At 37.0% G+C, this 272,424-nt stretch overlaps 2 protein-coding genes and 1 pseudogene across 7 annotated transcripts; 2 read left to right on the forward strand and 1 right to left on the reverse strand.

Moving 5' to 3' along the window:
- Nucleotides 1–5,799: 5,799 nt before the first annotated feature.
- On the forward strand, nucleotides 5,800–145,120 carry LOC136337604 (sodium channel protein type 1 subunit alpha). Of its 5 annotated transcripts, XM_066279044.1 has the most exons (27): nucleotides 5,800–6,010; nucleotides 51,277–51,589; nucleotides 78,900–79,018; nucleotides 81,114–81,203; nucleotides 82,746–82,874; nucleotides 84,530–84,621; nucleotides 85,932–86,201; nucleotides 89,729–89,792; nucleotides 90,325–90,466; nucleotides 91,119–91,325; nucleotides 92,809–93,093; nucleotides 94,750–95,130; nucleotides 96,404–96,536; nucleotides 97,740–97,978; nucleotides 99,285–99,458; nucleotides 100,419–100,775; nucleotides 102,492–102,974; nucleotides 111,933–112,053; nucleotides 113,968–114,122; nucleotides 116,174–116,347; nucleotides 121,548–121,670; nucleotides 130,012–130,293; nucleotides 132,832–132,885; nucleotides 134,379–134,516; nucleotides 136,893–136,997; nucleotides 139,166–139,436; nucleotides 141,888–145,120. In XM_066279044.1, exons 2-27 carry the CDS (start codon nucleotides 51,326–51,328, stop codon nucleotides 143,063–143,065), a joined length of 6,030 nt encoding a protein of 2,009 aa, XP_066135141.1. In that variant the 5' UTR covers nucleotides 5,800–6,010; nucleotides 51,277–51,325; the 3' UTR covers nucleotides 143,066–145,120. The 5 variants fall into 5 exon arrangements, with proteins under 5 accessions (XP_066135141.1, XP_066135136.1, XP_066135139.1 ...); XM_066279039.1 differs by lacking the exons at nucleotides 5,800–6,010; nucleotides 51,277–51,589; nucleotides 78,900–79,018 and having other exon boundaries at nucleotides 81,119–81,203; XM_066279042.1 differs by lacking the exons at nucleotides 5,800–6,010; nucleotides 51,277–51,589; nucleotides 78,900–79,018 and having other exon boundaries at nucleotides 81,119–81,203; nucleotides 94,750–95,097.
- A 19,358-nt stretch (nucleotides 145,121–164,478) lies between these two features.
- Nucleotides 164,479–252,054, forward strand: TTC21B (tetratricopeptide repeat domain 21B). 2 transcript variants are annotated; one of them, XM_066280726.1, is made up of 29 exons: nucleotides 164,479–164,605; nucleotides 167,866–167,995; nucleotides 168,086–168,196; nucleotides 171,498–171,664; nucleotides 173,997–174,119; nucleotides 180,269–180,426; nucleotides 185,748–185,832; nucleotides 188,230–188,328; nucleotides 191,249–191,441; nucleotides 191,815–191,912; nucleotides 192,240–192,440; nucleotides 198,237–198,366; nucleotides 200,700–200,857; nucleotides 204,832–205,056; nucleotides 207,276–207,514; nucleotides 209,792–209,864; nucleotides 210,478–210,588; nucleotides 211,823–211,958; nucleotides 216,594–216,700; nucleotides 225,257–225,445; nucleotides 228,162–228,272; nucleotides 230,358–230,439; nucleotides 234,166–234,316; nucleotides 234,872–235,033; nucleotides 237,698–237,893; nucleotides 241,444–241,668; nucleotides 246,055–246,175; nucleotides 250,104–250,171; nucleotides 251,428–252,054. In XM_066280726.1, exons 1-29 carry the CDS (start codon nucleotides 164,585–164,587, stop codon nucleotides 251,503–251,505), a joined length of 3,948 nt encoding a protein of 1,315 aa, XP_066136823.1. In that variant the 5' UTR covers nucleotides 164,479–164,584; the 3' UTR covers nucleotides 251,506–252,054. The 2 variants fall into 2 exon arrangements, with proteins under 2 accessions (XP_066136823.1, XP_066136824.1); XM_066280727.1 differs by lacking the exons at nucleotides 164,479–164,605; nucleotides 167,866–167,995; nucleotides 168,086–168,196; nucleotides 180,269–180,426 and having other exon boundaries at nucleotides 171,527–171,664.
- A 5,204-nt stretch (nucleotides 252,055–257,258) lies between these two features.
- On the reverse strand, nucleotides 257,259–270,763 carry LOC136306498 (non-histone chromosomal protein HMG-14-like; annotated as a pseudogene).
- Between the last annotated feature and the right edge of the window lie 1,661 nt (nucleotides 270,764–272,424).

Consider the following 272,424-nt stretch of genomic DNA (forward strand, 5'->3'; position numbering starts at 1 on the left):
GGAATGTTTTATATTCATATATTTAATTCCCTTTTGAGAAATCAGGTTAGTGTATTATTGTGCTGTCCATAAAACCAATTTATTCAGTTTAGAAATATCATTATTTCCTTCTCTATCACCAGTCGCTAATATTGTAATTGAATGGAATTTACAGCGACTCTTCCAACAAGAAGTAACAGTGTCCCTGGAAACAATTGCCTATGAATTTCTGATCCAGTTCTGGCTTTCATTGTTTTTGATGGGATGGCAGGGAAACCATTGGGAAAATTGAAGGACCTCACCTCTATCATGACCCCATGACCTCTCTTCCTCTCTCCCACTTTAAATACAGCATTGTGGTAAGTTAAGAAAAACACTTGCTAGAGAATTGGAAGTAAGTGTAATGATGTTTAAGACTTTTTGTAAAGTTCTGTAAAACTTAAAATATTTCTCCATATGTCCATAAACACACTGAGTCTACAGATACAAGGAACATTGTAAAATAAAATCAGTAAAAAAAAATCCAATTATTTAGACTGAATACATTGTAGGTGATATTTAAAATGGCAATCTATGGCCTGACCAGTTGGTGGCATCATCCTGGGACACTGTGAACCCAGATTCAAGACCCCAAGGTCCCCGTCTTGAGTGCAGGCTCATTCGGCTTGAGCACAGGGTCACCAGCTTGAGCGTGGGACCACAGACATAATCCCATGGTTGCTGGCTTGAGCCCAAAGGTTACTGGTTTGAGCTCAAATGTCACTGGCTTGAGCAAGGGGTCACTGGCTCTGCTAAAGAACTTCTGTGAAGGTACATATGAGAAGCAATCAGTGAAAAACTAAGGTGCTGCAACTATGAGTTGATGCTGCTCATCTCTCTCCTTTCTTGTCTCTCTGTCTCTCTAAATAAATAAATAAATAAATAAAATTACAATCTATAAGTAAAAAAAATCACAACACTATAACAGATTTGATTCAGTAAATTCAAGTTGAGGGAGCTGACATATCTTTATATCATGTTTGATAAAATAGCTTATTTGTGTGTTGGGGCAAAATATACACTTCACCACAGTTTCAAATGTCTACCTTCTAATACCTACAAGATGTTCTGAAATGAATAGGCCAAGTTCGTTCTATTAAGAAATTGTAACTTTAAACTTGCTAGAAAACTAGTTGGCTCTAGTCCTATAAGAGGGCTCTTAGCTGCTGTTTCTGCACTTATTTATCTAATAACAGGTAAATTCCACATTCATTTATGGCTTATTTTTAAAGAGAAAAATTAACCTGGAAAATAAAAACAAGAGTTCATTATTTTCTGCTGGGAAATAGTTTTTATTTCTAAAATAGTGGCTGCTAAAGGCCCCGAGGTAGTAAATGCTCAGGGGACAGCAAGGCGTTGTTGGCACTAAGTCCTTACAGAATGCTGCATATACAAATGAGTATGGGAAGTTCACATCTACAAAAGCAAAATTTCAAAGTGGTAACTTATGTTTACTGTGGAATCACATCAGTACTGTGCTTTAGCTGAGTTCCTTCTTCCAATCACAAAGAGGCAAAGTCAGGATTTGAAGCAAGGTAGTGATACAGTAACCCTATGGATTTTGAATCATAGGTCTGGGTTCAAATTCTTCTCCAGCATTTGCTCTCCAGGCTGAAATTACTCACCACTCTCTCAGGAGGCCGGACCCACCCACAGCCTGTGTGACATCCCCATTATATCCTCTAGGACACCATCCCAAGATCAAACCACTGCCCAGGCTCAATTCTAGACACAACCTCCTTATACCTTTCCTTGAGGAAGAACCCAGCTTCATGTTGTTTGGTGAACCAAGTTCCCAAACAAATTACTGAAGAATCTATACATATTTTCTGCCTTAAAACTTAAATGTAATTTATAATTCTGAACAAGGGAATCCAAAAACATAATGATTTGACCTTGATTTTGGGAACTTTTTGACCAAAGATCAAATAGATCCTCGTCTGCTGGCTGGGCCCCAAATTAATTGAGTTAATTCTTCTTGTAAGGCAGCTGAATAAAGGATTTAGAAACCCAAGAGATGGAAATCAGTCAGAATGTTTTAATTAAAAATTCCCTTTATTTTCTGTGCAATAAAATATTAAATAATATTCGGCTATTGTCTGACCAAGTGGTGGCACAATGGATAGAGCATCGAACTGGGATGTGGAGGACCCAGGTTCGAGACCCTGAGGTCGTCAGCTTGAGTGTGGGCTCATCTGGTTTGAGCAAGAGTCGCCAGTTTGAGCCCAAGGTCACAAGCAAGGGGTCACATGGTCTTCTGTAACCCCCCTCCCCCCGTCAAGGCATATATGAGAAATCAATCAATGAACAACTAAGGAGCTGCAACAAAGAGTTGATGTTTCTATCTCTCTCCTTTCCTGTCTATCTGTCCCTATTTGTCCTTCTCTCTGACTCTCTGTCTCTGCCAAAAAAAATTTAATAATAATAATTATTATTATTATCATTATTATTATATTCAGCTATTAATCACACAGATTCTTCAGCCTTCTGATGTTTTTCAAAGTTCTAATTGTAGCAGGTGATTCACAATTAGATACAACGTGCCACAACGTTGTAGGGTAGCGCTTCCAAAGCTACATTTAAATTTATCATTTGCCACATTTTAATAAAAGTGATTTTAAGTGTACATTACACTAATTTTTTTAAAATCTCATATTTTGCTTTATGCCAAGCCTTATATGAGGAATATTTAAAGTTACCAATCTTGTTCAATTACCTCAGCTCTGATGAATGAAATGTCCTGTGTACAGAATGGACAGTTATTTGTTTATTAAATATACTCATTGTGCAATGGGTAAGATGCTGGTCCATTTTTTCCCAGAGGCCATATCAGAACAGCCATTTAGTCTCTTACGCCTAATGCATTCAACCTCACAAATAACTATATTTTACAAAATAAAATATGAAGTTGTTCTGTAATTAACAAAAGAAAAAAGATTCCACCTACTGAAAAAACAAGAAGACATTAGAGAACAAAAGAAATATATGACCTAAAACATTGGTAGGGGTTTCCATAGAGAGATGGGGGAACAGAAGTAAAGATTGTGAGCAAAGGAACAGAAGTGGAAAGGGGGGTATTGAAAACAGCACAGGCCCTGGCCGGTTGGCTCAGTGGTAGAGCGTCGGCCTGGTGTGCAGAAGTCCCGGGTTCGATTCCCGGCCAGGGCACACAGGAGAGGCGCCCATCTGCTTCTCCACCCCTGCCCCTCTCCTTCCTCTCTGTCTCTCTCTTCCCCTCTCGCAGCCGAGGCTCCATTGGAACAGAGTTGGCCCTGGCGCTGGGGATGGCTCCTTGGCCTCTGCCCCAGGCAGAGCGATGCCCCGGATGAGCAGAGCATCGCCCCCTGGTGGGCATGCCGGGTGGATCCCGGTCAGGCGCATGCAGGAGTCTGTCTGACTGCCTCCCCGTTTCCAGCTTCAGAAAAATTAAAAAAAAAAAAAAAAAAGAAAGAAAACAGCACAGCTTTCCATTTGTCTAAAATGTAAGAGTAAACTCTACTAATGGACAGATTTATGCTGTTCACTGATAAAACCACAGTATCTGGAAAACTGACTGGCATATAGCAGGAGCTTGAAGAAGTGAATTAATGAAGTGTCAGATGCTCAGGTTATGAGCAGTATTTGATAGCTTTCAAGGGTCAGGGCCTTTGGATTTCTGCAGTAAGTGGTTGATTAGGTAGGCCTCCACTGAGTAACAGAAACCAAGTTCAACTAAGCACAAATGGAGTTTATTTGTGTCTGTCACGGAACCAGGCATCAGGAAAGTACCTGGGTCTTCGGAAGGCCTGGAGCCAGAAGCAGGAAGTCATTGAGAGTTTTCTGGCTCTTTTTGTCACTACTTCTTCCATACTTGCAAGATTTCTTTGTCTCAGCACTCTGGCCCACCTGGTCTTGAGTCTGCATTGAGAGGGAAAGCTGGACCCGACAGCTGTTGGTATCACATATAGCAGTTGTCTTTGATTAGGTCAGGTGACCAGACACCCTCCCCCGCTCTGGTCCTCTGTAGCTTGGAGCACAGGTTCATCTCTGGGGATCAGAGAAGGAAAGCTATAATTGAGCCCTATATTAAGCAATTACAAGGCATTAAAGCACGTAGAAATTTATGCCTACATCTCTAAACCATAATTACTATTCATATGTAATATGTTAGTCTAATTTTTTTAATCCCTGTTAGTTAACATATTTCCCACTTCTTCATATACTTCCTGGTAATTATTCACCAAATATTGGTCGCTTGTCTTTCCAGCTCCTTTGAACTTTGACGTAACTCTGCCAGAAACTGAACAACACCATTTCCCAAACACTGACTAATTTTAATAAATGTGTTCATGCTACATTGGTTGGCCTTTTTGAAAATGTAGGATTTTTGACTAGAAAAGGAAATGACTATTGAATTTTTTTCTCTTATAGATAATAATATGGGTTCATGAGTAATTTTGCCAACATAGAAATAAAAAATACATTCATGTGATTCTAGAACAAACACAAAAGGTGGACTTTTGAATATGTTGCAAAGAACAATGGATTTGGGGACCAAGAGCCTTACTTTTATTGCTTTGCAAGCTGTATGTGTGGCCTTGAGCCTTATGACAATGTTTAGAAAACCTCAGAAGTCTCACATGTACAAGGGAATAACTATAATAATAGTAACTATCGTACAATCTTGTAATAAAAAAATAGAAAAATAAATATTGAAGGGGAAGTTATTTAATAAATGGTAAAGTGCATGCAGTATTAGTTATCAACAATAAGTATGTTTATATTTACTGCCCATGACTATATCAGTTAATTGTGAACTTATGTACAACCAAATATTAAAGGCTGTTTCAGTTTTAAAGTACGGTATATAACATAGAAAGCTCTACTATCAGTTACTAGAGCTATAAATAGTTTCACATGAATTCTCTATTGTCTTAAGAAAACCTTATATATGTGGCTTATAATTCTTTCAAGAGGTAATACTTAATTGGATCAACATTTGGTTACTAAAACATGCTATTGTAATTTAGCTTTAAGTCATGTCCACAAGATGAAGAGACATATTGTGGTAAAAGTAAATAAAAACATAGACAATTAGAGTGGGGAGATAATTTATTTTAACTTCTAATTACAGATGAAGATGGGGAAATTATGCGTTTTCATAGAAGAATTCAATGACTTGCTCAAAGGCACATTGTCCTTAGTGTTGAACTTCAAGTAAAACTCACATCTCACTCTGAGCTGTTCACTATAATACAGAACCCTTTATTTAAACACAATATTTAAAATGAGGGAAAAAAATAGACCCCCAATGAAAAATCATAGATATGTAATAAAGGAACACCCAATTTTATAGGTGGAATAAAAATACAAAATTTTATTCACAAATTCTATAATTTGTGATGATAACAATTCATTGTGGGAATAAAGTAATGCTTTTACACAAAAGTAAAACGCAAAAACAAAGTTTTTTGTTATTTTTGAAGATAGTTATATTTAGTTTTAAACTTTTTCATATTTGAGTCAGTAAGTGTTGGATATGGTAGAACAACTGAGAATGAAGGAGAAACAAGAGGGAGGAATGATGAGAGAGCCAAAGGGAAAGAAGAATGCAGCAAGTAAAGAGGCTGAGAAAGAACGCAGAAATCCGGCTGATGAGAACATATTTAACGTTGGGACACTAGATGGCGATATAATGTAAGGTGCTACCTCGACTTTTTTTTTTTTTTTTTTTTTTTTTTAAACAAGCTATTTGCTGATTTGTATTAGGTACCATAGAGTGAGGCCAGAATGAAGCCGAGAGGATACTGCAGAGGTCTCTGGTGCATGTGTGTATGTGTGCGTGTGTCTGTGTATGTTTGTGCTGTTCCAGTGAGAATGCAGCCTTTGTAAATACTTGGTCACCTTTTCCAAGAAGAAATCTGAACAATTGCAACTGAAGGCACGTTGTTATCATCCGGCCTCTGGGAGATGCAGTTCCTCATTGCAGATGGGTAATTTTCCTTTTTATCAGGTAAGCCATCTGGCTGTTTCGTTGCGATGTTAGACATATTCATTCCAGTTATTCCTTTGGAAAAAGAGCCCGTGGAAATACAGTTTGGGCAGAGCAGGAAGTCCATTTTTGTCTTTGAATTCCGACCACTGTCCCCCTCCTCCCTCTCTTCTCCTCCCCTTCTCCGCCTTTGCCCCTCCCCCCTCCTCTCTCAACCTTCCACGAACTGAAATCAGGTTTGTTTTGCAGTTCAGCATTTTGATACAAGATGGGATTCTTTAGCCTGAAATAGCTTGGCACCCGGCCAGTTCTTGCCTTTGCTTACCTTGATCCTATTCAAGGTCCCCTTCGGAAACCCCCTCCTTCCCCTAGAAATAGGACTAGCTGCGAATAGCGGTCATATTGTTCTTAGGGAGGGGGCAAAAATTAGATCTTACTTAAGTCCAGGTAGAGGGAGCATCCAGACTGCTGCTGGAGCCTAGCATCACAGGAGTGTTCAGCCTCCTCAGGCAGAGGCTGGGCTCTTGAGGAGAAATGCCTCATGTCTTGGTTGAGAAGGGGATGATGACTTATTCTCCAAAACTCCGATTGAACCATGCTAAAAGGGGGAGCTTTGGAGGGAAGTGGGCAAGAATGAATCCTTTCTTCTGTGTAATGCTAAACGGGAAATACTGAGTTACTTTTAATTAAACAGAGGTCACTATCAGCAATGATACTGCAGATGCTGTTCCGTTCCCAGTGTGAACCGTTTTGCTTTTCCAAACGGCACAAGAGACGTCTCTGGGTGGACAAGAGAATTTTCAACCATCTTCATTATCATGGATTCCCTCTCTCCTACCTGTTTGAGGCATGTGTTTAAAGACACCCCCACCCCACATTAACTTTTCATATTTCTTTTTTGTTTCCCTCAGTTACTCACTGACAGTCAGCACTCCTCTTTAACAGATCAGTCCAAATAGAGTAGTGGTAGATGCTTTATAAGTGTCTCATGAAATGATTCAAGCCGAAGCAGGGTAATGTTCTGTCCATATGTGCATGTGACTAAATATTTCTGAGGTGCAGTAGCAAACTCGCAAATTGTCAAATGCTGTTGCTATTACACTTAAAAAATGTGGCTTCTTTTACCATGGATTTACAGGTTCACGTGATGTTTCTATGTGCTAGTGTAGTAACAGAACATGTTTCACCATAAAGCACTTTAAATCATCCCAAGAGGCTGGTGCCAAACAGAAATAGGAAAATTCCATGCTGAGGTCGGTGGTTCCTGCTTTAGGAGCAGTGGGTAGCTTACCTTTTCTGTTTGCTGCAATACCTGGCACCAGGCGATGGCACCGGGGCTTCTGCACGTTCACCGGCAGTCTGACACTTTCTTTCTTCTCATCTGTGCATTTGGCAAGCAGAACTGCTAGGGTGAAAAGTCCGGTAAACTTCCCTTTTGTGATTGCTATCAAACCATTGCACCCTTCCTCCAGGAGCACGGTTGCAATTTAGGCCTTCCTCCACAAAGCTCCTTGAAGAGATTTTTAGATGGTGTCTATTTTAGGAACATAATGTGTAGACAGGAATGGATGGCCACAGAGATTTACAGAAAAACAATTTTGTGGAGAAGATGAAGTAATATGAAAAGCCACTAGAACAGAGTGCAGTGGCTGTTTATTTGTCACATGAACCCAACAGTAGAATTAGTTTCATTAAACTCATTGCAACTCATTTGATGACTTTTTTTTTTCCCTCTAAGATTGTTGTGGTCTGTTTTTCCAATATCTTCTTAGGCAGCCAGTGCATCCAGAATGCTCATACTGGTAGAAATAATTTGTCGGATTTTGCAGCCAATACTAAGAATCTCCATTTACTTGCTGTGATATTTTCTGTCTGGAGACTCATTTATTAGAGCAGTTTCCCTTTAAGGCATGACTGAGAGGGTTTCTCCGAATGTGGGAGGGGAGGGGAAGACACAGTTGGAGGCCTAATTAATTATACAGTACCCAAGAAGGCACTGGGGATCTCAGACAGGATTCTGCTTACCAACCAGACACACCAAGGTGAAGGGACAGCCTAGAGACCCAGAAGTAAACTCTTTGGTCACCAACACAGGAACTTCCAGAATCTCTCAAAGGAGGCTGGTAAGAAACATTCTATCTCTTTGTGTGTAAGAACACCTTCTCTGGGTGTTGAGGGGGAAATCTGGGGCTTGTCTGGAGTTAGCTCAGGCAATCTTCACCAGTTTATATTGGCAGCACTTGACACATAAAAGTAGCCCTCCAAAATCTAGCCTGGGGGCCCATACCAGGTATTGTCTTCTGGGTAGTTGGAGAGGCCCTCACTTCTACCCTGTAAGTACCAGAAAACAAGGCCTCATCTCCCAGATACATTGCAAGGGGGTGTGGAGGAGAAAGGGGAAGGCGGAGGGAGGGTTGGAATCAGCAACTGAAGCTCTTGCAGTCTTTTATTTGGAGGCTCAATTGGGCTGTATCTGTGAAGTAATCACTTCTCTTTGAAATTCTGATTCGTCAATTAAGCGTGTTTCACTGCTCGCTTTAGATTTTACTGACACAGAGTAGAGGTGTGGAAGAATTATTCTGAGAGCAACTGCGCTCAGTAAAATAGTTAAGCTGAATTTCCCCCAAACTGTGCTTTTCCAACTTTTTCTTTTGGCCATGTTCCAAAGGTCCCAGTTATTTTTTTATTTTTTATTTTTTGTCTAACAAAAATCTATAGCATTCGTTCGGTGCCAGACACTGTTCTAAGCAACACTTTGCAAATCTTTTCTCATTTAATTACATGAGGTAGGTGCTATTATTAATTATCAGTTTATAGATGAGGGAACCAAGGCACAGTGAGGCTAGGACGGGTTAACTTGCCCTTGCTCAGACAGTTTGTGACTGGCAAGCCCACGGGTGAACTCAGGCCGTCTGGCTGCACCATCCTCCCTATCACCGCTTAGACCATGTATGGGGGTGCAGCCCATACATGGCAGCTGTAATTTATCTGTTTTCTTACACTCCAAAATTTCAAAATACTTTGGTTTAGAATGATTCCCTAAATCTACTATATTCATTCTTTTTTTTTTTTTTTTTTTTTTTTTTTTTTTTTTTTTTTTTTTTTTATCTTTCTGAAGCTGGAAACGGGGAGAGACAGTCAGACTCCCACATGCGCCCGACCAGGATCCACCCGGCTCGCCCACCAGGGGGCGACGCTCTTCCCACCAGAGGGCGATGCTCTGCCCCTCCGGGGCGTCGCTCTGTTGCAACCAGAGCCACTCTAGCGCCTGGGGCAGAGGCCAAGGAGTCATCCCCAGCGCCTGGGCCATCCCTGCTCCAGTGGAGCCTCAGCTGCAGGAGGGGAAGAGAGAGACAGAGAGGAAGGAAAGGGGGAGGGGTGGAGAAGCAGATGGGTGCTTCTTCTGTGTGCCCTGACTGGGAATCGAACCCGGGACTTCTGCACGCCAGGCCGATGCTCTACCACTGAGCCAACTGGCCAGAGCCCATTCATTTTTTTTAATGTGCCCTCCTATAGTATAGGACAGCCCCTATTCTAGGTGGAATATGGTAAACAAAGCAAAATTCCTGCCCACATGGTGTTCTCAGTCTACTGATGGAGTTAGGCAGTAGAAAAATCATTCTGTCATGAAATAACAGTGAATATGAGTTCTTTGAAGAAAAAATGTAGCAGGGTAGAGCGATAGTGTGGGCAGGAGGGGTGTGAAGGAAGGAAATATAACCGGATCAAGGAGTCAATTTGCCTGCAGGCATCAAAGCCCAGTAAGACAGGAACAGCAGCTTGCAGTAAAGAAAGTAAGGATTTATTTTTAGGAAACGGCCCACCTGAAGACAGGTGAGCTAATGCTCAAAGACCTGGCTCCCAGCAGCTGCCCGGGGGTGGGTTAAAAGACTGGTTTTCAACTGCAGGCCCTTGGACAGGTGCCTATCAGCCAGAAATTTCCTGTAGGTCCGCAAAAGAGTTAACCACCCTGATAGTCTGCAGACTGGTGGTTGAAAACCACTGGGTTAAATCATTAATTATGGTGACTAAGGGAGTTAGGGTCGTGGTCAGGGTCCTGTTCTCTACTAATTGACCTAGGGCAAGGCAGCGCATCTGGTCCTGAAGTCAGCCCATGGCATCCTTTCCTCTGATTTTGCCACTTATCTGGGCCTGGAGCTGAAGCGCAGCTGAGGCCTAGATGTTATATCTAGTTTGACTGAAACTCTGTTTCTGGGGTTAAGAGAGACCCGATGCTTGGTTTGTAAGATTACTTGATTCATATCAGAACCTCATTGTCCTGAAGGCTTTATTGATGAAAAGTAATGGGTTTGTGAGAGAAGGAGGTGATGAGTCAGGGGGCTGGGAGGGGCCAGTTTAAATCAAAAGGAAAGAAAGGAGAAAAGTTTATATTAAAGAAATGGAGTTTCAACAATGTTACAAAAATACAATTAAGGAGGTGCTGAGAGTGATTTCTATCTGAATGAGGTGAGAGAAGAGCATTCTGGACAGAAAAAATGGAGGGAACACAAAGGTCCCAAAGGCCACAGTGTCTCAGGGGTATAAGGAATGGCACCTGTCTGGGAGTGGTCACGAGAGGAGAGGAAACAGAAGGAGACAGGCCACACAGGTGACCAGCCTGATCCGTGGGCTCGGCCAGTGTGCTCTAATTGTCCCTGATTTCAACAAAACACAAATCAAGGAGCAATTTAAGTCTCATATTTAATGATGACAAGTTACTAAGTTTAAAAAAAAAAAGGAAACCAGTCATTTTCACACACAAGAAAAGTTTTAACAATTTTGGTAAAGTTCTTTGAAAAATGCTATGAATCCTAGAATACGGTGAAATTGACTGGAAAATTGTTTGAAAGACACTTTTTATAAAAAAAAAAATTAGTTTGAATGAAATTATTCGTTATATTGTCACAAATTAACAGTTAGAATAAAAATAGCTTCAGGGACCCTGTCGGTCTTCCTTGCATTTAGGACTTACCCTGAATGACTAAGTTGAGAAGGCGCAGGCCACAGCAGACACTGAAGACAGAACCCAGTCTGTACATCCGCCCCTTAGCATGATCAGGGCACTGCAGGTGCTCTGCAAATTGATTAAAATTAATGTGATTTCAAAGTAATATGGCCAAATGTAAACATTAGCTTTCATTTTTTTCTATGTTAAATCTTTTGTTGTTATATTTCTGGTTTTTCAAAATTTACATTCTAATATTTTGTCTTTTTATATTTTCTGGCTACTTGCTCCCACTCCTCAGTTACCTATCAACCCCGTAGTTCCTCTGTAGCAAATATGAGTTTCTATTCTAACTTAGACAAGACCTTGGTTCTTATTTTATCCCAGTAAGTGGTAAAATCTCCTTGCTCTCCTCTCGTATGGCCTCTTCCCCTTTTGGTGCTCCATCTACAACCTCAGCTTTAATTATGATGAAGTATCTATAATCTTTGCTTTATTTTTTTCCTTTGTCACTGGTGTTTTTGAGGTTATATATAAGGAACTATTGCCTAATAGAACGTTGTGAAAATTTCTATTTTTTCTATAAATTTTATAGTTTTGGCTCTTATGTGGAGATCTATGATTCACTTTGAGCCAATTTTTATAGATAATTTTGTATATAATAGAGGTAGTGGTCTAACTTCATTCTTTTACATGTTGGTAACTGCCCCAGCACTGTTTGTTGAAAAGACTAACCTTTCCCCATTGAATTGGCTTGTTAATCTTTATGGCCATGGCATATTTATGTGCATCTATGTTTTAGCAAGTTGCTATTAGCAGTACTTTTATACACTGAGTGCTAGTGATAATTTTTTTTTTTTGTATTTTTCTGAAGCTGGAAACGGGGAGAGACAGTCAGACAGACTCCCACATGCTCCCGATCAGGATCCACCCGGCATGCCCACCAGGGGCGACGCTCTGCCCACCAGGGGGCGATGCTCTGCCCCTCCAGGGCGTCATTCTGCCACGACCAGAGCCACTCTAGCGCCTGGGGCAGAGACCAAGGAGCCATCTCCAGCGTCCGGGCCATCTTTGCTCCAATGGAGCCCTGGCTGCGGGAGGGGAAGAGAGAGACAGAGAGGAAGGAGGGGGGGGTGGAGAAGCAAATGGGCGCTTCTCCTATGTGCCCTGGCTAGGAATCGAACCCGGGTTCCCCGCACGCCAGGCCGATGCTCTACCGCTGAGCCAACCGGCCAGGGCCAACAATTTTTTTTATTTAAGAAAAGAACAGTGATATTCTTTCTTTAGATTCTACATAACTTTAAAAGAAAATTGACCCATTTGTCTTTACCTGTCAAACACTTTTTTGACCTAACTTCATGTCAAAATTTTCTAATTGAAAGTATATTCATTTTTTTATTATACTGGAAATTTAAGAAAGTAATGATATATAGTTCCATAATAAGTTAATATTTTTAGAGAAAGATTGTTTCTAAGGAACATTTCTAATGAATTGCACATGCCTTCCCAAACATATACAGACATTATCCATATTTTTATGATATATGTTGCTAGTCTTCTTTTGTTTCATAGACACCATTGGAGGGAAACCACTGCACTTGAGATAGAGAAATTTCATTCAAACAGGGTTGATTGTTGTATTAGTTTGCTACTGCTGCCATGACAAAATACCATAGAGTGGATAGCTTTAGCAACAGAAATTTAGTTCTGGAGGCTAGAAGTCCAAGATCAAGGTGTTGGCAGATTGTTTTCTTTCAGAAGCCTCTCTCCTTGACTTGCCGATGGTGCCCTTCACGATGTGCCCTCACATCTTTTTTTCTCTATATGTGTGTGCATCCCTAGTTTAATTTTTTTGTGTGTGTGTCTAAAATTATTTGGGGGGAGAGAAAGACAGAGAGACAGACAGCAAGGGACAGAGATGAGAAGCATCAACTCATAGTTGTGCCACCTTAGTTGTTTATTGATTGCTTCCTCATATGTGCCTAGATGTGGGGCTCCAGCTGAGCCAGTAACCCTTTGCTCAAGTCAGTGACCTTGAGCTCAATCCAACAACCTTATGCTTCAAGGCCAGCAACCTTTGGGCTCAAGCCAGCAACCATGCGGTCATGTCTATGATCCCATGTTCAACCTGGTAATTTTGAAGTTTCAAATATGCCCAAGCCAACTCTCTATCCACGGCAATATCACCTAGTCAGACTGTATCCAAATTTGACCCCAATCAAATTGTAATCAGCACCACCATAATGGCCTCTTTATACCTTGACCACCTCTTTAGAGGTCCTACCTCCAAATACATGCACATTCTGAGTAATTAAGGGTTAGGACTTCAACATATGAATTTTGAAAGGATCACAATTCAGTCCATGGCAGTTGTCTTTGGTTGCACTTATTATTGCTAAAATAATGAGCAAAGAAGATTGAAACAAAGTCACTTTTTTGTTGTTAATAAAATTGCTGTTGTTGTTAAACTATGGTGGATTTTCATTGTTCATGCCTTCCTCCTGATGGATAATATGGAGTTGTCTATGTATTTGTTAATAGCCCAATGAAGGCAATTAATTAGGTTTGTATTTAAGGAGGCATGATAAATAGCAAAGTGAGCAAAAGTAAAATGGCAGTGGCATTGATTTTACTAGTCTGCTTATACTGTCATGTTTATAGTCATAATCTATGATAAATTTACTAAGCTAAGGCTCTTATTTGTTTCAATGAGACAAGTGATAAAATAATATAAAACATTAGGTATTTGCGAGGAACTTGAAAATAAAATAGTATGTCAAAGTGTTTTAAGAAACAACTGAAACAGATTAATTTAAATATAAAAATGTTTTGGAAAATTATTACAGCTCACAGGGTTGAAGGGTAGTTGAAATGTAGACAAAGGAAATGGCAAGAATAGGGAAAGCTATGACTGTCAGGTAGCCTAGATTTGGGGCTTTTGGGTGATTTCTGCAAGGTGCTGCTATCTTCTGAAATGAATCAGTTCAATTGCTTTAAGATTTTTTTTTTTTTTTGTATTTTTCTGAAGTTGGAAATGGGGAGGCAGTCAGACTCCCGCATGCACCCGACCGGGATCCACCCGGCATGCCCACCAGGGGGCAATGTTCTGCCCATCTGGGGTGCCGCTCTGTTGCAACCAGAGCCATTCTAGTGCCTGAGGCAGAGGCCATGGGGCCATCCTCAGCGCCTGGGCCAACTTTGCTCCAATGGAGCCCCGGCTGCAAGAGGGGAAGAGAGAGACAGAGAGGAAGGAGAGGGGGAGGTGTGGAGAAGCAGATGGGCGCTTCTTCTGTGTGCCCTGGCCGGGAATCAAACCCGGGACCCCTGCACACCAGGCCGACGCTCTACCACTGAGCCAACCGGCCAGGGCCTAAGATTTTTTTTTATGTTAAGATTCAGGTTAAATGCCTAAGTAGTGATCATCTAGTTTGTCAAATTTAGATTATGAATCTTATCCTTCTAGCTAATGTAAATGGGTCCCTTGACTGACAGTGCCACCAAAGTATTTCCCCACTCAAGAAGAGCAATTTCCTTCAAACAAAATTAAAAATAGTCTACACACACAATGTTAGAAGAATCATTAAATGAATTATGGTCCTTGCAAATAATGAGATGTCATAAAGCCATCAAACATAATGTTTAAGGAAAATGTACATCTTTGCCAAATTGCTCAGGATATAATGATATGTTAAAAAGTATCAAACTACCATGTAAACATATCTATCTAGTATGATTTTAATGAAAAACAGAAAACGGCCCTGGCCGATTGGCTCAGTGGTAGAGCGTCGGCCTGATGTGCGTGGGACCCGGGTTTGATTCCCGTCCAGGGCACATAGGAGAAGCGCTCATCTGCTTCTCCACCCCCCCTCCTTCCTCTCTGTCTCTCTCTTCCCCTCCTGCAGCCAAGGCTCCATTGGAGCAAAGATGGCCCGGACGCTGGGGATGGCTCCTTGGCCTCTGCCCCAGGCGCTAGAGTGGCTCTGGTCGCGGCAGAGCGATGCCCCCTGGTGGGCAGAGCTTCGCCCCTGGTGGGCGTGCGGGGTGGATCCTGGTCGGGCGCATGCGGGAGTCTGTCTGACTGTCTCTCCCCGTTTCCAGCGTCAGAAAAATACAAAAAAAAAAGGAAGAAAGAAAGAAAGAAAGAAAGAAAGAAAGAAAGAAAGAAAGAAAGAAAGAAAGAAAGAAAGAAAGAAAGAAAAACAGAAAGAAAAACAGAAAGAAAAACAGAAAGAAAAAAAAAGTATATTTGCTTAGAATAAAACACTTGGAAATGTGATTTTTTATCTCTGGTTAAAGAATCAAAATGTCCATTTTCTTCTTTATAAATTCTCTTTTTTAAAATAGAACATTACATTTTGTTTTTTATAGTAAAAGTGATACATGCTGATTATATAAAACAAAACAAAAACTATTAAATGATAAAAATAATGAAATGACTGCAATAACTCTACATAAGCAAAATGATCAGTATTAATAATGTATTTTATATACCAAAATATTCTTCAAAACAAGCATATATTACCATAATAATCAAGATAAAAGTTATCAACCATGATTTTTAAATGGTATTGCATAAAGTTTTGGACTTTTTGGTGGTTTATGCAAGGTATACTTTTTTGTACAAAAATATTTATTGTATCACTAATCAGAATAATAAACTCAAAGATTTGAGGTTGAGTATTTGAATATTTTATCAGTCCCAAAACACTCCATAATAAAATTAGAGTATTTTGAAAATTTTAAAAGATAGATGAGCTTTGGAAAGTAGTCTAATATTAGGTTAGTTTTAAAATGTCAAAGGACTGTTGTCCTGAAAACTGTGTAAGTTGGCAATCTGCCTTATCCCTTTAAAATTCAGCAGAATTTTAGGAAAGTCATTGTTTTTTCATGGAGCATCTACTGTTTCCAATGGATAGTTTTAGTAAAAATCAAGCTCAGATTGAGAACACTAAACAACAAATAAACCTGTAAAAACTAAAAGAGTATGTATATAAATTTTAAAACTATATAGAACAGAACTCATCAAATTGTCAAAATCAAGTTATAAAATTACCCTTATCAGTAAATCGAATGACACCAAGAGTAAATTAATAGTGTAGACTATTGAGCCAGAGGTGACAGAGTGGAGCAATGAGGGTAATTATTAATATATGTTGCATTTGGAGATGTAAAATGATTTGTGTTGATGGTGTAGTGGGAGGAAACTGTGTGAGGGAGAATAAATGGTTAACAACAAGTCTTAGATAACAATATCTGAATTATTTTTAAACAATTATTAATAATTCAAAATTAAAAAGAAATATTGAATTTAAAAAAAGAAACCAAAGTTTAGGGTTTTTAATTAATAAATTTGAAAATTCTGGAAAGGATTACTTTGAGACTTGACCATGCTACCAGCCAGCAGTTTTGATATTAGTCTGGAATGTGATATGCCATTTTAAGAAGCCAGTGGTATTTTGGGCTTTGTATGTCAGTGTGTTGGGACAAAACCAAAGAGGCAACAGACTGGTTTCAGGTCTAGAATATCATAATTTTAGTGCTACCTGGGCCCTGGTGTTTCAGGTTTCAGATAATTTGAGGAGTATAGAAGATTCCACACCATTTTTTTAAAGGTATTTAGAGGATTATAGATCAGCTTGTATGAATGAGGACAAGAGTGCCTTTTGAAGAAATTCCAAAAAGAAAGTTTGAACATAGTGAAAAAGTTAAATAAAAGTGAGCAGAGAAGAAAAAATAAGAGGGTAATTTTCTCCGTAAAACTCTCTATGGAATAACAAAGAATAGAATTTCAACTCTCTCTTCTGTGGGGGGCCCAACCTTACCTTACTGGTCTTTTTTACTCTTACTATTTTTTTTTTTTATTCTTAGGCATTTTGTTTTACCCTCTGGTTTTTTTTTGTTTTGTTTTGTTTTTTTGGGTTTTTTTTTTTTTTGGTATTTTTCTGAAGCTGGAAACGGGGAGAGACAGTCAGACAGACTCCCGCATGCGCCCGACCGGGATCCACCCGGCACGCCCACCAGGGGGCGATGCTCTGCCCCTCTGGGGGGTCGCTCTGCCGCGACCAGAGCCACTCTGGCGCCTGGGGCAGAGGCCAAGGAGCCATCCCCAGCGTCCGGGCCATCTTTGCTCCAATGGAGCCTTGGCTGCGGGAGGGGAAGAGAAGGACAGAGAGGAAGGAGGGGAGGGGTGGAGAAGCAAATGGACGCTTCTCCTATGTGCCCTGGCCGGGAATCGAACCCGGGTCCCCCGCACGCCAGGCTGATGCTCTACCACTGAGCCAACCAGCCAGGGCCTACCCTCTGTTTTTACATTTCATTTCTAACCCTCTCTCCACTTAGTGGATAATATAAAAATATTCCACAGTTATATTTTCTGCATGTTCATAATCTTTGATACATCGACAGCTATTTTCAAAGCATGGTTCACAAAGCCCTTTGAATTCCCTTGAAGTCTAGTCTCAATGCAAAGTCAGTACTGTACCTTGATTGGTCATAATAAGATTTAAATTTCCAACTTAAATTTAGAACAATGATTTTTCTCTATTTTAATGCCCAACGTAATGCCAAAGGTAATTAATTAATAGACATTCTGTAAATGAACACACAGTATGATGTACAGAGATGTGTCGTAGAATTGGGCACCTGAAACCTGTACAATTATGTTAGCCAGTGCCACCCCAATAAATTCAATCAAGAAAAAATAAATTAAAAAATGAGTAATCCTTCTTGACTTCATTCAAGTATTATCATTATTTTTATAAAACTCTCAACTTCTTGAAACCCTAAGGGTAATAATGGATGAAGAATCAGGATGCTCTGATTCTAAAAATAAGTAAGGGAATCAAATAATTATCACTGATGACATTTATCACTGTGGTGTTAGCTTTTTTAATAGAGCAGTCCTTTTTAGTATATTCACAGAGTTGTGCAACCATCACTAAAACTTCACTTTAGAGTATTTCCACTGAGCTGAAAAGAAACATTATGCCCATTTGTAGTCATTCCAACTCCTATTCTCGGCCCTAGGCACTATCATTTAATATCTGTCTCTGTACATTTGCCTTTTGATGTTTATATGAATAGAAACATGCAATACATCCTTTTGCATCTTGCTTCTTTCACTTAACATATTAATATAATATCTTTGAGGCTTATCCATGTTCTAGCATGTATCAATATTTTATTATTTTTAATTACCCAGTAAAAATTCATTATATAAATATAATAAACATTTTGTTTATCCATTCACCAATTAGTGGATATCAGGGAGGTCTCTATTTTTTGTCTATTATGAGTAAGATTGTTATTACTATTCCCATACAAGTTTATATATGCATGTAAGTTTTCATTTCCCTTGATTAGATACCTCAAAGTGAAATTGCCAAGTCATATATAATATGCCTATGTTTAACACTGTGAGAAACTGCCAAAATGTTTTCCAAAATGGCTGTACCATTTTAAATCCCCAACAATATTATATGAGGATTCATGTTTCTGTATATTCTCAACAACACTTGTAATTATCTGTCTTTTGATTATTGTCATTCTAGTGGGTATAGTGGGGTATCTCATTCTGGATTTTATTTGCATTTGTTTCATGACTAATAATGCTAAGCATGTTTTGATATGGTTTTGGGTTATACATATTTCTTCTTTGGACAAATATTTATTCAACTCCTCTTGGATATTTTTTAAATGAATTTTTCTGTTTTTATTGAGTTGTAAGAAGTTTTTTATTTTTATTTTTTAAGATTTTATTTATGAATTTTAGAGAAAGGAAAGAGAGAGAGAAAGAGGTAGGAGGAATAGGAAGCATCAACTCATGTTGTTCTTTAATGTGCCTTAACCAGGCAAGCCCAAGATTTCAAACCGAGACCTCAGCATTCCAGGTTGATGCTTAATCTACTGTACCACCAGGATTCAAGCTTACTGACTTGTGAGAAGGTTTTAAAAACTGCATTCTGCATACACAAGCCTATCAGATAAATGATTTTCAAATTATTGCTCCCAGTCTGTAGGTTGTCTTTACTTTCTTTTTTTTAATCGGCGAGAGAAGAGGCAGAGACAGACTCCCACATGTGCCCCAACCAGGATGCACCCAGCAAGCCCACTAGGGAGCAACACTCTGCCCATCTGGGGCTGCTGCTCTGTTGCTCAGCAGCCAAGCTCTTCTTAGTGCCTGAGGTGGAGGCCATGGAGCCATCCTCAGCACCCAAGACCAACTTGTTCCAATTGAGCCATGGCTGCAGGAGAAGGAGAGAGAGAAAAAAGCAAGAGGGGGAGGGGTGCAGAAGCAGATGGATGCTTTTCCTGTGTACCCTGACTGGGAATAAACCTAGAATATCCACATGCCATGTCGACGCTCTACCACTGAACCAACCAGCCAGGGCCCATGTCTTAAATTTATTGATTTTTTTCTTTTGTAACTTTTTCTTTGTGCTTTTGGTGTAATATCTAAGAAATCATTACCTAAATTAAAGTCAGGAAGAATTATTCATATTTTTAAAACACCGTTATAGTTTTAGCTTTAATATTTAAATCTATGATTCATTTTGAATTAATTTTTGTATGGTGTTACACATGTTTCCAAATTCTTTCTTCTGCATGTGGTTATCTAGTTTTTCCAGTACTAATTGTTGAAAAAATGTTTTTGCTTTGAATTTTCTTGACTTTTTTTTTCAAAAACAATTCATTGATGTCCTATTAGTTGCTAATCAAAAACCCAATTGATAAAAATTTTTATAAAAGTTATTTTCTTTTTATTTAGTCAATAATGAATCAGAAAAGGAACCATTGCTACTTATGTGTGTTTGTCTGTGTGTGTGTGTCAGATACATAAATATTAAAAAAAACTATTTGATCATTATAAAATTGAGGTTTTTCAATAAATAATATCTATTTCACCATACAATGTCCTTTACTGTAAAGTGTTTGGATTTTAGCTTTTAATTTTGTTATAGCTGTTGAATTTTGAACTATTACGCTTTGCACCTCTCACTCTTGGGAAATAGCATGTCATTCAAATTATTTTATTGATTAATTCAGCAGTTATTTATTGTGTGCCTCTCATGAATAAAGCACTCTGCATGGTATAGTGAGCAATGCAAAGATGAATGCTGACCTCAAGGTGCTCACGAATTAAAATAGAAAATGAGACATATTCAAAAGTAAATATAATAAGAGGTAGAAGTTGGCAGGCAATGTGAGAGTTGCAGATAAATTCTTATTCAAATTTAAAGATGACTTACTGTTTGTTTTGAAAAAATGCCAGTGGATGAAGGGATTAACAGTCTATATGACAGCAATTTGGGCTCCACATTGGGCTGTAAAAGTAATTAAGGGGTTCACAAAGAATAAGCATTAAGTATCTGATTGGTAAATTTAAATGAAATGTATGTAGCTATTAAGAATATAGCCTGTGATAAAAATAATTATAAATAACAATATTCATTGTACACATGTTCTAATTCTCCAAACTGCTAGAACACAACCTAAAATCAAGAATTGAATATGAAGGCTTTTAACATCCAAATATCTTTTCATATTCCTTGCTTCAAAATGAAGTCTAAGTGACCTCACATATAATTTTTTTTAAATGGATTCTCATTAGAAACAGCTCTTTCTAAACATAGCATTTAGAAAGAGCAAATTAATAGGAACTAAAGGTTGAGGTGGAGTTGGAGATTTCTGGAATCAGGCATTCTCTTCTAAGCTAGAAGGGGAGAGAAGAGCTAAAAGTAAAAACAAAGTATAATTACTGTATATTTATAAACTATTAAATAAGACAGGAAATATGTAATAGTTTTTAGATTCCTGTAAGTAATGGTAAGTATATAAAGTGTTTTGTTCTAGTGGTAAACTGCATTGAAAAGACAAATTTGGGAGGTCTGTCTTTGAGAAAAGTGATTAAAGAACTTTAGGACCTTTATCTTAACTAAATTTCTTAGAATATCTTTAAAGAAAAAAAAAACAAAATTCATAATTACATTGAAATTGATAGTCATCTAAAATAGTATAAAGACAATACACTATACAACCTTCTGAATAGAGATTGCCAGACCTTCTGTGGTAAAAATTTTCTTCTGTGATAAAGTAAAAGTCACGTTGATTATGACAAAAATAATAGATATCAGTTATCTGTGCTTCAGGGAGGCTTTTGCCTATCTGTGCATGGTCTCTCATCATTGATTCTCAACTTTTATATCAGACTTATAAAAAAACATATAAAAAAGTTAAATTTTAGTATCTGTTGATAGTAACTCTATACATTGACTGTCAAAAAGGTTTCTGTGAAAGAATTTGTAGATAAGTACTATAATATACATAAATTTTAAAAGGACTATGCTATGGATATATGTAAGGCATATACTCAATATGAAACAAAACCTGGAGTGGACATTAAGATTCTTGTAATCTTTAGAATCACTCCAAATTTGACTTCCTGCAAATATTGATCTATGTCATATTGCTGTTAGAGTAGTGTTCAAGTAATTCAGGATGGTTAATAATGATTTCATGACATCCTGAAAAAAATATTAACTATACTATATTAAAATTAATCCAGAGACTACTGTTGTTAAAACTTTTTACTTATCTCAGTTAAATTAAGAATAAATGTTTATGTGATAAGTAAGAAATGATATTAATAGCTCTGAGGAATATATGAAAAAAAAATAACCTGGAAACCTTTAGAAACCAGTTCATTAAGCCAAAAGAGACTGCAAAGTTCAGCCAAAGTGTGGTATATTTTAAATCTAAAACAAATTAAACAAAGAACAAAATGGTAGAAAAACTAATTAGTCACAAGTTGGTAGAATCAACAAGGACCTTGTGCTTAAATAAGAAATCAGTAAATATTTGTTGTTTCTGATTAATTGCAGGAAGAATAGGAAGATCATAGAATATTTTTACATGTAAAGTTCAATTTTATTTTTTCAGTCCTTTTTTTAATGTCAAATTAATTTGTACAGCCCTGGCCGGTTGGCTCAGCGGTAGAGCGTCGGCCTAGCGTGTGGAGGACCCGGGTTCGATTCCGGGCCAGGGCACATAGGAGAAGCGCCCATTTGCTTCTCCACCCCTCCGCCGCGCTTTCCTCTCTGTCTCTCTCTTCCCCTCCCGCAGCCAAGGCTCCATTGGAGCAAAGATGGCCCGGGCGCTGGGGATGGCTCTGTGGCCTCTGCCCCAGGCGCTAGAGTGGCTCTGGTCGCAACATGGCGACACCCAGGAGGGTCGCAACATGGCGACGCCCAGGATGGACAGAGCATCGCCCCCTGGTGGGCAGAGCGTCGCCCCCCTGGTGGGCGTGCCGGGTGGATCCCAGTCGGGCGCATGCGGGAGTCTGTCTGACTGTCTCTCCCTGTTTCCAGCTTCAGAAAAATGCAAAAAAAAAAAAAAATTTGTACAAAAACACAGACTAAATAAAAATATATATAACAGTATATATCCTATTTCTAGAAGAGGACAGTAATTTGTACTAAGGAAAATGTATGCAAAAGTCAGACATCTTTATGCTATTTTATTACCATTTTTCTATTAGAGTGTCTAAGTAGATCACTGAAGTTGGGCAGAAATTGGAAAGAGGCAAATGAACAATGCAGATAATTATACAGTATTCATGATACTGGATTGAAAATTTCAGTTTGATAAAGAGAAAACAAGAGAGACAGAATGCATTTCTCAAGGAGAGAATGTGATTAGATCTTTTATTGCTGGAAAGATAGGTCACTGGAAATGGGTATAAACTATACAGCAAAGGAAAACTTCATTTGGTTAATTTCATTTCTATTTCCAAAATGATTTAATCTGAATGACAAAATCAAATACAATATAAATCAGAATAATAAAGACCAATAAGCCAAAAAGAGTGGTGAAGTTGTTGCCAAATGCTGAAGTATAATATAGTCGTCCCTCGCCATATCGCGGTTCACTTTTCACGGTCTCACTGTATTGTGAATTTTTAAATTGTATGTATCTAATTTTGTATTGTGGATTATTTGTTATATCATGGGATTTTGCAGTATATAAATATTTTTATATATTTGTTATTTTAATGTTTTTACAGTAAAATAAGCATTTTCTAGCCTAAAAATTTGAAAACAATATGAAAAATATTAATTAAAACATCATTCAAGTTGTAGTATATTCACTGGGAAATAACCATATAGAATTTATAGATATATTGCTAAAATTGTGTAGATTTAAGGGTGTAGAAAGTGTTTAAGAGCATAGGAAATGTTTATAAGAGTATGGGAAAGGTTAATAACAGTGTGGGAAAGGTTTATAAGAGTGTGGGGATGGCTTATAAAGCTTCAAAATATATAAATAAAATAAATATAAGGTCGTTACTTCACGGATTGTCACCTCTCGCGGGGGGAGGGGGTTCTGGAACCTAACCCCTGCAACAGACAAGGGACCACTATAGTGATTTTTGTTGGCTATTGAGTTTAGCTTTGTGCTTCTAACAGTTAAAGGGACAGAATGAAGGATCATGGTGGATTACATAAACAGAGAGTTGTTATCTACACAGAGAACTTAATAGTTAAAGGGGAGCACACTGCAAATCTCTGATGGCCCTAATTCCTCTGGCATGTAGCTTAGCATAGTTGTGTTTTAATAGTTTTTTGGTGATTGATTGGTTGGCTGGTTGGTATTTAGTGATCATTTTTTATTTATAGTTGAATTCTATTCTACTATATAAATACCTAGCAACTGTATGCTTATGCCTTCTGAGTAGAAATCTCTGGTATTTTTATCATATCCAACTTATTTTCTGGCCCTACTTTGAAACATCTAAAACACTATAGATATTTTTATACCATGATTCTTTGAATTTTGAAGTGCCATATTCAGAATGTTACTCCTTATTTCTGCCAAAAGATTACATAACATATAAAACTGTGACTTTATGTGGAAAATAAATTTGGCTCAATGTAATATTATTGGCCCAACTCAGTGTCAACTGCACAAAAACTTGTTCTTTCTGGCAGATGTTATACAAGATCTAAATTGATTATTTAAAAGAACATTTTCAACCACTCAACTCATTAAGTGGTTCAGAACTTCCATTTGCAGGTCATCCGTTCTGACAGCCTTGTCAGTATACCATTCTCATCAAAATCAGTCATTCCCTAAATGTCTTTTTTTGGTAGTGTTAAAGGTATAATAATGACTGCCTTTTTTCTTTTCCTGGTAACAATTTTTATCCCTTTTCTAACATAGAGCTCTTATATCCACACTAGATACTAGTCCAAGTGCTTGAAATTATATTAAAGACCATTTTTGAGGAATATTGTTCTGAAAAGATTCTGTTAGTCTACTTTTATGAAAAAATAGATGGCTCAATTTCTCAGTGAGAAAACATGTTGAGACAATAAATCTTTCAAATAAAATATCAACTGCTGCCTGAATTTCTGGTTTCAAAGCAAGAACATTGAACTGTAACAGTAGACCCAAATTCAAATGTCAGACTTCATACAAACTATCTGAGTGGGGTTAGTCATTCTATTATCTGTGGTGTTTAACACTTTTGAACCTCTATTTTTTTCCTCTATAAGGTAGGCAGTTAAAATTTATGAGCCTTTATGAGCAAAGCCTTTTTGCATTATTTAAATTTTGATCATGGAACACTGACCAAATTTCGAGGAATAAAAATACATTCCAGCTAGTATAAGTAAAAGGGGTTATTTATCGAAACACATTGACCGAAACACAGCTAAGCCATAGAGAATCTAAACTGGAACGAGAAGTCAGGAAATAAGTCAAAATAGCCCATTTTTGCTCAGTGGTTGCATACTTCTTGTTTCTGCTTATCTCTCTTTTGCTGTTTGGCTGGTGTCTTCTTCTTGCTCATGGCCAGATATCATATCCGTAGCCTCAACTTTCAATCACAGTTCAGGTTCCCACAACATTCTGACTCACTCAGTCCTACTCCAATTTAAATGTTCTCCAGAAAGAGAATTCTACTGGTTCAGTTAAGCTTATGGATTAGTTCCCGTGTGATCAATGTCCTCATTTAATTTACTGGGTTCCGGTAATTGAAATGAGATGGGAACGTGAGGTGGTACAAACATGGTTGCCTGCGTTCACCTTTCAGCATGAGTTACACATGGGGCATAATTTCCAAAAACATATGAAGGCTGGGAAGCTTCTAATGTGTTATTATAGCAATCACTCATGTTTTATAAATGATGGAATTGAAGTTTAAGGAGGTCAAGAAAACATTTTAATGTCACAATTTTATTAAGAATTAGAAGCAAACTTTGAACCAAGACATTTTCATTCTAAATCCAGTGATTGAACCACTAATCTTTCTTGGTTAAGAAAATAAATTTTGGGGTCAAAAACAATGCCTTCCAACATTTAAATTAATTGAATCATGGATTTATCTTTCATCAATAAACTGATACTTACATGAGTTATCTCAATTCTTTAGGCACCAAAAGCTTGTTTTTGATATTTGTTAAGTATGCTTCAACCAGTCTATTCTTCTATACCACTGTTTCTCAGTATCTTCCCATTGATAAAGTACAAGCCCTATATCCTAATCACCTGGACAGATGGTGTGAGAACAGATTCTGGCCTAACTTTGGATCTTTAAATCAAAATCTTGGGTTGGGACCTTAGACTATGAATCTCCAAAGAGCTCCGCATATGATTTTTATGAATGCAGCAGTTCATATCTGCAGAGTTCAGTATTTATTAGAAAAACAAAAAGCAATATGCCATATAATTTTAATTTGCATATATAAAAAACTTAATTAAAATTTTATGTTACATTTTTGGATTTAAAAAAAAGAATTTTTATCTGAATGGAACTCTGAAAAACTTTACTGTGGCTGTATGTTTTGGTTCTCTTAGTTTGGTGATAACATGCTTGTTAGAATGAAATGGGGGAGAAGGACAGTGTTGCCATCTTATGACCTGTGAACTGAGCAGGTGGCCTAATAGTCATTCATTCACTCATTCAAAAATCATTTACCGAACACAGTGTGGCACATAGTTTGGTTCTCAAATGTGTCAAATACCATGATTAAGTGTATATTTCTAGGGGAGTTGGAGGAGAATATAGGACTCAAGAGATTGAATTGATTTAGTTCTTATTGAATATTTGCACTATTTGCCTTTTTCCTTAATGCTGAAGTTGACTTTTCTCCCTTTTTCTTTGGCGGAAACACAAACAATGGAGCAGCAGTAAAAAGGATCTTGACTTGCTTATGCAGCTGGCAAGATATATTAGTTTATAAAAATGCCCAGAGTGCTGAGTAATGCCTGCAAATGTAACAGGCCAGTCAGCCCCTTCACTGCAGGTCAGTTATGTCTTCTACCAGTGCTTTTGAATCTTTGATGTTTTATAGCTCTGTTTCTAAATGAACCTCCACCTGAAGAAAGCAGACAATGAAGGTAACACTCATTTCTTTATTCAAATCAGTAGCATCCAGTTCCTTTTGTAATACCCCTCTGCTTTGGTTACTATCTAGATTAAAATATTTTAAAGTGCTACATCTCCAGTTTCCAAAACTTGCTAAACAATTTCCTAAGTTAAATTCCTTTCCTTGTAGCCAGTGTTTAAAGGAATTAATGTTAGATTAGTTTTGTAAGTTTTGAGAAATAAAAAAGAAAATATCTCTTTTTTCTTAGCTGAAAACAAGCAGTGCTACTATAGAAAGAAATTATTTGATTCCCAGCCTCCCTGCAGTATCTCTACTACATTAGTACGTAGCTGCAGAACTCTGCATTGTATAACCTCCCCCATCAGCTGATCAGCTGTTTAGCTCTCTTTTCCAGAAAAGTCATTATTCAAGAGGGGGCAAAAATTACAAATATAATGCCAGTTAGCTCATTATGTTTGGACATCTGTGTCATGCAACCTATGGTGCAACAAAATGCTGGCAACTAAAATAGAGTGGAACTGTAGTTCAAGTTAATTTTGGTCAATTGTGTTATTTTTAAACACAAATTTTAGGAAAATAAAATTTTAAACTTGGGTTAGTAAATTAGCAATAGAAAATAGCAATATGAATAAACCAAGAAATAATATAAAATATTAGATTTTGGAATTAGAATATGTTTGGGGGATTTTGCTTAAAAATGGATTGTAATAACAATTGTCAAATTAACCAAAATATTTGGTTATTAAGTACATATACTCTAAAAAAAAAGTACATAACACTCTTCTGAGTGTTATGAAAGGTAAAAAATGTTTTGTAACTATGTTAACTGTATGACATAATTACATTTTATAAGAAAATATCTGTCTCATACTCAGTAAGTGGTAAAGACAATAAATACAATTGATCCTTGAATAACATGGAGGTTGGGTGTGCCAACTTTCCCATGCAGTCAAAAACCCACATATTGCTTCTGACTCCCCATAAACATAACTATTAATAGCCTACTATTGACAGAAACCCTTACAATAAACAATGATTAACACATATTTTAAATATTAAATGTATTATATACCATGTTATATTGAAAAAAAACAACAACCTTGTATAAGTGGACCCAAGCGTTGCAAACCTATGTTGTCCAAGGGTCAACTGTGTTATCTGTTGACTGTGGGGACTAAAAAAGACTTTATGGCCTGACTCTGTTTAAGGAGAGCTAAATGTTGCCAAACCCTATTTATCCTCTGGCTTTTGCTAGGAATTTATTGCATCACCTCAAAAATTGAAGAGAAAATATAATTGCCTTATCTCTCAAAAGTCTATATGGGTTTATGATGTACATAGATGTTTGAGCATTTTTCTCTTTCTTATATGGTGGTTCAAGTTTAGCACTTTTATACATGGTCATCTGAAATTACCTTCTCTTTCTTTCTTTGTGTAGTTTGCTGTTTAGGACCTACTGAGTCAAGAGTAAAGTAATAAAATCGACAAAGGAGCAAAGTCATTAATGGGGAAAGATGCACTCCCCAAACCTCTGAAGTTAGAACATCATCCTGACAAACCAAGGTTGTGTGTTCAATCCCCAGTTAGAGCACATATAAGAATCAACCAATGGGCCCTGGCCGGTTGGCTCAGTGGTGGAGCGTCGGCCTGGCGTGCAGAAGTCCCGGGTTCGATTCCCGGCCATGGCACACAGGAGAGGCGCCCATCTGCTTCTCCACCCCTTCCCCTCTCCTTCCTCTCTGTCTCTTTCTTCCCCTCCCGCAGCGAGGCTCCATTGGAGCAAAGATGGCCCGGGGGCTGGGGATGGCTCCTTGGCCTCTGCCCCAGGCGCTAGAGTGGCTCTGGTTGCAACAGAGCAACGCCCCAGAGGGGCAGAGCATCGCCCCCTGGTGGGTGTGCCAGGTGGATCCCGGTCGGGCGCATGTGGGAGTCTGTCTGTCTCTCCCCATTTCCAGCTTCAGAAAAATACAAAAAAAAAAAAAAAAAAAAAGAATCAACCAATGAATACATAAATAAGTAAAACATAAATTGATGTTTCTCTCTCTGTCTGCCTCTCTCTTTTCTTCTCTCTCTAAAATCAATACATTAAAATATATTTTTTTTAATGAGCAGTGGCTTTAGAACCCATCATTTGATAGATTAAGATTCAGGCAACCTTAACATATATTCCTAAAGAGCTCTATTTATTCATCCATCTACCATTTATCCTTTCAAGAAACATTTATTGTTTCTGTTGGGCCAGGAACTCCTCTCAGTGTTTTGAAGTAGAACTACAAAATCAAAGCTGCTTATTTGACTTCAGGAGTGGATTCCTTGAGTTTTAAAGGGTTCAATGCACTTTCTAGGGAGCACAAAGGCAGAGCTTTAAATGCGGAAAAAATACTTCCAGATTTTTTTGAGAATGCTGCTCTAGTTATACACTGAAGTTCTTAGGAAACATTATCAGGAAAGTTGTTGTTATAGTAAGTAAATATTTTCTTTTCATTTATGGTTCCCTAATCAGACATGGGGCTGACAAGTCAAAGGTAGGAGTTTGGTTTGTGTCATGGTAACATATTGATTTTCTAACCACAGGCATTCATCTGGATAATGTGTGCATAAATATAGTGAAAATCTGTCTCTGTTACCTGGAAAGACAACTTTTCTGGCTGGGAAGACAGACATTACTAGGAGCTGTATGACCCAGTAATGGGACACAGAAATTCACTATGCTCAATTTACCATTATAAATGGTGTTCTTTCTCTAACTTTTTGTTTTGTTTTGTTTTGTTTTGGGGGGGGGTTGGTTTTATTTTTTTGTGACAGAGACAGAGAGAGAAACAGATAGGGACAGACAGATAGGAAGGGACAGAGATGAAAAGCATCAATTCTTCGTTGTGGCTCCTTAGTTTCCTTAGCTGTTCATTGACTGCTTTCTTATATGTGCCTTGACCAGGAGGCTACAGCAGAGCAAATGACCCCTTGCTCAAGCCAGCAACCTTGGGTTCAAACCAGCAATCTTGGGCTACAAGTCAGTGACCTTTGGGCTCAAGCCAGCGACCATGGGGTCATGTCTATGATCCCACACTCAAGCCAGTGACCCCACAGTCAAGCTGGTGAGCCCATGCTCAAGCCAGATGAGCCCGCACTCAAGCTGGTGACCTCAAGGTTTCAAACCTGGGTCCTCCGTCTTCCAGTCCCATGCTCTATCCACTGCATCATTGCCTGGTCAGGCTCTTCCTTTAAGCTTAATGCAAAACAATTCTTTATTGACTTGAGTAACTATAATCACCTAAAGAAATGATTCTTTTTTCAAATGTGAAGTTAGACAGATTCACTAATTTATTGTGATATCTCCACTGTTTGTGAAAATCTACTTGTCACTGATTTTAACATTTACCATTATCCATTTTTGAAAAATAAGTATCACCACTGATTCCCCTCATTAAACTTATCTTTAAGAAAAATTCTAGAATAAATGAGTTTTCTCTGTCACTACACCTAAAACTCTCCCCTCATTCCATCCTTTTGTGTTTGGTCACTCTTTGGCATTTTGATAATTTTGTCAGATAATTCCCAATAAAAATAGTTCGTCCACAGGTATCTTTCCATTGAAATGAACGGTTCCTACCCAAACCCACACTGTAGCTCTTTCAACAACAACAACAACAAAAATCCAAGACCTTTAGTCTGTCTTATTTGACCCACTTTGGTACAAAGAAATAAGTTAGAGAAGTAGGCAGTCTCTAAATTAATTAACACTGATGTATGAGTAACCTGTATACTTCTCAGAGATATTCGTCTTTTAAAAAGGAAAGCTTATTAAGCCCTGGCTGGTTGGCTCAGTGGTAGAGCATCGGCCTGGCGTGCAGAAGTCCCAGGTTCGATTCCCGGCCAGGGCACACAGGAGAAGCGTCCCTTTGCTTCTCCACCCCTCCTCCTCTCCTTCCTCTCTGTCTCTCTCTTCCCCTCCCGCAGCCGAGGCTCCATTGGAGCAAAGATGGCCCGGGCGCTGGGGATGGCTGCTTGGCCTCTGCCCCAGGCGCTAGAGTGGCTCTGGTCACGGCAGAGCGATGCCCCGGAGGGGCAGAGCATCGCCCCCTGGTGGGCGTGCTGGGTGGATCCCGGTCGGGCGCATGCGGGAGTCTGTCTGACTGTCTCTCCCCGTTTCTAGCTTCAGAAAAAAATATATATATATATAAAAAGGAAAGCTTATTAACTGAATTGAAACTGTTAATTAATTGAATTTTAGGCAATGTGAAAAGAATTTTATGCAGAGAAGCCTTTCTTCAGATTCAGGATTGTCAGATTAACAAATAAAAATACAGAATGCCCAGTTAAATTTGAATTTCAGATAAACAATGTACAAATTTTTAATGTAAGTTAAATATTCTATAGGATATGCTTTTACTTTTTAAAACCTGTTGTTTATATGATGCTCCAATTTAACGGAGTGTTATGCAGTTTTTCTGGCAATCCTATTTAGATTTCTTAAATCAACATGGTGGTTACTAGGATCCTCCATGGCTTAAGCTGGCCCTGGCTCTCCCTACTTCCTGTTTCCAGCCCATCTCCAGCTGATGAGTTGGGATTTGGACACCCTTATGTTTCCTCTACCCCATGCTCTATCCAGAGAGAACAGCAGTTGTCACAGCAAACTGATCACCCTTCAGAGTTATAGGCCTAGAGTTATAGGCCAACTCTATAACATTTTAAAAACAATAATGCCCTGCCTAGCCCAGGGGCTTTGGAACTGTACTGGGGATGGGAATGGAGTAGCATGTCAGAAATATTTGGGAATTTAAGCAAAAGAAAAAAATAATTTTAGTATAACCTTTAGTTGAATGTCATAACAGTTTTTGAATTATTTACAAGATTTTATTTAACAAACCATATAATTGAATGACTTCAGCTGCTGCCTGCTCTTGAGAATAACAAAAAGGGAATTTCTTTTTTAGCACTAAAGTTTTAGAAAACCTTCTGAGATGGAAAAACAGATATGGATCAGAAAGCATGCATTATTTTCTTTAGGGATTGTTATTTTAACTTTTTCCAGTTCTTCACCACTGGCACCTGAAAGAAGACATCAGCACTACAAAATGGCTCAGTGAAAAAAATTCAGGACATGCATTGAACTTTGTTTTGTTGTTTCACATGTTTATTAATATTCAATTTGATGTATCAAAAATATATTTAAATGAGGTGAGCGTTAAAGGACAACTTTGGCCTAACCTGGCGTTGGTGCAGTGGATAGATAGAGCATCAGACTGGGACTCAGAAGACCCAGGTTTGAAACCTTGAGGTCACAGTCTTGAGTGCAGGCTCAGCGGGCCTGAGTGCAGGGTCTCTGGCTTGATCTTGGGTTCATAGACATGACCCATGGTCGCTGGCTTGAACCCAAGGTCGCTGGCTTGAGCCCAAGGTTGCTGGCTGGAGCAAGAGGTCACTCTTGCTGTAGTCCCCTCTCGCCTCGGTCAAGGCACATAATGAGAAAGCAATCAATGAACAATGAAGGAGCCTCAACAAAGAATTGATACTTCTCATCTCTCTTCCTTTCTGTCTATCTATCCCTGTCAGTCCCTATCTCTACTCTCTCTCTCTGTCTCTGTCAAAAAAAAAGAAAAGGTAACTTTGTGTGATACTGTGAGTACAGATGGCCCAATGATTGCCCTGTTAATAAAACACAGTTTAGGCCTGACCTGTGGTGGCACAGTGAATAAAGCGTCGACCTGGAATGCTGAGGTTGCCGGTTCAAAACCCTGGGCCTGCCCGGTCAAGGCACATATGGGAGTTGATGCTTCCTGCGCCTCCCCCCTTTCTTTCTCTCTCTCTCTCTTCTCTAAAATGAATAAATTAAAAAAAAATTAAAAAAATAAAATAAAATAAAACACAGTTTACTGACAATTCAGAACAATGTTGCAGCTCACTCCACATGTGCACACACACACTCACTCTCTCTCTCTCTGACTTGTCTGATGGGGTTGATTAGTATGTCCATTTTTCAATGCCTCGATGTTCAACTTCCATTTTCCTCCACTCTGAAACTTTAAAAAACTAATAATCCATCAAGATCAGAAATACTTATATCCCAAAGTCAAAGTTCAAGTAGACTGAAGTCTATTTCATGAAGCAGCTTGTAAAAGAAATTTGCTTATATTTTTGTATTACCAATATTATTATTTTTCTTTCTTTTTAGTGCATATGCAAGAGAAAGAGAAGCAGAGAGAGAAGCACAGGAAGTGAGGGAGAAGAGAAACATCTTTGTTGCAGCATCTTAGTTGTTCATTGATTGCTTTCTTATATGTGCCTTGACTAGGGATTTTCAGCCAAGCCAGGGAGGCCTTGCTCAAACCAGAAACCTTGGGCTCAAGTCAGAAACGTTGGGCTTCAAACCAGGGACCTTTGTGCTCATGCCAGGGACCATGGGGTCATGTCTATGATCCCATACTCAAGCCAGCAACCCTGTGCTCAAGCTGATGAGCCTGCACTCAAGCCAGGGACCTTGAGGTTTTGACCTAGGTTCTCAGTGTCCTAGGCTGATAACCCTATCCACTGTGCCACTGCCTGGTTAGGCTCAATATTATTCTTTTCCACTTTCCAACTTCTATCTTTTACAACTCATTCCCAGTACATGTTATGTGTTTAATAAATATTTGAAAATTGAAGACAATTGATTTCAATACCATGTGTTTCAATCCAGACAGGAATAGACCTAGCTAAGTCTCTACTGTGACAGTCATGCTGGACATCTGGTGGTGTCTTTTCTAAACATATCTGTGATAATCATCAGGTGATGATCCCTCAGTTTAGATTGAACTATAATAGCTAATGGATGACTTTAACCAAGACCAGTGTACTAAACCATTTTGTACCCTGAGTTATCCAGGCAACGCTCATAAGAGTGAAAGATGAAAGTCATTAAAAAAATTAAAAATAACTATGAGTCTTTGTATGGCCAGTAGTCTTGGCAGTCACCAATGTGGCCATTCACATGCAGGTTCTCACTGGATTCTGGCAGACGGTAAAGAAATAGTGGAGCCAAAAAAAAATGGTGGGCCATTCCTTTATTCAAGTCTCTCACCAGCCAATAAGCAACACACACAGGGAATACACTTCCCTTTTACTCAGGGCTCCCAAAGCCACTGACACGTTCTCCAGTTTCATAACCAGAAGAATCTTCTCCAGTTTCTCCTAGAATCAAAAGCCCCACCAGTCTCAGCGGAGCTCACAAAAGCCCCTCACCTCTGGTTCCCCATCTGTACACCTTCTCTCTCTTTCTCTGCCAACATGGTTTCCTTCTCTGCCTCTCCTCCTTCTTCTCTTCTGTTCTTCAAAACTTTCTGGCACAAAAACCTCTCCTCCAGCAAACATTAGCAAGAGAGTGGCTCTTCCCAAGCAGGAAGGTGATTTGCAGTTTCACAGACATATACCTGGTGCTGCCCAGCGCCATTTTTGAACAATAAAAGTGAGCAAACTCAAAAAATACAGATTTTACAAACTCATTTGCCCAATAGTCCTTAAGAACACAAATGCCTAAACATTCAGTAATGATGCTACCAATGAGAAGCCTAATTATGCATGCCATGAGTCCCAAACGGGTTTATATAACTGATTATGTTATTTCAGTGAAATGTTTAGAGAATGTAAACCTTTTTTCTCCCAACATCTTGTAGTTTTTATCTAGTCTATGTTCCTTTTTAAAAATTGTATGGTTCAATTACATTTTACATTCAATACTATTTTCTATTAGTTTCAGATGCACATCATAGTGGTTAGATAATCGTATGTTAATGCAATTGCTGGCTTCTATTTTCTTCAAAAGGAATTGTACCAACTAAGCCTGAACTTTTTCTCCCATTATTCCCATAGCAATAAAAGGACAAATGCTGACTCCAGCACTATTTCCCTGGACTGTAACTTATAGCTACATAACTCTCACCTTCACCAGCCCTGTCGGCACAAATGACTCGCATGGCCTGAGGGAGTGAAGGAGTAAGGGCATTCATTCTGTCTGGCTGTTGGTGGGCTTTATGTTAAATTACTTTTAGACAGTGGTTTTCAAAACAATTTCAGTTTTTGTTTTTTGTTGTTGTTTTTTTTTAATTTGGACTCCTGACATTTCTACAAATGAGGTGGGAAGGCGGGTATTGTTGGGAAAAGGAGCAACAGAAGTGAGACAGGGGCTGAGGGAAAGCAAGGAGTGGGGACACGGGCGAGCGAGGAGGGAAAATATGAGCAATGGGAAAGGGAGAGGTGAGCAGGTACACAGGACTGGCCGCTGCCCGTTCTGCTCTACAGGTAATCCACTCTGTTCAAAACCTGTCCAGTACCCCCCGAATTTAAGCAGTTCCTTTCTCATTTCTCGCTGAACAGACCTGAAGGGCCCATATTCAGTTTTTAGTACCTATCACTTCACACTCAGGTGCCCAAAATCTGCAACCACAGACATAGCCCTAGGCATTTAACCTTATGCTTTTTACAGCCTCCCAAATCTCTGTGACCCACCCAAATAAGATTATTTTCTAACATAGAAAAATCCTTTGCTAAAGAATTTGACATAAATAAGTGGTTTATTATTAAAGCAATAACTATGTACTTTTTTTCTTTTTCTTTTTCCTTTTTTTTTTTTTTTTTTTTTTTTTGAGAGACAAAGAAAGTCAGAGAGAGGAACAGATAAGAACAGACAGGAAGGGAGAGAGATGAGAAGTATCAACTCTTTGTTGCAGCTCCTTAGTTGTTTATTGATTACTTTCTCATATGTGCTTTGAGTAGAGGGGGGCTCCAGAAGAGCAAGTGACCCTTGCTCAAGCCAGTGGCCTTTGGACTCAAGCTAGCAACCATGGGTCATGTCTATGATCCCTCGCTCAAGCCATTGACTCCAAACTCAAGCTGGTGAGCCTGTGCTGAAGCTGGCAACCTCAAGGTTTCAAACCTGGGTTCTCTGCCTCCCAGTCTGACCCTCTACCCACTGCATCACTGTCTGGTCAGGCTAGATACCAACTAACTACATTTGTCAAAGGAATTCTCTTAAGTCATTCTGAGTATGATTATCAAGAAGATGTCCTGATTTTCACAAGGTTTATAATGTGAGCTATCCACCATCCTACTTTGTATGACTGTCTTCCCTATAAGGAAAAAAAAAATTCTAATGATATTTAATGTTCTTTATGACAGAACTAAGGCAGAGCCTAATAAAGTACAGCACAACTGAATCTCAGTAGAAAAAATGGTGAAAGTGAGCAAAGGTGGGGAGGAATAGAAATGGAAAGAGACTTCACTGGTGAAGGATGCATGATGCAGGGTGAAGACAATGTTTTATTGAATTGTACATATGAAACCTGTATGGTTTTATGAAACAATGTCACCTCAATACATTCAATTAAAAAAAAAATACAGGTACTCCTTGACCCTGCAATACCAAGCTGGTGAATTTACTCAAGAGAAATAAAAAATATATTCATTTGTAAAATAATAATAATATTTTTTAAAAGATAGTATGTTGTGTTATTATTTGTTTAATCAATTTACTTATCTGGTCATTGATAAGTGGCTTTCTTGACAGATTAGTCAGCTTTGCTATATTAAACAACCCAATTTACCAACTTTCCTTTGGCCCTGGCACTTCTCCCTATGCATCTTCTTGTTCCAGGACCCAGCTGAAGGAGAAGCCTCTTTTTGAGACATGCCATTCTTGGGGCAGAGGAAAAAGAACAAGAGGTGGGGTGGCACCACAACATCGCCTTGAAAGTTTCTATTTGATTGAAGACTATGTTTGTGTTCTCACTTTCCATTGGCCAAAGCTAATCACATGATCAAATGACAACAGGGTAAAAAAAAATACATTCTGGGAACTGCACCTACCAGGAGGGCCTGCCAGTCACATGACAGTTGCTGGAGCTGTATTATCCTCTTACTAGCTGCAAATGATTGAGCGTCTATCACAATTGAATACCACTGAGGTGCCGTTTTATCCCCTTTAAGTCCTTAAGGCCCCTGTGCCATGCTTAGTGCATAGGAGTTTTGAGTAAGACTAAGGTCCTCTCTATCAAGGATCCAGCCTCCCCTCTGAGACTGTATTGCCTTCCCAAAGCACTGCCATCCCCTTCCCCATCTACACATTCTCACTTCTCACGTGTGCAGCTCTCTCCCCTGCTCTTGAACCTGTAACATCGTATTTCTAATGCCTTTTAAATTTTACCAAGAGATAGAAGAGCCTGACCAGGTGGTGGCACAGTGGACAGAGCATCGGACTGGGATGCAGAGGACCCAGGTTCGAAACCCCGAGGTCGCCAGCTTGAGCACAGGCTCATCTGGCTTGAGCAAGGCTCATCAGCTTGAGCCCAAGGTTGCTGGCTCGAGCAAAAGGTCACTCGGTCTGCTGTAGCCCCCCCCCCCCATTAAGGTGAATAAGAGAAAGCAATCAATGAGAGACTAAGGTGTCGCAACGAAAAATTGATGCTGCTCATCTCTCTCTCTCTTCCAGTCTGTCTGTCCCTATCTGTCTCTCTCTCTTCCAGTCTGTCTGTCCCTATCTGTCTCTCTCTCTGTCTCTGTCATACACACACACACACACACACACACACACAAAAGAAAAAAAAAGAGAGAGAGAGAAAGAGAGAGCGAGAAAGAAGAAAGCATAGACTCTAAGAAGCTTCTGTTTACTGTACTAAAATTTCTGAGATATAAAGACTTCACAATTCTGTTTGCCTGAACTAATAGAAAAAGGAAAATATATAAGCAGAGCATGCAGAAATTTATATCTAAGTAAACGATGGCACCACGTAATGATTTTCTAATGGCTGAGTATCTCAGTTTAAGTATGTAGGAGACAGGCATTTCAGTACTTCATACTGTCAAAGCATTATTTTACTTATAAATGCATTAAGTGCAAGATAAATCTTATTGGATTGAGTGTTTTCTGGAGTACAGGAATAAAACTGATTATGTAGTTAAGGCATAATCTGAAAATAGCAATTGTATATAAGACTGGACCTAATGAATTATTTTGCCAAATAAAATTTACCATAGCTCAAAGAAAAATAGGATTAAAGTCAGGATAATATCTATTAGAACTAAATTTGTTTAGAAAAGCTCTTGCGAAGCAAGAACACAAGCCACAACACCATATTTGTGGTCAAGCACATTATGGGAACTGATTTGAGTGAGTCTATGTATTCTTTTAAAATCAACAAATACTGCCTCAGGCAAATTTCCAAATAAGGATTATATTCAAAGTTAACTTCAATTGATGCTACTGGAATATTAGGTTCTATTTTGTTTTTCTAAACATTTAATTTAATAATTATACAGTGAGGCAAAATATTATACATGGCCCAAATTGCACAATATTATAAATATTAATAAAGGAGTGATGTGTTATATAATCTGGGTTCCAAACATGCCTAAAATGCAGTGTTTTGTCTAAGTTAATCACACAGTACCTTTTATCATACTCCTATGTTAACTTTGAAGCAAATGTAGGTCATCTATTCAACAAAGTTATTAATTGTGTAGTCAATTTGAGAAAAAGTAGCTTATTGATATTGAATTTGCAAAGGCAGTACTGGATTGAATGAATTTGTAGTTCAGAGTTTATTATTATTAGGATGATCTGAAAAATGCTCTTAAAATATACAAATGCAGATGTAGACATATGTTATGTATATGACCTTATTTTAAATGTAACCTGCATGTGGCATGAAAACTTAGGGGTAGATAATAAAGTTATTAAAGAATAAATGTTTTAAACACATGTATGAAATATGCTATTTAGTTAATCCCAATTATAATACTAAATATGGATATTATTAAAAGCCAAATGAAATACTTTATTACAAACATACCAAACTAAATTATTTCTAGGAAAGAAATTTATAAAACAATATTTCCTAGGCTTGTGAAATCCTACATATGGCAATTTAATTTATGGGTATTAGAAAAAGTGTTATGTGAAATCCCAACTTAAGAATACGTTTTACCTCGTTATGTGTATTATTACTGGCAGTGACAGTCTTTTTGTAAAGTGGGTGGCTGAAACACCAGAAAGTCAACTCAAACCCTTTCCACAAACTGCCATCCCCAAATGGTGTTTATTCCCAGAACAGCGAAGGGACTCAACCAGGAGCTGGCAGTCATTTCGGCAGGAGTCTGTTTTCTTCTCAGCATGAAAATCAAACCAATTTAAAGATAGAATCACAGATATGTGGATTTTTCCACCTCAAATTACATAGTATAAGGTGGCCAAGATACATAAATACTGTATGATTATGTTGTAACTTTGGTGTTAGGAAAACTTTGGAGAGGTAAAGAGGGACAGGTGAATTATATAAAGTCATCCGCTAAGTTAATAACTAGCAGATTTAGCAAATTTTAAAAAGTTTTAGAAATAAAATATAAATCGACTGTAGAAATATAGTTCATCAGGTGTTTTGTGTTTCTCCAAGGAATGTAATTCATTGAGTGAATACTAGTTTATCACGGCTACTTGTGTTATAGTTGCATACATTTTATTTAAGTTTAATACCATTTAAGTATGTGAAACTTATTTCAGAATTATCAGAAAATGGCAGGCACTGGTTTGGGAATCAGGAAATAAAATTTCTGATTCCAGTTTTATCATTAATAAGTTATGTGGCCCTGGACAGACCACATCTTTATTTTGGAGGTAGAAAGCACACAAATTCTAAATGGAAAAGTGTCAGCTTTACTTTGTCTGATTCACTTTGTTTTCTGTTAAGTGAAAGGGATAGATTAGATGATCTCTAGCTTCTCTTTCAATGTTTTCTATATCTTGATTTTATGATTTACTTACCTTTGTCTGATATTCTTAAAATAATTTACTTAATATTTCAGAAGTTCAGAGGTTGAGGCAAGAACTAAGTCTTCTCGCCTGACCTATGGTGGCGCAGCGGATAAAGCGTTGACCTGGAAATGCTGAGGTTGCTGGTTCAAAACCCTGGGCTTGCCTGGTCAAGGCACATATGGGAGTTGATGCTTCCAGCTTCTCCCTCCCTTCTCTCTCTCTCTGTGTCTCCCTCTCCTCTCTAAAAAAAAAAAAATGAAAAAAAAAAGATCAAGACTGTCAACATTAAAAAAAAAAGAACTAAGTCTTCTCTTCCTAAAAGCCTATGTTGTAAACTCTAATGACCTGTTCCACATCAACATCAAAATACTATTACAGGGCCCTGGCCAGTTGGCTCAGTGGATAGCATGTCGGCGTAGAGTGCAAATGTCCCTGGTTTGATCCCCAGTCAGTTCACACATGAGAAGCAACCATCTACTTCTTTTCTCCTCTCTCTCTCCATTCTCTCTCTTTTCCTCTCTTGCAGCCCATGGCTCGATTGGTTCATGTGTCAGCCCCAGGCACTGAGGATAGCTCGGTTGATTTGAGCATTGGCCCCAGATGGCAGTTTCTGGGTGGATACCAATCATGGCACATGTGGAGTCTGTCTCTTTATCTCCTCTAATATCACTTTAAGAAAAAAAAAAGAGAGAGAGTCAAAGAGAAAAAAATACTATTGCACTCAGGAGTACATATAGACTCTTGTCAGGAAGGAAACGCTTAAAAGCTACAACCTGTGACAACTAAAGACAATATGTTTGGCTCATTCATCAGTTAGTCAATTAATTTATTTCCATGTAAATTTTTTGCAGGGTCAAATAAGGCATAAAATAATAGCAACAGTAAAAGCTTGATGGAAAAGGTGAGAGAATTTTCTCAGCGATGTGAGAGGAAGAGAATGGAGAGGGGTAATTACTTCTAAGCTTTAGAAACAACATGAAATTTAAGGACATTGTGAAACTAAAAAAAAAAATCCCATGAAAAGTTACTCAATTATGTTATTGCTCTTCTAAATCCACAATGGCATCAGAATGCAAAGTTGTAGATGTTGGAAGTCTCTTAAAGCAGTGGTCCCCAACCTTTTTTAGGCCACAGACCAGTTTAACATCAGAAAATATTTTCACGGACCGGCCTTTAGGGTGGAATGGATAAATGTATCACGTGACTGAGACAAGCATCAAGAGTAAGTATTAGACAGATTTAACAAAGGGAATCTGGTCATTTTTAAAAAATAAAACATCGTTCAGACTTAAATATAAATAAAATGGAAATAATGTAAGTTATTTATTCTTTCTCTGCGGACCGGTACCAAATGGCCCACGGACCGGTACCAGTCTGCGGCCGGGGATTGGGGACCACTGTCTTTTTATTTTCTTTTTCTTTTTTTTTTTTTCTGAAGTTGGAAACGGGGAGGCAGTCAGACAGACTCCAGCATGCACCCAACCAGAATCTACCTGGCATGCCCACCAGGGGTTGATGCTCCGCCCATCTGGGGCATTGCTCTGTTGCAACCAGTGCCATTCTAGCGCCTGAGGCAGAGGCCATAGAACCATCCTCAGCGCCCAAGCCAACTTTGCTCCAATGGATCCTTGGCTGCAGGAGGGGAAGAGAGAGACAGAGAGGAAGGAGAGGGGCAGGGGTGGAGAAGCAGATGGGTGCTTCTCCTGTGTGCTCTGGCAGGGAATCGAACCCAGGACAACTGCACGCCAGACTGACGCTCTACCACTGAGCCAACTGGCTAGGGCCAGGGACCACTGTCTTAAAGGAAACATTTAAATACCATCCCTCTTTCTCACATGGATCCTGAAAAAAGACAACAGAGGACTAAAACAGAAAAGTAGCAGAGTATCATCTTATAACCTCACAGAAGTGTGTTTGGAAAGTGTAGCCTTGTGTACAAACTCAAAAGTCCTGTTAATCAAACTTTGTGGAGTTAGGCAGACCTGCCCACTCAGGCCTGGGTAATCATGGCTAGAGGTGCTCCGCAAAAGAAGTAGCATAATAATTTACTTAGAAAAAGCCACGTTTCCTTTTTTTTCATTAAGTGAGAGGCAGGGAGATAGACAAACTCCCACATGTGCCCCAGCCAGGATCCACCCTGCAAGCCCCCTACCAGGCTATGCTCTGGCCATCTTGGGCCCCGGCTCAGTTGCTTACCAAGCAAGTTATTTTAGCACCTGAGAAGAGGCCAGGGAGCCATCCTCAGTGCCCAGGGCCAACCTGCTTGACCATTTGAGTCATGCTGCAGGAGGGGGAGAGAGAGAGAGAGAGAGAGAGAGAGAGAGAGAGAGAGAGAGAGAGAATGAGGGAGGAGGTGGGATGGAGAAGCAGATGGTCACTTCTTCTGTGTTCCCTGATTGGGAATCAAACCCAGGACTTCCACATGTTGGGGAAAAGGCCACATTTCTTCAAGTACAAAAACATTTAAAAGATTAAGATGGCTGTGTGAAATGCCTTGGGGAAAATGAAATGCTTCATTCTGAGCTATTGTAGATATTACTTTTTGGCTGGAAAAATACAGATGCCCAAAGCAGTCTGAACTGTGAGACCTCATGAGTTAAGCTTACATGAAATGAAGCTCTCCATCTGCCCTATGAAGGTAACCAAGACCATATTTCTCACTGAGCTACCTCAGAACCAAGTCTTTTGGCTGTGATACATGCTTACTCAAGTCCAACATGTATTACATATGTAATCTCTGTGAAAAGGAGATATGAAATATCCAAAAGCAAAAATCTCATCCAGAATGGAACATTTATTATAATAATATATGTAATGAATTAGGAAATTCTTAGAAGTAATGCAGAATATTATTATTAGTAATTTTTTATTTTATAAAGCTCCCCAAGAATGTGAAGTATTCTTAAAATATTCTAATGCTACAACTTAGCTCCTCTTTTATATATTTGATATCAAACCAAATGTATTGTTGCTTTCATTTATCATTTATACATCTACATTCCTCCCTCTTATTCTTCCTCCATCCACAATAATTATTATTGGTGATTTTACTATTTGTTTTCATTCACAAATTCTACTTTGCTTTTTGTCCACTGAGGCATAGTTTCATTAATTAGGACCATTTAAAGAATTCAGTTGTAAATTTTTACAGTAGAGAGTGAGGGTCCCTTTCAAGTATAAATGGAAAACTCCTGATTTATTTCAATATTATTTAGCAAAGTACTATATATACAGATTTTAAATATAATTTAGATTTTTTTCTATAGTGTTACTGACAAAATATTAATATTAATTGTATTTGACAATTTTTAGATGCCCCATAAGTAAACTTATGTAATAGGTTATTACTTTGAAATTTTTCATTATAATTAATGCAATATAAGGTTTATTTTTACTACTATTTAAATATGTTATACTTATTATTTAAGAAATACTTTCATTAACCTCAGTATGGTATCATTATAATATGGGTTACATTGCTCACATATAAATGTAATATCAGTATCTGAATTAATTTATAATTTTATATACTATATTTGAAGTGATTGTGTTCGTCAGTGTAAAATTATTTTTTTCTGTCTTCCTGGTTGTTTACTTCCCCAGTTGGTTCTGATAAGCAGTGATTAGGGAAATTTACATAAAAGACTTTCTCAAATAAACTATTTCTGGAGAATAGGAAGGCTTTTAGCAAAACGTTTGTTTCTTCTACATAACTTCATTGACAATGATCTACAATGTGGCACTCCCTTTAAAAGGCACAGATTAACTACAATGGTCATATATAACTAACACAAACCTGTGTATAAAATATGAACATATACACATTAATGAAAGCATTAAAGGGGTGAAATGGGAAGAATGAAACCAAATGGATAACCAAAAACATACTAGATAAAAGCAAGTGAGAAGAAAGTAGAAGTCATTTTATGGTATCAGGCAAAGTTGTTTGTAGAAGAAATTAAAGTGATATGAGGGTTGTGTAAGGTAATAAAGGGTTTAGTTTACTTCAAAATCTGGAATCAATATCTACATTCCAAATAACAAAGCATTAAATTTCATAGAACAAAAGTTACAGGAACTACAAAAATAAATAGAAACACATTAAAAATAGACTTTAATTAACCATTTTTAATTCATAATAGATCAAGAATTGAGACATACTGAACTTTATATCTAAAGCAAAGAATAAGCTTCTTTTCTGTGTTATAAGCAAATAATTTAAAAAACAAATTCAGCCTGACCTGTGGTGGCGCAGTGGATAAAGTGCCAACCTGGAAACGCTGAGGTTGCCGGTTCAAAACCCTGGGCTTGCCTGATCAAGGCACATATGGGAATTGATGCTTTCTGCTCCTCCCCCCTTCTCTCTCTCTCTCTCTCTCTCTCTCTCTCTCTCTCCCCCTCCCTCCCCTCTCTATAATTAATAAATAAAATCTTTAAAAAAATTCAATTAGTACAAAAGAAAATTATCAATAAATTCCAAGAAACAGAAATTATGTAAACTATATTTTTTAATTATAATGCAGTAGAATTGAATATAAGTAAACTAATTAGTGGGGGGAATTTATCATTTGAAAATAATAATTTATACATTTTCTATAATAAAGAAAAATTTGAATTTTAAGAATTTTTAAATCATTTTTGTTTGTTTAGTTTTCCATAGAAGTTTCAAATAAGTTTGTATAATTCTAAAATTTTCCTGTTATTTTGTGGGGGCTGCATCTAAATTAGTCATTAACTTAAGAAAATTTTATATCTTTATTATATTTCTATCTAAGAATAAGATATGTTTTTTCATCTATTTATATTTTTTCAGTTTATTAAAAACTTAAAAAACTCATATTTTACATATAAAAATTTCATTAGTTGTATTTCCCCTTTTAAATAGGCTTTTTGGGGTTCATAACAAAATCAAATAGAAATTATAGAGTTCATATATATGCCCAGTCTTCACAAAGCACAGTCCATTATCAGCAGAAGGGTAAACTTGTTATACTGATGAGCCTGCAATGACACATCATTATCACTCAAAGTCCATTATTTACATTAAGGTTCACTCTTGGTAATGAACATTCTATGGGTTTAGATAAATGTATAATAGCATGCATCCACCATTATAGTACCATTAAGAAAGCTTTCACTACCCTAAAAATCCTCTGTGCTTTACCTATTTATCTTTCCCTCCTCCCAACCCCCGGCAACCAGTGATCTTTTTATGGTCTCCATAGTTTTGCCTTTTTCAGAATGCCATATAGATGGAATCATACCGAATGTAACCTTTTCAGACTGATTGGCTTCTTCCACTCAGTTTGTTTCATAGCATACTAGCTTATTTCCTTTTAGTACTAAATAACATTCTATTGTCTGTATGTACTACAGTTTACTGATCCATTTATCTACTGGATGGCATCTCGGTTACTTCCAATTTTGGCAATTATGAATAAAACTACTATAAGCATCCATGTGCAGGTTTTTGTGTGGACATAGGTTTTAAATCATTTGGGCAAACACCAAGGAGGGAAGTTTCTGGATTGTATGAGAAGAGTAAGTTTTGCGATGTAAGAAATTATCAAACTTTTCCAAAGTGGCTGTACCATTCAGTGGCTGTATTGCATTCCCAAAAGCAATGAATGAGACTTCCTATTTAGCAACATCCTAGCCAGCACCTGGTATTATCAGTGTTCTGGATCTTTGCCATTCCATTAGGTGTGTGGTGGTATTTTATTGTTGTTTTAGTTTGCATTACCCTGACAACATGATGTAGAGCATCTTTTCATGGTACTTATTTATCACTTGTCTGTCTTCTTTGGTAAGATACCTCTCAAGGGTTTTGGACCACTTTTTAACTCAAGTTGCTTGCTATTTTTGAGTTTTGAGAGTTCTTTGCATATTTTGGCTGAGTCCTTTATCAACTTTGATTTTGCAAATATTTTCTATGGATTGTCTTTCTATTTACTTGGTATTGTCTTTCACAGAGAAGATGCTTTTAATTTTAATTAAGTCTATTACTTCTTTAATGGATTCCTTTAATGTCAGTATTCCTTTAATGGATTGTGCTTTCAGTGTTTATTTAAAAATTCATTGCCAAACCAAAGGTCATTTAAATTTTATTTTAATTTGCCTTCTAGGAGTTTGATAGTTTTACATTTTATATTGAGGTCTCTGATCAATTTTGAGTTAATTTTTGTGAAGGGAGTAGGGTCTGTATCCAGATTCTTTTTTTTTTTTTTTTTTTTTTGCATCTGGATATCCAGTTGGCCCAGCATTATTTTTGCTTTATTGTATAGCCTTTTTCCTTTTCTCAAAGATCAACTGACTATATTTATGTAGGTATTTCTGGTCTCTTTTTTCTGTTCTGTTGCTCTGTGTATTACTTTGTTAATGCCACACTGACTTGAATACTGTAGCTATATAGTATGTCTTGAAGTAGGACAGTGTCAGTCATCCAACTTTGTTCTTCTCCCTCAATATTGTATTGGCTTTTCTTGATGATTCTTCTCTCCACATGAACTTTAGAATCATTTTCTTGATTCTAAATAACTTGTGGGAATTTTGATTGATATTGCATTGATCAATACGTCAGTAGACCAATAGATACCAAGTTAGAAAGATCTCACATTTCAATAATATTGAGCAGGAAATATCTCTCCATTTATATAGATCTTTGATTTTTTAAATTAGTTTTATAGTTTTTCTTATACAGACCTTGCACATAATCTGTTAGATTTATATCCAAGTATTTTATTTTGTGGGATGTTAATATAAATAGTTTTATGTTTTTAATTTCAAATTTCATGTTCATTGTTGGTATATATGAAAGTGATTGACTTTTGTATATTAACATTGTATCCTGCAACCTTGCTATTATTGAGTATTAGCTCTAGGAACTTTTTGTTAATTCTTTTGGATTTTCCATATGAACAATTATGTCATCAACTACAAAAATACTTTTATTTTGTTTTTCTCAATATGTATACCTTTTCTTTCTTTTTCTTGTCCTATTATATTAGCTAAGACTTCCAGGATGATATTGAAAAGAGTGATGAGGTGAGACATCTTGCTTTCTTTCTAATCTTAGTAAGAAAGTCTCTGTGGTTTTCTCATTGTATGATATATTTCAACAAGTCTTGTTCCTATAAAAGAAGTCTATTGAATTTTTTATGTTACTTTTTAACTTAGACAACTTCATTGTCTTACTGCTTGTAGGATTTTTTCAATGGTGCTATTGAGGGGTTTTTTGGTCATATAATCCTATATATGTAAATAATTATAATTTTACTTCTTTTATCTTTATATTACAAGAATTAATCATTTTCCATATTTAATTGTGTTGGTTTATAACTCCAGAAAATTGTTAAATAATAGTGCTGATGTATATCTTTAATGAAAATATAACTAGGGTTATATTATAAAGTTTGTTGCCAACTTTAGAGCTCAGATAAATAAATATGTATTTATATTTTTAATATACTGTGAAAGTGGCATTATGTATTGGTGGAGAAAAGTTATTTATTCAGTAATTAATGTTGGAACAACTGGAAGAAATGTCTTTCTTCCTCATTTCATAGAGAACTCAAGGTCCAAAGAGGTTACAAATTTATATTTATAAAATAAAACCATAACAATGTTAAATGTTCAAGAAAACACAATATATGATATGTTCCTTCACATCTCCAGGAACATGGTGCTTTCCTAAGCATGATATAGAATCTAGAAACCAAGGAAGAATTAAAGTAAGATCATCATATAAACATTTTAAATTGTTTAATTAAAAATTTTAAATCTGTAACACAAAAAGATCATGAAGTCAGAAAATACGTACTTTTTATAAAGTCTCCACATCACAAAATTATATGGCTAATGCCATATCTATAAAGGTGCTATAGATTAAAAAGGAAAATAAAATGAAAACATGAGTTCTTTAGGTAGTCACTGAAAAAAATTGAAAGTAGCTCTTAAACATATGAAAAAAAGTTTAGCTTTTCTCATAGTAAAACAAATGCAAATTAACACTATAATATGACTTTATTTTTGCCCTAATCAGATTGAAAAATTTTAAAACCTCATAAAAATATTATGAGGTTTGGATGTAGAACACACACTGTGTTACATTCCTGTCAAGAGAATCAATCCATGCAAGTTTCATAGAGATTATTATGCCATTATACCATAACTAAAGATTTATTTTTGTACAAGCATGTTTACTTTTAAAAAGTAATACCATAAATAAATTCACATATATGTGAAAGTATATGTATAAAATACATTCATTGCAGATTATTTTCAATAGCCAAATATTATTAACAATTTGAATACTCATGACTGGGGAATTGATTCAATGGATTATGGTACTTTCAAACAATTGAAAATCATGTAACTGATAAAAAAGAATTGAATCTATAAAAACTGACAAAGAATAAACTTTAAAAATATATTTTTTAAATTAAAAAGGCAGGGTACAAAACTGTATACAGAAAAATACTGTGTATACGTCTTTTTCAACAGAATATGTGTATGTTTGCATATGCTTATGTGATTAGCGTATACCTATTGCATAACTACTATAGAAAAATAGAGACAAATAACAGTGGTTACTTCTGGGAACAGGCTTTGAGTGTTGGAGAACAAGGTGAAAGGAATAATTTACACGTATTTTTTGTTGAATGTTTTGAATTTATATCACTTAAACATATTTTTTATAAAAAAATGAAGTAGTCTTTGGCTGGGTAGCTTAGTTTGTTAGAGCATTGTTCTAATATGTCAAGGTTGTGGGTTCAGCTCTGGTCAGGGTACATACAAGAGCCAATCAATGAATGCATAAATAAGTGGAACACCAAATTGATGTCTCTCTCACTCTTTCTCACTCTCACTCTCTCACTCTTTCCTCATTCCCCTTTCTCTAAAAATCAATAAAAAAATAATTAAAAACAAACATCATATATAACATTTCTGTCATAGTACTTTCCTTGTGAGAAAATGCACCAATTTTTTTGTTCATTTTTTGTTTCATTTTAATTTTTTATTAATTTTAATTTATTGTGTTAATATGAATTCAAGTGTCCCACTCAATATAATTCCCTCACCCCCACCCCTGCATTGCCCGCCCCTCCCCCTTTCCCTTTGGGATTTGTTGTCCTATTATCTGTATCTCTGTGTTATGTATATATAATTTCACTAATCCCTTCACCTTCTCTGATCCCATCCCCTCATCCCCCTCCCTCTGACCACTGCCCCCTGGTCTCTGTGATCTCCCCTCTGCCTCTATTCCATTCCTCAGTTCACTTAGTTCATTAGATTCCACATAGAAGTGAGATCATATGATATTTGTCTTTCTCTTTCTGGCTTAATTTATTTAGAATAATAATCTCCAAGTCCATCCATGCCCTCTCAAAAGGTAAGATTTCCTTCTTTTTCACGGCCACATAGTATTCCATTGTGTGTATGTACCACAGCTTTTTAGTCCACTTGTCCACTGACAGACACTTGGGCTGTTTCCAGATCTTGGCTGTTGTAAACAATGCTTCAATGAACATGGGAATGTATATCTTCTTTTGAATCAGTGATTTGGTATTCTTAGGATATTTTCCTAAGCATGAGATAGCTGGGTCAAAGGCAGTTCCATTTTTAGTTTTTTGAGGAAACTTCATACTGTTTCCCACAGTGGCTGCACAAGTCTGCATTCCCACCAGCAGTGCAAAAGGGTTCCCTTTTCTCCACACCCTAGCCAGCACTTGCTGTGTGTTGATTTGTTAATGAGCGCCATTCTGACAGGTATGAGGTGGTATCACATTGTGGTTTTAATTTTCATTTCTCTGATGATTAATGGTGTTGAACATTTTTTCATATGTGCATTGGCCATCTGTATGTCCTCTTTGGAGAAGTGTCTATTCAGTTCTTCTGTCCATTTTTTAATTGGATTGTTTACCTTCCTGGTGTTGAGTTTTGGAAGTTCTTTATAAATTTTGGTTAACCTATACTTTCATTTCCAAATAAATAAATGCCATTATTTTCTTGATGCCTTAATGGAGAAGTAAAGTTTTCTTTGATGTAAATTTATTGATGTGCCCTCCTGGGCAAGTAGCTCAGTTTGTTAAAGCATCGCCCAATATACCAGGGTTGTGGGTTCGATCCCCTGTTTGGGCACATGGAGCAAACAACCAATGAATGCATAAATAAGTGGAAAAACAAAGCAATGTGTCTTTCTCTCCCCTTTCCTTCCTCTCTCACTAAAATCAATAATTTTTTATTTTACATTTGAGTTTCAAAATTATTGATGTAATTGTTTTACTTTTTCAGTGATTGCACGTGGATTGTAAGAACTTCTGAAAAGTTTGTTAGATAACTGACTAAACTGAGGGTACAAATTTTGACTTGAATCCCTCTTTCAGTCTAGTCACCCACTGAAAAATATGATCAAAACCTTACAGCAATGAAAACCTCTTTCAATGAAATTTGAGATCCCTATAGTATTCTTCACAGAATAATTATAGTTGCAATTTTATTAATGCAATTCATATAATATTATATTCAATACATATAATGAAAACCTGAAGCAAAACTCTCAATCCAGATAGCAGAGTCAAACCTGATCTAATGCCAGAGGCCAAATATACCTATAGTTAATAGTAATCTTACTTAAAAATTTTGTTAAAATATTACATCTAATGTTAAATGTTTTTACTGAGAATTTATATGTAGTAATTACATTTCAATTTAATTGGGAAAAATCAATCTTCTAGTATTTAATGCAAGAGTTTATAAATATTAAATCTTTTTGGTGCAATTCATATACACCAAAGATGCAATTAACTGTGTCATAGCTTGCTGACTTTAATGAGTTAATGTAGTGTCCAAAGAAAACCCGTGGCCAAGTAGTAGCTTAGGCTCTGGGAAGTTTTGGCTCAGTAATACCTGTGAAATTTGAGCTCATATTAAGTATGCCTGAAAACAATACATTTGGGATTTGGCCTCTGGCATTAGATCAGGTTTGACTCTGCTATCTGGATTGAGAGTTTTGCTTCAGGTTTTCATTATATGTTTAGGACTATAGTATCAGCAAGACTGTTATTATTGCTTTAGTGAAAGAAAACAAAACAACAACAACAAAACAGTGCAGTTCCTATTGAGCACATGGTATCCTGTCTTCTTTCTGGTCATTTTTTTCTAGACATAGGAGAACCTTGCTGTTTCCTGTATCTCTAGCTATCTCCTTCCACCACTACCCAATCTAGTAATTTCTTTTTAGTCTAATATTTCTCTTTACTTTAGTCCTATCAATGACATTTGTCCAGTCTTGACTTGTCTTTTTGTATGTGTACAGGTAAGCCAACCCCAGCATGGCAAATGACACAAGCAGCTCACAGTACTAGGTGTCTCAGTTTCATAATAGATGAAGGACAGCAATGACTATCCACCTAGTTGGTCATTAAGGCTGGTTGTAGCAAAACATTCTGACCATGTTGGCCTGGAGCCATTTGTCAGAACAAGAAGGTTGGGTTTTATATTCTCTTAGAGACAGCTCATCCTGTTGATGAGCTAACCATTGTCTCTATGGGGCTGCTTCCCCATCTGGATATCTTACAGAGTGAACAGCTCATTAAGGACATGTTGGTATTTAGCCTAATGTAATTTAAATAAGGCTAGACTTGAACCACTTTCTTAATGCCTGGCACAGATCCTGTACCTGCAATTTACAAGAATGAATAAACATCATTTGTACACTTAACAAAATCCTAATATAAACCATATCTGTTAAGCCAAACTCATAGAAGCAGAAAGTAGAATGAACAGTCGTTGCCAGGGCCTGAGTTAGGAAGAAATGGGGAGTTGCTATTCAAGTCTACATCTGTGCCAGTATTATATCAAGGACTTGTACATTTAGGGTTTGCTGAAGAGAAAGTTGTCACTTAAGACAAATTAGTGATTTTTTTCTCTACTCCCAAAGCAACTGGAGTAAGTGCTAAAGATATGTATAATTCTATACCTATAGTTAATAGTAATCTTACTTAAAAATTTTGTTAAAATGTTACATCTAATGTTAAACGTTTTTACTGAGAATTTATATGTAGTAATTACATTTCAATTTAATTGGGAAAAATTAATCTTCTAGTATTTAATGCAAGAGTTTATAAATATTAAATCTTTTAATCTTAAAATTTTAACATTCTTTTTTTAGGACTTTCATATGCAGAGTAAATGGTAATTAAAATGTGCAGGATGACAAGATGGAGCAAACAGTGCTTGTACCACCAGGACCTGACAGCTTCAACTTCTTCACCAGAGAATCTCTTGCGGCTATTGAAAGGCGCATTGCAGAAGAAAAGGCTAAGAATCCCAAACCAGACAAGAAAGATGATGATGAAAATGGCCCAAAGCCAAATAGTGACTTGGAAGCTGGAAAGAACCTTCCTTTTATTTATGGAGACATTCCTCCAGAGATGGTGTCAGAGCCGCTGGAGGACCTGGACCCGTACTATATCAATAAGAAAGTGAGTGTTTTTTATCAGGCATATTTTGCTGCTAATTGCCTATTGCATAACTTGGACATTTATAACATCAACACAGGCTAAATTAGTACAGACTTAAGTATCCTTCTGTTTAAGAAATAAAACATGTTTGCATGTGTTTTATGCACACACATGAGAAATTAATTGATCATATCATAATAGCTGGAGCTGTCCCAAATGCACCATGACAGATAGTTAATAACAAATATAAGTTATAGACAGCTAATTTATAAATTCTTCACAGAGATTGTATTTACTATAGAATTTTATGTGTTTTCTACAGTTGAAAATCTTGGAGCTATCACAATTATAAAGACATAAAAAATATTATTAATTTATTATGATACAAAATTTAATGCCACAATGTTTTTAATTTTTATTACATGTTATATAAATAAATCAGTTAATTTCTAAAACATTGCTATATAAACTCCAATTTTTAAAATTATTCAATTTTTTGCCTGACCAGGCAATAGCGCAGTGGATAGAACATCAGACTAGGATGCACCCAGTTTCAAAATCCCAAGGTCGCTGGCTTGAGCATCGGATCACCAGCTTGAGCGCGGGGACACTGGCTTGAGCATGGGGACACTGGCTTGAGCGTGGGATCATAAACATGACCCCATGGTTGCTGGCTTGAACCCAAAGGTTACTAGCTTAAAGCCCAAGGTCACTGGCTTGAGCCCAACGTTACTGGCTGTAGCCCCCCCAGTCACAGCACATACGAGAAAACAATCAGTGAATAACTAAGGTGCCACAGCGAAGAATTGATGCTTCTCATCTCTCTCCCTTTCTGTCTGTCTGTCCCTATCCGTCCCTCTCTCTGACTCTGCATCTGTCAAAAAAAATATTCAATTTTTGGTAAAAACACTTATATTGGTAAAAATGAACAAAAATATAGTATGCAGAAGAACATAAAAATATTTTTAATATCTGCATTTTCTTTATCATTACTTGAAATGAATACCTTGTATTAAGCACCCATCCTTTCATTATGACCAAGATTTCACCAAACCAAGAAAAAAAACCTGCAGAAAAAGTCAAAGAAGATTATTTTATTGATTTTAGATTGAATTTATGATTAGTTAATTTGAAGCATTTTATTATATTTTTCATCTGACAAAATACATTTTAGAACTTTTGGTGTAAGTGTAGAGCACAAAGATTATAAGTAAGCAAATTAAATAGTTTAGTTGAACACGGGCCCTAAATATCCGAGATATATATCTTTTGCTGGCATAGCTCTTGATAACATGCAGTTAGTCCTTATCAAATGCCTGTTGGCAATTTTAATATGTGGATTTGAGACAGTTTTGTAAATCACTTTCTCATTGCTATAGTTTCAAGATAAAAACTACCCAAAGAGATGACTGACACTATGTTAGTTTACTTTTTCTTCCAACTTTTAGGATATCATTAGTTTAAATGTAACACAGTACCTATTTTAAATAATTGTTGTTGCCAATTTTACAGCAAAGGAAAAGATAATAATTTTCCAAAGATTTAATTTTTTTTATTTATCACTTATTATAACATAAAATTGCCAAATCTTAACAGGTAGTAGATTATTCTTTTCATAACTGCACTTTATAATTAAATCAGTCATTTGGAATATAATTTTATATGCAACCTGAAAAGCTAAAGCCCAAATTAAACAAACTATGAGGGGTTTATTTGTATAAGGAAAGTAAAAATGCAGATCATTCAATTATTTAAACATCTTGACTTGTTAAAAATCACTTTATTGTTGAAGTAATGACTGCTGTGTTCTAGACAGAAATTCATTTACCCCATAAAGTATATTAGTTTATTAGTAGACTTTGGACATACTCATTATACTTAAAGACTGCTGTTATTATGGGTTAGAGCAGTGGTCCCCAACCTTTTTTGGGCCACTGACCAGTTTAATGTCAGAAAATATTTCCACGGACCGGCCTTTAGGGTAAGACGGATAAAGGTATCACGTGACCGAGACAAGCATCAAGAGTGAGTCTTAGCCTGACCTGTGGTGGCGCAGTGGATAAAGCGTCGACCTGGAAATGCTGAGGTCGCCAGTTCGAGGCCCTGGGCTTGCCCGGTCAAGGCATATATGGGAGTTGATGCATCCAACTCCTCCCCTCTTCTCTCTCTCTGTCTCTCTCTCCTTCTCTCTCTCCTCTCTAAAAATGAATAAATAAATAAAAATTAAAAAAAAAAAAGAGTGAGTCTTAGACTGATGTAACAGAGGGAATCTGGTCATTTTTTAAAAATAAAACATTGTTAAGACTTAAATATAAATAAAACGGAAATAATGTAAGTTATTTATTCTTTCTCTGCGGACCAGTACCGAATGGCCCACAGACCAGTACCAGTCCGCGGCCCGGGGGTTGGGGACCACTGGGTTAGAGGGCTTGACCCCCAGAAGGCCTGTTGCTACTCCCAGACGCCCAGCCCTCATCTTTTCTGTACTAATCACCCTCTAAAAATTGTTAAAACCACTGAGTGTCTTCAAACAGGACTGGAATCTAGCATCCCAGCTCATATGCTGCGTTATTTGTGAACAATAAATGAATGCTTTGAGGAAGACCAAATGCATGCTGACAAAAGCACCGATTCTTTATCATGTAAAAACCAGATCATCTAATCAAACTTTTCCTTTAAATTAAAGAGTTTTCAGACTGATAAAAGTTGTTATCTTGAGAAGACGTCCCAAAACAAAATGATTGGTTTGTAATGAGTGATATATAATAAAGGATATAAAGGCAGATGGGAACAAACCCTTTTAAAAACTTAAAAGAAAGGTCTTAAAACAGTGTGAAAGGCCAACTCTGATGAAATAATCAATCAGCCAGATTCTTGTGCTAACCCTTATAAACTTTGTTAAATTCACATTCAAACTCATCATTAACATCTTCTATCTTTATCTTCAAATGCACATTGTTAGAGAAAGGAAAAACATTTTGGAACAAATCAGTGTGTAAGTAGAATAACTTGATAAGAAAAATATTGTTATCAGGAAAGCATTTTCCCCAAGGTAAGGCACAAGCATTGCTTTCACATTGAGCTGACATCAAATGAGTCTTCAAATGTAAATCATTCAACAGCAATGCAAATGAAAACTTTTGCAGGACTGAAGTCCTTCAAAACTAATATGGCATGCTTAGGACACCTGATTGAGCTATGTGTTTGAGATTTGATTATTTGCATTTGCATTTTTTTTTGTATTTTCTATTTTTCTGAAGTGAGAAGGGTGGAGGCAGACAGACAGACTCCTGCATGCACCAAACCAGGATCCATCCAGCATTCCCACCAAGGGGTGATGCTTGGCCCATCTGGGCTGATGCTTTGCTGCAACCAGAGCCATTCTATCACCTGAGGTGAAGGCCATGGAGCCATCCTCAGCACCCGGCCAACTTTGCTCCAATGGAGCCTTGGCTGCGGGAAAAGAAGAGAGAGATAGAGAGAAAGGAGAGGGGGAAGGGTGGCGAAGCAGACAGGCACTTCTGCCGTGTGCCCTGGCAGGGGAATCAAACCCAGGACTTCCACACACTGGGCCAATGCTCGACTGTTGAGCCAACATGTTTTAAAATTTTCTCTGGTTGCCTGTGCACAGTTTTCTAGTCTTAAATTTTCTTTCATAATGTGTTATTTTGTATGAAGGAATAGTCTTAAATTCTTAATTAGTTTGCTCTGATTAGAGTTGAAATGCTTTAGCAATATAATAACCTTTTTAAATTAATACATTTTTCTTTTCACTTTTGATGACTAATTTTATTATAGTGACTTAAGTATCTGACATTGGCATGGTGACTTTATTAAAACAATACAGTATACATACACAGTACTTTGGCATAGCTATAGGGTATAATAGTGGAGATGTCACTAGGGTAAATGCTATTTAGAGTGAGATTTTCCACTATTACTATATTGGGAATGTGGATTTTATTACCTGAGTGATTTAGAATATGCAAACATTAGTTAGGCCAGTGACTTCTTAAGGTTTTACTGAGATATAATAAATAATGTGTCATTCATATCTATATACAAAGTCTCTAGTTTCTTTCTTAATATATAGAAAAAAAACAAAGCAAAGCTACTATAAAGATGGTTGCAGAATCTATTCTTTTTGTTATTCTTTAGATTAAAGTACATATACAGTGGTACATTGAGATATGAACAGACCAACATATGAATATTTTTAAGATATGAGTTGTGACTCGGTCTGTATTTTTGTTCAAGATCCGAGTGAAATTCCGAGATACGAGTCGTGATTCGGGAAGCTGCCACTAGTTGGCGCACGGGTCCAGTATTGGCAGTTTGATATACGAGTTGACTGACTTACGAGCTCGGTTACAGAATGAATTAAATTTATATCTCAAGGTACCACTGTATAAGAAATATACTTTATATAAATATATATATCACATATATGCAATATAGGGAAACATACATATAGAATATGTGTGTGAGTAATAGAAATGACACTAAGCTTTCTGTGATCTTCCACAAAGACAATGTCAGTGAGTTTAAGGAAATGTCACTGCCAATGGTATATGTCCAGATGGCATATCCCCACGTATTTTTATCTTCTTTGGCCCAGTTTAAAATGTGCAAATTACATAATGTTAAAAAATTCCACTCAAATTGTTAAAGTAACATAATCTGTGATCAGCAACACTGTAGTAATAACTGAAGAAACAGTAGCACCCATTTCAAGAGCATTCCTGGTGCATGGAAGCATTAGCTTTCTAGACCTTTGAGAGCTTTAAGCCTGCAGAAGTCCAAGGCAAGAACTAAAAAATAAAGTAGTGCTATCAGAATACTGTCATAGAATTTTCCACCCCTTGTGAGCTCTGGTCCAGTGGTCTTTGGAATGTCATTCAAGGTTGGGTTCCTTTTGTTTGTTTATTTACTTTAGGATTGTGACAAGGCACATTTTAGCTGTGAATGCACCTTTTTATTTATTTTTTTTACCTTATATGATTTTTTTTCATAGTTATCTTTCATAACTTGAGTTAATTTTGTACCATTTGGCTATGCATTCAAATTCTTCACCCACTCTTTATTACAGAAAGCTTCTTCCATCTCATGTTCTTCTTAAAATTACAGATGACTCACTAGTACCATGGAAGGACATAGCCCTTTGACAGTAGGATAGTGTACTGGAAATAGAATGAGGTATTTTAAATCTGTAGTGAGACCGGATAAGTTTGTTAATTATGGAATGCAGAAATGATCCTTTAAAAATGTACTTTTACCTTGATTGTCTGGTCTGTCACTGCCACATGAATTTTTTAGTTGTTATATTGGCTAAAGAGAGTTATTTGCTTTGTTTTTAACTGGGTTTAGGGAGTTTTTCTTGGAAGGGTAATTTAATAAAAATTAGAAAAGTGGATGGTAATCAAAAACTTATGGTCCCTGCCCTGGCGGGTTGGCTCAGTGGTAGAGCATTGGCCTGGTGTGCAGGAGTCCCGGGTTTGATTCCCAGCCAGGGCACACAGGAGAAGTGCCCATCTGCTTCTCCACCCCTCCCCCTCTCCTTCCTCTCTGTCTCTCTCTTACCCTCCCACAGCCAAGGCTCCATTGGAGCAAAGTTGGCCCGGGTGCTGAGGATGGCTCCATGGCCTCTGCCTCAGGCACTAGAATGGCTCTGGTTGCAACAGAGCGACGCCACAGATGGGCAGAGCATCGCCCTCTGGTGGGCATGCCAGGTGGATCCTGGTCGGGCACATGCGGGAGTCTGTCTGACTGCCTCCCCGTTTCCAACTTCAGAAAAAAACAAAAAACAAACAAACAAACAAAACTTATGGCCCCATGAATTATCATATGGACATTCCCCAGTTTACAACTTTTCTTTGTGTGTCATTAGCTCCTCTAGAAGTACGTCACCCAGTTTCTCCCTCACATCCAAGACAGTATAGTTGACTTACAATGTTTTCCCTTCCCCACGCATTAGTTTTTCCTTAAGCCCCTTTTATTGGGTCATCTCCAAATATGTCTCAGGAACAATCCCAAAATGATATTGGTGAGAAAATAATGGTTAGCATTTTTTGAGTACCTGCTGTATTTGTAAAAGTCTCTTCAAAGTAACCTGAATGCAACAGAAACTAGTTTAAAAACAAAACAAGGGAAGACATGTAAGGTGAATCTGGTTTTAACATCTAAGGATCCTAAAACATCATCAGGACACAGTCTTTGTCCATTTTTGGTTCCACTTTTACCTATCCTAGCTACATTGTAGCTCGCCCTTCCCACAAGATGGCAAAGATAGCCACCAGTAGCACCAAACTAGCCTCCTACAGTCCAGCAATTCCAAGAAAAAGAGCTCATTTTCTCTTCAGAAGCTCTAACCTGGGCCCTGGAATTGGTTTTAGTTAGGTCACATGGCCTCTTCTGAACCAATCCGTGAGCAAAAATTTGTGATGATCTCATTGGCCAGAGCAGTGTCACATGTGAATCTGTGTTGCCAAGAGGTGGGTCAGCTTCCCAGAAGCCACAAGGGCAGACAATGGCACAGTGGTTTTCCTGAAAGGAAAAGATGGGGACTATTAAAGAAAGTACTTCTGAATTCTATACGCTGTATAGTTCTTATTTAATCCACACATTCTTCCAAGAGAGTTTTGTCTATTTAAAAATAATGAAACTGAGCCTGGCCTCTAGTGGCACAATGGATAAAGCATTGACCTAGAATGCTGAGGTCACCAGTTACAATCCCTGGGCCTGCCTGGTCAAGGCATATATGGGATTTGATGTTTTCTGCTCATCCCACCTTTTCTTTCTTTCTCTCCTATCTAAAATAAATAAATAAAATCTTTAAAAAAATTTTTAAACAATAACGAAGTAAAATAATTTGCTTAAGAACATAAAGGTATTAAGTAACAAACTAGATTTTAACCTGATCTTTTAGCTTCCATGGCCCATGGTCCTGCTACTTTGGGTCTGCAGTGGTACTAATGACAGCAGGGGGAAAGACAAGTCAGTGAAATAAGCTAAGTAAGCTCCTTGCTGCTTTTCCTCTATTCGTGCCACTTCTCCAGCTGCACACCTTTTCTCCCAGCGTGGCGGTGTTTCCACAGCTGACGGGCCTCAGTATTTCTGCTCACTTCGCAGCATCCTCTGTCTTTGTAAAAAATAAAATCTTAGAGATTCAGTGGGTCTGGATCAGCTTCTAAAATAATTACAAAATTACATTTCCCACTAGATTCTAGTTGAATTATAAACACTTTTCTTTTCTTTTTCCAAAAAGGACAGATTCAGGAAAGTTCAATTGTGTGCCTCTATAAAGAAATGGGAGAAGTGTCATTCAAATTGGGATCTGAAGGACAGAGGGAGAAGAGAAAACAGACTTCCAGGGAATGGGCACAGACTATCAGATGATTTTTACTGCAGCTGGACTGTACTAAGTAAAAAGAGAATAGGATGAGATTGGAAGGTGGGCCTGAGACAAGGAAAAACACACCTTTTAGTAGGCTTAAAAAGTTTGAAGTTTAAGGTCCAAACGAATTATTAGGAGGTTTTGGGTCGGGGAGTGACATGTTGCACTTCACATTTTAAAAGATCAGGTTAGGAATCTTTCTGGGCACTCGTTCTAGATTTTTGACAATGAAGAGGGAGACTAATGAATGGGATTGGAATTATTTTGGAGGTGTACCATTTAAATATCAGAGGGAATAAACTAATGGCATTATTTTCTAAATAATGGAGTTTGGGAGGGAAGTTACTGAACAGAAAGAAAAGTTCAGCTGTGAAAACTGGCACTGCTTTCAGATACATAAGTGTTCATATGTGTATATATATATATATATATATATATATATATATATATATTTAAAAACCAGAAAGACTCACATTTTAATCATTTAATCCTTGTATTGATATGGCACTTTAGACTTTATTACAGGCATTCACATGTTGTATTTTGTTTCATCCTCAAGATAGTACTATAATAATCTTCTCTTTTCTGATGTAACAATCAACATGAAAGAATTTCCTCAAAGTTCTCACATAAGTCTGCACCAAAACTGATTCTTAAATTAGTTTTTTCCAGTCAATGAAAAGTTAACTAAGCAAGTAGTACTGTACGACACCCACGGTGCAGGATAAGATAGAGAGAGAGAAATATTTGCACACCAGAGCTTAGCCTTTCACCTGTGCTTATAGTGGTTTCGCTCTGTCTGGGGTAGAGGCACAGGCCTCCGCAGCCTTGGCCAATGAGAGCTCAGCTGGTACCTCCTATAGGTCTGCACTGGCCCCTCCCCCACTGGCTCACCTGTTACAGCCCGAGGACAGCAATTACACAGACTCCTCTCTAGGTACAAATTCTTCCTCTTTGCAGGTACTTAAAGGAAAGAAAGAAAAAATGACTGTGAGGCATTGAGCCCACAGACATGTTTTGTTGGTTGATTCGAGCAATATTGTTTAAAATTTTGAATTTGTTTCTGAGATTTATAAACCTGGAGATTATATACACACACTCATTCATACATGTGCACACACACATATAATCTTGCATATTTAAGATCTCTGATTTGCATACCAAAAATCAGCAGTTCCCTCTTGCCACCTAACTTCTGTGAACATTTAATTTGACTGCTGGCTTAAAGAGCACCTGTGTAATTAGGAGAAGGCTGTATGTGAAAGCTTGGTGGGCCCCAGGCAGGTAAGTGCCATGGGTTGTTCTTTAGGTTCATTATCCCTAGTCTGAAGGGAAAAGCGGAATGCAACTAGGAGAGAAAAAAAGCCTTTTTAATGTTGCATGCTCACTTCGGCCAGGTAGAGAACCTGTGAGAAAGCTTACCATCCCTCAGTGAGCCTGAAACGGAGGGCAGCCTTGGCCTGACTCTGCAGGTTACAGCAAATAGGCAGGGAAGTAGGTGAGACTGTTGAGAAAAACCACAGGAACAAAATAGAACTAGATGTCAGGGAATTTCCCCAGTCTGAAAAATGTCCCCAGAGATATGTAAGAATAGGAATCTCTTGATTTCCTGTGCCATTCTTTACACCCAAACCTCCGAAGCGTCTCTACTTCTGCCACACGACACTTTTCTACCCCTCCCTTCTGGAACCTCTTCTCAGCGAGCAGCCTGGAACTGAAAAGCATTTGAATTCACTTCTGGAAGAAGAGAGAACCAGGGACTTCTCCTAGTCCCAGTGCCAGGGCAACACCAAGGAAAGAGAGGTGTGCCCTGCCCTGCAGCCCAGCATAGTACTCTGATGTGGGAAAATATGTCTCAAGTTCTAAATAGTTGACTCCCAAATTTGCTTTTGGAACCCAGTATATGTGCAAGTTGAAAATTGCTTGTTTTAAACTGTGAAGATTAGGCATAGATTTGGTAACCAGGCATAAGTTTAATAACCAATAGTGTATTCTTCAGTTTTCTATTGTTCATGATTGTTTCTAACCTTTTTCTGTTACTTATAGCTTTTGCCATTAATCCAAGTGTACAACATGGTCATTGATAATTTGGGCAAAAAATTACTAGTTAACCAAAACAGATTCACAACCCTGCTATTGCAGAACCAAATTGTTCTCTATGTCTATGGGTTTTAAATAAATATTTATATATTTTTTGCTTAATCTCTTCACCTTTTTATTTTTAAAAACATGGATATTAGAATATTTAAAATTATATATGTGGTTCATATTTTTAGTTCACATAATGTTTATATTGGACAGCTCTGTTCTAGTTACACCTAAACCTTCACTTATCCTTCTAGATTTTCTTCTATTAGAAGAGAGAGTTGAACATTCACTAGTTTATAAGCTTCTTGGGGTAATGACTTACGTATCTTTGTTTCTCTTATAAATTGTAGCACAGGGCTTTGCAAATATTGTGCTAAACAAAACATATCTTTGGCCCTGGCTGGTAGGCACAGTAGTAGAGCATCAGCCCAGCAGGTGGATGTCCCAGGTTTGATTCCTGATCAGGACACACAGATGTGATCATCTGCTTCTCCAACCTCCCTTCTCTTTCTCCCTTTCTTTCTCTCTCTCTCCCTCCCACAGCCAAGGCTCAATTGGCTTGAGTGCATTGGCCCTGGACACTGAGAATGGCTCTTTGGAGCCTTCATCTCAGGTGCTAAAATAGGTTGGTTACAAGCATGGCCCAAGATGGGCATAGCATTGACCACAGACGAGGGTTGCCGGATGAATCCTGGTCAGGGCGCATGCAGGAGTCTTTCTCTCTATCTTCCCTCCTCTCCATTAGAAAAGAAGGAAAAAAAATACTTTTTATGGAAATCAATTAAATTAAAATTTAGACCTAGAAACTAGTTACATTCTACTTTCCAGGTATCTGCTTATCATACAGGGACTCAATAAATGTTGCTTGAGTTTGGTAACTATCTATAAAGAAATAAGTGACAAATCTGATGAAAATCTAACATAGAAAGAGTTGTATCCTAGACCTGAAGATGGCAGCAGAATAAGCAGATGCACAGACTCCCAGCTCACACCACCAAACTGTATTACAAATTAATTTAGTAACAATCAGTGTGAAAAACCAACTCTGGACTACAAGACAAGCTCTCAAAAACCAAGGAGCAAAGAAGAAGCCACACTGAGCCTGGTAGGGAGCACGGAGGAGAGGTGACTCTCCTCTGCTTACAGGAACAAAGGAGGGTAGTGAGGCTGAGAGCCCAGAAGGGCACTCATTCCAAGGAAAAGAATAGTAAATATCACTCACAGACACTTGCCTGGAGACCTGGGAACAAGGAGTGTTGAAAGGGCTGGCTTATCTTCCAAAAGGAAAGGGGGGAGAAAGAGACAGATGGTGACTGGCAGAGGAATGCATGGGAGGACTTGAGAAGCTGACTCATCCAGTGCTGGAGGTGGCCATAGCTGGGGGAGGGGTTGATCCTTCCACATAACACAAGACTAAAGTACTTCTGGATCATACATCTCCAGCATCTCCAGACATCTCTCCAGCTCCAATCAGTGCAACAAGACACAGCTGAAAACAAGAAGTGGGGAGGAGGGGCAGTAACTCAGGTCTCCATGGAGATCTGAGATACACCTCCCCCTACAGAAGCTGAGAAAGCACCCCGCCCCCAGAGAAAGTAACTGGAAGATAAGGCATTCAGAGTTTCAGGTTACACCCACCCCATTCCTGGATACAGTTTCAAATAAGCCTCCTGCTGAGATCAGTAAACAAGACTACAAGTGAGAAGAAAACAAACAAATCAAGACTTCAAAGAAGCCCAAATCTGAAAGTGGATTACAAATAACAGCTGATGCCAACTAAAGAAGACCTAGAAATAACACAACTGAAAATTGGAAGCAGACAACACCAAACCTAGACTCAACCAGCCCTACAAACAACACACCCAAACACAGAGACATAATGAGAAGACAGAGAAGTGCCATCCAAATGAAACCACAAGAGAAATCTCCAGAAAAGGAACTGAGTGATATGGAAATAACCAAACTGCCAGATGCAGAGTTTAGAATAATGATTGCTAGGATGCTTAGGGATCTTAGAACAACAATGCATAGTCATTACGAACACCTAAATAAAGAGATAGCAAGTATAAAAAAGGACATTGAAATATTAAAAAGGAATCAGTCGGAGGTGATAAATACAATATCAGAAATGAAGACCACAATGGAAGGAATTAAAAGCAGTATGGGCCCTGGCCAGTTGGCTCAGTGGTAGAACATCGGCCTGGCATGTGGGGGACCCGGGTTCAATTCCCAGCCAGGGCACATAGGAGAAGTGCCCATTTGCTTCTCCACCCCCACCCCCTCCTTCCTCTCTGTCTCTCTTTCCCTCCTGCAGCCAAGGCTCCATTGGAGCAAAGATGGCCCGGGCACTGAGGATGGCTCCTTGGCCTCTGCCCCAGGCGCTAGAGTGGCTCTGGTCACGGCAGAGCAACACCCCAGAGGGGCAGAGCATCGCACCCTGGTGGGCAGAGCGTCGCCCCTGGTGGGCATGCCGGGTGGATCCCGGCCGGGCGCATGCGGGAGTCTGTCTGACTGTCTCTCCCCATTTCCAGCTTCAGAAAAATACAAAAAAAAAAAAAAAAAAGCAGTATGGATGAAACAGGATAGATCAGTGAGTTGGAGGACAAGATGAACAAAGGCATAAAAGCCAAACAGAGAAAAGAAAAAAGACTCAAAAAGTCTGAAGAAATTCTGAGAGAGCTCTGTGACATGAAGAGAATCAACATCCATATCATAGGGATTCTGGAAGAAGAATAGAAAGAACAAAGGATAGAGACTTTAACCAATCAAATCATAGCTGAAAACTTCTCTAAATTGATGCAAGGAAGAGTCTAAGAAGTTCAAGAAGCACAGAGAAATCCAAAGAGACCTACACCAAGACACATGATAATTAAAATACCAAAGCTAAGCGTTAAAGAGAAAATATTAAAAGCTGCTAGAGAAAAGAAGGCTATCACCTACAAAGGAGCCCCCATAAGGATGACATTTGACTTCTCAACAGAAATACTTGAGGCCAGAAGGGAATGGCAAGGAATATTCAAAGTAATGCAGAACAAGAACCTACAACCAAGACTACTTTATCCAGCAGGGTTATCCTTTAAAATTGAAGGAGAAATAAAAAGGTTCCCAGACAAAAAGAAAACTCAAGAAATTCATTACAATTAAACCAATGCTGCAGAAATGTTAAGGGGCCTCTTGTAAACAGATCAAAGTGGAAAAAGAATATACCAAAGAGGAATACAGCTTTAAAGAATAAAATGGCAATAAACAACTACATATCAATAACTATAAATGTAAATGGATTAAATGATCCAATCAAAAGACATAGGGTAGCTGCTTGGATAAGAAAACAGGACCCATACATATGCTGTCTACAAGAGACACACCTTAAAACAAAAGATGCACATAGACTGAAGGTAAAAGTTTGGAAAAAAATATTTCATGCAAATAGAAATGAAAAAAGAGCTGGAGTAGCAATACTTATATCAGGAAAAATGGACTTTAAAACAAAGACTAGGTGACGTCAGAGAACTGGCACCATGAGGAGTGCAACTGACTAATCTCCCCAAAATTTTAACAAGTTCATCAAAGAGAGACAGAAAAATCTATCTTTGGAGCATATGTATTTTCCACACACTGCAGGCAAAGGTAGGATCGAGCAAAAAATTGACTAAATATATAATAAACCCTGAAGGAAATAAGTTGGACAAAGAAACGCTCTGCCTTCCTCACTGACCTGAGCAAAGGATGCTTTCACTTGGAACTGAGAGTCGGGGGGGGGGCTAAGGTTGTGGAGGAGGCTAGGCTGTGGCACAGACATTTGTTCAAGCTGAGGAAAGAGTGTGCCTGTGCTGAATCAGCCCATGCGAGCAACCGCCTGCATGCTGCGAGCAACTCAGCCACCTGCACACGTGCTCCACGAGCAACTGCCCGTGCCACAAACAGCAGCTGCCAGTGGTGCGCAGGGAATGCGCCAAAGCGAACATCCCTACACCCAAGCTTCTCTAGGCGGGCGGGGTGCCTCACCCAGCCATTCAAGCTAACAATCAAGTGTTGGGGGAGGGGTGCACAGGCAGCTTGCAGTCCTTTCTGGAGCACATCAGGGGATCCAATCACTGAAATTAGCTTAACCCACAGTCTGCTCACCTCCCAACTCACCTACGCGGCTCTAATTGACAAGATCTCTCTCAGTTCAGTGATCCAAGACAAGAGGTGTGATATTTTTTAGTGCCTCTTGCTAAAGGGGTGGGGGCAACTTCTGATAGGCAGAGCTTTCATACTCAGGGATATACATTAAAAAGAGGGACTTGGCAGATGTTAAGACCTCCTGTACAGCAGGCAGTGACTAGTGCATCTTCTTCCAAGCCAAAACAGGCTACAAAGTGTGGGAAGCCTGGGGAGAGTGGTCCCACAGAGTGCTAGGCATGCTGAACAGGCCTGGAGGCTCATAGAAAGTCACCTAGAGAGCAATTGGCTCCTAGCCCCACCTGATTACACTGGCAACTCTGACTGCCAGAGCCTTACCAGAGCCCTGCATTGAGTGGGGATAGAGTGGGGATTTGCCAGCTCTTTGAGCCTCTTACTCCCCAGGCAGAGGCAGCAGCAGCCTCATAGCTGGATCATCAGGCTGCTAATTCAGGAAGGAAAGACTAGGAGGCTCCGGGAAAATGGACTCTCTCATTGTTGGAGCCTGCAAATTCTAACAAGCCTTGACTACCAACGAGACTGAAGTCAAATATATGACATTGCCATAGAGGCTCTTCAACTGCAAATTCCTAGCTAAGCATGCCACAAGGGCAGAGCCTGGGGTACAAAGTCACCAACCAGGATGAGGGAGAAGAAAGAAAAAGGAAGAAGTTAAACTCTCAAAATCAAGAAAAATCCACAGACTTTATGACTTGTTTCACTATTTTTTTGTTTCTTTCATCTTCTTGCCTTTATTATTATTATTACTATTTCCTCCAACTTGGTCCTTTTATTCTCTGCCCATCTTATTCTTTCCTTTCCTTGAACTACACTACCCATAAGTGTTACATTTTATTTCTTTTGTTTTTCCTTCCTCTCCATGAGGGTTACACTCCAAAGCCCTTAACTCTCTCTCTCTCTCTCTCTTTTTGTTTTATTCTTTTTTCTTCTTTTCCTTTTCCCCTTTTTCTTATTTCTCCCTTTCTATTAGTTTCTTCTTTTCTCCTTTTACTTTTCCTCTCATTCAATCCTCAATCACAAACAAATTATTTAATTTGGGACTCAAGGGGTTTTTTTTGTGGCATTTTAGGTGCTTTTTACTTCACTTTTTAACTCATTAGCATTTCTCCCAAACCAGGATCTCCATTCTATGTAGTCTTTGCTCCACTTAATATGATAGTTTTTTTTTCTTCCTTTTTCCTGTTTCCCTCTTATCCCTCTCATTATATCTCTTAGTTGACCATCACTTACAAGCAAATCATTTTATACCTGACCCAAATTTTTTCCTTTTTTACATTTTATGGGTCCCTACTTTCTTTTTTGCCCCTTGAACATTTCCCCCCAACTCAGACCCTCCATTATAGGCAGGTTTTGTTCCATTTTGCATAATATAATTCACAGTTCATCATGATATTCTCCTAAGGAGGAGGGAAGAGGAGGGTAAGAGAGGAAAGAAAAGGGGAGGGGATAATAAATTATTATTGGGTTTTTTTCAATTTTTTTCCATTTTTTTACTTTTTATTCCTTATTAACTCTCATTAGTGCTATCAACAAGACCACCCTCAGATGCCATTTAAAAAAAAAGGAAATCAAATATCATGGATACAAAAGATAGAGAAGTAACACAGATAGATGTGGAAAAATCTATGGAGAAAAAATTTAATATATTGGAAACCTTGGAGCTAAATGACAGAGAATTTAAAATAGAAATCCTAAAAATACTCAGAGATATACAAAAAAACACAAAAAGGCAATTTAGGGAGCTTAGAAAACAACTCAACAAACACAAAGAATATATTACCAAGGAAATTGAAACTATAAAAACAAATCAAACAGAAATGAAAAACTCAATTCATAAACTGAAAAATGAGGTAACAAGGTTAGCTAGTAGAACAGGCCAGATAGAAGGTAGGATTAGTGACATAGAAGACAAGCAACTTGAGGCACAACAGAGAGAAGAAGAGACAGACTCAAAAATTTTAAAAAATGAGAAAGCCCTACAGGAATTGTCTGACTCCATCAAAAAGAATAACATAAGAGTAATAGGTATATCAGAGGGAGAAGAGAGAGAAAATGGAATGGAGAACATATTCAAACAAATAATAGATGAGAACTTCCCAAGCCTGTAGAAAGAACTAAAGCCTCAAATTCAAGAAGCAAACAGAACACTGAGTTTTCTTAACCACAACAAACCTACTCCAAGGCACATCATAATGAAAATGGCACAAACCAATGACAAAGAAAAAATTCTCAAGGCAGCCAAGGAAAAGAAGAATACAACATATAAAGGAAGGCCCATTAGACTATCATCAGATTTCTCAACAGAAACTCTACAAGCTAGAAGAGAGTGGACCCCAATATTTAAAGCCCTGAACGAGAGGAACTTTCAGCCAAGAATACTATACCCATCAAAGCTATCCTTCAAGTACGAAGGAGAAATAAAAACATTCACAAATACAGAAAAGATAAGGGAATTTATCATCAGAAAACCCCCACTCCAGGAAATACTAAAGGGGATTTTCCAACCAGATTCAAAGAAAAAAACAAAACAAACCACAAGTAAAAGCCCCACCAAGAAAACAATAAAACCAAATTTATACTGTGACAACAAAAGCAAAAGAAAGGGGGAGGAGACGAAGATTAACAGTAGCAAAGGACAATGAAATGCAGAAACACTAATAAGATAGGGTATGACAATGAATATGGTAGGTACCCTTTTTATTACTTAATGGTAACCACACTTGAAAAAAACCATGACAGAAGCACATGACTTAAAAAAGGTAGCAACAGAGGAAAGAAGTATGGAATACAAACAAAAACAAATGATAAAAAAACAAAAGAGAAGAATCAAACAAGATACAAAACTAACAGAAAGCAATTTATAAAATGGCAGTAGGGAACCCACAAGTGTCAATAATTACACAAAATGTAAATGGATTAAACTCACCAATAAAAAAGCACAGAGTAGCAGAATGGATTAAAAAAGAAAATTCAACTGTATGCTGCCTACAAGAAACACATCTAAGCAACAAGGATAAAAACAAATTCAAAGTGGAAGGCTGGAAAACAATACTCCAAGCAAATAAGATCCAAAAAAAAAAGCAGGTGTAGTAATACTCATATCTAATAATGCTGACTACAAGACAAAAAAAGTACTCAGCGACAAAAATGGTCATTTCATAATGATTAAGGGGACACTGAATCAAGAAGACATAACAATTCTTAATATATATGCACCAAACCAAGGAGCACCAAAATATATAAGACAGCTACTTATTGACCTAAAAACAAAAACTGACAAAAATAAAATCATACTTGGAGATCTCAATACACCACTGACGGCTCTAGATCGGTCATCCAAACAAAGAATCAATAAAGATATATTGGCCTTAAATGAAACACTAGAGTAACTGGATATAATAGACATCTACAGGACACAGAGTATATATTTTGCTCTAGTGTACATGTAACATTCTCAAGAATTGACCATATGTTGGGCCACAAAAATAACATCAGCAAATTCAGAAATATTGAAATTGTACCAAGCATATTTTCTGATCATAAAGCCTTGAAACTAGAATTCAACTGCAAAAAAGAGGAAAAAAAACAAAAATGTGAAACCTAAACAATATACTTTTAAAAAATGTATGGGTCAAAGAAGAAATAAGTGAAGAGATCAAAATATATATACAGACAAATGAAAATGACAACATGACATATCAGAATCTATGGGATGCAGCAAAAGCAGTAATAAGAGGGAAGTTCATATCACTTCAGGCCTATATAAACAAACAAGAGAGAGGCCAAGTGAACCATTTAACTTCACACCTTAAGGAACTAGAAAAAGAAAAAGAAAGACAACCCAAAACCAGCCGAAGAAAGGAAATAATAAATATCATAGCAGAAATAAATAAAATAGAGAACAGAAAAACTATAAAAAAATTAATAAAACAAGGAGCTAGTTTTTTGAAAAGATCAACAAAATTGACAAACCCTTGTCAAGACTCACCAAGGAAAAAAGAGAAAGAACTCATATAAACAAAATCCAAAATGAAAGAGGAGAAATCACCACAGACATCATAGATATACAAAGAATTATTAAAGAATACTACGAAAAACTATATACCACCAAATTCAACAATCTAGAAGAAATGGATAAATTCCTAGAACAATACAACCTTCCTAGACTGAGTCATGAAGAAGCAGAAAACCTAAATAAACCAATTAGCAGGGAGGAAATAGAAAAACCTATTAAAAAACCTCCCCAAAAATAAAAGTCCAGGCCCAGATGGTTATACTAGTGAATTCTATCAAACATTCAAAGAAGACTTGGTTTCCATTCTACTCAAAGTCTTCCAAAAAATTGAAGAAGCAGTACTTCCAAACACATTTTATGAGGCCAACATAACCCTCATACCAAAACCTGGCAAGGACAGCACACACAAAACAAAACAAAACTACAGACCAATATCTCTAATGAGTACAGATGCTGAAATACTAAACAAAATACTGGCAAATTGAATACAACAACATATTAAAAAAATTATTCATCATGATCAAGTGGGATTCATCCCAGAATCTCAAGGATGGTTCAACATACATAAAACAGTTAACATAATACACCATATCAATAAAACAAAGAACAAAAACCACATGATGTTATCAATAGATGCAGAAAAAGCATTCAATAAAATACAACACAACTTTGGCCCTGGCTGGTTGGCTCAGTGGTAGAGCATCAGCCTGGCGTGCAGGAGTCCTGAGTTTGATTTCCGGCCAGGGCACACAGGAGAGATGCCCATTTGCTTCTCCACCCCTCCCCCTCTCCTTCCTCTCTGTCTCTCTCTTCCCCTCCCGCAGTGAGGCTCCATTGGAGCAAAGATGGCCCGGGTGCTGGAGATGGCTCTGTGGCCTCTGCCTCAGGTGCTAGAATGGCTCTGGACGCAACAGAGCAACGCCCCAGAGGGGCAGGGCATCGCCCCCGGTAGGCATGCCAGGTGGATCTTGGTCAGGCACATGCAGGAGTCTGTCTGACTGCCTCCCCTTTCCAGCTTCGGAAAAATGAAAAAAAAAATACAACACAACTTTATGTTTAAGACACTCAACAAAATGGGTATACAAGGAAAATATCTCAACATGATAAAGGCCATATATGATAAACCATCAGCTAACATCATATTAAATGGCATAAAACTGAGGACTTTCCTCTTTAAATCAGGAACAAGACAGGGTTTTCCACTCTCTCCACTCTTATTTAACGTGGTGCTAGAAGTTCTGGCCAGAGCAATCAGACAAGATAAAGAAATAAAAGGCATCCATATCGGAGAAGAAGAAGTAAAAGTATCACTTTTTGCAGATGATATGATCCTATACATCGAAAACCACAAAGACTCCACAAAAAGATTTCTAGAAACAATAAACCAATACAGTAAGGTTGCAGGATACAAAATTAACATACAAAAGTCCATAGCTTTTGTATATGCCAATAATGAAATATTAGAAAACAAACTCAAAAAAATAATCCCCTTCACAATTGCAACAACAAAAAAATAAAATACCTAGGAATAAACATAACAAAGAATGTAAAGGACCTATATAATGGAAACTACAAAGCAAACTATATTATAGGGCCATGACAATCAAAACAGCATGGTATTGGCAGAAAAATAGACACTCAGACCAATGGAACAGAATAGAAAGTCCAGAAATAAAACCAAATATATATGGTCAAATAATTTTCAATTATGGGGTCAACAGCACACAATGGAGAAAATAAAGCCTCTTCAATATATAGTGCTGGGAAATCTGGAAAGCCACATGCAAAAGAATGAAACTCAACTACAGCTTGTCCCTTTGTACTAAAATTAATTCAAAATGGATCAAAGACCTAAATATAAGACCTCAAACAATATAGTAGTACATAGAAGAAAACATAGGTACTAAACTCATGGACCTGGGTTTTAAAGAGCATTTTATGAATTTGACTCCAATGGCAAGAGAAGTAAAGGCAAAGATAAATGAATGGGACTACATCAGACTAAAAAGTTTTTGCTCAGCAAGAGAAACTGACAACAAAATAAACAGAGAGCCAACTAAATGGGAAATGACATTTTCAAACAACAGCTCAGATAAGGGACTAATATCCAAAATATACAAAGAACTCTTAAAACTCAACAACAAACAATCCAATAAAAAAAATGGGAAGAGGACATGAACAGCCACTTCTCCCAGGAAGAAATACAAATGGCCAACAGATATATGAAAAGATACTCATCTTCATTAGTTATTAGAGAAATGCAAATCAAAACTACAATGAGATACCACCTCACACCTGTTAGATTAGCTATTATCAACAAGACAGGTAATAGCAAATGTTAGAGAGGCTGTGGAGAAAAAGGAACCCTCATTCACTGTTGGTGGGACTGTAAAGTAGTACAACCATTATGGAAGAAAGTATGGTGTTTCCTCAAAAACCTGAAAATAGAACTACCTTATGACCCAGCAATCCCTCTACTGGGTATATACCCCCAAAACTCAGAAACATTGATACGTAAAGACACATGTAGCCCCATGTTTATTGTAGCATTGTTCACAGTGGCCAAGACATGGAAACAACCAAAAAGCCCTTCAATAGAAGACTGGATAAAGAAAATGTGGCACATATACTCTATGGAATACTACTCAGCCATAAGAAATAAGGACATCGGATCATTTACAACAAAATGGTGCAATCTTGATAACATTATATGGAGTGAAATAAGTAAATTAGAAAAAAACAAGAACTACATGAATCCATACATTGGTGGGACATAAAAACGAGACTAAGAGACATGGACAAGAGTGTGGTGGTTACTGGGGGTGGTGGGGAGGGGGTGTGCAGGAGTGGAGGAGGGAGAGGGGAAGGGGGGCACAAAGAAAACTAGATAGAGGGTGACGGAGGACAATCTAACTTTGGGTGATGGGTATGCAACATAATTGAATGACAAGATAACCTGGACATGTTTTCTTTGAATATATTTACCCTGATTTATTGATGTCACCCCATTAGCATTAATAAAAATTTATATAAAAATAAAAAATAAAAAAAGACTATAGTAAGAGATAAAGAAAGTCACTACATAATGATAAAGGGAGGAATCCAACAGGAAGATATAACCATCATAAATATCTACACAGCTAATATAGGAACACCTAAATATATAAAGTAAACTTTGATGGATATAAAGGATGAGATCAACAGCAATACTATAATAGTAGGAGATTTCAATACCCCACTAACATCACGAGAGAGATCCTCAAGAAAGAAAATTAACAAAGAAACAGCAGACTTAAAGGACACACTAGATCAACTTGATTTAATAGATACCTTTAGAACCTTTCACCCTAGGGCAGCAGAATATACATTCTTTTCAAGTGCTCATGATACATTCTCTAAGATAGACCACATGTTAGGACACAAAAGCAGTCTCAACAAATTTATTTTTTCTTTATTTTTTATTTATTCATTTTAGAGAGGAGAGGGAGAGACAGAGAGAGAGGAGAGACAGAGAGAAAGGAGGGGCGAGAAGCTGGAAGCATCAACTCCCATATGTGCCTTGACCAGGCAAGCCAAGGGTTTCGAACTGGTGAACTCAGCATTTCCAGGTCAATGCTTTATCCACTGCGCCACCACAGGTCTCAACAAATTTAAGAAGATTGAAATCATATCAAGCATTTTCTCTGATCACAATAGCATGAAACTAGAAATCAACCACAACAGAAAAACTGGAAAATACTCAAACACATGGAGACTAAATAGCATGTTATTAAATAACAAATGGGTTAACAGTGAAATCAAAGAAGAAATAAAAAAATTTCTAGAAACAAATAATAATGAGCAAACAACAACTCAAAATTTATGGGACACAGCAAAAGCAGTCCTGAGAGGGAAGTTCATAGCACTACTAGCATTCCTTAAGAAGCTTGAAAAAGCTCAAGCAAACAACCTAACCTTTCATCTAAAAGAACTAGAAAAAGAACAGCAAGTAAGACCCAGAGGTAGTAGAAGAAAGGAAATAATAAAGATCAGAGCAGAAATAAATGACATAGAAGCTAAAGAAACAATACGGAGGGTCAATGAAACCGCGAGCTGGATCTTTGTAAGGGTAAACAAGATCGATGAACCTTTAACAAGACTCACCAAGAAAAGAAGAGAGAGGATTTAAATAAACAAAATTAGAAATGAGAGTGGAGAAATAACAACCGACACAACAGAAATACAAAATATTGTAAGAAAATACTATGAAGAACTGTATGCCAAAAAATTAAACAACCTAGGTGAAATAGACAAATTCCTTGAAACATATCATCTTCCAAAAATCAATCTGGAAGAATCAGAAAACCTAAACAGACTGATTACAACAAAAGAGATCGAAACAGTTATCAAAAATCTCCCAAAAAACAAAACTCCTGGGCCTGATGGCTTCACTGGTGAATTCTACCAAACATTCAAAGTAGAACTAACTCCTATTCTTCTCAAGCTATTTCAAAAAATTCAAGAGGAAGGAACACTTCCAAGTTCCTTTTATGAGGCAAGCATAATTCTGATTCTAAAACCAGGCAAAGACAACACAAAGAAAGAAAATTATAGGCCAATATCACTGATGAATTTAGATGCAAAAATCCTCAACTAAAGTTACTTCGGGCATTAAAAATTATCCTGATTTGTCTTAATAAAATTTCTATAGAACTAATTTGTATTTAAAGCAGTAGTGGGGTTCAGTCAGTTCGCACCAGTTCAGCAGAACTGATACCTATTTTTTGTTGAGTCCTGCAAACTGGTTGTTAAAATGGCACTTGTAATCAGGATTCTCTCTAAAGTGGACACCTGGGCAGTCACCCAATGTGAAAATCACAAATTTACATTCCTTACTATTTTTAATGTTCATCTGCTCAATAGTATATTCTGCCCATACTAATATTCATTCCATTTATAGGTGAAAAAAAATTGCAAGTGAGGATGGCAACCAAGAAGCAATATGGAAATATCTTAAATAACAGTTTTATTGTTTTTTGCTGGTATTATTTAATATATTTTCATTAATATCTTAAAACTCTTTCTTATAATCTAGTTATGTGTACCCATTTTATTGTCCTTATTTAACCATTAAATGCATGAAATAATAAACTACCTTTTGGTATATCATTTTTTATACTTAAAATGGTCATTAGGGCAGAGAACTCATTGTTAAATTATTTGAATCCCAACACTGATTTAAAGGATGTCGAGATATTTCACTGTAATAAGCCAGCCCATACATTCTGTTAAAAAATGTCAACACTGAGCCTAACCAGGCAGTGGTACAGTGGATAGAGCATCAAACTGGGACGCAGAGGACCCCGGTTTGAAACCTCCAGGTCACTGGCTTGAGTGCGGGTTCATCCGGCTTGAGCACGGGCTCACCAGCTTGAGTGAGGGGTTGCTGACTTGAGTGTGAGATCATAGGCATGACCTCATGATCGCTGGCTTGGGCCCATAGGTCACTGACTTGAAGCCCAAGGTCGCTGGCTTGAGCCCAAGGTCACTAGCTTGAGCAAAGGGTCACTTGCTCTGCTGTAGCTTCCCCCTCCCGGTAAAGGCACATATGAGAAAGCAATCACTGAATAACTAAGGAGTTGCAATGAAGAATTGATGCATTTCATCTCTCTCTCTTCCTGTCTGTCTGTTCCTCTCTGACTCTCTCTCTGTCAAAAAAAATAAATGTCAACACTGAGCTACATGGTTACAAATGGTTAATATGTTAAATTTTATGTTATGTAGCCTACCATGATAAAGAAGTTGAGGGAAAATGCCTTGGCCATCTGTATGTCTTGTGAACAAGTAAAACAGAATAAACATTGTACAGCAAAACCTAATTAATTTCATTATAAACTCAGATTGCAGACACTTACACAATGTACTCATACTTCTTGTAAATATTGTTAACAATAATTATTTTCCACACATTCTTTGGATTTTTTTTTAGTTAGAGAGAAGAGAGAGACAGAAATAGAGAGAAATAGAGACAGATAGAAAGGGAAAGAGATGAGAAGTATTAACCCATAGTTGCAGCACTTCAGTTGTTCATTGATTGCTTTCTCATATGTGCCTTGACCAGAGGGCTCCAGCCAACCCAGTGACCCCACACTCAAGCCAGCAACCCCACACTCAAGCCAGATGAGCCCATGTTCCAGCCGGCGACCTGAGGTTTTCGAATCTGGGTTCTCAGCATCTCAGGTCAATGCTCTATCCACTGCACCACCACCTGGTCAGGTGACATTCTTTGGATTTTATAAATAATAAAAGGAGTACAACCTAAAATCAGTGAACATTTCCAGCTGAGGTTGGAACAATTGAGAATTTTGTCCATTTTCTTTTCACTTTTGTGTCAAACTATTAACTCCTCTGTATGAAAGGACTTTTAGAGTTAACATTACTTATTAGCATCAGGGCTGCAGTGGCTTTTGTTAAATTCACCTTAATCATTCTAGCCCTTTGTACTTCATTTTTAGGCTCCTATCTGTTCACGTTCTGTGTTTTTCTTCTAATTCTTCTTCTTCTTCTTCTTCTTTTCTTCTTCTTCTTCTTCTTCTTCTTCTTCTTCTTCTTCTTCTTCTTCTTCTTCTTCTTCTTCTTCTTCTTCTTCTTCTTCTTCTTTAGTGCTTATGGCAGAATTTTCCTTTCTCTTCTACCCATTCTGGCCTCCACAGCTTCTCCTATTGCTTCACCACCCATTTTCCTATCGACCTTTTCCTTTGTGTGGAAGGTGCCAGAGTCACAGGTGGTCTCTTCTGCACATGTCTGTCTCCTTAGGATAAGCCAAGTGGTGTTTCCTTGCCCTGACCTATAATCGGTACCATCATTAGCCCCTTAGCCTCAAGCTAATGATTTAGGGCACCTTTGAGTTATAACTTCTTTCTCATTATCTCTTTGAATCACTATTATATATTTCAAATTTAGCTTGTATTATTATTTGCTACAAGGAGATTCTGATTTTTATAGGATAGGTAATATATATATTTTTGTATTTTTCCAAAGTTAGAAAAGTCGAGGCAGTCAGACATATGCCGGAGCGTGATTCACCCGGCATGCCCACCAGGGGCATTGCTCCATTGCGGCAGGAACTATTCTAGTGCCTGAGGCAGAAGCCATGGCGCTGTCCTCAGCACCTGGGCCAACTTTGCTCCAATGGAGCCTTGGCTGCGGAAGGGGAAGAGAGAGCTAGAGAGGAAGGAGAGGGGGAAGGGTGGAGAAGCTGATGGGCGCTTCCCCTGTGTGCCCTGACCAGGAATCGAACCCGGTACTACCATATGCCGGGCCAACTCTCTACCACTGAGCCAACTGGCCAGGGCCAGGAAAGGTAATATTTTTATTGGCTCTCCTATTCTTAACCTCCAGTATTTCTATCAGGTTTTACTTTGCATGTTTTTGGAGAAGTAAAGCATATGATGTAGATTTACAAGTTGGACCATACTGAGTTCTAAATTAACTCACTTTGGGTCTTTCTGTGACCCTGTATGCATGTATCCCTTAGGGAAAAAGCATTTACATCGCACAAGTCTGTTCACATTTTATGATGAACTCACAATGGCATTTAGGGATAGGAGCATTGAATGAATCAGGAAAAAAAGGGGGGCTAAGTATTGTAAACAATGGACTTGGTGGACAGTTCTTCATTTTCTGAACCAGAGACCTTCAAAGATGAAAAAGAAAATATAGGATCGAAGTTAGACTTAAAGCAATGCTTCTCGGCATCCCAGTCTGATGCTCTATCCATTGTGCCACCGCCTGGTCAGGCAGAGCAGTGCTTCTCAAACTCTGTTGTGAATGTGAGGTCACCATTTTTCTCTAAAATACAACAAATTTAATTACTAGAAAATTGAAAAACAGACCTATGAAATATAGTCCCTTTTTATTATTGAATTCAACAGATGTAAAATTATTTTGTCAAATTGACTTACAGGTTTCTAAAGACTTACTCTCACTATTTTATCATAGACGAGCAACAACTTGGACATTAATACTGGTTAGCAAACCACACTTCCGCAGCCCTGATTCAGAGTCCTCTATAGACAACAGATAAGAAGTGCTATTTTCAAACAACTCAGTAAACGTGTTACAGTGATCACTCTACTTGAATCTAGAAAACCTTGATGTTAGAGAAAAACGAAATGAGAAATCTATTAATGACCTGAAGACTAAATGTGGAGAATGAACTCTTATCAAAGATTCTTAGTAGGCTAGATAACCCAGTTGGTTGGAGCATTATCCTGAGGTGCAGGGGTTGCCAGTTCAATTCCCTGGTCTGGGCACTTACTGGAGCAGATCAATGTTCCTATCTCTCTGTCTCCTCCTTCCTCTCTCTCTAAAGTTATCAAATAATAAAAATGTATATTTTTTTAAAATTCTTAGTAGAAAGTAAACATAAAGTTAATGCTTCCTATGTCATAATGTGATCTACACAGATAAGCATCCTAAGGTGAAAAAAACAAAACTTTTTAAAAATGGGTAAATTTCAATTATAAACGTATTAAATTCTCTTCTTATGAAATGTTCTTCACAGAGAAAATGGCTTCCCCACCCCCACATACTTATACTCATAAACTTATAGACTTATAAACTCTGTCTATAAGTAAACATCTTAAGAAACACTGAAGCAGGATCCTTCATATGCTATTGTATGTTGCTTCTTTACTTTTTGTCTGCACACTGCTAATTGTTTTTAAATATACCTAATTTTTAGAATGCAACTTTATTCACATTCAAGGATCCTTTGTTCTATGGGGCTTTGAGCTTTTCCTCTGTGCTAAGAAAGCACTATAAGAGATAGGCAGTCAATTGGGATTAGAATTCAATGTGTTGGCTAATTCAGAAATCCCAATACAGAATTTAGCACTCTTGGTCAACAGATACTCTCCAGGGAACTTGGCCTCCAAAAATCAATTATTGGATTATATCCATCTAACCCAAGAGTGGGTTTGATAGTGGCTGTTTTTATTTCTTATTATAAATAGAGTGATAATGTTTATTTTATAAGCATTAATAGTAAAAGAATAGCTTCTTTTTAATTTTGTTGAATGATTTTGCATTCCACAGGATAAATTTTCAAAGTATTTAAAATAGAAAAGACAAAATTACTATAAAAGGAATGTAATGTCTTAGAATTTTAGAATGAAATAAGATATGTACCCATTTAAGACATTCATTTAACTTAGATATTTAAAATATTAAGAAAGTAAATAAATTCTCTTAACCAAATGTTTTATGTATGCTGAAATTGCAAGTGTTGAGGAAAAGGTAAGTGATACTTTTGGTTGTCCTCTCTAGTTAAGAAGAGATCCAGTGACAATTTATCTTCATGGTGTGCATCAAAAGTTGCCACATCAAAAAATTCATGGTGGGGGAGGGGAGGGGCACAAAGAAAACCAGATAGAAGGTGACGGAAGACAATTTGACTTTGGGTGAGGGGTATGCAACATAATCAAATGTCAAAATAATCTGGAGATGTTTTCTCGGAACATATGTACCCTGATTTATCAATGTCACTACATTAAAATTAATAAAAATAAGGTAAAAAAATTCATGGTGACAAATAACAGAAAATAGGCAATAGAGTTGAAATGGTTTATACTTTTATATTTCTATGTTGTGTTTCTTCTATCTTACAGACATTCATAGTATTGAACAAAGGGAAGGCCATCTTCCGGTTCAGTGCCACCTCTGCCCTGTACATTTTAACTCCCTTCAATCCTCTTAGGAAAATAGCTATTAAGATTTTGGTACATTCATATCCTTTTCAAGTGATCAATATTAATTATTTGTGCATAATCTATAAGTGCTTTGTAGCTAAATATAAAATTAAGTTGGGACATATACATATTTTATGGCTTTTGTCACTCTAATTTTGTATCTACTTTTTGTCATATAAGCCTTATTCTTTTTTTATAAGCCTCATTCTTAAAATTGATTAGTCACATAGATATCACTGAAACTTATAAACTCTTAACACTGTGGATCTACATATATCTTTCTAATAATACTTATAAGTATTGAGTCCTATAAATCTAGTGTAAGATAACCATACTTATCTTTACCATCTTTGTACCCAGTTGTGATTATCAGGTTTTGCAATGAAGAAAAATATAACAAAGAAATCTACTTCTAGAGCCAAGTTTAGGCATATTTATAATAAAGTGCATTTTAGTGTATCTCAGAATAAATCTTTAAGCATATTTTCCATGAAAGATGGTCAAAGTGCTTGGCCAATACTTAATTTTTGAACTTTGCTAGTGAAACCTGTGAAGGAAATACTGGAATATTGGCTGAATTTCAAATTTAAGTCATCAATTATGGCTCTGTTATGCAAAACTGATTGCTTAGTAAAAACTATGGAAGTTAATGAAAGAGGTTTAGATCATATTTCCAAATGGTCTTTAGGTATGTGTGTGGCATTGTAAGTCCCATGGTGTTAAAAAAAAAAGAAAAAGAAAGAAAGAAAACTTTTAAACTAACTTTATATGATCATATTCATTGGAAAAACTTTATTTCTGATTATTTCTTATTTGATGACTTTGGTAATAATAAATATAGAAAGACTTGTATAATGATGATAAACTCATGCTACCTGATTTTTTCTTTAAAAAAGGATGATAAAACTTAAAATGTCATTCTATTTTAAAACTTATAACAAGAAATTCTTCAGTGGTATAAATACACTATTATTAAAATTAAAAAATTTGAAGCATAAAAATTATACATTCAGCATTTTTACATCTATGAGGGTTTCATTATCCTAGTTTTTGTTTCTAGTGCCATCATGTGGTCATTTGACACAAGCTTTCTTTTTTACTTATGGAAAATTTTTGGTTTTGGCAATAACCTGTATAGAAAGAATATTGAATACCAAGGCAGGAAATCTGTGTTCTAGTAGTTGACCAAGTTATTTAATTTCTCCAGGGTTTAGGCCTTATTCGTCTGACTTGTAAAATATAGTGATTACTCCATTGTTTTTCTTGGTCTATTTTAGCTCCATAATTCTGTTATTTGTTTCACCTAACATTTAGATCATATCTACTAATATATAGGCTTGTTTCAAGTATTTTACACATATTAACTCATTTAATTTGTACCTCAAACTGATGAGGTCTATAGTTAATTAGGTCTATATAAAAACTAGGTCCATTATATAAAAATCTGTGGAAGCTTAAGAAGATTTAGCGGCATAGAGAGGCTGAGTAACTTGTCCAAGACCTCTTTTAAGCTGAGTTTATATCATATTCACATCATGTTCAGTCCTAGCGTTCAAAAATGTTCACTTTTAATTATATCCAAAGCTGCTATAATTAAAAAATTCATTCAAAATAGAGCAACCCAACAACTAGCACCATGCTGCAATCTGTACATAAAATTTTAAATGTATTCAGCTGTCTTATATAACATGTATTTAAGAAATTACAATATTTTAGATTTGTTCCTTCTTCAACAATTTACTATTTTAATCACCTGAATTAGTTGAAGGCAATCACTCTGTTCAAAAACAGTATGACTCCAGATTGCAGTTTTCCCACTAAAGTTCTCTGGCGGGGGAGGGGGGGTAAAAATATTATTTAATAATAGTAGAAAAAGCAACACTTTGTACTTGTATGAAACTTTCCTGTACATGATCTCATTTAATCTATATCACTATTCTGTGAGGGGTTTATTATTACCACATTTATCAATGACAGAACTGAAATTTGAAGAGATTAGGTGACTTGCCCACAGTGTATTTGTCACTGAGTCCTGTCTAAACTGCAATTCAAGCTTTTTAATGTTAGTTTTCTATGTATAATACTTGGATTTGGATTCTTTGTGTGTTTGTGTGTTCCTTAACAATAACCCACATTATTCAGCATGCTAATTATGTGCACTATTTTGACAAATTGTGTGTTCATGACAATGAGTAACCCTCCTGATTGGACAAAGAATGTAGAGTAAGTTCAACTTATATTTTAAACCACCTATTATGTGACTATATATGTGTGTGTTAGATAGATATAAGTAAATAGATATATAGAAATATAGACATACATATATATTTAGGATTTTGAAAATATATCTTAATGTTTTCTAAACCAAAGAGCATATCTAATAAGGCCATTTTTAGACACAATTACAAAGCAGGAAGATGAGTCCCATTGCCCCTCAGGCCTGCTGGTGTTATGTCTAATATCTCCCCTTCACCTCTACTTGGTGGTTACCAGAAGCCTATCATTCTTGGACAGTTAGCACTTTTCCTTTATATTTTACAGTGGCCAAAGCAAATGTGATGAAAACAATTCCGGGAAAGAACCAATAAAAATAGACTTCAGTCCCAGATAAATTTGAGACGAAATCAGTGAGTTAAGATTTACAAGGGCAATAAGAAGACCATAGTGAGTCTCACAGAAATTTGTTTCATCTAACACAACCTATTCAGGTCAGGCCTATATCAGTTTCAAGCAGAGTACTCACACACAAAAAAAAATCACTGAAAAAATATCCCAATAGGTCAGGTTTTAGAGCTAAAAAATTAAGTAGACCAAGGGCTAAACTAAGTGATGTGAAAGGGTAGCATTTTCGGAAACCAGAAGCATTAAGGACTGCATGGATGGGCTCTGTCTGGCACACCTTTGAGATCGGAAGGGCCAGATCTGGGATAATTGCTGTTTGGGCTGCTCACACTGCCCATGTCGTAACCACTACAACTCTCTGGCTGTCGACCCCTTAAAATGACAACCTGAGGTTTTTCCCAAGAACCTCTTCAATTCGTAGACAGTTTCAGATTGGAGCCAATCAGAAAAGGGACAAAGACTATGAAGGAAAAAACAGTAATATAAAGAATTACTAAAGTTTTGAAGATAACATGCGAGGTCCACATGTCTTTACTCACCCTAGTTTTTGTGATTTTGTTTTTCAACTTCTGAATAAAAGATTTAAAATTTGGACACATCCAAGTTTCTGAATTAGCCTGATATTTCACTCTAAATTAAATTTCACCTCTTATGACTCTAGAATTATCAACTTTGATGGTAACAAAATTTCTTACCTAACCTGTCTTCTCTTGTGGAAAGAGAAAAACTTGCTAATTGGTCAATGTTTTCTCATTTGTAAAACATAACTGAAATTGAGTTTTTTTTACTTTCTAAAGGAAATTGTTTTTACTATTCTGCAGTATTGCTGCTTGGCCACTCCATCATGTGAATGTACTAGATAATTTTCAGGAGGCTTTATTTATTTATAGCAACACTCAGACTCTTCAGATAGTAACTACTTAGACTTTACACAGCAGGTATTTCTCACTCTGCTCTTAGAAAGCTCTTTGTATTAAGGAGTTGAATTTAACTTTAGGGCTACATTTTATTTCCATTAAAATAACACACAGCCACTTAGATTTATTTTATATTTATCTATTCCACTGACAGAATAATAAGAAATTGATATGTTATGAAAGAAAGTTATTACTTTATCGATTCTTTTTGGATACTTGTCTCCAGGTACACCTTTACAGGAATATATACTTTTGAATCACTTATTAAAATTATTGCAAGGGGCTTCTGTTTAGAAGATTTTACTTTCCTTCGAGACCCATGGAACTGGCTCGACTTTACTGTCATTACATTTGCGTAAGTGCCTTTTTTGAAACTTCAAAAGAGTGTGGTTTGGCTTTCTATGAGTGCTTATGCTTTAAAAGAATAAGCTGGCTTTAACTGTAGAATATTTTGGTGTGATTTATATGTTTCCACTTTGGATTTTAATTTAGTACAACAGAGGTCAAAGTGGCATTTCACTTTGGCAGAAAGTCTTTGCCATGGTTGAAATTACAATTTTCACATATAACAAATATCTGTCGGCAATTTTCATACTTGCTCCTTTTTCAACACACACACACACACACACACACACACACACCCGAATATGAAAGCCAAAGTGTACTCATTACACATCTGTGAAAATGGCTTGACCTTATGCATTGTATGTACTCTTCCCATCTTCTTTTATTAGTTTGGTGGAAAAATAGAAAACAAGCATCTGATAGCAACAAAACATTCTGACAAATCAAACTAATAGGAAAAAACAAGGTATTTAATATATTACATTTTTATTTCATCAACAATTAATTTTAAAACTTATATAAGCAGACACACTTTCTCTGCCACTTCCTATTTCTAAACTGATTCCGTTTCTTTCTTCCTCTCTCTTCAGAAGTTTTATCATCTCTTCCTTCGTACTCAACATAAACTTTCTTGTCCTTACCTCCCTTCCAGATACACTCAGTATGTGCACAATATCTGCATCCCTGACCCCCCTTTTCTTCTAGTGTTAATATCCCCAAGAAAGAACAGACTCAGAAAAGTAATAGAAGGTCCTTCAGGAGTAGGTGAAATCCCAGCGTGGAGGGGAGTGGACTCACACTGCTTACCCTCATCATTCGTTCAGGAGCTAATGCTTTCAGCCTCTTACGGGTATGAGGAGGTGGTCAGGAAGAGAAGTGGAGCTGATACACTCACGGCTCCAAATGTAGCCTGTCTCATTTCATTCCATATCTAGCCAGTAAGAGCCAATTCTTCACCATTCCCTCTGACCATGGTTTTTAAAAAAGCATATTGAGATTACTGTTTTTCGAGAATAAAATAAAAGTAATGGCAGGAGCATCATGGGCCCCCATAAAATATTGTCCTTAATTTGCATAATTTTCACTAAAGAATCACACTAGAAAAACTTTGTCATGTACAGATAGGGAATCTGCCTTTTCATGCCTAAATTTTTCTTGGATGATTTTATGCAATTTTTTTTTGGTAACTGAAACCTTGAAACTATAGCCAAGTTTCTTCTCTTTTTATTTAATTCTCCTAAGTTACACGTGATGTTGATTGCATTGCTTTTCAAAATGGCAATAAGATTGTTTACATTATGAAGTTTACATCTAGTTAATGGCCTTAAATAATGTGAATAAAGTCAACCATAGCAATAGATTCTAATTTTTAAATTGCTACTAACAAAATTATCATTTAAAAATCACCACAAACCAAGCAAATATATAAAATCCTGCTTAAATCTTGAATAACTCTGATTTAATTCTACAGGTATGTAACAGAATTTGTAAGCCTAGGCAATTTTTCAGCTCTTCGAACTTTCAGAGTCTTGAGAGCTTTGAAAACTATTTCTGTAATTCCAGGTAAGAAGTGACTAGTGTAAAGCATAAGCATAAGGCTCCTTGTTCCTACAGCTCTTTCTTTGTATCCTGTCACTGTGTTTGTGTGTGAACTCCCTATTGCAGATATGTGACAGAGTTTGTGGACCTGGGCAATGTCTCAGCGTTGAGAACATTCAGAGTTCTCCGAGCACTGAAAACAATTTCAGTCATTCCAGGTGAGAGTGGGTTAAAACCCATCAAATGTTATTGTTTTGTTTGGTTTTGTTTTAGCAATAATTTCTTTGCTTGGTATTCAGCATTACAGAAAATTGGAACCATAATCAGAATAATCTTCAAAATCATAATAATCAAAATAGGGTGCATTAGATAAAATTATTCTTATTATTGGGATATAAGTTTTTATGGTCTTACATTTTTCATCAGCCTTAGAGTTTAACAATTTCTTACACAAAATATTGTAATATACAGTCTGTGTGATTTGCTCTTAGAGATGTCATTTTTTTCCTCTATATCAGTTGTAAGAATTTGGTCCATATTGAATGTACCAATCAGTACTTCCTTTCTTTTTTTTTTTTTTTTTTTTTTTTTGTATTTTTCTGAAGCTAGAAACGGGGAGAGACAGTCAGACAGACTCCCACAGGCACCCGACCAGGATCCACCCGGCACACCCACCAGGGGGCGATGCTCTGCCCCTCCGGGGCCACTCCAGCGCCTGGGGCAGAGGCCAAGGAGCCATCCCCAGTGCCCGGGCCATCTTGGCTCCAATGGAGCCTCGGCTTCGGGAGGGGGAGGAGAGAGCCAGAGAGGAAGGAGTGGGGGTGGGGTGGAGAAGCAGATGGGCGCTTCTCCTGTGTGCCCTGGCCGGGAATCGAACCCGGGACTTCCGCACGCTAGGCCAACGCTCTACCACTGAGCCAACCGGCCAGGGCCCCAATCAGTACTTTCTTATTTATTGTAGTCATTGATGACTATGTCTATACAATGAAATCTTAATATTGCTTAAAAAGACAAGGGAATAAGATAATAAAGACTAGCATGAGTCTGCATGGGAGATTTATTATCTTAAAGTGTAATTATACTCCAAAACACCAACAGTTTTATACTCTAAAACACCACCAGTTTCTTACTCATAAGTAGAAATTTGAAAATATTTCTTCAGGTAATTTTTTATAAAACTGACTCTAATGAAATTATGGGGTATGTTTCATTGGCAGAAACAGAAGTACAAGAAATACAAGAAACTTTTCTTAACATAGGCTTTGTGAAAACCATGAGTTGAATCTCTCATTATTTTCTATCCAAAATATTGGGATATGCATTTTTATTTCACTGCTTAGATTACTACATTTCTGAAAGTCATCTTCATAAGCACTTCTGCCTACCATAAAGTGTTGCTCTTTCACTAGTTTTGGAATTATATCCAGATTTATGCGTGGAATCTGTTTTCAAGAAAATTATGTGACACTTTTGTTATTTTCAGACTTTCTAAGTCTTCATAATAATGGCCTTTTTTTTTTAATTTTAGGACTGAAGACAATCGTGGGGGCCCTGATCCAGTCTGTGAAGAAGCTTTCTGATGTCATGATCCTGACTGTGTTCTGTCTGAGCGTGTTTGCACTGATCGGGCTGCAGCTGTTCATGGGCAACCTGCGGAATAAATGTGTACTATGGCCTCCTACCAACAATTCCTTGGAGGAGCATAGTATAGAAAAGAATATAACTGTGAATTACAATGGCACAATTGTAAATGAAACTATCATTGAGTTTGACTGGAAATCATATATTCAAGATACAAGTAAGAATTCCTGTTATGTCATTTTATTTTTTCATTGTTCACCTACCTTCTATTTACATATGGATATTTTTTAAATGACTGCATAACAGTTTGAAATCACCATATCAATGGTTTGCACATACATTTGATTATTTTATTAGTAACTATTTTAATTTTGACTTCTAAGAACATTTTCTGTTGTATTATCATATGGGAGGCTAAAGAATTCAGCTAAAAGAATACATTCCTAGAAGCTCTGATTGCTGTACATTCTCTTCATGCTGATGGAGACAAATAACATAAAAATTTCTAAAGCCCTTTTTGAACTCTAAAGTACTATACAAATATAGCCTGTTAAACATTAATTACAGAATGCTTCTATGCCAGAAACTCAACAGCACACTGGGAAAACAATGGTGAAGCCACATGGCGTCAGGCTGCTTATAGTTCAGTAGCTTATTTTTATTGTCCTTGTTTGGAAACGGAGTGAGACCTAAAGGTCAAAATTATTTTTATATTTGAAGAATAAGATTTAAAAGTGGTGCTATGTCAAATAGAAGGAAATTGGAATCAATTAAGCTTTAATTAAGGAAAAGTAATAAAAATATCAGATAAATAAGTGAAGTTATGAGAATCAGTTTATTTTTATTTCAAGAGGTTAGACAAAATAGTCAAACATTTACAGAGTCTGCTCTAGAAGGATGGAATATAAATTTGCCTAATATCCTTTCTCCTTATAAAGTGACAAGAAAAATAAGTAAAATTGTCTATTTTATTTAATTTTAGTATATCCCAGTAGCAATATTTCAAAAGTAGAGAGAGTTAGAATGTGATTCATGGGGAACAGAAATGTCTTTTTAAAGAAAATATTAAATATATAAAACTTAGATTCTAGATGTACTTAAATTTAGCTCTATCTTTATTATTTTAAGGTGATGACTAATACTTAGGGGGAAAAAAGTCAAAGAAGAATGAAACCTTAGTGACTGATTGTGTGGACCAAGTAGGACTAATCATAAAAGATTACTGGTGGTTTGATAATTCTTAAAGTAATACAATATATTTAAGAAACTAATCAATGTCCTTTTGTAGTTGCATATCTGGAAAATACATGGATTTCTACAGGTTAATTATTCCAGGATATTAGTGATATACCAACAAATAACTTGTAAGCAGTTGTAAATCTCTAGATCAAGAAATACGTGTAAGAGCAGTAAATAAATGTCCCTTATTTACTCCATATGCTGATAAATCCACTGTTGTCATCGCCACTCTGAAATCTATTTATTTTTTTAAAAAAACCAATATCAAAGAATTGACTATGCCTGACCAGGTGGTGACACAGTGGATAGAGCGTTGGACTGGGATGTAGAGGACCCAGGTTCGAGACCCTGAGGTTGCCAGCTTGAGCACGGGCTCATCTGGTTTGAGCAAAGCTCACAAGCTTGGACCCAAGGTCACTGGCTTGAGCAAGAGGTCACTTGGTCTGCTGAAGGCCCACGGTCAAGGCACATATGAGAAAGCAATAAATGAACAACTAAGGTGTCTCAAAATGAAAAACTAAGGATTGATGCTTCTCATCTCTCTCCGTTCCTATCTGTCTGTCCCTATCTATCCCTCTCTCTGACTCTCTCTCTCTGTCTCTGTAAATAAATAAATAAATGAATAAATGAATAAATAAATAAATAAATAAATAAATAAAAGAAGTGACTATGAGGATGTTATTTAGGGTTTATTCTCTATAGTGAAAATTTTTGTTGAGTGCCATTTTTCTTACATTCAAAGTCAAGGATATCTGAGGTCATATTCAGATCTAAAAATCTGTTTTCTAATAATATCCCACTTGTTGAAAAAGTTAATTTTAAACCAAATGCAAGTATAGAAAAAATACTTTGTCTTTAAAGTATTAGAAAATTAAGTTTATTAAAATTAAAGATAAACATGACTGAAATTTATATTTTTCCAGATTAAGTTTATAGTTCATTGAATTTAATGGCTAAAACTTCAGTTATAAATACTTGGTACCAAAAGTTCATTTAGAAACTACATATTCCTTTCACTTTATTTAATTTTAATTAAAAGTTGAGAAATTCTATCTTAACTTTTCTATGTTCCAAGAAGTAAAAACATTAGAAATGAAAATTTTATTTCCCATTATGTGTTTGTATTCCTTATAAAAATATGCATAGGAAAAATTTCCCTGAAAGTTTAGCATCTAGAAAATAATTCTTCTTAGAAAGTCTAAAAGTTTTTTTCTTAAAAATTCTTCTTACAAAATATATATATATATATATATATATATATATATATATATACACACACACATTTTTTTGGTGACAGAGAGATAGAGGGACAGACAGGCAGAAAGGGAGAGAAATGAGAAGCATCAATTCTTCATTGCAGCTCCTTAGTCTTCTTATTTGTTCATTGATTGCTTTCTCATATGTGCCTTGACTGGGGTGATCCAGCAGAGCAAGTGAACCCTTGCTCAAGCCAGCAACCCTGCACTCAAGCTGGTGAACCCCTGCTCAAGACAGATGAGCCTGCACCCAAGCCAATGACCTTGGGGCTTTGAACCTGGGTCCTCTGTGTTGAGTCCAATGCTCTATCTACTGCACTACCACCTGGTCAGGCACAAAATTATTATTTAATTTCATGTGTTTCTCTTCTTGTTATCCCTTTCTTATTCATTTAGTAAACTTGACTGAGCGATTATTATGTTCCAAACATAATACTATAGAAATAATTGATTAGTAGGCTTTCTATCAAGGAGAAACAATATTTGTAAATAAATAATTACACTATAGGAGAAAAAGTATAATAATAATGGAAGTATGGACATGCTATTGGTAGCACAGTGAGAGTGCTCAATTTTACCAATGTTTAGTGGAAAAGAATTAGAGAATATCAAGGAATAATTCACAGAAGTGACACTTCAAAAAGATATTTGAAGAATCTAAGAAATATGCCAGAGACAGAAAGCATTAAAATAATGTAGTATTCAACTATTTAAGCTTTTGCATTTAAGATAATTTTTATTTGTTTTAGTAGTTGACATGATTTATGCATCTTTTACTAAAAACCGCCTATGATATATTCTGGATGTTGATAGAAAATAAATTATAAATAATTATTAAACATTTACATAGTGTTTAAATATATAAAATATATAATTCCTTTATTTTGAAAAAATGTGACTCCTTTGAGAAGGCAAAAAATCCATTTTCTTCTTATCTATTTTTACAGAATGCAATGTTTATTTTTTATGAGGATGGTGGAAAAGCAGCATTGGTACCTTTTATGTTAATACTTGTAGTTATCCCTAATTTTACATTTACAAAGAATAAATGCTTTGTACTATTAAGTATTTCATCTCTTTCATATAATATCTAGTATTTTGAGGAAGAAGGGAAAAATATCTATGTCTTTGAATTATATAATATATTTAAAATTACTCAGTGAACTCTAAAATTAGGGCTTGATCTTGTTCTTATTTTGCAATGTAATGCAAATGTTCATCATATGATTTTCTTTTTTTTTCTAAATAGGATATCATTACTTTCTGGAAGGTTTTTTAGATGCTTTACTATGTGGAAATAGCTCTGATGCAGGGTAAGCCCAAATTTTGTGTATGTCATGTATGTGTGTGCATATATATATACAAAGACATATTTTCTATTTGGGGGGGAACTGACAGATAACAGCCAACTAACTTTATTTATACTAATTTGCTATAATTATGGTTATTTATCATTAGGGATTATTTAAATATTAAGCAAGCATTTATATTTTATAAAACAAGAAGTAATAGTTTAGCTCTAATGCTTTTTTTCTAAAATGAGTGTTTATGAGCCAAGAGTCAACTCTGGAGGCTCCACAATAGGGAAAATGAAAGAGACATGTTTAAATGCTAATTATCAAAAGAAAATAATTTTGTAAAGTGTTATTAAAAATTCTATGAAATGTTTTAATGATAAAATTAGGTGACCAGTAAAATTATGTTGAGTCAAAAGTTGAGAAGAATATTACTTATTTATCATACTTCTATTCCTTGAAATACACAATGTTACAAGTATAGCATGCTACCAGAATAAAAAAAAAAACAGCATAATTTCTTATATACCTTCTGTTTTCGCATTTACAGCCAATGTCCAGAAGGATATATGTGTGTGAAAGCTGGGAGAAATCCCAATTATGGCTACACAAGCTTTGATACTTTCAGCTGGGCTTTTCTGTCCCTGTTTCGACTGATGACTCAGGACTTTTGGGAAAACCTTTACCAACTGGTGAGATCCTGAAGAGACACATACTACATTTAAGTAAACGTGTATAAGAAAATCAAGTTAGTTAAAATTCAAACTACAGCATAATATAGTGGAAGGAACACAACTTGAAACCAGAAGATTTAAGTACCTTTATCCTATTGATTATAACACATATTAGGCATAGTGATGCCGCAGACAGTGATTCTCTCTCATTTCCCCTTGGCTTAAAACTTACTGACCAGTCTTCCCAGACAGAGATCTTCTCAAACAGAAGGCACACCTCCCCTTCAGCCCCACCTACCCCCCTCAACTACTATCCCTCAGGTGACAGGTGATGAAAATGATAACAAGCGAATGTAGAAAGCTGGCTTTGGTTTGCCCCTTGACTTTCAGTTAAGACTCAGTTTTTTTGATGAAGGTCTCTATGATCTTTTACTCGATTCTGATTTATTATTGGTAATTCTAAGAATTCCCTCCTAGAGATCAGAATGTGAATGCATGAATAGAGGAGAAGAGAATAAGGTTGAAAAAACAGACTAAGAGGAAGAAGAGGTGTGATCATCATAATTATTGTTTATATCAGAGTCCCACAAAACACGCAAGTCAGTTGAGAGTTGAAGCCACCAGTTAGTGAAATAATATTGAAAACTAATGCTGATGTTATTGTTTGCAGACACTACGTGCTGCTGGAAAAACATACATGATATTTTTTGTGCTGGTCATTTTCTTGGGCTCATTCTATCTAATAAACTTGATCTTGGCTGTGGTGGCCATGGCCTATGAGGAACAGAATCAGGCTACCATGGAAGAGGCAGAGCAGAAAGAGGCTGAATTTCAGCAGATGCTTGAACAACTTAAAAAGCAACAGGAGGCAGCTCAGGTAAATTCACCAAATGAAATATGTCCTGTCTCGTGGTATGGTCTTTTTTGTGGTTGTTACAAATATACTGGAAAAAAAAGTGAGAGACCAATAATTTAGTTGTACTTAAGAGAAGCTGGTAGGGGATTAGAAAGGATTTCTACATTTTGATCATCTATGTAGATCATTTAGTTTAATTATTCTAAGATGTTTAAAATACTGATCACAGAACTTTCTCATACTATTTAGTCATCTAAAGATTTTTAGAATAGAAGGGAAGATTTTGGGGTCTTCTCAAGTCAGAAACCCTTACTAAATGAGTATACTATCATTAAGAAAAAATCCAAAGAAATCATCTTTTCTTAGAAAAAAAATGTATAGATTCTTGTACTGTATATAAAAAAAAGTTATCTGGTTTTTAGAAGATAATCTGTTCCTTTCTGTAACTAAAACTCTATTGGTTTTTAAGGGGGTCTTACTTGACTTCCTTACATAAACAGAGAATTCATCAAATAATGTAATGCTTTCTGATATAGTAATATCCAATAGGCATATAGAAGTTATCAATTTTGTGAAGATCAGGTAACCTAAGGATTACTTGTTCTTCTAGTGAGATGTTGGTACTTATAGTTAAATAAAATGCTTTTCCTATCATTCCCGTCTTTCCTTACTTTTTAGTTTAGCATGCAAATTCATTGTCTTTTACCCAAGTTGATTCAGGAGTATTAATTTATTTGCGGGAATTCTTGTATTAAGGGTTCTTTGGGGACAATATTAATAATCAAAAATTGCTAATTTAGTACCAGTAGCAGGTGTGATTAAACAGCATTGTTTCTATCCCATGCTCGTGTGGCCAGCACGAGCCAGTGCTGCGGTGAAGAAGCTAGGGACAGTTTTGGGGAACTGAATGTCTTGTCTTGCTTAGCAGGAGCTGTTGCCCCACCCCGCCAGTCCTGATAGAGTATTGTGCAAGGCTGAGGAGAGGATTTCATCACCTCTGATAAATTTTATTAATGATAATTTGAGGATATTGGACAACTCAGTTTCCATAACTGGACAGAGGGTCATGGTTTTTTAGCTCATTCCTCCTACCTTTGGCTAAGACCTCATGTAACTCATCATCTTTTCTTTCAAGCTCCAGCTTCTTTTTCAGAAAAAAGAAAACAGTGCTAAGTAAATACCAATTTTAGAGTAAATCAAATCCTAAAAAACACAATGAGTTTCTGTTCTTGTTGCTGCCTGATTTATCCTTTTGACTATGTGGTCTGTAAAGCATAATCCAAATACAATAAATGTTAGCATAGCGCAGAGAACACCAAGTTAACTCTGAAAGTCTTCATGAGGTGGTAAGAAAAATTAATTCCCTCTAATAATTACAGAGTTTCTTCTATGTAAGATCAACTCAAGTCTGTATTTTATAAATGCCATGCAAATACTTGGGCCATTGTTTTGAAAGATAAGGTCTTCTCTAGTGCCACGTTGACAGCATTTCTCCTCGATGTAGCAGGCAGCTGCTGTCACTGCATCAGAGCATTCCCGAGAGCCCAGCGCAGCAGGCGGACTCTCAGACAGCTCCTCTGAAGCCTCCAAGTTGAGTTCCAAGAGCGCTAAGGAAAGAAGAAATCGGAGAAAGAAAAGAAAACAGAAAGAACAGTCTGGCGGGGAAGAGAAAGATGAGGATGAATTCCACAAATCTGAATCTGAAGACAGCATCAGGAGGAAAGGATTTCGCTTCTCCATCGAAGGGAATCGCTTGACATATGAAAAGAGGTACTCCTCCCCACACCAGGTATGGCACTACTGAGTTAAATGATGCATGGATGAAAATTAGAATGCTGAAGACAGGGAAAATTAAATAGAACTTATGGGTGTTTATCAACTGAATTAATTTCTATGTTTATTATATTTAAACCCACTCTTTCTTCCCATGGTTATGAAAAAATTTTACTTCATATATATGTAAGTACAGCTTGGTGTAGCTGAGACAACACTGAGTTGAAAGTTAGATCTGAATTCTCCTTCCAATACTGTCTGTTGGTACTTGTAACTAATGGCATTTAATCTTTCTGATATTCAGCTTTTGTAAACATTTTATTGATTTTTAAAATTTTTTATTCAGTAGGAGATAGGGAAGCAGAGACAGACTCCTGCATGCACCATGACCAGGATCCACCCGGCAAGCCCACTAGGGGGTGATGCTCTGCCCATCTGAGGCCCCTTGCTTCGTTGCTTGGCAGCCAAGCTCTTCCTAGCACCTGGAGCCAGCCTCAGTGCCCGGGCCAACTCACTCCAATTGAGCCATGGCTGCAGGACGGAAAGAGAGAGAAGCAAGAGGGGGAGGGGTGGAGAAGCAGATGAGCACTTCTCCTGTGTGCCCTGACTGGGACTCGATCCCAAGACATCCACATACTGGGCTGATGCTCTACCACTGAGCCAACCAGCCAGGGCCAATTTTTTATTGAATTTATTGGGGTGACATTGGTTAATAAAATTATATAGGTTTCAGGGGTACAATTCTATAACACATCTTCTGTATCTTGTATTATGTGTTCACCACCCCAAGTCTTCTTCCATCACCATTTATTTCCATCTCCTATCCTCAGTGGGTTTTTTTTTTAATTTTTTAAAATTTATTGATTTTAATGGGAAGGGAGAGAGAGACAGAAACAGACAGAAACATTGATTTGAAACCCACAACTTTCACATTTCTAGGCGATGCCCTAACCAACTAAGCTATCCACCCAGGGCCTCAGTTTTTTTTAATGAAAAAAATTGTGGATTCGGGACTAGCTGACTAGTAATGTTTTTAGGTTATTTATATGTTGTCTCCCTCCCAACTTCTTTGTAACCATTATATGTGCTCCTGAAAATATTAGTCATAGTATAATTCATTGAAAAATTTACCAGTCTGATCACATAAACTTTAACTTCTAGTTCTAATAACACTGAGCTTTTTAGGTTAAACAGAAATTATAATTAATTTAAAAGTAATTTTAGAAAGATAGACTAAAACAATTTGTGAAAAGTGATGACATTCTTGAAAGGAAAAAGCAATGAAAACAAATGTAGCTTTTTAGGGTCATTTTATTTATATTTAATGAATATATACAATGTCCATAGTAATGCACCAAAAAAAATGCTTTCCTTTTGAACTTGAAAAAGGGTAGCTCAGGGTTTTGATTTCTAATATATTTAAGTTATGGTTTATCTCCCCTATTCATTAGTCTCAAGGACTAGAACCCTTCTCTTGTAAAACTAATTTAACTCAATCTGAATGCACATAACATGAAAATGTTGCTAATCAAAAGGAATGAATCATGTTCTGTTATCAATGCTGAAATTTCTTTCAATTTAATCTTGAAAAATAAAAGCACATTTCAAAAGCACATTTCAAGTTGCTATATTAATATGATTTTACTCTTTTTTATTTGGTTTCAAACTTTAGTCTTTGTTGAGCATCCGTGGCTCCTTATTTTCTCCGAGGCGAAATAGCAGAACGAGCCTTTTCAGCTTTAGAGGGCGAGCAAAGGATGTGGGATCAGAGAACGACTTTGCTGATGATGAGCACAGCACCTTTGAGGATAACGAGAGCCGGAGAGACTCCTTGTTTGTGCCCCGAAGACACGGAGAGCGCCGTAACAGTAATCTAAGTCAGACCAGTAGGTCGTCCCGGATGCTGGCAGTGTTTCCAGCCAATGGGAAGATGCATAGCACTGTGGATTGCAATGGTGTGGTTTCCTTGGTTGGTGGACCTTCGGTTCCTACATCGCCTGTAGGACAGCTTCTGCCAGAGGTGATAATAGATAAGCCAGCTACTGATGACAATGTAAGGAAGTTTTAAATAGTTCAGGCATGGCTGGCCCATTATTGCTATACCAGCCTGTGTTCCTACAGAATGGAACCCTTTGAGAATGATTCCTGGTTGGTCAAGCTGTGAATGCACTTGCATCTTGTAATACCTTTATAGACTAACCAACTAAAATTTAAAGCCTCAACACTCTTGCATAACACCTGAATGCATTTACTTATTAAACATGCTAAGGATAAATTAGACACAATAATAAATTACTGCCTCCAGTTGGAGGATTTGCTATATACCCATGCTGAACTTAGAGGACATCAACTAAAGTGCTGATATAAAAGTGAATGAAGGATGTCTATGTTTAAGTGTAAAGGGTGTATAATAAATCTTTCCAACAGATTCTTCAATATAACCCTGCATCAGTTTAGAAGGTTTTCAAGAACACTGTGCTTAAATAGATAGCTTCATTGTTATCTTAAAATTTCTAATATTCATATTTGTCTTACTGAAAGAAATGCTGATATAGGTCTTCTCAAAACTAATCTAAATGAAAAGCAACAAATAAATTATTAATACGGACAGGTAAAAGAACTGTCTGTGTTTAAAGATATGGTATGTATTTGTGATATATAACCAGATGAGGAATTTCTAAACATATGCTGCCTCTTATTAGATTGTTAACTCACTTAGAAATATATCAGCATGATGAGGCATGACTAAGTCAGAATTAGATGACTTATTGCTCTGGTACCCTGGATGAAACTGTTGTCCATGCAGTGTGTGTGTGTGTGTGTGTGCGTGCGTGTGTGTGTTTTAAACATACATTTCTGTTTCAATGACCATCTCTGTCTGTGCTCAGAAAATTTGATGGCAACTACACATAGTATAATCATTTGTATTTCTTTAAAAATAAATGGCTACCTCTCTCAAAATAAAATGCCTTGATCATTTATACGATTTTTCAAGTAGTTAGTTTTTTACTATCAGTTCCAAAATAAGGGAAACTGTTAAATATGTCTCTCAAGAGATTATCAACTATATCTAAATTACTTCATGCCTTATAAAATTATGAAATAAGAAGGTTTAAAAGAACTGATTTTTTTGCTGTATGGCTAAATGGTTGACAGTTTGGACATCCCAGGTTAATGATACAATAAGTCAGCAATATCTGCCATCACTAATTAAATATGAAAGTGCATGATGCATGTGTTTCATGAAATCCACTGTGTTACATTTTGTTGTTCACTTATCGTATTGATCAAGTTAATTATTTAATACCTTAGCATTTTCTTTACAGGGAACAACCACTGAAACTGAAATGAGAAAAAGACAGTCAAGTTCTTTCCATGTGTCCATGGACTTTCTAGAAGATCCTTCTCAAAGGCAAAGAGCAATGAGTATAGCTAGCATTTTAACAAACACAGTAGAAGGTTTGTAACAAATTCTATTTCCATTTCAATTAATTTTACTAAAACTTAAATTGTGTCTTTTGAATAAATATCTCTACTTGTGCATTGGAAATGACATATTCTAAAGAGAATATAAAAGGTCTTATTCAAGAATTATTATTTGTTATTCCTACTTATAAATTCTAGGAGCTTTAAAAAATTATTTAATTTCAATGACATTGAACCTCTGACAAATGTTTTTCTATGTGTAGAAACTCCTTAAAGATATAGAATAAACATTTTATTAGGGTCTTCTAATCCCATTAGTCATAGTGATCTACTTTCCTACTTAGCTTAATGATTACCTGAGTGCTCTCAAAATTGGAGAGGAGTAGGTTATTTTTGCAAAATAAAAACAAAACAATGATTCTTGGCTCATTTTAATCACCACCCTATCTCTTATAGTCTGAGGATGATAGCTTAGCCAGATATTAACACAGAATTACACACAGTATCTATATTACCCTAACTCATGTTTCTATTGAAACTTTATTTAAAAGTTCATTTACCTAACTTTAGGTCAAATGTTAAACCACATTATCAATGCATACGAAAACAACAACAATAAAAACAAACAAACTATTCTTTCCCTGGTCAGTTGGCTCAGTGATAGAGCGTCAGCCTAGCATGTGGATGTCCTGGATTGAATTCTCCACCAGGGCACACGGGAGAAACACCCATCTGCTTCTCCACCTCTTCCCTTCTCGCTTCCCTCACTCTCTCTCTCTTTCTCTTCTCCTCCTCTCCTACAGCCATGGCTCAATTGGAGCAAATTGGCCCCGGGCAGTGAGGATGGCTTCATGGCCTCTGCCTCAGGTGCTAAAAATGGCTTTGGTTGTAAAGGAGCAAGGGCCCCAGATGGGCAGAGCATTGTCCCCTAGTGGGCTTTCCAGGTGGATTCCAGTCCAGATATAGGCGGGAATCTGTCTCGGCCTCCCCTCCTCTTACTACAAAAGAAAACAAACTATTCTTTGTTACCTCTGTTCTATGTGTATGTCTGAAGAAATATCTTTGGGAGTTAAAAAATAAATACTTTAGTTTGTTTTATATATATAAAAGAATTTGACTCTGTAACAAAGGAAAATGTATTGATTATTGAAGTTTAGTGGATCTGAAATAAATGAAACAAGAATATGTGTGTCTAAAATATATCTTTTGGTGATTGTCCTTATTTTTTAAATCTAGAACTTGAAGAATCTAGGCAGAAATGCCCACCCTGTTGGTACAAATTTTCTAACATATTCTTAATCTGGGACTGTTCACCTTATTGGTTAAAAGTGAAACATCTCGTCAACCTGGTTGTGATGGACCCCTTTGTTGATCTGGCCATCACCATCTGCATTGTCTTAAATACTCTTTTCATGGCCATGGAGCACTATCCCATGACGGAGGAGTTCAATCATGTGCTTACAGTAGGAAACTTGGTAAGCTTATTGGAAGGTAAATGTGTTGTCTTCCATTTTTTGTTTGTTTGTTTTAGGAACTGTTTACACTTAATAGTTTGTCTTTTCACCATACTTCCTACTCTTGGCTATAATTGGGAATTATATCTAGCTGAATACACTATACATTTTGCCAAAAATAATAATCCTTAATGTCAGAGCAAAAACTGAGAGAGTAATAGACATAGACTATTTGAAAAGTAAATATTGATAGTTATAACTTTTTTAAGATGCAGAAACAGTTTAAGGACATTTTTGAAATGATATTATCACAGTTCCCCTACTTCTAGAAGGCTAAAAGAAAATTGTAGATCTTTTTATCTTGCTTAATCATCATTATTATAAGCTATAATTTAAGCACCAAAAAATGTCTCCAGCTTTTTCATTTCCAGGATCTAGATAGGACATATATTGTTTTATCTGTCTATTCTATATCAAAACTATAAAACATTGAAAATATCCAGCTCATTTTGTGCATTATATGATTAACAAGGCCATTTTGGGGGAAGGTTACCACTTAATTTTTTCTCTTCTCTGATTAAAAAAAACATAAATTATTAAAGTGTTTGTCAGTTGACTCATCTTAGGAATATTAGCTTCTGTTTGCTGAAAGAATGAGGGCTCTAAAGTAATGCATGCATTTTCCACAATATTTCTTTTATGATTTATGAATTTTGATGGTAGAAAGAAAAACTTGCAAAACATCCTGTATTGTAGTATTCTTATTTTTAAAACACTAGGATTTACACTATGGAATTAAATTAGTTTTTTTCATATGCATAACAAATTGATAATAGTAATGCATATATTATAATAATAGATATACTATCTGATTTAAGAGAAATTAGAATAAACTTACAGATAAAGTTGTTAACAAGCAAAATCTTGTCAGTACCTGTGCCGTATAAAACTGGGAGGAAAGGCAGTTTGGTGTAATGGGTAGAACCCTGGTTAAAAATGGATTTGCACTCAAATCCTAGTTTTGCCATTTACCAGTTTATATGATATCAGGCAAATCACTGAACCCATTTAAAGTCCTCTTTCCTCATCAGTAAGGTAATTAAAATACCTGCATTAGCCACTTAATAAACTTCTGTGAGGATAAAATGAAATAATGTATTTCATTATTTGCCTTCTAGCAATTATAATTTATTGTACAGGTATAAGCATGTAGTAGAATTTTTATGAGGCAGGTAGCACAAACATTTTTTTTTTCTAAGAGCAAATAATGTACCATTCTACTTTATCATTATCTGATGCAATTAGAGTAATTTTGTTTTGATCTTAGGTTTTCACTGGGATCTTTACAGCAGAAATGTTCCTGAAAATTATTGCCATGGATCCTTACTATTATTTCCAAGAAGGCTGGAATATCTTTGATGGTTTTATTGTGACGCTTAGCCTGGTAGAACTTGGCCTCGCCAACGTGGAAGGATTATCAGTTCTTCGTTCTTTTCGATTGGTAAAAAATAAATTTAAAAAATGTCCAAAAATCAGGAGTTTTTCTTAACACTGCTGTAGGTTTAAACATACAACCATTAACATTTTAAATTTTGGTGTAACATTTGCACTGTCAAAAATTTTTCCTAAATGGATAAAATTTTCCATCTTACTTCAAAATGTCTTAATTGCAAAAAGCATAATCATGTAAAATTTCATGTATTTCTCAGTTACTATTCTAATAATTTTTTCTAGAGATGACTATAGTTAATATTTACAGATCTAAAAATATTTTTATTGAAAACGTGTCACGTTTTAGTAGTAAGTTGAAAATATAAACAGCCCTTTCTATCAATGGATGATGATTAGATACAAGATGTGCATGCAGAAACTTTTCTTAATTCTATTGCTGGAAAATATATTCCTTCTCAAAATCACTGGAGAGAAATCTGTAGGATTACTTAACCTGCCCATTGATTTACCTATATGTTCTTGGACATCAGGGAAAGAATTATAATCATGGGAATATTCCAACTTTTAAAATGCAGGCACATCTAGATATGTCAATGCCTCAAAGGAGCATTAATGAATAATAAACACCTTTCTCCACTTATAGTAAGGCTCAATATGATGTTACTTTGCATGCTGCTAACAAATAAATATCAGGAGAGATCATTGCAATTTAGATATTAATATTAGTTTCAGGCCTGGTATGCCTTATAAAACCTTCACAAAACAAATTAAGGACAATTGGACCCCAAGTAATCATTAAACATTTACTCTTACGGAAGATGATTGACATGATTAAAATACAGAAGAACTAGATTCTTGTTAGGGTGTCCAAAATTAGCCATGAGCCTGAAAGGGTTCAAAGCCAGGGCAGGTGTAACAGATTCAACAGTAATCATTATTTTGGTAAAACCAAATATATGTAATATTTCTGATATATAATGATAATATATATTAATTTTTTATATTTCAGCTCCGTGTTTTCAAGCTGGCAAAATCTTGGCCAACTTTGAATATGCTAATAAAGATTATTGGCAATTCAGTGGGGGCCCTGGGAAATCTAACACTGGTGTTGGCCATTATCGTCTTTATTTTTGCGGTGGTCGGCATGCAGCTCTTTGGTAAAAGCTACAAAGATTGTGTCTGCAAGATTTCTAGTGACTGTGAACTCCCGCGCTGGCACATGAATGACTTTTTCCACTCCTTCCTGATTGTGTTCCGTGTGCTGTGTGGAGAATGGATAGAGACCATGTGGGACTGCATGGAGGTTGCTGGTCAAGCCATGTGCCTTACTGTCTTCATGATGGTCATGGTCATTGGGAACCTGGTGGTATGTGCCGACTTAAAATAGTATTTTAGAAATAAGAGCACAATAGAATGGTGACCATTTTATCAAATGCAAAATCTATTCTTAATAATTTAAAAATAAAAAGTATCTTTCCTTGGATATGGTATCAGTCTCATTTTGACCACACAGCAATATAACAGGAGCCCTATAGTAATTATACTCAACACCACTTTATCAATCATTTCATTACATTTATTAAGTGAATTCCAATACAATATCATATTGAAGACAGGACTAATAGTATATGTTAGAAGCATTCAGAGACAAAGAAAGGAGAAATCCAAAAAGAATTTAGAGAAAATCCAATCTTACTTCCCAGTTTAGAACTAAAAAATTGTGCTTTTATATGTTCATAAGTGATTTTACCCTTTTCTTGTCTCTTCATGCAGTAGTATTCAGTCACTCTCTGTCCTATGGCAGATGCATTAGTCAACTTGGGTTAGTCAATCCTTTGTTGGCTCTCAGTTAAAACAAGGGTTGCCTCATAATCCTAGATTACTTAAATGGAGTAACTGATCAACTCTTCTCTCTCTTAAATTTGGAAAATTAATTACTTTTATACTATACAATTATTGAATACATTCTAAAGAATATATTCATTAATATGCCAATCTTATGGAAATATTAGGGATTATTTATAAATAATTCTTCTAATTGGTCAATTAGTCCAATTAGTGGGATATGAAAAATATGATAGATTAAGAATCAAGTGTCAATGCCTATATTAAATGCCTAATTCTCATTCTGGGTCATTTAAATAATGCCCAATTCAGTATCACTCTTTATCAAAAAAGAAACTATAGAATGTATTTAGGTCTTCGCCAGATAGCTCATTTGGTTAGAGTGTCATACCAATAAGCCAAGGTTGTGGGTTTGATCCTCTGTCAAAGCACATACAAGAATCAATCAATGATAGCATAAATAAGTGGAACAACTAATTGACATCTCTCTCTCTCTTTCTTTATTTCTCTTTCTAATCAATAAAGTAAAATTTAAAAAGCAATCATTAGAATTTATTTAAATTCATAATTACAAACACTAATGATTTTTAGGTTTAGGACTCTTGTATAAGGATATATATCAATCTGGTTTCTTATAATCACATGTCTTTTTTAAGTGAGAGAAGAGGAGATAGACAGACTCTCATGTGTGCCCTGACCAGGATCTACCCTGCAACCCCTGTTTGGGACAGATGCTTGAATCAAATGAGCCCTGGGCTTATACTCGAACCCATAGAGCCACTGGCTTCAAGAGGGGAAGAGAAAGAGAGTAGGGGGAGAAGGAAGGGTAGAGAAGCATGATCACTTCACATGTGTGCCTTGACGGGGGATTGAACCTGGGACATCAGCATGCCAAGTTGATGCTCTATCCACTGAGCCAACTGGACAGGGCCTATAATCACACAATTTTAAATTTAGCTAAACCTTAGAGCATCTCATTTAACATCCTCATTTTATAAATGAGAGAACTTGAGACCAGCAGAAATTATTTCCTTGTCTGAGGAGGAATGTATAGTGAAGTAGCCATTGAGCAAGATCACAAATTCAGATCGCACAATTTCTGATCACCATGCTGTGCTGCTCCTTTCTCATCTAGTTGTTAGAATTTATAGTTCCCTCTATGCTTATAAAAATAAGTAATCTCAATCTGCTGTTTATATTTGGGTAAAATGATAATCATGTTTGTATTATTTTTAAGGTCCTGAATCTCTTTCTGGCTTTGCTTCTGAGCTCATTTAGTGCAGACAACCTTGCAGCCACTGACGATGATAATGAAATGAACAATCTCCAAATTGCTGTGGATAGGATGCATAAAGGAATCGCTTATGTGAAGAGAAAAATATATGAATTTATTCAACAATCCTTTGTTAAAAAACAAAAAATTTTAGATGAAATTAAACCACTTGATGATCTAAACAATAAGAAAGACAGTTGTATGTCTAATCATATAACAGAAATTGGGAAAGATCTTGACTATCTTAAAGATGTAAATGGAACCACAAGTGGAATAGGAACTGGCAGCAGTGTTGAAAAATACATTATTGATGAAAGTGATTACATGTCGTTCATAAACAATCCCAGTCTTACTGTGACTGTACCAATTGCTGTAGGAGAGTCTGACTTTGAAAATTTAAACACAGAGGACTTCAGTAGTGAATCTGATCTGGAAGAAAGCAAAGAGGTAAGATTTTGTAGTTATGGGGAGGTATGAATTTGTATATATATATATATACATGTATTATATTGCTGTATTTATGGTTATGTATTTTTCATCTAGAAGTTTCTGCCTTTATATAAAGTTTTATTTCTCTGAGAAATCAAGATTTAAGTGGAAAGATATGGTTGATAAATTGAAGAATAACGCAGTTTTTCTTTTGTTTGTTTCTTTGCTTTTAGCAAGAGAGACAGAGAGAGAGAGAGAGGAACAGACAAGGACAAACAGAAAGGGAGAGAAATGAGAAGCATCCATGCTTTGTTGTGGCATCTTAGTTGTTCATTGCTTGCTTTCTCATATGTGCCTTGACCATGGGGCTCCAGAAGAGCCAGTGACCCCTTGCTCAAACCAGCGACCTTGGTCTCAAACCAGCAACCTATAGACTCAAACCAGCAACCATGAGGTCATATCTATGATCCCACAAAGCCAGTGACTCCACACTCAAGCTGGTGAGCCTGAGCTCAAGCTGGTGAGCCCATGCTCAAGCCAGCGACCTCAGGGTTTCGAACCTGGGTCCCCAGCATCCCAGTCTGATGCTCTATCCACTGTGGCACTGCCTGGTCAGGCAATAATAATGTAGTTTTTATTCATCTTTATCAATGGATATTTGTTAGATGGTGATAAGAAATGAGTAAACATCATATAATGTAATACTTAAAATAACCTAAAAAAATATGTTATGACTCTAACTTTTCAGATAAGAAAATTAGTTTAGGGAACTTAAGGTAATATAACTTACTTTAAGGTAATATAACTTACAAGGGGTATAGCTAAGGATTGAATTTATTATTTTTTTACATACTCATAAATGTAAACCTACTTTTCTCTCACCCTGTATTTTTCAAATAATACTGTGAACATTACAGAACATTTTAGTTGGCAGATCAACTTAGAAATAAGAGGGAGATCAATGGCTCAGATGTTTTTTTAGAAAAAAGAAAATTTAAATACTTCTAAATCTTAGGTACTATTTCTTTTTTTTAATTAATTTTAATGTGGTGACATTGATAAATCAGGGTACATATGTTCAGAGAAAACATCTCTAGGTTATTTTGACATTTTATTATGCTGCATTCCCATCACCCAAAGTCCAATTGTCTTCCGTCACCTTCTAACTGATTTTCTTTGTGCCCCTCCCCTCTCCCAACTCCGTCTCTCCCCCCCCCACCCTGTAACCACCACATTCTTGTCCATGTCTCTGAGTCTCATTTTTATGTCCCACCAATGTATGGAATCATATAGTTCTTAGTTTTTTCTGATTTGCTTATTTCGCTCAGTATAATGTTATCAAGGTCCATCCATGTTGTTGAAAATGATCCAATGTCATCATTTCTTATGGCTGAGTAGTATTCCATAGTATATATGTACCAAAGCTTTTTAATCCACTCGTCCACTGATGGACACTTGGGCTGTTTCCAGATCTTCGCTATTATGAACAATGCTGCCATAAACGTGGTAAGAATTGAATTTAAAGCCTTTGTTTACAGGTTCTATTTGTCTTGCATTGCATGACATTAGCTCACTTATGTGGAAGAGAAGGAGAAATAGTCTATGTAGATCCTCCAATTAAAATTATATTGACTTATGTATTAATCTTCCAGGTTGCTATATAATATATCATATAGTGGGTGACTTAAGCAACCAAAATACATTTTCTTACTTTTCTGGAGATTGTAAAGTCCAATATCAAGGTGATAGCAGGGTCAGTGTCTGGTGAGAGTGCTCTTCTTGGGCTGCAGATGGCTGCCTTCTCACTGTGTGCTCGCATGACCTTTTCTTGATGTGTATATACAGAGAAAGAAAGAGTTCTGGTGTCTTTTCCTCTTTTTATAGGAGCAACAGCCCTATCAGATTAAGACCCCAACCTTATGATTTCATTTAACCTTTATCACTACCTCACAGGCCTTATCTCCAAATACATTCACAATGGGAGTTAGAACTTCAACAGATTAATTTTGGAGGAACACAATTCAGTCCAAAGCAATTTACTTAGAAGTATAATATTAAGTGATAACTCTAATGGATATAAAAGATAATTCAAAGGAAGTCTAGAGGAAAGCACTTTCACTTTCCATTTATTGTCAGGAAGTTTCAAAAACAGAAAAATGTCCTTTAGTTTACATTGTTTAGATTTTTTTTGTGTGTGTGTATATTTTCTGAAGCTGGAAATGGGGAGGCAGTCAGACAGACTCCCGCATGAGCCCAACCGGGATCCACCCGGCACGCCCACCAGGGGGCGATGCTCTGCCCATCTGGGGCGTCGCTCTGTTGCGACCAGAGCCACTCTATCGCCTGAGGCAGAGGCCACAGAGCCATCCTCAGCGCCCAGGCCATTCTTGCCTCAATGGAGCCTTGACTACGGGAGGGGAAGAGAGAGACAGAGAGGAAGGAAAGAGGGAGGGGTGGAGAAGCAGATGGGTGCTTCTCCTGTGTGCCCTGGCTGGGAATTGAACCTGGGACTTCTGCACGCCAGGCCGATGCTCTACCACTGAGCCAACCGGCCAGGGCCAAGTTTAGATATTTTTAAAATTTATTTAAATACTTTAGTTTTTTAGAGAAATTTTGGGTTCACAGGAAAATGGAGAGGCATGCAAAGAAATTCCCTGTATACCCCCTGTTGCTACACATGCATAGCCTCCCAATATCAACATCCCCCATCAGAGGTACATTGTTATAGTTGGTAAATTGACTTTGACACATAATTATCACCCGAAGTCCATAATTTACACTAGAGTTCACTCTTGGTATTGTACATATTATGGGTTTGAACAAATATATAAAGATGTGTCCATGGTTACAGTATCACATAGAGCAGTTTAACTGCCCTGAAAATCCTCTGTGCTTCACTAATTCAATCTTCCCTCCCATCAACCCCTGACAACCACTGATCCTGTCTCCATAGTTTTGCCATTTTGAGACTGTCATATTGTTAGAGTCACAAAGTATGTAGCCTTTTGAGACTGGTTTCTTTCACTTGGTAATATGCATTTAAGTTTCTTCCATGCCTTTTCATGGCTTGATAGCTCATTTCTTTTTGGAGCTAAATAATATTCTCCTATGTAGATGTACCACAATTTATTGATCTGTTTACCTACTGAATAATAGCCTGACCAGGCAGTGGCACAGTGGATAGAGCATCAACCTGGGACACAGAGGACTCAGGTTCAATACCCCAAGGTCACCGGCTTGAGTACAGGCTCATCCAGCATGAGCATGGGATCATAAACATGACTCCATGGTAGCTAGCATGAGCCCAAAGGTCACTGGCTTGAGCCTAAGATCGCTGGCTTGAGCAAGGGGTCACTGACTCAGCTGGAGCCCCCTGGTCAAGGCACATATGAGAAAGCATCAGTGAATAAGATGCTGCAAGAAAGAATTGATACTTCTTATCTCTCTCCTTTCCTGTCTGTGTGTTTCTATGTCTCTCTCTGTATTCCTCACTAATAAATAAATAAATAAATAATAATATCTTAGTTGTTTCCATGTTTTGACAATTATGAATAAAGCTGCTATAAACATACACATGCAGATTTCTGTGTGAACATACGTTTTCAAATTATTTGGGTAAATACTAAGGAGACAAATTGCTGGATCATATTGCTGGTAAGAGTCAGTTTTGTTTTATAAAAAATCACCCTACTGTCTTCAAAATGGCTGTACCATTTTGCATCCTTATCAGCAATGAGTATGAGTTTCTGTTGCTCCATATCCTTCCTAGCTTGGTGTTATCAGTCTCGTGAATTTTGCCTGCTCTAACAGATGTATAGTGGTATCACATTTCACATTGTTGTTTTAATTTGCATTTCCCTGATGACATATGATGTGGAGCATCTTGCCAAAGGCTTATTTGCCATCCGTACATGTTCTTTGATGAGGTGTCTATTAAGGTCTTTGACCCATTTTTAATCAAGTTGTTATCTTATTGTTGAGTTTTAAGAATATATTGTATATTTTGGATAACAGTCCTTTATCAGCTTTGTTTTTTGCAAATACTTTCTCCCAGTCTGTGGTTTGACTTCTCACTCTTTTGACAGTGCCTTTGGCAAAGCAGAAATTTTTAATTTTAAAGAAAATCAGTTGATTGATTCTCTCTCATGAATTGTGATTTTGGTAGTCTCTTAAAGGTAATTTTCTTCCCTATGGTAATCTACATTATCTCTTATGCTATCTTCTAGGAGTAGTATAGATTTGCATTATTATATTTAGGTCTGTAGTCCACTTTGAGTTAATTCTAGTGAAGGATAAAAGAGCTATGTCTAGATTCATTTTTTTAATGTGGATATCTAGTTATTCTAGTACCATTTGTTGTTAAAAGACTATCTTTGCTCCATTGTATGGCCTTTGCTTCTTTATCAAAGAACAGTCAATTATGTTTATGTGGGTCTGTTTCTGGGCTCTCTATTCTGTTCTGTTGATATACTTAACTATTCTTTCACCAATATTGTATTGTCTTGATTACTGTAGCTTTATAGTAAGTTTTGGAGTTAGGTAGGGTCAAGCCTCCAACTTTGTTTTTCTCCTTCAATATTTTGTTGACTATTTGGGGTGTTTGCCTTCTCATATAAACTTTAGATTCAGTGTGTTGACATCTATAAAATATCTTGCTGGAATTTTTATTGAGACTGCATTGATCTATAAATCAATACAGATCAAGATGGGAAGCACTGATATCTTGATAATATTGAGTCTTTTTTACCCAAGAACATACAATATCTCTCTATTTATTTAGTTCTTTGGGTTTTTTCATCAATGTTTTATAGTTTTTCTCACATAGATCTTTAGTAGATTTATATCTAAGTATTTTATTTTGGGTGTGCTAATGTAAATGGTATTAATTTCAGTTTTCACTTGTTAAATGTTTATATTCATATTTTAAAAAACGATTCACTTTTGTATATTAACCTTATATCCTGAAACCTTGCTATGATCACTTATTTATTCTAGGAGGGTATTTATTGTCAATTCTTTTGAATTTTCTACATAAATCATTATATCAAATGCCAAAAGAGACAGTATTTTTTTTCTTACCAATCAGTATATCTCTTATTTTATTTTCTTCTCTTAGTATATTAGTATGACTTCCAGTATGATGTTGAATAGGAATGATGTGAAGGGACATACTTGCTTGCTCCTGATCTTTGTGGGAAAATTCCTAGTTTCTCACTATTAGGTATAATATACAGGTTGTTGTTGTTTTTGTGGAGTTTTATTGTAGATATTCTTCATCAGATGAGGAAGTTTCTCTCTCTATTCTTAGTTTATTGAGCATTCTTGTCATGACTAGATATTGGATTTTGTCAAATGCTCTCCAACCTCATGTAATAGTACTCCCCACCCTTACCCATCTAAATATACTGATTTTTTGGTTTGTAAAATTTCTCACACTTTATCAGGTTTGGGGTTTTTTTTTTTTTTGGTTTTGTTTTTTTTTGTATTTTTCTGAAGTGAGAAGTAGGGAGGCAGAGAGACAGACTACCACATGTGCCTGACCAGGATCCACCTGGCATGCCCACCAGCCATGGGGCAATGCTCTACCCATCTGGGGCACTGCTCTGTTGCAACCAAAGCCATTCTATCACCTGAGAAGGGGGCCACGGAGCCATTCTCAGCGCCCGGGGCTAACTCTGCTCCAATGGAGCCGTGGCTGCAGGAGGGGAAGAGAGAGATAGAGAGAAAATAGAGGGGGGAGAGGGGAGAAGCAGATAGGCACTTCTGTGTGCCCTGGCCAAGAATCGAACCCGGAACTTTCACACACCTGGCCAACACTCTACCAATGAGCCAACCGGCCAGGGCCCGCTTTATCAGTTTTTTTTTTGTTGCTGTTGTTTGGCTAGGGCTTGTTTCTTTTCTTTACATTTAATTACTGATACAAAATTTCATGTTAAAGCAGAATTTGGACTATATTAGAGTTTTATTCCTCTACCTTCACCTCTGCTGTGGGCAAATGTTTGACTAACACTAGATTTCACAATTAATAAAAACAACTTAATATTTAGTAAGTATGAATGATCTACTGAAGATTGTCCTTTTAACATACAGCTTGATGAAGAAATTTTAAGGATGATTTGGAAATTAATGAGTTAATATTTAACTTTACTAGCTGCTCTGTGAAAATGCTAAATCTCACTATGGTGTCTTTTTCTCTGATATTATATGGGTGTTTTGTTGAAAGTCTTTAATAGAGGTCATTTTAATTTTTAATATGCTTAGTGAATACCAGAAATATTTACTAATGCACAATATACACAATGAAATATTAATATTTTTGAGGTTGTAGAGAATCTCAGTTATGTATGATTTAAAATATATTTTAAATATATATCAATAGTAAAAAGTTCACCTTTAAAATAGTACATGCCTAGTTTTAAAAATAAGTACTTTTTAAAAATAATATATACACATACATATAATCTGTACCCTTAAATTCCAGATTTATATTTTAATATATTTTAGCATGTGCTATAACTTGAACTCTTACTAAACCCTATATAAATAAGCTCTCTGTAAGAAACCCAATCTAAAATAAAAATAGTAACTTCCTAATATCAAGTAAGAGAATAAGAAAATACCATTTAATCATTTACTATTAAATATATATATAATATTTAAATGATCCATATATATATAAAATGGAGTATTTTATTTGCTTTGCTTTGTTTTCACACTTAAGGTCAAAATCATATGCTTCAGTAGAGAACATTTATTTTAAAAATGTCGCATACAGCCACTGAGAAGGAAAATGTTCTTAGAGTCAGGTTTGTATTTATTAAGTGGCTAAGTATGAGGCAAATTGAATGCCTCAGGTATGATGTGGTCCCTGCATCTCTAAGCTCACTTGCTAAGTCAGTGTGCCAAAAATACATGGATAATACATGCCAGTATAGAGTTTAGCTATTGAGAGTCAGTGGGTGAAAATATACATATTTTTAAATTAAGTGGTTCATTTTGAAAATTATTAAAATTTGGTCAATGTTTAGTAAACATTATTTAAAATAGATTTCTAAAATAAGTCTATTTTTGTGAACCAATGTCACAATAAATTCAATTAAAATAAATAAAATAACAATAAATAAAATAAAATAGTCAATTAATCTCAAAAACTACATGAACCAGTGGCTTTATTAAGTGTATATCTTTTTGTTGTTTGTTTGTTTGTGTATTTGTATTTTTTGAGAGAGAGAGAGAGAGAGAAGGGCGAGGGAGGGAAGGGACAGACAGGGACAGGCAGACAGGAAGGGAGAGAGACGAGAAGCATCATTTCTTTGTTGCAGCACTTTAGTTGTTCATTGATTGCTTTCTCATATGATCCTTGATGGGGGGCTCCAGCCAAGCCAGTGACTCCTTGCTCAAGCCAACAACCTTGGTCTTCAAACCATCAACCTTTGGGCTCAAGCCAGTGACCATGGGGTCATGTCTATGATCCCACACTCAAGTCAGCACCCCCACACTCAAGCTGGTGAGCCTGCACTCAAGCAGGATGAGCCCACACTCAAGCTGGCAACCTCAAGGTTTCAAACCTGCGTCCTCTGCATCCCAGGCCAATGTTCTATCCACTACACCACCTCCTGGTCAGGCGAGATATATTTCAAAAAAGAAAAAAATAATTAACATTATAGGTTTTTTAATTAAGTTGGTTTTAAATAAAAGGCTCTGGCTTATTGGTTAAGCGGATAGAACATTGGCCTGGCATAAGGATGTCCTTGGTTCAACCTCCAGTCAGGGCACATATGAGAAGCAAGTATCTGCTGCTCTTCTCCTTTCTCTCCCCCTTCTCTCTCTCTTCCCCTCTTACAGCCAATTGCCTGTTTGGTCCGCCATGAGCTCAGGTGCTGAGGATAGCTGAATTGATTCCAGCATCGGGCCCAAATGGGGGTAGCTGGGTAGATCTTGGCCAAGGCACATGCTGTAGTCTGTCTCACTATCTTCTCTCCTCTTATTTACTTAATAAATAAATAAATAAAATAATTGAGAATATTTTAGTTTTGCTGTTATACAATTTCTGTGGCATTTTACTAGAATTTTATCTAATGTACTAGTGTAGAAACAGACTCTTCCCATGCATCTGAAAATCATTCCCTTACTGTTTTGAGTAATTGTGGTACTCCAATCAAATAAACTGCTCCAAGCCACATTATGTTTGACTTTATTGAGAAATATAAGAATATTTTAATAAAATATACTAGTTTTAACAACATTCTTTTAGCCTGTGATAAAACAAAGAAAAATCAATAAAGTCACTGATAATTTGAATAATATAAATAATAAAAGTAAATATACTATAAATGCATATTATCTCAAAATTATATTTATAGGGAATTCTTATTTTCAAGTTTCCATGGTATATTTATCTAAATTAACAGTACACTGGATCTCAAAGTAAAGCACATTAAATTCAAAACAGCAAAGACTAAGTAGGGTTATTATCTCCATATACTCAAAATAGAAGACATCATGTATTGTGTAGACACAATACAGTTAAACTAGAAATTAATAGCGAAATGATAGAAAAAATTCTAATCATTTAAAAACTAAGATATTTCCTCCTATCAATGAACAGCTAAAGTGACACAACTATGAGTTGACGCATCTCATCTCTCTCCCTTTCTGGCTCTCTCTCTCTCTCTCTCTCTCATTTAAAAAAAGAGAAAGAGAGATTTCCTATTTCATTAGACAGTGGTTTGCTTAGTACATTTCTGATGACCATTTGTATCTTCAAAACATAGCAATCTGATTTCATATTCACATTGTAAATTATGATTTCCTTATTTCCTCTTCTTATTCAGTCCCACTTTGGCTCTAAACTTAAAATCTTTTCATTTCAAAGAGAATTCACAATCAGTTTATAGTACTAATCCTTTCTCACTAGGCTACGTATTAGTTACCAAAATTGAAGTAATTTGCTTTTCATGTCCGTTTGATGCACAGAAACTTAACGAAAGCAGTAGCTCCTCTGAGGGCAGCACTGTAGACATTGGCGCCCCTACAGAGGAACAGCCCGTAGTGGAGCCTGAGGAAACCCTGGAACCTGAAGCCTGTTTCACGGAAGGTAAAGAAAATGACCTCATAATAATCTACCATTTATAAAGGTTATTTTAGCTCTTGGTCACCCAAAATGGACCACTTAGAATAGAATTTTGTAGATCTATTTCAATTACCTCTAGTATCCTAACAGACTTAAATTTTACTGTTATCTTTTAGTTAGCTCTACCCATTATGTATAAGGGATCATGGACATGGAGAAAAAAAATATTTTAATGTATAGTCAAAACTAGTGACTAATTAATCACTTTTAAAATAAAATTGTGATTTCACAAGTTGGTATCTTAGAAACACTAGTCAAAATTCTCATACACAGAAGTTGCCTTTAAATAATTTTCTGACTATTAAAATCAAATGAGTTGCAAAAGTCAAACTGTATTTTTTAATGAAATCATCATTTTCTGATTCTTGTTGGATGAAACAGGAAATTAGCACTGCCCAATACCTGATAACTGAACAGTATCTAGTTGAGCTGGTACAATTTAATGCTAAGTCTGAAAGCTTTGTTTCTTTGCATAATAATTTGAGTAATATTTCCCATGGTCAGATTTTCTGGGAAATTTGAGTTTTGAAGAGATGAATATATTTGAATATGTCTATTTAGTGATCTCTTCTTCAAAGGCCTGATATATATTGTTTTACTCTATTTCCTATAGATATTATATACATCACTCAAAGTACTTCTCAAAATACTTCATCTTACTATGGTAGAAAAGAGCTCAACTACTGTAATAAACACATTAATTTAATTCTCCTGATAAATGAGAGCTTGTCTCTCTTTAGAATTATTATATGTACCTTCATTGTATTTCTTCTCTTTCTCCCTCCCTTTCTTCCTTTTCCTTTCTCCCAGCATACCTGACCCTTTTTTTTTTTTTTTTGCTTTGAGGAAGATTTCTGGGTTTATATATTTTCTTGAAAATCAGGATGCAAAGTTCTTTGGAGAAAAGTTCATGTTCTTTCTTTCTTTTCTTTCTTTCTTCCTTTCTTTCATTTTTCTTTCCTTTGCTTCCTTTCCTTCTTTCCCTTCCTTTCCTTCCTTTCCCTCCTTCCTTCCTTTCCTTCCACCTTTCTTAAATTATCCGTGGTGCTTATAAAGAGATTCACAGATACCTGTTGATTTGTTCTTATGTTAGAATGAGTGGAAACAGTGTAAGGAGGGGAATAACAAGTCAAATCAAAACAGGGCCATGCAAATCACACTTTAGTGGACAAAATTAATCTTGAATATTATGTAAACCCTTCTAGGAACACCACAAGAACACCTAAACAGTAACAAACTCAGAATTGTTTGGAGAGACTTATGTTACTATGCTATATCCTCTTTAAAGGGGAAGCTTTCTGTATATATTAATTTCCACTTTGAAGTCTTTTTCTATAGTTACTTTAACAGAGTGCAATAAGATGATAGAAGAAAATGCCAAGCTACTTTACATTGATTTTTACTTTACAAAGTTTTTTCTTGGACACTAACAATTGAGTCTGACAAAGCTGATGTTGTCCTGACTGGGTAACCCAATTGGTTATAATGTTGTTTTAATAGGCTAAGGTTGTGGGTTCAATCCCAGGTCAGGGCACATACAAGAATCAACCAATTAACGCATAAATAAATGGAACAGCAAATCAGTGTTTCTATCTTTCCTCCTCTCCCCCTTCCTCTGTCTCTAAAAATCAATAAATAAAAATTTTTAAATAAAGCAAAAAGGAAAAGCAAATATTATTAGCCAGAGAACCGTTTTAAGAGCCTGAATAACTTATACAACTTCACACAGCTAGTAAGTGTGCTCTTACTACTCCAGGCTTAGAGAGTTATCTCAGCAAGACAAAAGTGGAAATAGGAATGAAAAAGTGTATCTGGACATGCCAGAAGTTATTAAAGCAGCAGAAGCTATTTTTATCTATTTGAACATTATACTTGCAGGCTGTGTACAAAGATTCAAATGTTGTCAAATCAGTGTGGAAGAAGGGAGAGGAAAACAATGGTGGAACCTGAGAAGAACGTGTTTCCGAATAGTTGAACATAACTGGTTTGAAACCTTCATTGTTTTCATGATTCTCCTTAGTAGTGGTGCTCTGGTGAGTAAATATTTAAACAAAAGTTGTATAATACTGTGTTAGAATAATCTAATACTTATGACTTATTAATCCTTTCTGTTATATTGTTTTTGTAAATGTACTTATTCCTGAACCCCTATTGTGTACCCATTTCCATTTCCATAGCATCAGCTATCACCCTTATTTGACAAATCCCAAACTGTTATCTCTGCTCATGATTTCTTCCTTAAACATACACATCTCTATATCCATCCACCCACCCATCTAGTCACCAGCTCACCCTCCTACCCATTTCCAGTGCATTTTTAATGACCTCATTTCATATCTTCCAGACTATGGACTTAATGTATAGCTACTCATTTCTGAGTTGACTTTTACTATGTATACATATATTTCTAATAAGCTATTGTTAATTTTTTCTTATTAAAGACTTATAAAATTTCTCCCCCCATTTGTTCATTGTACCAAAGAATATGAATATTTAATTACTTATATTTTAACAAGAAAGTAAGCATGGCATCTACAGTGAAGTTAATGGTAGTCCTGTGATTGAGAATCTATAACTTCTAAATTCTGATGGATTATGTTTCTGAATGGTATTATTATTTTCTTTTTATGAATAGGCAATAAGCCCTTAAGAAACACTCTCTGCCCCTTTTGAATTGTGTAATGAATTGTGTAACTATTCTTTTTTTTTTAAGTGAGAGGAGAGGAGATAGACTCCCACATGCATCCCTTCCGGGACCCATTCAACAACCCCCCTCTGGGGCCGATGCTTGCAACAAGCTATTTATTTAGTGCCTAAGATTGAGGCTGCACAGAGTCATCCTCAGCATCTGGGACTGACATGCTTGATTCAATCGAGCCATGGCTGTGGGAGACCTGCAGAAGGGTTGCGGGAAGGGAAGAGAGAAAGGAGGGGGTAAGGAGAGGGGGGAGAGGCAGATGGTCACTTTTCCTACATGCCTTGACCAGGAATTGAACCCAGGACTTCCGCATACCAGGTCATCAAATTACTGAGCCAACTGGTGAGGGCCTGTGTAACTATTCTTATGCTACTCAGGAAACAATAAATATAGGTAACAAATATTGGGCCTATGTGATTCATTTAAGGGTTGGTTTCTTCTAATATGAAGGTTTTCTTTACATCAGAATAAACTTACATTTATATGAAAATAATTTATAAAAATGTAAACTATAATAATATAGATAGCATTTCAGAAAAACACTAATACAAATGAAAAACTTAAGCCATAGATAGATAATAGCTAGATGATAGCTAGATAAATGGATCTTGCCTGATTGAAACAAAATTACTTGTTTCTTTAACTTAAGTTTATAATTAGAGTATAGGCCTGCATTTTTCTACATATATCTCTGATAAAATAAATTTCTCTACATGCTACTTCAAACAAGAAATCATCTTTTACCATTGAAATGAATATGAAACTTCAATGTCAAATATCAAGAGAGGTTCATAGTAGAAGAATACATAGTGCAATCTAGATGAAAAGTAATTTTACCTTATTGTCATTTCCTTTGCTGAGAAATATAAACTACCATCAAAATGAAAGGAGAAAAAGGACAAGTGAGCCTAATTATGCATTAAAATTAGACAATGTGATGGTCAATTACAATTTTGGCTTTATAAAAAAAACAATTTCTAATTTATGAAAAATATAAGCTTTTCTTTTTATTTATTCACCTCCTTTCCATGACAAAAGGCCAACAAAGGGAAGCAAAATTCATTAAATGAAAGGAATGAAATACTTCAAGTTAGGGTAACATCATCAGGATATGACATCAAGACATATTTCCTAATAAGTCAAATTGACTTATTAGAATTATGTTTTTACTTTTTCCTTCAGCTATAGCATAGATGGAGAGTATAAATTTTCCCTTGATTCATTAAAAGATCTTTAAGACTAAAAAAAAAAAAAAAGGCAGCAATAGCTACTGTTCCTCTCTCCTCCTATTCCAATTCAATATCATATATTTATATACTTAGAAAAAAATAGCTCATAGAATATAATTTTTTTAGAAATCTAAAATGTATAACTTTTTCTTTATAGGCATTTGAAGATATATATATTGATCAGAGAAAGACAATTAAGACAATGTTGGAATATGCTGACAAGGTTTTCACTTACATTTTCATTCTGGAAATGCTTCTAAAATGGGTGGCATATGGTTATCAAACATATTTCACCAATGCCTGGTGTTGGCTGGACTTCTTAATTGTTGATGTAGGTATCCTCCATATCTTTGTCTTTCATTCAAGGTATTTTGTCTTATCTATATGCTAATTCTAAAATAGCAAATCTCTTGACCACTATGTTATGTTGACAAGGTATGCTACTAAATAGTCCCTAAACTAAATCACTGGACAATACTGTATTTTTTGTAAGAATAAGCTATTTTAGTAATGATTTAGCATTGGAGTGAGGGTATATATGATTATCTAGGAATAAAGCTGAATAAAAAAATAACAATGGTAGTTTTTAGGGAAATTGGGTATGTTGCTTCAATTTCTTATATTGTGAGTTAGGTGATTTTGAATCCCAACCCTACCACTGACTGGTTATATGCCAGTGAATAAGTTATGTGGCTCCTGACTCTGTAAATGAGTAGATACAGATTAAAGGCACTTAATAAACAATTATGATTGTAGGAGCGCCTGTGAACTTTTTAAATTCTCTTTGGTATACTCAAAGTTTTTGAAGGATAGGTTTAAAGAGTATATAACATAGAATATAACTTCATTATAGGAAGTGAGGTATACAGAATGTAGGGAAAAGCTATTTTATGCAGTGATGACAGTGTCCCTACAATGAAGACTAATAATGTGCCAGACCTTCAAAGGTTGGTACATCTTGTGGACGAGTCCTGCTGAGGGTGAAGACGACAGAGACGCAAAGACCTGACTCCGGGGATCAGGTTCAGTGACGCAGATCCACTTTATTCAGGAAGTAAGCTAGCTTATATACATGGGTTCAGCCTATATAGGGTGTTACATCGTGTCCTTCATAGCCAATGGCTGAAAAGATCAGGGAGCTGCATGGTTGGTGCTAAGTCACTTCCTTATAGTGGGCGAGCTCCCTTCCTGGGTATGCCCAGGAGGCTTCTGGGAGCTGGAGTATTCTCACAGCATTGCATCAGCCACAGCTGCTAGGAATGTGCTCTGCGCTCCACCCACATCTCCCTCTTCTCTTTTAATTAAGGCCAATTGGACTTGATGAATAACAGTTTGCTGTTGTTGTAGCTTCTAAATGCTACGCATTATGCAACCGGACCCTAGTAGAACTAAAACAACTATAATACCTATTATACTATATGCTAATAGATTAGCTGGATTAAACAATGAGGCAAGCTTCTGTAATGTTTGACTAGTTAGAAAATAGAACGGGGGTCTTAAACAAGGGATTCCTCCTAGGGATTGGGATGTCATTTCCCTCCCATTGTGTTACAGAGACCTTCCAGGTGCTGTTAAACACAGTTACATTTTGATTGTAAAAAATGGACATAGGTCCATACAGGCCCCCTTCCCACAAAGGTCCCAGCATCTGAACACGGAATGGATGGCTTGCCACGGGCTGTGTACTGCATACGGTTGCATTCCATCACAGGTGTTGAAGGCATCGTTGGTGGAGTCATCTTGGGACACCAGGAGTGGCCATACATTCCTTCCTGGGGTCCAAATTGGATGCAGGCTATTTTCTGGAAAAACACAAGCATAACCTCTCCCTTGTGTTAGAAGGGGTGCAGTCCCTGTCACTGAGCTGTGGCTGGGTCCTTCCAGTGTACTAAAGGCAACGGGGTTGGTTGGCTACGAAGGCCTCCCCAATGTTTATAAGAGGGAGTTACTCCTTCAGAATGAAAAGTTAAATAATTGAGAGTGAATACAGCACTGAGAAGCACTTCTCCAGGTGAGGCCCGGGACATATCCCCCCTTTCTTTTTGAATTTGAAGCTTAATGTCTCTGTGTCGTTGTTCTACAACAGCATGTCCTTGGGGATTATAAGGAATGTCAAGGCGGTGTGTGATTTGCCATTGGGAACAAAAGACTTTGAATTGGCTGCTGTTATAACAGGGTCCATTGTCAGTTTTAATTTCCCAGGGTACACCAATGCAAAGCATGGCCTGTCAAAGGGCACAAATTGCATGTGTAATTTTTTATCCTTCTACGGCTGTGGCCGAGATGGCACTGGAGAAGATGTCTACTGCTAAGTGTACATAGCAGAGTTTGCCAAATTGGGGGACATGAGTGATGTCTATTTGCCACACAGCATTAGGCTGTAAGCCTCAAGAGTTGACACCCTGTGGTTGTAGGGAGCCTAAGGGTAGTAAAGGCCCGCACTGTTTATATATGCGAACAAGGTGTTTGCAGGTTGCATGAGTGAGATGGGGTAAGAGAGATTTGAGAGAATGGGCAAACATATGAAACCAGGAATGAAGTTGTCTGGCTTGCTCAATAGGGGAAACTGTTAAAACTAGATAATCAACTTGTGTGTTGCCTGCCACTAGGGGGCCAGGCAAGCCAGAATGGGAGCAAAGATGCTGAATATACCAAGGGTGTTGTCGCTCCTCTAACAGTTCTTTTAGCTGGCTGAGAGCCCTATCTAGTAATGTCTGCTTGGGCCAGAAGGTGGAATGGGCAAGGCATTTGACTGTTTGTACTGCATAAGCACTATCTGAAGAAATGTTAAGGGGGCCATGTTGCCAAAGGCGTAGCGCATAGTAAATGGCTAGCAGTTCACCTACTTTTTCGGATCCCTCATAACGAAATTTGTGGAATTTAGTGCCTTTTGTTTGTGCTTTGAACACTATTCCACAATAGAACTGGCTGACATCTGTAAATGTAAGCATGCTGTGTGGAAGAAGGGTAGATGCTGGATATAAATGAGGGGTGGGAGAGAGAGAGTGAGAGATACAGAAAATAGACAAGACAGACAGACAGAAAGAAAAAAGACACATGGGGGTATATAGGCTAGCCCATGGGTCTGCAGCAAGAACATGTGTTGGAAAAAATGGCGTCTGAGAGGCTGGGGTGGGGCATTGAGCCCTGGCAGGGAATGCAGAAGTAGCGACTTCTGCTTTTTCTGGAGGCAGAGCTGATGGCTCAGTTGGCAATTTGGTTGGTTTCATTTCTGCGCACTCAGCCGCAAACTCGAAGGCTAAGCTACTTTCTTCCTCAGTGGAGGGGGGCGAATAGGGTGGTAGGGGCTCCTCTGAAAGAGGAGTAGCCTGCAGGACCCCAGGGACCTGCGGAGGGTCCCCAGCAGGAGCACCAGTCAAGCAAGCGTGTATTGCCAATAAGGTAGGAGTGAGGCCAAGAGGAAAGGTTTGTCCCCCATGTATTTCGTCCGACTGAACGTGCCAGAAAGCTCAGCCCAAGTATCTGGGTCCCAGAGCAGCGCGTCCTCAATCCAGAGATTGAAACCAGAGAGTATCTCCCAGTAAGTACAAGGTTCCTTTTCACAAACTTTAACTCGCCTACTCTGCAATAGGGTGTGCAGGGCTTGAGCCTGCGGGGCTGGAGAGTAGGGGAGAAGGTTTCCCATTGCAGAGGGTCACTTACCCATCCCTTGGATGCCAGTTAGGTCCCTGCCCAAAGTTGGGCGCCCAATGATGTGGACAAGTCCTGCCGGGGGTGAGGATGACGGAGACGCAAAGACCCGACTCCGGGGACCAGGTTCAGTGACGCACATCCACTTTATTCAGGAAGTAAGCTAGCTTATATACACAGGTTCAGCCAATAGGGTGTTACAGCATGTCCTTCATAGCCAATGGCTGAAAAGATCAGGGAGCTGCGTGGTTGGCGCTGAGTCACTTCCTTATAGCGGGTGAGCTCCCTTCCTGGGTATGCCCAGGAGGCTTCTGGGAGCTGGAGTATTCTCACAGCATTGCATCAGCCACAGCTGCTAGGAATGTGCTCTGCGCTCCACCCACACATCTAATGATTAATACTGCATTTGCCTTAAAACAAATGATGGCCTGTGGATTAGTTAAAGTTCAACATCATGTTTCATGTTATCAGTTTATCATAATTTCAGTGTATATCAAATATCACAAATTTCATAGCAACAGTTTGATCCTAAAAAGATGACAATACAGCAGATCTATGAAGGCTTCTTGTGGAAAGTATTTCTAAAATAAGAGTCCTCATATGTTATTATCTTCTTAACTCTAAACATAGGCATAGTCAGATCTATTTGAAAAGCTTAATAATGTTTCTATGAAACAAATGAATGAGAGAAAACCTCAAAGAATTGCTTTTTCACATCATAAAGAGAAATAGTTTCTAATATTGAGGTTTTAAATATTAGAAAGAAGTTATATTTTAACATTTCATAATTATTGCAAGTTGGTTTTAATAACCATTTCTGAAATAGTTTAGGAAAATAATTCAATGTAGCTTTTTGTAATTTTATAATAATAACACTTATTTTTTTCAATGTTCTATTTTAATTATTGGATAAGAATTAGTAAATCACCCTGAAAAAGACAAAAGGAATTACAGCACATCTAAAGTAATATTATAATTATAATAAACATAAGGCACCTTAATAAACTTAAAAATAGAAAATGTTATAAAACTAATGTCCAGTGTATTTGAAATCATCCAATACTAGCCACTTTCAAATACTGTAAATGATATTGTAACTCTGGATATGGAGTTTTGGTAAATTTTTATTTAGAGAATTAGACAAGCAACATTTTATTTAGTCTTTGCATATTTCATACAAATGAAGTAAATTCATTGATTTATTTACTTTGTAAGATTGATTGGCCATTTTGGAGCAGGTACTATGGCAGAAGCTATAAATTAGCATAAAATTGAGAGTTTTATAATGAAATAATTTTTACATTATACTTACTTACATAGAAATAAACTTTAAGTGAAAACACAAGGTATTAGCAAGACAAAGAAGTCCCTTTGAGAAATCAACTTTAAAATTAATGTAATTTTGCACATTAATTTTAGAGAGTATCAATTATAATTAGTTGAGCATACCAATGCAAGATAGATTTCTTGCTTTTTCTGATAACAATAGAAGTTTTTATATTATATTTAGCCATGGGAAAAGTTCTATATTTAGGAACTTAATAAAGCAAGGATAAGCAATGACATTTCTTACATTTGGATTTCCTTCTTTTTAAATTAATTTTTATTTAGTTTTTAAAACTAACTAGTCTACTCATAACTTAATTGAACAACTAAGAAATTACATAACATTTGAGGTATTTTATTCAACCTGTTTTTAATTAACATCTTAAAAGCTACTTTTTGCATCAAACTGAAAACCTTAAAATTTTTAAAGGTTTACTAAAAATAGGTAACCATTTACCTTTTGAGTAGTTATAAGCAAAGATCATATTTGTTGTATGATGTATTAACTACAAATTGAATGACAATTCTGTTTTTTCATTTGTTTATTAATACAGGTTTCATTGGTCAGTTTAACAGCAAATGCCTTGGGTTACTCAGAACTTGGTGCCATCAAATCTCTCAGGACACTAAGAGCTCTGAGACCTCTAAGAGCTTTATCACGATTTGAAGGGATGAGGGTAAGGAAACTGAAAGACCCAGAAGTATTGCCTATAGTTAAAATTAAATTAAATTAAATGTCAAAAAGGAAAAGAAATGCATGCAAAGGAATGGCAAATCCTTGCAGAATTGCTAGTTTATCTTTTATCTGTTGCATATTTACTTCTAAGTGATATGCAAGAGAATTTAGGCCTCCCTTGAAATGATAGAATATCATTTATCTGCTGTGCTTATTAAAAGTGACTTTATTTCCTAATCTATCTTGGGAGTTTCCTTATAAAGCTGTATACAAAAAAGCAAATGCACTGTTAAAGTGCTATGCAGAATGATAAAACAATAATCTACTAAAGTGAATTTGACATCATGTGCTTCTTATTTGTGGTGATCTCAACTGCACTTTATGAGTTTTATTGAAAATAATCTGAATCACACATGTGCCTAAGGAAAGTGTAAAGGAAAAAAAAATAACTATCAGAATTTTGTCTGTATAATGCCAAATTTTGCATAGTTTTAATATATTTAAGGATTGATATTAAATATAGACTAAATTTTAAACTTTTACAAAGTTAAGTATAATATAGCCTCAACTTATAATTGCATTACTCTTCTTAATTTATATCAATAGTAATAATAACAAAGAATTTTTATATATTTATAACTCCATACAATTTTTTATGACAATGAAATAAAACATTCATAGCATAATGAACACAAAATGTCATTTTGACTCATCAGGTAGGTGATTTATAAATTAACCATAACTTAAATCTCATTTATCAGAATGACACAAAATTTTATATTACTTTCTCTAAGAAAATACTAAACCATTCTTTATGATTGTAACAAATTAGAAATTTTGCCATTATTTACTTATTTTCCATGCCTTTTTAAAGCATAAAGTATTTATATATAAGATGTATAATAAAAAAGTAGTTGTTTATTAAAAAATCAAAATTATTTTACCAAAACAAAGATGCTAAATTAAGTGTGATTCGAATAGAAAAACATTACTCTTTTGCTGCCTAAGATACATGTAAAGCCAGTAGCCACAGCCACCACAGCCGCCTGGCCAATTCAGGTTCGCATTTGATTCGGACAGACAGTAATGAAACAATGGAGCCAAGAACTGGTGGGCCATTAGCTTTAATACTAGCTTGCACCCACAGGCAAGAAATACACACAGTGGGAAAATACTTCCCTTTCTATTCAGGGCTCCCAAAGCCACTGACTTATCCGAGTTTTCCTAGAATCAAAGGTTTGTATCTCACCAGCCTTATTCACCTCTGTTCCCCGTCTCCTTCTCTCTGCACAAACTCTGCACAAACTGGCTTCTCCTTCAGCACTCCGCCATCTTGGCTGTTTCTCCTCTCCTCCACGTGGCCTTTCTCTGCTCTCCTCTCTCTGCTCTCCTTTCTCTGTTCTACTTTTTAGCATGGGCTCCTCTGCCCCATTTTATAGTGTAGAAATCAAAACCTTTAATCCAATATACAAACAAGGAAGTCTCTGATACAAAGTCACTTATCTGAAGCATAATGGGATTCCTCATGAGAGTACATCATCCCACATCATGCAACAGTCAAGGGTGTGGGGAAAAGCTTAGTCTTAAAACTAAGCCTGATCTGTGGTGGCACAGTGGAGAAAGCATTGACTTGGAATGCTGAGGTTGTTGGTAAAACTAAGCCTTAGGCTATAATAATCCTGCCTGCTTACAGCCTGTCTCCCACACCCAATGCAAACTATAAGTGAGCAAACATATATATCATATTTACAAACTTATTTGACCAACAACATAGTTATTTTATAAAAATAAAGTTGTATAGATTTCTATTTCCATTTTCTAGGTGTTTATAGTCTTATTATGTGTTCTTCTAAAATAAAATTTAGTTTAGACATCACTTTGTAAGAACATAAGACTTTTCTCAGTTTCCCTAACATAGGTAAAAAAATTTCCTCAGAAACAATTCAACACAATGTAATATAGTGTTATTTTATTTCTTACAGAAATCCCTATATTTTTACTAAAATATAAAAATGAATTCTCTTCAGTGTATGTGAAAAATAAGTTTATTATCCAATTAAAATGTGACTTTCTATTGTTTCAGTATGCCAGTTTCAGTTCAGGATATAAATATTATTTTAATACATTCTGCTTGAAAACTTGTCACCTGAATCAAAATAGAGTTGTCTCTCTTATTCCAGGTTTCACTCCATGGTTTCAATTACCCACAGTCAACTGGGGTCCACAAATATTAAATGGAAAATTCCAGAAATAAACAACTCATAAATTTTAAATTGTGATCCACTCTGAGCAGGGTGATGAAATCTCACACCATCCTACTCTGTCCTACCTAAAACATGAATCATCTCTCTGAACAATGAGATAGTCATTTAGTAGCCACCCTGGTTATCAGACAGACTCTCTTAGTATTACAGTGCTTGCATTCAAGTAACCCTTATTTTGCTTAATAATGGCCCCAAAGTGCAAGAGCAGTGATGCTGGCAATTTGAATTTGCCAAAGAGGCCTTACAGTGGGTGAGTACTTCCTTTAAGTGAAAAATGTATAGTAGAGTAAAATATTTTTAAAGAGCGACACCACATTCACATAACTTATATTGTATGTTGTTATAATTGTTCTATTTTATTATTAGTTATTATTATTAATCTCCTATTGTGCTTAATTTATAGTTTAATATTTATCATAGGTTTGTATGCATAGGAAAAACAGTATATATCAGGTTCCATAGTATCCATGGCTTGAGGCATCCACTAGAGGTCTTTGAATGTTACCCCACCTGATAAGAAGGGACTGCAATGATACACTTTAAGTTTCCTCTAATCTGAACAATGCTAAGCATTTGAAGGTGTAATAAACATTTCAAAATTGACTATGGTTCAAATTGCCAAATATTCTCATATTTAACATCGTATTTTTATAACAGTGTTGATCCTGTAATTCTACCTGTAACTTTTACAGAAATTGCCTTATCTCTAATTATTGATCAATAATGCTTTTTATAGTATAAGAAGAGATTACTTTTTGAAACTTGGAGTTTTAAAAGCATAAGTTCATTAAAAATGCTTATAGAAAATGAACTAATTTAAATTAATGGATTTCTGAATATGGTTCCGTGCTTCATAATTACAGCATATATACAACCCATAAATGGCTTATTATCTCAATGTGTATTTGGCATTGTAGAGACAAAAATAACCTGATTATGGATTCTATTTTTTGTGTTTCGAAATGATTGGATTTTTTGACTTTGTGAAAAACGTAATCATGGATGATGGTGAGAATGGAGATAATAATAATGATTATAATTGAGAAGTGAGATTTGAATATATTTAGAAACTCTCATTTTATTTTTTCCCTAGCATAAAATCACAATAGTTGTGTAAAAGCGTAAATCAGACATTCATTTTATTTTTGTTATTTTGTCACATTTTCAAAGCATGTGCTTTTATGCAACATTACCAAAAAAAGCATGCTATACAATGCTTGATAGGAAGTTAGAAGGTAATAAACAAATTATCATCACGTTGCATTTTATGTTTTGCATGCTTTATGCACATTCTGGCTGAGAGCTATTAAACATTTATTGTATTTCAAATTTCCAGTCCAAATTTTTCAACTTGTAAAACTGAACTGACTGAATTGATGTCGTGATTACCTAGAGTAAAATAAAATTTGTACTTAAATTTGTGTTTTTAATTTCCTAATCTAGGAAATTGTAAAATCTTCTTTTTCTAAAGAACTCAAGCCTTGATTGATAGGGAAACAGACAGAGAACATCATATTCGAAAGTAACACCAAATGTTCTGTCATATCAGATTTCTAACTAATAACAAACTATATATTTCTATTTTATATAGGATAATCTTGCTCCAACTTGGATGGGGTGGAGCGCTGGTTCCTCCCCTCAGCCCTTTATTATGGGTACTGTATTACCCCTTTTGCTACCTTTCATCCTTGCACTGTGACTTTGTATAGTGGGATGTGGGAGGGATCGGGAAGGGTACTATTGTACCACAGAAGGGAAAATACAGTGTTTACATTTTAATCCCCTATTTTCAACTGTCTTGGAATTTCTTTTGAGAAAAATACCTTTTAGTATTTACCCTCTGTGGATTTGAACCCCAACTGTTGAAATCTTTATTAAGTTTCAGTGAATAAGATTTAGTTATGTGTATATTGAGTGATCTTATTGATGGGGAGATTGACTGATTGGTGATGGTGGGAGACTTTGGTTTAGAATGATTGAGTGAAAAATTTAACTTGTCAAGTTGATGATGCTCTTTGAAACATAAAACACTTGTCGTTTTCTGTATTGGTCTCAGTCCTGAAAATTACCACAAGATACCAGCAGTTAATTCCTTGCCTTATTGCCTTATGTGAGCAGATGCTAGGGTACACTATTTCTGCTTTCATAAGACTGGTATTGACTATGTGACCATTCTTATCTTTTTTTATTAAGTGTAAGTCTTTAAGGATCATTCTCAAAAGGTAACAAGGGAAAAATATATTTAAAAAGACTTGAGTAAACACTTGTGATTTATGTATTAAGTGAAAGTAAGTTAATATACAAGGATATACAAGGACATTTGAATTATACATGCTAGAATACCCTCTTAGAAACAAAAAAAAATCATGTGTTTTAATAATATGTTTTAATTGCTGAATTTAAATTAAATTTATTAAATTAATGATTCATTAAATTAAATTTAAATTCATTAATTAAATTAATTTGCTGCATAAACTCACTCAGAATAAATCACTTCCAACTAACTGCTTAGGATCATAGAAGATATCACAGTGAAAACAAATGAAAATAAATGTACATTTTATATATTATTGAAGTTTAAAAATGTGAAAGAAGGAAAATATTTATTTTTGAGGCAGAAAAAGGTTATAATTTTATATGGATAATTGATGTATCATATCTTTCAAAAATAATTACCTTAATTAAACTTCATAATAAATATAGTCATCAGATTATAAAAAGATTCTCTTACTCTTCTTTATACTAAATAATGTGTGATTTCTACTTTGCCTACTTTTGATTTTCATATATATAGTTTTTTCTGTATTTCAATTAAAGAAACTTTAAAATCCATAAGTAGTATTGATTTGAAGTTCAAAGACCATTTACACAAGAAGACTTTTCTGCATGTATCAAAATTCCTCAATTAATTTGCATATTTGTCAATCCCTCAGTTCATATTGATTTAATAAAAAATGCAGATAATAAACCAGAAACAGAAATAGTTCTTATAAGAGTGGATTGTGCTAGAATAGATAAATTCTACTTAATGATGTTTTACAAAATATTTGTGAGAAGCAGCATCCCCTAGTATTAATTCATTAAAATAGTTTCTTTCTTTGGTATCTCATTTACGCAGCCTGAAACCTTAGTCTTTTCTTTCCAACTTATTCAGGCTGGTCCTCCCTAGCATTTTCACCACGTGGGAACCAATTACTGCAATTCCCTGAGGCTGAAGAGAAGTAATGCACCTCCCTCTGTGCTGAACCAAGAACTGGGTTGGGGCCCGTGGGAAAAGACAATCCTTTCCCTGATCCTTCGTTGTCTAATTTAATAAAATCATGTATATTAAAGGACTTTTGTGTAATACATTTCCTAATACTATGTGGAATGTTTTCCAAAATATAGTTCTTACCTTCATAAAACTAAACCTCTTCTCTGGGCCAAATGTATGCCCACATGGCAGTCATTTGAAAGGCACTGCTGCACCACACTTACATCATGGATTCCATAGTGTTCATTTCAACGCCAAACAAGTCCCTTTTTTCAAAGTAGACTTCTCAGACATACTCATCCCAAATACTTGTTATGCCCAGCTCTATAGTCTCATTCCATATCCAAAATTAACATTTAACAATTAAGCTTTGATCAATAAATGCTAATCAAGCTAGACTTTACTTCATTCACTCATTCAATGAACCATTTTTCTATTCCTATTCAAAGCACTCTGTTATATTTCTATATTCAAGGCACTAAAGGCCTTGGAAAATTCACAAATGTATTTTTGCATCTTAAATTTTAAAAAGAAAAAAACCTATCATTTTTGAGGATTACAGGAATGCAATTAGCTCTAATATAAGAGCAATATGGGTACCTGATAAGTGCAAATGACTCCAAGGAGAATTAGTGATGTTGAGTGTGAAGCACAAAAGATGCTACTTCTTTCTAGCCTACTTTCTGAACTGGACCTATGTTAGCCTCATTCTTTCCATTTGCCAAATGAGAACACAGTACTAAATTAACTGTATGGTCCTGATTAGCACTAGAATTTTGATTCTTGAATTCAAAGTAGGAAACATTCATCTTTATTTTGGAAGCTGAACTGAAGTGGTGAACTTAGGCTCCATGAAAAAAAAAAGTGCTGCTTGAAATAAAACTTGTGAGAAGAAGCTAGGGAAGTTAAAACTAGAAATGTAGATTGTAGAGTGTTTTGAATATCAGGGTAAAGAGAATACCTGATAAAGAGTGGGGAGCCATTAAATAATTTTAAAATGAGACTTGGAGAAGATTAATTCATCTTACATTGATCAAAAAAAGGAGTAAGTTAGAAGGTTCTAACGATAATGCAAGTATGAATTATAAGAGGCAAGAACTAGGATTGGGAAAGGGAAAATGGAAAAGAAATGACAGAGATGAGAAAGATTTTGAAGAAAGAAGAGTGAGGCATTACAGATTGATGTGAACAAAAATTTTAAGAAATAGGTATAAACAGCCAGTGCTCTGTTCACACTCCAAACTGGCTGTTGTAGGTAAAAATATACATTTTAACATGTACTCTTGTGTATACACAGTAGAAATAGCTTTTTTATTGTAATGGTAAGCAAAATATTTAGAAAAGGAAGCAAATAAGTAGTAACTTGATATCAGCTTTTAAATTTTGAATCCAAGAGTAATCTAAGTATATCCACACATCTAAAGTGAAATATAAAATAAATATTTCTTCAATCAATTGTATTCACACAGACAACCAAGTGAGACTTGAAGTAAGGTGACTTGTGTCAGTATGGTAGGTTGTATAGACTTCATTATTTGGATCTGCCTGGATAACCCAACCAACTTATTTTTCATGCTCGTTTCTCCACCTTTGTCATTAGTAGTTTTATCATTTCCTTTGGCCCACTTATTACATACACTGTTTTGTAACCCCAGAAGGCCTATGGTTTTTACAGACTTTAAGCAGGGCTTGAAGCATGTGGAATTTGCTCATGTGTTTGTTTTTTTCAGACAGTCACAAAACTTTGTTCTAAAAATACACTGACATCAAATGGCAGATAGAAGATATTTTGATGCCTGTGGTTTACTTTGGATCATATTGACAAGAATAATAGAGACACAAAGGTAGAATGAACTTAGCTATTAATGTTCAAATATGAGGCGTCATCTGCCACTTAGGAGCGTTTTAGGGCCTGTTTTATCTTCCCTCTTAGCTACTCCTGTGCAGCTCAATGGGAACTGTGGAGGAGGAAGCAAGGACAGTCATCCCAACAATGTTGTCAAATACAAAAATTCAGATTTTTAATTTATGATCCAGAAATAAAAACTAGGGGAAAAACATGCTTCTATAGACTAAAAGTAGATAATGATTTAGCACTGAACTTGATGTAATCACATCAGATTTGGAAACTATATATGGCATCCCTCCTTATTTTCCTGAGAAACTCATTCCTATTATGTTTCATTTAAAATAAGTTTATTGAATTAAACTCAGTAAATGAAACGACTGACATGACTGGAGCTTGAAATAAAGATGTGATGATCTAATGAAATACATAATGCTAAATTGTCTTGCTTCTTATGCAAAAATTATTAGTCATAGCAATGCATGAATAATTAAGGACAGAACTATATTAGGTATTTGATATATTTATATTTATACATCTTAATTTTAATTTATTAAAGTATATTGGTCAAATTGACTTGTCCAAATATTTTAGTTTTATTCTTTAATATACTGTATTTTTTAATGAGTTAGTCTTTATTAGGGTTTTCTATTTTTTTTTTCTAATAAACAACATATATTCTGACTTTCTCTGGCAGGAAGTTCCTCTGATTTCACTTTTCCTTTAACTTTTGAGAACTTTCCCTTCTCTATTTTTAAACTTTTCTATTTCTTTGTCATATTGTCTATATTTGTTCCCCAAAATGTATAGCTTAAGAAGTGGATATCATTGTAAGATTTTATTTTACTTTGCTTTTCAATATCCTAGTGTAGTCTCAATAGTGAAAAATTTAGAAAAGCTAAAGATTAGTAGGGGAATGTCTTACCTTTTTTTAACCAACAAGAATTCTGACTTTTCTTTTTTTCCATTTGTGTAATAGGTGGTTGTGAATGCCCTTTTAGGAGCAATTCCATCCATCATGAATGTGCTTCTGGTTTGTCTTATATTCTGGCTAATTTTCAGCATCATGGGCGTAAATTTGTTTGCTGGCAAATTCTACCACTGTATTAACACCACAACTGGTGAAATGTTTGAAATCAGCGAAGTGAATAATCATTCCGATTGCCAAAAACTAATAGAGAGAAATGAAAGTGCCCGATGGAAAAATGTGAAAGTAAACTTTGATAATGTAGGATTTGGGTATCTCTCTTTGCTTCAAGTTGTAAGTGAAAACTCTTTTTCTCTGAAATTTATTTATTGTTTTGCATAATAACAAAGTAATGTCATACATCCGTTATTTAGTTACTAAAAAGAAAGTTTGTAACATATTTCTTTTTTCTAATTCGGATTTATTAGTACTAACTTATGAACCCACATTGGTGGAAACTTCCGTATATTTAAGCAATACAGACATAGTTGATAGTGGACAGATATGTCAGTTCTTTCCAAAGGTCTTGTTCTCTTTCTTCTCATATTGCTTTCTCTTCCCATATAAAAAAGTTGATTAATACCGCAATAAGTTTATTCTTTTTTTCTATTGCAATTGAAAAGTTTGTTTCATGAGGGACTACCCCCCCCCACCGCTCCCAAAGCACACACACCTGATTGCATTGACTCAAATTGGTGCAAATTAACTGCAACTAAGTTGTATTATTCGAATTGAAGATTGGGAATTGTTATTTATGTTTTAGGGTCAGATTCTTACAGTGAAATGGAAGTAAATACCAAGTAATGCCTGGATACCGAAATAAAACATAAGCAGCTGTTTCTTCACCCTCAAATGATCTTTCAAAACAATTACTTAAATCTATTTTAGCTTAATAGTGTTTTCACTCCTGGGTCTCTAAGACTTGATTTATTTAAAAAAAATAATAAATTAATTTTTAAAAAGTTTAAAATTTACAGAAATGAAAAAGATGGTAGTCCTTTAAATATTTTCCTATGAGACTGCTTTTAGCTACACCTGCATCACTAGAAAGCAGTGAATAAAGACAGAATCCAGATTGTTAGGAAAGCATTGTAAACATACAGCTCTATTTTGGCCACTGAAACTCCACTAACAAATTTTAAAAGCTGTACAACTTCCTCTCTTGTGATTCTACAGAGGGTTTTTGTTTTGTTTTGTTTTTGTTTTTTACCAAGATTTTGATTTCTATTGTTCAAGCAGGAGACAAGCCAGGCAAACAAACATATACTGATCAAAACCCCCTTGCATCTCTCATAGGTGTCCATACTATTATTTCTTTACATATTATTCCCACCCTCTTGTTGGAAATTCTTATTTCTCTTGTGGATGTTGCTGACTTACTCTGAATGCTCATGCAATTACAATAGGGGTTTTAAAAATCAGGCAAATAAGATTTCTTTAAATATTATAATAGACACATGATATTTCCTTGGGCATTTATCTTAATGCTTAACTAATAACCATACTTTTATATAACACCAAAGTGTGTCACTCTATAAAATGAAGAAAATAAAATTTGAAAATTTCAAAGAATTCCTTAAAAACTAAACAATTATAAAAATTTAAGATAATGATCCTGCACAAAGCCATTAAATAAATTCTGCAACTAAGGAAACTCGAAGCTTCATACTTGACTTTATACAAAATTACCTTTGTTGAATTCATTGAAATGGTTCTTTGAATTACCTTTCTCTGTTTCTGTACCTACTGTGTAATGGACTTGTTCTATCATTGACTTCAGCCATTGACACATTTAATATTTCCCTCTTTGATATACAAATAACTTCTATTTTCTAGCTAATGATCATTACTTTCTCTTCACTGCCATCACACAAACCCTTATGTGGCTTTCTTCCAATGATATCCACCACCCCACAAGTGTTTGTGTTATGATAAATGTTTGTGTGTATTACAATACAGATGCTGAAAGCTTTGCTAAACTTGCTCACTAAAAAACAGTCCTCTCAGTATCATAGGGCTCAAAATTCATCATGTTCAGGGACAAATAACAGATTACTATAAGTTATTAGACTTAAGATCCTTCTTGAATTTGTGAGTGCTAAGGGTCTACTGTGCTTTTTTTTTTTTTTTTTTTACCTTTCTTACCTATATCAACTTACTTTCATAAGAAATTATAGAAAAGAATGGAATATAAGATTTTTTCTGGTTATGATGTTTGAAAATGCTTAAAAGGATAGTTGCAACTCTTTTTATACAAAGATGGGCAAAAGTAAGCTTACAGTTATAATACAAATAATACAATAATTAATAAATAATACAAGAATTAACTGTTTTGTATACTTAGAAGCCTACTTTTTCCTACCTATGTATGTCTGTATGAACCTAAGAGTGTTACAAAGCAAGAGAAATCTTAAACTCTCAGTCACTTTCATCACCTTGCCGATAGATCTTAGCAGATGATCAGATCGTTGTAATTGTTTTGCTGCTACAAACATTGCCAAATATGGCATTATTTGTAAACTTTCTAAAAGTATTCTACCAGATTTTGATAACACTTTAAATTTCATAATTTTATTAACTCTAAAGAATTGAGAAGTATTTGTGACTTTTTTATCAATTAGGAGAATATATCAAAGGAGCATTTTGTTTACTATGTGTTCTAAAAATGAAAAGACTTTCTGCAATATCGTGTTGGTCCAAAATGCATATAACATATGCTTTCAAAATCTTTGAAAATTGTTTTTTAAAGATTATATAAGTAAAAATATTTATTAAAAGTCAGGTCTCAATTATTTTTACACCAAAGTAAAGCATGCATGTCCTTTTTAATAGGCAACATTTAAGGGATGGATGGATATAATGTATGCAGCAGTTGATTCCAGAAATGTAAGTATTTCATACATCCTTTTTATAATATTGGTTAGATGCTAAAATTAATTCAGCAGAGCATAGAAGCCAAATGCAATGATTCTACAATGATTAAAAACAGTAAAGGAAAAAATATGACTCAAATTAATATTCAAGTATAGTATATCAACATTTATCAAAAAATCTTATGAAGATAAATCTGTTTTGAACACATTCATACATTTAATAACAAATAGCCTTCTATTAAATATTTTTATTTTGTTTTTCTCTTATCTATAAATTATGTAATCAGTAATAATATTGGTGTGCAAGAGCAAATGTGAAAATATATGTGATTACCATTAGTAGTTGAAATATATAGTTAACTTCCCATATTGGACAGTATGGAAAGTTAAGGATATTGCCTAGTCAGTCTTAAGTTTCTATTATAGTTACTTTAAAATTTATTCTTTTATATGACTTTAGCATCCATAAATTTACTGAAACCTTCAGTAATGCTGTTATCACTGCTCTGGCCAACAGACTCCATTAAGTTTATATCACCAAAGTCAAGACCTACTTTATTTGATTTCTCCTACAATAACCTCTTTTAGGCTTCAAGGAAAGAACTGATATCCACACTCATTTAAACTCTGTTTCTCATACTTTGTAAAATTAACTATTTTCCATCAGCCTTGATCTTCCAATTCTGAAACCTAATCTGTAATTTTTAAACTGACCTGATAGAGCTCATTTTTATCTTTCTTGATATGCACTTCTCATAAGTGACCTCAGTTTTATGTTAAGTATCTTCCTAATATCCTCCAGAGTTGTGTTATTGCATGTGGTTACTTATTATTTTGTTTTATGTGTTTGGTTGGTTTTTAACTCTATTGTCTTTAGAAGGACATAACCTTATTATTGAATTATCTGTAATGACTCCTTTACCCTTTTATTAAGTGATAGATGATAGTTCAATTCTAATTTACAATAAGTATAATCTAGATATCAAATTATCAGTTGAGGGTTCATAAGATGGAGTTCTAGTTATGGCTACTCAATCTGAAAAATTCAATGAATGCTGAAATGTCAAAGATATAATGCCGAGAATCTAAATGAATAACTCAATTCTTGTTTGCTGAATAAATTTATGTATGCAAGAAATGGTTGTTTCTAAATAGCCTATGCATATTTACTCGAGTAAAAAATTTTCACTAATTTTTAAATTATTAAAATTTAGTACGTTAAAAACTTTGCTAAATTTTGCATACTACTATTAAAATATCAAGATGGTAGTTGTGTTTACAGTTATAAAAATAGATTCTTAAGCATCCAAATAACCTTTTTGTTTTATAAGAAAACTTCCCTAAAAACTACTTTCAGAGATATTTTTTAGAGGTAGATGATTCGGGGGTGGGAGGGAAATATCACTTAAGTATTACTATGAGTTTTCTGTTCTCCATGAATAAGCACCAATGACTTCCAGCATCAAAATGTATTGTGATATTTTACAAAATATTTTCCTTTGATAGGTGGAACTCCAACCTAAGTATGAAGAAAGTCTGTACATGTATCTTTACTTTGTTATTTTCATCATCTTTGGGTCCTTTTTCACCTTGAACCTGTTTATTGGTGTCATCATAGATAATTTCAACCAGCAAAAAAAGAAGATAAGTATTTCTAATATTTTCTCTCCCACAAAAAGTAGAAAAATTATTCTAAGTGCTCTCACCACCAAATAGTATTTTAATTTGGAAACCAAATGGTAGTATATATTAAAAAATTTTTTCAGTATCCTCCCCCTCTGCCATCCACTGCCCATGTATTTTGGATTATAGAAAACCAAGAATGTGTTTCATATTCTTCTGCATGGGCTTGAAAAACCTCTCTCCCTTCTATTCTTTTTTACATTAGAAATTATATTACACATATTTTGAAAGGAAATAACTAGAAAAAAATCCAAACATATGCCCCTTTCCCCAAATCAACCTTTTTTATCCCTACAACTCCCCTCCTAAATATGTATCTTCCAGCTAAAGCTCTTCATTGGTTCCTTTTATATATTTCTACTTCATTTTTCTTGAAATTATTTATTCATTCATTCATTTATTTTAGAGAGAGAGAGGAATAGAGAGAGAAGGAGAGAAACATCAATTTGTTGTTTTAATTATTTATGCATCCATTAGTTGATTCTTGATTATGCCCTGACCAGAGAGCAAACCCACAACCTTGGTGTAGCTGGACAATGCTCTAACCAACTGAGTACTTAGCCAGGGTGTTCTTCCTGATATTTAATTATAAGCTTACAGTTCCAGTCTTGAATTAAACAGCTCTTTATAGTATTAATTTTCATCACTTCAAATATATATGCACATTATAGAAAATAAAGAAATATCATTACTTATGAGTAACCACTGTTCCCATAATGTTTTTGTTCACACTTTTTCTATGCATATTCTTATTATTGAAATTATTTTATCTATAATTATAAATTCTCTTTTTGATTTTATGTATTTTGTTGTCTTTATATATACATTATCATAATTTACTTAACCAATTTCCAATATATTGATAATTTAGGTTTCTAATTATTAATAATGTCAGTAGTACCTTGTCAAAGATCCTTGTGCCAAGAAAAATAAGTTTTTAATTATTTCCTTAAAATAAAAATGAAGAATAAAGTAGGTTGCTTCTCCAAAATAATGTTTCCACTCCTACTTCCAGTAACAATGTGTGCCAAGGTCACTGCTGCATCCCTGGCATCAAACATTCTCTTTGTTTTTAATGCTTGGTACTTGATACATAAAATTTGCAGGTAATTTTATTTGTATGCCTTTTACAAGTAGGGTTGGACATGTTTTCAATTTCCATTTATGTTTCTTCCTTTTTGTACTGCCTTTTTTTTTTTTTTTTTTGAATTTTATAAGTTTTATTGCAAACCTGCGCAGGGACTGCAGGCAACCCACGCAAGGGAGCACTGCAGCCCCGCCAACCTGCGCAGGGACTGCAGGCAACCCACACAGAGGAACACTGCAGCTGTGTACTGCCTTTTTATCTCCTTTATTCAGTATGTTTTCTTATTATATAATAAGTATGTTCATTATATGAGACTGTTTTCTAAAATTTTTATTGAATTTATTGGGGTGATATTGGTTAATGAAATTATATAGGTTTCAGGTGCACAATTCTATAACACATCATCTGTGTAATGCATTGTGTATTCACCACCCCAAATCAAGTCTCCTTCTATCACTCTCTAGCCCCCCTACCCTTTTCCACCTCCCCCCATGCCTCTCCCTCCTGCAATCTTCACACTGCCAGCTGTGTTTAGAAGTCTTTTTCTTTGTTTAATACCTTCAATCTTCACCTTTTAGAATGTTCACAATTAGAACATTCCTGCCCCTTCTCTTTTTATTATTACTAATATTATTCTGTAGTCAATATTTGGCTACTTTATTTCACTTATTAGCCTGAGTTTCAAATCCTTTTGTACACACTGGTCTATCACATACCTGCCATACTTACGATCTCTGACTTATCTCTTAATTCTTCTATTGATTCCTCCAGTTTTCTTTCCATTCTTTTACACCAATTCTTTCTTGGCAGAGTGAAAGTGTCTTTTATGAATACTCTAAACCATATTTACTACATTTAAATTAAAAAGATCATCATCTTTTAACTTCTGCAAGGCAGTATATATAGTACAATGAAACAAGTATTTAGTTTCTCAGATCAAATTTTATCACTTACTTAGTAAATGTTTTGAAGTAAAATACTTAACCTCTTAATTTCTGGGATTTTTTTTCCTCAGTAAAATAATAATAAAAATAGTAAAGTCAATTTTGGATGATTGTGCAAATTAAATAAGATTATGGTATCTAAAAAGTACCTTTAAGTTTTCAAATTTAAAATCTCAGGCGTAATTATGCTAACTGGTTGAAATTTGCATGTTCTTTTTTAATGGCCCTTTCCTACTTTAAGTTTAACATTGAAAAATTATGTGTAAAGGGACAAAATTTTAACCAGTTTTGATTTTTTTTCTATACTTTGGAGGTCAAGACATCTTTATGACAGAAGAACAGAAGAAATACTATAATGCAATGAAAAAATTAGGATCGAAAAAGCCACAAAAGCCTATACCTCGACCAGGAGTAAGAAATACCAAATGATATGGAAAAAAATATACAAAAACAAAAAATTGCATGGGTTTTCTTACAAAAGAGCTAGAAGCTAACAATTTCAGCAGCAAAGCTTTCTTCCATTTTTAGAGCATAATTATTTCATATATTTTATGGTAATGGTAAAAATTATTTATGGAGAGAGAGAGAGAGACAAAATCACCTTTAATTTCAAGGGATTTAGAATTATACAACTAGAATCCAAACTAAATGGCAAAAGACACAGAAGCAATGTGATGGGCACAAGAAAAAGTTGATCATATAATTCAAAAGTAGGTGCCACATAATATTAGGGAGAGGAGTAAATCTTGGATGGGGTTAAAACAGTGGTGGGATTCAAGTAATTTAACAACTGGTTCTCTGCCCTAATGACCTTTTTAAGTATAAAAAAAATGATATACTGAAAGGTAGTGTAGTTCATGAATTTAATATTTAAATATGAACAATAAAAGAGGTATACAAAACTAGATTATGTTATAAGAAAGTGTTTAAAAATATTAAACCATACCTGACAAAAAAACAATAAAACTGTTGTTTAAAATATTTCCAATGGCAGCTTGTCAACCCCTGGTTGGCACTTTTTCTCTTTATGTTATATGTTTGTTTACTGGAGTAACAAATGCAAGAAAATTAAAATATAGTATTTTATCAAAGGTATAATGAGTTTTATGAAATGGATAAATAAATGTTACAAGCATAGTACTGTCACATTTTTTTCACCTATGAACCCAATGAACATTACTATGAGCACTTAGAATACACTGTTGCACAGATGAACGTTAAAAAAGAGTAAGGAATGTAAATTTGTGATTTCCACTTTGGGTGGCTGCCCAAAAGCCTACCTTAGAGAGAACTCTGATTACAAGTGCCATTTTAACAACCAGTTCCCCAAACTCAACAAAAAATCAGGTATCGGTCCTGCTGAATCAGTGCAAACTGACTGAATCTCACCGCTGGATTAAAATGTATGTAGGTCTTTGCTAGATTATCAAGTCAATGAAGTGTTTAGCAAAATAACCCCTTGCTTCCTTTTTTTTTATTAGATGTACTGAGTGTTTTAGAGGAAGAAAAAATTCTAGTATCATTATTGATATGGCTATAAAGTTAGAAATTATTAATGTCTACAGAAGTCAGTCAATAAATACAATTTATGACAAGTAATCTCATGTTTGCATGGTGAACCACCAAACAACTGCTGTGAAATGTGCCTTATCCCACACTGTACTGATTTTTATGATGATGATCTATGAGGTTAAAATAATACTTACTGTGCACTGATGAACAAAATACTAGTGAACATTGATACTATGTTAACCAACAGTTGCTTTCTTAAGAATGATGAATAATATTTCCTTTGTTAAGTTTTAACAGTAGAAGTAGAAATCAGTCAACTGTATAGAGGAAAAATGTAAAATAGAAAATATTTTCAGTTCCTCACTGGCCTAGGGAAATGAGCCAGACAATGGCTGCAATGACTGAGAGTGACAGTACTTGGGAGCAGAACCATGGATCAGTGACAAAGGATGTGAATTTTTTACTTCAAAGCAAAGGAGTGCTTTGCGAGTCTGATTATTTCTGTTTAGGCTCAATCAGAATTCTGTTGCTGACGATGTCAGCAAAGCCTGTGTGGTGGAAGAACATCAGTACTCCCATATGTGAATTTTAGATGCATAATGGTATAGGTGTGTCTTAGACATCCTAAATTCCCTTGTACAATTTTTTTGTGAATAAGACATATAAAATGTTAAAATAGATACTGCATTTTGAAACAGATACATGGTGCAACTGATCATGGGACATTTTGATAAAACAAAAGAAAGCAAGTTTCTTAACTTCTCATAACAATAATATGTTAATATGCATCTTGTTTCTCTGAGAGAAATGGATAGGTGTCAATATTTCTTATCAGAAATCTCCCTTTGACAAGGGATTGCTATTCTGTGGAGTACACATTGGTCAATAGCAATTTAGATAAATGAATTAAAATTTTTAATGCATTATAACCCATCTTTTACAAAATTTAAGGCCAGTAATTACTCTGTACAATTCTAGAAAGTCAATGAAAAAAAAGTACTTCTATAGATGTTAATGTATACAGAAAAACTGCTTTGTAGCTAAAAAGCATTTCTTTTTCTCAACAGAACAAATTTCAAGGAATGGTCTTTGACTTTGTAACCAGACAAGTTTTTGACATAAGCATCATGATTCTCATCTGTCTCAACATGGTCACAATGATGGTAGAAACTGATGACCAAAGTGACTATGTAACTAACATTTTGTCACGCATCAACCTGGTGTTCATTGTGTTATTCACTGGAGAATGTGTTCTGAAGCTCATCTCCCTCCGCCATTATTATTTTACCATAGGCTGGAATATTTTTGATTTTGTGGTTGTCATTCTTTCCATTGTAGGTAAGAAGTAGTTAAAATCTCTTAAGTTCACCTCAATAAAAGTAAAAGTGAGAATAATCCATTTAAACTACAGGTCATCCCTCCACTCAGAGATAATCATTGAAAATTTTAATCTATTTCATCTAGGTGTGTTTGTTTTTCTTACAAAATGAGGCTCCTGCTGTATATTCAGTATTGTATCTTATTCAGTCCATTTGATTTATTTATTATTATTTTTTGTGACAGAGACAGAGAGAGGGTCAGATACGGACAGAGAGATGAGAAGCATCAATTCTTCATCACAGCACCTTAGTTGTTCATTGATTGCTTTCTCATATGTACTTTGACTAGGTGGCTACAGCAGAGCAGAGTGACCCCTTGCTCAAGCCAGTGACCTTGGGCTTCAAGCCAGTAACCTTTGGACTCAGGGATCATGGGGTCATGTCTATGATCCCACGCTCAAGCCAGTGACCCCTCGCTTAACCTGGATGAGCCAGTGTTCAAGCTGGCGACCTCAAGGTTTCAAACCTGGGTCCTTGCATCCCAGTTTGATGCTCTATCCACTGTGCTGCTGCCTTGTCAGGTTATTCTATTCATTTTAGATGCTAGGTGTATTATTTGTAAATATAATCAAGTTTCATTCATTTGGATTAAAAATTTACTGTTAACTAAGATCAAAATGTTTTGACATGTTGAGATTGAATAGGCTATACAATATCTAGATGGCTCTATTGAAAAGAATACTAGAAATTTAGTTTTATATTTAAGAAATACATTGCATTAGAGATATAAACATAGAGTAATCAATGTGTAGAGTGGAATGGAAGTTGAGTACAAGATAAAGAAAAGCATACAGTGAGAAGAGAATAAAAATAAGAATAAAATGTTAGCACATACATAGAGTAGGTTCTTGGGGGTAACAGGAAGAGATTTTAGATTACCCTGAAATGGGTTTGTGCTAATGATGCACAAGGGAAATGAGGTGGCATGCGATATTGTTTCATCAGTCAGATATATCAAAGCCTAGAATGTTCAACGGATCACATGAGCAATAGCTCATCTCATTAAAGATATAATTCCAGCTTCAGGGAAATGAAGAAGTCTGTCTGTGGGACTGAAGTATTCCTTCTTTCCTAAACAAGATGATATGATTGGGTCAATATTTAATCATTCAATATGGGGCACTTCTGTTGGGCAGATTTTTATGTCATTCTCCTCTCTGAAGAAGTTGGTCTTATATCTAATTAATATCTTGAATTTAGCCTTTGATTCTTACACTAATACATATTGTATTCATTTATAGATAGGGTACTATAGTTGTATTCACCTCTCTTCACAATCTCCCTTCTCTCTCTCTTTTCTCAGAAACACACAGACATGTAAGCTTACTTACCCTTTACAGAATGAGACAACGTAACTCAAAGGCACTTGGTTTCTTGAGCTTCTCTTCAATACAATTATTATTTTATGATTTAAAAGAAAAATGGAGAAAGAAGCTGAAAAGAAGAAGGCTGAGAGACCAATGTCAGATATAGCAGACCAAAAAGAGCACCAGCTTTAGATTCTTTTAGAGATGCACCAGAACACATATAAATAAATACGTAAAAATATTATAGAGGACACTTAGGAAAGTATTAGGTTCATGGAGAGATGAAAACAGCATCCAAAACTACATATACTTTTAGATGGTTAAGGAATAAAAAGAGGATATGTGACATGGCAATTTTACAGAAAATAATTGTATTCATATAAACTTGTTCTTATACTCTTGGCCAATGTGATTCAGCCAGACTTGAGAATTTTTAACTTATTTTTTTAGGTTCAGTCTTGGGACTTTAAGTAAGCTAATTATAGTCTATTAACACCCCTTAAAGGCAGAAAGTACTGTAAAAATATTTATTGAACTGAATTACCACAGGATGGGTGGTTTGAACAACAGAAATTTATTTTCTCAAAGTTTCACGGGTTAAAAATCTAAGATCAAGGTGCCGGCATAATGGATTTCCGAAGAGAGCTCTCTTCCTGGCTGTGGACAGCCACCTTTGACTATATTCTCACACGGCTGAGGGGAGAGGAGGTTGGGGAGAGATAGCAAGCTCTCTAGTATCTCCTCTTGTAAGGGCACTAATCCACTATGAGGGTTCTACTCTCATGACCTCATCTAAACTTTATTATTGATATTTCCCAAAATCCTTATCTCCAAATACCATCACATTATGAGGTGAGGGCTTTCATATATGAACTGGGGGATAAAAAAACTCAGTCTATAGCAAATATTGAGTCAACTTGATACTGAATGTCAAAATTATAGTTTATTTATATTACATACAATATAAATATTAAGTGTATGTTAATTTTATGTAACAGAATTTCAGTACTCTGAATTTTACCTTGAAGCTTTGACAGAAAATTAAATATTATTTTAGTAGATAATTTCTTCATTGGTTGACATTCTCATTTTTTTATTTATAGGCATGTTTCTGGCTGAGCTGATAGAAAAATATTTTGTGTCCCCCACCCTGTTCCGAGTGATCCGTCTTGCCAGGATTGGCCGAATCCTACGTCTGATCAAAGGGGCCAAGGGGATCCGCACGCTGCTCTTTGCTCTGATGATGTCCCTTCCTGCGCTGTTTAACATCGGCCTCCTGCTCTTCCTGGTCATGTTCATCTACGCCATCTTTGGAATGTCCAACTTTGCCTATGTTAAGAGGGAAGTTGGAATTGATGACATGTTCAACTTTGAAACCTTTGGCAACAGCATGATCTGCCTGTTCCAGATTACCACCTCTGCCGGCTGGGACGGATTGTTAGCACCTATTCTTAACAGTGGACCTCCAGACTGTGACCCTCATAAAGTTAATCCTGGAAGCTCAGTTAAAGGAGACTGCGGGAACCCATCTGTTGGGATTTTCTTCTTTGTCAGTTACATCATCATCTCATTTCTGGTTGTGGTGAACATGTACATCGCTGTCATCCTGGAGAACTTCAGTGTTGCGACTGAAGAAAGTGCCGAGCCCCTGAGTGAGGATGACTTTGAGATGTTCTACGAGGTTTGGGAGAAATTTGATCCTGATGCCACCCAGTTTATGGAATTTGAAAAACTATCTCTGTTTGCAGCTGCTCTTGAACCTCCTCTCCATCTGCCACAACCAAACAAACTGCAGCTCATTGCCATGGATCTGCCCATGGTCAGTGGTGACCGGATCCACTGTCTTGACATCCTATTTGCTTTTACTAAGCGGGTTCTGGGGGAGAGTGGAGAGATGGACGCTCTCCGGATACAGATGGAAGAGCGATTCATGGCTTCTAACCCATCGAAGGCCTCCTACCAGCCAATTACTACAACTTTAAAACGAAAGCAAGAGGAGGTATCCGCTGTTATTATCCAGCGTGCTTATAGGCGCCACCTTTTAAAGCGAACTTTAAAACAAGCTTCCTTTACATATAATAAAAATAAAATCAAAGGTGGGGCTAATCTTCTTGTAAAAGAAGATATGATAATTGACAGAATAAATGAAAATTCTATTACAGAAAAAACTGATCTCACCATGTCCACAGCAGCTTGTCCACCCTCCTATGATCGGGTAACAAAGCCAATTGTGGAAAAACATGAGCAAGAAGGCAAAGATGAAAAAGCCAAAGGGAAATAAAAACAAATAAAAATAATTGGATTACTATTTGTTTACAGCCTGCGAAGGTGATGTACTTTTGTCAACAGGACTCCTTTAGGAGGTCAATGCCAAACTGACTGTTTTTACACAAATATATTTAAGGTCAGTGCCTACAATAAGACAGTGATCCCTTGTCAGAAACCTGTGACTCTGTGGAAAGGGGTGATGACTTTGACAGGAGGTTACTGTTTTCACTACCAGCTGACACTGCTGAAGACAAAAGACAAAATGGCTACACAGAATGTAGGGACCAGTTAAGGGGTGCAAACCTATATAATTTGGGTTGTTTAACATGAAACACTTTAGTGTAGTAATTGTATCCACTCTTTGCATTTCAACTGCCACATTTGTCACGTTTTTACAAAATCTGTTAACTGGATTCATCTTTTTTTTAATCCATATGTTGTTTATTATATGTGACTATTTTTGTAAACAGGGTTTCTGTTGGAAAATAGATTAAAGGACCTCTTGAACAGGTATGACACTGGGAGTAATGGCAACCACATCGCCCTCCCTTCTGAACAAAGACGTGGTTTGCATGAGGGCATGCTACACTTAGAGATCATGCATGAAAAAAGTCACAAGAAAACAATGAGTTCTTAAATTCCATCCATGTTTCTGGGAGGGGCAATTGGGTAATCAGTGGAGGTGCTTTGCTTATCTTGTTTTTTTCAAGTCCTAGACCAAGTAGACAATTTGGGGGGAGGGGGGAATAGGCCATTACATCTTAGCAGGTGCAAACTTCTTTCAAATGTCTGAAATCATAAACATTATATTTGTTTATTGTATAAAAAACTGAATAGTGAACATTGCTTCTCCCCTGAAGACTTGACCAAAAGAACCCTTGATAAATTTCTGCTTAATCCTTTACTTTCTTTAGCCATCTTCAGCTCAGCAAGGTCAACACTGTATATGTTAATGAAATGCTATTTATTATGTAAATAGTCATTTTACCCTGTGGTGCACGTTTGAGCAAACAAATAATGACCTAAGCACAGTATTTATTGCATCAAATATGTACCACAAGAGACATAGAGTGCAAGCTTTACACAGGTAATATAATGTATTCTGTACCATCATAGATAGTTTGGATGCTCCCAATGCATGTTTATATTACCATGCTGCTGTATCTGGTTTCTTCCACTGCTCAGAATCTCATTTATGAGAAACCATAGGTCAGTGGTAAAGTAAAGGAAATTGTTTAGCAGACTTCATTTCTTTAAGTCATTAAGCAATAATTTGCAACACTTTAATAGCCTTTCGGTTATTTTAAAATTTTAGGTGGATAACATGGTGTACAGACATGTTTAAAAAAAAAAAACACGCCGCTTAATCTGTTAAAAATGTTTAGAATTTTATAAGCAAATATAAATACTGTTAAAAAAAAGTCATTTTATTTTTATTTTTCAGCATTATGTACATAAATATAAAGAGAAAATTACCTTCAGGTTGCTATCACAATCACTTTTCTTACTTTCTGTCCATATACTTTTTAATGGAAGAAATTTGCTAAAAAAGAAATGAAAACAAGAGTTGGTAGTTGTATATTTCTGCTTTTTTATTACATTTGCTAATTTTAGATGGTTTCATAATTTTAAGGGGCAAAATAGGTTCACGATTCACATCTAAATTATGTTTCACAATTGGAAAAAGGTATAAAATTTTATTTACAATTTTAGTACCGCCTGTACTAACGGATTAAAGGTAGTGTGTAGTTTTCATTTTTGTCCTTTTTTTCTAACTTCTGTTTACATTTATTTCTTTGGAGTCATGCTGCTTTAGATTGCTTTAAATATGATGTGGGTTTCACATTTTCTTTCCCCACAAAAACAGAGTAGTGAACTTATATAGTCAATTACATCAGGACATTTTGTGTTTCTTAAAAAAGAAGCACACCGTAGGCTCCTCTTTTTCTTAAAACTGCTTAGATAAACTGTATTTGTGAACTGCATGCTGGAAAATGCTATTACCTTAAATGATGTTAACCAACATTAAAAATGTGCAAAACTAATAAAGATTACATTTTTTATTTTATTGTTTGCCCAGTTACTTTTTGTTGAAAGTGTTTTGTAACAAGATAAAGATATTTTTTATTCTACAAATTAAAGGAGGAGACAAAGACACATACATACACACACACAAATGGATCTACCTGGGCTGACAGTAAAGTGTGTCTCTGTTAGGAGAAGGAACTAATGTCAGAGCATAAGCTGGTGGTTCCAGAAAGAAAAGTATAGAAACCCAAGTAATGGTGGATGGCCACTTGAGGCAGAAAAAGAAGCCTTTAAATCTATATTAAAAGAATAAAAGTTGCTATGTGTGAGTTGGAGATGTTGTTTGTCCCTGCAGAGCCATGCTTCTCCACTCCGCTCTGTGTAAGGGTGAGTGTATGCATTGCATCGGTCTCATCAATCAATCTCTTACTCTCTAGCTCCCAATTACTTTGGCCAATGAGAAGTCCCAGCAGGAAAGTACCATCAGGAAAGTACCAGTAGAAGACTGAATTAGATATTTATTCTGTAGTTCTTTCTTTGCTGGGTTGCTCTGGGCTGGCAGTGGCTGCATTTGTCAACAGCAAGTCATACTTCAGGTCAGATAGCCCTCTCCTGCAATGAGAGCTACTTCCTTGGGTGTCTAGTTGTTACTGCTCCCCTTGCTCCTTTAGACCTGTGGCTGGAATTCCCTCTTCCTTGTAGTTTATCCCTAATCTTGTCAACACCTTTTAAAATGCCCCCTTTATGAAAATTTTTTCTGCTGTCTCATTTCGAGATGCCTTCTGTTTCCTGCCTGGATAATATGGGGATTCAATAGATTTTTTTTTTTTTAGAGTATAAAATTTTTTTTAATTTATTTATTAAATTTAATGCAGTGACATTGACAAATCAGGGTACATATGTTGAGAGAAAACATCTCTAGATTATTTTGACATTTGATTGTGCTGTATACCCCTCCCCCAAAGTTAAATTGTCTTCTGTCACCTTCTATCTGGTTTTCTTTGTGCCCTCCCCTCCCCCAACCCCTCTCTCCTTCTTCACCCCATCCCCCCACCCCCACCCCTGTTGCCATCACATTCTTGTTCATGTCTCTGAGTCTCATTTTTATGTCCCTTCTATGTATGGATTCATGTAGTTCTTAGTTTTTTTCTGATTTACTTATTTCACTTCGTATAATGTTATCAAGGTCCATCCATGTTATTGTAAAGGATCCGATGTCATCATTTCTTATGGCTGAGTAGTACTCCATAGTATATATGTACCAAAGCTTTTTAATCCACTCGTCCTCTGACAGACACTTGGGTTGTTTCCAGATCTTCGCTATTGTGAACAATGCTGCCACAAACATGGGGGTGCATTTCTCCTTTTCGAGCTGTTCTATGGTGTCCTTGGGATATATTGAAAGTGGGCAAGAGGCAAAGATTTGCATTGAGTCAGCTTGGAGACTTGATCCAACTGGCTTTGGCATAGAGAAACAGTAACTGAGGGAACTACAATAAAGTAGAGTACAGAATTAAAGAGATTATGGAAAGGTTACTGGAGTGGTACGGACAGTAAAATGACAGTCTAAAAAAAAATCTCATCTAAATGTATAAGGAAAGAGAAGCTCTCATTTGTCATTAGAATAGTATTACAGTCATGAAGCCAGAAGGGAAAACATGGCCCTGACAAGAAAAGAAACAGTCACATACAGTGCTTCTCTCATCCTTCTACAACTTACTCGCCTCGTCTCTTCACAACATCACAGCCTAAAACACCACGACAATCAATTCTGATGTATCAATTGCTGAATGTCTTTCCTCTTTCCAACCAAAAAATAAGAATTATAGAAGAATTTCTATAGAATTTCTGTACTTCTCATCCATACCAGTACTTACCATATACAAAGAGTACAAAGACACATAATTATATAAATCACCATATTCATTTTTGTATTATTTTGCACAATAATTTTGTGCCAAAAAGTAATTTAGTGCTCATGGAATGGAGTGATGTTAGTAGGACATAGTGAACAGCTTGAAGAGGGTTCTCACCAGCCAAAACAGGCAAGTTGACACCAAAACAAATAATAATGGGAATAGGCTGTAGCCTATTGAATAAAAAATCCACTGATATATACTGAAATAAGTAAATAGAGAAAAGGAAAAAAATATCTCCCTTATAGTTGAATGTTGGCAAGTGTAGTGGAAATAACAAAGTTAGAAAGCCACCACTTATCTATTATCATAATGACAATTGATTCATGCAAGAATAATCAATGAATACTAACACTCAATGAGGAATAGAAAATTGTCTTAAAGTGTCTTTTCTGTATTAATTTTCACAATTTCAACAAAAAATGTTTACAATAAAGAAATCTAGCAGGCACTACCTTAAAAGGTAACATCACCAATTATGGAATCAGCTATACTAAAAAAGACATATACGTTTTTGGTATCCAGTCAAAATTGCATAACCAGATTTTAACCATAAGAAAAAATCAAACAGAACATTCCATAAAAAAATAACTGAACTCTCCAAAAATGTTAATGTCATAAAAAATGACCAAGGAACAGCTTGAAGTTAAAACCTATAAAAACTTAACATAAGGTTTGATTTTGGATTGGATACTGGACTAAGAAAATAATAATGACTATAGGTATTATTGGGGAATCTGACTAAGTTTAAAGATAGATTGTTGATTACTAGTGTTCTAAAAAGGTTACTATTTCTAATTTTATTAAGTTTAGTGTGGTTATTACATCACTATAAGTAATATTCTTGTTCTTGAAAATTGCATTAAAGTATTTAGGGGTGAATGGAATGATGTTTACAACTCATTCTTGAATGGGTTCAAAAGAAATTAATAATATGCATATATGTGTGTATATAAATATAGATACATAGGTATAGACAAAAATACGTGTGTCTTTGAGGAAGGATTTTTTTTGCTGTATTATCAGAGTGTTGTGTGTTTACGGCTGTTTTTGGTATCCTAGAATTTATTATTTCTACCCTCAAAATTAGATCTATCTCCAGTTACCTTGAAGAATACTATTTTTAACTACTACTTTTTCTGAAGAGTCAATTAAATGATTGCATTCTTTACCCTTCATGACTATACTTATATTGCTAAAAATAAGACTATTTTAGAATAAATCTGTGGTTAAGACCCCAGTATTTGAAGCTAAACAGACTAAAATTAGAGCTGTATGATATAAATTCTGGAGATTCTGTCCATATCATAATTGAAAACGGCTGGCTTATTAGCTGACTAAGCTGAGGCCGACATTGCTTGGGTGTAAACTAATCGCCCCAAACAGAGTTCCAAGACCAGCACCCCCATGACAAGGTTTCCATATGCCTACTGTTAACCTAAAATATTAAGGATAATGTTATAAATATTTATAAATCTGAACACATTTAATTTAAATAATTTATTGTAAAGTGTGGCTTTGAAGTTATTTTTTAAAGACCAATTATTTTTATGTTATAAAGCCTCTTTTATAAATTACACTGGGGAACAAATATTTTGTTGCATCCACAAAAACACTTGTTCTGACCTAATTCAAGTGTGCTGATCTCAAATCTAACATTAGTTTTGCTCTGTAAGCTACAGTTTGTTTGCAATTCAAGATTTTAGGTTTTCATCTTATTATAAAATTTTCAACAAGTAGTTTAACATAATAAAGTAGAATGTCTTCTTGGGCATCATCTTTGTGAAAATACAATATAATAATTTATATAATGCAGTAAATACACTAATACACTAAAAGATATGACTGCATCAGAATTTGTCTACAATTTCAAAATAGAATTTATTAAAACACTTATATTAATCATAAAATTTGCGCAAAACTTATTGAAATTCTATCCAGGCAAAAAATTTGCGTTTGTGTACTTGTTGAGGACAATCTCGTTTGATGCTCCAGCAGTAGTCTGCTCATCACTAACAGCTCCAAGATTTTTGGGAAACTTATCAAGGTGACTGTTCAGGAAGTGAATCTTAACGCTCATGTTACATCCAATGTCACTGAAAGCCAACAGCATCCTTTGAACCAGAAGTTCATAGTTTTCTGCTTTTTTGTTGCCAAGGAAGTTCTTTGTAACTGCCACAAAAGACTGCCATGCTGCTTTTTCCTCCTTGTGCATCTTCCTGGCAAATTCTTTGCCACATATGAGGGTTTAAATTTGAGGTCCGTCGAATACACCTGCTTTTATCTTCTCAAAAGACAAGACAGGAAAAGCAGAAATAATATGTTGAAAGCATTCACTTTCTCTATTCAAAGCCTGAACAAACTGCCTCATTAAGCCAAGTTTAATGTGAAGTGGGAGAAAAATGATCCTGTTTCGATTAACTACAGGTTCATTCACAATATTTTGCATTCCTACTTCCAGAGCTTCACTTTTCGGCCATTTCTGTGTCCAGTGTTTCTCCGAGCTCAGCTGTCCCACAAACACAGAAAGCAAGGATACTTCGTGAAACATCTCTGTTGTCCTAGCAGGAAATTTACTATTTTAAAATCCACACCAATGATCCAGTTATGCTCCTCATACTTCAGAAAGTCAAGGACAATTTTTATGTCATTGTAATCTTCTCGCAGATGAGTTGAATAACCAATAGGAACTGCTGCAGAAGCATTACTGTTGAGAAGGAAAACACATTTCTGACTCTGTTTAGAGCTGTCAAGAAATAGCTGCCATTCTGTTGGACTGTAAGTGGTAACACCTAGCTGGCTGAGAAGACTACTGATATCATGACAGTAAACAGTGTTTGTCTTCGGAAAAAAAGTCCACAAAAATTTGTTCACGCTTCCTGAAATGGGATACTTTAGCTCAGTGGTCCCTAACCTTTCTTGGGCCATGGACTGGTTTAATGTCAGAAAATATTTTCACGGACCAGCCTTTATGGTGGGATGGATAAATGTATCACGTGACCGAGACAAGCATCAAGAGTGAGTCTTAGACAGATGTCACAGAGGGAATCTGGTCATTTTTTAAAAATAAAACATCGTTTAGACTTAAATATAAATAAAACAGAAATAATGTAAGTTATTTATTCTTTCTCTGTGGTCTGGTACCAAATGGCCCATGGACCGGTACTGGTCTATAGCCCGGGGGTGAGGGGCCACTACTTTAGCTGACTGGTGAAGTACATTCTTTTATTGAAGCCTGGAGGCTAATAACACAGCTGCTTTCTTTGATAGACCCAAATCTCTTACTAAGTCATTCAATTCAGGTTGGCTAAACTGCTGAGGGGTTAATGACTGCTTGGCATCAGAAGAAGACCCTTCAGATTCTACAACCAGTTCCTCATGCATCTTATCAAAATACACTAAAATCACCATGTTCACTTTCTTCGTCCTTAGAAGAAATAAAACCATTAAAAACTGGAACCAGGAGTGTCTCAGAGAGTGGGATAGGTCATATTGCTGAAGGAATATTAGGATATGCGATCATATGCCGTTTTTTTCTTGCTGATGCCTTTTGTATGGATCAGACAGAAATAACAGTCACTGCTGTGGTCCTTAGGTTCATGCCAAACCATGGGAATACCAAAAGGCATTCCATTGCGTTTTCCTTTCGTCCAATCACAAAGCATTTCCTTACAATTATGACACACAATATGAGGAGCCCAATTCTTGTCTTGATCGCCAAGGGGAACTTGAAAATAGGCAATATATGCACGTGTCACAAATGATGGAATATTGCACCTTTGACAGTGAAGTGTGTAACAGCCACATATATATCAGAAGGTGTCAGGACTATTCTTACATTTACACCTACTCGAAGAAGCCATGATTCAATCTTAAAACAAAATAAGAGGGTGTTTTTATCAGATAATAATTTTTTACATTTAAAAACAACTACAATTATGTAAAAGTGATTTTGTAAAACATTAATTGACTTGTGGTTATGTTCAATGGAAGAATTGTTGCCCTTTAACTCCAATTTAAAAACCAATGCATGCCATTAACTGTAACAAAAAGAAATTAAAATTGCATAACAACTAGAGCATACACCAAAAACTGAATTTCAGATTTGGAATCAGCAATGCAGAAATATATAGAAAAAGTTTTAAAACCTCATGCAACAGAAAATAAAATTAAAAAATTGTTCCCCAGTGTTATGGTGATAAGAAATGATAGTGTGTTATTTGCTTTTGGTTTGTTTGTTTTTTATTAATTTTAATTTATTGTGTTTATATGGATTCAAGTGTCCCACCAAATACAACTCCCTCACCCCTCACCCCCATGTGTCCCCCCATTCTCCCTTTACTCTCTCCCTTCAACACCATCCCCCCTGCCCTCTAGAATTTGCCATCTTGCTATATATATCTCTGTGTTATGTATATATAATTTCATGAATTCCTTCACCTTCTCTGATCCTATCCCCTCATCCCCCTCCCTCTGACCACTGCCCCACTGGTCTCTGTGATTTCTCCTCTGCTTCTATTTTGTACCTCAGTTCACTTTGTTCATTAGATTCCACAAATAAGTGAAATCATATGATATTTGTATTTCTCTGCCTGGCTTATTTCACTTAGCATAATAGTCTCCAGGTCCATCCATGCTGTCGCAAAAGGTAAGATCTCCTTCTTTTTCATGGCTGCATAGTATCCATTGTGTATATGTACCACTGTTTTTTAATCCACTGTCCACTGACTGACAGTTGGGCTGTTTCCAGATTTTGGCTATTGTAAACAATGCTGCCATAAACATGGGGGTGCATATGTTTTTTTTTTGAATCAGTGAGTTGGTGTTCTTAAGATATATTCCTAAAAGTGGGATAGCTGGGTCAAAAGGTAGTTCCATTTTTAATTTTTTGAGGACTCTCCATACTGTTTTCCACAGTGGCTGCACGAGTCTGCATTCCTACCAGCAGTGCAGGAGGGTTCCCTTTTCTCCATATCCTCACCAGCACTTATTGTGTGTGTGTGTGTGTGTGTGTGTGTGTGTGTGTGTGTGTTTTTAATGAGCTCCATTCTGACAGGTGTGAGGTGGTATCTCATTATGGTTTTAATTTGCATTTGTCTAATGATTAGTGATGTTGAACCATTTTTCATATGCCTATTGGCCATCTGTATGTCCTCTTTGAAGAAGTGTCTGTTCACTTCTTTTCCCCATTTTTTAATTGGATTGTTTACCTTCCTGATGTTAAGTTTTAGAAATTCTTTATAAATTTTTGTTATTAACCCCTTATCAGACATATTGTCAAATATGTTCTCCCATTGTATGGATTGTCTTTTTATTTTGTTCATATTGTCTTTTGCTGTGCAAAAGCTTTTTAGCTTGATAAAATTTCATTTGTTCATCCTATCCTTTATCACTTGCCCATGGAGATAAATCAGCAAAAATGTTGCTACGAGAGATGTCAGAAAGTTTACTTCCTATGTTTTCTTCCAAGACATTTATGGTTTCATGACTTACATTTAAGTCTTTTATCCATTTTGAGTTTATTTTTGTGGCTGGTGTAAATTGGAGGTCTAGTTTCATTTTTTTTCATGTACTTGACCAATTTTCCCAACATCATTTGTTGAAGAGGCTGTCTTTACTCCATTGTATGCTCTTACCTTCTTTGTCAAATATCAATTGGCCATAATGGTGTGGGTTTATTTCTGAGTTTTCTGTTCTGTTCCATTGATCTGTATGTCTGTTTTTATGCCAGGACCAAGCTGTTTTGAGTACAATGACCTTGTGATATAATGATGTCAGAAAGTGTGATACCTCCCACTTTATTCTTCTTTTTCAAGATTGCTGAGGTTGTGTTCTTTTTTGGCTCTATGTAAATTTTTGGAATATTTGTTCTGTATCTTTGAAGTAGCCACTAGTAATTTAATAGGAATTTCATTGAATTTGTAGATTGCTTTGGGTAATATAGACATTTTAATGATGTTTATTCTTTCTTTTGTCGTAACGAGATGTGCGTTATATGCTTCCACTTGTTTGTATCCTCTTTGATTTCTTTTATCAATGTTTTATAATTTTCTGAGTACAAGTCTTTAACCTCCTTGGTTAAATTTACTTCTAGTAAATTTATCCTGTAATTGCATATTCTGTCACATGTATACTGAAATTTTATGTGATTATGTAGGAAAATAAATGTTTCTGAATCACTGTGAATTTATTAAAACATTCATACTCAAAAATATTACTTCGATCAGGTACAGCTGATAGTACATTTCTTTCTGACACAACAGAATAGTTTATAAGGTTGTCAATTAACATTGATTCAATCAGCGTGGTAGCAAAGGCACTAGAGAAAGACATATTCTACGCAACCAACTATTCCTGGAGAAGTTGCATCACCAAGATATTCTTATCATCGTGGATAATATGCAGTGTTAATTCAGTATTGCTCAAGTTCCTTATCATCACACCAGATATTCATATTTGCGATAATTCTGGTTTTTACTCCACCAAGAAACATGAGGACATTGTCATGAACTTCAAATTCTTTCCTCTTCAATGAAAAATGATTTCCTTCTCTTCTTCTTTTCCCTTCTGTTCCCTTCCTTTCACTTCCTTTCAGTGCCCCACTCTTTGTTGTCCTTCCTTTCCTTCCCCACCCCACCATTCCTTCCTTTCCCACTTTTCTTCTTCTTCCTTCTGATCCTTCATATCTTTTCAGAGATCATTTTTCCCCATTCATTTGTACATACCTTGATACCATGCTCCATGAGTTATTCTCTTCTCTTGTATCTATTCTTTGCCTCTTGATCAATTCTTTCTTTTTGTATTTAAACTTTCAAAATTGTTTTTTAATCTTGAAAAATAAGTTTGAGGAGAGAGGAGTAAAGAGGGACAAATATGCCGTGACAGAAAATGATTTGATTTTGGGTGATGGGCACACAAAACAATCAACAGTTTAAATGCTATAAAGATGTTTGCCTGAAATCTATGGATTTTTATTTTAGCGAGAAAGAGGGGGTGGGGGTCAGACAAGGACATACAGACAGAAAGGAAGAGAGATGAGAAGTATCAACTCATTGTTGAGGCACTTAGTTGTTCATGGATTGCTTTCTCATGTGTACTTTGCCTGGGGGAGGTGGAGGTCCAGCAGAGCCAGTGACCCCTTGCTCAAGCCAGCGACCTTGGGTTTAAGTCAGCAACCATGGAGTCATGTCTACAATCTCACACTCAAGCTAGCAACCCCACTGTCAAGCTGATGAGTCTGCACTCAAGCTGACAATTTTGGGGGTTTCAAACCTGGGTCCTCAGGTGCTAAAGTGGCTCTGGTCGCAATATAGCGACGCCCAGGATGGGCAGAGCATCGCCCCCTGGTGGCAGAGCGTCACCCCATGGTGGGCGTGCCGGGTGGATCCCGGTCGGGTGCATGCGGGAGTCTGTCTGACTGTCTCTCCCTGTTTCCAGCTTCAGAAAAATGCAAAAAAATAATAATAATAATAAAAATAAAAAAATAAAAAAAATAAAAAATAAAAAATTTCCTTCCAAATAAGGGTTCTATACTTACCACCTTCAATCTCAGTTAAAATTCAATGTAATATAGATCCCTGTGATATTTATGAGAAGATCTGGCTGTGAATAATCTTGTTAACATAGTACCTAGAGTTTCCAAAATGTTTTGCTGACTATTATCCTTCTCGATAACCTTAAGAGGAAAGGACTTAAAAATAAAAAAGATAGAAGAACAAAGACTATTCTCCATTTGGAGCAATGCTGTACATACTTTGTAGTGGTTATCATGAATTACATCTCCTCTCTTCAATGCTTACTTAAAAAGGCAAGATGTTTGTAGAGCTATTCAATCATAACTGCAATATTTTTTGTTGGCTTATTTGTTTGTTTGTTTTCCAGGAACGTAATATTACTTATGAGGGTATGGAGACCAGAAATTTCTTAAAGTAAATTTGTAAGAAATTATGTTTTTTTGTATATTCTTCATAAAAATAGTATATTGTCATAGAAAATTTAATTTGCTTACTAAACTATTAATGACTTCACTACCCTGTGTTAAACTTGTAACAATGTGCATATTTTCATGGGAAGCATTAAGATATAGGCTTTTTTTTATTTTCAAGATGTGTGAAATAAATTCTGATGGGCAGATTCAAATATCAAGCCAATGCTAAATTTCATTCTTCAAAAGCACCTTGCTTCTTTCTTTAATGCTCTCAAATCTGTCTCTTGTTTCCACTAGTCTATAAATTAGCCAAATTTAATGATTCTTACTCACTTATCATCACATTTTGTGGATTTTTAGAATTTGATGGTGATGATCATTGCCACCTCCTTCATTAAATTGTATCTTCCTTTGCCTTCTTTAAAAAAAAAGTAAACTCTTCTAGGCTTGCTGGAGTCCCGCTCCAGGCATCCCCAAAGGAATGGATGTTGTCGGCGAGAAATGAGTGAGAGAGCCAAACTCCTTAGTTCATCTGCCAGGCATCTCTGCCAATGGCTAGTATAGCTTTATTTTTATACACTGTTATAATCACATGTTATGAAGAATACATTGATTAATAGTTATTTTTGCTTTAATATGGATAATTATTCCAGGAAGAACTTAGTACATTTCTTGAAGCTATAAATAAGATGGTAAGTCATTCTAAGTACAGTTATACAATACCTTGAGCAGCAGCAACAATATTGGCATCAGCCTTACGCAGGCTTCTAAAAGATCACTATTGATTAATAACTCTGCTTTACCTAATGGCCTATTGTCTAGTAAAATTATGTTTGTCTACTACTTTTATCTACTAGTTAAGTTCTAATTTTATTTTTCTCAGAGTGTTCCACTATCTGAGGGTCAGGAATGTAAGAGGAACAAAAAGTTTTTCTATTCTTCTATAGTATGAAAAGACTAGGGGGGTTAAGCAATCAATTAGGTAAAGGCTGAAAGGTGCTTTTGTGTTTAGCCTCTGTTAACCACTTATTCATAAGTCACAACCTATTTTTTCATAATATGACTTTTAGGAGGGAGTTTTTCTACAGACCTAGCCCCTTTTGGGGGATACCATAGCCAGCCTCCTATATCTGTGGGCTTAGGCAAGGGGGTTATATTCTTTAGCCAGGGTTTCTTCAGGGAACTCCTGAGGGGAAAAACTTTGACAGTGGATAGGACAATTGCCTCTAGTTCTTGTTTTGGGGGTTGCTGGTAAATTTTCTCAAGAGGAACACAGGGGGCTCAAGTGGTCAAGGAGATATTTGTGTGGTTACTTTTAGAGTAATCTGGAGAGACCTATTCACAGACTGGTTGACCTCAGGGTCTCTAGTAGCCTGGGAAAGTACAGCATTGTTGGAATCATACCGTGGACCTGTCCCAATAGTGAATGCACATCACCCTAATAAGGAAGAATTGTCAAAGGAAATGCCCAGATACGACCCAAAAAACATACGCTGTGCAAATGCTTCTTTCCTGCTGCAACTGTGTCAGACAGCAAGCTTGGATTGGCTCCTGACATAGGCTTTCTTTTCTATGTAGATTAGATTCTTTGCCTTTACTGTTTATAATTTTTTTCTCTCCTTTTCGATTTATTCTGCAGCATTGGCCTTTTTGCTGAGCTTGTGCTACAATTTTAACTGTTAGTTATTTATACCTGAACATTCAGCTGTGATCATCAACTACATATATCCAAAACTGACCTGATCGTATTCTATTCCTCTTGGCCACCAATAGCACTAACCTGCTTGCCAATGTCTGTTATTGTTTGGGTTATCTTTCTTTCTAGCTCAGCAAAAGAAGTAAGTACAAAGTCACTCTATTTGAGAACACAGGAACAATTATAACAGGGTAAATTCTGATCTGGGTTAGAAGAATCATAAAGGTAGGGCAGCCTGAACACCAGAAATGTTATAGAACATTGGTCAAAAGGATAGCTTCCAAAGCTATTTGTCTGGGTACCAATTTCAAGTAAAGTACTTACCAGCTGAGCAAATTTGGAAAGTTTTTTAAGCCCTCTTCGCCTCAATTTTTTCATATGTAAGTGGTAATAAAATTTTTTGAGGGGATTCAGTTCATACAAGTAAAGCTTTCAGATCAATAGTTCCAGGCATATACTACATGTGTTTGCCCTGATGCTGATGATGATGCTGATGAAAGACACATATGAGAATGAGAGACAGGATGGCATGTTCAGAACATTCATGAAAGTTCAGTAGTACTGAAGTGAAAAGTGAGCATTACTGAGAGGCAAACAGGGCTTAGATAATGAAGAACCCTAAATGCATGTCGGGACTCTGGCTTTAACTTCTGCTGCTGAAGAATCATTAAGACATCTGTGAAAAAGTGAAGGTGCCAGTTAGAGCAGATTTTGAATTTTAGGAAAAGAAAACAGAATGCTGGGACACATTCTAAGAAGCTACAGGGGAAAACAAGTAAGCAATGATGAGACATAAAAGCCTTGACTACTTTCCTCCTCTCCTTTTCTACTTCCTGGCACCAAACCCATTCTTCAGGATCAGTGACAGCTTCCTTGTTCTTATTACTGGAGGAGAATTTCATCTCTTATGAACTCTATGGGATTTTGATGTATATGTCCAAACCTAGACACTTTTGAAAGTGAAAAAGGGGAGGAACATTAATAAGTATGCTAAAACAGCAGGCATAAGCGAGGACTCTCCTAGGGCCTAGGCAAACCAGGACCTTATATGTGCCATTTTATGGCATTTCAACTGCCTCGATGTACTGGCTGAAATACAGGTTCCTTCCTCCCATTACCCTTCTTCTTCATATCTGTCACAAGAACACAACACAGGATAATGAATGATAATAAGAAACTAGCCTTAAACACAGTATATCCTTTATAGTGCTTTGCACATAGAAGGTGCTCAGTAGATAGTAAATGAGCAAATTAGTTAATTTTTAGCATTGCTTTAAATTTTTCTTTTTAAAGTTATTTACCCCTTTAAAGTTATTTATTTCCTCCTTACTATATCAGAGAGCTGTCATTATATGTAAAATATATGAAGTAAGAACATATCACAAAAGTTACAAATGAAACTTGGCCTTAGTATATACTATATTAATATTGTGTGTGTATATATATAAAATAAATATTTAAATAAACATATTAGATCCATAAAAGCACATGCACTTCCTCTTTATTAACTATAAGAAATACACATAGGTATAAGTGTAAGTATGGATATACATAAATATATACATAAATATTTCCTAGGTATAAGAGTTCATAAATTGATTTTTGACTCTTTAGAACTAAAGGTTTATGTAATACTCCCCTCATTCCTTACTATAGTGGAACTATTGAACTTACCATTCTAAATTTATTCCTCTAAAAGGAATGAAGACTCTGGGCCTTGTTTTCTCTTCAGCATCACTTGGCCTGATTCTGACCTGCATTATTAATGTTCATATTCATCGAGGATGGTGAAGAAATGTCTTGTTCAGCAGTATCTCTTGAAGTCATAGAAAACACAAATTTCTAAAGGCAAACAGATTGTACCTTTGATCTAGCTCAGTGGTTTTGCAGTCTTTTTGCCTAACCGTGGGGAAAATGTCCAGAGTTATACCAACTGATAACCTAAAACAGGTTAAATATTAGAGGAAAATATAGTCATTGTAAGGTTGTAAATCATAAATATGCAAATGATAAATAATAAAATTTACAGAGAATGGTTAGAGTACCTAAAAATGTTTTGCCCAGCGAAAAGGAGAGAAAGCACTTCACTCAAAGGAGCATAAGTTTTTCTATTTAGCATATGTTATGATTTGCTAAAATAAAACTCATATGGCACTTAATTGCATAAAACATAGTACAAAACTGGCCAGGAATGTCTTAGGACTTTGTGATATTGTGCTTTCCCCACACTGAAACCTAGGTATTTCCATGGCATTCTTCCTGGCCATCCTTGAAATGTCCAAGCCAATCCAAGGATAACTTCAGTATGGTGGGCTCCAAGTCTCTGGGCTTATTATATAACCTTTTATCTTTCAACAATCTTAGAACAATTTTTTTTTTAAAAACTCACCTATTTTGGAAATTCTACCAGGGCGCCAAAAATACAGTTCTAAGTCTCACCTTAAATTAAATCAGAATCCCCAGAAAGGGGGTAATGTCTATGAAATTATACTGAGTTAGAATGGGATTGGAGAAAGCTATAACAAGCTCCCCAGGACAATCTTAGGATCAGCTAGTCTGGGAAACAATGATTTAGTGGGAGGTAGCCTGGTGTGGTTGCAGGCCTTCAGGAACTCATCATTAGTTGATTGTAGTACTGTATTTACATTTATTATAACTTTTGTAATCTCATGCTTTCTCATGATTTTACATACTCTTTATAATCTGAAGATTCCCAAATGTGCATATTCTGTCCAGGTTGTTATCCTGAACTCCATGCCCCAATATCTAACTGCCTGTTTAATATCTCCACTTGGAGATATAATAGATATGAAACTTATGTTCTCATCTCAAGTTCTGATTTTTCACTCAATCCTGCTATCCATGGCCTTCAGCATCTGTACTGACCATATTTTCAGACTAGCTATTATCACAACATCCAGATTGTTCTCTGTGTTCCTTATAATGTAGCCTAATGATGAAGCAAGTTTGGTCAATTAATAGTCTTAACATTCTATTTTAAAATTCTACTAAACAAGTGATTTTCAAAACCATGGTCCCAGACCAAAAGCATCAGCATCACTTGGGAGAGTGTTAGAAATTCACATTTTTGTCATCCTCATAAGTGGCAGCCCAACTATTTGTGTTTTAACAAACCCACCAAGAAATCATCATGTATTGTAAAATTTGAGAACCACTGCGCTAAAGCATTTCTTAAGTGCATCTGATGGATTTAAGTTTTAATTTTAATTAATGTAAATAGCCTTATGTAGCTAGTTACTACCTTGTTGGGCAGCACAGTTCTAAAGGCTTTTGCTTCCACCCTACTACAGAAATGGCAATAGCTCAGCAATCTACAACAACAGCCACAAAATGGAGAGTAATACAAAATAGCAACTCAAAATATTCTCTGCTGATGAGTACTATAGGGGTAGTCACTGGACTCTTCAACTTCTCTCTGTATTTAAATTTTTTCCAAATAAAAATTTTGGGGGAAAATATATTGCTACAATTGAAAGCCCAGTTTTAAATGGATTTATGAACAGGCACCCTGAGGTATGAACTCCAGCTGTTTTAATTCAGCCAATTCAAACAAGTGGGAAGGCTGCTGAATGAGAAACCAAGAGTTCAATGTGAAGAGAAAAAAACTGTGCCTTATGGTGAGAAAAAAAATCTCAGCTGTCAGAGGGTGACAAGGTCAGCCTCCAGGCATTATCCTGAATGGGAAAGGTTCCCTTCTTGAGGGACATGGAGTCTTCAGCGGGGAGGGGATGTGCAGTGGTAATACTCTGATGACCTTCTGGCCTAATTTTTTATAGGTAAAGAAATCAAGCTGGGGAATGAGAGTTATGTAGGGCAAGCATTTTGGAGTGACAGGCTAGGAAGAGGCAATTCAGGGAGCAGAGGAGTCATACAGCAGCTACTAACACAGACATGCTGAAACAGATGCAGGGAAGGGAGGAACAAACAGAAAAGGCAGAGAAAGTACAATCAGTGAGAAAAACTATACCCAGGGAAGATCAAACTAGAGCATAGCATCCCACATAACCTCAAGTCTACTGGGCATGAAGTCCCTGTTCCCATCTTTATATTTTCAAACTCAGTAGTTTACATTGTGGCAACAATGCCCTAAATGTTATCAAGAATTAGATACCTAGGAAGCTTAGGCCTGATTTTTCTCAACCTTAAAATAAAAATGAGAATGGAACTGTGGCTATCTCTCACATCCAGAAATAATAAGATGTACCATGTGACTTTATGTTGGGTAAGACTTTCCAGATGTAAATTTGGAACTAAGTAAGTAAAATTAAAAATGATGTATCATCTGCCTTAAAGTCACACCAGACAAAGGGGTAGTTAGCACTATTCTTTGTTCTTTTTCTAACAACTAGAAATTATTTTTTAAAGGAGTAGAGGGAAAATCAGATGGCATTTTATCAAGATGTTCTGTCTATCACAGTTGTAAACATTTAATAATTCATTATTTCAAGCTCCAGTTTCTTTTAAAATGTATAGTTTGTGTAGTGTACTCCCTATCCTCCTTTTGCATAGATGAAATGTCAGGATATGGCCAAGAAAACCAAGAAAAAAGTAACTCTCTTGGTAAATCTATGTTATAGTGTTTGAAGTAGAGGCATTCACAACATCTGACAGCTCAGGTGAGCAAGAAGCAAATTTCCTATTGTCAGAACTTCTTCTCCATCAGGAATCAGAGCTGTTTAGGTTTTTGGTTTTTTTTTAAAGAAAAACAAAGTATGAATCCTAATCTCAGAGAGGTAAGATGGCTTTCCCCATAGTCAAACAGCTCATTAGTTAAGGGGTTGTCTTGTAACTATGCTATGAAGGTTTCCTGTAAATGTGCTATGAACTTTTACACAGTGCCTTTTAATTTTTTAAATACTTTCACATAATCTCACTTAGGCTATACATTGACAAAGAAAATATTACAATCCTATTTCCAGTTACCCTCTAGAAATGTACAAACTAAAGCCGAGAAAAGTTAATGATTTGCCCAAAGTTGCAATGTTATTAAAGAAAGGAGCCTTAATTCAAATTCAGCAATTCTGACTTGTTAACCTCTAATTTTTCTATGATGTCACATTTAAGACGAAACTATGTACTACTTTATTTGGATTTCATACATTTTTACCCAGTATACCTCCTGTTTCAACTTTATAGTAAAACAGCCTTAAAAAGAAAAGACAAACATTTCATCTTATTATTATTTATAACTGCCTTGAAGGCTAGATTGAGAATAGAAAACTTGGGTAGACTGATTAAAAACTTTGTGCTTCATTCTACTCCTTTGTAAGATAAAGAAGCTGAAGAATAGTCTTTAAAATTTTTTCCAGCTCCCAAATTTAATAATGATATATATTTATCTCTCTTTTATTTTTTGTTGACTTACTTTTACCTTGTCTTCACCAGAACCACCTATTTTTCCTAAGGGTTTCCTTTAATTTCTTAAAGGTATGATAAATAATACAGCTGCAAGTAGCTCAGTGTAAGAACAGGGGAGAAGAAAGTCAAACAAAAACACAACTGAAGTACCTCCATCCTTCCTCTGTAAGATTTACTAAACACTTATGGGATAAACAGCACACTCTGTGTTTGGAGTAGTTTGGAGCACAAATAATTACAGGTTAATGCAGTTTTTACCATACACCTAATACTCTGTGCCCATTAAATATTAAGTCATTTTAATCTTCTTTCTGAGGCATTAGTCTCACTTTACAGCTGATGCATTAAGAATTAGAGTAACTTTTCCAAGTGAACAACTAGTGGATGGTGGTATTAGGATTTGGTCGCAATGGCCTATCTGCAGGGACCAAGTTGTTACCCACTAGACTTTATTGTTAGTCTGTAAGGTGCTCCCCGTTTAGTACAGAAGGTTAAACAAACAAAAAATACATCATAATTATAATACAAAGAATACACAGGTTGTTAAGTCTCACAGAGCGCTACGTGTTTAGTGGAAATTATTGGTTATAGAGTGCTTATTATGTATCAGGAATTTTCATATGCTATTAGGTATCTAATTTCCTTAGTAAATAAGGAAAATTAGGCTCAGAAAATTACCTCTAAGTCACAAAAAGAAATAGCATAATAGGAGCTCCATCTCAGGTATGAGAGACCATATTTTTGCCACTATACCATGCAGTCTCACACGTTCATTCAGTTATGGTGATTCCTAAAGGCTTCAGAGAGAGTGAGATTACACATAAACTTCAAAGAAACAGTAGGTTTTCTCAAATGAAGAAAGAGCTCAGAGCAAAGTTGGGGGTACCATTCCCAAGAGAAGGAACAGTTGTCCCATTTGCCTGGAATAAAGAATCTCTGAAAAGGGACATAGAAGATAGGCTTGAAAAAACAATAAGGTAAAGGGTCTCAGATGCCAGACGCAAAAGTTGGTACAGAAAAGTGAGTGAATAGAAATTTTTAACACATCCAGTTTTTAGAGAAGACAGAGGATTTTCCTGGCCTGAGATACAAAAGAAACTTCTCACATGAGATCTTATACAGGCAAGATCAGGTTACCAGGAGTGTCAAAGCAAATGTCCAAAGTAGTTTTAAACTAGCAAACACTCAGAGGGCCAAGCACGCTGTTTTGTGCTAAATAATTTAACCCTAGAACATAACTCAAATAACTCAACCAAGAAAATTCTGTAAAAGGGCTAAATTTGTATGGTCTAAGTGTGCAATTTTCCATTGATCTGACAGCACAAGTTTAGGCTTTAAAGATCTCAGGAAGGTATCTTGATAATTTGTTCCTTTAGCCCTGTCCCTTAAACATTTTCTCCCAGATGAACTTTTCACTTAGAACCAAACGCATACAGTTTAAGATGATACACTTTGATGAGCACCTTGGTTTGTGGCATTCTTAGCTCCTATTAAGTGCAGATCACCTTGAAGCCTGGGGAGCAGCACCCCTCACCCTAAGAATTGGCATTACCAACCTACAGGTATGAGGAAAAAGTCAATGTTCCTTGACTCCTCCATACATTAAAAATTACATGTAAACAACTACGAATCACATTAACAAAATTAGATAACACTAGGGTCAAATTTGAAATCCCTGTAAATGATTCTACAAAGATCACTAACACCTCGAATCTTACCTGCTATTCAAAAAATACCTTTAAGTAGATAAAGGGAATCTTAGTCTATTATATTTCAATTTAATGTTCTGAACAACTGAAGGAATCTATGAGCAGCTAACGGCTGCCTAATGAGTACAAAAATTTGCAGAGATTAATTTAATTGTTAGCTTATAATCAGCAGTGTAGTTTTTAAAAATCTGCGGTTAAAAAAAAAAAAGATAGAAAGACTAATGTGCATTCTAACAATAATCACGGGATTGCAGCAATGCCTGTAAAGAAGAGCCCAAGAATCACATCCCCTTTCTGCTAAAAATTTGTGATTTTTCTGCGCCACCTTGTGGCCATAATACAAGTACAGCAAGTGAAATTTAAGGGTTTTCTTCAAATAGCCGCATTGCGGGAATCGGCCTCAACCTAAGTGTGCCGGAAGCGGTGTGTTCCCTCGCAACCAGAAACGTGACACAAACTTCTCCGTTTCCCTACTTCCTCCCCTATTTTCTTTATTCCTTAATTCCATATTCTCCCCCGCCACCCTCCCACCACCCAGCGTCTTCCTAACGACGTTTCTCTGACTGGGTTTGTATTCCCCACCGTCTGGTAGCGCCCGCTTCCCCACCCACAGCGCTCCCCCCGGGTCCCGCCCCCGGACCCCTCCTCCTCTTTCTCCAGCCCCTCCTCCTCCCTGTAATCCCTGCAGCGAGGCCCCGCCCCCTACCCCAGCAGCCAATAGCAGCATGACCCTGTCTCGCCCGCCCCGCCCCCTCCCCCCAGCGTCCCGAAAGGCGAGCGGAGTTTGGGCCTCGGCGGCGGCGGCGCTGGAATCCCGATTCGTCTGCGGGTCTACGGCCAACGCAGTCCGGAGGCCCGCGGCCCAGCGCGGGGAGCCATGGACTCGCAGGGGCTGAAGGTGAGCGGGCGCGACCTGGGCGTGGGCTGCCCTGGAGGGCTGCCTGGAGCGGGGTGGTCGGCCGACTGCGCGAGGGCGCTGTTAGCCCGCGGTGCCCGCGCCCCTCCGTCCGCTGGCGGCCTCCGCCGGCCCAGCTCCGGTGAGTGGCGGGCGCGGCCGCCTCCAGCGCGCTGCCCCTGCCCCGAGTTGCCGTTAGCGCGCCGTGTGTTGTACTGTTGTGTCCTGTTCGCTAGGAAAGCTTGCTCAACACAGGGCACCTAGTGCGCCGCCCGGGGGCGATTGTTAGTTAACTTGGAACCAGCTAGTGTCGGCGCCCCCGTTGCACAGTAGAAGGAGCCCGTAGAAAGGTTGTGTGAACACAATTCAAGACATAGGTTGGGAAATGGAGGAGACTTGATTTTAGGGTGGTGGTCTTCTTGATTTATCACGGATTCATCCGTTTAGAAAATATTTATGACAGTCCATTTAAGAAATGTCGGCCTGAAAACAAAGACATGAGACTTGAAAATAAAAGAAGTTTTTCTTTTAGGATGATAGTCCTCCCACGCGTTTGTTCAGGAATGCATTCGTCCAGCAGACAGTAATGGAGGGCGCCCAGTGTGTCCACGGGACGTCTGAGATGGTGATGGGCAGAACCGAGCTGTCCCCGCCCTCGCACATTTTATAGGCTACTGCTGGAGAAAGCCTTAATTAAATGAATGCATTAAATATTGAATGTTTCCTATGTGTCTGGCACTGTTCTAAGTAAGCCCTGGAGGCAATGATAAATAAAACCTGCAATAATAAAACCGTTCCAGTCTTGGAGCTTATATTTGGCTAGGCGGCATTCGATGGTAGGCATGCAAGTAAACTGTGTGCCAATAGCAGGTTGAGGACTGATTGGTAGTGATAGGGAATGCTGGGCTGTCTTGATATTTTCCATGAGTTTTTGTTATCTTCCTGTGAAGCCTTCCCCCATCCACTTAAATTTTTGCCATTACCTGAAATGAATCCTTTGTATTGTCACCCAAATGAACTCTATAATGAAAACACTTTCATGCTAAAAAATGTTAATATGGCTCCTGGTCACTTAGACTAGATGAGCAACTTAATATGAGACACTTCCTGACCCCTACCAGCCTCTCCAACTTTGTCATCTCATAATTCCTGTCTTAAGGCTCCAGAACAGAGAATAAACTCTCCCTATGAAGGACCATGGCTTAGTTCGAATAAAATGTTCTCTATGGATGCCAAAATTTGAATTTCATGTTATTTTACATGCTATGAAATATTTTTCTTATTTTTTATTAACATTTTGAAAATGTGCACACTATTCTTACCATGATGTCCACAAAAAAAACAGGCATAGGTTAGATATGGCCATGCGCCATAGTTTGCCAATCTCTGCTCTAAAATACAGAATGACTTTTAGTCCTCTGCATCTCACCCCCATCCCTATGTTTCATTACTGATTTTTATCTCTATGTTGCAGTTCCTTTGCTTGACTAACTCCTGTACCTTCCTCTAGAATCAGGAAAGAAGCTTTGCCAGGCAGTAGCACAGTGGATAGAGTGTTGAACTGGGACCCATAGTACCCAGGTTCCAAACCCCGAGATCGCCATTTGAATGTGGGCTCACTAGCCTGAGTGCAGGGTCACCCTGCTTGAGTGTGGGATGGTAGACATGACCCCATGGTCACCAGCTTGAGCCTAGAGGTTGCCAGCTTGAAGCCCAAGGTTGCTGGCTTGAGCTCAAGGTCACTGGCTTGAGCAAGGGGCCACTCGCTCTGCTGTAGCCCCCCAGTCAAGACACATATGAGAAAGCAATCGATGATCAACTGAGGTACCGCAATGAAGAATGGATGCTTCTCATCTCTCTCCCTTCCTGTCTGTCTGTCCCTCTCTCTGTCTCTCTGTCACACACACACAAAAAAGAATCAAGAAAGGATAATAGAAAGAGTGTGTATGTGTATGGAGGGAAGTAGGAGCTTGCAAATCAAAGAATCAGTCCTGAAGTCCTCCCCAAGAATCTTGCCCTTAATACAGTATTACTTTTCCCTCCTACCTGCACCCAATCTTCATTCTCCTATGATTATCAAAGCTACTTTCTTGCATTTTCTACCTTGCATTTCCGTTTTCTTAGTTTCTCATCTCATTTGAAAAACTTAAGCATTTCTGGGTCGGAGCCACATGTTCTACTTGTCTTCCTATTCACAGTACTTAGCTCAGTGCCAGACACTAGCAGATAGTCAGTAAATGTTTGTTGGACCAAACTACCTAACGTAAACCAAGGTAGCATAATGGAAAGTAGGAAGTAGACTAGAGAAACAGAACCTACTGACTGCTGACTGGGCAAATGGGAAGGGAGGATTCCACGACTCCATGTCGGCATCGGTGGGGGGCGGATTCCACAACTCCATGTCGGGTTCGGTGGGGGGCGGATTCCACGACTCCGTGTCGGCATCGGTGGGGGGCGGATTCCACGACTCCGTGTCGGCTTCGGTGGGGGGCGGATTCCACGACTCCGTGTCGGCTTCGGTGGTGGGGCAAGCGAAAGGATGGATCTGGAACTGAGGTGAGAGAGGTTGGCTGGACACATGGTTTTTATTCATCAGCATATAGGGTTAAGAGGAACTTTTCTTTTTTCAGAATATAATTTTACAGTATGATATCTGAATCCTCACAATGACCTTTACATTACTAACAGCATTTTACTAATGAACAAACTCAGGAGCTATAAGATGGACCAGAATTTGAAACCAGGTCTTTTTGCCTTAAAGACATGTCCTTTTTACAGTACCATGCCACTGCCTTTCCAGAGAGTTATAGTCTTAGTGATACTAAGTGCTGCACAGAAGTAAAACGATATTAAAAGTATCCTTAGTGTTGGGAAACTGATGGGTCCTTTTAGAGTGAGGTACTGGATGGAGGAAGACTGCATGTTATGGAGATGTGTTGTGGGGCTCTTCGAGACAGAGTTTGGATCACACTGTCAAAAAAAAATAAATATATATATGTATGCAATAAAATATGAGAAAGAGACTAGAGAGCAGGAGGGAGCAAAGTAAAAGTTACAGAGAACATTTGTTTAACAGTTTAAGAAAAGGTTGAAATGAGAAAACACTAAGATACTTAAATAATTTTGTTGTGTTGTGCATTCTTTACTATTGAGTGCTGTGCTTTAACACGTTTTAGATTATTCACGATTTTAGGTTAATGTCTGCTTAGACATTTCAGAGCACCAGTATCTCCTTGTAACATTTAGTTCTTATTTCCGTATAGACTTTGATTAATTACTATTGTCAGGAGAGGTATTTCCATCACGTGTCACTCGTTGCCAGTGAAGGAGTGAAGAGGTATGGTAGCGACCCCGTCTTCAGGTTTTACCAGGCCTATGGTGCGTTAATGGAAGGTAGGTACAAATTATTAGCTGTTCTGCATACATTTTAAATTCTTGTTTTGCTCTAAGAATAATTTTTTGCACAACAATTTTGATTTTCAGGTAAAACCCAAGATGCGCTTCAAGAATTTGAGGCTATAAAAAATAAACCAGACGTTTCACTTTGTTCTCTGCTTGCACTGATATACGCCCATAAAATGAGCCCTAATCCAGGTATAGTATTTAAGTACACTGCTTAGGACAATTTTTCCTATTCAATTTGTTTAGCTTTTTCTCATTTACCAAAGCATTCAGTCTGATAATACTGTATTACATATTGTCTGTATGTATTGTTTATATCATATTTGTTTTTTATCTTCCTGTCAAGCACAAGAAATACGGATAGTATATTAGTTTCATATTTCTTATATCCTATGACAGAATTTTCATTTATACATAGGAATTGTTTGAGTTAACGCAGAGGTGAATGTATATTAGCAATTGTTAAACTAACAAAAAACAAAGAAATTGTAGCCAAAAACAAGTCTGCACATAAGTTGCTCTGCAGCAGCTAACTTCACAACCAGTTATATTCAAATAAACAGTGATAACGCAGTTTCTTCTATTGTTTCTTAAGCTTCTTAAAGGCCTTTACATCTCCCAGAGGGCTAACTCTTGGAAGATATTCAGCAAATTTTTATCAAGTAATAGTTTGGGAAATATGACTACATTATAAAAGAAACTTTATGTGAAAACAATTAAAATTGTGTGAACTGTCTTAATATATAGTGTATCTTACTTGTGGCAGAAGAATATCAGAATTATAGGTACAAAGAGAAAACGGCATTGTACTTCATAGATATCAAGTAACAGCTTATAGAATTATAAATGTAGGTCTTGTTTTAAATAATTAGACAATCACCAGATGTCCTTGAATAGGTTTCTGAGTATAAGAAAACACATTTTTTTAAGCAAAATGTCACATATGTCCTTCACTCCACATACACTTGCACAAATCAGTAAAGCGTTATTTAAAACATTAATATGTTTAGCAAGTAAACAATTCTAACAGTCAAATGCTTACATTCTGCAAGGGACTGCACCAGATATAGTTATAAGACACAAAGAATTATAGGAAGTGATACATGACATTAAGTTTAAGATCTAGTTGAGAGAAGAAGATACAGAAATCAAAAATTAAATTCTAATGGTGCTTTTAATTAAATGATAACAAAAACAAATCGAGCCCATAACTAATTAAAGTAGTATGTTCTATTAATTCATAGGAGTAGCCTGGGAAAGCTTCATGAAAGGTTGGAACTTAATCTGATCTTTGAAAACCAGGCAGGATTTCAATATAAAGTGTATTTGTTAGACAGGAGAAATACATGCACGAACAGGGAAGTGATTTAGGATTAATCTCTTCTATGGACCCTTTTTCTCTGTGCCCCAGCATGTGTATGTTAAGCTGGAGCAGAGAATTTTCATGGGAGAGCAATAGTCAAGTCTTAAAAAAAATCCATACAAAATATTTTCTTTCTAGAATTAAGTTTTAATCTAATTGGTTATTCCCAAAGTATTGACTCAATTGGAAAGTGTGATTTCCGTGACACTAAAAAGAAGTAGAAATATTGCCTAGAGACACTGAGTACTGACTGCTTTGCACCCTATATGATGCTGAGTCGGCTTGAGCTCAGGAGAGGCCCTGATGTTTGTCAGTATTGCCTAGAAAACACCTAGATTATTCGTGTACATTCTTCCTGAATTCTGAGGTAATCCCTGAGTATAAAAGGGCTATGATGCATGAGAACTTGAGCTAAAATATGGCAAGAGCTAACTGTGTGGATGGTGTCACAGCTAATATGGAACCCGATGGAAATCTGGGCAAAAACCTACAGTTCTTGCCCTGATGAGTTCTTTTTTTTTGTCTCTGTTATGGTTCTTTAATGAACATTTCTGAAGGTGTTCAAGTGGGTATGGGAGGTGGGGGGCAGGAGTCTTCTTGCCAAGCAACCTGTAGCCCACCAGAAATTATTTTGTTGCCTAACATCATGAAGTGGTACCTTAGTAATTTCCCATTTAAATTTAAATTTGTGTCATCAGAGTTAAAAGGGAAGGTCACTTACCTTGCCTTGATAGCCATTTCCAGAATGGGAGTGTCTATTAGAATCACTGTCCTCAACTTTGACATTTCTTATTTCTTATTGCACAGCTGATCCATATCCTGATTTGATCCAAGATTTGGATCTTATTGACATTAGTGTCATAAGCACATACTCATATATAATAGATATGATAGTAATGATTAGGGTTATTAAAACTATACCATCTATTTAAAGGAGCAGTCAGTATTAAGCTGTGTAAGTAACAGTAATGATACTACCGTCCACTGGCCTGTGACACTAGCCTGTCATGTTTATATATTTTAGAAATGGATTAGAGAGTTGGGTATTTTAAGTACTAGTCCTGATTTGCCTCTAATAATTAGATCATTTTAGAATCATTACTAATCTTGTCAGTACTATTTAAAAAACATTGCATATACAGTACATATTTAGCCTATATATGTGGGGTGTAACAAAAACCGTAGAGCTGTGTGTACGTTACAGTCATCATTAACGGCATGGTGCTGTTGAGCTCTTGGGATTAGTTTGAAGAACTAAATTTTTAATTGAATTCTAATTACTTTTAAGTTTAAAACTGACACTGGATTCAGTTTGGAGCACTGAGTAGATGAATCTCATTTTTCATAAGTTTTATGAAATCTAAGTACAAGTTCAGTACTTCTGAGGAAAATTTAGCAACTTAATGAGATATAGTGTGTACAAAATAATGTCAGATTTTAATTAGTAAATGCAAAGTATCTCAGTGGTTTTCTTCTCAAATATGTATTGATATGGTCATTTAGACATACTGGACTAAATAAAGTAAATTATTAAAATTAATTTTTCTTTTTTTATTGTTAGCAAGAGAAGACAGGAAGGGAGAGAGTGAGGGGAGAGAGATGAGAAGCATCAACTTATAGTTGCATCGCTTTAGTTGTTCATTGGTTTGTTCTCATACGTGCCTTTTTGGGGGTGGGGTACTCAAGCCAAGCCAGTGACCCCTTCCTCAAGCCAGCAACCTTGGGCGCAAGCCAGTGACCTTTGGGCTCAAGCCAGTGACCATAAGATCATGTCGATTATCCCATGACCAAGTTGGTGACCCTGCACTCAAGCTGGTGAGCCTATGCTCAAGCCGAATGAGCCTGCGTTTATGCTAGTGACCTTGGGGTTTTGAATCTGGGTCCTCCGTATCCCAGGTTGATTATCTGTCCAGTGCACCACCACCAGTCAGGTATACTTGTTTTTTTTTTTTACCACTTTAATGTGGCTACTAAAAAATGGTAAATTACGTACGTGGCTTGCATTTTATCTCTATTAGACAGTTCTGCTATAGAGACACGAACTTAATTTTATGCACTGTTAATCATCTGACCTATTATAAATACTTGACCTAGAATTTAATTTTTATTTCTGTCTTTTTTCTCTCCCAGATAAAGAAGCTATTCTGGAATCGGATGCCAAAGTGAAGGAGCTGCGTAAAGCAGCAGAACCGAAAGCTTTGTACCACGCAGGCTTATTCTTATGGCACATCGGCCGTCACGATAAGGCGAGAGAGTACATTGACAGAATGATCAAAATGTCAAATGGTAGTAAGGAGGTAGCTGGATTTCTTATTTTGAATAAGTAACATTAAGGAAACATGTTTGCCCCTTCTATTCCCACTTTATAAATAATAGATTTACTTTAATATTTTATTATTTTGTAAAATTGTAGTTCGCAAAAGTTTTCAATTTTTAGGCTATTTATTAACTCTTGCAAAGATCTCTTCCTTTCTTCCTTCCTTCCCCTTCCTTTTTGCTTTCCTTTCTTCCCTCCCACTCTCCTTATTGAACTGTTCTAGATACAAGGCACCATTATTTACACTGTTAATAATACAAAGATAAAGAATACATAAACTTGACTTTTAGAATGGATCATCTAGTAGTGTCATAGAGCACATACTCAGCTAATACTATGAAAGAGGTGTGATCAAAGTGCGCAGGAAAATAATGGTTGACGTATATTACTTGTTTTCTCTGTGCTAGGCACTGTTTTAGGTAGTTGAGGAAAGATCCCATCTATAAGCGTTAGGAGAATGAAGAAGAATTTCTTGAAGGAAGTAGCATTTGAACAAAACCTGGAAGATGGATAGTTTCCATAGGCATAGATTATGGAAAAAGGGAAGTGGATCCTCCCAAAGTGGGAAGTAATAGATAGAAATGGAGTAATAGAAGGCAAGGAGCTGTGTTGGTATGGGGTACAGTGAAACTCACATTTGATGGGAACATGGGGTCTGTAGATGGAAGAGGGTGAAAGAAAAGCTTCAGAGGTGGGTTGGGGCCAATTGAAGGATCGTGACAGCCAGGTACAATATTTGTATCTGATTTGATAGGAATGAAAAGACCCCCGAAGGTTTTTAATCATTGCAGTGAAGATATTAGAGTACAAATTCAAAAGATTAAGAATGGTTTATAGAGTTAACTGACCTGGAGAGAAACTATAGTGTACAGACATAAAAGGTACTACTTTCTGGCAGAAGGTTTTGAGGGCCTGCACTAAAATACTGTACAGCGGGTACAAATTTGAGAATCAGTAAATGCCCACAAGACTTGTCGTCTGATTGTAAATAATGGGGGAAAGGTGTTGTGGATGTCTCTGAGGGTTAAGCCTGCATAATTCAGATACCCGGTAACATGAAAGGAAAGTACATTGGAATGAGAAGGTAGTCCTAAAGGTAGGTGAAGATTCCCTGTCGTGGCTGAAGACGTGCCTTAGTTCAGGCTCTGGAGAACAGTGAGATAGAGGCAGTGGATCTGTTGAAAAGTTCAGCTCTATTGAAAAAAGAAAATTTAGAAAAGGTATTGGACTACAAATAAAGCTACGGAGTCATCCATACAGAGAAGTACAGTTGACAAAATTCAAATAAGGACGCTGATTTAGTGACTAGAAAAAGCACTGTTTTAGTAGTACTAGCTGCCTTTAAAAGGTGAAATATAAGGAGGTAGATATAATCACAGTTAAAGATTTATGACTTTATGAATTTACCTAGAAATCTGTTGATAGAACAGACTTCCTTATTTTTATTTGATATTAACAAGAAAAATGTTCAACCTATATCTGTCTTCTTTTTAACACTATAAATCTTGCAACTCATTGGCTCACTAACTTTATGTTATAGAAACATCCATGACTTCTTCCATTTTTAATTTGTTAGGTCATTTATACTTTCATTTGAAATGCACTGGACTAGGCACCAAGATCTAGGAGATTATTGCCAAATTATCTTAATTTTTAGTATATGTGATGCAAGGCACTTATGTTTGTTTTTTCATCTTAATTCATTTAGTCTGCTCAAAAAGAGGTCACAGATTCTTATTTATATCTCAAATTACACGTTTAACTATTATTAATAACTTACTGGCCAAGCCCCAGATGAGAATATTGGTTATTTAGCCTTAAGGGAATATCTGACAAACTTCTTCACAATACTGAACAGAGTAGTAAGGCTGAAATCCATAATATACTGCTCACAAAAATTAAGTAATATTTCAAAGTGAATATGAAACAATAAAAAAGCATTTGATTTTCTTTTTATTAAACAAGAACATCAGAAAAGCAAACGACAAGTCTAGGAAAGCTGTTAGATTATGCAAATGCAGTGCAAAGCCAACTTTTATTTCACTGGTGAAAATGCACTATACAGAAGGCTGAAAGTACTGGAGTATCTTCCCATTTCCTGATCCCGTAATTTTTGTGAGCAGTATACTTTCCCACACTCTAGGCTGACAAGAGTTGGAGAGTGATTTTATTGCAGTTTTATTATTCATAATATTATTTGATAGAGTGGTTTTTGTTGCTAATTACAAAATGATATGGCATTATGTTTACCTCTTTTATTCATTTTTTTTCCTGAAGAAATAGAGGTATGATGAGAAATTTTCATTTTACAGGGACAGGTTTTGAGAGCATGGCTTGATATTACAAGAGGAAAAGAACCTTATACGAAAAAAGCACTGAGATCTTTTGAAGAGGGATTAGAAAATGGAAATGATATTTTTGCTCTGCTGGGTAAGGTAAGTTGGATTTAGGGTAAATAAATCATGTTTCAAAATTTGTTTATAATAGGCCCTGGTCAAGTGGCTCAGTTGGTTAGAGTCATCCATACATGCTGAGATTGTGGGTTCAATCTCCGGTCAGGACACATGAGAATCAATCAATGAAGTCATGAAAGAATAGAAGAACAAATTAATATTCTCTCTCTCACTGTTTCTCTCTCTTCCTCACTCTTTAAAAATTAATTTAAAAATTTGTTCGTAGTATAGATGAAACCCAACAAAACTAAGTAGGTCGAAAATAATTTTCATGTTACTTTTACTAACTCTATTGTAAGAGGGACTTGCATTTGTATAGGGCAGCGATTTTCAACCTTATTCATCTCATGGCACACATAAACTACTAAAATTTTGCAGCACATCAAAAATACATTTTTTGCTAATTTGACAAAAAAAGTAGGTATAATTTTGATTCATTCATACTGGATGGCTATTGTTGCATTGGCTATTATCATCTTTTTATTTGATGAAGGGAAAAGAGGTCAGTGCCCCCTGACTAAATAGTGACTAAGTATTGCATATTTTAAACATTTTGTGTGACAGGCAGTGATGCTAACCACTATACAACAAGGCCTGGTCAGGACCCATACAAGAATCAACCAATGAATGCATAAATAAGTGAAACAACAGATCGATGTTTCTTTTTTTTTTTTTTTTTTATTTATTCATTTTTAGAGAGGAGAGAGACAGAGAGGGAGAGAGAGGAGAGAGAGACAGAGAGAAGGGGGGAGGAGCTAGAAGCATCAACTCCCATATGTGCCTTGACCAGGCAAGCCCAGGGTTTCGAACCGGCGACCTCAGCATTTCCAGGTCGACGCTTTATCCACTGCGCCACCACAGGTCAGGCCAGATCGATGTTTCTTTTCTTCTCTCTTTTTCTCCATAAATAAATAATAACAAATAAAATTTAACAATTTGCAGCACATCTTTTGAAAATTGCTGGTATAGGACAGTGAACAATAAACTAGAGAAATGTATTCCTGAATCCTGGATCAATTTTAATTGCTTTTATTGTTGTTGGTTCCTCTGTTGTTTATTCACCAAACATTCATAGCATGTCTCATATGTGTGAAGTATCACTGTAGATACTGGGGATTCCCTGAAAAAGAAAACACCTCTTGCTTTTATAGAGCTTATAATCTACTGATGGGGACACAAGATACAAAATTAAGAAAGTAAATTATCTAGTATGTTAGAAGATGACCAGTACAATGGAAAAATAAATCAAGAAGAGGAGGAGAAGTAGAGGTGGGATATGAACTTGCAATTTTAAATTATGTGGGTAGGCAAAGTGACCTTTGAGCAAAGGCATAGTAGTTGAGTGTTAAAGCTCTGAGGGCACTTTGGGGAGTGAATTACAAGTAAAGGCAATAATAAGTTCAAATACCTTAATGCTTGTCAAAGCTTTGCTAGGAGGCCAGGAGAATAAAGGTAATGAATGAGGAAAGGAGTAGCAATGAAGGCTAGAAAAAAAGAAGGGGCAAATGGGTATGGGGTAATGAGAAGTCAGGCTGATTTTATAAAGCCTTTGTCTTTGCCTGACCAGGCGTTGGTGCAGTGGATAGAGCATTGGACTGGGATGCAGAGGACCCAGATTCGAGACCCCGAGGTCACGAGCTTGAGCACGGGCTCATCTGGTTTGAGTAAAAAGCTCACCAGCTTGGACCCAAGGTCGCTGGCTCGAGCAAGGGGTTACTCAGTCTGCTGAAGACCCACGGTCAAGGCACATATGAGAAAGCAATCAATGAACTACTAAGGTGTTGCAATGAAAAACTGATGCTTCTCATCTCCGTCTCTGTTTGTCCCTATGTACCCTTCTCTCTGATTCTCTGTCCCTGTGGGGGGGAAAAAAAGCCTTTGTCTTTTACATTGAACCAAAAAGGCAGCCAATGAAAAGAGCAGTAATATGATCTGACTTACATTATGAGGAGTGAACAATTGACAGAGTCATTAGAAATCATTGATGGGTGGAGCCTGAACAGGCTATGGCTCAGTGGATAGAGTCAACCTGGGACCCTGAGGTCCCAGATTTGAAACCCCAAGGGGTCCCTAGCTTGAGCACGGGCTCATCCAGTTTGAGTGTGGGGTCTCCAGCTTAAAACCCAAGGTTGATGGCTCAGCTGGAGACACCCCCCCCCCAGCCATCAAGGCACGTGTGAGCAATCAATGAACAATTCAGTGCCACAAGTACACTAGTACAATTGATGCTTTCTGAGCACCTTCAACATTTTATTTTAATTTTTGAATCAGCAAAAATTAAATTTATATGTCAGGAAAACAGTTTATTCGATAAGCAATAATTTGGGAGGGATAAAAAGGAAAAAGAATTATTAATGTCTTGGCTATTGTTAAGGTCCCCGTATCGCTCCTATCGGTTTTTGAATAGTGAGCTTGTTCAGATGTTGGCCACCAGTACAAGTAGTTAGTTCTCAGGCTACAAGAATTGGGCGCTTAGCAAAATTTTAAATTTTTTTCCTTGATTATTTCTCTCTATTCCTTAAAGAAGAGATAGTTGATTATCTTCAAGGGTAAGGCTATTTTGATGTTAATATAAGCAATTTAGGAGGGATCTCCCTTTTATTTTTAATATTTAAGATTAGTTTCTATTCTTTTTCTAATATAATTCATCTCAAGTGTGTATTTATTTTTGTATAAGTGCTTCAGGAAAGTTGCACCAGTCTAATTCTAAAGAGGAATGATATTAACCAAATACACAGCAAATTTTTATTTAATATGGTATTCTGTATTCATATGGGAGGTGATGGTAAGGAATTATTAGATGTGATCTTTTGCATGATTTTGTTATTTTATATTACTGGCTGTTTAGGCAATTTCCAAGAACATGTAATTTTTTTAAATTATTTACATTAATTTTTTCCTAATATTGTCAACTATTAAGAAATTTAAGTTATTTTGATGTAGTCAACAGCATATTATTGATGGGTTTCATATTTTCCTTTAATTATGTGGGAATATAATCTGAAACTGATTTCAAAAATATATTACCGTTCTACTGTATTTCTGTTGAGATTGTATACTCATTCAGGATTAAATGCATTCCTAAAGGAGATACAGAAGAAAATTTTTAAGTCTAATATGTAATAAATGTGCCTTATTATTCTTAAAGTACTATGTTTATAGTGCTTTTCCTGACTATGAAATTAACACATGGATATTATAAAAAAATTTCAGAATGCTATAATAGCCAAAAAGAACAGTAAATATCATTATTGGAGATAACCAATCTATTATATTAAAAATGACATCTCTTCATATTAGTAAATGTAGATCTGCAAATCTCCATCATCACTTTTAATGGCCACCTAAAATTTTATTAAATAAATATGCCATAAGTATCATAAATCCTTAAGGATATTTTGGGTTATTTTTATTTTTTTCTATTATACATGATTCTACCATAAATATAATCTAGCCTGACCAGGCAGTGGTATAGTGAGTAGAGCATTAGCCTGAGACACAGAAGACCCAGGTTCAATAACCCAAGGTCACTGGCTTGAGCACTGGCTCATCCGGCTACAGGCTCGCCAGCTTGAGCATGGGCTCACCAGCTTGAGCACAGGGTTGCTGGCTTGAGCATGGGATCATAGACATGACCCCGTGATCTCTGGCTTGAATCCAAAGATTGCTGGTTTGAAGCCCAAGGTGCCAAGATCACTGGTTTAAGCAAGGAGTCACTGGTTTAGTTGCAGCCTCCCTAGTAAGGCATGTATGAAAAGACAATCAATGAACAACTAAGGTGACACAGTGAGGAATGAATGCTTACCTCATTTCCTTCCTGTCCGTCTGTCCCTATCTGTCCCTTTCTCTGTTTCTCTTACTGTCTCTCTTACTAAAAAACAAACAAACAAACAAATAAATCTAGATGCTTATTTGTGGTTTTGTTGGGTTTTTTTTGTTGTTTTTTTTACAGGGACAGAGAGAGAGTCAGAGAGAGGGATAGACAGGGACAGACAGACAGGAACGGAGAGAGAGATGAGAAGCATCAATCATCAGTTTTTCATTTCAACACCTTAGTTGTTCATTGATTGCTTTCTCTTATGTGCCTTGACTGTGGGCCTTCAGCAGACCAAGTAACCCCTTGCGCGAGCCAGCGACCTTGGATCCAAGCTGGTGAGCTTTTTTTTTTGCTGAAGCCAGAGAGCCTGTGCTCAAGCTGGCTTCCTCAGGGTCTCAAACCTGTGTCCTCCGCATCCCAATCTGACACTCTATCCACTGCGCCACCACCTGGTCAGGCTTCTTTGTGTTCTTATCCAATGATTTCCTTAAGGTAGTTCCTAGTAATGAAAATGTTGAGGTAGAGGGAATAGTTTGAACTTTATTTTTCTTATTCTCTTTTATTTTTTCAGTTAGAGTTTACATTTAATATTATTTTGTATCAGTTTCAGGTATACAGTATAGTGGTTAGACTAGCATACACTTTACAAAGTGATACCCTCACCCTGTTATTTCAGATACCCACCTGGCACCATACATAGTTATTATATATTTATTACAGTCTTATTGACTATCCTATGTTGTACTTTGCTTCCCCATGATTATTTTATAATTACCAATTTGTACTTCTGATTTCTTCATCCTTTTCTCTCAGTCCTCTAACCTCCCTCTTCTCTGGCAACCATTAGTCTGTTCTCTGTATGAATGAGTCTGTTTCAGTTTTGTTTGTTTATTTTGTTCTTTAGATTCCACATATAAGTAAAATCATACGGTACTTATCTTTCTCTGACTGACTTATTTCCCTTAGCATAATTCCCTTTAGTTCCATCCATGCTGTCACAGATGTTAAGATTTCATTCCTTTTCATGGCTAATATTCCATTGTGTCTACATATGCACCTAAATTTTTTTTACCCACTTGTCTGTTGATAGTCTCTTGGGTTACTTCCATATCTTAGCTATGGTAAAATAATGCTCCAGTGAACATAGGGAAGCATATAGTCATTTGAATTAGTGTTTTGGGTTTCTTTGGATATATACCCAGAAGTAAAGTTGCTGGCTCCTAAGGAAGTTCCATTTAACATTTTTTGAGGTAGCTCTATTCTGCTTTCCACAGTGCTGCACCAATCTGTAAGAGAGAGAGAGAGAGAGAGAGAGAGAGAGAGAGAGATGAGAAGCATCAACTCATATTTGCGGCACCTTAGTTGTCCATTGATTGCTTCTCCTGTGTGCCGGGGGTAGGGGGCAGCTCCATCTGAGGCAGTGACCCCTTGCTCAAACCACTGACCATAGGATCATGTTGATGATCCTACTTTCCAGCTGGTAAGCCTGTGCTCAAACTGGATGAGCCCATGCTCAAATCAGCGACCTCGCTGTTTTGAACCTGGGACCTCCGCATCCCTGGTGGACACTCCATTCACTGGGTCACCACCCATCAGGCCAGCCTGAAAGGAATTTTTTTAAAAATAAAAAGTATCTTAGTTTTAGATGTTGCTTGTAAATACTGAAAGGAAACATGATTGTACAATGTTTCTAAAAGCATTTTTAACAACTTTATCTTCTAATTATATTTCTCAGATATTTAAAAGTAGCTTTCAAAACAAAATCACTTATACTTCTGTGGTGTTTTAAATTTTTGTTCTGATAAAAACTTTTTTTTATCATTTTAAAAATGACAACTGTTCCTTATCAGAGAACAAAAAGTCAGAGAACAAAAATATAGAAAATGTTAAACACTGGTTTTCTACCTACCTCAGGATAGCCGTCATGAGAACCTTGGTATATATGATTACAGTTTTTTGTAGTTGTTGGATTTTTAGCAAGAGAGAAGGGGGGGGGACAGATAGGGACAGACAGGAAGGGAGGGAGATGAGAAGCATCATTTCTTTGTTATGGCTCCTTAGTTGTTCATTGATTGCTTTCTCATATGTGCCTTGACCGGGAGGCTACAGCCAAACCAGTGACCCCTTGCTCAAACCAGCGACCTTGGGGTCATGTCTATGATTCCACGTTCAAGCTGGTGAGCCCATGCTTAAGCCAATGACCTCGGTTTCGAACCTGGGTCATCTGAGTCCCAGGCCTGTGCTCTGTCCACTGTGCCACTGCCTGGTCAGGCATGATCAGAGTTTTGATGGAACTTTTTTTTTCTCCCATTAGGCACAATGCCTTGAGATGCGCCAGAATTATTTAGGTGCTCTGGAGACAATAAACCAGATAGTTGTGAACTTTCCAAGTTTCCTTCCTGCTTTTGTACAGAAAATGAAACTACAACTAGCCTTGCAAGATTGGGACCAGATGATTGAGATCGCACAGAGGTTAAGTAAAAAAAGACACAATTACCTTTGAATCTGATTATAATTTTAAGAGAAAAAAAAATCTGTGTATTTGTTATCATAAGGTTTTTAAATTTTATTTTTCCAAAAATACAGAATTGAGGGAAAATTTACCACTGCATTGTTCAAAACTGCATTTATTGGTTTCCATAAGTATCTGTCTAGCTGTTCTAAGTCAGACTCTCTATTTTGTAAATAGCCCTACCCTTATGAAGCTTATATTCAAATGAGGAACCATATAGTAAACAGAACAAAATAAATAAGAAATAATGTGAGCTGTTAGAAAGTTATGGAGAAAAGGTAAAGCCAGTAAGTGACATGGGCAGTAGGAAGAAGAGGGTTGCTTTTATGGGATGGTCAGAGAAGGCCGTACCAAGAAGGTGGCATTTGATCAAAGGGAGGAAGCCATCTGGGAAAATCTTTTCAGAAAGAAGGAAAAACAAGTGTGAAAACCTTAAGGCAAGAGAATGTGTCAAATGTTTAAGGAAGGGGAAGGAGTAAGATGACTAGGAGTGAAGTCACAGGGAAAGGTAGGAGGGAGCAGGGCTGTTGGGTTATGAAGGGCCATTGTAAGGAATTTGGTCTTTCTTCTGAAATGTGAAGTCAGTCTCCCTCCTTCCTACCTTTTTATCTACCTCTTTGTGTCTGCTGCTTCCTCTCCCTCCTCATTTTATTTATATATTTTTTGCTGCTTCTTTAAATTAAAGGAACCAAATATTAGCCTGTAGGTTTTTCATGCTATGAATTATATTGATTATATGCCGTGTACTGTGTAACTGTTGCTTATCCTCCGTTATTTTCTGTAAATTGATAGATTTAGTGCCTTGGTTTACGTTCACGCTCAGTTTTTTTCTTTTGGCTGTTCATAAGTGGTGATGTGTTCTTCCTTCAAAGAGACATAATCTCTGTTTTCTTCTCTTTTTTTACATTAACAGCTATTTGTGCTCAATACCTAGAGGCTTGGTTTAGTGTTATAATATAGTTATAGCGTTCTTTTCTTATTTCTTAGCTCTAATACTTCTATGAAGAAACTAATCTGCTGACTGATTATCTAGAGTTATCATTCGTATAAGAAAAGTTGGATAAATGTCTGAATCTTTTTCCTTATTTCTGGGTTTTAAAATAACCAAAAAACTAAAAGTCTCCTAGTATCTTCTAGTAGTAATTGATGAATCGTTTAGGTTTGTTTGTATGATATAGATTAAACTAGATTGTTTCTAACCATTTCAGTTATTACAGTTGTTCAGATTGATTCATCTTTGGCCATTAGTAGCCTCTTCAAGTTGGTTCTTAAGTTTTTTTGACATGATCCTAGCAGTCTGATAGTTTTCTTGCTATTTGGTATGGCAAGGTGTATCAGGGTCATTTTATGTATTACTGCCTCAAATCTGTATCAGGCATCATCATTTTTAGTGGGAAATTATATTTGGATCCCAAAATTTGGGCACTAGTAACTATTTGATGTTGACATTTTTCCAGATTTCTAGGCATTGTGTGTGTGTGTGTGTGTGTGTGTGTGTCTAGTATCCAAATATATATATACATTTTTTTGAAGGACATTTATAAAATAAAAAGACTTGCCATATAGTTTTAAACTTGATATTCATTTATACTGATATACTTATTAACAATGAATTACATTGAATAAAGTGAACACACAAATACTTTAATTTTTTCTGTTGGCAGTCATTTTGGTTTTTACCTATTTTTTTGCTCTTTAAAATATTATAGTGAGCACATACATATACCCACACATACAGTCAGTATACAGATATAAGATTATTTCTGAAGGATGTTTTTTTTAAAATGAGAGATTACTGAATTAAAATGTATTTGTTAAGGTAGGCTAAGCTCCCATCTAAAATTGATTAAAATGTATAATGGTTTAATGCAGTGGAATTTTTTTGTTAGATATAAATGTTTTGGGTGGGTATTACAGGGATCAGGCAACTTCCCTCCACATTGTGAATAAGGGATCTATGTAGGTTCCTTCCATATTGTATCTCTGCCATTTTCTAAAACCTTATTATATTGGTATCCAGCTGGTAGGAGGGGAGAGTATAGAGAAATTATTACACTTTTCTTATAAGCCCAGGCCCACAAATAGCATATAATGCTTCATCGCACATTGGCCGCATCTAACTGCAAAGATGGCCTGGAAATGTAGGCTAGCCTTGTGCCCAAGCACATTAGGGAAGAATGACTGAGTAGAGAGATTGCAGTCTCTGCCTCAGGAATACATACTTCAGATTTTGATAGATACTACCAGATTGTTCTCCTAAGGAGCTAGATTATTTATACTCCAATCAATAGTCTATTGAATATTTCCTTCCCCTATCTTCACCAGTTCTGGCTTTTATAAGTGTGGTTTGTTTGTTTTTAAACTATCTGGTAGATTAAGAAATGGTACTTTCAAAATTTTAAATCACATTGAGATTGAGTATCTTTTTATGTTAAAGCATTTTTTTTATTTGTTTATAGACTTTTTTTTTTGGTGTCAGAGACACAGAGAGTCAGAAAGAGGGACAGATAGGGATAGACAGACAGGAAGGGAGAGAGATGAGAAACATCAATTCTTCGTTGCGGCTCTTTAGTTGTCATTGATTGATTTCCCATATGTGCCTTGACCAGGGGGCTATAGCAGACTGAGTGACCCCTTGCTCGAGCTAGCGACCTTGGGCTCAAGCTACTGAGCCTTGTTCAAACCAGATGAGCCCGTGCTCAAGCTGGCGACCTCGGAGTCTTGAACCTGGGTCCTCCACATCCCAGTCAGACTCTCTATCCACTGTGCCACCACCTGGTCAGACAGGCTTTTTTTTTTTTTAAATAGGGTCTATTTCTTTCTATATTTCAAATGGATTTTGATATTTTTTAGGGTCACATCTTCATTATGTTTCTTTTATGATAGTTTTGTTGGCTCTTCTTTGTAGTAGACTATCAAAATTAACAAGGTAAAAAGAAATGTTTTAAGATTTTTATTTTAATTGTATTAAACCAATAGATTATTTGGGGAGAATTTTTTTTAAACCCAAAATGAGTATTAGCATAGGCAGCTATTAGTCCACAGTAAACAACTACAAATCTCAGGTATATGATAATAAGCATTCGTTTCTCACTTTTGTGTGGGTTATCTAGTGGCAGCTGATCTAGACCAGGTTTGGCTGGGGCTCTGCCTCAGATTCAGATCCAGAGGGTGGCTATGACACCTCCTTGCAGACTGGGCTCTGGTCTGCTCTCAGAGTGTTCTCCCCTGGGCACACGTCAAAGAGCAGCAACTACCCAAAGGAAGCTCTTCTCATGGTGATAGCAGAGATGCAAGAGGACCAGCAGAAGTATGTGATTCTGCTGAAACTGAAGCATGGCACGCTGCCACTTCTGCTCACATTTCATTGGCCAAGATAAGAAAAATGTTCCAGCCTGACCAGGCGGTGCAGTAGTGCAGTGGATAGAGCGTCGGACTGGGATACAGAAGACCCAGGTTCAAGACCCCAAGGTCGCCAGCTTGATCTTGGACTCATCTGGTTTGAGCAAGGCTCATCAGCTTGAGCCCAAGGTCACTGGCTTGAGCAAGGGTCACTCAGTCTGCTGTAGCCCCGGTCAAGGAACATATGAGAAATCATTCAATGAACAACTAAGGCAGAGGTTCTCTAACTTTTTGAAGTAGGGGCACATTTAAAATCCCACAAATAATTGTAGGTGTACTATATACAAATTTCTGAGAAATATGTCATAATAAGTCAAATATTAAAGAAAAAAATATAAAATCCAAGCGTGCTTTCATGATAAAATAAATACAACAAAATTAAATTTATTCTGACATTAAGAAACATTTTTATGTTACATTTTTTGAGTTATGCTTTTTAGAATTTGTAAAAAAATGGGGTTAAAAAGTGAAAAAAATGACAAAAAGTTATCTTTTTATATTTATAGATACATTCTTAGTAAGATTTAGTAAATTTAGCAGGTCCCGGCGCAAATGTGTTTTTTCATTCTTGTGTTTATGAGAAACATGAGCCTGATGTGTCCTAGCAATTTCTTCAATGTTTGGGCATATATTTGAAACACAAACTCTCATTTCCTCATCAATACATTGAAGATTTCCTCTCTTTTTACTCTTAATTGTGTTGAGTGCAGAAAACTCCCACCATACATGTCATCTTAACTGTACACCAAAAAAGGATGAAGAAACTTGCCTCCAGTCCTTCTGGGGAACATGGGGGGTAGTGTAAACAATCCAGCACCACAGCTTAACAGCCTTTTGCAACCTAATCAGGCAAGTGAGGTGGGGGGTTGGGCAGACTGTCAGCTTACAGCCAATTCCCCACACCTCTGTACCCCCAAAATCTAAACTCCAAAAACCCTGTTGGTTTTTGGTCCCCAACAGGCACATATTTCTCTGGAACACCATAGGGCAAGGGCACACCTAGAAATCTTCTAGGGAGCACCAGTGTGCCCTGGCACACACTTTGAGAACCACTGAACTAAGATATCGCAGCGAAGAATTGATGCTTCTCATTTCTCTCCCTTCCTGTCTGTCTTTCCCTATCTGTCCCTCTATCTGACTCTCTCTGTCTCTGTCACAAAAAAAAAAAGAGAAAAGTGTCCCAGTCCATAGTCAAGGAGCAGTAAAGTTCACTCCAGCTGTGTAGAAGAAACGGTTTAGTTACATGACAGAGGCACGTACTCAGGGAGGATGGAGGAACTGGAGTTTGTAATTCAGAGTACTACACCATCCATGATAAGAAACCTAGTGTGTTACCTCAGTTGTTTAGTTCCTTTTCTAAGTGCCGTTGAGTAAAGTTATATGAATTTTTGTAGTTTTTTCAGACTTTGTATCTTTTTTTATGGGGGGGGGTTTCTATTATTAGAATATTTCTTCATAATGTTTTCTAATTTATTTTTATTACATAGGAACTATTTTAATGTGATTTACATTAACAGATTTTAAAAAGTATTTAACCTATCTTTGCATCCCTATCATTCTTGTAATAAGTTTGCGTAGTCAGTGTGAATAATTTTTTTAATATTCTATTGAATATGGTTAGCTATTACTTCATTTAAGATTTTCAAAAGGATTTCATGAGACTTATACAATCTATTCATATTTTTAATCTATTAAAAATTAAGATTTAGAATTTTTTTAGTTTAAATAATATGGTTGGTAATTTTCATGAAAGAGATGTCATTTTACTAAGTAAAATTACTTATTTAGACAGTGCAGTAGTCAGACCAGAAACTAACTTCTCAAGCCCTCAAATAAAAGAAAACACATAAGTTTATTTCAATGAAATGTTTTTCTTCAGGTTAATGCTTCAAGATAAACAAAATGTGGAAGCACTAAGAATGCTGGCTCTCTACTATTTGTGCCGGGAAGGGGATATAGAGAAGGTAAGTTGTATTGTACTATTTAAGTTTGCTATATTAAAAATACAGTCAGTGCTCTTTTAGAATGTATGTCACAGTACTTTTTTAGTTGATTCTTGAAAGTACCCCTTAACAAAGCGGTGAGCTTCTTAAATCAACCAATAAAGTAAAAACATTGATAGTTACCATTAAACCTAAAAATTCCTCTGATCATTGATTATAGAATAGGTGGTTTTCTATGTGAAACTCCAATGCATGTAACTGTAATAATCGATATGGAAGAGTACATATACAAAATATAAGTCTTAATATTGTAAAAATTTAATTGAGTTTGCATAAGTTAAATAGGTTTAGGATGATTTCCCATTGGATCTTATAGCAAGGTACATGTTTCTCTACTAGTGAACACATTTGACTATATCCTGGATTATGGAATACCAAAATCCAGCCTGAAGCAAATAGGATTATAACAAATAGTGGTAAGAATTGTTTACTCTGTTTAAATTAGTTACTATGACAGTATTTAATACAGGGGTCCCCAAACTTTTTACACAGGGGGCCAGTTCACTGTCCCTCAGACCACTGGAGGGCCGGACTATTAAAAAACTATGAACAAATCCCTATTCACACTACACATATCTTATTTTAAAGTAAAAAAACAAAACGGGAACAAATACAATATTTAAAATAAAGAACAAGTAAATTTAAATCAACAAACTGACCAGTATTTCAATGGGAACTATGCTCCTCTCACTGACCACCAATGAAAGAGGTGCTCCTTCCGGAAGTGCGGTGGGGGCCGGATAAATGGCCTCAGGGGGCCACATGCAGCCCGCGGGCCGTAGTTTGGGGACCCCTGATCTAATAGGTACTTTAGTAAATATTAAAAGAATCTTAGTAGGGACAACTTTTCAGTAAATTTTCCAGGCGCTGAAATTACTAATACTAAGGATCTTAATTATTTTTCTATTCTAGATAAAATTTAAATTTTTTTAAATTTATTGACTTTAGGGAGAGAGGAAAGGAGGGAAAGAGAGAGAGAAACATCTGTTTGTTTATCCATTTATTTATGTGTTCATTGGTTGATTCTTGCATGTGCTCTGACCAGGGATTGAACCTGCAACCTTGACATAGTGGGATGATGCTCTAAACCAACTGAGCTATCCGGCTAGGGCTAGATAATATTTTAAATATAAACCAGACTATTCAGGTAATCCAAGGGTTGTTCTCATGTAATAGTAATGTTTATAATTATATGATTCATATCTCATTTGTGTCATGGATTAATTATTATAGAGGAGCTTGGCATGTATTTAATTGAATATTATGGTACAGTGGTACCTTGAGATATGAACAGACCAACATAAGAATTTTTTAAGATATGAGCTGCGACTTGGTCCATATTTTTATTCGAGATCTGAGCGAAATTCCGAGATATGAGTTGTGATTTGGGAAGCTGCCGCTAGTTGGCACGTTGGCGCATGGGTCCAGTATTGGCAGTTTGATATACAAGTTGACTGACTTCTGAGCTTGGTTACAGAATGAGTTAAATTCGTATCTCAAGGTACCATTGTATCTTTACCCTCCCAAAGGTTTCCACTCAATAACAAATACAGTGTGTCTGTAAAGTCATGGTACACTTTTAACCGGTCACAGGAAAGCAACAAAAGACGGTAGAAATGTGAAATCTGCACCAAATAAAAGGAACACTCCCAGTTTCATACCTATTCAGTGCAGTTCGATGTGAGCTCACGCACAGATTTTTTAGGGCTTCTTAGGTAGCTATCCTGTATAGCCTCTACAGACTCGTCACTGACTGATGGCCTACCAGAACGGGGTTTCTCCACCAAATAACCGGTTTCCTTCAACTGGTTATCCCACCGAGTAATGTTATTCCTATGTAGTGACACTTTGTTATAAACGTGCTGATATTCACGTTGCACTTTGGTCCCAGATTCTAATTTAGCAAGCCACAGAACACACTGAACTTTCTTCTCTACCGTCCACATCTCGACTGAAAATGGCCGTGGGCTGCTCCGCTGTATACACGGTGTTATGTCATCATCTATGCATGCGCACATGCTGCCACATCATCCTACAGAAACTGGGAGGGTTTTCCTTTTATTTGGTGCAGGTTTCACATTTCTGTGGTCTTTTGTTGCTTTCCTGTGACTGGTCAAAAGTGTACCATGACTTTACGGATACACTGTATTACACACATTCCAAAACTCAGTTCTTTATTGATTATTGAGCTTTTTAAAAGAAGTGTTAATACATCTTGCAACATAGAAGATTTCATTAGAAGAGGGGAAATTAGTACAAGCAATATATTTTTAAATAATAGTCTTTATTAGTCTGTATGTTCTATATTATGTTATTTCTTAGTTTATTCTAAAATTATACTGGGTACTTTTGTTTTAGGCTGCAGCCACTCTGGAAAACTTAGCAAATGCATTGGATGCCATGGAACCACAGAATGCTCAACTTTTTTATAAGATTACAAGAGCTTTCAGCAGAACTGTAAGAGTGCCCACTATGTGCCAGAGCTCTGTTAGCCATAGCTGGGAATAGAAAACAAGTTGCAAAGGTGGAGGTGCCAAAGAGCGTGTAGCCCAGAATGAAAATACGGTATTGATACATTCCTAAGAAAGGCAGTCCAAAGGAGATAGGGTGTCCAACTGTAAGAAACCATCATGGGCTTCATGGAGAAGGTAGTATTTGTTGAACCGTTAAGAAGAAGGAAGTGCCTTCCAGGCAAAGAAAATAAAAACTGGTTTATTTTAATAAGAGCATAGGATTTATGAATAGGGTCATTCTTTGTTTTGTTTTTAAAAACTTTTTAAAAAGTTTTAATGTCAGTAACAAAGTATTTCAGTGGGGGAAATAGTTGGTATCTTACTTTTCTTTAGATTATTAAAGAAATGTTTGCATTACAAGTGCCCAATAAAAAGAATGTAATTGGGAATGAAATAGAGAAAACAGCAGAATCTTGAAATCAATACCTGAAATGAACAGATTGAAAAGTTACTTAAACTAGGAAAAAGGTACACATAAGTAAAATAATTAGTAAATATAAAGTTGAAAGAAAAAAAATCAAAGTTTTTAATTGTTAAACGACATGAATAAACTGAATTTTCTTATTTAAAAAGTTGGCCAGATTGTGTGAAGTTTAGAGAAAAACAAATTCTGCTATTACAAAAGTTTGAGTTAACATAAATTTACCCTTTTTATTTACCTATTGCCAGATACCTGATTAGTTTACAAAAATTCAAACAGCTTAGTATTTTACTCTAAAAATTTTTGTCTTCAAAAATTACATGCTTTCCCCTCTCTAGCAGGATTGCCATGTTTTGAAATATTTTTGATGCTTTTTTTTTTTTTTGTATTTTTCTGAAGCTGGAAACGGGGAGAGACAGTCAGACAGACTCCCGCATGCGCCCGACCGACGGGGATCCACCCGGCACGCCCACCAGGGGCGACGCTCTGCCCCTCCGGGGGCGGCGCTCTGCCGCAACCAGAGCCACTCTAGCGCCTGGGGCAGAGGCCAAGGAGCCATCCCCAGCGCCCGGGCCATCTTTGCTCCAATGGAGCCTTGGTTGCAGGAGGGGAAGAGAGAGACAGAGAGGAAGGAGGGGAGGGGGGTGGAGAAGCAAATGGGCGCTTCTCCTATGTGCCCTGGCCGGGAATCGAACCTGGGTCCCCCACACGCCAGGCCGACGCTCTACTGCTGAGCCAACCGGCCAAGGATGCTTTTTTAAAGAAGATTCTAAGGCATAATCTTTTAAAATAATCTTTGTGGTGGCACCCTTGTCTTTAGGAGGATAGCCCTAGTTTTTTTATATATATTTATTTTACTTTATTTCTGTTTATTTATTTTCTTGAGAGAGAGAGTGTGGAAAGAGGAACAAAGGGAGGTGAGAAGCATCAGCTCGTAGTTGCATCACTTTAGTTGTTCATTGATTACTTCCCATATGTGCTTTGAGGGGCGGGAAGGGGGCCATCAGGTTGAGTCAGTGACCTCTTGCTAGAGCCAGTGACCTTGGGATCATGTTAATGACCTAACGCTCAAGCCAACAGCCTTTGAACCTGGATTCTCAGCCTCTAGGTTGACACTCTGTCCACTGTGCCACTACTGGTCAGGCAGCCCTAGTTTTGATTTCATAAAAAATATATATAATCTTGCCTGACCAGGCGGTGGCGCAGTGGATAGAGCGTTGGACTGGGATGCGGAAGACCCAGGTTGAGACCCCGAGGTCACCAGCTTGAACCCAAGGTCGCTGGCTCCAGCAAGGGGTTACTCGGTCTGCTGAAGGCCCGTGGTCAAGGCACATATGAGAAAGCAATCAATGAACAACTAAGATGCTGCAACGTGCAATGAAAAACTAATGATTGATGCTTCTCATCTCCGTTCCTGTGTGTCTGTCCCTGTCTATCCCTCTCTCTCTCTGACTCACTCTCTGTCTCTGTAAAAAAAATAAAATAAAATAAATATATATATATATAATCTTGAAGCAATAACTTTCTTGTTTATCTTATAAAACAATCAGGATAGTTTGAAAAGAGTTCAAAAATATATGCTTATAGAGCAACATCATTAAGAGTATACTTTTCAAGATAGCCATTTTTTTATTTTTTTTTTAATTTTTTATTTATTTATTTTTTACAGAGACAGAGAGCAAGTCAGAGAGAGGGATAGACAGGGACAGACAGACAGGAATGGAGAGAGATGAGAAGCATCAATCATTAGTTTTTCATTGCGCGTTGCAACACCTTAGTTGTTCATTGATTGCTTTCTCATATGTGCCTTGACCGCGGGTCTTCAGCAGACCGAGTAACCCCCTGCTGGAGCCAGCGACCTTGGGTTCAAGCTGGTGGGCTTTTGCTCAAACCAGATGAGCCCGGGTTCAAGCTGGCGACCTCGGGGTCTCGAACCTGGGTCCTCAGCATCCCAGTCCGGCGCTCTATCCACTGCGCCACCGCCTGGTCAGGCCAAGATAGCCATTTTTTTAAAAGTACTAGTCAGGATAAGTTCTGATAGGATATAAAATTTTGCTGCACTGTCTAGATACCAAATAGAGAAGTTTTATTTTGGTTATTAAATAATTTTATTTTTATTTTGCCCCTGTGAAGTACAGATAATATATATGTATATTTAGGGGAAAAATCTTTTGGAATAAAAGTGTTCTAGTCCACCTTAATCTTTTTTTCTTTTCCTTTTATTTATTTTTTATTTATTCATTTTAGAATGGAGAGAGAGAGAGAAAGAGAGAGAGAGAGAGTAAGCAAGCAAGAGAGAAAGGGGGGAGGAGCAAGAAGCATCAACTCTCATATGTGCCTAGAACAGGCAAGCCCAGGGTTTCAAATCGGCGACCTCAGCATTCCAGGTTGACGCTTTATCTACTGCACCACTACAGGTCAAGCCTTTTTTTTTTCTTTTTAGTGTGGACGTAATCAACTCATCCTTCAGAAAATTCAAACATTACTAGAAAGAGCTTTCAGTTTAAGTCCTCAGCAATCAGAATATGCTACAGAACTTGGATACCAAATGCTTTTACAAGAAAAAGTTAAAGAAGCAAAGAAGTGGTATAAGATTGCCTTAAATCTTGAAGAAACTAACATCACTGCTTTGATTGGTATGACTGCTATTTCTATAAATGTTCTTTGTATACATGCAAGTCATAATTGCTTCTTATACCTACCATTAAAAAATGCATTTGTGGTTTTCTAAAAACTGTTACGTTGTGCTGATAGAGTTGCAGGTTCGATCCCCGGTAGGTCACATACAAGAATCAATCAATGAATTCATAAATAAGCAGAACAACAAATTAATATTTCTCTTTCAAATCAATAAATTAAATATATATATATATATAATTTAAAAAAATAAAATTTTTATGTATCATGAGAGGAAAAACCTGTTCTATTAATTTTTTGTGTGTTAGCTTAAAGGTTGCATGCCTAAAACCAAATATGTGGACTTTGACTTTTTGTTCTGTTTTGTTTTAGGATTTATCCAATGTCAGTTAGTAGAAGGGCAGCTGCAGGATGCAGGTCATCAGCTAGAATTCCTTAGTGAAGTTCAGCAGTCTTTTGGAAAATATGCGGTACAGTATTTTATTAGATATAGATACAGTAGCTCCCAGCTGTTGTTGACAAATGTGAAATTTTTAACTGGCATATTATTTAGTAATGCCTTTAAAGAGCTAAGGTACCCTAGTTTTAGAATTTTACTATGTAATTTCATTTATTAATTTACCTCCATGTAAAATTAGACTTTATTCTTCTACAACATTCTAAAAATTCATCCAAGCTAATACTTAAATTTGAACAAATATTTTATTAATAAAGTGCTATTTATGTGTAACCTTTATTTCAAATAGAAATAAATAGCTTTATAACTGAATAATGTATGAAAACTACTGATTTTTCAGGAACTAACCTATTTACATGCAGTTCTTGCTATGAAGAAAAATAAACGACAAGAAGAAATTGTTAACTTGTTAAATGATGTCCTGGACATTCATTTTTCACAATTACAAGATTTACCTGTTGGCATAGAGTATTTTGAGAAGTTAAATCCTGATTTCTTGCTAGAAATTATTATAGAATATCTGAATTTCTGTCCAATGCAGGTAAGTCAGTCTGGGACTTTGGGGGGAATATTAAACCTATTGGGGTTACATTGGTTAATAATAAATACATAGGTTTCAGGGTGTATAGTTCTATAATACGTCATCTGCATATTGTATTGTGTGTTCACCAGCCAAAGTCAGTTTTTCTGTCACCATTTATCCCCCTTTACCTCTTCTGCAAGCCCCGCCCACTTTCCCTCTGGTAATCACCATGCTGATGTCTGTATTTATAAGTTTTTTGTTTTGTTTTTGTTTTTTTATTTTGCTTAATCCGTTCACCTCTTTTTCCCAGCCTCCCAAACCCCAATCTGACAGCTGTCAGTCTGTTTTCTGTATTTGTGAGTCTGTTTCTATTTTGCTTGTTGCTGATTTTGTTCATTAGATTCTATATATAAGTGAAATCATATGGTCTTTGTCTTTCTCTAACTGACTTATTTCACTGAGCATAAAAACCTTTTAAGATCTCTCCATGCTGTTGCAAAAGGTATGATTTCATTTTTATGACTGAGTAGTATTTCATTATGTAAATGCACCACAGCTTTTTTTACCCACTCATATACTGATGGGCTGCTTCCAAATCTTGGCTATTATAAATTACACTGCATTGATCTTGGGCTGCGTATATTCTTTTGAATCAGTGTTTTGGGGGTTTCGGGGATATATTCTCAGAAGTAGAATCCCTGGGTCATAAGGTAGTCCATTTTTAATTTTGGGGGGAAACTTCATACTGTTTTCCACAGTGGCTGTACCAGTCTGCATTCCCACCAACAGTGCAGGGGGGTTTCCTTTTTTCCACATCCTCATCAACGCTTGTTTGTTAATTTATTGATGATAGCCATTCTGACAGGTGTAAGGTGATAACCTCGTTGTGGTTTTACTGTGCATTTTCTGATGATTAGTGACATTGCACATCTTTTCATATGTCTGTTGACCATCTGTATGTCCTCTTTAGAGAAGTGTCTTTCTGTGCAGGTTCTTTGCCCTTTTTAAAAAAATGTTTTGTGAAGAGGGAGAGGGGGAGAGAAAGAGAACATTCATTTTGTTGTTCCACTTAGTTGTGCATTCATTGGTTGCTTCCTTGTATGTGCCTTAACTGAGTATTAAACCCACAGCCTTGTTATTTCAGATTGATGCTCTAACTGAACCGGCCAAGGTCCAGTCATTTACTTTTTATATGACAAGTTTGAGAACCCTGGTTGTGAATCTGAGTATATCCTTTATTTTGTCAGTGCCTCTCATTGTGCTTCCTTTTCCGCATTTGGATTTGGCTGCAAGACCTAGATTAGGTGTTCTTTTCCTCCCAATTATGGATATTAGTGGATTTCCACGAATCATATAAATGTCAGTAGATCCTTTACTCATATAACTTTGGGTCCTGGTATAGGACTCTACATTTATCTCTGTGAATTGTATCTCCATGATTATTTCCATAATTCAAGATTACCATATCCTTCTAGATCCTGATTGTCATCTGTTTTGTCCAGGTCTCTATTGTCATTCATTATCTGCCTTATCTAACTCTCAATAGAGCTGAGGATGGGACCTTCTGTTGTATTACCAGAGAGTTCACTTCAAATTGATATGGATTCGTTAGTCACACTTATTTGTTACAGACAGTAAGTGGATGACTTAATTCCACTCAACTCACAGTGCAACATGGATATCATGGTGGACACTATCTTCATTGCTAAAAACATAGTTCTTAGCATTTTCCTTTATCTACAGCTTTAGTACTTGTGTTAAACAAGGAAATGAGAACAATGACCTTTCCTTAGGGAATCCATGCTGCTTTTTATTGATCATCATTTTTTTCCCCATACTTTCATAATCTGGTTTTTTTTAAGTTTTCTGCTCCAGAATCACCTGTAGAATTGATCTTAATCTCCCCAGTTATGATCTTAGAAGTTGAACGCACTTTTCAGTACTCATGCAGTATTCAGAATTCATTTAAGAAATGCTGTATTACAGAGTACCTAACACTGTTCAGAGCTGGGGAAGTAATTGTTTAAAAGCAGACTACAACCCTTTCCCTCTTGAAGCATGTATACTAACTATCAGGAGCAGACAGCTAATATAATCAAGTCATTCTATAGTGTTTTAGAAGATCACAGAACACGATAAAGGATGGGAAGTGGTAATTTTAGATAATGTGATCTACAAAGATAAGACAGTAAAATTTGAACAAAAACTTGAAGTTGTTGTGTGGAAAGTTGGTAGAGTGTTTTCAGAGACACAATGAGATGAGTGTGGCCGGGATGGATGAGGAGAAAGGCAGTTGTCAGAGAGAGGTCAGGGCACAAAAGACAAGTTGTAACTACTCTGACTTCAATTCTAGTTGTTGTAACTTCTTCAGCTTCAATTCTGAGTACAATGGAAAGCCACCAAGCGGTTTCTGACATCATATTCAACATTTTATATTTTTATTTACTGATTTATTGATTTTTGGGAGAGAGAGAGTTTTATATTCTTATTTACTGATTTATTGATTTTGGGGAGAGAGAGAGAAACATCAATTTATTATTCCTCTTATTTATGCATTTATTGGTTGCTTTTTGTATGTGCCCTGACTGGGGATCAAACTTGCAGCCTTGGTGTATTGGGACATCACTCCAACCAATTGAGCGGCCCTGCCAGGGCCCATATTCAATATTTTAAAAGGATTTTTCTAAAAGCTATGCTGAGAGTAAACTGTCGGTAGAACAAGAAATTATTAACTGGTAATTGAGTTACTAGCTAACAGGAATTTTGTTTTTCCATAATAACCTTTATCAGCATGATATAATTAGCATTTATAATGGTGTTTTTATGGGGAAATATCAGAAAGACAGACTTGTCTCTCTAGCTCTTTTTTACTTCTTTGACCCTTTTTTATTTTTACTTTTTTAACTTTATTGATCGATTTTAGAGAGACAGAGAGAAAGGAGAGAGAAGCATTCATTTGTTGTTCCACTTAGTTGTGCATTTATTGTTTGCTGCCTGTATGTGCCCTGACTGGGGATTGAGTGTGCAACCTTGTAGTTTCAGCACAATGCTCTACCCACTGTGCTAACCAGCCACGGCTACTTCTTTGGTGTTTCTCTCTCTCTCTCTATATATATATATTAATATATATATATTTTTTAATCAAACATGTTATTTTAAAGATAAGATGCCTTAGAGATAAATCCTGTTTTTTTCTCTATGATTCACTCTGAAACTATAGTGAAAACAATGCTTGTTCTCAATAACTAATTCTTAGCAAGTGACAATGAACATTACCAGAACCTTCCTATGTCACCTATACCTTCACTATTGTCAGTTATGCTGAAAAAATATGCTTTAAGAAATTTACTCTGTATCCATTACTGTGTAAAGAAGTATGAAATTCTGATCTTTAAGACATAAAGACCCTTAGTTCTATAAATGAGGCAAAACTAAATATGAAACTACTATAGAACTGTATAAGATACAGAATAATACATTTTATTCTATAGTTTATAAGTTCTGTAAAAACTTCAAAAGGTATTCTAAGCACTAATGGTCATATTCTGAAGATCTTTTTGAGCATACATTATTTTGTGCTTCAACAAGATGATATGACATTTTTTGTCAGTAACAGTGGCTTGTAGGAGTGATGGTCAGTTTGGAGGCCATACTCCAGGTAAGAATGTGTATATATGTGCAGGTATAAGGGATGGGGAGGATCGCCCTTCAGGTAAAGGAGCCAGCATTAATAGGTCAAAGCAGGGTGAATGAACATTTGATATTTATTTTTTTTTTATTTTTTTATTTTATAATTTTATTTTTTTAATGGGGTGACATCAATAAATCAGGATACATATATTCAAAGATAACAAGTCCAGGTTATCTTGTCGTTCAATTATGTTGCATACCCACCACCCAAAGTCAGATTGTCCTCTGTCACCTTCTATCTTGTTTTCTTTGTGCCCCTCCCACCCCCTATCCCTCTCCCATTCCCCCCTCCCCCCCCGTAACCACCACACTCTTATCAATGTCTCTTTGTTTCACTATTATGTCCCACCTATGTATGGAATAACACAGTTCCTGTTTTTTTCTGATTTACTTATTTCGCTTCGTATCATGTTATCAAGATCCCACCATTTTGCTGTAAATGTTCCGATGTCATCATTTCTTATGGCTGAGTAGTATTCCATAGTGTATATGTGCCACATCTTCTTTATCCAGTCATCTATTGATGGGCTTTTTGGTTGTTTCCATGTCCTGGCCACTGTGAACAATGCTGCAATAAACATGGGGCTGCATGTGTCTTTACGTATCAATGTTTCTGAGTTTTGGGGATATATACCCAGTAGAGGGATTGCTGGGTCATAAGGTAGTTCTATTTTCAGTTTTTTGAGGAACCACCATACTTTCTTCCATAATGGTTGTACTACTTTACATTCCCACCAACAGTGTATGAGGGTTCCTTTTTCTCCACAGCCTCTCCAACATTTGCTATTACCTGACTTGCTAATAACAGCTAATCGAACAGGTGTGAGGTGGTATCTCATTGCCGTTTTGATTTGCATTTCTCTAATAGCTAAAGAAGATGAGCATCTTTTCATATATCTGTTAGCCATTTGTATTTCTTCCTGGGAGAAGTGTCTATTCATATCCTCTTCCCATTTTTTTATTGGATTGTTTGTTGTTGAGTTTTATGAGTTCTTTGTATATTTTGGATATTAGGCCCTTATCTGAGCTGTTGTTTGAAAATATCATTTCCCATTTAGTTGGCTTTCTGTTTATTTTGTTATCAGTTTCCCTTGCTGAGCAAAAACTTCTTAGTCTGATGTAGTCCCATTCATTAATTTTTGCCTTCACTTCTCTTGCCATTGGAGTCAGATTCATAAAATGCTCTTTAAAACCCAGGTCCATGAGTTGAGTACCTATGTCTTCTTCTATGTACTTAATTGTTTCAGGTCTTATGTTTAGATCTTTGATCCATTTTGAGTTAATTTTTGTACAGGGGGAGAGACTGTAGTCCAGTTTCATTCTTTTGCATGTGGCTTTCCAGTTTTCCCAGCACCATTTATTGAAGAGGCTTTCTTTTCTCCATTGTGTGTTATTGGCCCCTTTATCAAAAATTATTTGACTATATATAACATTTGATATTTAAATTCTGAGATCACATTTCTGTGAGTGGTGAGTGGATAACCACTGACTAAAGATTGGTTGAGTAGACTACCACTAAAAGAATAAACAAATGGTTTAGCATTTCTTTAGTTCTAATATTCATTATTAATAAAAAGAAAAAATTGAGGGCCTACAACATGCCAGGCAGAAAATCAAGAATATGAAGATGTGATGCATTTGGTGGAGTACACTTGAGCGTGTTCTACCTTCTGATTCTAGGAAAACAAAATCTAAATTATCTAAAAACTGTACGTTACTCTCATAGATAGTGCAAATTATTGAATTGGGCAAATCACAAGGCAGGTTTAAATTAGAACTTGCTTTGCCTTTTGTCTCAATTCCAACAAGAAACCTGACTTTTTAGTTATCTTTCCTTTGAATAGATGTTTCCTTGATAAAGTTTTCAGCCAGTTATGTTCCTTTCATACGTTATTGTCTGAATAAATGTATAATAATTTCATAATTATTTTCCTGAACGAAGTCATTTTTTATAAGTCTGATAATAGGTCTCAGGGAAATAAAGTATTAGTTTAGCCATAGCAAAGATATTGGACAATAAAAAAAAAATACGTGGTTTTGGTATTTACATTATAATTAATGTGTCTATTTTTAGCTAAATGTCATCATAAACTTATGAAATGGCTGCTAATTTGTTTTGTTTAGCCTGCAAGTCCTGGGAAACCTCTTTCTCCGTTTCTCAGACGCTGTACCTCAGTCCTGGAGACTATAGTAAGAGCTGCTCCGGGTCTCTCGCAAGCTCTCTTCCTAATAGCAAAAGTGAAATATTTGTCAGGTAAGTATACCTTCAAAGCTTAAAAGAACCTTTATATTCGGATATTCATAAAAACAATATAAGTAACTAAGAATTTCACATACATGGAAAATAGTCACAGAAAAGGCACATTTTACATGTGCACAGATAATTAATTTTTATCCAAAATAAAGTTGCATAACTTGCTTTACAATTTAATTCTTTAGAAATTACTATAACCTTTAGTGGTTCAAGTGACTAGTTGGGAAAAGACAGTTCTACTATTTTTTAAAAGCTCCATCAGATAGTACTGGGGCCTGCCAATGATAATTTAAATGATAATTTAGTCTTTAATCTATAGTTGTTGACTTTTGGGCATAACAAAATGTGTGATGTTACCAGGTTTTAGGCCCTAATGGAATTTCTTAATTTCTATGTAGTTTCTGTGACTGGTTACTTATAACCAAAAATAAATAAATGACCTCCATAATAATCATAGCTTTTTATTATATGGGACCCTGACAAAACAAATCATCAGACAGTGATGGCTTTCATTTTTCCTTCAAGAGCAATTGGACTGCTCGTAGATAAGAATGTGATGTTGATGTGAGCTTTGCTTATTTTTCCCACAGCGATGACCCATTTCTTATCCTAGTGGCTTTCTGAAGCTAACTCCACATATCCTTCCCCTTGCTTTAAAAGAAACAAGATTCTGATCTCAGTTATTCATACATTCCTCAGTTTTTTCAGTCACTTGTTTGCAAATCCTGATTCTTTTCCATGTACTTTCTCTCCTTAGTAATAACCTTTTTCAAGTTACCTCCTTAACCCTCCTCCTCCCTATAAGAACATGGAAATGGTAATTCCCATGTAAATTAATTTGCTTAATCTTTCCATTTTTTTGTGTGCACAGTTATGAGTGTTGGATTGTATCACAATGAAGAATCCAGTATTTATTTTGCCTGTTGGTTAATGGACAAATTTTGACACTGCATTTAATAAGTTTTGTGCACATCAGCCACTTTTTTTGCCCATTTAATCCTCTTTCTCTACAAAAATGTTTCTGTTTAAATAGATTTTTGTATTATAAGTAAGTTGAGCCTTTAGAAACTGCAAGCCCTGACTGGAGCTTTATTTTTGTCTGTTGAGGTGGCAGGTACCGTTAAGGAGTCACTGAACAGAATATAAATTAGGATTTCTCCTTCCCCCAATCTGCTAGCAACGTTGAATGGGGATTTGGCTTAGCTTTACTTACCTAAGGCCAACTTATAAGAGAGTTAATGCAGCCCAGTGCAGGTTTATTACAGAAACCCTTCACACTGAGAATCTCTGCTGCTGTTCAGAGGAAGAGCCTCTTCATGCCCCAGCAACCAGCCCAGGGTTGACTCCACTCTTCCAGGCACTCTAATCTGGATCATTTACTTTTATTTTAACACTTCCAGATGTACAGTATGTGTGTTTTCAAAACCTTTTGGGTTTCAGTTGCTACTTAACAGCATTTTAAATCTCAAACTAATATTTCTAAATCTCTGGAATATATTCTTATGCCTTTTTGTAACTTTATGGCCAGTAGTAAATTTTCTAGCCAATAATAAGTAGACTAAATTTTCTTTCTTAAACTAGTTTATTTATTTATTTATTTTTTACAGATACAGAGAGAGAGTCAGAGAGAGAGATAGACAGGAACAGGCAGACAGGAATGGAGAGATGAGAAGCATCAATCATTAGTTTTTTGTTCCGCATTGCGACACCTTAGTTGTTCATTGATTGCTTTCTCATATGTGCCTTGACCGTGGGCCTTCGTCAGACCCGAGTAACCCCTTGCTTGAGTCAGTGACCCTGGGTCCAAGCTGGTGAGCTTTTTGCTCAAACCAGATGAGCACGCACTCAAGCCGGCGACCTTGGGGTCTTGAACCTGGGTCCTCAGCATCCCAGTCCAACACTATCCACTGCGCCACCGCCTGGTCAGGCTAAATCTTCTTTCTTAATGTGACAATATAGCATTATACCTATATATATATATTTAAATTTCTATGTTTTACAGAACTTATTTTAATGAAATTATAAATAAAAATTTTTTTGACAAGGAAAATGAACAAAGATACATTTATAAGAGTCTTCGTAACCATGATGATCAATTATGATCTTTTCACGCACTTTCTCTGGTTTGCTCCTATGTTCAAGGTATGGTTTTACAGGTGTGCTTTAATTGGCATGTATGTTCTTTCTAAAAATAAGAGATTAAGCCACGGCCTTATGAACAGAGGACTTTAAATTGAAACTGTCCATAGACTGACTAATTTTCTCCCTCTTATCTGTCAGATCTCCAGCTCTTAATCATTTGAGTTATAATAATGCTTTGTTTCTCTCATCAGGTGACACTGAAGCAGCTTATACTATCCTGCAACATTGCCTAGAGCATAATTCTTCGTATGCGGATGCTTATCTCCTGATGGCCCAGGTTTATTTGTCTCAGGGAAAGTTTAAATTGTGTTCTCAGTCTCTTGAACTTTGTCTGAGCTATAATTTTAAGGTAAATATTCCAGACTAGTGGATAAGACGTAAAACCTTCCTTGTACCTTTACAAATGGTTATGTATTCAACTAGATTTTTATTTTAGCCTTTAATATTTTGATAATACATGCAGTTTTTAATGGAAAAGATTTTGGATTCATAAGCAATAGAACAAATGGAGGCAACTGTAGTGTAATTAAAATCTGTATGGACTTGGCAACAAAAATTGTTGTCTTGTGTTACCACTTACCTGTCTGAACTTCAGTTTTTCTTTTCTATACAACTCATAATTCCCTGCAGGTATAGTGAGTGTTAAAATGCAATAATGAAAGTATAGAAAAATAATTTTAAATTACAAAGAATGACAAATATGCTTATGTACAAGGATTTTACTTTATTGCCTGTTTTCTTTTTGGACCTTGTTTTTTAACAATTTTTTCCTAGATTCATCATCAAATAACTCTTAGTCATCTTGAAACTTAGTATGTTGTTTGAGGATATAAAAACTAGATTTCTATCCAAGATACTCTGTGATACATCGTGTATCCATCAGTAGTAGGGGATAGTCTAGGTTCAGGTACTTCCTGAACTTCCTGGAGTCATGGAGGCCCCCCTCAGGTTTTCCCTTGGGTTCAGAAGTCTTGAGCCCTATTGTATGAGAACCCGTCAGTGGACTAGAATTCAAGTTCCAAGCAGGGTTTGCAAACAGTAACAGTGGCCCCTTAGGATGGTAGTTCTCATATTCGGTGGGATACTTGTATCTAAGTAAACACAAATTAAAATAATAAAAAAAAAGACTTGTTCCATATCAAAACTGCAGTGTATGTACTGGTTAGGCAAACAAGTTTGTGACAAATGTTTCTTAGGTTTGCTCCCTGCGTTGGGGCAGCGTCCTGTGGTCTGTGGAAGGCTGTGGTGCTTGCTCTCAGGGCGGCAGATTGCGAAGTGCAGATTGCTGTCCTGCTTGGGAGGGGCCGTTGTTTGCTATTGTTTGCTGGAGAAGGGGTGTTTTTTCCCACAGCCTGTTTTGCTGGAGAGTGGAGAGAGAAAGAGAAAGAAAGAGCAAGAGCTGAGGGGCCTGGGAGCCCAAATTTTTTGGCCAGACTTATTTGGCTGAGCCCTGCTGAGGCTGGTGAGGGCCTGTGAGTCTGAATGAGTCCGGAGAGAGAGAGGGATGTGGTCTTTCCTGCCTGTTTGATCATCTGCCATTATGAGACTTTAATCAACGAAATGGCCCACCATTTTCTGATGCCACAATTCTTTTACCATCTGCCCGAACCCAGTGAGAACCTGCATGGCGTGCTGGCGGCCACTGGCCTTACAGTACTTCACCCCAGTCAATCAGAATTTCTAAGAAAAGAAATAAGCAGGAGTATTTACACAAAGCTCATAGGTAACTAAGGCTCAGATCCACAGCCTTAAGGAAGACTAGCTGTCCTGGATGATAGATTGCTGCTACCTCACCTTATCTGTATTTTCTTCTCTGACTCCTTCCTCGCTCATTTTTGTCATTCTGATTTTCTTTCTACCCTATTGCCAGCCTGTATGGCCAGGGGCTGCAGCCATCAGGGCCATGCAGGTTATTATTAAATTCGGACAGATGTAAAGAAACAGTGGAGCCTGTAAAGCCAGTAGCCAGGGCCAACATCACAGCAGCCTGGCTCGTGCAGGTTCACATTGGATTCGGACAGTCAGTAAAGAAACAACAGAGCCAAAAGCTGGTAGGCCATCATCTTTAATCCTAGCTTGCACGTGGAGGGCAACTAAAAACACACACTGGGCTCCAAAACCCACTCATTCAGTGCTCACAAAGCTACTGACTTCTCTGAGTCTCCTAGAATCAAAGGTTTCTAGCTCATCAGACTTATTCACCTCTGTTCCCCATCTCCTTCCTTTTCCCTGCACAAACTCTGCACAAACTGGCTTCTCACTCAACACTCCACCATCTTGACTGATTCTCCTGGCCTCCTCCGCGTGGCCTTTCTCTGCTCTCCTCTCTCTGCTTTCTCCTTTAATGCTAATCTCAGGAACCGAGAGAGCAAGCTCCTGGTTTGCCCCCATTTTATAGTGTAGAAATCAAAACCTTTAATCCAATATACAAACAAGGAAGTCTCTGATACAAAGTCACTTATCTGAGGCATAATGGGATTCCTCATAAGAGTGCACCACCCTACATCATGCAATCAGTCAAGGGTGTGGGCAAAAGCTTAGTTTTAAAACTAAGCCTTAGGCTATAATCAATGCAAACTATAAGCGAGCAAACATATATCATATTTAAAAACTTATCTGACCAACAGCCAAAAAAATGGTGGGCCATTCTGTTTATTTATTTATTTATTTATTTTTGTATTTTTCTGAAGTGAGAAGCAGAGAGGCAGAGCAAGTCCAGTAGGGGGTGGTGCTCTGCCTGTCTGGGGCATTGCTCCAGTTGCAACCGGAGCCACTCTAGTACCTGAGGCAGAGGCCATGGAGCCGTCCTTAGCACCCAGGCCAACTTTGCTCCAGTGGAGCCTTGGCTGCAGGAGAGGAAAAGAGAGGTAGAGGGAAAGGAGAGGGGGAAGGGTAGAGAAGCAGATGGGCACTTCTGTGTGCTCTGGCCTGGAATCGAACCCAGGACTTCCACATGCCAGGCTGATGCTCTACCACTGAGCCAACCAGCCAGGGCCGCCATTCCATTTATTCAAGTCTCGTATAGGCGGACAAGCAAACAGGCAGGGAAGATCACTTCCCTCTCATTCAGAGCTTCCAAAGCCCTGACACATTCTCTGGTTCCACAACCCAGAAAATTTTCTCTGGGTCTTCCTGGAATCAGAGGCCCCCACCAGCCTCAGCAGAGCTCTCAAAGCCCCTCAGCTCTAGTTCCACATCTGTACTCCTCTTCCTGCAAAACCCAGGCTGGGTAAAAAATCCCTTCTCCAGCACATATTAACAATGCAGTGGCCCCTCCCAAGCAGGAAGGTAATCAGCAATTTGCAACCTCTCGCCATTCTAGTACCTGAGGGCAAGCAGCACAGCCTTTCACAGACTACATACACATGGTGCTGCTCAGGCCAATGCAAAATATAAGTGAGCAGCAAACCTAAAAAACACATTTTACAAACTTATTTGGCCAACACAGCCCTAGTAAAGACAGAAGCTTTGTGCCATTTTTCTGCATAGTACTAAAGGGTAAAATGAATGTTTGATTAAAATCCCGTAAAATATTTATTTATTTATTTATTCATTTATTCATTTATTTCAGCTTGTGAGAGAGACAGGGAGAGAGATGAGAAGCATCCGCTCATAGGTGCAGCACCTTATTTCATTGGTTGCTTTCTCATATGTGCCTTGACTGAGGGGGTGGGAGGGGCTCCAACTGAGCCTGTGACCCCCTGTTCAAGGCAGCAACCTTGGACTCAGACTAGCAACCATCAGGTCATGCTGTGATCCCATACTCAAAACGGCAACCCTGTGCTCAAACTGATGAGCCCAAGCTCAAGCCGATGACCTCAGGGCTTTGAACCTGGGTCCTCAGCATCCCAGGCCAATGCTCTATTCATTATAGCTAACACCTGGTCAGGCAAAAGTATCCTAAAATTTTTATCTTAAAATTAAGAAATAAAGAAAAGGGGAAAATACTTTATTTCTAGAAATCTAGTAACTTTATGTCAGTACTAGAAGTCTCAGTTAAAGAAAATACTTTCCTGAAAACTCAAAAAACTTCTTACAATATATTTTCTAGCCTTAAGCACTTTGTTTGCATTTTCTCTTCTGTCTTGGAAGAAGCACTTAATTAACTGGTTTGTCATCAGGGGGACAGTAAGTAGTGGAAGGTTTCTTGAATTTGATTTAATACAATACAGAATCACAACCTTAATAAAAGGACAGAACTAGACCCTATGTATAAAATTACAGGCCTCTAAGATCCTATTATTTTAATGTGTGACAGACTGTAAATTGTGTGTTGATGTTATAAGAACTTGAAGGAAATATTTCGGAATATTATTTTTTCAGGTAAGAGAAGATCCTGTATATCATTTGATAAAAGCTCAGTCACAAAAGAAAATGGGAGAAACAGCAGAAGCAATTAAAACTCTGCACATGGCAATGAGTTTACCAGGAATGAGAAAAACTGGAACTTCCTCGAAATCAAAATTCAAAAACACTGAAGTCGATGCAAGCCATCGTTTATCAATCTTTCTTGAGTTGGCAGAAGTTCACCGCTTAAATGGAGAACAGGTAGGTCAAGTTTTAATTCAGTGGCTCAGATTTGAACTTTTTTATTCGAGTATACACACACACAGAGATACATATATTAGTAGGAAATGAAAAAGCTAAAATTATTTCCTTAACCAAATTTCTTTCTCATTTCTTTTCACCAAATTATGTACTTTCTGCAAGCCCCTGAAATTAAACATAGTTTGCACTTGGAAGACATTGAGTATCAGTGATCAGTGTAGATTGGCTAGCATAGTATATGGTAACATAACATAATGTAAATAACAATATAATGTAACATACATTATAAAATATATTAAGATATAATAATATGTGTGATTACCTTGGCTACCATGAAAAGCAATAATATAATATAGTTATAATTCTGTGAATTGCTGAAAGGATTCACAGACACAAACACAATGTACACACAAGTACTATCAAAATAAAATCAAAGTACCAACCTGAAATTCTAATAGTTGAGAAAACAAACCACTGGATGAGTAACAGCTTTGATAAACTCATAGGACAGTCATAAAATCAAATACTTAAAAATAATAATATGGATGGATGGATACATGAGTAGGTGGATGGATAGGTAGATAATGGCTAATTCAGAATTCAAGAAAATGGAGGCCCTGGCCGGTTGGCTCAGCGGTAGAGCGTCGGCCTAGCATGTGGAGGACCCGGGTTCGATTCCTGGCCAGGGCACACAGGAGAAGCGCTCATTTGCTTCTCCACCCCTCCGCCGCGCTTTCCTCTCTGTCTCTCCCTTCCCCTCCCGCAGCCAAGGCTCCATTGGAGCAAAGATGGCCCGGGCGCTGGGGATGGCTCTGTGGCCTCTGCCTCAGGCGCTAGAGTGGCTCTGGTCACAACATGGCGATGCCCAGGATGGGCAGAGCATCGCCCCCAGGTGGGCAGAGCGCCCCCCCTGGTGGGCGTGCCGGGTGGATCCCGGTCGGGCGCATGCGGGAGTCTGTCTGACTGTCTCTCCCTGTTTCCAGCTTCAGAAAAATGAAAAAAAAAAAAAAAAAAAAAAAAAGAAAATGGAAAACAATGTCATTGATACCTGTTTTTTGGACTATAGCAGTTGCTCATCATTACTTTCATATTTTAGTGGCTGGGAAGAATGTTGTGTCTAGATACTTGCCATATCTCAATTTCTATTTCATTCATAGTTAAAACATAAAGTACATTTAAATAAGGAGAACCAGTTCTACTATAGTTGATTCTAAGACATACTATTTTTTTCACGTTTTTATATTTCTGAAATACGAATTTTTTGTAGTCTCTGAAGTTGGGATGGATCTTAAATGACATTTTAGATTTATTGAGATACAAATTTGAAAATGAGGTCATATATTCACCTGAGGTACAATAAAAATGATGTTCTAGTATAGGGAATAAAGTAGTCTGCTACTTAATGAAGAGCCATTGGGTACAGTGTGACTGGACCAGATCCTATATTACTGATGAGGCTGTAATGACCATGGCTTTGAAGCCAATCTGCCTGAGTTTGAGAACTGGTTCTATCATTTGTTAACTTTCTAAATATCAGTTTGCTTACTGCAAGGCAGGGATAAGAATAGTAACTACCGCCTGACCAAGCAGTGGCTCAGTGGATTGAGTGTCGGACTGGGATGTGGAAAACCAAGGTTTGAAACCCTGAGGTCGCCAGCTTGAGCGCGAGCTCATCTTGTTTGAACAGGCTCACCAGCTTGAGCCCAAGGTCGCTGGCTTGAGCAAGGGATCACTGTCTGCTGTAGCCCCTGATCAAGGCACATATGAGAAAGCAATCAATGAACAACTGAAGTGCTGCAACAAAGAATTGATGCTTCTCATCTCTCTCCCTCCCTGTCTGTCCCTATCTTCCCACTCTCTGTCACCAAAAAAAAAAAAAAAAAAAAAAAGTAACTACCTTACAGATTTTTTTTGTGAGAATGACATAGGTTAATACAATACCGGGTGCAAAGTATTACTAAATTACAGTAATGGTGACTCTTGTGTAGCAACTGCTGTTGTCTCAGTTATAAAAACACTTTTCAGCTAATAGATGTTTATAATGTCATCTGAATTGGTTTCTGAGTTTTAAATTTTTGTGCATTTCAAAAATCCATCAGTATTTCATGAATATCATAATTGGGCTGGCATTTATTGTTCATTCTATTTTAGTAGAAAATCTTCATTTTTAGTGTAACTTGTTGAATATTTTGAATGTTATCTTAATTTCATCCTTACAGCATGAGGCAGCAAAAGTGTTACAAGATGCCATCCATGAATTTTCTGGGACATCTGAAGAGTTGCGTGTTACTATTGCTAATGCAGACCTTGCTCTAGCCCAAGGAGACACTGAGCAGGCTCTAAACATGCTTCGGAATGTTACATCCGAACAGCCTTATTTCATAGAGGCCAAAGAAAAAATGGCAGAGATATACCTGAATCATAGAAAAGAGAAAATGTTATATATCACTTGTTATAGGTAAATTATTATTTTGGCTCATTATATTTTGATTCATTTACCTACTAAAATTAATCCCCAAATTTATGTTTTACTTTTCTTTTAACTGCTTTATGGATCAATCCTTGCTTCGTGTTCTTGTTTCCTTCTCCTGCCACCAGCCACCATCACTTTAACCAAGTTACTCACTCTCCCTAAAACATAAATCATAGTAGTTATGATGACTTCACCCTGTAGCTTACTGTAGTTTCTCAGCTCTCCTCCCTCATCAGATGCTATTTTTAGACACTGAATCTCCCTGTTTAGGAAAGAAAAGAATAGCAGTTACATGTACAGTGGTCCTCGGGTTATGACACAGTTCCATTCCTACAAGAGTGACTTAACCCGAATTTTGGTGTTAAGTTGAAACCCTAGCCTAAGTCAGTTCCCTATCCTACACAGTTGTAAAATCACAATCTAGAACCTAAAAAGACAACTAAGCCACAGAAAAAGAAAAAGGACATAAATAAACTGTACTGTACAATGTGCTGCATATTCTTCCTCCACGCACATCCACACTTGTTTGCCCACATAGTCCATATGTAGGATGCTAACAGCGTAAGCTGAAACATGTCTCAATTTTTTTTAAGTTTTTATGGGAATGAGCATTGTAAACTTGAAATGTCATATGTTGATACTGTCATAACCCAAGGACCTCCTGTATTTTAAAAATTAAGAAAATTTTGACCTGACTTGATGGAGACACCGTGAATAAAGCATTGACCTAGGTCACTGAGGACCCAGGTTTGAAACCCCTGTGTCGCCAGCTTGAGCACAGACTCATCAGGTTGAGCACAGGGTCACTGGCTTGAGCGTAGGATCATAGACATGACCTCATAGTCACTGACTTGAAGCCCAAAGTTGTTGGCTTGAGCCCAAAGTTGCTGGCTTGTGTGTGGGGGTCACTGTTTCGGCTGGAGCTTCCCAGTCAAGAAAACAATCAATGAATAACTAAAAGTGCCAAAACTATGACTTGATACTTCTCATCTCTCTCCCTTCCTGTCTGTCTGTTGCTAAAAAAAGAAGAAGAAGAAAAAATTGTGTACTGCAACAATAATTCAGGGGCTAGATGCTTAATTCTTAATGTAATAGCTGTAACAAAAGAAAATTATGGCTTTGTATATACCACACTAAGGTATGGGTCTCAAATTTTTCTTGGTGAAAGGACAGACTTAAAAAGTTATAGTCTGATGCCCTTAGGAGTTATTGGGATACACAACATACACACACACACACACACACACGGACATATATATGCACACACATGCATATACAGAGATTGCTTTCACTCTTCTGTTTACTTACTTTAGAGATTAACATTTTTATCTCTTGAGATCATAGTAAAATGCTCAGGAATTAAGTCAAATTGGTTTCTCTGTATTATGTAAATATTACCGTTCAGAAACGTGCTCAGAACCTTTGTGGATGCTGAGTGATTCGATGAAACTGAGTAGCTCTCCCTGTGTAGATGGATGTTCCTGTGTCATATTTTCTAGGATGTTTTCTAAAGATCAGCATTAACTGTCATCTCTAATGATATGAAAATATTTTCAAATAGGGTTCATTTGCTTACGTGCAGTATAGTACAACAATTAAAAGCATAGGTTTTTGTTTTGGGTAAATTTGACACGTAAACTATAGACATAAACTCAGCATCATCTATAAAATCAGAATACTTCTCTTTCTCATAGACTTTTTGACCAATTAAGTGAGATACTGTATGTTAAAGACAGTCACATTATTATGAGAAACTTTGGTATTTTTATCTTTAGCAGTTGAATTTTGGCAGGTAAAACATAAACAGCAAATATTGAAGTAGAAGATTGTATATTTTTTAAGGTGACTCATTTCAGCACATGATTAATGCCATGAATATCAGAGTTCCCGACACATAGGACAGTAAGTAGTCCCTGAAGCCCGTGTCCCTGCATCATTTTTTGGTACCTTTACTCCCATGTCATTTTAAAATGAAACAGAACAGAAGATATATTCCTGGATAGAATTTATCCCCCTGTACTCATTTCTCATATTTCAGAAAATGCGAAGATTGAATGAAAAAAATGATTGATCTAGCATAAGCAGTCTTCATGTGGGTATAAGCATTTTTTGTTTGTTTTTTCTTCACAATATTACACTGGTGGATATGTAGAAGGTATTCTGAAGGCTGTTGGTTAATTGAAATAAATGAGCTTACCTTCCGCAGGTTTAGAAGGAGATATTTGTGTTCACTATACTAAACAAAGTTGGTCTGATTTCCAGAGAAATTGCTGAAAGAATGCCCAGTACGCATTCTTTTCTTCTCCTTGGAGATGCATATATGAATATTCAAGAGGTAAATATTCTGATGCTACTGAACTTAGATTTAAAAAAATTTTGTATGATTAGTATAACATTCTGCTAAAAGGAATTTGGTTTTTTTTAATAATGTTTACTTAATATTTAAAGATTTTGTAATCACAATGAAAAGGGAAAACCATTACAATAAAAAAAAACCTTCATTTTTCAAATTGAGACCCAATGATTCAATACTATCAGTATAATAGAGATGATATCAGAAGTAAGGTCAGTGTCTCCTTTAAACAGAAGGATGAAGAGAACTGTTGGCTATTATGATGGTGTTTTCTTCAAAGCAGTCCTCTGACTCTTTATCTGACTTATAGTGACTGCCAGTCATTTTTTAAATGACTTTAAGAAGCCATCTTTTAGTTCTCACATTATTATTTATGAAGACAGGGAACAGTTAACATGGGCAGGGTTATACTGATTGGTTATACCTATGCCAGTGACTATCATCTCTGAAATTAATTAAGGTTACTATACTTAAATATGTGCTTTATTAATCTTACTACATATTCCAAATGAAGAACTTAATTATATAAATGTTACCATTAGTGGAATCAACCAAGCTGTTTGTTTACTGCCTATTTTTTTGTATCTGTCATTAGCCCGAAGAAGCTATAGTAGCATATGAGCAAGCATTAAATCAAAACCCAAAAGATGGAACACTGGCAAGCAAAATTGGGAAAGCACTTGTGAAAACTCATAACTATTCAAAGGTTAGTACTTTGTAATTTAAAATAAATCTATTAGATCACACTTTTCAAACTCGACTCTATAAGTGACTTTGAGCAAGTACTGTTTGTATCTTGCTGGTTATAAACTGAAATTTGTGCTAAAGGCTTTCTCATACCTCACATGGCTTGTTCACTGTATTTTACAAAGACTGAACTAAACTTTACCCCAGGCTTCATCTTGCGCCTAAATACTTATTCTTAAATCAGTTAGTATAAACTTGCTATTGTTAACGTGTCTTTCATTATATGACACAGCATAGTAGATGTTCTTTCTGTTAAATGAATTTTGGTAAGCATGTGTTTTTAGGGTTAGTTTTTTTTTTTTCTAGAAGAAATTGATTCTTTAGTTGTTATATATTTTCTCTATTCCTGGCAACAGTTGAACATAGATACAAGAGCTAGCAAAGTATTTGCATTCAGTAAAGTTTACTGGTTTTTGAATAAAACTAGTAAGAAGAATTCCACCAAGCACTTTTTTTTAGCCACTAATTCAGAAATGCTTGTTGCCTTGTGTGATGCTTGATTCTCTAAGGAAAATGGCATACTTAGCCTGACCAGGCAGTGGCTCAGTAAATAAAGCATTGGACTGGGAAACAGAGGACCCAGGTTCAAAACCCCGAGGTTGCCAGCTTGAGTGCGGGCTCATCCGGCTTGAGCATGGGCTCATAGACATGACCTCATGGTCGCTGGCTTGAAGCCCAAGGTCGCTTGCTTGAGCCCAGATGTCACTGGGTTGAAGTCCAAGTTGCTGGCTTGAGCTCAAGGTCACTGGCGTGAGCAAGAGGTTACTTTACTCTCTGCTGTAGCTCCTCTGCCCCCCCCCCCGCCCCCCATCAAGGCACATATGAGAAAGCAATCAATGAACAACTAAGGTGCCACAATGAAGAATTGATGCTTCTCATCCCTTTCCCTTCCTGTCTATCCCTATCTGTCCCTCTCTCTGTCTCTGTCATGAAAAGAAGAGAGGGAGAGGGAGAGGGGGGAGGGAGGAAGGAGGGGAGGGAGGGGGAGGGGAGGGGAGAAGAGAGGAGAAGAGAGGAGGGAAGAGGGAAAGGAAGAAAGAAAGAGAAAATGGCATACTTAACTGATTGTACAGGTACATGACTAAACTTCTTGGTTATTTTTAATTATTTATATGTTTTAAATCTGTGTGTAAACTATGCTTGAATGCTATTCTCATTGCCTTCTTTCTCAAACTAAAATGAATTGTGTTTAGGCAGTCATTTACTATGAAGCCGCACTGAAAAGTGGACAAAATTACCTTTGCTATGACCTGGCTGAGCTTTTATTAAAAATGAAATATTATGACAAAGCAGAAAAAGTTCTTCAACATGCGCTGGCTCATGAACCTGGTATGAAGTCTTCCTGATTTGAAAAAATGTTTACCTGATATACCTAATTTATTTTATTTTTATATTATAGGAGTGTGTGTTTATAGTCCCAGAATTTTATATGTGAAGTTAGTTATTTCATTGATCAGAATGTCGCTCTACTAAAATAAAATACTTGAAAAATCTATTAACAGATTTATGAAACAGTTAACTGTGTTATAGAAAGATATTTTACTTTCCAAAATGATGTAAAGGGACCTTTTTTGTTTGTTTTGTTTTTAATTGCAACTATCTCTGGTGTTTAAATAAGTAAATATTTTTATAAGCTTTTTAAAAATATTCACTATAAAAAAATAATGTGTAAGGCTCCGTTTTCTAAAGTGAACTCGACTTGCCCTGTTTCCAGACTACCTCCCTACAAGTAACCATTTTTGTGTTTTAATATATATTTTATCTTTATGTAAATATATAACTGTAATATGCATAATTTTCCTTTTCAAAATATATTGTTCTTATTCTGCAATTTTCAATACAATATGTCATAGAGTTTGATGTTAGCACATTTATATCATTCTTTCTACTATTGACATCATATTATATGAATCCACAAATTATTTAACTTTCCCCCAATTATTGCATATTAATTTTTCAGTTCTTTGATATTATAATTCACGTTACAGTGAGAGTCCTTAGATCTCATTTGTCGATGTACACTTGCTTATAAAGAGCAAGATACTAAGTCAAAGAGTATATGCATTTGAAATTTAATTGGAGCCCTGACCAGATGGCTCAGTTGATTAGAGCATTGCCCTGAAGTACAGAGGTTACAGGTTCAATCCCCAATCAGGGCACACACAGGAACAGATTGCTGTTCTTGTCTCTCTTTCTTTCTCTCTCTCTCTTCCTCTCTTCCTTGCTTTCTAAATCAATAAAATAAACATTTTTTTTTTAAAAAGGATGATGGGGGTGATGAAATTCAAAGCTATTTCCTTTAAAATTTTTAATTGGATACTGTCAAATTGCCTTCTTACAAGTTTATACAAATTTACTTTTTAAAGATCTTTATTTTTACTAAAATCTAGTGTTTGCTCATTGCCAGAATTGAAAGAGTAAAGAAGGGAATGAAAGTTGTGTCCTCCCCCCCCCCAGAGAAAACCATGTTTAATAACTTGTGTATCATTCTGATCAGTCTCCCTGCTCCTATGTCTCCCTGCCCCTCTCACACAATAACACATACCACCTTTTTCCTACCAAAATGAGATCATATTACACCTACAGTTCTGTGGCTTGCACTTTTCATTTAATAGCTTCTATCCACATTGGCAAATATCAGCTCTTATCTTTTTTTGGCATAGGTATTTTATTGTACTTCAACATCATACTTTATTTGGTGAGTTGACTGTTCGTAGATATTGAAATTGTTAAAAAGTTGGAAACAATACTGAGACAGAGTTCTTATTTTTATACCACTATACTTCCTAGAATTGAATATTGCTGCATTGTTCTTTCTAAAGGCTATAATTGTCACAACATAATGTAGAATTATAGAAGAAAACTTAAACTTGCACTTTTGTGTACTGATAAGTTTAGGCATCATTTTTATGTGTATAGATAGTATTTCTAGAAATTTTTAGTTCATATCCTTTGTCTTTAATCTTTACCTATTATTTATTGATCTATCACCTATTATTCATGTTGCCAATATTTTCTTCCGTGCTGTCATTTCTTTACCACATTTCTCATTTCCTTTGTCAAATAGAATATTTAACTATATATAATATCTGCCAGTCTTTTCTTGTTTTTGACTTCTGAATTCCTTGCTCAGAAAGCTTACATGATCCTAACATTATAAAAAATATTTCCTTATATTTTTCTGGAATTGCTGTATTTTTAATATTTATAATGGAGAACTTGAATCTATATAACAATTCTTATAAACTATATAGTTTCCCATATAGATAACCAATTCAGTGCGTTATTGAAATACTATCTTTATCATACAATAAATTATTTTTTATATATGACTGATTCTTAGACTCTTTGCTTTGTTACACTGAGTTATTTTCTTCCTTTTGCCAATAAACACTATGTTCACTGTAGCTTAAAAATATGTTTGGCCTGACCAGGTGCTGGTGCAGTGGATAGAGGGCCAACCTGGAACACTGAGGACCTAGGTTCAAAAACTCTGTCACTGGCTTGAGCACGGGTTTATCTGGCTTGAGTGTAGGCTAACTGGCTTGATCACAGAGTTGCTGGCTTCAGTTTAGAATCGTAGACATAACTCCATGGTTGCTGGCTTGAGCCCAGAGTCACTGGCTTGAGCCCAAGGTTGTTGGCTTATGTCAGGGGTCACTGGCTCAGCTGAAGCCCCCCCCCCAGTCAAGGCATATATGAGAAGCAATCAGTGAACAACTGAAGTGCCACAAATACGAGTTGATGCTTCTTATCTCTTCTACTTTCTCTCTCTCTCTTGCTAAAAAAATAAAAAGTAAAATAAAATATGTTTGGATACATGATACGGCAAGCCCTCTTTAAGTTTTCTAACATTTCCAAAATGGTCTTTTAATTTAGCTTTGATGAAGTTGGTGCTCAAATTCTAATTTTGAATGCACTTATATAAAGTGTCATTAGTGCCATAAAAATATTTACATCAGTTTTTCAGACCCTGCTTAAAACACTACAGAGGGTTTTTGTAAAGGTTGTAGGGGAAGAGAGAGTCAAGTAGCATGTTTTATTTTCACAGGAGTAAATATATAACACTTAAGTAATATAAATAATAAGTATTTGCTGAACATACCTTATTGTGTATGTAAATGCCTTTGTGTGTGTTTCACTATATTTTATTTCATTTAGGCTCATATTGGTTTTTGTTGCAAATATAATTTTCCCCTTTTTTAAGTTAGCAAGCTAAGACTCAGTTTTGTTGATGTACCTACCCAATTTCACCTAGCTGATAAATAGCAGTACTTGCATTCTAATAGACATCTGAATGTTAGCATGTCTGAAACCAAATTCTTCATCTGCTTCCTCACATGTGTTCAACATGCAGTCTTCCTCTCCATAACTTCATCCTTCATTGGAGTTGCTAAGAACTAGAATCCTTGCTTTCACCCTTCTTGCCAGTAGGAAACCTTCACAACTCTACTTTCCAAATATATTCTTTTCTTACTGTGTCTCGCTGTTTCCATTGCTTTTACCCTTGTCCAAGCCACCATCATTCCTTAAGTGGATTAGGACAGAGACCTCCCAGCTGGTCTCCCTGTTTTCATACTCACCCCCTATACCTGCTGCTACAGCCTTTTTCAGCCTAGCAGCACCGTTAAGCCTTTTAAACCATGTAAGTCTGATTATGTCTTTTCAAGCTCCCTGGGTGTTCCATTTCCCTCAGAGTTAAACCAAAGACTTCACAGTGGCTTGTGAGGCCCTTCACATGAGCATGCTGTAGCTCCTTTGACCTTTCTCAGCAGGTTACAGCCTCCTTGTTTCTTGTGTCCCCCAGAGTTTTAGAGCAAAACCTGCCTCTCAGGTTGAGATTTAAAATAATTAATTTATATAAACCACAGACCAGATGGTGCTCAGTGGATAGACCGTTGGCCTGGAATGCTGAGAACAATGGTTCAAAATCCCGAGATGACTAGTTTGAGCATGGGATCATAGACATGACTCTATGGTCGCTGGCTTGAGCCCAAAGGTCTCTGGCTTGAGTAAGGGGTCACTAGCTCGGCTAGAATCCTCCTGTCAAGGCACATATGAGAAAGCAATCAATGAACAACTAAAGTGCCGCAACTATGAGTTGGTGCTTCTCATCTCCCTTCCTGTCTGTCTCTGTCTCTCTCTCTCTCTCTCTCTCTCTCTCACACACACACACACACACACACACACACAAATATATATATGAACTACTTCAAACAGATTGCAGCATAGAGCATGCACTTGATAAATGGTGGATGAAACATTTCTGTTAATTATCTAGAGTTCTTTTATTGCTCTTAGATCACAAAGTAAAAAGCAAATACATAAATTGCACTTACCACATACCAGACTTTATTTTAATTGCTTTGCATATGTGATTTCATACTTACTAACTTTAAAGACTTTATGACAACTCTATAAGATAGGTAGGTGCTATTATTTCCCGTCTTCACAGATGGAAGAGGCACACAGTGGTTAAGAACCTTGTTTAAGGTTAAATAGCTAGTAAGTAATGAAGCCTAAGTTTGAAACTAGACTGATTGTCATCCAAGTCAGTATTCTTAATGACTATGCTTTACTGCCTATCAAATACCTGTATTTAAAAGCAGCTGTTATTTCTTCATTGCCTATAGCAAATATTCAATCTTTTAATGATGTCAGTAAAGAGAAATTTTTATATAATTAATGAAAATTGAAATTATTAGCTGAGTTGTTACATTGTTAGTTCTAAATATATGTCTTAAGGAAAACTTCCAGTTGGTATCCAGTTTTTTAACTTTTCTTCTAGCTAGTTTTTATCCCTTTTTTTTAATTTGGCCATTCTTCATTCAAATCACTGAATAAAATTTTAACGTTATTTACTATTTTTGAAAATCATTCTTTCTAAAGATCAGTTTTAAAACTGAAGATGTGAACATTTACTTAAATTAATGTTTTCCCCCAATGTATTCAATTCTTTCAAAGTCAATGAACTGTCAGCTCTAATGGAGGATGGACGTTCTCAAGTTCTTCTAGCAAAAGTTTATAGTAAAATGGAGAGACCTGGTGATGCAGTCACTTCATTACAGCAGGTAAGTGCATTTAGTTATGAGTGTGGTTGTGGGGTGAGACCTGTGTGCAAAGGGAAATTTCCACACATCAAGAGTAAAACAATATCTTTTGACCCACCAATTACAGAAAATAAGTCAAAACAGAAATGATTGAATGCCTATCAATTACACTGGTCAAATACCAGTATAATTTCTAATTATTACAACAAATAGGGAAGTTGATCTTTTTCATCCTGTTTTACAGCTGAGGAAACTTGGTTTAAAAACTTGTGTAAAGTCACATAACTGGTGTCCTAGGTGGTCAACTGAACTTTTATTTTCCTTCCTTTATTTATATATTCTGTAATTTCTTTCAGTGTTTTGTGATTGTCATTGTAGGAGTCTTTCTTACACATTTTTCCTTTAAATTATTTCCTAAGTAGCTGATGTTTTTGGATGATTTCTTAATTTTTTAGTTGGCTGATAACTTTTTTTTTTTGGTGAGAGAAGTAGGGGGACAGACAAGGACAGACAGGCAGGAAGGGAGAGAGATGAGAAGCATCAACTGATTGTTGCGACACCTTAGTTGTTCATCGATTGCTTTCTCATATATGCCTTGATGGTGGGGTAAGGGGCGGCTCCAGCCACACTCAGCCTGGCAACCCTGCGCTCAAGCTGGTGAGCCCATGCTCAAACCTGATAAGCCCGTGCTTAAGCTGGCAACCTAGGGGTTTCGAACCTGGGTCCTCAGCATCTCAGGTCGATGCTCCAGTCACTGGGTCACTGCCTGGTCAAGCTAGTTTGCTAACAATTTTTATATAAATTATATTTATCTTAATTTACTTTTTGCATTAAGATGATTATGTGACATATCTCCTATTTTTTTTCTGTTAATATGGTTTATTAAACTGACTGATTTTCAGTGTTAAATTCCTTTTATATAGTCCTGACATATATGTCAGTTTTTTATAATTTTTGAAAAAAATATTGCTGGAATTTAATGATAATACATTAGCTCGTATTTTGTTCAAGATTTGTACCTCTGTGGTTATGAGAGAGATTACTGACTGATGCTATTTTTTTTAACATTTGGAATAATTCAATATTAAAACTGTTGGGACTCGATGCTTCCTTGATGGGAGATTTTTATTAATGGATTCGACATCTGTAATAGATCTCAGACTGATTATTTTAAAATTTGGATGGCTATATATTTAAAGTATTTTTTTAATTAAATTGCCAAATTTATTGACATATTTGTTGATTATATCTTATCTTTTGAATGTTTGGAAATGCTGTAGAAATATCCTCTTTTAGAGTCCTGATATTGGTAATTTTTTATTCCATTGATTATTAATGGTCAGTTATGCAAGAGGTTGATTATTATAATATACTGCTCACAAAAATTAGGGGATATTTTAAACATGAATACAAAGTGATAAAATATCCCCTAATTTTTGTGAGCAGTATATTTTAAAGGACCAACTTTTGCCTCTCCGGTTTCATTAAATATTTCCTATTTATCTTATTAATTAGTTTTTTCTACTTTCTTTGGATTTGGTTTGCTGGTCTTTTTCTAGACTATTGAAATAGTATGTTAGGTAATAACATATGCTAGGTTAGACTTTGTTCTTTTCTTAGTCATTTAAGGTGATACATTTCTCTCTAAGCACTGCTTAAACTACAAACTACACGTTTATTTTCAGTTTATAATATTTCATCATTTTTACTTTGATCGCTTCTTTGGCCCATGGGTTATTTAAAAGTGTAATATTCCATTTCCAGGCAGTTTCAATTTTCTTGGCTTGTTTTTTTTTTTTATACTGATTTCTAGTTTAATTCCACTGTGGTCAAGGATATACTTTAAATGATTTGATCTCTTGAAATTTGTTAAAGCTTGCTTTATGCCCTACACTATAATCAATTCTGGTAAAGCTTCCATGTGGATTTGAAATAATGTGTATCTGGGACTACTGAGTGCTTAACTTAACACATGTTGATTAGGTCAAGTTTGTTCCTTGATTTGTCCCACATCTTCTCTGAGTTTGAAGTAGAACATAGAGCATCTCACTATTTTTGCTTTCCAGAATACTATGTTACTTGCCATCTTTTGACCTCATTTTCATGTACCCAGAGAATTCTTCATTTTGCAACTAATCTATCAAATGTTTTGGTTTTAAGCTTTAGCTAACAGAAGTTAATACATACATACACATATATGTATGTATTATGTGTACATATATATATATGTGTACATATATATATACAACACACACATATGCACACACACACATATATATAGTGATGTCCCAGTAGAGCCCAAGCTCTACGTTAATCAGGCATCCCTGATTCAACTTCCCCATACAGTGGGACACTCCTGCTTATCAGCAGGTCCAGCAACCTCTTAGAGACTACTCTTGAGGTGGCTATGAGGATTGTACTTGTCAGTACCTACACTAACTGCCACCAGAGGAAAGGCACGAGACCGACAAACAAATTAGTTGCAAGAATCACACAGGCAATTTATTACTCACAAATCCTTTAGGCATGCCTGGGGTACTAAGCTTAAGGGGGCCCCATCAGCATGCTCCTCTCGTCTGTCTTTGGTTGGAGTGGTGTGGAGACAGTCCATGTTCTCTTTGGAGTCTGGAGACAGTCCATGTTCACGTTGGAGTCTGGGCTACTACCATAGCAGGGGCCCCTTAGCTTTAGTACCTTTTCTGGCCAACCCCTTCTAACAGGTGTCAATCTACAGAATTAGCACATCAACCTTTTTTTTATTAATTTTAATGGGGTGACATTAATAAATCAGAGTACATATGTTCAAAGAAAACATCTCCAGGTTATCTTGTCAACCTACCTTTTAACAGGCATCAATCTACAGGATTATCACCTCAAACCACCTTTTTTGGGAGTTCCTTGCAGGGAACCCTTTTTATGTTAGTCTACTGAAATGTTACATCAAGCCACTTTTAAGATATTCCTAGGGAAGCTTCTTGTTTATGTTAATTTACAGAGTTATGACATCAAGCCACTTCTTATCTATATCTTCACACACATTAACTGGGCCCTACTCGGAATTCAGAGTCTGTTTATCATATTTGTACACACTTGATTCATTCCTATCCAGATGGCGTAACTTTAATTTTCTTAATTAATTTGAATATTATATCTTAATTACTTTTATATATCTTCCATATTTTTAATATTTCTATATATTTAATTACTATATCATTATATTATAACAAATGACCTGTGTTTCACTGGCAGTGTTCAATAAATTTTTTGTTGTAGTTGTGAATGAATTGAGCTTTGACTATTAGATTTTTGTGATACTCACTAAAGCCTACCATTTCATTGAAATGTGGAATCTTCAACAATGTTAGTAAATTATTTTTAGTTGTCAGCATGTTTTATCCTTATATTTTGAATCACATGTTAGAGAATTATATCTAACCCTAGGTTACTTTCTATTAACTGCAAGGAAAGTATAATTTTGGTAAATTTAGAATTTTAAATAATTTTAGAAGTGAATTTGGCTTATTTCATCCTTTATAAATAATAGTTCCAGCTGCCCTAGTTTTATGAGCCTCTGTTATATCAACAGACACATCAAGCAACACTAAAAAAAAAGAAAGAAAAAAACACTAAAGAGCAGTATACAATGGCTAGACAATGCCAACAAACCAAGATCTAATTAGTTATAAATTTATATGTTATAGTATGGGGATTATTCATCTGTAATAAAATTTGAATACCCATAAAATTTTCTCAGCTATAACCTTCTATTTATTCTGATCTCCAAAAAGATATATCTTGAAATAAATTCAAACAGAAAGTTACAAGTGTAATCAAAGTGTTTGATACTTAGCAACCATTTATGGAGCCTAATTTTCACATTATGGAACTTAGAAATTCCATCATAGCATTTTTGCATAGTTGCTAAACATTATAGGCAGTGGCAGAACCCAGTAAATTTAAAGATATTCCAAGTTTTATTAATTTTACTTTTTAAAAACTTCAGACTTCTAAAATAACTCCATATTTTTTCAGCCCTCTCTGTCATCTTTCAGCCCTATCTGCAATTAACTTATTTTTTATTTTATTTTAATGAGAAAGAGAGAAGATAGTGTTGGTCAAATAAGTTTGTAAATATGATATATATGTTTGCTCACTTACAGTTTGCATTGGGTGTGGGGGACAGGCTGTAAGCAGGCCGGGTCGTTATAGCCTAAGGCTTAGTTTTAAGACTAAGCTTTTCCCCACACCTTTGACTGTTGCATGATAGGGGGTGGTGCGCACTCATGAGAAATCCCATTATGCCTCAGATAAGTGACTTTGTATCAGAGACTTCCTTGTTTGTATATTGGATTAAAGGTTTTGATTTCTACACTATAAAATGGGGCAGAGGAACCCATGCTGGGGGAGGGCAGAGAAAGGCCATGTGGAGGAGAGGAGAAGCAGCCAAGATGGCGGAGTGCTGAAGGAGAAGCCAGTTTGTGTAGTTTGTGCAGAGAGAAGGAGATGGGGAACAGAGGTGAATAAGGCTGGTGAGGTAGAAATCTTTGATTCTAGGAAACTCGGATAAGTCAGTGGCTTTTGGAGCCCTGAATGGAAAGGGATGTGTTTTCCCACTGTGTGTATTTCTTGCCCGCCGGGTGCAAGCTAGGATTAAAGTTAATGGCCCACCAGTTCTTGGCTCCGTTGTTTTATTACTGTCTGTCTTAATCAAATGTGAACCTGCATGAGCCAAGCAGCTATGATGGTGGCCATGGCTACTAGCTTTACAGTGGGGTTGTTGGGCAAATAAGTTTGTAAAATGTGTTTTTTAGGTTTGCTTGCTTTTATATTTTGCATTAGCCTGGGCAGCACCATGTGTGTGTGGTCTGTGAAAGTCTGAGGCGCTTACCCTCAGAGTGGCAGGTTGCAAATTGTGGATTATCTTTCTGCTTGGGAGGGGCCATTATATTGCTAGTATTTGCTGGAGAAGGGTTTTTTCCCCCCAGCCTTGGTTTTCAGGAAGAGAAGGAGTGCTGTTGTGGAATAGGAGTTGAGGGGCCTTGGGAGCTCCACTGTGGCTGGGGGGAGGGGCAGGCTTTGATTCCAGGAGGAACCGGAGAAGATTTTCTGGTTGTGGAACCAGAGAATGCATCAGGGCTTTGGGAGCTCTAAATGAGAAGAAAGTAGTCTTCTCTGCCTGTATGCTCGTCCTCCTTGTCCACCGGTACAAGACTCTAATAAACGGAATGGCCCACCATTTTTTGTCTCCACTGTTTCTTTACCATCTGCCCGAATCCAGTGAGAGCCTGCATGGTCTCAAAGGCAGCAGCCACTGGCCTTACAGAAAGCGGTCAATGAACAACTAAGGTGCCACAATGAAAAATTGATGCTTCTCATCTCTCCCTTCCTGTCTGTCCCATCTGTCCCTCTCTTTCTCTCTCAAAAAAGAAAGTCTACCATGATAGATACTTAAAATATTTGTTGAATGACTAAAATGAAATTATAGATTATTCTAATACTTTAATTTCTCAAAAAAAATTTAGGAAAAAGTCACTTTTTAGAAAGTTATCTTTTCTATGAAAAAATCCTAAATATGCCTGACCAGGCAGTGGTACAGTGGATAGAGTGTCGGACTGGGATGCAGAGGACCCAGGTTTGAAAACCTAAGGTTACCACCTTGAGCACAGGCTCATCTGGCTTAAGTGTGGGATCACAGACATGACCCCATGGTTGCTGATCTGAGCCCAGAGGTCGCTGGTTTAAAGCCCTAGGTCGCTGGCTTGAGCCCTAGGTCGCTGGCTTGACCAAGGGATCACTCGGTCTGCTGTAGCCCCTTGGTCAAAGCACATACGAGAAATCAACCAATGAACAACTAACGTGCCGCAACAGAGAATTGATGCTTCTCATCTCTCTGTCTGTCTGTCTGTCTGTCCCTGTCTGTCCCTCTCTCTGTTTCTGTCACAAAAATAAAGAGGTCTAAATAAATCATAAGTCAATAATCTGTGTGCCATAAAATACTTAACAATTTTATAACCTTATGAAGTTTTAATTGATAAGCACCGACTTTGTTTTTGGTTCTTTCACTTCATTTATGTAGATTTTTCCAGCATGTCTATATAGCTCCAGCCTCATCATATAAACAATAATGTGATAGTTTGGTTTATTAGTATATTTTATTTGGATATAGTCTTTAGTAAGCTATGTATATAATAAGGCTATTCAAATAGAAAGGGAAAATTTAGAAGTTAATGATGTGTGTGTGTGTGTGTGTGTGTGTGTGTGTGTGTGTATGCTTCATTCTCCCCAAAGGCTTTACAGAATTTACAAAAATATATATTTTAAAATAGGAGGGGGGAGGGAAAAGCAAATGCATTGATAATCATGGTTAATATAGGTATTTTAACCCATAATTAAATTTAGGTCTAATCTTTCTGGAAACAAACATAGGGAATGCTATCAATTCTTCAAAACATTTTATTCTGTATGAAAATGGTTCTTGTAGCAATAGCCAGAGGAAAAGGAGGGGTAGAGATAGGGGAAGGGGGCCCAAGGAAGGGAAATGGGAGGAAGAGACTTTCCACGGAGCATGAGGAGGGTACAATGCAGGGTGTAGATGGTGTTTTGAGTGTGATACTTGAAACCATGTCAACAAAATAAATAAATAAATTTTTAAAAATGAAAATGATTCTTAATGATTATTGTATATACTTACATAAATTGATTATTCTTTTATGAAATATCTTTAAAAAAAATGCAAAAATCTTTTACTCAAGCAATTTCAAGCAATTGCCCTTGTTTATTTACCTTTAAGAAAGTTGTAAAACATCACTAAACCTAAGTTACTAATGTGTTTCTCTAGGAATTTAAGCTAATGAAACCCACATATTTGACTCTATGGAGATTTATTTGATGCAGAGATAAAACTCAGACTATTTAGAGAAAGAATTGTACATCTTTTAGGTCTAGGTTTACTATATAATTTATCATTCAAGCCAGAATACTTACAGGAGTAAAAGAAGGCAGAATTAATAATTAACTTGGCACTACAGGTCTAAAAGGGAATGGCCAGGTCGAGAAATACAATTACCCTACCTAGACCAGTTGTTTTAGAGTTTTTTGACTTTGAATGTGTGCGAGTGCATGCAAAACCATGCACACAGATATATGCGTGCATATATAAAGTATCAAATATACCTCTCTGTTTGTGTATATATATATACCTCTATACTTTATAAGCATAGTAATCGAACCAAAATAAAATTTCATGAAACAGTATGCACCACATGCTGTATACACTAATATTTTCTAATCTTTCTCATTTCTAGAGGAATGCTTATTACGATGCCCTAAATTAATATTATAATATGTGATTCCAAAACATTCTTAGTTTTAGACCATCTTCATTAAATATCAGTCATTAACCAACATTTTGACAGGGGTCTCAAGAAGGGCTCCCTGTGTTTAGCATAATGTGTGGCAGATGGTGAACATTTACTGTTTGTTACTGAATCCATTAGTGAATGATTAGCTCAAAGTAAAATTTTACTGTGCAGGCTTAAAGCATAGAGTCCTTTGTCACTTATTAAAGGAAGATCTCAATGTGATAGAAAACAGATGTGTGGGTGGAAAGGCTTATGTTCTTCTGATTTAGCAACCTTCTCTATATTCTTACCCTGAGGCACCTCCCTACCTTCTTTCCAGGTGTCACACACACACACACACACACACACACACACCAATTGATTAACCATTTCCCATTACTAGACATTTGAGTTGTTTCCAGATTTTTTTTGTTTTGTTGTTTCTTATTTTTACAATAAAAAACAATGTTTTTTCTTTATAACAATATTTTTTCTAAGTAATTTTTTCTCAATAGCTTCCCAAAAGTGGAACAACATTTTTTCAAATATTTGTTTTATGGTTGCATTGCCTCCTTAGTGAGCTTTTTGTACAATATCCATATAGTGGGGAAAGACTCAATAATTTTTAGTACTTCTGTTGCAAAGTATGGGCATGCTGGCTCATTTGCAAACAAGTGGATGTTCAAGACCTCAGTTAAGATGTTTTCTTTGAATCAGGCTTTGTTAGCTCAAGGGCTAGTAATGCTTAAATATATCGTCTATAAAAGTTATGCTATGTGTTCATTATTGAAGATTGTTTAATTTCTATTTCTTTTTTTAAAAAAATTCTCTTCATCCGCCCTGGCTGGTTGGCTCAATGGTAGAGCATTGGCCCGGCATGTGGAAGTCCCGGGTTCAATTCCCAGTCAGGGCACACAGGAGAAGTACCCATCTGCTTCTCCACTCTTCCCCCTCTCCTTCCTCTCTATCTCTCCCCTCCTGCAGCCAAGGCTCCACTGGAGCCTGGTCGCTGAGGATGGCTCTATGGCCTCTACCTCAGGTGCTAGAATGGCTCCATCTGCAAAGGTGCAACGCCCCAGATGGGTAGAGCATCACCCCCTGGTGGGCGTGCCTGGTGGATCCAGGTCAGGCGCATGCTGGAGCCTGTCTGAGTGCCTCCCTGCTTCTAACTTCGGAAAAAATACAAAAAAAAAATTTTTAAATAAAAACATTCCCTTTATCCTCACTTTTTTTCTAGGCTCGAGAATTACAAGCTCGGGTACTTAAACGTGTTCAGATGGAACAACCAGATGCAGTTCCTGCGCAGAAACAGTTAGCAGCTGAAATATGTGCAGAGATGGCAAAGCATTCTGTTGCTCAGAGAGACTATGAAAAAGCAATTAAGTTTTATAGAGAAGCACTTGTTCATTGTGAAACAGATAATAAGGTCAGTACTTTTATAAAATTTTAAGCACCTTTTTTTCCAGATGTCATCTAATTTCTCCAAATGTAAAATTCTTACCAACCTATTAATAAAATTTGAAAGAAATAAAAATACAAGGCAAAAATTAATATTGTTCCTAGAAATCCTTTGAAATATGCATATGAAGCTTTAAATTAATAATGTGAGAATCTAAAAATTAGTATGGAATAAATGATATAAAGTAAATCTGCAATCTCAATATTTTTGTTTATTCTTTTAGGGGGAAAGAGAAAGAGGGGGACAGACAGGGACAGCTGAACCTGAAGGAGGGAGATGAGAAGCATCAACTCATAGTTGCGGCACTTTTAGTTCATTGACTGCTTCCTCATACATGCTTTGATCAGGGGGTTCCAACTGAGCCAGTGACTCCTTGCTCAAGCCAGTGACCTTAAGGTTCAAGCCAGCAACCTTGGGCTTCAAGCCAGCGACCTTTGGGCTCAAGCCAGTGACCATGAGGTCATGTCTATGATCCCACACTCAAGCTGTTGACCCTGTGCTCAAGCTGGTGAGCCCACACTCAAGCCGGATGAGCCCACACTTCAGCCAGCAATCTCCCAGGGGTTCAAACCTGGGTCCTTAGTGTCCCAGTCCGATGCTTTATCCACTGTACCACCACCTGGTCAGGCAACAAGCTCTTTGATTTTTAATATTCATTTGTGTTTTAATAGTCACTTCAAAATAATTTCTCAATCTCAATTTAATATCTAGCTCTAAATGATTCAGTTCAACTTACCAAAAAGCTATTGTATATTTCAGTTTCTATTTGGTGCTAAATATGTAAAAAATGACTAGATTGAATCTCTCCCTCAAATGGCACATTGTGAAAGTAAATGTAAAGATAATGTTGATGTGGAAAATTTATATATATAGATGATTATATAAATTTAAATGTTACTTTAGATGTTGATAAATGATTAAAATTTTTCTTAAAAATCTCTAATAAATAACTAAATACTTGACTGACCAGGCAGTGGCACAGTGGATAGAGCACCAGACTGGGATGCAGAGGACCCAGGTTTGAAACCCCAAGGTTGCCAGATTGAGTGTGGGATCACTGGCGTGGGTGTGTAATTTTAGACATGACCCCATGGTCACTGGCTTGAGCCCAAAGGTGTCTGGCTTGAAGCCCAAGATCACTGGCTTGAGCAGGGGTCGGGAACCTTTTTGGCTGTGAGAGCCATATAATGACCCGTGTACCTTACGCATTATCCAATAAAAATCTGGTGTTATCCCAGAGGAAAGCTGTGATTGGCTCCTGCCACCTGCAACCATGAACATGAGCAGTAGGAAATGAATGGATTGTAATACATGCGAATATTTTATATTTTTAACGTTATTTATTTTTTTATTAAAGATTTGTGTGCGAGCCAGATGCAGCCATCAAAAGAGCCACATCTGGCTCGCGAGCCATAGGTTCCTGACCCCTGAGCTTGAGCAAGGGGTCACTCGCTCTGCTGTAGCCCCTTTAGTCTAGGCACATATGAGAAAGCAATGAAAAACTAAAGTGCCGCAACAAAGAATTAATGCTTCTCATCTCTCTCCCTGTCTGTCCCTATCTGTTCCCCTCTCTTTCTCTCTGTCACACACACACACACACACACACAAAAAAAAAAAGCTAAATACTTAAATAAGTGATGTAGAACAAAAGACAACCATATTCTAGAATTTAAAGTTTAGGTTTGAACATTTTGAAATTAATGCAACTCTTCAAGATGTAAGGCAAAAATAACCTTTATTAAGGCATAACCAAACAGGTACCTTGTTCAGTGATGGCTAAAAGAGCTATGATTCTAGTTTTAAATTTAAAGCATACCTTAGGAATTATCTGCTTCAAGTTTTTTATTTTACAAAAGAGAAAACAAGATCTGACCTTTGATGGTGCAGTGGATAATATGTCAACCTGAAACACTGAGTTTGCCGGTTTAAAACCCTGGGCTTGCCTGGTCAAGGCACATATGGGAGTTGATACTTCTTGCTCCTCCCCCTTCTCTCTCTCTCTTCCCTCTCTAAAAATGAATAAATAAATAAATATTTTAAAAAATAAAATTTGGCCTGACCTATGGTGGTGCAGTGGATCAAGCTTCGACCTGGAACACTGAGATCGCCGGTTTGAAACCCTGGGCTTGCCTGGTCAAGGCACATATGGGAGTTTATGCTTCCTGCTCCTCCCCCCTTTCTCTCTCTCTCTCTCTCTCTCTCTCTCTTTCTCTCTCTCTCTCTCTCTCTCTCTCTATATATATATATATATATATCTTCTCTCAAATGAATAAAAATAATTTAAAAAATAAAATTCTCTCAAATGAATAAATAAAAATAATTTTTAAAAAAATGAAATAAAATTTAAAAAGAAATGAGAAAACAGGTTTTGAGAGGTAAGAGGGACTTGGCCCAGTTTGGAAAACCTTGACCTGGAATCTAATCTCCCGATTTAAGGGCAGTGTTCTGTTCACAGTTCTCTGTGCTTCTCACTTGTCAGATGAGTTACCACCTGGTTTTCCTTTTTATTTGTGCCAATATAAGAAAAAATAAAGATGGGTGTGCCTGTAGTTTTCCTACCTATCATGCTTGGCATTTTTATTCCAAGAACTTTTGATCAACTAGAGTTTAATCTGTGTCCAGCCATTTTTCTCAATCACTGTTTATTCCAGTTTCTCACTAATCTTGCCCTTTCTGTCTGTAGATAATATTGGAACTGGCGCAGTTATACCTGGCACGCGATGACCTCGACGCCTGCCTGCGTCACTGTGCGCTGCTTCTCCAGACTGACCAGGACAATGAAGCTGCCACCACGGTTAGTCCCAGACACTGCAGCGGCTGTATGTAAATCAGCTGCGTTTTATATTCCACGGGGCAGTTTGACATTTTACCCCATAAAACTAAAACTAGATTGAGAGGCCTGGCTTGTGTTGGCTTTTGGAAGAAATAACATTTTTAACATTATTAGTTCATTTTACCAAAGAAAACTAAGGATTGTTTTTATTTTATAAGACTGCTAAACCTGTTTTTCTAAATAAGGCCTGACCTCCCGTCCTGTGCCTAGTTACGTTTCTTTATGCCTAAGAGGATGCTTGGTCAGAAGAATTTCATGTGGTAAAGTCATAATTTACTAAACACTAACTTTTAAGTACTTAGTCAGACATGCTGGACTAATTTATAAGTTTCAGTGGGACTTTTGGAGTTACAGAAAAAGACTTCATTTATCGTTCTAAGATGGTGTGTTTGAATAGAATTCTGTTTTTCTTTCTTATTTTTACTGGGATTGAGGTATTTGTTAGCTTTTCACAAAGCTATATAAATGACAGCTTGTGAGATTTATTCAAAGTTATTATTATAACTAAAAAGAAAGGCTTCCTTTGAAAATATATAATAAAATTTCAGTAAATATTACTTATTTGAAATTCCTTTGAAATATTTAGAATTTAAGAGTGTTTTGATTTTTAAAATCTTCTCCTTGTCATTTTAGCCAAACCCAGTGAGACATCTTTATAGGATAGCACTTGAAACATACAGTGTGTCTGTAAAGTCATGGTGCACTTTTGACCGATCACAGGAAAACAACAAAAGACGATAGAAATGTGAAATCTGCACCAAATAAAAGGAAAACTCTCCCAGTTTCATACCTATTCAGTGCAGTTTGATGTAGGCTCACACACAGATTTTTTTGGGCTCCTTAGGTAGCTATATCATATAGCCTCTACAGACTCGTCACTGACTGATGGCCTACCAAAACAGGGTTTCTCCACCAAACTGCCGGTTTCCTTCAACTGCTTATCCCACCGAGTAATGTTATTCCTATGTGGTGGCGCTTCGTTATAAACACGCTGATATTCACGTTGCACTTTGGTCATGAATTTGAATTTAGCGAGCCACAGAACACACTGAACTTTCCTCTGTACCGTCCACATCTGGACTGGCATGGCCGCTGTGGGCTGCTCCACTGTACATCATCATCTGCACATGCGTACATGCTGCCACATCATCCTACAGAAAATGGGAGGGTTTTCCTTTTATTTGGTGCAGATTTCACATTTCTATCGCCTTTTGTTGCTTTCCTGTGACTGGTCAAAAGTACACCATGACTTTACGGACACACTGTATTTCCTGCTAAAAATGCGTTTTGTGGACAGAGCATTCTGTTTCACATTCTCAATCGTCTTCTGTTACACTTTCAGTGCTCATCTGTGTCAGTGTACTTGAATATTAAGTGGCTCCTTTTTATGAAACTTCCCTTGCGTTTTTCAAAAAAAATTTTTTATTGATTTTTTTAAGGTTTTATTTATTGATTTTACAGAGAGAAGAGAGAAGGGTGGTAGAGTGAGAAGTACCAACTCATAGTTGCCTCACTTTAGTTGTTCGTTGACTACTTGTTGTATGTGCCTTGACCAGGCAAGCCCAGGGTCTCGAACTGGTAACCTCAGCACTTTAGATTGACACTCTGTCTAGTGCACCACCACAGGCCAGGCTCTTTTTTTTATTTTTAGAGAGTGAAAGAGAGAGGAAGGGAGAGAAATAAGAAACATCAACACATAGTTGCTTCACTTTAGTTGTTCATTGATTGCTTCTCATAAGTGCCTTGACTGGGACAGTGGGGGTGGTTCAAGTCAACCCAATGACTTCTCGCCCAAGAAGGTGGTGACCTTGGGATCATGTCAATCCCATACTTAAGTCAGCGACCCCACGTTCAAGCTGGCAAGCTGCACTAAGCCATCAACCACAGGGTCTGAACTGGGGACCTCAGTGTTCCAGGTCGACGTTCTACCCACTGTACCACCACCAGTCAGGGCAAATGTGTCTTTATAATGCTGAATCTTAACAGGAAGAATATGCTTTGTAAAGTATATGGCAGTATTTTTAGAACCAACTTTTACTTTTATAGATGGTAGCAGATATCATGTTCAGGAAGCAAGAATATGAACAAGCAGTGTTTCATTTACAACAGCTTTTAGAACGCAAGCCAGGTAAATATTCATTGATTGTATTTTTCTAATGCAATGAACTCCTTTCTCCTCTTTATGGCTCTATGCGCCTTGGAAAAACCCCAGTCCTGGTTGAATCCAACCCTGTGCTTACTCCACACCTGCCCTGGGGCAGCTGACATAAAAATGCAACACCATTGACTGGTCTCTCTTTAAATTATGACCACAGACCCCAAATGGCCCCTCAGATGCTGCCTGGAAAATGTATTGTAATTCTCCAATGAGCATTCACTCCAGCTACTTTTTATACCTTCTCTTCTCTCCTCAAACTTTCAGCACCCTTCCCCTTTCCTTGTCTTCAGCTAAAAGCCTTGCTTCCTACTTCCCTGAGAAAATATGGGCAACTAGAAAGAAAATAACATCTCCACTCTCTCGTCACTGTCCAGCTGCTCCCCAGCCCCCCGTCCTCCCCTGGCCTGCGGTAGGTCAGCCTGCCAGCTTCTCCCCCCCCTCCGCCCACCCCCCCACCCCCCTCCCCCGTGCACCAGACACCGCCCCTCGCTTCCTGAACAGCCTTCCTCCATCATCCTCGCTCTCCCAGGCAGCGCAGACACAGGCAGTGACAGCGCCCCACCTTCAATACATCAGTACATGAAAACTAACTCTTAACTCTCTAATTACTCTTTCTTTCCCATTACTAGTGCATTTCTCTGATTCCCGTTACAGCAGGTTTTCTCGAGGAGTTTCTGTTTGTGCTGTTTGTCTGCTCCATGCTTGAGCTGCAGTGCAGCTGCTTCTGCTGGTGGCCGGTGCGCCCCGTGCTGCCAGAGTGCGTGTCATCCTCAGCTCTCTGCTCCTTGGACTGTTGTCATAGTTAGCCGTAGCTTATCCCCTCTCCATCACTTGTCTTCCAAGATGCTAGGCTTACATGGTTTTGCTTCTAGCTGTCCACTCTGTTGTACTCTCCTTTGTTAGGTCTGTGTTCTCCTATGATCTTTAAATATCAGAATGTTGTAGGCCTCAGGTTTTGAAATTTTTATCCTTTATTTATACATTCCTGCCCTCCCCCTCAGGTGACTTCAACTAGACCCATGACTTTATGTCCTGTGTGTATGTTGGTATCTCCCACAGGTCTGTCTCTAGTCTTGATACATACAGGGGTAGGCAAAAGTAGGTTTATAGTTGTGAGTATACAAAACACAAGTTTACGCTTGTGCTATTATTTATTATTGTAACGTTTATGATCATTATTAACCTGCTTTTGCCCACCCCTGTGCACCACGGCCTGTTTGCGTTCCCACTCAGCTATGTAGGAGGTGTTCAGCTTCAATGTCCCAAATAGAGTGCTTGATATTCCGCTTCCCAAACGACCACTGCAGCTCTGGGCCTTGATAGTTGATAGTCAGGGCCTCAGCTGGGGTGGTGGGGTAGAGGTGGGCTAAAGGGCAAACCTCCCCAGTGGACTGTCTTTTTTAATTGTCTTTAAAACACCCTTTCTAGAAGTGCAAAAGAGGGCAGGAAATGTCATCTGGATGGACACAGGGCCACAAGGAAGCAGATCGGGATTTCTTATAGTGAAGAAGAGAGGGATAGTGGATATTAGGTAGACAACAGCCCAAGCAGGATAGGGCTTTGGGTCTTTTCGGTTGCTATTCCCTCTTCCTGGACGTTCTCCTCCCCATATTCATGTAGCAGCTGCTTCATTTCCTTCAGGACTCTGCTCCTGTTGCCTCTTCCTGATAGTGCCCTTCCTTGTCCACCCTGTATGAACACCTCCTACTGTGTGCTCCATCTTTTCGTCCTATATTTTTTATTGCCCTTGTAAAACTAAAACAAAAATGTTGTAAATTATAGAACATAAGCATCAGATGGCCTGGGGTTTGTCTTCATTGCTATGTTTCCCGGACTTAGAACAGTACTGGCCCAGTGAGTACTCATATTGGAAGGAAAGCCTGCAAAGATTTTTTTTTAATACTATTTTTTTATTCTGGTCAAACATACTTAACATAAAATTTTTCAGTTTACCCATTTGTAAGTGTGCAGTTCAGTGGCTTTAAGTAATTCCCATTGTTATATAACCATCATCATAATCTATCTACAGAACTTTTTTATCATTCCAAACTGAAATCCTGTACCTAGTAAACACTAACTTCCCACTCTTTCTTCCCCACATCCACTGGCTACCACTGTTCTACTTTTTCCCTGAATTGGTCTACTCTAGGTACCTCATATAAGTGGAATCATACAGTATGTCCTTTGTGACAGGCTTATTCCAGGTGGTATAATAACTTCAAGCTTTATCCATATTCTAGCACATGTAAGAACATCCTTTTGTTTTAAGGTTGAATAACATTCCATTGTATATAGGTACCACATTTTGTTTTTCCATTCATCTGTTGAAAAGATGTTTGGAATGTTTTTACTTTTGGCTATTATGAATAGTGCTGCCGTAAACACTGGCATACCAATATTTGAGTTCCTACTTTCAGTTTTTTTGAATGTGTATTCAGAAGTGGAATTGCTGGATCATACGGTAGCTTCCCTTTTCTTGGAATATAAAATCAAGTGTAAATTGTCTTTAAAAGTTTGTGTTTATTTTAACCTAACTTCCCCTATAAAAATGATCAGACTAGCTTGTCTAGTAAGGATTTTTTACAAATCCCCTACCATAATATAAGTCCTATGCTAACTGAAACTTGAGAGCCCAAACACCTAAAAATCACAGCTATAGGAAATAAAGTTTAAGCCATCAATAATTACGATTCCATATTAAAGTTATGTTTTGGAAGACCATTCAGTGACATTTGAGAAATGTTTACTATATAATGTTGAGTCAGAACCCCAAGTACGATTTTATTTTTGTATACATGTAGATAAAGAACATATTAATTTGCTTACATTTAAATACTTATAGATTGTTTTTCACTCCTAAATATATGAAAAGAAACCAAAATGTGGTAATTCTAGCTTGTGGGAATATGAGGGGTTTTTTTTCCTTTATACTTTTCTATATTTTTCCAGATTTTCTAAAGTGTCCATATATAATTTTTACAATCTTACAAAAGATTTATTAAATTCTCAAAATTTAGTATTTTAGTGATAAGAAAGAAGTAGATAGAATTGAGAAAAGAAGACTTTCTAGGTGTGTGCCAAGAAATTAAACTTGAGACCAAAGAACTAAATTAATTTCTTTTCCTTAGAAGAAAGTGAAATAAGTTTAAATACTGGGACTAACAAGGTAATAGGATGGTAAGCTAGTGTCTAATATTATGTACATACACATATTAAAGAAAGGCTGGAGTAGAATTTCTAATTGCCACCCCAAACATTATCATCAGAATGTACTTTTCTTACCCCCTTGCTTGCTGCAGTAAGTGAAAAAGTAGGACTCGATAGACTTGTCCTGTACAATAAAACCAGTCCTCCTAAATCTCACAGTTAGAGTTAGATGATCTCTACACAGAGACTGCTTCTAGAAGTCTTGGGTCCTAGGAATGACTGAAAAGTAAGTTACAGCAAGTGTATATATTTTTATATATTTACCTATATTGAACCTCTCTCACTGTGATCAGACCAACCTAACCTTTATCATTTGATAGCTTATCCAGTTGTCCACACAGTTTTGGGGGAATTATAACTTCTAAGGCTATCCGTTCTTTGTATTTAAGTTGTATTCCATTTGAAGTAAACTATAATAAAGTAGGACTATAGTCATCAAAACAAAAGATATACAGTATTGTCTATATCTGAAATATTCTTTGTTTTTAGATAATTATATGACATTATCTCGTTTAATTGATTTCCTAAGAAGATGTGGAAAACTTGAGGATGTTCCAAGATTTTTCTTATTGGCTGAGAAACATAACTTCAGAGCAAAACTGGAGCCAGGATATCAATATTGCAAAGGACTGTATCTTTGGTAAATCTATTGTCAAATAAATCCTAAATAATGGGTTTTTTTTTCTCACTATGAATAGAGTAGAATATGCTTTTTTTTTTCTGAAGTGAAAGTAGGGAGGCAGAGAGACTCCCACATGCGTCTGATCAGGATCCACCCGGCATGTTCACTATGGGGCGATGCTCTGCCCATCTGGGGTGTTGCTCCATTGCAACTGGAGCCATTCTAGTGCCTGAGGTGGAGGCCATGGAGCCATCCTCAGCGCCTGGGCCAGCTTTGCTCCAATAGAGCCTTGGCTAAGGGAGGGGAAGAGAGAGATAGAGAGGAAGGAAAGGGGAGAGGGGGGAGAAGGAGATGGACGCTTCTCCTGTGTGCCCTGGCCGGGAATCGGACCCAGGACTTCCACATGCCGGGCCAACGCTCTGCTGCTGAGCTAGCCGGCCAGGGCTGAATATGCATTTATTTTAAAAAATGTATACATTTTTAAATATGTTGATATTATACTTAACAATTGTTAACAACTTAAAATTTGTAGTCAGTGATTGAAATAAGTCATTTTTTTAAACATCTAACAAGGTATACGGGAGAGCCAAATGATGCCCTTCGACATTTTAATAAGGCTCGGAAAGACAGTGAATGGGGCCAGAATGCCCTTTATAATATGATAGAAATCTGTTTAAATCCAGATAATGAAACTGTTGGAGGTGAAGTATTTGAAAATCTGGATGGAGACCTAGGGTGAGTAGTATTTGATAAATGACCCTTTTTTCAAAAATACTCGTTGAGGATAATAATCAAGGGTACCTTATAAAAGAGAGCTAAATTCTAGGATAGCACTAATAAAAGGTCAGGTCAAAAAAGTCATAGCTAAAATAACTTCTTTGTAACAAGCACAAAATGCTTTTAGTAGGTTTCTAAATCAGAATTAATGTGTTAGGAAGACACTCCCCTAACTACTGTAAAAAGTAGGATAGATACATTGTAGAAATTGATTAGTTTTGAAAATATTTTCACACAATAACTTTTTTAACAAATAGTATTTATATGCCATACCTTGTGCTGTATACTTCATGTGCATTTTTTAATTTGTTCCCTACAACTGTATTTGTTCCCTACAACTGTATTGTGAAATGAGCTCAGACTCAACTTATCTAATGTGACAGAGTTAGTAAGTGGTGGAGGCCAGATTTGCACTGATTTTTACCTAACTTCAGAGCCACTGGTGCACTGCTGGTAAGTGGTTATATTTCTGTGAACCTGTGTTTACTGCTTGTTCTCTCCTCAAATTGGGCAGGGTATACTGGGTGATGCATAAATATACAAATGCACAGGGTAGGGCACAAGTAGGTTTATAGTTGTGAGTACATGAAACAGTTTATTCTTGTATTATTATTTATTAATCATTGTGTTATTTTCCATACAAACAACTGTAAACCTACCTGTGCCCCACCCTATGTAAGGTGTAGGGATAGTTTCTACCTTCAGGAACACATAATTTACCTAGGAGAAAAGACAATATCTGAGACCAATCTCTGACAAAACAGATCTTAAGTGTTGCAGGAATTCTTAGAAATCGTAGCAGTGCAAAGCAGTCAGGGGAAGATAAATAAAGGAACAGGAGTGAATTAGAATCAGACTGCCAAGACGTTTCACTGACAGCTCTGAATTCTAGAGATCATTGCAAGTTTTAGAGAAGGGAGAGGAATGTTCGTTTAAGAAAGGTTAAAGAAACCTACTGTTATGTGTCATAGGCCAGGGGCCCCCAAACTTTTTAGACAGGGAGCCAGTTCACTGTCCCTCAGACCATTGGAGGGCCGGACTATAAAAAAAACTATGAACAAATCTCTATGCACACTGCACATATCTTAAAGTAGAAAAACAAAACGGGAACAAATACAATATTTAAAATAAAGAACAAGTAAATTTAAATCAACAAACTGACCAGTATTTCAATGGGAACTATGGGCCTGCTTTTGACTAATGAGATGGTCAATGTCCGGTTCCATATTTGTCACTGCTAGCCGTAACAAATGATATGACACGCTTCCAGAGCCGTGAAGCGTGTGTCCCGTGTCACCAGAAGTAGTACTGTACATGAGCAATGCTGCGCTTTGCGGCACCGCCGCATACAGTATTCCAGGAGCACAGGATGTGGATGCATCCTGCGCGCCTCACTGACCACCAATGAAAGAGGTGCCCCTTCCAGAAGTGCGGCGGGGGCAGATAAATGGCCTCAGGGGGCCACATATGGCCCGCGGGGCTGTAGTTTGGGGACCCCTGCAGTAGGCTATCCCCATGGAATTCTTCAGCAAGTGGTTGAAAATGCAAAGTTAGAACTCAGAAAGAAGATCACAGCTGGAGATAGAGGTTTGGTAGACACGCACAGAGTGGATAGCTAGAACCCCATGAATGGGCATTTTGCAAGTAAAATGTAGTTGGAGATACTGAGAGCTAAAATTTGAGCATACTAACATTTAAGAGGACTAGAGGAGGAAGGGAAGTCAGAGAAGATCAGTCAGTACAGCATAAAGAGAACCAAAAATGTATATCAGTATAGAAACGAAAGGAGGGAACTTTGAAGAAGGTAAGCAACAGTGTGAAATGTTTTAGAGAAAATAAAAGCCGAAATAAGGCCTGAGAAAAAGACCATTACTTTAGTGAGAATTAAATTCCTATTATTAAATATATATACATATCTGGGTGTGGTGTGTGTTTCTAAAAAAATAACAAAATAGTACATATTTAAACTATCATTGCACTCTTAGAATTTATTTCAATACAATCTTTTGACAGATATATAATTTCTGGGCATCTAATAGGCAACGGGGCGAGGAAAGTAAAGTAGACTTTATATGCCTGACAAACTCAGATTCACGTCCCAGCTTTACCGTTTACTAGCTGTGTGACCTTCGGCAAATTACCTCACCTGTTTAGGCCTTTTTTCTCATAGATAAAATGGATTCAACATAGATTGAATGAAATAATCCAGTGCTGGCACATAGTAGGTGCTCCAGCGATGTTAGTTATTTTTTGCCCCCTTTTCTTTTTTTCTTTTCATTTTCTGATAGGTATACCACCGATAAATGGATGATTCTACTTATTCTGAATTCTGGTTTTATATTAACTAAAGTGAAAACACCACATATAGGTATTGTCCAAATTTTGTCTTCAGTCTAGAATGAATAAATTTTTCTTGTTTTATTGACACTATATCAACTTTGTTTAAAAAATGCATTTTAACTGTGCTCTGTATTAGAAGAGAATGAATGACATTCTTCAAAAGGGCTACTTTTAAATTGGTAACAAAAAAAGAAAGCTGTGTACCCTAGAGCTCGTTCCAACATCAAAGAATTTGACATCATGAGTAATAGAAATAAGAAATTTATTTTTAATTGATTATAGTAATTCAACTGAGAAGCAAGAGTCTGTGCAATTAGCAGTGAGAACTGCAGAAAAACTCCTCAAAGAACTAAAACCTCAGACTGTTGAGGGCCGTGTGCAGCTTCGCGTCCTGGAAAACTATTGCCTCATGGCCACCAAACAGAAATCGAACGTTGAGAAAGCATTGAATACCTTCACCGAAATAGCAACCTCTGAGGTTGGTAGATTTTCTTTTTCAACTTCATATGTTATCTTTCTTTGGTAGTATAGAAATACGTATTTCAATCAGTTGTTTGTTTCTGAAAATTGACTCACTAGTATTAAAAATTAGGTATATAGTTTGGCATAATTTTATACAGTGTACCTTTGTTTCCAGAGAGATGCTGTTACTGTTTATATGTATTGTTGATGTATTTATCACTATTACAGTGGTGAATTCTGGAGAAAGGAAATTCTTCCAAAGGGCATATGTTAATTCTCAAGGGAGTGACTTTGTGCCCAGGAGAAGCTCTGTGTCGTAGGGGTAGCCCAGGTTCACCCACTAAGGGAAATAAACACCCGGCTGCTTCAGAGCTCACCTTTCCACTTTTGTGAATTTGAATTTTGTCAATTCTAAGGCTAAGTGAGATCAAAACTGACAGCCTAAAACTCAGTCATGCAGATAATGATATTGTTCTTTAGCAACACTGAAATAACCCCTGCATTATTATTATGTCAAAGGCTTTCTCTTACCCACTCAGATCCACCTTCCTTCTCACCCTCTGGTATTCTGTTTTCTGTTCCCTTACACAGGGCTATATATATTCTTTCAATTAATATTGAGGAAGGAATTATAGGCACCCACCCCATTAGCAGTTGGTAATAGCTAGTTCTAAGCAACTCATTGGATTTCGTGGTCTTTCACTCCACAATGTTGTAGGCCACCAAAAACTTATAATTTTGAGTCTCTCAAAAGATTTACAGTTTTCCTTTGTTTTCTTGTGGCTTAGAGGTCACAGTGGTAGCAATAAACTACCAAAAACCCCTACTGTGACCCCAGTCTCCCAGACCCTGGAGGATTTGGGGAAACCTACAACACTCTTTGCTTTTTGGGTACAAGTATCCTAGATGATGCTTTATTGCCACTGTAAGCCATACTTGTAACAAAACAGCATGGCAGCATCAGCAGCTGTCACATCCCGGAGCAGAGCCTCCTGCTGACACTGAAGTTATGTTCCCCGGGGCTGTGCTCAGTGTAATGGGCTGTGAGGCAGCAGATGGAGGACAGGGGCTGCCTGAACAGTGACTATCATGTAAGTCCAGGAAAACCTATAAGAAGACTATGAAACACCGTTTCAAGTAAGGTGTCAGAGCTCCCGAGTGTGGCGATGTGGCCTTCTATCACGTACTGAAAGTTTAAACTGTAAGGTTTGAGAGAAAATGCCAAAAGCTGTGAACAACATCATAGCTGTTTCCTAGAGAGATGATCAGCTTTTGTGTTGGTGAGACTGCATTAATTTTTGTAATTCTTACGTATGTGATTAGTAATATATTATCATCAAATCTGTGCACTTACTGGGCTGTCCAAAGATTGATATATGAACTAAAGTTTCATATACAACAGATTTTACCTTGCATTTCTGCTTTTAACTCATAGGCTGTACGCATTAAATACAGTGAATATTGAATAGGCAGCCAGTGTGTGCTAAGCATAGTGGGAATCACAAGGGTTAACCAGGTATAGCCCCTTTTCTTCAAGTTCCTGAGATTCTAGGGAAGAGGAGATAAGCTGACTGTGGCACAAAACAAAATGTTTGACATTCTGTACTAGGGTTGCAAATAAAAGTGTAAGCAGTATAAGGAGAGTTGGGAGACCCTTTTGTGGAGAAAGTGTGATTTAGCAGGAACCAGGGTAACTTGCACTTCCACAGGCAGAGGTGGAGTGGGTGTATTCCAGGTGAAGGAGAAAAGAGGAACAAAGGCAGGAGGCAGGGAAACGGGATCCTCACAGCACTGCGGCGTTCAGATCGATTGAAAAAGAGGTGTGTGACAGGAGGCCATCGGAGGAAACTGGAAAATACATCAAACACAAGCGTTTCCCCTGGCTTTCATTCTATCACCTTGAACCATGAAAGTACATAGTTTATAATATAGCCACATTGTCCTTTGTGATCTAAAATGTTACAGCTTTAGCATGACTGAGTGTGAGGAAGGGAAGCTAGCTGGCTGACGCCTGAGGATGTCTGTGCCAGACTGATATCATGGGTCTACTGCAGGGGTCAGAACTGACATTTGCAGTTTTACAAACTATTCTCGGGGTCACCCAAGAGTGATCAAGCTGTGAGGAATTGATTCATTCTAATTAAACCTGAGGTGTGGGATATTTCAATCAGAGGGTTTATTTTTACATATTTTTTATGTATAGTGGGGCATATTTTTAGTACATGAAGAGATCTGGACATTTTTACATGACCCTCATCTAGTGAGCTGTCCTAGCAGCAACCAGCCTCTCTTCTCTGCTCCCTAGTCCGGGGGGGCTAGAGGGGGCTCAGTCACTGGTAATATCCCATAGAAGTCTTCAGAACTTATTGCCAATTGGATGGATTTGACACTCAAATAAAACCTTTTAGCCATTCTTTAATGAGAACAAATTACATATTGGAAGTTTATTAATAGGTATAAGATTATACCTATTATAAACTTTGTATTGCTAAAAGCTGTTTTCAGCAAGCTCTAATGAATTGCCTTCTCTAATCCAGGGTTATTGCTGATCCCTCGATGGTCAGTGTTGGACATTGAACATTGCTACTCTGCTATCCTCTGTTCCTTATTAGTTACCTAAATTTGCTATTATTACAGTGCATCATTACTGCAGTCATGGTATTATAATTTCTCAATCACAGTTTCTCATCTTATATTTGTATTTTAAACTGAAGCCTTCCTCTTTATAAAAGCTTCACAAGCCACATTGTCCTGTGCTGAAATTTAAAAAGCACCCTAACTTGACCAGGGACATACACATTATTACTTAGGAAAGTTGGTTTTTCCAGAGAAATTGCTTACTCATGGCCTCCATTTTATATCGATTCATGTTAGCTCGTTAGTTTCAGAGAGTGGCATTTTCTGACTGTGAACTGTCTGAAAGAACATTGTGCTTTATAGACACTATCAAGAAACTGTGGACTCCAACACTAAAAGCATATTTTAAGACATGAGTTTATTTCATATAATTTGCAAGTGATTAGTTGCATGCCTTATTTATAACATTTCTCTTTGTTGGAAGAAGAGGCTGTTGAATAAAATGAAAATGAGAAGGAAGAGAAAAAGGGAAATAGAATCAGTATAGATAAGGAGTATCATTGTGGGTAAATCCTTATTCCTTTTTATAGATGAAAGAATGAAGGAGTCAAAATGCTTATGTTCAGTTAGGATTATGCTGACATAGAATTTTGTTTATTTTTCTGTATCTGTACAAAACCAAAACAGCCAGTCAATCCCATTAAAGATTGAGTCATCCTAATTATCTGGGGTTGTGTGGTTGTGGCATCTGCATACTTATTAAATTATCTTAACAGCAGCTCACCGAATTCCCACATGGTAGCTGGAGCTTTACGTGGTGTGTTAAATAATACCCTGTCACAGTTATCTGTGTGAAGCCAGAAGTAGACTTTGTGGGCCAGTCCTTAACATTATGTAGCACTTGCTACTTCCCATGTGTTTTCCTTTTAAATGTAGGGTGTTTATTTATGTTTCTGTATCTGAGGGTCTAAAGTTTTGTTTTCTTCTAGAAGGATCATATTCCAGCACTTCTGGGGATGGCAACAGCTTATATGATCCTGAAACAGACTCCAAGAGCCAGAAACCAGCTGAAGCGGATTGCAAAAATGAACTGGAACCCTATTGATGCTGAGGACTTTGAGAGGAGTTGGCTGCTACTTGCTGATATTTATATTCAATCAGCCAAATACGACATGGCAGAAGAACTGCTAAAACGGTGCCTGCATCATAATAGGGTAGGCAATTGAGGAGTAAAAAAATAATTGTCCATCCTTATTTTATAAGCTTTCTATAATAGGTTATTATCGAGTGTTGGTCCATTTCTAAGAACTACTGTGTGTGTGTGTTTTGAAAATTAAATGTTTATTCTTACCACAATCAGAAAATAAACATTAATAATAAGAAAGAAGCCATTTGCCCTTGAAAATTAAAAAAAAAGAAATTTATGCAGTTTCAAGTTTCAGCCATAGTATGCCCTACTTACAGAAAGTGTTTTTTAGAATGTCAAGTATTTGTGATTACCTATCTCATCTCAGAACTAATGAAAATTGCAGAAGAGCATTAATTGCGGACGTCTGGCCCTCCCGTTAAGAAATACTCAATGACTTCACTGCAGCTGCCTGCCATTTCCACAGTATTAGAATCCACTGTGCATGGTGCATTTGATGGGGAAACGTTTTCAGCATTTAATTTGACTTGTTTAATAAGTCCTTATCTTTCAGTATGAAATTGAAAATCTTAAAGTCCTTAGAATTTAAGGCTTTTTACCTAACAGCGCATTTGTGTGTTTAATCAAAACAAAGAGATGTCTTATTACATAAAACATGTGTTAAAGTTAAGAATTTGTTACTATTTGTTGAGATATAATTGTACTCAACTTAGAAATGTGAAGATATTTATAGATTCATATCAGTTACTTCAAGTATTAATCACAGAAAAATCAATTTTTTATTCTCTTCAAACAAATTAGATTACAAAATAGATCACTTGTTTTTTAAAAAGATCATCTGATACTATTAAGCCTCTTTCTTAGGAACTTTAAGAACCTAAAACATCCAGCCAGTTATCAAATTATATTTTGTATATCTAAGTTAAATTTGCCTCGAAATACGGAGTATTTATTAAGAGACTTTGAAAAATTAAAACTGTCAAATAGTTGACCCTTTCATGCTAAGTCTAGGATTAAGCAGGATGACATGGCAATTAAGGTTTTGATGCAGACAGAATTTAAATTTGCCAGAATGCTGAGTAATACAAATTGCATGTTTGAACATGGTGGCTACATAGAGGTGCCAGGCCTGCTTATTAGGCTTGTCAGTATTGGAAGCATAAGACTCAGGGAGTAGAGCTTAAAAACATTGAATTATGTAATCAAAAAATGGAGATCATCCAGATCTGGGACAGGAAATGTACAAAATCACACTAGACCATCTTCTCATACCAGATGGCAAGGAAGCTATCAGAGATGATTAGAGTCATGGCAACGACTCAGGAGCCAACTTGAAACACTCCCACTAGTCAAAGCTGGGACGCTTTAAAAATCAACAAGGATGGAAAGTGCAGTGCATTGAAACACACTAAATAAGTATAAATCCATGAGTTTAAGAAGATATTCTCCCCCAAAGAAAACAAATTGATCACTGCTAAAATATGCTAATGTACTATTTCTAAAGCTCTAAAGCGGGCAAATAAAGATAAAGAATCGGGCATTTATACCACCTTTTCTGTTTAACTACATTACTGGATAACAAAGAGACATTTCTCATACAGGTGTTTTCTAGCTAATAAATGAAGAAAGTATGACAGAATATTTTTGTGACCCTAATGAATTAATGAATGGTTCTAACATTACAGAAAGAGAATCAGACATATTTGCCTCCTGATGGAAGAACACGTCCTCTGTGACAGGGCTGGACTGGGGTGAACCAAGTGAAACACTCACCTGGAGTCCAAACTGTACAGGGGCGGGCACTTAAAAATCTTAGTAATTATCTTAGCCAATTAGTGCTGTTATATCTAAGCACCATAGGCTGGGTGGCTTCTAAACAACAGAAATTTATTATTCGTAGTTCTGGAAGCTAGAAGTCTAAGATCAGACTGCTAGCCAGCATGGTTGGACCTGGTGAGGGCCTCTTCCAGGTTGCAGACTGCTAACCTCTTACTGCATCCTCACATGGTGCGAAGAGAACGCTTAAACGTCCCTTTCATAAAGGCACTAATTCCAGTCAGAGAGCTGCACCCTCGTGACCTAACTACCTCCCAAAGACCTCACCTCCTAATACCATTACACTGGAGGTTAAGATTTCAACATATTGAATTTGGAAGGGATATAAACATTTAGTCCATTGTAGTAATTAAAATAAACAATAGTTGAATGCAGTATTATTTTAAAAAATCAAAATATCAAAATGTTAAATAGATAGGACCCGATAGTGCTGTGCTGAACCACATTGAAGCCTGAAGCAAAAGCGGAAATGTGTGTCCCAGTCTCCATCCATGTTTGTATGTATTTTTAACCCTTCGAGTAGTGAGTATTTCATGCTCGCTGACCCCCGGGAGTCAGTTTTTTGTTTTTGTTTTTGTTTTTTTCAAAAAATGAAATTAGTCCCAGTTACAGTTTTATTAACTTAAAATCATGTTTGTTTGAAACCCAATTTTTGGAAACAAGAAGAATATACATTTGCCTTTTCTTAATGTTGCTGTACACATTTTTTTATTTTTATTAATTTTAATTTTTTGTGTTTACATGAGTTATGTCCCACTGGATATAACTCCACCCCTGCATCCCTTTTTATGCCCCCTTTGCCCGCTCCCCTAACTCCGTCCCCCTTCCCTCTAGGATTTGCTGTCCTGTTATCTACATCACTGTGTTAAGTGTATATAGTTTCACTAATCCCTTTACTTCTCTGATCCCGTCCCCTCGTCCCCCTTCCCTCTGACTGCTGTCCCTCTGATCCTTGTGACCCTGCCTCTGCCTCTATTCTGTTCCTCAGTTCACTTTGTTCATTAGATTCCATTTTTTAAAATAAAAAATTTTGGCCTGACCAGGCGGTGGCACAGTGGATAGAGCGTCGGACTGGGATGCGGAAGTACCCAGGTTCGAGACTCCGAGGTCGCACGCGGGCTCATCTGGCTTGAGCAAAGAGCTCGCCAGCTTGGACCCAAGGTCGCTGGCTCCAGCAAGGGGTTACTCGGTCTGCTGAAGGCCCACGGTCAAGGCACATGTGAGAAAGCAATCAATGAACAACTAAGAAGTCGCAACGCGCAACGAGAAACTGATGATTGATGCTTCTCATCTCTCTCTGTTCCTGTCTGTCTGTCCCTGTCTATCTCTGCCTCTGTAAAAAAAAAAAAAAAAAAAAAAAAAAAAAAATTTGTACAATCGTACTCTGGATGGTCAGGAGGCACGAGGACTACATGAATGTTTATAATACTCAAAAGGTTAATAGGTAATGGTTTTAATGAAAATATTGATATATTTTCTTGCATTAAGGTCAAGAAAGTACAATTACAGATTTTGTTTGGATATAAATAAAATATTCAAACTTAAAATCATGTGTTTTAATATATCTATATGTCAGTTTTTCAACAGTTTCAAAATAAACATTCTAGAAAAAATAACAATTATAAAATACCAGAAATAGAAATACTTAGTTACATATTTTTCCTTTGCCTCAGGCTTCTAAGTGGCTTGCCTGGGCCCTGTTCTATTAAGGATTTTTATCTCTTTTCCCAAAAATCAAAGTCAAATTCAAACCTTTTGGTCTAATTACAATTTCCAGAAAATGTCAGTGACACAAGAAAATATTACATAAGCACCACAAGGACGCACTCAGCTCAGTATGGGCTGTGAGAAACTGAGACATTCTTGTGTCTGCATCAGTTAATTGCAGGGAAAGAGACAGGAGGATAGAAGAAGGGGAAACCTCTAGATCAGAAAAAAGTTGAAAGACATTTCAGCAAGTCACAATGAGTGGGCCTCGTTTTGATTCTCATTCTATTGCTTCTCAGCCTTTTGGCTATGATCAAGTGTTGATTCTCATCCCAACAAACCAAAAAAACCCAAAATTATGTTGAGACCATTTGAAATTTCAGTAATGACTAGATATTTGGTGATGTCAAGGAATTGTTACATTTAGGTGTGACAAATCATAGTTTGTGGTTATATTTAAAGAAAGTTCTTATTTTTAAAGAAGCATAATAAAATAGTTATGGATGAAATGACAATATTGGAATGTTTTTATCTGATAATACAGAAGGATAGATGGGGTAGAGGTAAAACTATTAGCTATGAGTTAATTGTTGAAGATAGAGGTTTATACGGTTCATTACTGTCATTTCCATATTTGTGTATGTTGCAATTACTCATAATAAAAGATATTCATTTGTGTGTATAAAATACAGATTCCCTTTCTTCTCACCCAAAAATTATGATTCTGTATGTTTGGGGTGGGGGATGGGCCTCAGATGAAGTCCTTTTGTTGATTTAATTGCAGAGCCAAGTCTGAACACCATTGTTTTATATGCCATTTAAATTAGTGCATGTGGTTGACCTTTATAGTCATAAGCACCCCATAAAATCTTAGTGGTACTGAGTTTATGATACTTTCGCTTTTCTTCAGTCTTGCTGCAAAGCTTATGAATATATGGGCTACGTTATGGAAAAAGAACAAGCGTATACAGACGCCGCCTTAAACTACGAGATGGCATGGATACATGGCAGTCAGGCAAATCCAGCAGTGGGTGAGTTTAACAAATCAGACACTACTAGGTTTTATAGGAAACAGGATTTTTTTTATAAAGCTTTATTTAAATACATCTGACTTTTAAAGAAAAATATACACATTAAGAGCCCACTTTCTTTGTCAGTGCTTCTGAAAAATAAATTTTGTATTTACAACAAATCATTAGCTACTAATAGTTATTAAGTATCTTTCCTGAGATTCAAACTTGTCCTCAGTCTCGTTAGAGGACATCTAATCTAATTCTGCCTCTTTCTCTCCCTTCGTCCTCTGCTGTTTCTATTATAAAATGGTTATCCTGTGGGCAAAAGTGTTCCATGACAAGAAACTTAGAAAAAACATTGCATTCACCTGAACAGGCAGTGGCACAGTAGATAAAACGTTAGCCTGGGATGCTGAGGATTCAGGTTCGAAACAACAAGGTCACTGGCTTCAGTGTGGACTCATCCAGCTTGAGATTGGCTTGAGTGTGGGATCGTAGACATGACCCCATGGTCAATGGCTTGAGCCCAAGGTTGCTGGTTTGAGCCCAAGGTCACTGGCTTGAGTAAGGGGTCACTGGCTTGACCAGAGCTCCCTAGTCAAGGCACCTGAAAAAGCAATCAGTGAACAACTAAGGTGACACAATGAAGAATTGATGATTCTCACCTCCCTCTCCCTCCTGTCTGTCTGTCTCTGTCTCTGTCTCTCTCTTTAAAAAAAAAAAAGAAAAATATTGCATTAATTCAAATTCTATAGATTTCTTTGCTATAGAACTTCTTAAAGCCTTTAAATCTTAATGTAGATTATGACATCTGTCACAGAATCGACATGTCTCTGACTTTATACAGAGTTGATGCATGCTCCATTGAAACTGACCAGGTCTGTTCTCTGGAGCAGTCCGGAGGCCTTCTCCTTTACATATAATGGTCCTCTAGTTCCAAACTCTATCATCTCTCTTCTAAGGCCTCTTCAAACCATCCTCACTTATCTGTCTGTTCTTCCTGAAACTTGCTCCCAAGTCTTCATCCTCCTTGATGCTATCTCTGGAAACTCTAAAAGTGTTTTCCCAACTGTGCTTTGGAACACTTGGTGAAATATTTACAGTCATTAAATGAGAGACAAGGAGAGAGAGAGAGATGAGTGTAAGGAGATAGATTCCATGGCCAATTAAGCTTAGAAAAGGCTGTTTTTACTTGTCCATATCGTTCCTGGCCTGTTGTACCAAATATGAACTAGTTCTTAAGTATGATTAAGTTCAAATTGTATTTATAATGAAGCTAGTTTTTGAAGTAGGCATTTAGTAGTAGTTCACTCATCCTAAGATGACATGCCTTTTTAACAGCCCTGTCACAGCGTAGATTCATTTAATTTACAGTCAGATAGGTTGTCTTTACACTCCCTGCCTTATCTTTTTCTGGGGTCTGTTATTTTACTAGATGCATATAGAGCACAGGAACTAACTGCTAATAGCTTTTTTGTTTTGTTTGTATTCTTCATCTTACAGAATAAAGCCATCTTGTAAAATGAAAATTTATAAAATGTCTGTAATTTTAATACTTTATTCTACAAAAGGAATGCATTTAGAAGCTCAATTAAATATACTCTTCCTTGGAAGACTTCAGCAGATACTGAGATTCCAACTCACTAGTTCTTTCATTGTGTCATGTTTGTATTTGATAGATGATTTTATCAGTTCTTTTGACTTCTTGAGTAAGCATTTCTCTGAGGCTCTCAATTAATTCTTGAATGTCTTAGCATTGTCATTGCCTCCAACACCCCCAACCTGCCTGGCCATGTTAATGCATTTCACGTTTTCACTTGTTAGGGTGTCCTTAACATGGTCGTGTTCTTTCCATAGGGTTCAGGATTCAGTATTGCCACTATAAGGGGCACCTGGAACTGAGATCCAGTCAGAGAAGAACACGTTCGTGTTTTTCTCTTCACACCCATTCTGAGATTATATGTCAGTTCCAGGGCTGTTCACGTTGTTCGTGTTTTTCTCCCTTTTTCCCTCCCTCCGTCCCTCTCCTGATTACATAAGGTTGAATTTTTTAAGCTTGGCAGGTATAATGCAGCTGCCATTGTTTTTTGCCATTTCTAGCCCTTTATTTTATTTCTAAATTGCTTTAACAAGATGACCTGTCAAGTTTTTTTCAACATTAAAACTTTGTACTAATTTACTGTTTTCACAGAAAATAATTTGCTAGTGTTTGGTGCTCTCAAAATTTTTGAAGCTTTTCACAAGTATTTAATTTTATCTCTAAAATTACACTATGAGAGAATTATTATCCCATTTTTTGTGTGAGGATGCTTGAAATTGACAGCTCAAGTGACTTGCCTAAGGTCTCACAGCTGGTCAGGAGGTCAGAAACCAAAACTCCAATCTCAGGTTTTTTGGCTTTAGTTTCATGTAAAGTATGTTTGGCATGAGATTTAAAAATTTTTTAAGTGTCAAAAATTCTATTTATTATTCCATTTTAGATTTTCTTTGTAATGATATCAAGTTTACCTCTTTGAAACTTACTGTTTTCATCTAGTACAGTTAAGTGTGCGCATGCCTGCACTCGTGTGTGTGTGTGTGTGTGTGTGTGTACTACCATATGACTGAGAGCAGTATTCAAATTTCCCATCGTCCTGTTTCTAAGTGGTAAAGTGAAGTATATAATGTATTAATTGCATATTATTTTACATTGTGTTATATCTCATTTATTGCATACACTGCCACCATTACATTTTTGTCTTTCCCTTAGTTTGCTCACTCTTATGACATTCTTATAAAACAACCATCATTTATGAATGTCTTTTAAAAAAATAATGTCTTAACATTTTTCTCTAAATTGTCACTATTTGAAACATGACATTTCAATATCAGCCATTGTGATAATTGTTACTCATCTCTGATGTGAAATATCTGGTGACTAATCCATTCTATTCTAAGCCTCTCTCCCACTTGTTCTGCCCTCTCACCATGACCCTTAGGTCCATTTGGTTCCTGTGTGTCCTTTTTTGTGTGTGACAGAGACAGAGAGAAAGGGACAGATAGGGACAGACAGACAGGAAAGGAGAGAGATGAGAAGCATCAGTTCTTTGTTGCAGCATCTTAATTGTTCATTGATTGCTTTCTCATATGTGCCTTGATGGGGGGGGTGGCTACAGCAGAGTGAGTGACCTCTTGCTCAAGCCAGCGACCTTGGGTTTCAAACCAGTGACCATGGGGTCATATCTATGATCCCACGTTCAAGCCAGAGACTCTGTGCTCAAGCTGGTGAGCCCGCGCTTAAACCTGCAACCTTGGGTTTTGAACCTGGGTCCTCTGTGTCCCGGTCCAATGCTCTATCCACTGTACCACTGCCTGGTCACGCGGTTCCTATGTGTCCTTTACACATTCAGTTCCCTCTGCCTGACAGTGTTCTTGCTTCACACCCTCTCGGCTTACTTTATAGTCTCTTTCAGATTTCAAACATTGGCTGACAACACCCCCTCCCCTGCAGGTTTATAGCTCATTGGGCCTGTACCATAATTACATGGCATTTATCTCAGTTTTGAAATTACTCATTTACTTACATAATCACTTAAATAATATACTTTCTTTCCAAATAAGATGTACACCTCATGACTATAGGAACAAGTTTACCAGGTATATTAAGTGCTGCATAAATCTATACTGTGTAAATGAGTAGCCGTGTTATTGTTTATGAGTTTTTCCTGTAATCTGTAAGTTGCAGAACCACATTTGTGAATGGTGGTCTTCTAACCCAACAGTGTATTTGTGACCCTTTCTTCCAACTGCATTTCCTCCTACTTGTTCTTTCGTGTCACTTCACCTTCTGTTATCTCGTCACTTCTGTCATAGTACAGTCACCAGCGTGTGTAAGTAATCAAATAAAGGAGGAGGCAAATATACACGATACACACACACGATATCATAATGGGTTTTTTTTTTACAGGGTACAAACTGGCATTTAATTACCTAAAAGCGAAAAGATATGTGGACGCAATTGACATATGTCACCAGGTAACACTCCTTTTTTCAGATGTATAATTTCTTATTTTTAGTTAATTTCAAGGTATATATGAACAGAGGTAGAGGCAGTACTATTTTAGTTAAATGACTTTTTAAATACATTTGGGCGAGATTGTCAGTTTTCAGAGTTTAGAAAATACTAAAGTTTACTTAAATCAAACATGTTTTTAGTTAGACCTCAAATAATAAAATGCTTACGTCCATTTAAAGACAGAAGCATGAAGAAAAGCAAGTCAAATGAAAGTCTTTAAATGAGAGGATGGTTGAGCGTTGTTACAGATGCTCCAGATCATTTCACTGTTCTGATAGAAGTTCTGCGCATGTGTCTCAGTTTGGTTATTAGAGAATTCAGACTTATAAATTAGACATAAAAGATATTTCTGTGATGTAGAAATCATTTGATTACATTTCTGTAATTGAACGCCTACTAAATGGTCCCTTACTAAAATGACAAATACTCAAGTTGCAGTTTTAGAATTGCAGTTTCTTTATATATACCTTGTCCCGTCGATATCCTTCCATGTAAAGCATTATATTAAGCATTGTTAGGAGCTCCAAGGAAAGCTCCTTGGACAGAAGTGTGTAATGTGCCCTACCCCAGAGAGCTGTGTCAGCACCCTTAGAGTGGAGACTTGGTCTCCGTGATGCTGTTGCTTATTGAGACTCTGTAAGCCAGTATTTCACATTAAGGTTAAGACTGTACATAATGTAAGGTTATATATTAGAATCAGTTGTGGTGTTGTCTTTTTTTAAATGAGAATCTCCCCGCTACTGTTACATAGTAGTTCTAGAAATGTATGTTTTTCAAAATCACTCCCAGTAAATCTGCTGTATGCCCTTGCTTAAAAATAACTAAAGATTCATTGCATCTCTATGCCTCCCAGCTTCTCACTTCAGAAAAATAAAAAAAGGATTCATTGCATATCATATATAAAGAGCTAAGTTTAAAAAATATTTTAAATTATTGATACATACTTGTTTTCTGCAACTGACTTATTAAGGAAGTAATTGTATTTGTTGTATATTACATATGTAGTATTCGTATACTACTGCTTTCATCTAATTACTAATAGATGAGTCATCGTGTCACATTTCAGATGTCACATTTAAAAATTGATTATATTTGCAATATTACTACAATGAAATCTCAACTCTAATTTCCATTACATGTAACTTGTAGTTCTCTAGTTCTTGATAATTACAAGTTCTTGTGCTTCTTTTGTCTTTATTTTTTGCTATTTTTACAGGTTCTACAAGCACATCCAGATTATCCAAAAATCAGGAAGGATATACTTGATAAGGCTTGCGCAGCTGTAAGACCTTGAAAATTATTTTAACTTAATTTTTTGGTTAAGCAGGAAATGAATGAGTTCTTGCAGTTCCATAGGTTTGAACTAATCCTTTGTAATACAAGCATACTTTTCTCCAGCAGAGGCCGCTGTTGTATATAAAGTGAAATGATGTAGCAAACAGTTGTTTTCTAGACTCCTGATTAGATGCAGATTTGGTGTCTCTGTGGTAAAGATTATAACCCATTTATGTTAAGAATATTTTGTTAAAATCTAGGTAATTAAGTATCCTATATCTTTCCTAAGGCATATGAGTTCTTTATTTCAGAAAATATATTTAAAATACAGCTGTTCTCTGTTAAAATTTTTGTAACATTATTTATTGTTACAAAGATCTGAACAAATTTTTTTGTAAATAACATATGGACAAGAAAATGTATATTTCAGTAAATATTTTAGATATGTATGGTTTGTATCCTCTTAAAACTCAAAAGACATGGTTTTACAAAATTAGGGTAAACTTTTAATGTAGTCTGAAATGTTAATGTGTAGTATTGCAGATAATGTGACTTTCCTGGAAATAAATCTTTTTGGAACAAGATGAAGAGTGTGAGTCCCTCTTCCCTTTGCTGAACTCATTCTTTCTGCTCTCACTGCCCATGTGATTTTAAGAAATAATCAGTACCTGAACCCTGTTTAAATAAGTAAACCTTTATAGCAATATTTAACCTTAAACCGAAGAGTAGGCCTATTGGTGTAATTTCAGACACTGGTGAAGAATAACATCTGGTGAAGAAGGATGACAAAATATTTTTGGTCAGCCAGGACTCACAGAGCCCACAGTATAAAGCATTTGCTTGCCCTGCCTGCCTAATGCCACTCAGGCAGAGCGGTTCTCGCCCTTTTATGATCATTTTAACCTAATCCTAGTAAACGCTATTCTTAGCATTTTTTAAAATTTGTTGTCTACATCTTTTCCAGTTGTCTTTAAAATGTGATAAACACGTTCTTCTATTTCATTTGGCATTTTTAGTAAACAGAATTTTTAAAAGTCATTTGCTGCTTTTCTTTAAATATCCTGTTTCTTTTCTTTTTCTTTGACAGGGACAGAGAGAGACTCAGAGAGAAGGACAGATAGGGACAGACATACAGGAAGGGACGGAGATAAGCGTAGGCCACTTTGCGAGGCCTATGTTTATTTCTTTTGAGCTACATTCTCTTTCTGATCTCCAATTTTTCAATAGTTCCAGTTATATCTTAGAAAATTCTCATCATTCTTCTTATTCGCCTACCTTTTGTTTATGGCATTTTGTGAAAATGTTTAATGATAGCATTTATGAAACATTTTGCATCTGTTAAAACACTTTCACATGTCTTATTATATTTGGTCCTCACAATCCTATAATATAAGTATTATTATCCCTATTTGCAGTTCTACAACTGTCACGTACATTTTCTCTGTAATTTGGGGAGGAGGAGCAGATTATCTTTCTGCCTGAATAGACATTGTTAAGGACATCATACAACAGAATAGCCTTAGCAATTCCAGTGAATTTACATCATGGAATACTAGGATTATGGAGATTGGATTGAAAGAGTAGAACATCTGTTCTCCTAGCAAGGCATTTCCAGATCAGTTTCTCTATCTCTAAAATGAAGAGTTTGTTTTTGTTTCTTAAGCAACCACTTATTTTGCACCTGCCATTTATTCTAAGAACTTCCCTTACTAATTTGTCTTTTAATTCTCACTCAGCTCTCCAGAGGAATAGTTTTCAGATGAAGCTCAAACTAAATGATTTGCCCAAGGTCACAGAGAGAGTGTCAGAACCTGGATTCCATACTGGCCCAGACAACTTCATAGCCCGTGCTATTTCCTTTATTAATATACTTTCCTTAACTAAGAGACTGTGGCTGTAAGAAAAAATTCTTCTCTGTACATCTGGCTGGCAGATGGAACTAAGTGTTTATCACAGAGATAGCTAAGAAATGAGAAACAAGATGAACTGGATGGAATGAATAGCTCTTTCAAATGTAGAAACTATCAAAGAGAAGTCCAAGTAGAAAGCAGAGTAGTGTAGCTGTTAAGAACATGATTTGAAGTAAGACAAGCCTAGCTTTGACTAGTGGCTCTACCACTACTGGATGTTTCATCTTTCTCAAGTTACCTAGGATCTCTGAGCCTTGGTTTTCTCATCTGTAAAGAAGTATATAGGGATAATAAACTGCCTCAGGTTATTATAAGGATTAAATTAAAATCTCTAATGAATCTGACTCAGTTAAGCTCTTAATAAGTAGTATCTCTACTTATTTATAAGTTGAACAGGACCAAGTAGTAATTGCAACTAAAAAGAAATTTCAGGAAGAAAACAGAAAATGCAGTCCAAGGTGAGAGGAAGAGGACAAGTTTCTCTAAAGAACACAGCCTACAAGGGTTCAAGATTCTCATTCATTCTCTCCCTCCTTCCTCACACCTTTCTTCTTTCCTCTTTACATGCCTCCCTCCCTCCACCAAATGTGCTGAACTTTTTAACGTGCATAATCTTATTTCATCATCTCAAACGTACTTATGCCCTACCCTGTGTTTGGACTTCTCTAGTCCTCTCTTACCCCTACATACTGTCTCCCAGCTTCCCTCTCTAGGCTTTTTCTTTCTTCCATTCAAGGGTCAGTTCATTCAGGTGAGGAGGCCTCAGGGGCCATTTTCATATCCAAACCCACAACCTAAAGTAACCATCCAATCATTCTGTATCATATCACCCTTTGTAAACTTTTTCAGCATTTACTGATCTGTAATGTTTTTCTTGTCCACTAAGTCCTGGTTTTTGATCATGCCTTACGTGACGTGCCCAAGATTGCACATCCAGGAAAGCTGGAATTCAAAATTCCTCTGATATGCTTTTTAATTAATTTTTTTTTTTTTTTTGTATTTTTCTGAAGCTGGAAACGGAGAAAGACAGTCAGACAGACTCCCGCATGCGCCGGACCGGGATCCACCCGGCACGCCCACCAGGGGCGACACTCTGCCCACCAGGGAACGATGCTCTGCCCCTCCGGGGCATCACTCTGCCGCGACCAGAGCCACTCTAGTGCCTGGGGCATAGGCCAAGGAGCCATCCCCAGCGCCCGGGCCATCTTTGCTCCAATGGAGCCTTGGCTGCAGGAGGGGAAGAGAGAGACAGAGAGGAAGGGGGGGGTGGAGAAGCAAATGGGCGCTTCTCCTATGTGCCCTGGCCGGGAATCGAACCCGGGTCCCCCGCACGCCGACGATCTACCGCTGAGCCAACCGGCCAGGGCCTCCTCTGATATGCTTTTGAAGAAATCAAGTTAATTGAGACTTTGGGACCTACGCTCGGGATGGAAAGGGGAGGGACACAGAGTGAATGATTTTTCTGTATCTGTGGGATCTGACTACCATTCACTCATGCTAAGGTAGCAACTTCAAGTTTAATGCACTTTGACCTTCATATGGTGAACTAGGTCCTGAGAGGAAATACATAGCTTTCTTTCCCAGAAGTCAACCTAGAGGAATTCTGAAAGGGTTTTATGCGTGGACAGCTGAAGAAGCTAAGCTGAACAAGTAGGTAATGTAATTACTAGGAAACCAAAAGACCAATTAAGACTGATACAGGACCCTGGCTGGGTAGCTCAGTTGGTTAGAGCATGGTCCCAATACAGCAAGTTTGTGGGTTCGATCCCCAATCAGGGCACATACAAGAAGCAACCAGTGAATGAATGAATATTTGGAACAACAATATCGATGTTTCTCTCTTTCCCTCTCTAAAATTAAAAAGAAAAGGCCCAAAGGAACTATATTCTAGTTTAGGTCTAGAGACCATAAGTGAGTAGCCTTAAAACAGGATTACATAGCAGTACTTGCTGTTTATGTATCCTTAAAGGAAAAAAGACACCTACTAAAAAGGGCTCTTTGTGGCTAACGGCTCAAAAAAACAAAAAAGGCAGAACCTAATAGCCCATTCTGCGCAGGGACCTCACAACCCACCTGCCTCCACACTGAGCTACATGCCTGCACTGTGTCCGCTGGCTGGACCAACCCTTAGAAGGGAGTTCCTGGAGTTCTATTTCAACCAGTAGGACTAAAGCTTTTGCCACCCAATGGGAGCTGCACAGCTCTGGCCAATCAGAGCAGTCTATGATCAATCAGACCAGGCCTTATGGCCAATCACTGAGATTTCGAAGCCCTTATATTCATGAGGATGGACCAATCAGGAGCCTGTGGTAGGGCAGAGGTAGGGACCTCTGTTGACACACCACAATTCCCCTCTGACTCTGGGAGCACTTTCCACAGAAGACAAAACTGTTTCCCTGCAAAGATGTCTCCGCAGGAGTGGAGCAGAGCAGAGCTGCTTCCCCGGACGGGCCTGATCCATGACTGCCTGGCCGCAGAGCTTTCCCATGGTGTTTTCATAGCCATGCTGATCACTGTTAGACTGCTGGCACAGAATAAAGGTTCCTCCTTCACCGCACCTTAAGTTGGGGATTCCTGTTGGCAATGAATCAGTGCCAGTGACCATTGGTTGACATGATAGAGTAGCAAACGTCCTTTGTTTTGTTTTTGTTTTTAAGGAAATATTGGCCAATGTGCAGGAGTCCACCACATTCTCCTGATGCTGGTGTGGTGTAGAGCAGCATCTCTGAGGGCAGTTTGGCCCTGTGATTTAAGAGCTTGTCCGTAGTGTTCCCACTTAGAGAAATATATCATAGGAGATAGCAATTTCCTCAGAGATTTTGAATTTGGAAACAAAAGAACTGCAAGAAGCTCGTTTTTTTGGTTGGTACCAAAACATTCACCATAAATGAAGTGATGAGATATATTAAAGTTTACCCAATGGAGTACTATGCAACTGAAAAACTTTTTTAAAACTTTTCAAAATTTTTAACACTAAAATTCTCATAAAATAAGTGAAAAATCAGGAAACATTACTTCATACATGAAGTTACAAAAAAATGAATAGCTGCATAGATAAAGATACAGAAAACGCCCTGGCCGGTTGGCTCAGCGGTAGAGCGTCGGCCTAGCGTGCGGAGGACCCGGGTTCAATTCCCGGCCAGGGCACACAGGAGAAGCGCCCATTTGCTTCTCCACCCCTCCACCGCGCTTTCCTCTCTGTCTCTCTCTTCCCCTCCTGCAGCCAAGGCTCCATTGGAGCAAAGATGGCCCGGGCGCTGGGGATGGCTCTGTGGCCTCCGCCTCAGGCGCTAGAGTGGCTCTGGTCGCAACATGGCGACGCCCAGGATGGGCAGAGCATCGCCCCCTGGTGGGCAGAGCATCGCCCCTGCTGGGCGTGCCGGGTGGATCCCGGTCGGGTGCATGCGGGAGTCTGTCTCTCCCCGTTTCCAGCTTCAGAAAAATGAAAAAAGAAAAGAAGAGAAAAAAAAAAAAAGATACAGAAAACTACATTAAATTAATGCAATTTTAATAGTAATATCTGAGTGATGAAATATCAAAATTTCTACTTTATTGCCATTTTGCAAGTAAACTGCAATGAAAATACTAAAAATAAGGGGTTAACCTTTCCCTATTTTCTTTACAGACTAGGCTTCTCAAACTGACTTTTTAAAGCTGTTTTGCTGAGTAAAAGTAAATAGAAAAATAAGCTAAACAAAAGGTAACATTCAACTTCTAACACCCACACTTTATTATTTAAGCAAAATGTAGTATCATTTACTTCAGTTTTCAGAGAAAAAGATTCAGAAAGAAGACGCTAGACTCTGCCAGAAAATGGTAATAGGAGTGATAATAGCAGTAGTGACCTGAGAACATGAGACCACTAAGGCGAGACACTGGTTCCTCTTGTCAAAAGCAGTAAAGAGTGCAGTCCAGAAACTACAGAGAAAAAGGAAAAAAAGCAAAACCGTTCTCTCCATTTTTAGTCCATTTATACTAGTAACAGTTCTAATGATGACTTCCAAATTTAATTAATAAGCCAGTAGAAACAACTGGAATCACACAGGGCCACAATGTGTGATTGCACAGTGTGTGTTTCGAATGGAGTGTCCCAGCTGAGCCGGAGGAGAAGGAAGCTGGAACCCAACACTCTGAGCCGTGCCCCCTGCAGCTGCCTCCCCTTAGAGGAGGGGGAGCCCCATTTCTAATTTGCACGTTTTTCTTGTAGGTTAGTGAGAGCCTTATGAATGGAAGTGAAGAAACCGGGGACAGTGTAGACAGATGTGGAGAGTAAGGGCTGCAGGGTGGGAGAAATAGAGCAATGGCTACCAAGAAATGCAAGAGGTTTTGCCTGACCTGTGGTGGTGCAGTGGATAAAGCATAGACCTGGGACACTGAGGACCCAGGTTCAAACCCTGAGGTCACCAGCTTCAGCCCAAAGGTTGCTGGCTTGAGCCCCCCCCCCAGTCCTATGAGAAGCAATCAATGAACAACTAACATGACACAACTGCGAGTACTGAGTTGCTGCTTGTCATCTCCCTTTCTGTCTCTCAATCAATTTCATCTCTTTCTCTTTCTCTCTGTCTCTCTGTCTCTCTCTCTCTCTCACGCAAAAAGAAAAAAGTTTCTTTCAGAGATGTGTTGTAGAATTGGGCACCTGAAACCTGTATTTATGTTATTCAGTGTCACCCCAATAAATTCATTTTTTAAAAAGTTTCACCCTGGCCGGTTGGCTCAGCGGTAGAGCGTTGGCCTGGCGTGCGGAGGACCTGGGTTCGATTCCCGGCCAGGACACATAGGAGAAGCGCCCATTTGCTTCTCCACTCCCTCCTTCCTCTCTGTCTCTCTCTTCCCCTCCCGCAGCCAAGGCTCCATTGGAGCAAAGATGGCCCAGGCGCTGGGGATGGCTCCTTGGCCTCTGCCCCAGGCGCTAGAGTGGCTCTGGTCGCGGCAGAGCGACGCCCCTGAGGGCCAGAGCATCGCCCCTTGGTAGGCAGAGCGTCGCCCCTGGTGGGCGTGCCGGGTGGATCCTGGTCGGGCGCATGCGGGAGTCTGTCTGACTGTCTCTCCCCGTTTCCAGCTTCAGAAAAATACAAAAAAAAAAAAAAGTTTCTTTGTTTTGTTTTTTAAGATGGAGGCTACTTGAGCATCGTAGAATATTTATGGAAAGCCAACGGGAACTGAAGGTATAAGAAATAGAAGAGAGGAAAACCTGGGTAGGAAAGGGCTGGGATCCAGGTGGTATTTAGAAGAATTAGAGTTCTGACGGATATGTGATTTTTGTCAAGGGAGCAAAGGAACAAAACTGCAGAAAGAGCATTACATATAAAAGTAGCCTCAGGAGCCCTTATGCTAATAGGCTTCAATAGTTTTATAATAAATAAAACGGACTTTGACCTGAGGGTACTGCCACTCCTTCATATGCATGGAATTTCGGGGCCTGTATTTGCCTTGGTCGCTGAAATATTTTTCACTTACCTTCCAGGTTCCTGGTTGTGGTTGCTGAGAGTCTGCCGGCCAGATTAGAGGGGGGTTACTGTAACATAATAAATCATAGTTATGAGGGGGAAAAAAAGTGCTACCCACCTTTTAATACTCTTCTTAAGAACCAGATGTTTCTAGACAAATGCTTCACTCTGCAGTCAGCCTTACAGTGCACAGAAATGAGTCTGGCACACTGCCCAAAAAAGCAATTTGATCCCATAAATGAGGAAAGCTGAGTAATGAGCAGGTTCCAAATGTCTTCCTTCCGAGTGGTATAACCTTAGACTCTATGGCAGTCTTGAAAGCAGGCTGTTTTTAAATAGTGTGTATGTTATTTTTATCTTTCTTCAAACAAATTCTTTTGGCAATGTAGAAGAAATCTGTTTTAAACAAACAGTAGGGTATTTTAAGAAGGTAATTACTATTTCAGTTTCTGCCAAACGCAGGCTAGTTTTATTTTTAATGGGTAAATGATGTAAGAGCCTTAAAAATAATACATGAAACAGGAACAGCAGAGCTGTGAAGTATTCTGTAGTATCCTCACTTTATAATGAGTCAGTGTTATAGGTTTTGTTTCAGAGATTATACTTTTCTTTAAAAAATACACTAAGCTTAAGAACATTGAAAAGAAAGAATGCTAAAATACTAAGCAGTTATATCAATGCTCGTTTCAAACAGTTTAAATATCTGAAGCGACTCTAGTTGATAAATGAAAACTTCTCCCTGCTATATAATTTCTAGAAAAATTACTGGCCAATTTTTCACATAAACTTAAGTCACAACCTGCAAGGATGGTTTGAGGCAGGTGTGGGAATACAGGAAAATTCAGGATTTTGAGAACACCCAAGAGCAAATTTAAAATGATTGAAAACAGACCACAGAAAGAGGCAAGGAGAATAAATGGGACTGAAATGGATCTAGCTCCTGATGTCACTTCTTTCTGCTAAACACATAATTCTACTACTGTCTCTTAGAAAGTGTAACACCAGTTTTTGTATGTGTTGGTTATTGTTTTCATAGATTTCTTAAAATATAAACATTCATTATTTTAGTTCCAATAAATTTTTTTTTGCTACAAGAAGAGAGAAAATTTTTTTTGGTTCATATTTTAAAAGTTTCATTTGGAAATCATTTCACACTTAACAGAAGTTGCATGAACAGGAAAAGTATAGAAGTACAGAGAGCACCCACATGTCATTTACCCAGATACATACTAAAGCATGGCTAATACTTTAGCTCATTTGCTTTATCATCTGTGCCTTCTCTATGTATATATATACAGATTGTGGTATACACATTTATGCACACACATATAGATATAAAACACCTATACTTAAAAAATTTTTTTTTCTGAAGTTGGAAACGGGGAGGCAATCAGACAGACCCCACATGCACCCAACCGCGATCCACTCAGCATGCCCACCAGGGGGCAATGCTCCGCCCATCTGGGGCATTGCTCTGTTGCAACCAGAATCTAGCGCCTGAGGCAGAGGCCACAGAGCCATCCTCAGCGCCCAGGCCAACTTTGCTCCAATGGAGCCTTGGCTGCAGGAGGGGAAGAGAAAGACAGAGAGAAAGGAGAGGGGGAGGGGTGGAGAAGCAGATGGGTGCCTCTCCTGTGTGCCCAGGACTCCTGCATGCCAGGCTGATGCTCTACCACTGTGCCAACTGGCCAGGGCCTATACTTAAATTTTTTTCCTGAACATTTTGAGTGTAAGTTGCATACATCATACACACCTCTGTACTCTTGAATATTTCAGTGTATAGGTCCTAAAAATAGGGATATCCTCCAATAGGCAGTGGTCCCTTGTCTATCACGGGGGTTAGGTTCCAGAACCTCCCACAATAGACGAAAATCCACAAAGTAGATACCTTATATTTATTTTATTATTTATATATTTTAAGGCTTTATTTTGATTTAATATTCTTTTAATATATTTTAATTTATGTTTTGTTTGTTTGTTTATTTGTTTTTTTGTATTTTTCTGAAGCTGGAAACGGGGAGAGACAGTCAGACAAACTCCCACATGCGCCCGACAGGGATCCACCCAGCACGCCCACCAGGGGAGATGCTCTGCCCACCAGGGCGCGATGCTCTGCCCCTCTGGGGCGTCGCTCTGCCACGAACAGAGCTACTCTAGCGCCTGGGGCAGAGGCCAAGGAGCCATCCCCAGCGCCCGGCCATCTTTGCTCCATTGGAGCCTTGGCTGCGGGAGGGGAAGAGAGAGACAGAGAGGAAGGGGGGGGGAAGCAGATGGGCGCTTCTCCTGTGTGCCCTGGCCGGGAAACGAACCCGGGTCCTCCGCACGCCAGGCCAACACTCTACCACTGAGCCAACCGGCCAGGGCCTTGATTTATGTTTTTTATATTGTTTTCAATTTTTTAGTCTAGAAAATGCTTATTTTACCACAAAAATAATTAAAATACTAAGTATATAAAGATACCTATATACCGCAAAATCCCGCAATATAGCAAAATATGCGCAATACAAAATTAGAGATATACAATTTAAAAATTCGCGATGCAGTGAGACTACGAAAAGTGAACCATGGTATGGTAAGGGATGACTGTAACCATAGTACAGTTATGAGCTTCAGTAAGTTTACCATAGATACAGTAATTTTTATCTATCACTCTTTACTGCCAATTGGTCTAATACTGTTCTTTTATTTTTCTTTCATAATTCAGATTTTATTGGCTCTTTGGGGATAAGTACACAGACATTTCAATTTCTATACAATTCTTAACATATGTACCAAAAATATAAAGTCATGTAGTTGTGATACTTTTCTAAACAGTTGTTCCAGTGACTTGCCAGCTTAAAATTTGGGGCTAATTTTCCTTGATAGAGTATCAAGTACCAGTATCTTCAAATGTTGACACACTGTCACATCAGTCCCACTAATTCACAATTTAATATCATCTGTACTACATAATCAAATTCTCAATCTTTCACAGCACATTAACAGTTACTAGGAACACTGGACTACCACACCAGAGATGTTACAGAGCGCACAAACTTCTGTCAGGGAGAGCCAAGATCAAGGAGTGGTTTTCTTTAGGAAACAATCCTACCAAAACCATGTGAATAGAAGTAATTTCAAATGTTCAAGACATTAAATGGAGAACTGACTCCAAATTGCCATTTAGTACGCTTTGTGTTATGGGATATAAAAACTACCCCCATCTATGGAATGTTAAGCTGACACCCAAGACAATCAAAACCTCCCATATTCATATCTCACTATTTTCTGGTTGTACCAAAAAATAAACAACCAGCAAATGATTTCAGCTCTTAAAAAAAGCATTTATCCTGACCAGGCGGGGGTGCAGTGGATAGAGAGTCAGACTGGGATGCGGAGGACCCAGGTTCGAGACCCTGAGGTCGCTAGTTTGAGCACAGGCTCATCTGGTTTGAGCAAAAGTTCACCAGCTTGGACCCAAGGTCACTGGCTCGAGCAAGAGTTTAATTGGTCTGCTGAAGGCCCACGGTCAAGGCACATATGAGAAAGCAATCAATGAACAACTAAGGTGTCGCAACGAGAAACTGATGAGTGATGCTTCCCATCTCTCTCTGTTCCTGTCTCTCTCTCTCTCTCTCTCTCTCTCTCTCTCTCTCTGTGTGTCTGAAAAACAAAAACCAAAAAAAGCATTTATACTTTTAAAAAAATGAGAGTATGTGTAATTCCCTTCTTCTCAAAAATGTTTCTAGAGCTACTAAAAAACTTGCATTTACAAAATAGTTGATAAAAAATATTCCTCTGGATTGTGCAAGAAGGAAGACAGGGACCGCTGATAAGACGTGGTGTGTGACATTAATCAGACTTGGTTCTCTCTCTCCTGCTTCCTCTGAGGCTGGGCTCTTCTCCTGTTATTTCCTCCGTTTTCCGCAGGCAGATCTTCTTTAGGTTCCTGGTTAGCCACTTCGGCCTGTTTTCCCTTTGCTCCCCTTTTCCCTCTTGTTTGCACGTTTTTGTCTGCAGATATCTTCTTTCCGGCCGCCTTTTTGGGTTTCGTTTCCACTTTTGCGGGAGCAGGGAGAGCTGACAACCTCGCTGATCTCCTCTTGGGCTCCTCCTTCGCCGAGCCCCGGGCGGAGCTGACCTTCCTTCAGGCATCGTGGCGGCGGGGCGGGCGCGTGCTGGGTGTCATCGTGAACCTGGGCTGCCTGGCCACTGCCGCTTCTCCCGCCGCCGCCCAAACTGCTCGGACCCAATACTGTCCTTTTTATAGCCTCTTTTCCTCCAGCCAAGTTCCACTCTGGGAGCAGGTATTGCACATCGCACTCGCTTGTAATGTCTCTTTCTGTCTTGTTTAAGCTGGAGCAATTCCACAGCCTCTGTCCTTTATAACATAGCTATTATTGAAGAATACAGTTTTCCATTCCCACCTTTTTTTATTATACATATTATTACTAAAATGTTTTTCTGCTTTGGGTTTGTCTTATGATTTGGGTTTTCTTCATGATTCCATCTGAGTTGAGAATACCTGGCCATAATACTATATATATAGTGATGTTGTGTCCTCATGATATCACAACTGGAGGCATACAATATCCATGTGCCCTCATTGATGACACTGATTTTGATTACTCAGTCAATTTTTTCACTATACAGTTATTTTTTACCTTGCAAGTAATAACCAATCTGTGAAGAGACACTTGAATCATACAAATACAGGGGTGAACAAAAGTATATTTACAGTCGTATGTCAAAGACAACGTTTATTCTGGTATTACTGTTTCTTAATTCTTGTATTCTTTATCTATATTACAACTGTAAACCTACTTTTCCCCACCTTTGTATTATGCTCCTCTTCAAAAATTGACACTGGATTAACATGACTCTTTCTTACTCTAATCTTACCATGATGGTTAAAAAGGACAATATGCTAACATCAACATTTTCTCCACATGAGCCGACCATCCAGCCGCTCAGTATTTTATTATAAACAAGAGCCCTTCCCTTCCTTATTTTCTATTATTACTTATTTTTTATATATTTATTGTTTACTATCCTATGATTTTATAAATTCCTGTTTTTTTCCAATGGTTCATCATTTATGAAATCCTTAGTTATTTTGGTGCTTAAATTGTTTTAGATTTGTTCAACAGATGTTCAAGCTGGCTCCTGGTGTCCTTATGACTGCCCCCATATGTGTGTGTGTATGTATATACATATATATACACACTATTCTACTTTCTAGCTTAACAAGATGTCCCAGGTTCAACTTAGTAACACCCTGCTCCAGCCTTGGAATCAGCCATTTGTCTGAGGAACCCTGGTTCCCTTTAGTGATGGAATATTATTAGAGATCAAGACCTTAGTGCTAAGTATGCTCATTGCTACTAGGGTCTATTGCATCTAAACCTTTTCAGCAAATAGAAAACATGCATGTATACAGACTTTCATCCACATATGTACATATACATATATGTGTGCACAGACACATGATACACACATATAAATACACACATACTGACACATTTTATTGATTGATTGATTGATTGATTGACTGATTTGAGAGAAAGAGAGAAACATCCATTTGTTGTTCCACTTACTTACACGTTCATTGGTTTATTCCTGTATGTGCCCTGACCAGAAATAGAGCGCACAACCTTGGCAAATAGGGATGGTGCTCCAACCAACTGAGCTATTCGGCCAGTGATCATTTTAGAAATCAAAAAATTACACCAATGTCAATTTATCATCATTAGGGTTTTTCTTGCTTTCTCCCAGTTTTCATTTGTCCCCTCTTCCACAGTGAGACCCTGAGTCCCAACAACCTCAATATATTTGTTCAATTCTTCAATACTGGAATCCATCTAAAATAGTTTCAGAATTGCAGTTTCTTCCCCAATACTCATCTACTTGCAAAATAAATGCCGCCCCTTCCCACACAGGCCAGTAATATTGATGATGTAGTGGCAGGAAAGAGAGTAGGAGTTCAGAACTGAAGGAAAACATCATGTGCTGAGGATTCACAGTTGAGCTTCTTGTTAAAAATATGTGAGAGATCTATAGTTCATAAACAAATTTATTTTTTTGTTTCCCCTTAAGTATTTTTAGACCCTTGCTGTGATCATTTACATGACAGTTATAAACCTTTCTCAAAATTTAGGAAAATTTTCTCCTTCTTAGATTATTTAAAATACAAGTTTCTGGTTTATAGCAACTAATACCATTTCCTCCTCAACCTGCTCTTTCAAACTGCTGCCTTTTTTTTAATTGAGTGAATCCTGGTCTTTGCTTGAAAAAGATTTATTTCCACTATTCTTTAGTTTTGTATTTACATTTTATATCTATTTTCTTGAGTCCTACAGCCTCACGAAATGGTTTTGAATAGCAACGCTGCAGAGATGATGGGGAGGTCAGCTATGTTAATTTCAAAGCGCCCCAGTCATCGTGTGAGGTTGCCTAGCAACCCATCTCTCAGGCCTCCTTTGTGGATGCAAGAAGAGAAGGCAATTCTTCTATACATTCTGAAGCCGAGATGGTTTTATAAAGTGAAAAACCTTTTGCAAAGGGTTTAACACAACCCCTGTCTCTCCTTTTCTGCCCACTTTGTGCACTTCACACATATGAGAGAAATATTTCATCCTTTGATGTTTTAGATCTGACACAGATATAAAATGGAACTACACATGTTATGGTCAAATAGTGAAAGTGACCTGTAGCCCTAAGTTAAAATGAGACACATTAATTAAACTCCTTGTATTTCTCTTTCTCTTACATGAAAGCATACCTTCTCCTCAAGTTATTTTTTTATTGAATTTATTGGGCTGACATCGGTTAATAAAAGCATACAGGTTAATAAAAGCATACAGGTTTCAAGTGTACAACTCTATAATACATCATCTGCACACTACATTTTGCGCTTGCCACCCAGAGTCGAGTCTCTTTGGGCCACCATTTATCCTCACTTGGACCTTTTCCGGCCCCAACCCCTGTGGCAAGTACCATACTGTTGTCTGTTTCTCTTTTTTGCTTTTTTCCCCCCACTTATCCCTTCACTCTTTCACCCAGTTTCCCAATGCCCCTCCCTTTGACAGCTGTCATTCAGTTCTCTGTGTCTGCGAGTCTCTTTCTGCTTTGTTTGTTAGTTTATTATGTTCATTAGATTCCATATACAGTGTGTCCGTAAAGTCATGGTGCACTTTTGACCAGTCACAGGAAAGCAACAAAAGATGATAGAAATGTGAACTCTGCACCAAATAAAAGGAAAACTCTCCCAGTTTCATACCTATTCAGTGCAGTTCGATGTGGGCTCACGCACAGATTTTTTAGGGCTCCTTAGGTAGCTATCCCGTATAGCCTCTACAGACTCGTCACTGACTGATGGCCTACCAGAACGGGGTTTCTCCACCAAACAGCTGGTTTCCTTCAACTGCTTATCCCACCGAGTAATGTTATTCCTATGTGGTGGTGCTTCGTTATAAACGTGCCGATATTCACGTTGCACTTTGGTCACGGATTTGAATTTAGCGAGCCACAGAACACACTGAACTTTCCTCTGTGGCACTTGTCTTTCCTGACTTGTTTATTTCACTTAGCATATACATTCCAGGTCCATCCATGCTGTCACAAAAGGTAAAATTTTCTTCTTTTTTATGGCCAAGTAGTACTCCATTGTGTAAATGTACAACAGCGTCTTTATACGTTCATCTACTGATGGGGACTTGGGCTGATTCCAAATCCTGGCTATTGTAAATACTGCTGTAGTGAACAGAGGGGGTGCATATATTCTTTCAAATTAGTGTTTCAGGTTTCTTTGGATATATTCCCAGAATTAGAATCACTGAGTCTGAAGGCATTTATGATTCCCTTAACTTCTAAAAGCCAGTTATGTTAAATGAAACTCCAACTGCCTACTGAGCATCAGTTACCATAGCGACGTGAGGCAGGAGTGGTGTTTTTCTCCTTAGGCACAGGATAGCTGAAATGTGTTCAACCAAGGGACTCAAGCAGCATGCTGACTAGAAATCAAGCAGCTGGGATGAACCTGCTCTATTTCTTTTTCTCCACACTAACTTAAAAAATAACTAACCCCTCTGCTATTCCCTCAAATCTATTAGCTTTTTAGTAGTGAACTTCAGTTCAGTGGGCGGCAGAAGTGCCCTTTGTTAGGGCATGTGGGAGAATGGGGAACTATGATACGAGCCAGGGAAACCCACATGAACAGCTGAGAGATGGGGAGAAGAGTGCTGGGAAGATACACTGCCCTCTCACACATTCTGAAAATACGAAGTGAAAGTGACAGCTAGAAATCCATGCATTTCTACATTGTAAAAATACTTACATACAATTTTTTGAACCATTTATGATCCTTTAACCTCATTTTCTAGGCAATTGATGCTATTTAGAAGAACATTTTATTCAGATCAATATTATTTTATGGAGAGTCTTTACAATTGGTAATTAAGTCAGGTAAAGGGCAAAATGCTCCGTGCCATTCTCACTGGTCCCCATAGATGGCCGAGGAGAGAGAGGTAGTATAGTATAGTATAGTATAGTATAGTATAGTATAGTATAGTATAGTATAGTATAGTATAGTATAGTATAGTGGGTTTCAGGTTAAGGCAACCTCAGTTTTCATCCTCTGCCACTTATTAGCAGTGTGATTGGGTCAAGTTCCTTAAGTTCTCTAAGTCCCAGTATCCTAACATTTAAAATGGGATTAAACAGAAGAGTGTTGACAGTGAGAAATATATATAAAGCACCTGGTACTAATAAGGGTTCAAACAATGAAGCTGTTATGAGGAATTTGGCTTAATCACCCAGTGCCTGTTGAATACCTGGGACATGCCAGCATTGTGCTTGAAGTGAGAAGGATATTAAGGCCCCATCCACAGAGGGCAGCCAAGTGTGGGGATGCCTACTGTCAGTTACTACCTGGTAGACATTTTAATTTGGTATGTTATTTTCACCAGTAGTCTATCCATATTGACACCTACTCTTTGTGGGTCTGCATTCAGGGCCAACTCATGGAAAAAGGCCTCACTGCTATTTTACAGCTAAGTGTTGTTTTTCTTCCAAAACTTGTGTTACCAGCCTCCTCAGTCACCCTATTCCTCAGACTGGAGAGCTGCCTGCACTAAAGGAGTCAAAATAATGTGCCACCACCTCTAAATACACTTCGTTAAAGAGCTGCCAAACTTTTTTTCAATGGCACAGCGTGAAAAGTATATGACTTCCCAAAGTGCCTATCTTGAGCTCTCTTTGCTAGCAACAGTATACCTTCTGGTGATTTACTAACAAATCATTAACATAATTCCTAGAAAGCATTACTTCTTAAAAATTCACATCATTTTGGCTAATTGCTTTATTCTAGATACAGTATAAAGAAAGTTCAGGGGTGTTGATTAATTTAGCCATTTCATTTGGGCATATTTATACATATACACATATACACATATAAAAAGAAGAATATGTTCTATAGATTTTTTTCTTGTTTGTCTTAAAGAAAACTCCAAATTTCCCATTATTATTATTAGTGGTTACAATTTGCAACAGAAACCAGTATAGGATGGTCTGGGTTGTATGTAAGGTTCCCAGGATCTCGTGGAGTTAATTGAGGTCAGCTGGGGGTAAGAAGCAGAAAAGAACTGGAACCTAATGGAAAGATAGGACTCTAATGCTTTTTGCATGTCTGTATTCATCTATTGACCCATTTACTAGTTCAAGTCATTTGACAAACACTGGAGACCTATTATGTGCAATATGAAGGTAGAACCCTCACACTGAGCCAACATGCTCATCTCCAGTTCTCACAGACATTGCACTGCTCATATGTTACAAGATTTGAAACAGGTAGGCTAAAATAGTCCCCAAAATTGTTTCATGGAGTCAAGTCCTACCAGAACAAATAACCCATGGAGCCAAGCCCAGCCAGAATTATGGCTGTTATCAATAGGCAGGACAAAACAATGGTCCAGTAACTACCCTGGCTTCTTTTAGGTTTGCTTTTCAGATCTAAAATCAATTCACAAGTCACAGACACAAACTCAACACTTGTCTGAAAAAATCCTTTCCTGCATCCCATAATAAGTGTTGTACAATCCCAGAATACTTTGCTTCGCTGACATATACTCAGACATCAGTGTCTGTTTACCTGGACATCTGTTTCCCCTACCTCCAAAAGAAGCCTGCTAACCTGCTACCTGATTGGTTAAACCCAGCAACTTCCCAGTTCTCAAGCCAGAAAACCCCCAAAGCCTCACATTCAGCACACAGAACCTGGGACCCTATCTCAGTGTTCTCGCTCTCTACAGAGTAGCAGTGCAACTCTTTGCTTTTATCAGTGTCTCTGGTTTAAATTATTTTATATCTGGAGACAACTTCTCAGTAACTCCTCAGTAACAGTTTGGTCACATGCAGAGTCCTATCTGCTGCCCCTTACTTCTTACTCTCTCCCCAACTCTGGTGTGGAGAGAAGCCACCCAGTGAAACCTAACCTGTTTTGTAACCAGGTCTACCTCTGTGGATCAGAAGGTTTCTGAGCAGACAGCCCCAAATTCTACTATCAGCGAGCCATCCAATCCTTCTGTACCTCTCTCCCCTGAGTACCTAATTCAGTATTAATGGGGAGGGGGGGGGGGAATCAGGCACTAGCATAGCTGACCAACTATATAAAAAAGTACAAATTTCAGTTAATTAATGGAGAAAGTTACTCTTTCATTGATAAAATAATTTTCAACACAGTAAATTGTTCAAAATGATAATTCTGTTTTCTTTCTACCAGATGTCTAAAACCCCAAACCAGCACATATCAAGGGCTACACTACGCTGGTGTTAATTAAGAATTCAGTGGGGCCTGTATTGCTCAGAGCCTTAACAGCCCAACAGCTGTCCAGGCCTGCACAGTTCCAATCAGGAGAGAGGCCACCACAAAGACCAGTGTTTCTCCATGTTCCAAAGAGTACATGATAGCTGACAAGACCTTTGGCCTTCATATCCTTTCCTCTGTGCAAGATGGTCCCTATATTTGCACATTATTGCACTGTCATGTAAAAGGGAGCCGTTAGCCACTGTCCCAGCTCCTGTGAAAGACTGAGAGATCCTGGGAGGGGATGAATCAGGCCAGCTCCATCAGCCTCAAAGGGTTCTTTGTTATGCCACCACATTAAGTGCTCAGGACTCCACCCCCTTTTCTGAGTTCACATCTGTCCTGGGACACGGCGAGATGAGAGTAAGTCAGACAAGCACCAAGCACAATTTAAGGATGTGCATAGGCCTTATTTCTTCTGGGAGGCCCCAGCCAAGGTGGTAGCTTGATGGAGTAAAATCTTCAAAAGAATCAGAAGTAAGTACAGCTAACTGAGGCCCGAGGGGCAGGAGCTATTCATTCAGATAAAAGCTAAGGCTTCCAGTATTGACTCCATTTCTATGAGATCACTGGTATAGAGTGATATTATTCTAGTACGTACTTGGGGCAAGAACATCATTGCAAGGTTGCTCAATCTTTCATCTGCTCAGCTACAACCACCTCCTCTTGCCCCTTTTCCCTCACCCACCTACTCATATACACAGATTACTGTGTAGTTCAAGAGCAGAGCAGGCTTTTGGGACACCTTTGACAGTTCAACATCGAGTCACTGTCACCCATGACAGTAATGTCAAGTGCATGTCAAGACTGACATAACGGGTGTAATGGGACGCTCTTAGGAGGGGCCCAGAACACACAAAACCACAGTCTAGAGAGTTGGGTAAAGATTCTTCTGGACACCGACATAAGTAGGATCCTCACCCCTGGTGGACTGTAAGAACTCAGAGCTTTGATCACCCAATGCTTGAGCTCCACGGGACACATGCCACCACTTTGCCCACCTGGTTTGAGACCAATTCCTGCATCTCCACCTGTGGACGCTGCCGTTGACAGGGACTTCAGTCTGCTCTCCTCTAGCATGCAGCGCAGCTCCCCCCTCTGTATGTAACCTGCATGTCACTGTTGGGTTCTTGGGGAGGTCTCCCGTAATAAACCCAGCATTGTGGAAAGACACAAATACGTGGGAGTGCCTCTTTTCAGGGACGCTCTCTTGCTGATGACTGGTACTTTTCTATCTCTTCTTATCATCTGTCAGAAACCCTTCCTCGCCTGGAAGGAAGCTCTATTCTTTTCTGTATTGTTTTTCTTTTTTCCCAAATATTTTCCTGATACCCCAATTTCTCTTGTTCTGGTTTTTAGCCAAAGTATCTTGTCCTCTTTCTTACAATTAGTTTTTTTTTAAATCACATATTTAGTATTTTTTTTATACTAAACCTTACTGGCCCATCAGAGCCAAATGTCTGATCTACAATAAGAACCAAAAAAAGATCTGTTTTTGCTCAAATGCTGGGGGAACTTAAGCTCCAAACTCCTTAAGCACAGCAAGGAAAAAGCAGAAAAACAGAACAGTTGGTTTCATGTTAATAGCGATGTAATGTCCATAATTCAAAGGGTATTACTGAAGGATCAGAAAAGTAAAAAGTGGGCTTTGAAGAGTTACTGCATCTTGCTGGCCTTTCTATATCAATCATTTTTCTCCTTTTTCATATAGATGGCCCCGCCTGTCCGGGACTTCCATCTGTCATCAGGGGAACACAACCATCTGGAATCAGAACAGATCATCAATCCTTCCACATATCCAAGATCTTTTCAATTTTTTAAAGAACATATAACACAACTGAGAAGTCAATTTAAAATTCCTCTGATGGGCCTGTCTGACTTTCATTAGGAATCATTACACTCAGAGTGATGTGAGAGGTGCCATGAGGTCAGGGCAAGACTCTGCCATAAGGGTCTGCGTTAGTTTCCTATTGCCCAGGTAGCCAATTACCACAAGCCAAGCGGCTTAAAACAACACAAACTTACTTATTTATTTCAACCACAGCTTACATTCAATACCAGTCTGCACCAGTTTCAGATGTACAGCAAAGTGGCCAGAATATCATGTATTCGACAGAGTGGTCCCCCATGGCTCCAATCACCCGCCTGGCCCCATACCCCGTTACCTCGACATTATTAACTTTATTCTTCAACTTTATTTTCTTACACTTCTGGAGGTCAAGAGTCCTGCACGGGTCTTACAGGGCTAAGAGCAAGGTGGCAGCAGAGCTGCATTTCTTCTGGAGGCTCTTGGGTGAATCTGTTTCTTAACTTTTTCACTTTCTAGAGGCTGCCTGCACGCTGGCTCATGGTCACATGACTCTGCTTCCATTATCATCTTCTCTAACTTTCCTGTCTCCCTCTTTCCCTAATACAAGGACCCCCTCCGATTATATTGAGCCCACCTGGAAACACAATACAGTCTTCCTATCTCAAGATCCTTAACTTAATCATATCTGCAGAGTCCTTTTTTTCCATGTAAGTTAGGTTCTGGGAATTAGAATGTAAATACATAGCTTGGGGCAGTGCAGTATTCTGTCTGCCACAGAGTCTGACATAATCAGAGGTTTCCTTCCTGGATATCAGAGAGCATTATTTTCAAACAATGACTAGGAATTTCAATCAGGAGAGTATGTGGAGAGGGTTGGTATCTGGGTTTGACCTCTGGCACTACTGTACAGGGTGTTATGATGAGGAACACA

This window comes from Saccopteryx bilineata, chromosome 5 (genome assembly GCF_036850765.1).
Source record: "Saccopteryx bilineata isolate mSacBil1 chromosome 5, mSacBil1_pri_phased_curated, whole genome shotgun sequence".
Classification (NCBI taxonomy): Eukaryota; Metazoa; Chordata; class Mammalia; order Chiroptera; family Emballonuridae; genus Saccopteryx; species Saccopteryx bilineata.

Coding starts and splice junctions, on each gene's coding strand:
- LOC136337604 (XM_066279044.1), top strand. CDS start 51,326: ATGGAGCAAACAGTGCTTGTACCACCAGGACCTGACAGCTTCAACTTC. Junction 79,019..81,113: donor ATTAAGATTTTGGTACATTC/ATATCCTTTTCA, acceptor ACAATAACCCAC/ATTATTCAGCATGCTAATTA. Junction 130,294..132,831: donor ATCTCTCTTTGCTTCAAGTT/GTAAGTGAAAAC, acceptor CCTTTTTAATAG/GCAACATTTAAGGGATGGAT.
- TTC21B (XM_066280726.1), top strand. CDS start 164,585: ATGGACTCGCAGGGGCTGAAG. Junction 191,913..192,239: donor AGTCTTTTGGAAAATATGCG/GTACAGTATTTT, acceptor CTGATTTTTCAG/GAACTAACCTATTTACATGC. Junction 209,865..210,477: donor CATATATGAATATTCAAGAG/GTAAATATTCTG, acceptor ATCTGTCATTAG/CCCGAAGAAGCTATAGTAGC.